At 44.2% G+C, this 288,358-nt stretch overlaps 5 protein-coding genes across 12 annotated transcripts in view; 2 read left to right on the top strand and 3 right to left on the bottom strand.

The window, feature by feature from the left end:
* Positions 1-89,948, bottom strand: part of MED27 (mediator complex subunit 27) — a 94,105-nt gene extending 4,157 nt beyond the window's left edge. Inside the window, exons 1-6 of the mRNA XM_037400171.1 lie at positions 89,723-89,948; positions 86,911-87,055; positions 53,301-53,431; positions 24,472-24,565; positions 14,142-14,249; positions 7,733-7,774 (exon numbers count right to left, since the gene is read on the bottom strand). Coding sequence (XP_037256068.1) covers positions 7,733-7,774; positions 14,142-14,249; positions 24,472-24,565; positions 53,301-53,431; positions 86,911-87,055; positions 89,723-89,928 — 726 coding nt within the window. The 5' untranslated portion in view covers positions 89,929-89,948. The remainder of the gene's footprint in view (positions 1-7,732; positions 7,775-14,141; positions 14,250-24,471; positions 24,566-53,300; positions 53,432-86,910; positions 87,056-89,722) is intronic.
* A 29,223-nt stretch (positions 89,949-119,171) lies between these two features.
* NTNG2 (netrin G2) lies at positions 119,172-170,867 on the top strand. Of its 4 annotated transcripts, none has more exons than XM_037401327.1 (14): positions 119,172-119,425; positions 122,062-123,189; positions 142,774-143,417; positions 155,193-155,365; positions 157,102-157,128; positions 159,096-159,233; positions 161,840-161,908; positions 163,771-163,845; positions 164,987-165,061; positions 166,343-166,405; positions 166,919-166,993; positions 168,587-168,754; positions 169,218-169,352; positions 169,694-170,867. In XM_037401327.1, the coding sequence occupies exons 2-14, from the start codon at positions 122,977-122,979 to the stop codon at positions 169,915-169,917; spliced, it is 2,079 nt and encodes a 692-aa protein (XP_037257224.1). In that variant the 5' UTR covers positions 119,172-119,425; positions 122,062-122,976; the 3' UTR covers positions 169,918-170,867. The 4 variants fall into 4 exon arrangements, with proteins under 4 accessions (XP_037257224.1, XP_037257225.1, XP_037257223.1 ...); XM_037401326.1 differs by having other exon boundaries at positions 119,173-119,425; positions 166,340-166,405; XM_037401328.1 differs by lacking the exon at positions 166,919-166,993 and having other exon boundaries at positions 166,340-166,405.
* Positions 170,868-176,262: 5,395 nt separating this feature from the next.
* On the bottom strand, positions 176,263-208,832 carry SETX (senataxin). Of its 5 annotated transcripts, none has more exons than XM_037401321.1 (26): positions 208,751-208,832; positions 207,911-208,109; positions 206,923-207,103; positions 204,858-205,068; positions 204,545-204,654; positions 202,425-202,644; positions 202,006-202,125; positions 200,820-200,991; positions 199,214-199,304; positions 193,779-198,362; positions 192,972-193,074; positions 192,258-192,434; positions 191,325-191,554; positions 190,624-190,791; positions 189,912-190,068; positions 188,936-189,037; positions 188,366-188,478; positions 187,578-187,649; positions 186,169-186,318; positions 185,568-185,675; positions 184,493-184,680; positions 183,997-184,089; positions 183,209-183,373; positions 182,654-182,749; positions 180,145-180,232; positions 176,263-179,116 (listed from the first exon to the last, which is right to left on the bottom strand). In XM_037401321.1, the coding sequence occupies exons 3-26, from the start codon at positions 207,100-207,102 to the stop codon at positions 178,346-178,348; spliced, it is 8,469 nt and encodes a 2,822-aa protein (XP_037257218.1). In that variant the 5' UTR covers position 207,103; positions 207,911-208,109; positions 208,751-208,832; the 3' UTR covers positions 176,263-178,345. The 5 variants fall into 5 exon arrangements, with proteins under 5 accessions (XP_037257218.1, XP_037257220.1, XP_037257219.1 ...); XM_037401323.1 differs by having other exon boundaries at positions 208,821-208,832; XM_037401322.1 differs by lacking the exon at positions 208,751-208,832 and having other exon boundaries at positions 207,911-208,260.
* A 2,584-nt stretch (positions 208,833-211,416) lies between these two features.
* Positions 211,417-222,528, bottom strand: TTF1 (transcription termination factor 1). The gene is made up of 12 exons (XM_037400166.1): positions 222,420-222,528; positions 221,230-221,329; positions 218,955-221,062; positions 217,867-218,138; positions 217,330-217,515; positions 215,700-215,778; positions 215,283-215,413; positions 214,547-214,775; positions 214,161-214,250; positions 213,892-213,957; positions 213,110-213,195; positions 211,417-212,664 (listed from the first exon to the last, which is right to left on the bottom strand). Exons 3-12 carry the CDS (start codon positions 221,048-221,050, stop codon positions 212,504-212,506), a joined length of 3,396 nt encoding a protein of 1,131 aa, XP_037256063.1. The 5' UTR covers positions 221,051-221,062; positions 221,230-221,329; positions 222,420-222,528; the 3' UTR covers positions 211,417-212,503.
* Positions 222,529-222,620: 92 nt separating this feature from the next.
* On the top strand, positions 222,621-284,321 carry CFAP77 (cilia and flagella associated protein 77). Its single transcript, XM_037400167.1, has 6 exons — positions 222,621-222,811; positions 259,317-259,416; positions 259,971-260,199; positions 272,919-273,021; positions 274,618-274,713; positions 284,130-284,321. Exons 1-6 carry the CDS (start codon positions 222,686-222,688, stop codon positions 284,196-284,198), a joined length of 723 nt encoding a protein of 240 aa, XP_037256064.1. The 5' UTR covers positions 222,621-222,685; the 3' UTR covers positions 284,199-284,321.
* The last annotated feature ends 4,037 nt before the right edge of the window (positions 284,322-288,358 follow it).

The following is a 288,358-nucleotide window of genomic DNA, read 5'->3' as shown; positions in this document are numbered from 1 at the left end:
GAGCTCTGTTTCATTTCCTCTGAAACCAGGAATCGATTAACATGATTATGCTTGATAAATACTTGCACTACTGAAAGATTTCTGATAGAAAGCTTTTTAATTTCCAAGATGGGGCCTTAACAAGATCTTACATCTGGGAATTACTGCTAGACACGATACATATAAAATATCGATTTATAATAACAAGAATAGTCAAAGAAAAATTGGGAGAACTAATGCTTCGGTAGAGTTTTGGGTAGGTGTGTGTTTGTTTGTTTGTTGCTTTTTTTTTTTTTAATTATTACTATTTTTCAATTATTCTGGAAGGGGACAGTTTCTGACAGCCGTGATACAATTCACTAATAGTACTGAGCCTGTCAGGCTTCCCAAGTTACTAGCCCAGTCAACAACTCGTTGCCCAGAACTCAGAAGTTCTAGGCTCAATGTAGAAATTATTGGCAAAATTCTTTGAGCTGGACTACTAAAGAACTCGAAACAACACAACCCCAAGAGCTCTTTCACATCTTGTAAATCCATTAATGGTCCTCATTGGTAATATCAAAGCTTCCAACAAACAACGTCCTTGTCTAGTTAGTGATTAAATTGTATTTTCTAGTTTTAACGTGGAGAAGTAGTGCTCTTCTCAGGGTTTGTCCATATACTACAGGACATTTTGACTAAGACGAAGTGTGAACGGAAATTACAATTGCTATTCCCAGCTAACTCCACTTGTTCCCGATTTGTAGTCAGTCTAATTCAGCAATGTGAATTGTGCTGAAGCACTCAAACTTTCACTGGAGAAAGAGGCTCATGCTTGAAGCTATTCAGGGAGGTGAAGCTGTAAAAGATATATTCCTGAATAAATCCATGTACAGACAGGCTCTAATTCACACCATACAAACTTCCTCCGCACAACACTACATCAAATCAGTCTGGCCTACACTGAATCCAGTTTAAGTTGTACTACAATTTTAGAAACAAATTCTGTTCCCCATCATTCGTACACAACTAACTCCAAAAGCAGCCCCATTCAGTGTGAATAAGGACATGTGATTCTGACATTTGGCAGGGAAAACTTTTGGGACCATGCACATTCTGGTGAGTTTGCAAAAATATTCACAAAATGGACCTCAGCGTGCTTAAGCCACTTACATGTTACCATAGGAAAAAAAAAAATCAGAAACAACATGATTAACTGTGCATTATTAGCACAGCATAAGTCAAATCAGTAATTTCTTTTAAACACATCTCATGTAGTGTTCAGAAATGACTATAATCCAAGCCCTACTACGTGATTTTTTTTTTCTTTTAAGATGGTGCTTTTATAGGATAGTACCAGACATGTCAAAGAATAGAAAGTTCTGAAGATATTTATGAGCAGCCGCTCTCCTTCTGCTATATTTCTACTTCTAACAAACTGTAATATTTTTTTTCCTGAAAAACAAAGTTGCTTTCTGTTGGCACTGAAGAAAGTTGCTTAAAAAAAAATTCTGCTATTAACAAATTTAAATTGACTGGCCACTTTGGCAAAGTTGCACATATGCTGTTCCTATTGTAATGTAAAGCTAATGAGATTCCACAGGGAGATAAAAGCCATCCCAGCATTGCTAGAACACTAATAATGTTTTCTGAACAAAAAGGAGGCGATTTCTACCATAAGCAAGTGCTAATAAAGTGCTTCCAAAAAAGATCAAAGTAGGTGTCAAATCTGAGGAAGAGGATTAGGGGAATGACACCCCCCCCCCCTCAGCCCAGCAGAGAACATGATGTCAAACAGAAAAGAGCTGGACAAATGATAAACTGGCCAGTGCACGGGAGTGAAGGAAGAATTAACCCCCCCAAGATAACAGAGATGATGAAAGAGGGCACAAACTGGCCAAGATTAAAAAAGAGAGGGGCGGGGGGGAAGAAAAGAGGAGGGGGAAAAAAGATAAAAAAAATAATAATAAAAAAAAAAATCAATACTCAGCTTTACTAATGGCGATACAATTCCACACCAAAGCAAAGCAAAACAAACTGCATATGCGCCAGCTCGCTTAAGGGACACGCTCTTTCTTCCAGCCAAGCTGGAATCACAAACTAATTTATTCTGGATGGAGGATGACATCTTGTACATTTTGGAGTTTTATTTTATTAACTTCACTTTTATTGCTCTATTTTACCTACTGCTATCTAAGTTATCAGTCACTTTCTAATTTCCCTGCCTCTTTTTAGATGGGAACATATTCAGGAGAGCACACACTGATTGGGATAGCTGTTGCTCTGGACCCTGAAATAGATTTTCAAGAGACTTTGCAGAAAAGCTCAGTATTTCACAATTCATATACTGAAAAGAGTTTTTGTCCCCAAAAAAGGCAAGACAAGGCAATCTCCTGACACATAATTTTGCTAAATAAAATAGCTATTGTTTAACTAAGCACTTTGACACGGAGCAAAAGAGACTTCAGTTACATGGGAGGCGGGTGGGAATCTGGCAAAGAGACTCAATTTGAACAAGAAAACTTCCCTTCTTGTTAACAGCTAATTATATTGCCTGAGATTTTTTTTTCCTCTTCCTTTTTGCTTCCAAATTCAAGTTGACTACAACCATGGACTTCTTACATGCACCTCTGTTCCCCCATCCGGGGCACCGTACACATCAGGAATACAAACCAGACTGATACGGATCGAACCTAATCTTTGTTGCGACGTTGTGCAAATTAAATCCTATGTACTTGTCACTCTTGGCGAACAAGCAGGCGAGCGGGGCTGCCTGGTCACCGGCCGTGGCAAGAAGCCACCTGCTGCACCCACGCTGCTGCTCTGCGGCACCGGAGGGCTGGGGGCTCCCGACTCCCCTCTCGCAGCTGCCTGCTCCGTCAAGTTATAAATAGCTCATGAGACCAGCACCCAGGGGCAAGCTGAAAACAAAGCTGCTGTTATCTGTCTCAACCGAGCCAGCAGCACTCATTTCTAGAGAATGCCTTTACCCACTTGATGGTACTGCTCTGCTGAAAAGTGCTTTCCAAAGGTGACACATCCAAAAAAAACGGCATTATTGGGCCCTGATGATACTTGTTAGTCACATAGCATTCCCCAAACTGAAAATTCATTTAAAAGAAACCCAAACAACCAGCATTCTACAATTCACAGGCTGAGGAAGCTGAACAAGTGCTTCCTCTAACTGGAATAAGGGGCACGAAAGCAAACACCTATGGCAGTTTTTCCCCACCATAGACTACGTATGGTCCATAAACATATGAAGCTACAGGGCATAAAAACTAAACCATAAAAATACAAACATCACACGACTACATTATAGAAGATGTCTCTCCTACCTTATCTTGCTGCCAGTAAATATGCTTTGCAAAAATAGGTGCAAAACTTCCTTTAAGAGTCATAACTTTCCTTGCCACTTACTTATTAGTTTATTCCCTCAAGTATGGCACTGACAACTCCATCTAATATAAAGGGATTCTCTAAATCCCCTGGAAGTTTTCTGGGTTTTGTTTGGTTTTTTTTGTTTTTTGTTTTTTGTTTTTTTTTAAAACCCTGCTAAGTTCATGGCCTTAACAGTAGCCTGTAGCAATGAGTTCTCGAGGATGATCACAGCACTAAAAGAAAAAAAAGTGTGGGAACAGGGCTGTTATTTTATTAGTGTTTAGACCTTTTATTGTGTGGAAATGAGTGCCTTTGTTCGTTTCCAAAGATTGCCATTACTCAATCTTCTCTCCAGGAACACATCTGAATCTCTCTGGAGGGAATCTGGTGCACAGAACCTGGTGCCCAAGAGGCACTTGGAAGGATGACAGATGGTGCCTCTATGAACAGGCACTGATGAACTCCACACAAATCCTTTACAAACCCTTCCTCACTCCCAATTCACTAGTCTGAGGCATAAAATTTATCACTTGTTTTCAGAGCTCACAGAGGGTTTTTTTCACTTGTTCTGCTTATTTGGACTGGATCATAAAAATTCTGTTTTGCCTAAGGAGTCTTTGAACTGGGCCAAGTACCGATCCCGCACAGCAGCAACCATGCAGGTGACCCTGGAACAGTCCATCTCCTCTCCTTGAACAGACATCATCAATAGCCCAATATCTGTCTCATGCATGCATTCATCCTGCACGTGATTTTATTCTCAGATTATTGACAAGAATACATCTTCATACATTACAATACTTATGTGCCCTTGTAGTGGTGAAAATTGTGCTCCCGAGTTCCGTCGCTTTGGGATCACGCAGCTCACAAACAGCTGGATAGGCACAAACAGCTTCTCAAGTTGAGGTCAAAACGTGCCTTGGGAAGAAGCATATCAAGCCAAAACAAAGCAGTCTGCAGCATGCTAAAATTGATAGACTGTTTAGGTGAAAATAAGAATGGGATCCTCAGGTCAGAATGAAAAATATGGGTTTAAAGCCTACACAGATGGCTTAAACAGCCAAACTGATTATTACACAACAAACCCTGCCATGTTGCTCTTAACTGAGCAGCTTGAGAAATGAAACAATGTTTAGCACCATCTCCCATTTTGATCCACTTGCAGCAGTTCCACTACTCTGCATTTTTGCCTCTTTTTTGAATGCAAAGTTATGAATACTGCACCATTCTCTATAATATGTATTTTTTTTAATCCTCTGCACCGCGACCTGGAACAATGCAGCCCTCACATACGCTCTTCTTCTCAGCAAGATTTAAGCCCCCAAATATTCTATTATCTCCTGTTTTGTTCCTCCTCTTGCACCGGTGGATCAAGAGCAGCAAGGTGTTAAAATAAGGAGGTTTAAGATCAAAACAGTTGCCGCTCCTGTGGAGTTTAAATGTCAGACCAACGTGGAAGTCTGAAAAACCTTTTCTTTGCTCCTTGTGCTTTTGCCCTTTCAGTCTTTCCCTCTCTCATTTCCCTGCTCCATTCTCTGAATCTAACCCTGCTGGTGGACTCAATGCCTATAAAGCTTATTCACCCCAGGACCAGATTCAAGGAGTCTCCAGGGAACCTAGAAAATGACTGTACACTTTACCAGTAATGGGCCCTTCGGGAGCCATCCCCCAGCAAATTATACACACTCGGGTATCCTGCCTAACAAGGAGGAGAGAGAAAAGGCTTGCTGACACAGCCAACGTTTGCAAACAAAAAGTCAGGACAAATTTAGCTTTGTTTGACAGGGTTGGATTGAAGATCAGAGGTCTCTGGTCCTTAACCTAGAAAGTCACGCTGCAACCCTGTGAGAATTTGACAGCCCTGCAGCTACCACAGGCAGGTATCTTATGAGCTCCAGATGTTGTTATATTATCATTGAAGACAGAGTTTGAGAACTTGGACCAGCTTTTAAAGCGAAGTGGCCCTGCCCTTCAGAGGGATGACTGATTTTACAGTTAAAGGCAGCAGAGCTGAAAGGGCTACCCAGCCTCCTCAGTGGGAGCAGTTACTCATCTGTGTTTTTCCTTCTCAGTGCAGCACTTCTGTATCGCGTTACTGGTGACTGCCACGAGAAACACATTTCAAGAACGTTCAGATGTGCTCCGACACATTTACTGATGATTTTTTAATGGCATGAAAACATTTGTTCTGAAGATCCTGCAGTACAGATCCTACACTGGTAACAGAGCATAATAGTTTCTCTAACACTACTTTATTTCCTTCATTTTACTACTGCTAAATCACTAGTCCCGGGTATTACACATGGATACAAGTGCAGCTTCAGAGAATAAAGAGAAAACCAAACGAAAGACAGCACCGCAGAGAAAACTTACTATGCTGAACCACAGCATTTTCTACCATCTGTTTGAAAACTTGACTTAGGTCCTAGCCTTAACTTCTTTAACCATCAGCTCAATAGTACAGCATGTATTGATCAGAAAGTACCATCACCTTGCATTTCTATCACATTTTTCATGCAAGAATCTGAGAGCACTATGCAACCAAGTCAGTAAGAGCTCCTGTGAAGTCAGCAAGTATTACCCCGGCCTATGGGGAGCAGAAAACCGATCCCCAGAGAGGTTAAGTGGCCCACGGTAACAGTGACAAAGCTGGCAACAAATTGTATAACAGTATAAAAAAAATAAAATGCAGACAGCTGTTCAACCCATTACAGGTAACCCTTTCCCCTGCAGTCTTTTCTTTCTGGCTTTTTTTAGTAAATATTAATACATTTGGTAGTATTTACCAAGACAGAACTGGAGAACAGGATCTTAACATTCAGGTTGTACCACTTTATTTTAGAGAATTAGGAACAGAATAAAGATGCAAATGTATCTGTAATGCAGCCACGCCGGCAGCAGTAAGAGGGGCATTTCATATTTTCTCACTGACTTCTTCCCCTTCTGGTCTGAAGGTCATCTCCTGGACCTGAAGAGAAACTTACTCTACGTATTTGTGCTCCCCGAGTCCTCAACTGTGAACTGTACATTTACTCTACTCTGTTATCTTGCATATTGACAATTAGATAACAAAACCCTCATGATTTCTTACCATTTAGCACAAATTACGGCAATAGGGCTTAACCCTTCCGAGGTATTCTAAGCCAAAACAGCCAGGAAGACAATCTTATGCCCAAACGAGCTTACAACCAAACACACACATGGGAAAATTGAGATGATGCACTTAATTACAGAACCTTAAATTTATTTCATTGCAAAAACTACTTTAAAGCATACTGTTAAGTTACTAAGATATATGCTGTTTTACTTCCAGCTGTATTACTCTGCCTGACACTAAATATTTTTGAGGAGCAAGAAAAAAAAGAAAGCATATTTAATCCACTAATCTCTGGGGTGAAGAATCAACTGCAGCAGAATTTTTCCTTCCATGCTAGGCAGAGAGGGAGAGCAACCAACCTCCCCCAAAACTGTTGTTTGATCTCTAGCAGGTTAATATCATAGGTCAAATGTCTTCCCTTCTGAGCGCATCTGAAAACTTGGAAAGAAGATGCACAAATACAGCCAATATGCCATACTTTTGACCCCTGCTTTTACGCCCTTTCGAGTTCCTGACCCCCATTTGTTACATAAACAACAAAAGTAGATGAAAAGAAGCTAGTGGACCAGCTGGAGACTCCAGCTCCTTGAACTGTAGCTTGAAGGTAAGGAAACTGGAATTTAAACCCGGATCAACCTGAACCTACAGCATTTTGACAAGAGGCCTTCAAAGAGAAATCTCCTCTTCCCTGCCTAGCAAATAGCAAGATACAGATCTTTCCAAAATACACTTTAACCTTCTCAGTAGTTTTCTAACTTACTGCTCCTGTTCTCTCATCGGTCCTTCCTTACTTTCTGGAATGGCGTTCATTTCAGTAAGCTACTCCTTTCGCTTACACCACCGTGCGAAGAGAAGCAGGCAAAATAACGCCATGGAAAAAATTTCCAAGCTCATTTTGTGAAGTGAGTTCTACTGATTTATTAAACTCAGGTCCTCAGGAGAGGGGGGCAACCAAAACCAATGCAAACAACTAAACAAAATCCAAATGAACCTGAAACAGTCCTTTCTCCCCCCAAAGGTTCAAACTAAAAAAAGAATGCTTGAAGATTCCTCATGAAATTTTAAGGTTACAGTAGTATAATCTCCAATTTCTTATTCCAAAACATAGACTGGAACTGTGATGGGGCATAAATCCAAATTCAGTAACAGCAGATATTACAGATTATTGTTTGTTATTTGCAAGTTGTGATGACAGAGGAATAAATTCTGAATTCTTTTACACAAGGGCCTAGATATTAAAAATAAACTCCACATCTCCTATACACATTACATAGGGAGAAATTATGTGAGACTTACCTTCTGAAAAACTTGATAGTTGGATTTAGACCATATGTCAAGCTACAGTAAAAAAAATAATTATATATTAGTACATGTAAAGAAGAAGCTTTAGGGAGAAAAAGAAGCTAAGCAGCTGTTCAAATTAAAAGCCCTGGCAAACAGATCTACAGGCACGTATTTCTCAGTATTCACTATTTTGACCCATTGCCTGTTGCAATCCAAGAAAGGGAGTTAATGATACAAGATTTCCTTTGTATTGCAATGAAGAATGAACATAGCTCATCACAGTTTAAATTAAAAAAAATAATTATATATGCACAAGACCTGTTGCATTAATGTGTTCACTTTAAAAACAGCAAAATCTTCATTCGTATGGGGTTGTGGCTGATCTATGCAAATAATCACCAGCTTCAGTCAGTTTTTAAAATGAGGGCATTTTTACTACGTTTATGCTTGTCTTGTGTCTGAATAAGTGATTCAGTTACAAACGACACAAAGAACGTTTAGCGGAATTAAGCCAAAGCATTGGTCTACTGGGGCTAAATAAAACATCCCTTAGGAAAGTACATTTACATTTGCAGACAAAAATCACACTAAAAGAAGTTTAAGGTTGTAGAGAACTGCACAAATCCACGACTTAAATATGTGCTCATAAACTAAAAGAACAAAATTCAAATAAGTTTTATTAGCCCCAGAAACCAGAAGGTAAGGCTGTCCTTATCAAACAACCAAATGGCTCACATGTTAAACAATTTCAACTGACGTGCTAATGCTCTTTTAGCCCAGCCCTGTGGAATATCTTGTACTCTGTCAAGGAAAAGCAGCAGGCAAAACGAGGAACTTCCATCAATCCCAGACTTGCAAATCACTTTTTTTTCCCCTGCAGATCCCAGTGTACTCAACCATTTCATATGCACAAAACTAGTCATAGGAAAGGTGCTCGATACAGCATTAGCCTCAGGAATATTAGTCTAGACAGAAGAAAATAATTTCTTTGGAGTGAATTTATGAAGCAGGTATAGCTCCTCTAGTGCTTGGTAACATGGCTGGACACGTTTTCTCACAGTGGGGGGATTATGTCTTTTACTGTAAGGTACAACTGATTATTTTCATTTTGTCTTATGTGCCCATAAGTCCTAGCTGAAATTACAAGTCTTTTAAAAGGCACAGAAAGAGTCTGACATGAAGAAGTCATATGAAGCGAGTAAAACAGATTAGAGGTGGCTGAAGAAGGAAAGGGGGAAGGATGCTGAACCCCAGTAATTAATTCACATTGCTAGAAATGCTCAGAACACTGAACTTCTAGTTCCCGTTCTTTTAAGAGTAACACTGTTAAGCAGCCCAATTCTAAATACTGGTACAGAAGTGACCCTCGAATCCCCGATCCTCACAGTCTAGACAGGAGGCAATGTTAAAGACTTCAAAAACCACTTTGGGACAGATGTTTCATGGCTTAGTACCTCTGCCCTTGCCGTAAGACAAAATGCAGCTGATGTCTCAGTGCCTTTTCCAGGTTAGATGAAGACAGAAGCACCCTGAGGCATGTACCTACAAACCTTCCACAACTACAGCCTCTTGGTCCCACCCTCACAGCCAGTGTGAACACCAACACCACTCACACGTGAGTCCACAAGCAGCGGTTCAGCCTGGACTTGGACCTGAGCTTCATTTACACTGGAATAAACACCTGAATTACACCGTAACAACTTCCCTGGCAGGAAGGAAGCATCGCCATATTAGAAAAGTCTACATTTCAAAACAAAAAAAAAATCAATGCACATTTTTAAAAAACTGTTTTCATCTAATTTAAGGCTTTCTTTGGACTGCAGACAGAGTTGCTATAATTGGAGAATATATATGGTTTTGCTAATCTCTAGTGATCAAACGAAGTATGTGATCCTCTCCAGTTAAACTCAAAAAAAAAAGTCCACTTCAGATGGTGCATTAAGATAAATCCAACAGGTTCTGAATTTTCATTAGCTGGCATGAAGATTGAAATGCTGAAAAGTAATGAATGTCTGTCTTACAGACATGATGTTTTCCAACTTAAAAAAAAAGAAAAAGAAAAAAGAAAAAGGTACTACCCCACCCCCCAACCACATGCATACATCCTAAATGACTGCCCACCTTTCCCCTGAAACTGAGGATTAAGGCAGAGGCAGATTAAAGAATGTATCGTTATAGGTCTATTATTCTTCAACTTTTCACTTTCAATCAAGACACACATTTGTAACTAAAAAACTGCTGAAAGCACACTTTCAGGGCATCCTCTGCATGAGAATTAAACTGGGGCTTTTTTTCCCAGTGCCCCACTCTCCCCACCCACCCCCAGCATAAGTAACAAGAGGCCATTTTCTGAAGGTCGTCTGAACGATTTCAAAGGCGATAACAAATCAGAATGTTCCCTGCATCTAATATCAAACAGGTCCGGTGCCAACACTTATTAGAGAAATCGGATTCAACCCCCCCTTCACCCAAACACACACACATCCAGCTTTGAAGTGGAAAGAATGCAGGGATCAGAAATTACCCGAGAGACAGCTCTGCCTGTCTTTGAAGCTTTCCTTTGATACCACTATTTCTTTTCCTCTCTTACGCTAGGAGGCTAAAAGCTGCCTTTTCTTATTGATATGGGGTAATTAATGAAGCCATAGCATTAACATAACCCAAGTTCCTTAACACGATAATTCAACAGAGACACTTATGTTGCTTTAGTTAAGTCTAACAGATGCAAAAATAGGAATTTGGCTAGGCAGCAATGCTAAGTACCCACTCTAAATATGCCCTGTCAAGGTGGTTCTTGGTCTCCGCATCCAATGCAAGGCACGGTGTTGTTATGCCAGAAAAATCCCAATATGTTTTTGTTTTTATTGGCAGACTAGGGCTACTAATGGCTCAGCTGACAATACACCTGCCCTGCAAGGGTGAGCTGCATAGCTTCATTTATTCAGGAATCAGGACAACACTAGTAATTAATTACTATCCACGGTTAAATTTCAATGCACAATGAGTGTGTCAAAGTTTGAAATTAAGGGTGGCACAGTGCCATCACTAAAACCACGAGGCTAATTAAAATGCATCAGTATGTGGTAGACACAATGGGTTAGTACGGCAAGCAAGAGAAACTGCAGAGGGATCAGTGTACAGAACCCACCACAGGCTGCCAGATCTCACCTATTGTTTTTGCAAAGTGTCACCAAAAATGTCCAAGTTATGCAGCTGGCAATTTGGCAAAGACATATTCTGCAGCGTTTGTGAATAATTCACGAGAGAAGTGCATGAAGCACTTAAGAAATGCAATGATTCTTTGTACAGGCAAAGCCTGAAAATAACCCCCCAAAACATAGTGTCTTAGTTTACTCACTGCAAGACTTCTATTTTTTTCACCTTAATTTTGGAAGTATTTAAATCCGTGAGAGGGAATACCCAATTTAACCAGACTTCAGTACAGCAGAAACCACGTGAAGTTTTCACAGAAGCACCTGTCAACCTACACAGCACAACGTACAAACACACATCAAGCTAAAGCAACCCGGACACTGCACTGTCAGCTCTCCTCTGTAACTGCTAGTGTGCTACCATGCACAGTTCCATAACTATGAGAAACACCCATATTTGTTTTTTTCTAGAATTGCCCGACGTTAATGGACCAGAAGACCATCAACACCTGTGCTGCTTGCACTCATCTCTTCCTTTTTTCTTCCCAGTAACGCAAAATTTGTTAAAACAGTTGCACTTTCAGAGATCAATGACTGCTCCCCTGACCTACAAGCAAAATCACTGGCCTCCTCTGTGCACGGGCCATTTTTCACTTACTGTCTGTGTGATCATCCAGTCTCCCGACGATAGCCATTCCTTCTTTTGGTGAATACTGCTGAATATATTTAGTTGCCCCAAACCCCGCTCTACTTGGAGGGCAGCCCCCACTGAATTTCACTTTTGTTACTTAAAGGACTTTGACTCGTGCACTTAGGAGGATGACTCGACAGACCCTCGTTCAGCTATTTAGAGTGTAAAAAAGCACGACGACTTAGCCAGTGTCCCTTCTCCAACATTGCTTACAGAAAAGACAAAAGATGCCATATTGTACGATATCACCTAGTTAATCTTACCGCTGCTATTTACAAATATTAAATGCTTCCTAGGAATACATAACCTAACCCCCAAATCAGCAGTTACTGTGTAAACTGCTCTCTGGAAAAACGATCACCTCCTACTGTGGATCCTGAGGGTTCTCTGTATGTTTGTTATTTAATAACGATGATACTTGCTGATCTTTCTCCTACTCTTCTGTGTCTCTTCTGACTGCTGGTGCATTCTTCCCTCTATCATGCTAGAAACCGAGAAACCGGAATAGTACGGTGAAACCTTACTGGAGTACTTCCCCAACAGCATCTGTTGTGACAGGGAAGGAATTGGAATGGACTATGTTTGCAATTGACTGTAATCGCTCATTCCCAGCAGGCACAATAAGGAAAGCGAATCATTGCAAGAGCACAATCTTATTCTTGTTCTCCAATTACCAGTGTAGTTAATTAGTGAAAAAGAGGGAGCTTACTGTTTGTCAATATGTGCTCCAGTTGGCAAAACTAGCAAGCTACGCATTTATTCAAGCTTCCAAGCCAAATTTACTCATGATTTAGAGTGGCTGCAAGTCCAATTCTACTTAAGACAAATGAAATGCTCCTATTTATTCTAAAAATGCAGACCTTCAGGTCTGCAAAAGCCCTGGGATGGCCCAATGGAACAGCAAACTGCCACGTAAAGGTCACAGGTTCACACAGTCTCGTGGGAGCAGTCACATAGCCTGGCTTTGGACACGGAAAGCTAAATCGGGAGAAAACAGACTCCCCTACAGACTGGCTTAAAGCAAGAAAATAAGCCAGGTGTTAGCACCGATGCTTGGGAGAAGCTGAACTGCTCCCCACTGACAGCAGACAAAGGTTAGTACCCTGTGCCCAAAGCTGGCCTCGGTGAGTCCTGCTCTCCCCCTCGCAGCAAACTATGGCAGAGACACGGTTCACGGCTCTCCAGAGAGTCAACCTTGAGCTAAACAGAAGCCCAACGCCAGATGCCGAGTTTCAGAAAGGAACTCTTTTACTTATGCTTTTCAGCACATATAGCATTCTTGTATTTCAAGGGAGCTTCAAAGGAAACTGGATTCATCAGAGGAAAGGAGCACACCCAAATTAAGTGTGACACAGGAATCCATCAAGCACCGCCAGAGCTCTTTAGGCAGACTATCATTTCACTTCCCATCAGAACTTGGGGTGAAGAGGGGCTGGTGCTCCAAGTCTGTATTTATATGCTAATAGACAGGGAGTATAGTGCAGCTGCTTCTGCGGCAAAGCAGTATTTAAACCTGCATATTTGAATAATGCAAAAAAAATCAGGCAATTTCTATTTTACTACTTCTTAGGCCAATCCCCCGCCCTTCGAGTGAGAACTTCTCACCTGGGAAATACAGCTGTGCTATTTACTTCAGCACATCAGCTCCTGGCCCTTTCTAGAGAACAGAGGTTCAAGCTCAGAGCCGCTGAACTCTGGGTCAGCACACAACGTGCTTCTGTGCGCTAAACTACAGTTACCACTTCTGAAAGGAAAAGAAGTCTCACCTCATTATAACATGGCCTATGGGTGCCAAGTACGCATCCTGATATAATGAACTTTTTATTTTAATAGGCTTCATAATCAGAAGAGAAAGCTCCAGAGAGAAAATGTGAAACATGGAAGTATTTAGTACTGTTACTGGCAAAGGAGAGTTCTGGCGGATGTCTCGGTAAGAGAGACAATTCCACCCTGAAAAGGGAAAGAAGCTGAGCTGAAGGCCATCAGGTCCCGTCACCATCTCCTGATGTGCTAAAGAGAGCCATATGGAGCCTGTGCAGGCAGAAGAAACTGGAAGGTTCAAGCAGGGTGAATTGTTCATTAAACAAATGGCTTGTGGAAACAGGTAACACTGGCTTGAATAGCCGCTGCTCAAGGTGTGCTATTACGGACAAGCAAATTATTGAGGACTACCTACCAAGAGTCTCACCGTTGCGTTTATCAAGTTGAGCACAAAACTAGCCCAAGATTTCCCAATGGCTCTCAAAAAAGAGAAATCTGAACCTTGGGCTACTGATGCACTGGTACACTGAAAAAATGTTTTCTCAGCAGATACTACTAACAAGGCAACTGGTGTCTAAGGTGATAAATTAGAAATTCAAGCAAGGGCTTCAAAGCTTAGAAAGAAGTCAGACATTTGGGTATGAAAAATCCAGGCAAAGTATGATAAATGTAAACCAGAGCATTCTGCAAAAGATCCACAGAGTCTTTTGACAGTTTTATGTTTCTAGCTTACTTGTGATGGGATTCCTGGAGTTCTCTGTCCTTTAAATACCAGATAAAAATAAAATTTAAGGTTGCTGGATATACACTAACCTACCTTGCCATCTTCAGTATAGACATTCTCACTGTAGCCTTTTACAATTGTCCGGTCAATGAAGAGGCTCCGCATCACCACTATCACTTTTAACACTTTTCCTAAGGTAACCTGTGAAGAACAGGAGAAGGACAAAAACAAGCTGAAGGAGAGTTGGTGGTGTCTGAATTCATAAGACCATGAAGTTAACAGCTTAAGCTGATGCAATTTCAGTTTTCAATATTTTATAGACAGACCAAAATAAAAGATCTAAAACCAGTATGTGTTATGAGGAAGAGATAAAACCATAAAGTGCAAAACAAACAAACGTTCATTTGCAACTGAAAATGTATGAATTCACAGCATTCCCTTGTGTAGACATGACACTGCCAAGCAACTCTCTCAATTTTATTAACACCACAACTCAATAACTTGTCAAAAACAATGAGCGAATGTGATTATTTTCGATGTATTTGATACTCTCCAATACAAGGCCACTTAGAGAAAAATAATTTGAAAGAAAAATCACTCTTTTCATGCTGGCTTTTAAAAGCATGCCATGAGTTTAATGGAAAATATTTTAGGTCCAACAAAAAATTTAGAAGGGAAGTATAGCTAAAAAGTAAAAATGTTACACTTTCAAAGGTTTCATTTTCTTTTGTGAAAGTGGTAAAGTGTAAAGAATAAAACTAGTATCATGAAAAATATATAGGGTAAGTCATGAGCATAACAACCGGAATAAGCCTAAACTGTATTATTGACCAAAATGCAATAATGAAGGCATTTTAATCTAAAAATCAATTTACATTTCAAAGATGAACTTGCACTCCAATATTGTTAAGATGTCTAACAATAATTCTTTGTGTTTTGTTATACAGAGATTATTACAGAGTTTTTCTTCACCCATAAAAGCATAAAACTGAGATAAAAAAGAAACAGTTAGGTCATTTTAACATTCCCCAACGAGCAGCGGCTCATTTTCTACTGTGTTCCACTATTTCATTCAGTATGGATTAACACACACTAGAACAATTGTGTTTTCACTGCTAACCTCAGCAGACAAATCCATGCCCAAGGAAATCAGTCAACATGCATCTTTATAGATTTGTTACCTCTTTTTCCTTTTTAACCTCTGCTAATGACTCCTACCTACCACCTTGTTGCAACACGAGTAACCTCAGCCTGATGCTGACTAAGAGACTAAAGGGCAGGTCAAGTCTGAAGTGCCAAGATGCTTCTCCCCACCAAGGAGGAAGACAAAATCTAGCACAAAGACTCCATCTCAAAGCTGATGCAGGGACCATCATGCTGGAGGAGGGTTAGGAGGGCAAATGGTGGTAGGAATGGGGTGATGATATAGAACTTTGCAGAACAGTTACCCAAACTACCATAAATATTGCTTATTATAATCACTGTATAGGCAGGGTAGAATCACAAATCCTAGAAAGAACTGATGACAACTCTTCGGCATGGGACACGGAGAAAGCAGGAGAGAAGGGTCTACATGACAGGGAAGAACAAGTTGACAGCATGAGAGAGGACAGGGAAATGAGAAGGGAAAAAAACCCGAGTCAATGATAAGACTTGAAAAAGAGAGGCTGCTAGGCAAGAACACAAAAGAAAAAGGTCAGAAAAAATTTTTGAAGAAAAATGTTCCAGGCTGAAGGGGGGTAACTTCTACCGAGGCCTGAGCCATGCACATACCATGACTGGCTTTTTCCGATTCCTACCTTCTTACAATAGATTAGGGGGTTCTGAACATGTGTGGAACACCATATTACAATATCCGGAGCTGTGGATTTGGGTCTACATGTAGTATCTTGCTAGGATACTCTGTAATAAGATCTAATTGATCTGCAATTAAAGGAAACTGGCAGTCATTTCAGCACCTTTTACCGTATCAACCAAGTTAAAAATACAAAGTCACAAGCCAGAGGTGCCCCATTTATGATGCTGATCATCCACTGGAATCAGAAAGACAGTTTTGTCATAACTGCTAAGATGAGGAAATGGAGTCACTTTGAAAAAAAGTTGTCAGCACATTTAGAGTTAACAGGTTTTTATTTTTCTACCTTAGTAAGACCGGCAATTTGCTAGGACATAGGTCTACTGGGAGAACTGAGTCTTATGACTTCATGTCAGTCATCAACCATACACAGTAAAATTAAAATGAGGAAAAGAAGAAATTTTAAACAACAAGTCTTCTTAATGGAAGAGCAAAAAGGCTGCCCTACAAACACCCAGACCCAGCTTTACGTATAATATTTTCTAGCTCCACTGCCTTCACACATTTTAGTTGATGCTCACTTCTTTCCCCCTCCCTTATGTACTGCATGCATGGTATCTCACATTGCTGCCAGGTAGAAAAAAATAAATTGGATTAAGTTGATCTGAACCCTGTGTGGGACATGCCTGAAAATCCTCAGAGTGAACAGTAGAATGTAACAAGCTGAAAAAATCCCATGTTTGGCACTCCAGTGTGCTTGCGTATACTTATTGCTGGCCTCAAACCTTCCCACAAGATTTACCAGTACAAATCTTCCAAAAATGCTTCTGCATTTGCTCATTGCCTCTTCCCAGGTCATCTGTTTTCATACCCTTCCCATGATTCACTCCACACTTCCAGAACCTGTCACAGCTCAGAGCCCAGCTATCACCCATCACACAGCACCGAAAGGTCATATTCTGCAGACTGGTCCAGAACAGCAGCCTCGACCACCCACTTCGCTTGAATGCCAAAAAAGCAGGGTTCTGCTGTCTCCCACACGTAAGGAGCTGTGTAAACCTGTCCTGAGAGGGGTGTCTTAAACCACAAGCTCCCCGAGGAAGGCACTATGGTTCCAATCTCAGCTTACACACCGGTTAGTGCAAAGGGGTCCTCTCTGGGAGCAGGGGCACACAGGCACCATGGTAATACAAATACAGAACGCATAGCAGCTTTGGCCAGGTTGTTGGGATTAGCTCTTACAGTGCTCTTGCACTGAAGCAGAAAACTTTTGTGCCACTGTTGTTTTGACACGGGATTCCTGTAGATACTGCACTGGCTGGAAAAAGAGATCAGGACTTTCAGTTGATTTTTGTAACTAAGCATAGCTCAGAGAAATTATAGTTCATCATTTTAACAGCGTTGAAAGAATGAGGCTAGTAGTACAAAGAATGAACAACAGCCTATCACTAGACTGGAAGATGTTGTTAGATTTGGAAGCCAAAAGTATGCTCCACAGCTATTTTCAGGGTAAAGCACATTCTGTGTTATACTCAATAAACAGGATACCCTTCCCCCCCCCCCCCCCCCCCCCCCCCCCCCCCCCCCCCCCCTTAATTGTTTTCAGGACTTAATGCTTTTGGTCACCTCAACTGTATTTTACAAATCACATTTTCCAGCAAACCATTTTCTTTCAATACGGGCTCAACTCGGCTAACCGGAGTCCCTGTTCAGAAAAGATCTACTTATGGAATATAATTTACACCTATAGTCATACACGACTGTGTCCCTACAGATCACCTGAAAGGAGGTAATAAAAAGCTAATGGCTCTGGTAAAAAAAGTAATTTGATAATTCTACTCTGAGCTCCAGTAGTGCAGGCCTCTTCTCCTAGAGGTAAAGAGTCACCCAGATGGTCCCTGTTTAATGGCCACTGAAATGTCCCTGCATTCCCACAAATACCAATGGAAACAAACTTCTTCCATTACACAGAAAAGATACCTTTCAATTGTAACAAAAAGGCAACAATTTCCTTTCTAAGCCAACTTCTCCTATTAAATTTCAACTTCTTCTGTCGATATCCTGTTAAGACAGCACTTGGCTTTTTAGTATTTTGCCTGAAGGATATATGCCAACTCGTCCTTGATGTAGAAAATTTTAATTCAAATCAATACATGTACAAGGTCACTTTAAAATTCAATTAATATGAATGAAAAAACATGCCCCACAGTTCTGTGAGCTGAAAATGGAACAGTCGCAAGTTAAATACTTCTGTAGCTTCTGTTTTGGTCTGTGTAATAACAATGTACTTCTAACTCCCTTTTAACTAAAGTATACTAAATTCAGACAGTGAAGTTATTCATAAATCCCCTGCTTCCTAAAATGGCAAGCTCCAGAAGAAGGTAGGACAGGCAGCTGATTGAAATCTGCAATATTATGCAGCTTTTCTGACAAAGATATATGAAATAAAAATCTTCTCAAAATATCCCAGTTTTAAAAATATTTTGTCTATCACCAAGATAATTCTCAAAGAGCATATGACAGACACCGTATGCCAAGAAAGGGAGGGGGGGGGAAACAGAATAATCATTGAGAATGGCTTAGATAATTTCTTGTAAGAATGCTGAAAAAGTTCCCATTTAACATCACTTATGGTTGGAAAAGAAAGAATACCTCTCCAAATAAGTCAGAATCACGGCCAAAATGAGTTGACAAAATGAAAAGGATGAAAATTAATTTACCATGCCAGAATTCTGCCTGGAGGAAATAGCTTGAAGTCGCCCCCGCCCCCCTTTAATTTTGCCTCTTCGTTGAAACTAATACCACATGAAAAGTCCTTTTATAAGCAATTTAAAAAACACATTCAGAAATACTCTTTCTTAAAATTAATTTAAAAGTTTGGTATTAGTAAAATGTATGCTGAAAACACCATGCTCCAACACTTTTCAAAAAATTCCCAAAGCTGCAGATTTCCTCTCAGCATTCCAGGGAATTTGCTGCTGATTTGAGCTGCAGATGCTCTGCAATGCAGAGCTAGAAGAAAGAAAACATTATTTTCCGTTAACGTGGGTACCTCCCTGCTTGTATAAAAAGGAGTACAAGTTGGTACATGGTTTTTTATACGCCTTCAAAAATAATAAGGCGACATGAAAGAAGAGATGTAACCAAGCTGTACATACAGCCAGCAAAAGGCCATGCAGCTCCTCGCCATACAGCCAGCCATAAGCTTGTCCTCCCACTTGTGTATCTATCTTACTGATCAGTACAATGCCTGGAAATCATATTTATATATATATTGAAAAATAAGGTTCTGTCAAGTCTGGCTGTTTGGTTTTTTTTTACTTTTGACTAGTAGGGTTTTTTTTTCCTAGGTCTCATCTGCTGCTAGTACAAATGCTGCGCTTTGCCTCACATGCTCATTATTCTTTAATGATGCCTATTTGTAAATAGCAAGATAAGATGCAATTAAGCCATTAGAGTCTAAATAAACAAACATACTAATTAGATTCTTTACAAGGATTTATTTTTTTATCTAAAGGATGGAATTTACCTTTCATTAGTCTAACCTAATTGCAATAGTGCACGATAAAAAGTCAACATAAATGAAGGACTTAAAACGATTTCATCATATTAAGGATGAGCTGGTGATCCTCTCCCTTGGTAACATGGCATATCGTCTTAATAGGGTGACAAACCGGCACAGGATATCGTTCAAAGGTTAAAAAGACAAATTTTGCCAGTGGCCAGACACACTTACAGAAGGATGACAGTAGCCCAGCATTGCTACAGATGATGAAATGGATTCTGTCTCTTTTTTTCCATTTTAAATTATAACACACTGGGAATTTTACAGGGATGAAAATTATGGCTGATCTTGCAGAATATAAATTTAAGGGAATGTCAACACAGACCTGTGAACCTTTGGGACTGGACAGCAACCCTGGGGCACTGTGACCCTGTGGAGGGGGCAAAGCTGAGGACATTCCTCACAGCTCTTTCTCTACTTTTTCTCGCTCACTTTCCCATCAAAAGACTCTTCCTCATCTTCCTCATTTGTATATTACACAAACACAGAATAATTTAAAATTTACTTGCCATCCCCTGCTCACATACTTTCTTGATTCAAGACATTCTGCCTCCACAGATGGGACCTCAAATGCTGGATTAATGCTTTTTAAATGCTGGTTCTCCACCTCGAGAAAAACTGCAATCACAACCGTCCCACTGTGAGTGCAGAAGTGATTCCTCAAGATCCAGCTCACACAAGAGATCCTTAAACACCCCAAAACGTAGCTAGTATCTCCAAGGGAGTAAACCACTAAATGAATATTCATCCTATGTGCCTAAAATTAGGTGGCTATGCCACCAAACATGACCATCAGATCTACAGCCCTACCACGAACCTGCCTACCTTTATCCAATGCCTACCAGGCACCAGTTCCCCAACGAACCACCAGCCTGGTAAGGAGGAACACTTCCACTGCTAAGTGTTTTGAGAAGACAGATTGTTTTGAAAACAGCAGCATTGTTTCCAACCAAGCAAGACATCGATACCGATTCCAAATCACTTAGTAAATTCTGCTCTCCCCCTCCCAGTTCTCTAACATCAGGGTCTCTTGCACAGAAGTCAGTTTGGTGGCCTTTCATAATGGGCAAATAATCAATTTCAGAATCCATTTTTCCAACAGAAAATAATAATGATCTTATGTAAAACACTGATAAACAAAAATGAGACAGAAGAAATTATTCAGTTTTAGTGAACAGATGTCTAGCCTATTTGCAATTAATACAGCCCACTTCCATACAATCAGACTGTTTAGAATGCTTGGAACAAGATTTGAAAGTTCAAATGCCAATGTGTCTGATTTTATGGAAAATGAATAGAATTGTATAAAAACATGTTTCATTTTTTTTATATGAGATCTGTTAAAAATCTAGACATCAGTACAAATTTATAAAATTAATTTATCATCAAAAATTTGTAAAGTAACATGAAAAGAAGAAATAATGATTTCTGCCATGAGCTTTGGTTTGGCAGAAACAATTCCATTTTTCAAACTGGAAGTTACACATATAATTATGCCTAACAAACAGGTCAATTTACAGAAAACTATTCCATTATCTTTAAGAATATTAACCCGGTGTTTGTTACTTCTGTAGTAGTGCTTTTAGAAAGCTTTACAAACACTGGGGATACAATTTTAAAGACAAAGCAGCTCCCAGATGAAGACAGGAGAGTAAGTTGATACACCTGATGAGGACTAGCCAGGTACATGACCTAAGGAAGTCATATTTGCCAACTGGAAAACCGGGGCTAATGTTTACTGTTCTCTAAAACATTTCTGATCTTAACAAATGAATGAATTGTACACAGGAATTGTTTCACAGAAAAAAAATATTCTGAGTTTTGATAATGGAAACAAGGTGTGTGAAACAATCACATAATAATCACACCATCAAATTATTTTATTGGAAAAATAATGTATTTCTAGGAATGCAACTATCATTCAAAAAAAGCGCAAAAATCTAGGTATTTTTCATTATTTAAAAATCAGTTTGTGTTTTCTTAAGATACAAGATGAGGTTTATGTTATTTACAATTCCTGGCATTTGACCAACAAAATCTCACAAGAACCTTAAGGAGTCTGCAGTTCCCTCTGCTGCTGCTGGAAATTAATTTTGCGTAACACTGTTATTAAAGCTGATATAAGTCTATGTTTAGTCTTTTTCATGCATAGTGCGATTAAAAGATTAATTGAAAAATCACTAGTGAAGATTGGGATTAAACAGCACCTTGAAATGCCATGATAAACTGCTTTTAAAATCAGTGGAGGATTTCACACAGCTCTGAAAGGTATCAATTATTTATGTGTTTGGTCTGTGTAGCATAAATCCAGACTAATGAGGTACAATTGCTGTGTATAAATCTAAAGCATAAACCCCCCTCCTTATTGTCTGGAGGAAGTAGCAACCTCAAAGGACCAGGAGGCAGCAACCTTTCAAGACACAGCATTCATGCTCTCAGGAATAGTTTCTTTTGCTTTTTCCTTAAAGTTCTCAGCTAATGGGAGAGCTGTACCCCAGTTAAGGAGAACCCAGCTCAACACAAAGGTTACTTGCTAGACAATTTTGACCAGCAGGCTCACACAGCTCCTAATTATTCCTCTTGAAACACTGGATGAATCTGAGCCCATGACAGTCCCACCTCTACAGCTAAGGACATATGCCGATTTCCATGTGCACATGAAATTGTAGAGTCTGGGGCTGAAACTTTCTGTATTAGGTCTTTAGCCCTAAAGATGCTGTGTTTGGCAAAGTCTCCAGCTATTCTGAAACTTCAAAAAAAATCTCACAGGCACTCCCCTTTTCCCTTCTTCCCCATCTCCTTCCAATCATTTGCACATTCTTAAAATATATGTAGTGCTTACCAGTGCCTTTGAAGACAAACACATGTTTTTTCTGGTAAATGGAATGATTGAGTTTAAAGTGGTTTTAATATAACAGACAGACCTCTGTGTCAAAAGATCTTCATAAGCAACAGCAAGTATGACACGAACAGTGAAAGGATGAAAATGGTTGAGATAATACCGTTAATTAACTCTGGGCACACAGTATGGTTGTGAAATATTTTTAAATAAAGTAAGCATTATCTGAACTCCTTTGGTATTGTGGTAAACCATGCTGCCGCCAGGGAGCAACTCCAAATCTAACTTGAGTGAAGTTCAGAGTGAGAAATCACAAGTATTGAAGAAACCTCCCTTCTTCTGGGGGAGGTGCTCTTCACACTGCCTGTCCTGCAGCACCTTCCACTGACTGATTTGTGGCTGAAAACAGCAAAAGCTTTTGTAGCAGTCAGGGCCAGATGGAAAGTGCCATATTGGCAACATCAACTGAGACAGATGGGAAAGAGGGAAAACCTGCCTAGAAGAAAAAATGATAAACCAATCACACAATCACATACAAAAATACTTTAAAAACAATCTTTTTGATCTCTGATCCAAGGAAAATATGCATACCAGTGGTTCAATACAGGGATGCTATCTTGCAGCAACAATAATGTCCTTGATTTAGAGCAACTACAACATGGAATTCACTAAACAACTACTGCTGTAAAAGGGGCTTCTTCTACAGTGACCACCCTTCCACCCCACCTTACTCCTTATCATTACATCCAAGGTAATTTACCTAATTTCATAACTGTGCCTGAATCTCAAAAAGCATCATCTATTTTCTGACCTCAAAAAGCCATTAGAAGCGGAAGGTACTTACTACATGCAAAGAGGGGCTCTGAGAGTAGGGAAGGGGTTTCAAAGTAAGGAAATAAAACCAGACATTTTTCTACAGTAAAACAGTTATAAAGTCAGCTTAAGAGGAAATGCAAAAGCTTCCGAGACTTATAACCTCTTAAGACTGCACTGATGAACTCAATTCTTTTCTGGAATATATTGTTCCACTTGGTGAATCCAACAATTGCAGATTACGTTTTAATGCCAGCTGTTTATTTTAACCTCTGACTCAGTTAATCTCTTGCAAATTTGGGGCTGTTCAAAGAAAGTTAATAATGGGATGCTAGAGAGTTGATTAATTAAAACTAAACAGAATCACAGCTATACTGACTAAAATTAACAGAACCTTTGAAAAATACAGACAAAAATCTAACCATAATAGTAGTTTAAAGTCAAAAAACTCTAAAAGCAATATAAAAATCTAAGCACCAATATTAACATTGACTTATATTGACTCAACAATTTTGTTTTGACAAAATATCTGATTTTCAGATTAATTTTACCATTTTCTTGGGAACAAGAAATATACACACGTGTACACTACACCCAAGCCTGTTGTAATAGTCTAAGTGAGAAAGGAAAAAATAAGAGGAAGTGCTATGAGAAAACCAAGATGGAAAAGACTGATCTGTCTGGTCTCAGCTCTTGACCTGGGTATACAGTGTATTTCGAGTTTTATTTAAACTTTGGCAAAAGACGTGACTTCTGCCTTTCACCCTCCTAGAGGAAAACTGCCACGCTACACACTCCACTTCCATGTTGCCGTCGTAAAAGTAAAAGCTTTAACGTCTTCTCTTGCTATAAGCACAACAGCTGCCTGTGAAAATTGATGTGAACAACAGGTTCTTCTGGAATGAAATCTTGCTTGGTCAGGCAGAAATAAGTCAAATGTATTGGACTTGTTTATCTCTAATCCAGCCTTTACTGTTCGTTTACTTTGAAGGCAAATTCTTGACTTCATCACAGAACAGAAATTCACTGACCCAAGAACAATTTGAACAAATTTAAATCATATTGGTTTCCTCCTCCTTTTCTGCCTCCTACCACTCTTTTCCTTTTTAATTATCATGATTAAGACTCACTCATTGCCAAGACTGTGGAAAAACACAGTGAACATCTGAGTTTGCGCTCATATTTCTACAATCACATTTAACAATAAAAAGTAATAGATCTTTCATTTAAAGGTGAAATTTTGTTCATCACTCATTTACCTAAGAGCAAGAAAGATCCTAAATTGCTGTGACAAATGAAGAACAGCATGTTTCTGGGGAAGAGCCCCTTTATCTTTAATAACCTGCATTTTAGAAACAGTAATTCAATCTGTTAAGAAATCGATCTCAACAGATTAAAGGATCCAACTTACCAGAAGCATCGCAGAGGTTCCATTTGGCCGGGATAGCTGGATAGACATTTCAGGGAACATCCTGTCAATTCGATTGATCACATCATCAACGTATCTACCAAACAAACCAAAACAACAGAATGAACACACATGCTCTTTGTCACAGACTCAGATTATGCTCCGTTTTACCAAGGTCCACAGGACTTTCCTGAATTAACTTCTCTTTGGTATCTGCATATTCTTCAAAAACGCATGCAAGCATAACTCAGAAAGTTACGGATAAGAGGAAACAAACCAAAGCCCCATGTAAGTTGATTTGAAAATTACTTTTCCCCTAAAAAGATGCACTCAATTTTTAGTCCAAGTCTGTCAGCCTCAAACTCCTGCCACCGTATTGCTATACCCCTCTAGGAGTCAAAGGATACCTTATCAAAATTCCTTGTCCAGTGTAGGAATTCACAGCATGTCACCTTCTCACTCACTCTCTCTCTCTGATAAACTAAACAGATACACGTTTTATCAAAGTCTTCAGACTGTTCTTAGGGGGGGTTTGTTCTGAATCCTTCCGCTTTATTTCATGCACCGGTGACACTGAAATTGGCCAGTACATTCCAGGAGTTCCTCCAGGGTGGTCAAACACAGAGGTAAAATAACATCCTTTCTGCTGGGTATGATCCCTCTACTTATGTGAGCCACGGCAAGCTGGCATATGGTTGTCTGGGTTCCTGGTATCATGTTAAGAGCTGATGTCCATTAACAGTGAAAACTTCCTTTCGGGGACCTTGTTTCCCAGGACACACCGCCCCATCCCATGGGCATGTGTCACATCCTTCAGCCGTTCCCCTGGACACATTGAAATGCGCAGTGTAGCAGTTTATGTGACAGTCTGTATCATCTGTGCATTAATTCCTCCTCCCATACTACTTTCCAGTTCTCCCGAAGCATGCAGAAGGGAGGAGCACTACTGCCTTGTTATCAGCCGCATCTACAAACTCTGCCACTTGATCAGATCCATGAACGAGTTTATCGATTAAACTCTTCCCATGCTAACCTATGGGCTCTGAAGAAACAGTTTTGGAAAAACTGGTTGCCCCACTCAGAATAACAGTAGAACTGAAAACATCTAGTTATTTCCCTGTAACCTGTTTAAATAAAGGCAAAAAAAGTTAAATTCTTGCTCTTCAAAGTTATTCTGTTCTACTGTTAGTTGTTATCCCTCCCCTCTGAAAAACGGAGGGTGCTACGCTCCAATTGCTATTTTGCAAAGGATTAAAAATCATCAGAAAAAATAAAATAATATCAAGGAAGCTAAACTTACATGGCTGGTAAAGTCAACCCACTTTTGAAAGCAACAAAAGAATGAAATTAGTTATGACAATTTTGCATAAAAATCTTAATCCGCACTTCTTGTGCAGAAAAAAGTTTTCCCATTCACTTGAATGACTCATTAACAGCTTGCTTGCTGATAAGCAAAGTCAAAACATCCATAAGCCAAGAACTTCCTTAGCACAGTGGAAGAGCAGACGCGTAAGACAGAGCTTCAGGATGAGTAAGCTACACATTGACAGTACGCACCTAACTAATTTTAAACATTACTGAATCCTATACTTTTTTTATATAGCATGAGACTTTATACTATTCCGTAAATGCAATTACTCCAGGCTCTGCAAATAATTTCAGCTATTGCTTGTGCGTGAACAGAGACAACTGATTGTGAAACAGGCAAGGAAAGATTCCGTGTTTCTTGATTATTTTGTGGTTAGGGATGTGTCTTATAGCCTTGCATGCTATGACACAGATTATTGCATAACATCTCTAGTTTTCCAAGTTTGGGGCAATAAGAAATCAAAAACAAAGAAAAGATGAAGCTGCATAAAACAAGACACTGAAATAGTCTATAGGCATTAAGGAAGGAAAAATCAAGTTATTTTAAAATCATATAACCAACAGTTGGACTTGGGCATTTAATCTGCTTAGGTCCTTTTGAAAAATCCCTGTGGACATGCAGATTTACCCTTTGAAAATGTGATCCAGGCTGGCTGAAGTTAATCAATTTTTCAACTCTTTCTTAGATATGATTATTTTTTAAATGTAAAACTTGTCCTGATCACATGCCTTAAAACTTGACCCAAACCCAACTGTCACCCTGTACTACCAGAGCAATGTAAAACAGAACAGGGAATTCACAGGAAGCTCATCACAAGCCAGTCCTTTAAGTGAAATCATCCATACAGTAAAATATAAATCTTCTGGTTTGTATTAACCAACTTCTAGAAAGAACTTAAAGATTAGTTACTACGATACTTCGGAACTTAGAAGCCTGTTAATTTTGTACCACTCTTCATAGGTCAGCTGACAAAAAAAAAAATTTAAGCCACATATTTAAGGAAATATAGCATTTTCCTTTGGCGAGGTTCAGCAATTCTACCAGGACCACCCAACACCGGTAGCCTTTTTCTTCTCTTTGCAGTCAAAAGGATGTCAGAGAATATCCAACACCGATAGATAAAAGAGCATCAATGTACATATCACTGTTTTGCCCCTTTGCCTTTTTTCAAGTGGACATCAGGGCTTCACAAGGACTTATCAGAACAGAAGGATTCTTCAAAGATGCATATATAATTACTAAATTAGCCTGACTACATGGCAGCCTCAAATATGAAATGACAAACAACCTAATCCAAGGCAAAATTCTTCTATAGATATGCCCTTCAGAGAGGACATCTGGTAAAACATCTTGCAAAGGGATGGATATGATAAATCAGATGCAGCAAAGTAATGTAAAAGTGTAACTGGTGATGACTTCAGAGAAAACTGAAGAACATATGATAAAGACAAGATAAAGTGCACTCTTGAGGCTGTCTGGAAGGAGGGTCAGAGAAAAAGCTGCTGTCTGGAACTTACTTTGCAGAACTGAAATACATTAATTTAGTGCCAAAATAAGCAGAGTCACAATCTACACATCTCTGTCCAATCAGTTGTAGCTCAAAAATATGATAGTTCCTATTTATGCTACAGAACCTCTTACGCTGTCTTGGAGAAGCATGGCACTTAAGGAAAGTCTAATTTTACTTTGCCAATAAGCACTTCTAACTTTTAATGTACTTACCACGTCTCAGTTTTCTCCTACTTACAAAAGATGCTGGTTGGAACAAGCATTTACAAACCCAGAAGAAATAACTCAAAGCGGGGAACAGTAAATGGAAATAGATTTGCTCAACATTTGGCATATCTTAATGTTAAGAAAAAAAATTCACGGAATTCTCAGAATTGAATACAAGCTGAAATTATGTGGCGGTAGCTTCTCTTCTTGTCCTAGAACAGGCATTGTTCCACCTACGAAGGGCTGAATACAATGTCTAGACAAACTCCCTCCCCACTGCTTCTTTATCATGCGAAGGATGCTCAAAAAGTCCACTAAAGGTCACACCCAGTAACCCCACATTCAATTACAGCACGGTACCTAAACTCTTTATAGACAGAATTTGTCTTACTTATTCTTCTAGGCCTCAAAAGGCGATACATTAACACCTTATAATTGCAACATCCTAAGTTAGACCCATTCTATTCAAAAAAGCTTCAAGAAATTTCATCGACACCTGCGTCCTAATCCAGATCTGTACGCAGCCCAGTCAGAAAAGAGTGACAAACTGGACCAACAGGACTTCCGACCATTAAATCACATCAAGTACTAAAGCAATTTTGCTAATGTAATTTTACTGCTCGGAGGGAGGATATTTAAAGAAGCTTCAATAGCAGGCTTGTACCAACTTTCCTCTCCCATTTTTTCTCTTCTTTCTCTCCTTCATGACACAGATTCATGATTTTTAAGGAGGATTTCAAATTGTATTTTTGAAAGAAAAATCTTTATTTGAAAAAATAATAATAGTATCATTCAGGGCTATGCATCTCAATGTGCAACTGAACCAGCCAGTAAGATCAGATCTGATATCAGATTCTCTCCAAAGCTGTCAACCCTATAAATCGTTATTTTCATTTTAACGTAGTAGAATACCTTTTTTCTACAAACATGCTATATTAATACTGCAAAAGTCAAACCACAACAATCTACTTCATGCATATTAGCAAAAACCAAAGTTAATGCAAAATGTTACACTCCAAATGAGGTCTTGTTATGAACATACAAAAAAAAAAAAATCAACATTAGAATAAAGCAACAGAGATTCTTTGAAAAATCTCTCTGCCATCGTGCCAGTAAGCGTGTACATAAATCCTTTAGTCCCTGTTAGACGAACAATGCCTGGAACTGACAGAAACCATTTTTGAAGCCAGTTCAAAAATACTGTTTATAAGAGACTAAATGGTTATGCAAAATGCTAAATGAGAAGTTTCAGACTAAAACATCAGGTTGACAAGGTAGAAATAATTCAGGAACCATCTTGGTAGATAAATGGTCTCATAACATCTCTTCGATTCATGTAAAGGCCCCCCAAAAGACAGTAATACAGAAAAGTAATTCATTATAAATGCCTTCCAGTTCCACACTGGACAGATGGCTTAGTTCTCTAATGTGACCTCTCTTTTTTTTTTTTTTTTTTTTTTTTCTATTTTTACTGGATTAGATCCAGCAATCCAATGTTAGTGTGATGTTTAACAGCTTAGACAAGATTTAAATAGCATTTATCCCACACAGTGTTTAACTTGCATGCTGTTCATTTTTCCACTCAATACAACAATTTAAAGACATTTACCAAGATTTAGAAATATAGATATTAATAATAATTTTTGAGGAGGTCTTTCAGAAGAAAGAAGATATTTGCTAAAATGATCTTGGGGAGACAGAGGAGAGAGGGGGGAAAATACACATTTGTAATATAAAAGAGCATACTCCTCCTTATTTACTCAGTGGAAAACACCAGATATGAGATGAAGAGAAACTCTACGATTCTGTTGGAATGTGGATTCATGATATTCTGGACAACACAGGGGAAACTCTCCACAGATTCTCTCACTTACTAGCACAGTATTTACATGCTCCCAGATTTTATTTTTTTTTTTCCAGTTACTATTTTCAACACAGCTAATAATTTCTTTTCACATGTCTGGTATTTCAGAAACATGGGCTGGCCCTGCAGACTCTTACTAGCATATGCAGTGTTTGCTAATGAAGGCATCAGTGCAAAGAGCTTGCCTGCACTCTACCAAGACCTAGGCAACAGCTATTTTTCGCAGAACCAGGCTCAATATATTATTTACAGCTTTTAGCAGTGGCAGAATTTTAAATATTACAGATTTTCTAAAGAGCCTAAATAATTTCCAGGCAACCTGATTAGATAAGTATTTTTTGAAAACATACAAGGTATTCACAGTTCTAGGATGATTTATTAATCAGTGAATTAAAGTTTTAATCTGCTTCAGCTACCTGCTGAGCAAATCTCTGCAGGTAGCAAATTCAAGTTGATAGAAGGCTTTTCAGAAGCATCAGTTAACAATAGTTATTGAAACGGTGACCTCTGCCAGCTTTTGTGCAATGACACTTCCTGCTTGGATAAGCAAGGAAGACTGTGAAAAGAAATTCAACAACTCTCACGCTGAGAAAGTGTCTTAAAGCCTCAAGACTAAATCAGACAGCTGGCACAAACCATGACATCTACACATCAATCCTGCAAGTCTCTGCCTCTTTCCTCACATTCCACAGGTTTTACTGGGATTTTTTAATCATTAATTTAGGCTCTTACTCTTTTCTTCTGTAGATCTTCTATAACAATGCTCCAGTTTCCTGGGTCCAGTACTGAAATCTCTTGCTTGTTTTGACCAACTTCGCCAACTACAAGCTTCCTTGCCAGGCTGTCTTCTCTTACAGTTAACACTGTCTTCTTGTCCTCTCTGAACAAACTGTTTCAGAAGCTTCCTGTTTCTTCTCACGCAATTTCAAAGTTTCTGTTGGTGGAAGACTCCAGCCAGACTCCTCCTGGCTCACCTTTCCTTCTGTTCCCTTCTCCTCTGCACACTAACTCTGTCTCTTCTACTCCTTAAATGCCTCTGTTCCCGCTGTAAAATCTTTATTCACAACACATTATGAAGAAAAAATGTTGCCTCTTTCAAATAACTGACTCCTAACGACCATGAGATAAGCTGAGGGCCGAAGGGACAAACTTGAGTCTTCTCTTGAGTTATACACAGTTCTTCAATCTTGGGGCTACAACATATGAGCGGTACAAGGGAGTTTCGGCCGTGGAGTGTCTCGGTAACAGGAACCCACAGGTGTGGAAAGATGCAAGCCAGAACGTGTGGATTGTATTGCCAAGATACCTTGAACAAAGGTCCTAACAAACGAATTTGCTAAGATTCATACCAACTTCACTCCATCCTGCAGAGAAGTGAGACAACATGAACCCGAAAGCGCTGAAAGATTAAACTCCAAACCTGAAAGGAGACAGATTTCCACTTATTCTTGCAAGTCAGCTTGTGTTCAACTTTGCTATGGATGTTATTTTGGTCATAGAGGAAATACATTTCATTATTGAGTGGATGCAAAAGATTAAGTTATATGCCTAAATAGTCTAGAAGTGTTTACATATAAACACAGGGTGGTCTGCTTCAAAAGCATATGCACATATAGCTGTATCAAACACTTAACCATCTGCACTTCTCACTCACAAAAGGCCAAACCTGGTACAGCGCTTAAGGATGCATGTGAAGTCATTTGGACAGTTCTCTAGGAGCCAAGACAGAGTGTTTAAGGTTGAATTTACAAAGACGTTTAGAAACCTGAGGCTGTGATTCAACAATGTTCAGTCTTCAGCACCAATAGTGACATAAGGCACTGACACATCCCTCCCGCATGCTGCAGCATACAGCCCCCTCAACTGTGCTGTGCTGAAGAGCTGGATCACACAACTGATCTGGCTTTAAAAAAAAAAAAAAAGTAGAAAAAAAAAAAGAAGAAAAATGTATTAGTTTAAATCTAAACCGGTTTCATGATTCAGCTCCCTGAGTGGCTGCACACACTGTGTTCCAGCACAACTCCTGCTGGGACCATGCATCATGGGCCAGGAATACTGAACACTGGAGTCATCCTATTACAACAATAAAGTATTGTTTTATGATAAAAAGTGTTATTCTATTGTTTATACAACAAAAACAATTCTGAGTTCTTCAGTGCTATTGTGAATCTACTGACAAGTGATGTGGTGTAAATCTGCAAGGAATGTCCTCAAAGGTACAAGCTGACAGTGATGGCACAAATGCATGCAGGTTCTCATGCTGAATGCTTATGAAAATGCAAACCTGCCCCTGACTCAGTCTCTGGACATCTGCATGTCTACATTAAATATGAACACCTCTTTAATGCATTCTGAAAACACATGCTGTCACTGCATAGATTGGTTTTTAAGACAGAGCGAAAAGACATCTGCTCGCAGTATCAAATTCCAGTGCACCACCTTAAACAGCGTAACTTTAATAAAGAAAAGTTCAAATTGCAAATAGAGACCTTGCAATCAAATTCCCATAGATATTTTATTAGACTGTTGAAATAACTTTCTTTGTACTTATGTGGAACATTCTTCAAAATGCTTTTAATTCATAGCAATAATCAAGAGAGGAACATGGATATTAGATTGTGTGAAAGCTGGTTAACAAAACAAGCATGCATCTACTTTACAGTCATCACCAGGATCTTGTCTGAGCCTGTTACTAGTCTGTGCTTTATGGAAAACATTAACTCCTTTATTCATACCTCGACAGGAAAAACAGAATTTCAGAAGCAAGACCTCACAGCACACATGTATCGTTCGTATTTCCACATTTTCATGAAACTGGATGTTGCTCTAAAGCCCAACAGCAAATGCTAGCAACAGTAACTTTCAGGGGCCTGGAGGAGAATGAGAATATTTCATCAGTGTTCATCTACAAAGATGGTTCTTGAACTACTCCTAAATTGTCAAGCAATTTGTGCCCCACCTGTTAGCCTAATTTGCACACGCACACACATTTCCATACAGTAAATCTGTGCCAAAAGTCCTCAGGAGAAACTCAAGCCAAGAGACCCAGCTAGCCTTTAGAAAATAAAATAAAACAAAATGTTTGCACAAGCTACACGCAGTTCTCCCCCATGGGGTTTCAGGGATGAATAATCCCCACCTTCTCCATTACCTGTGGTTCAGCAGAGATCATACGAGGTTGCTTGGGTCTGCACCAGGAGGTGAAACCACGGCTCCTGCACTCGCTAGTCAATCACAGCAAGGGAGAGAGGATTAAAGGCTGACATGCTGATGTTCAGTAAATACCAGACAGCGCTTTGACAAAGGCCTCAAAATAACACACCAAATTCAGCCCTGCTTCCAGAAAAGATGCGATGGGCTGGTTTTCAGCCTGCCTGCCCAGCCAGATTCCCAACAAAGTAAATGGGGCTCCCTGCAGGTGGGAAAGGTCCCACTGTGCGGGCAGACTGCCCGACACGATCCCGACACGGCACATTACTCCACGCCGTCGTTCCTGAATTCAGTCTTACAAAACTAGATTTCAGTACTTGATGTTATTTTCAGCTCTGCTACTGAAGAATTACTTGAATAGCAAAGTCTTCTCACTTACTTTCTTTGTGTTTTATTTCTCCCTCAACAGAGAAGAAATGGCAGTACTTACCTCCTTTTATGAAAAGCAACAGATGATGCATGATACCTATCATGTATTCTGTTCCTATCAAAAGCTGTGAGATTTTACCTTTGGGTGGAGAAACTGATGAACAGGAAACATAGCATGTTGTGCACAGTTAGACCTTTTTAGACACTATGCTTGACCATAGGACAAACACCGCTGAAAGGAAGAGATCCTTCTGAACATTTATGTTAGGCACATCAAGTCCCAGAACTTACTGAAGGCAACATGATTTCCAGAAGATGGGAGGAAGGACAGGAGGATTAAGGCTATAACCCTCTGGAGAATGGCTAAGATACCAGAACAGGAGAGCAGAGTTGACCATTTCATAAGACAGGTTTTGTTTGTATCAGTTAAGTTACCAAAGCCCTGACATTTTCTGCCTTTAAAAAAAAGCATCCCCTACTTAACTCACACTCTGATGGTTTGCAGGCAGTATCATGTGGTTTTAAAACATTATTTAAATTTGCAATGGATCAGCACTCTGAAAACCTGTCTTGCTGGAATTTCTCATCCTTACCATATGTTTCTTTTAACTTCACCTAAAAACACAGTAACTTATCATCCCTGCCACATCTGCATCCACATAGCATCAGCACACGTATCAGAGGTTCAGCCTTCGTTATTTAATGCATGTAGGGTGTGTGATGTTGTACAGTTATTAACACTATCATATCTAATGTTTCATGTCCTGTTAGAACCTACTGGGATGAAGACATTCAGCTTCTACGCAAAATAGCTTCATTCCTACAGATCCAAGCTAAGTGCAGTGCTATTACCCTACAACCTGCACCAGGCTCTTGCGTATTTTGCAAGATTTCTCAAGCTCGTAACCATGCTAACATCTAAACAGTGTCCTGGTTTCAGCTGGGGTAGAGTTATTTCTCTTCTTAGTAGCTGGTACAGTGCTGTTTTGGATTTGGTATGAGAACAATGTTGATACCACACTGATTGTTTTGGTTGTTGCTGGGTATATACTAAGTCAAGGACTTTTCAGCTTGTTAGGCCTTGGCAGTGAGAAGGCTGGAAGGGCACAAGAAACTGGAAGGGGACACAGCCAGGAGAGCTGACCCGAACTAGCTAAAGGGATATTCCACACCATAGGACATCATGGTCAGTATATAAACTGGGGGGGAGCTGGCCGAGGCCAGATCATTGCTACTGAGGGACTGGTTGAGCATCAGTCAGTGGGTGGCAAGCAACTGTACTGCACATCACTTAGGTTTTTTTCTCCTTTCCCTTTGGATTTTATTCTTCCCCTCTCCCTCCTTTTCATTATAATTGTTGATATTATTACTATTGTTTTGGGGGTTTCCTCCTATTTTGTTTTAATTATTTAATTGTTCTTATCTCAACCCTCAAGTTTTGCATTCTTTCCCCATTCTCCTCCCCATTCCTCTAGGTGGAGGGGAGCAAGCAAGTGGCTGCCTGGAACTTGGTTTCGCACCGAGGTTAAACCACGACACGTGTTTAAATAACAGAAGTGCCTGAAGGAGAAAATTAGGGAAGAGAAAAAGCACAACCAAAAAACCCTCATCATAGACATGAAGGCGTTAAAAATACGGCCTCTGTCATTGCATTCAAGCCCTCAGTGTCGTATTATCATATTTCTAATTTTTTTCCTTTAAAATTATGTTACTCTTACAGAAAAACATGTTGAAATACATAGGACTAGGAATCAAAGACTCAGATTTTACGCTTCACCAATAGACTTCAAGCAGTCACTCAAAAAGAGCATCCACTTCAAGATCTAGTGCTTTATTAAAATTATAAACTATGGCAAAAAGACAAGAACTAGCACTAGTTCTAAGGGTACTTGGAATACTTGATATCAGCCTTTAAGGACACTTAAGATCAATTTGTTCTTCTGTAATTAAGAGGGAGATAAAGGTGAAGGAAACAGAAAAGATGAGATACTGTAACAAATGATCGCTTGTACAGCCCAGTGCGATTTATTACAGAAACTTTTACCAAAAACCCATTTCAACTTTTGTGATCACCTACTTTAAATATTCTTGAGGGAATGTCATAATTAATCCTGATTTTCTTCTCTTCAGGATTATGCTCTGACCAAGTATTTCGATCTGCCTGTGATACTACAGAGATAAAAATCTATCTTAAAACTCAGAGGTTTATCAAAAAACTCCCTCAAGGTCATCTTGACAATCCAGTATGAAAACTGCATATAACAAGTACAATTAGGCATTTATAAACTCAAGACTCTCCCAGCATAAACACTTTGGAGAGAAGCCCTTCAAAATATTATTTTCTAAAAAATACACTTTCATCACTTCTGCCTCCAACATGACAAGCTGTTCCTTCGGTTGGGATTTTTTATAGGGCTCATGGAAATTAATTGCATGGCTTCCGCTGAAAGTCAGTGTGGGGGAGGAGGGCTAATTCCCTTAAGCAAATTTTCTGGAAAAAAAAACAACCCCAAAACAAAAAACAACAAAAAACAACAAAAACCAAAACCCAAACCAATTTCTCTTAACAGAGTTGGTTAAAGGAAGGGGCTTATCATGGCAGTTAGTCTTGGACTTGCCAAACACAGTCCAGACACCTCGGCAAAGTGACTGCAGAAACTTGCTGCACCTTTCTGGCCATCTTCCCACTCTTGTAATCAGGTTCCCTCTCATTTGTTATTTCCTTTCACACACAAGGATCAGGTGCAACCACAGCGGAGATTAGACAAGCTTTATGTTCACCGTGGGTTTTTAAACGCTGGAGTCTCCGCTTTGCCTGTGTTCCTCCCCCGCGTGGAACAGGCAGAGCAGAGTTTAAAGTACTTCACAGGGCTGAAACCTGGGCTAAAGCCAAAGCACCACCATGGCAAGCCCATACAGTTCTGCCCACGAGTATATTCTTACACCTGCATCACTTCACCTGCAGAGCTTCCCTAAAAAACAACACACGAAACAGCTTTTATGCCAAATATATGTAAAGCAGAATAACTCCTTCAGCACTACTGTGTCTGGTGCCATCAGGGAGAAACATGAAGCCTATTAAAAAATAATACAATTCTGTTCATTTAAGTACACTAACAGAGAAAACTGCTCAAGTGAAAAACAAGGAATGAAGATCTCCTTAGGTAAATACAAACATGATTATTAACACTGCCCAGCTTTGTTCCTAGATACGTTTTGCTAATTCTGAGCATCCACTTCATAAATATCGAGTTCAAAACTTGTAAAAGGCAAATTCCTTTGAAGACTTTTAAGTTGGTTACCCAAAGTAAAGAAATTCCAAATCGTCACATAATTTCCAACAGTAAATAGGTACAAATTAAAACAGGAACAGTCTCTATGTGTTCACAGTCCTTAATTAAAAAGAAAAAGGAACACAAAAAGACAGACTGCCCACTGCAATGTGAATGAGTGACATGAAATGATCCACCACTGGATGCGCGCGTACATGGTCACAAGCAAGAACTCAGACTCTGCCAAAGAGCATCTCAGAAGTTCTGCTACAAAAGGGACAATAAAAGATTTCTTGCAGACTCTGAAGACAATACCAGACTGATCAACCTTTTCTAATCAGCAGCCTGTCTCGCCTGTCTGTCAATGACAGTGTCTCCCAGCAGGGAGTGGTTTATTATTCTAATAAGATGCTCCAATAAAAAGAGGGTCAGCTATGAATCACTACCATGAGAAGATTTAATTAGATTTTTACACGGACTGAAGACATTCCCTGCACACAGACAAAATTTTAAATATGAACATAAATGATAGTGTATTTTAAGGCAAGGTTACTTTCGGGGGTTTTGTTTTAAATTCACTTTGTATTTTTTCTTTTCTTGAGATGGCTGTTTACATTCACAGTTACACTGTCCAAGCTTAAAGGTTTCTTGTGAAAAAGAGTTCAATCACTTTTTTTGCTTAAAAACTCTCTAGGCAAGTCTTCTGAAGTATTGCACCCAGAGAGCTCTGTATTTTCCTAGGAAAAGGTCTGATGATAGCATAAACAAAGAAACATATCCAATTAAAAAACAAAAAACAACAAACTCTGCTTCATCACAGAGTAAGTTACAAAATAGTTCGATATCAAACATTTACAACATATACCAATGTATTATTGTAGTACGGCGTTTTAATGAAATATGCTGTATAAAGAAGAGAATGAGACTTAGCTATATCAATACATACAGGTGCAAACTACCTGTATTAGCAGACAGAACTTTCACTACCTGTAACCTTATATCAAAGATTTTTCTAAAGGCAACCAGAGGAGAGCTGAAGTCAACCATGAGGGCCGGGGCTATTACAGCTATTTCGATCGTTAGGAAACCGTTATCTCAAATTCATGCCACTACCAGGATGCGGGTTCACCTAGTTACAAGACAGCAAATTATACGATTAATTATCTAACATGTAGGCTACTGAGAGTCAACCGGTTGAAGCGGATCCTTTCCAGAAACAGATAAAGTATTACCAAATCGTGTCTATCACCTCAAAAGACTGTCCTGCAGTTATTTTTCTAAACATCAGTGAATTTGCAGATGTTCCAAGGGATCTCTCCATTCATGCTCACTTTGCACTCACTGTATTGACATGCATTCCTGTATTTGAATTGTTTAATCTCCTTCACTTTTTGCCTAATTGCAATGATGCAAGTGTTCTGTAGACTCAAAACACTTGCATTGATCTAATGTCAGACACATTCTTAATAGCACTTCACAGGTATTTTTAAAAAGGAGACAAAAATATTAGCCATTGATTGTATTGTATAACTATTTGACAAAAGACACGAGACAAACATTGTACATCATCTCCGAAAAGGAGGCATGAAAAGGGGAAAGCAGAAAAAGAAAGCCTGACTGAAAACAAATTAAATGCAGTTACATCCTCAGCTGCACTACCAAGAGGTGCGCTACTTTGACTTTCTGCAACCCATCCCATTATAGCAAAAACAGGCTTCTTTGTAAGCTGCACCTACCGAGAAGTCTGTAACAGCAAAAGACAGAAAATATGGGCAAAGGGTTCATTTTACTATTTTCGAGGGCTTAAAAAAAAAACCCAAACCCTAAAACATTAGCTTAAATCCGTGTGTGTACACACATCTCCCAGTATCACAGGGCAGTCAAGTAGCACTTCCCACCCTCACGTGCCACATTAACTCAGTGCTAATTGACACAGAGGCTCTACACTCAAATCAGAGCTGATTTTTTCTCAATATATCCTATCCTTCACATTCAGGAGATGGGAATGGACTCAACTATCTGGACAGAGCTTATGCAAGAGAGAAAACCCCTTTCTTGAAATTCTCTGAATGAACCAACCAGAACAAGTTAACAGATAAGGAAATACCTGGAACTAAGGGCCATCCAGCAACGAATTTCTCTGTGTAGCTTGTTTACACCCACATTTTAAGATGTGTGGTGAACAACTCCAGCAGAAGGTATTAGAGAGATTTGCAAAACGCAGATCTTTAAGATCCAGTATATACTAACACTTTAGCAAAGCAATTAATAACAAAGGCAAACTGGTTCATTTGCATAAGACCTGGCTGGCAGAGGATGATGCCCAAGACAATAAAAATTAAGTGGCTTAAATACATACAAGCATACATACAGATGATTCAATCATGATACTGCAGACAGATGCACAAGTACATAGCAGGAAAGAAAGAAGAATATTAGGCTTCAATATCAGAATTTCTGTCCCCATTGATGACTTAATAAAAACCAGAGGGAAGGCAGCAATTGTGGAACAACAAAAAGAAATTAGTAGCAGCAGATAATATTTTAGCTGTACTAGCAAAAATTGTAATTGATTTTCTGTCTGTGGTGTTAAAGTTGCTATCTTTGCACTGAAAATACATTTTCATTTTAAAAGCATACTCACATGTAAAAATAGTTCTACCTGGCATTTTCTGTCAACAAGCTCATTGTACAAGTGGCATGCAAAAGCCACCATTGCTCTGTCACGTCAAGAAATTCATTTCACTTCCTTAGAAATACCTAAGATTAGATAGCATTAGATGTGCTTATCTGTTTTGCTGTAAAATCACATTGTTGAAGTAACCTTGTCTAAATAAAGAACAACTTTCAAAACAGAAAGGATCACAGAAGCATCATCATATGAACTGATTTAAGCCAAATTTCAGATTAAAAAAAAATAATACAAATATTATTTTAAATCCCAAGCAGTCCTCCTTGTAGCACTTTTTAGTTAATTCATCTGCTTCTTGCTGGGTTTTTTGTTGTTGTTTTGTTTGGGTTTTTTAAACAGGCTACTATAACCTACATTACTACTGAATGTATTTTTCCTAAAAATACCCGCCTTCTCCCACCATCAGCCACCCCCCATCCCCTCCTTAGCACAGAGTCACATTCAGTATGTGGGTTTTCAGCAGATCTGTTTTTAAACAGGAACAGCATTAACCAGACCTTTAGAAGCAGGTGAACTGCCTTGATGATAGCTACAAGTGTAGTCCTCCATCCCTGGAGGTTTTCAGGATTCAGCTGGGCAATGTCATTGCTAACCTGGTCTAGCTGTGACAAGAGACCATCTCTGAACAGGACTGGATAACCTGCTGAGGTCCCATCCAACTCAGTCTCCAACTAGAAATCAAAGAGGATTCAGAGTTGAGGGTCTGAAGTACCCACTGCCATAGCAGACTGTTCCATCAAAGTCTGCTTGACTACAAAATTACAAAAAGCTACAGTTGGCAGAGGACTAGCAGAGGCGGCACCTGAAGAATGAACATGCAGGAGCAGCTGGAGGGATTACAACTACAGAGGCTGTTCGGTGCACTCAGTGGACAGACTGCACTTCAGTAACTGAAACACCAAATCAATAATTACCAAACAGGTATTATTTCTTAAATTTTCAAGTTTATGGGTTACTTGCTAGCAATACCCCTCAACAACATACGGCTAATCAGCCTCACACCTTTTCTTAAAACTGAACCATTAAAAGCAAGCTAAAGCAATAAATATTTTCACTTCGGTGTTATTTATAATGAGGGTAAAGTACTGTTAGATATGACTATGAGTCTTCAAACTATGAGCCCGCCACACAGCTGATTAGCCCCAAATTTAGATCCAAGTTTGATTTGTCTTTCTATCCTTCACAAAAGGCTCTTTTATAAGACTTGTCCACAAGGTGCACAGAAATTTGTCATGAGCAAAAGCATCATCCTTGCTGAGCAACTGTCAAAATGCAAAAGCCAAAATGAAAGAAAGTTCTGCATGTAAAGTAGGAAAGTAGAAATGTCTGGGTTTTGGCTTGAGGGGAGCTCAGTTTTATAGTGCTATTTTGGACACAGATATTAAATTCTGACTTAAGATACATCAAAACAATAGGGTATTTTTTGCCATTTCTAGAGCACATTTGATTTCAACACCAAACACTGAATGCAACAATCAGCAAAAGAGCTCAACAATTTATAGAGATTCAAGAAGTCTAGGGAGCTTGACACAGACTGACAGGCTCCAGCCAAGCTTGCCGTATAATTATTTCATGTGTCTGCACTTTGCCTTCCATCACTGAAATGAACACCTAAAGGCAAGAACACAAAGGATACAGAATAATACATCACCATTCATTTATCAGAATGAACGCTGACAGTGGATAGTTAGAGCTTCCTATTAGGTCTTGCAAGTAGGAATTATGCGGTCATTCATTCTTCACAACGTGTCACTCCTGGACTTTGAAATTTGTAAAAAATTAACTGGTCTTGAACAACTGACAAGACAAGACAAAAATCCAGACTCTTCCCCTGGATGAAAGCACCTGCCTTATAGTTAATGCCTTCTCTTACCCCAGCTTTGTACAAATATTACTTGAGTCACACTCAGCGCTCCTGCATAGTTCCCAGATGATACAATACACATAGTTCATGTGGGGAAACTGAGGCAACTCAACAAAATCGTAATTTGCTCTGCCAGGACTTATTCTGGAATCTCTGTATCTTTAAGTGCTTTCAAACATACATTGTACAGAATGAACAGGCCGAATGCCATTCCACTATTGTATTTTGTGAGGGATGGAAACAAAGTATTATAGGAACATGATCATACACAGGATGTAATCTTTATTTCATTTCATTCAAGGTGCCCAGGTAAACTCAGCGAAAGTTAGCTAAGTGATTAACTATATCATGATCTCTGTGGCAAAATTCTTACTTTCTTTCCCAAAACAGAATTTGTAAGAACAATCCTGAGCAACACAGAAGAAAAATTTAATTTCAATGCAAAAACTGTTGCATGGAGATTCCTTTGGTTGCTAAAATTAGAGGACTCACTGCAGGATTCCCCTGGCCATGACTCTCGGACAATAAAGAGTCTGCATGCAGCCACAGGAAAAAGTCAAAACTAAGTCTGGCAATGTTAACAAGGTCCTCCCTGTCCACAGTGTTCTACTCCCTATGTTACCCATGCAAGACTAAGAATCAGGAAATAAACTAACAATGAAGCAAATGTATCTATGTGCATTTAGAAATGTGCATTACACTTAAAACACTTGTTTTCAAGATGACTTACATGTACTACTGAGTACTGAAATTACAAAAACAGTGTCACTAATAGGTAAAACCTATGCTGCAAAGAGGAAGTACCTTGCAAAATTAAATCATCAGGAATGAAAATAACAGTAGAGCAGCATCTATAAAGGGATGAAAACTAAGTCACTTTACCCAGTGAAACTTCTAATGGGGGTATTTTATTTCTTTTTTCCACTGGCAGTTGGGAAAAAAAGGACTAGCAAAATAATTGTACAAAATACTTTAAACTAAGATTGTATTTAGAAGAAAACTCTATGAAGTCATCAGGTAGAATTTGCTACCCAAGCTTTTTTCCTTTAACCTGTCCACAGGGTTCCTCATAAACATATGAATACCAAAGAATGCCCTGAAGTGAAATTAAAAAGTAATAACAATTATTTTTAACATCAAGTAAAGAAAGCAGAGTAAAGCAGCTGTCCCACTCTGTATCCTTTCCAGTGACAAAGGGCACGTCGCGGTCCTTCTCAAAGGCAAAGGCCCCTCAGTTGATGGGTGCTGAACACAGCCGCTCGCAGCAGCCCACTGCGGTCCTCAGAGAAGGGAACAGCCCTGTGGTCCCCAGGTAAATTCCCATCGGCACTTCATTACTCAGGAAAACTTTCTTTTTTTTGTACTTACAGGGGACTTAAATTTCCTTTCTTTTTGGATACAACTTCAACATTTCAAAGCTTTTTTTATTGTGATATACCTAGGGCTTCCTTCTCCTTAACAGTACAGGTTTCACATTTGGAAGTACTATTATCCCCTCTCACAGTATAGCTGTTTAATTTTCCTCTCAAATAGCTAAAAGTTACTTGGAATCCTGTTGAAGTACAGAAATAAATTCTTCACAGTATGTTCACATTGCATCACATTATACAATATGATTATGCAATAATGCCCTTCTTGCTAAGCCACTGAAATATAAAGACCTTCTCCCTCCACCTTATTACAACTCTGCTCTTTCTGCTTGTCATCTTTGACAAGGGAATATACAACCAATGCAGATGGAAACACTTGCTGTAATGCAGTTCTGAATTTGGCAAGCGGCAGTTTTAATTTATTCTTTTCAGATTGATTGCCTGCTGCAGTAAAGCAGCCTCTAATCACCCTCCCCCAAATAGTAAAGCTAAAAAAAAATAGGGGGTTAAAGCAATTCTATGATAAAATCACAGCTTTAGCAAAAGCTTTGATATCATTATTAAGTTCACACGAATTTCCCCTCTTATCTAGCTTGCTCTTCACTGTCTAATTAGTCCAACCACTGGTAGTTTGTGTTCCTTTTTTTTTTTTGACACAGAAACAAGCAGTTAAACTAGTATTTGCAGTCTTTAATTACACATTAAAATCTTCATCCTTCACTTTCTTTTTTACCAAAAGTACAGGGATTCCCTACAGTGCAATATTAGTGTGCTGCCCTAAATGCTGCAAGGGTATCTTCTAATGGTTGGGACTGTGGAACAACGTTTAATTAATTGCCACCTTTTAATGGCATAGTTCTCACACAAACATTACCTTTAAGGCAAACATACATCAAAGAGTCAGAAATTTGCTCTTAAAACAGAGCTGCAATCCTCAGCAACACTAGCATTCACTAATGGCTACACACTGCTTTGGATCCATGCACATTAAGGAAAACGAACATGCAGATCAAGGCCAGTACATCGCCCAGAGTTTCCAAAAAGTTAAAGCTTTTTCATTCCCCAACTATGGAGTGTTCCAGCTCATCTTCAGCAAAGTAGATGGAAATTATTTCAAATCACCATGCTCAGTCACACAGGGCTGCACATCACACTTGCAGCAATCCTGTTTGTGGGATTAGCTGGAATTTTTGTGGAATATGACACCACAACATCAACAGCAATCAGCCCCAGGCCTCTTAGCTGGAATTTTTGTGGAATATGACACCAAAACATCAACAGCAATCAGCCCCAGGCCTCTTTTGGCTAATGTCTTCAAGACAGACATGCTCACAGAGGTGTTCACTACAGGACATTTGAGCTAAGGCTATCAGTCCCTAACAGCTCACAGCACACTACTTACTAAGTGAAGCTCTACGTTCTGTAAAGAAATTATGAAGTCTTAATTACATGCACTCTCTTTCCATAGTGGTTTGTTAGAGTACTTGTTCAAAGTGAATAAATAAAAGAGATTTTCCTCTGTGTTAAGATACACTGTCAAGTTTTACAAACAACTAATGCACATTTCAATAATTTACTAGGGATAAAGCAGCATCCAAGGTCCTTGTCTCTTGGACTTGCATGGATAGAAATTATTATCCTGTTAATGAATATAATAAGGAACATTTAGTTTTAGTCAAAATCTTTTCTTTGGACAATCTGTGTTGATCAATGCCTGTTGGTTTTTTGTAATTACTTTGTAAAAAAATATGCAGCTGTATAGTACTTAATGAAATGAAATTCAGTATATAACTACAGCCAAAAAAAAAAAAAAAAGCATTTATTTAGCATAACAAAGAAGATTATTACAGAAACCCCTGCTGTCAGATATATCAACATATTAGGAGATTAAATCAAGATTAAAATTTTTTTTAAAGAATCATATTTCTAAAGATGCATGGAACAGCAAAGGTGTTGACTCAGTGCTGAGTTACCAAGCGTCACCAGACTCAAGAATGGCAGCTGTTAAAAAAAAAAACAACCACCAAACCCCAAAACAAAACTAAAGAACACTTTCACATAAAGTCAAGTCATACCCAAGTAGTGGCAGCTCTGAAATCTACCCAGGTGACTACTAGACCTTTGGCAACACTTGGTGAGCCTCCACAGAAGTCACCCCATGGCATGGACCAAGTGCTGCAGGGGGCACCAAGCACAAAGCAGGGAAGTGTCTCCTGACCCCACCACTCCTCATGTCACATGTACTGGGACCAAATCTGCTAAAACCACAATAGTTTTATCACAGAACTACTCCCTCTTACCAGTGTAAGGGTCTAGTTCAGATCCTGCTCAACTTCAAGTCATACAGCTCTGTCTGGGGCTCCAACACTTCTACTGATGGGAGATAAACAGAAAAGAAAATCCAAAATATATTAACACTCTAAAAGTGCTTCTCCTATTGGCCAAGTGCTGGTTTAATACTGTTGGAGTGATCAAGTTTACACTGTAAAGACAACTGGATTTACAGGGTACTACAATATGCCAAACAAAAATTTAGAAGTCAGAGATGCTGGATGCACTTGTAGGACTGAGTGCTATAGTGCATTTTAATCATCTCCAAACTTTTAAAACCAGATCAAATTTTTTCCTCAGATTTCAGATTCTCATTACATCTGTGTTGGTCCACTATTCAAAACTGTCCCTAACTAAACAAACTACATACCTCCTTAATAAAGCACAGAAAAGGACAATCAACTCTTGAGATCACTCAAGAGCCCCGCAGATGGAAAAGGGAAAGAAAGAAGGGGGAAAAAACAAACAAACAATCCTCTGCCTGACTTCTGTATGTATCTGTGGTATCTAAACAGGTTACAAAATTAACATGATAGATAGCCCAAATGAACCGCAGCAAAAACAAAACAGACACATAAAACAAATTGACAGCACCTTATTTTAAAATTTACCTCTTACACTGAAATCGGAAGTTCAACTGGATTACCCCCTTCTCGCTTTTTTTTGGAGCAGAGCTTGGTAAAGTATCTTTGGCAACAAATAGTAAGATGGCTAATCAATGGTAAATCCCTCGTTTTTGTTATTGGGTTTGATCTCGTTGGGAGTTGTCCAATAAAGCCCCTCATGAATCAAAACAGTACTTTGGATTTTTTTCTTTCCAGTTACATTATATTGAGTGCTAAATAGTAAATACCACATAACGAGAGACTGATTGCTATTACATTTAATAGCAGATTGCTTCCCTCTCCCCTCCCCCTGTATATAAACAAAACACACAAAAAGCAGCAGGATAAAGCAACAGCAAGCCCATCACTGTTCTGTGCCCGAGCACAGCTGGCCACTGAGGTCTACCAACCGCTTGTCACTTCTGTTGACAGGGACCGTTAGGATAAAAACAAAAAACCTCTCTAAAAGCTTAGAATCACCTTTCATCCATTAACAGGGACTGGTTAACTCACTTGAGTTACATTTGAAAACCAGAAAGAACAATGTGACACCCACATGCACAGCTGTTCTCTTGACAAAATTCAGTTCAAGTTGAATGATGCGATATCACTAGGACTTTTCCCTCATAATTTGTAATATAATAGGGGTTCAGTCATGGCAGATGCTTCCCCAGCTTGGAGATCTGAGTGTCCTGGCTACTGAATCTTGAAAGCACCAGATCAGCTTCAAGGCATCTATTGAATGTTGCCATTAAGTTTAAGGGTAATTTAAATGGTAATTTCTAATACCACAGTGGCAACATACTTTGTAGTAATCCAGACAACCAGATTTCTTAGCTTTCAGTGGTGGGGAAACTGTTGAGAAGAAAATGAAGAAGTTAGGATTATGTAATTGTAGCTTTTCCTCCCATGCCCTAGGATACAATATTTTATTTTTCTTTTTAAGGAAACTAGAAGTAGTCAAAGGTCTCTCAAACTAAAATGAAAGATGTACTCTTTCTCTATCAGGGTCCAGTCTCATTTCTGTAAAACTCATCTAAAAGCAACTGTTGTCATCTCTGCTTGGTAGGCAGAAGGGAAACCTGAAGAAAAATAAAAACAAAACAAAGCAAAACATGGCTGTATCTTAAAGTAACTTGAAACTATCTTATTTTCAATAGCAGCTGAAATTCATTATGATCTGAACTCAGCACTTATCCTCCCGTAACAAAGTTGTCAATCCTGTGGTTTCCTGTTTGCTCATTATTTTCAGTAATAGTCTACATGGTTTGAAAAATGACTTGAGGACATTGCTATTCTCTAAAGCAGTTTTGTAGGCGGCAGTTTGAATACGTTGCTATTATTCTATGGTCTTCCTTTAAAGAAACTAAATACTATGTATACACACTCTGTATTGCCTTGAAAAATTCCAGAGGAATGCATACCATCCAACTGCATCATTAGATCAAACCGCTCCACCAGCACCGTGTTAAGAATGGAATACTCACCCTGAAACACACAGTGTGGCTTTTATAATTGCAATAGATTTTCCTCTAGGGATTAGACAAATACTTACAAAACCACCTGTTTAATGAGCACAATCCTTTTTACCAGAGGTTATGAAGAACTAGTACCCCACCTAGCTAGATTAGCTTTGGTAGTTAAAATACTAATATTTGAGTCCAGAAGCCAGTATTTTGGACCTTCAGTGCAAAATTATGGAGCTTATTAAAAAACAAGACATAGAAGTATTTAAGAAAGACTGACCACATACAACGCCACCAAACACATGGGCAAGGAAAAAATAATAAAAGAGCAAAGAACCAATTGGCTAAGATTCTTTAAGGGAAAGTAATAGTTATTTAACAAGCTGATGTAATACAATATAGAAAGTTTTAAAAAGACTTTCTGTTTAGTTGAAACAGGTGAAATATTAGAGACTAGTATCAAAAGATCCTGCAAGGTGTGCACATAAACTCTGAACACACTAAAATCAGTACACTGGTTAGGGATAAAAGCAATCTCACTGTATGGCAACACACTGCACCTTACACTAAAACAGCTCCACAAAACATCTGCAGAACAGGTGCTCATCAATCTACTAAAAATAAAAAGAAAACAGCACAATGATGTGATTCAAACTGGGCACAAGATACCAAATATTAATGTTCGGTCTACATGGTATACAGCTGTAAAGTAATTAAACCTATTCTTGTAAATATTATTGTCTTACAATACAAAGAACTATTTAAATTTTTTTTTTTCTTCATATAAAAAGGGATTAATTTGTGGAGCAAAGGGGTCACATATTTCAGCAACATGTTCTTTTACAGTTCCTGTTGCACTGTCTTGCCGAAGTCAGGCTAAAGGAATACCATGAGAAATTTAAACATGAACAGAGATATTAAATGAGCTCCTAGTATTGAAAGTTATTGGAAACTGATCTCTTCCTTATTAATACAATTCCCCATCATGTACAAAAAGATATTTCCATGTTCCAGAATGCAAACAGAGTTTTAATCTTTAATTATATTCTCAACCTCAACTCTTCTGCAGGTAAGTATAGATGTAGGCCTGAGGATTATTGCTTTATTACATTACCATCTCTGCGGTATTTAATGAATATTGATACTTAATGCAGCTTTGCCAGTAGGAGGAAAGAAGAATTTCAGAACCGCACAAAGAACTTCTCAGGACTTTTCTCAAAACGGAACACAGCACACTTCACACTTCACTCTTCCACTCTCGAATACTTCTCAGAAGAGGCCCAAATGTTAAGAGTACAGCTCATAGTACTGAATGGGATTATTGCAATAACAACACTTGCATGTTAAATAACCACATCCGCCACAGCCTATATACCAGGTGTCACACTGAACCAGCACGTTGAATTCTTGGTTCCAAAGTATGAAGCCCCAGCTGGGATTTCAGACCTCTGTAACACAGCGAGGACAGACTAGATAAGCATAATTTAAACATACAGTCTTAAAAAATACAAAACCCATGAACATTTATTGGCTTAAGCATGCCTTGCCATTATCTTTAGAATAATCTGCCTCTTTCTTTCATAATGAAAATCCCTGAACATTGGAAGCAATTAGATGCTGCTTCATAAAACAAAATGCTGAGAAAAAAACCCTTTCCTCCAAAAACTCTTGGCAAAGGGCTCATCAGGATTTTTCTTAATGATGATAAATTACACAAGTACCAAATTATTCTGGCACATCTGATGACTGGTGTATAGGTTTTAAAATACATATATATACACACACACCTTTCAGGTAACTCTTAAGGAGAGCAACTTTTTTTTGAATACTACACCACTATTTTACATTAAATTCCTTCCTCAGAAGTCAATTTGTGTGTCCTGAAGAAAGCTCTTGAAAAAATACAGTAGAATCTCTGCAGTACTACTTGTATGACAAAACCATTAAAACTGACAGGGCAGCAATGCTATGAAAGAACACCACCTTGATTGTGCTGGTGCTGAATCAACCTACAACACACACAGAATTTGGGAGATCTGTAAACTATTTTTCAAAGCCAGATGAACAGAAACCTGCTGAGCCAATAAATTAACTTTCTAAGGACCACTCACTAAAGAGCGTCTTTTGCTAATGTAGCACCAAAGATGGAGCAAGTATGGACTTCCTTTTGAATATATCCATCTTCTCTAGAAGAAGAATCCACATGGATTCTGAGGTGTAGGGAGCAGAAGAGACCTCTTCCATCTCATCCAGAACAAGTGACAGAAACGGCCTGGCCCTCTTGAGTCTCTGCCCAGCACTCTGCCCTCAAGTCCTTATTATCTCCTAAAAGAAAAGTTATCCTCACAGCTTTTTGTTGCTTATTTAGCTAGAACAATATCATGGGCAGCACTGGTTTGGGTCTGGCTTTTGTTTTGTTTGTGGGTTTCTTTTTTTAAATAAAGGACAAGTTATTTTGCTGGTGTGCTCCTAGCAAGACTACAAATTCACCGAGATTTTTACTCATCTATTACAATGTTTTCATTGTCAGGTTAGGGCATACATCAGACCCCAAGAGATTTACAAGAAAAGTTGAAGAGCTCTAAACCAAAAAATTGAACTATTTTACTCAAGCCTCTCTGTCCGTTGAGCCTGAAGTTGTCAAACAAGAACCAGACTTCCACTTATTTATTGCTTATAGTGTACTTATTTCCCCAAAACCACAAATGTCACAACAAATGACCCTAAAAGGCACCATAAAGGGCAAGAGTCTCAGTACCTTTTGTGGTGAGCAAGTTCTTGTTCTGGCAATTTCCTTCCAGGCAGACAAGATTAATCTGGGAGCACTGAGAAAGCTCCACACAACAGAGCTATCAAAGTCACAAGGTTTTCAGCCAAGACCCCTAAAAATTCCCATTAAAACTAACTGATCCTCTTGTGTGTGCCAATGAATACAACTGTAAGAACACAGTCAACATCCTGTGCTTCCTCTTTCTTTCTTCTTCCTCATCTCACAGTGACTCACTGCTGTCATTTTCCAGCAAGACAGTGACATACCAGAGTCTGCTGGGCTCTCAGCAAGGTGGTCCATGGCAGGGAATACCTCTGTATGCTCACCGTTCTCAGCCCCCAGACTGTTTGGGCTGCAGCGTTCTGCTCCTGCAGGGTCACGACAACAACTTCATACCTGGGAATTCACTTTTGAGATGTGGTGCCAAGCAAAATAACACAAGATTAATTAACTGCATCGATTACTACATTTCAAGAGGAAAGAAAAAACTAAGAGCCATCATTCTTTATCATATTTACTTAGTTCAAACCAGAAGAAGCCATCCTGGTTTGGAGAAGGGTTGCATGTATATACTTTCCTAGTCACTTGGAAGAAGCTGACAGCTTTCAGCACTTCAGCAAACACTGCTCTGAGATCCTTTAACAGAAGGAAGGATCCAGCAGCCAGATGAGAAGCATGTGAGGGAACGCATCTATTAGCAAGTACAGGGAGATGTCTTGTTAATAGAAGGCAGGAGGGACAAAGCAGGGAGGGAAAGAAGCCAGCAGTTAGTCGTTTTCTCATACAGATACATTTGGCTAGAAGTGAGATGCATATCAATCTAGGACTCCTTACTGCACTTTCCGAGCCAGTGAAAACCAATACTGAAAAGCAAAACTGAACACTAAAAGGCCTCTCTTCAAAACTGTTCAGCACCCTTAGAAGCCCTCGGATAACGAAAACAGTGAGAAAATGAAAGTTTTCCTGGTAGTGGTTGCACAGGACAGAGCTCTTCCATTTTTAAAAAAACCTTTTTGATTCAAAATTGCTGCTGCTGTTTCAGACATCTACTAGTGGAAAAACTAGAGCTTCTTGCCTCCAAACCAAAAGCACACCAAAAAACGGCCTAAGGCTGACAAGGGACAAATGAGTGGGTCCACCAGGAATCAACTCTGCCATTAGTAAAACCCCTTCTCTGAGTGTAAAGTAGGAAGAGATGATTGATTCTCCAAGACAGGCTGAAAAGGTTTAGGGTTCGCATTTGTTTTGTTTAAAAAAAGCTCAAATAAACCCCCCAAAATCACCAGCCATTTAGGAGAGGCAAGGAGAAGAAAAAGCAGAGCAGGGAGAGAGATTAAGGGCTCAAGTGAACAATGAGTTGACAGAGCACAAGAATCGAGTCTTGTATCACCATCATTACGAGAAGGGACACCATCTGGGTACATTCAGTCTGTGGAATAAAACTCAAGCCTCACCATAGCAGTAAAGAGCAAAGATATGGATTAGCAAGGTAACTGCTCAGCTTGCATCATCGCCATGAGGAACGTGATGTACAACAGCTAAGGTTACCTATGCAGTTTCTTCAAGGAACAGGAACATAAATAAATAAATAGGGCAGTAACATGCTGTCTAGTGCTACATTTAACTCAAATGAAGACACGTTTAATATCAAACTATCCATATGCAAAATGTGCATAAAAACAAAACGATTTTTATCAGGTTCTTTGTCCAAATCATCACCTATGTTACCTCCTGAGCTGAAACAGTGTTATCCACATTCCTTTGCTGGCTGAGAAGGATTACTGCAGTGTAGCTATTTGCTCCAATCTGCTATCCTAAAATGACATATTGGCATATAGCTGGTTTTAACTACTTAGGTTTAAGAAAAGCTCTATATAATATAGTTGCTCTGAACAACATTTAATATATACTTGACTCATAGCACATTGTTACTCAGCCCAAAAACTTGTCATTGGACTTAATAGCATACATCAAAGCAAAAAAAGCAAAGAAACAGTTACCCCTCTCTTGACTAATCAATAAAGCTAAAAATATAATAATAATCTCTGAATTGCCATAGGAAAATTAGTATGCAGCACACCCTTTCAAGGAGATGTGTGGTTCTGCACCTGGATGTTTTCTTTTGCATTTTATAGAGAATGAAGAGAAAGGAGAGGGGGGAAAAATGACAGCATGATTCATCATTATTTGCATGAAACTACACATAATCAAGATCTTAAAATCCATTTGTAACACTTTTTAAAAAAAATACTTTTCACAAGCCTATTTTCATAAGTCTTTTCATAATCTACTTCTGCCCTGTGTTGGAGGCATGATATTAAGCTCAACAGGTATTTGATTTGCCTTAATATAACTTATTCTTTTCTTAAGACACACAAAGATAGCAAATAAGGACAAATATGGAAAGGCCAAAGAGAAGCCAGAGAGGAGGAAACCAGCGATAGATAAAGGGGCAGCTCAGCATAAACATATTTTCCCCGTGAATAATGCTGGAAATGGTAATAAGATACTGAAACATAATTCAACTACTAGCTAAACTTTCGTTACCACACTAAAATTTCATTCTATCTGCAAATTCTAGGTAAATGCACCACTGCAGGAAAAATCACTTACAGATAAAAAGATATACCTCATATTAAGATTTATACAGCTGCCACCGTTTAAGTACAGACTTTTCTATGCAAAAATAGAAGCTAGCTCTTTCTCTCTTGCTATACATATTTCTAGTAACTGGAAAAGTCATGATTTTAAAACATCAAAATATTTTAATATCTCTGAATAAAAATGGTGGTAACTGGTATCACAGTACTCTCGTTTATAGACTTCTTGGAGAAGTCCATTTTAAGCTCCGGATAAACCTGATACCCCAACAAAGGAAGAAAACTATTTAGCCAGTTTGTCAAAACATACCCCTGTTATTTCACAGATATGAGAGAAGCAACATCTGTTTTTCAAACATGTAGTTCTGCAAGAGCTGCCCTGTTAACCATTCTTCTTCGTCCAACATCACTGGGAGAAAAAACAGTCAACAGGGCTTTTCCCTAAACTTTAAAGGGCCACTAATCCAAGCATCCATAAAGTGTTCAATTCTCTTATTTCATATTAAGAAAAACTAGATCCCTTCATCAGCTTAGGCCTGTGGACTCTGGTGACAACAGGCACTTTTATTATTACAGCTATGAAGTTTTTAGTAGCATAGTGTTTAGACATCAGTGACTCTTGTTTTGTGAAAAAAAAAAAAAAGCACGCAGTTTCCACAAACTACAAGGATGCTCAGTACAATGAATAATTGCTTAGCACTTCATTTTCTACATAATAATCATTTTCTTATATGTAACTAAATATTTTAAGCATTTTATTAATTTATAAGCTTAGTTGTGGACATCTGTGGTTTTGGCATCCGTACACAGACTGCCTAAAGTGTTGATACTCTGTGTCCTCAAACAGTTTCTAAGTGTCCTCATAATTGCTTGTCACCTGTAAAAGAGGTTTAGATCCAATGCAAAATTAACATATGGTGAACAGATGGACTCAGAACAGACGTTTGTCAAGAAAGTACTCACACCAAAGACTTCTTGGCTTCAGCCTTTTAGGACCTTCAGAAAAGTCCTGCTTGAAGCTCCAAGTCATACTAATCAGGGGAACATCATTCCTCAATGACAGTCTCGTGTTGCAAAAACTTTTATGACCTCCTACTAAGAATCCTTGCAATTTTTCTGTTGTCACAGTGCCTCCATAAAAGCAAAAAATGAAATATTGTTTCCATAGGGTACCCCACCCATTCAACAAGAATAATTCATCTCGTATGAAACAAAAAAAGAAACACAAATGTGTTACTATGATGATTTTTTAAATAAATAAATACAATAAAAGCTTTTAAAAAACCAATCCACCCCACCACCACACAAACTCTTTAAAATATTTCATTACTTACTGAGGAGGTAAGACAAGAGTTGTTGGCTGGGCTTTTGGTCTGCGTTTTGCAGATACTCCCATCTGGTTGGCTGAACGTTTCAAAGACTGCTGATTCAAAAGGCCAGATGCTAGCCCGGCATGGTACTGCAACTGGATAATAAAAAACAACATATATTAAAATACACACCACTGCAGTACTCTACCTACGTCAGGCCTCTACTATCTGTTATCACCTAATTCAAATTACAGCCAGTCAGTAACTTAATGTATGGTATTTCATATACATATATTGCTTGGATGGAAGATGATTTGAACAAAAGCATATAAAAAGTCTGCTGTGAAATAGATATTACAAGGAAATTACGCTATAGGGCAAGAAAGATGATGAATCAAAGACTTCCTCTCAAGTCCTAACTCTCCTGAAACTTGGGCTTGCTTTTGAATGTTAAGACTGTTTCTTCTCTCAAGGGATCAAACATCCTTGCTTTTTGGAAGAAGATAAGATGAAGAAAGATGCAATTCTTTCACTATATAAACCAGCTTTTTAGAAACAAGACTTTTTTTTTCTTAAACATAAAACCCCAAAATATTTGCAAAGAAGTTTCTACCACTGCAAAGAAAATTCTAGCCTTTAAAATACCTGCTAGCACATCTCCATAGCATTGCAGAAAGATTCACATTCAGTAGCTTTCTCCTCTAACCTTTTATCTTATTTGCCAATGAAAGACAAATTTATGAAGGACACAACATGAATCTGCAAGATTCTGAGTGCATTCCCACTGCTCACAGATGTAAGAACAGCTATAGTGCTGCGTCTGTCCTGAAACCAGCTTTGAGTGCAACAAGTTACAAGCTCAGCTCTAAACACTTTCAATTTACACTCTCAGTTCCCCATTTTTAAAGAGAAGGGAGTGGAGAAGAAATATTCAGTGTTGGCCAGATGCAATTGCCTTCATCATTTACTCCCCACATCAATGTGTTCATTAAATTGTCTGAAGATTTGTTCTGAAAAAAGATGAAGTATTTAACATGCTAACAACTCTAACCCCATGGTCTGCATTTAAAAAAAAAAGGTTACAGTTAGGAAAACAGGACATACAAACGCTCAGAAAATAAAGCGGTCTTAGGCAAAGATACTCTGCAGGGTACTGACTGAAAAGGAGGTAAACAAAGCTTGGTAAAGTGATCTACTAGAAAATGGCTATTAAAATGAGTGACGCTATCCTGTGAGCCAATTTGACTCAAACGTCAATGCTCAGAGCTTTTTAACAGGCTCCTGATTTACTTGGCTGCTTTGCCACGTGACCTTGGCCGTGGCACAACATGAAGACACATCGCATTCCTAATGGGAAGAGAGCCATGCGGTGCCAAAGAGGGGGGGGCTGTGCTGCCCCAACAGCTCCACTTAGACCAATGAATTTTGCTCAAATTTGTTTTGCTCCAACAGATTTCTGAAATGAAAAAAAATCAATGAGAGCAATGGACAGTACATGTTTGAAAGGCAATGTTTCAAAGTGTCAGGGGCTTAGTTTTCAATCTTCACTACCAGAATTCGCAGTGAGTGCAATATGCAGGGAATTGAAGGGAAAGACAGCTCTGGCAGAACCTTCTGACTCCAGGAACATGCTTTTCCCTTTTCTTCTTGCATCTTATTACCAGCAGCCCTCCTTCTGCCATTTTGTGCTGTTGACACCATTCACTTACGTTTACTGTGCAGAATGACACTGACAGGTATTTCAAGTAAATAGCATCATTTGGACACTTGCTCAGAGATGGAGGTAATCACTGGTGCTAATCATAGATGAATTTTAAATGCAACCTTTCAAAAACATTTCATAACCTCCTGGCTAGTCTGACATTTAGTGGTCAGGCATAAAAAAAAAAAAGGAATTAAAAATAAATATATTCTAAAAAACAATTCTGTCCTTCAAGGCTGACTCCCAGTGATCAAGCTATTTTTATTAATTATAAGTATTTCTTCATAATCTACCTTTGCTCCTAGGAATGCAGGTCCAACTGTCAAAATCTATAAGGGCCATTAAATATTTACCAAACCATCCTTACAATGGAAGAAAAGGTCAAAGTTAATAAAACCGACAGACAGCTTCTATCCAACTTGATTTATACATTATTAAAGTATCACATACTGTATTGCACAGAATGCATTCTTTTCTGGGGGCAGAGGGGCGTTAACTGAAGAGACTGGGAAATTGTTTCTTAATCATCTATTCTGAGAAACAGAAACAATACTGAAAATAGTGCCAAAGCAGTATCACTAGCATCAAAACTATAGCCAGGAGACTGAACGGTCTTGGTGGATAATAAACATGCCGTTCAGTTCCACCTCCCTCCTGCAAAATAAACATCTTTTTCTGCCAGCATCAGCCATGACGGCACATCTCAGCTAAAAACATACCAAACCACCCAAAATTTTTTGCTTACTAACAAGAGAACGCTATTTCCAAACACATTCTCTTCACCTTAGGGAACACACACAAGACACACTATCAAAGGACATTATGGGTGCTAAAAGGCTCATGCAAGGAAGCAGAGATAAGCTCATGGAACACAAACCCTTCAAGGGCTAATAAACACACAGAAACCACATTTCACTCAAGAAGTCCCTGAGCCAGCGACCTGGGGAGAGCACTGTATACAGGCACGTACTTACAGCTACTGGTGGAGAGGAGATACAGGGTGACGTATGAGCCTTTGGTTTCACCCCGCAGAACCATCACGCGTTTCAGTTAGTGTCTACAGGGGGGTGGCCCATGCAGGTCTAAGACACCCTGCAACCCAACGCAGCCAAAGGTTGAGCACCTGTGGATGGTCACGTCTGCCCTCTGAAAGTGTATTCCCAACAACCTTCCATGCTTGTAACAACTGTGCTCATTTAAACCAGCAGAAGAGTAAACAGCAATAGCTTTATCCTTAAAACATGCTGAATACCCACAGAACTTGAGTATTGGTGCAGCACTGGGTAGTATTGCAAACCATTTCGTTAATCAGCCGCTAAGGAACTCCCCATCATTCAGAGGCTTTATTACAGGAAGCATCCGTGTCTTTCAGCTTTGGGGAATTCCAGCTGGTTTACATGAAGCTAAGCTCCTTACTTCCTAATGAAATATTCCTCCACAAAATTTCAACAAGATTGATCTTTTTTTCCCCCAATACATGCAGATGAAGCATAAAAGCTATTGCGGAAAACTAAGACACAAAAACCCAACAACAACATCAATTTATAACACTTAGCAGCTATGATATACACCAGTGTCAACTTGTACAGTTTTATGATGAGTCTCATGATAGCTGATATTTCTCTTAAAACTGTGGTTCCAAGTAGATGTGCAAATTTCACATTTTAAAATCAAAAGAGACTCTAGTTCTCAAGGATGTAGGAAAAGTACTGAAAATAACACTTCAATACATACAAAAGCTTTACCTGAAGGTAAATAAAACCAGAAGTTGCATTATTTTAAAGTTTCATTATTTTTCTATGTTAATGGCAACATGGCTTATGTTTTCTAGAAGAAAAGGTTATGTTTTACAGGTGCCATATAATTCATATTTCCATAGCGTTCCTGAGTATATATAATAACGTTCATATATTAATGGCTCACAATTTTCCTCACAAAGTGAAATACATCATAACAGAGCACTTCAGAGTCGTTTTTCTCACAATTGTAACTAAGGAGTGCGATTTCTTCATTCACATAAGATTTCTTTGGCTTTCACATGAAATATTTAAACAGAGAAAGTGTATTAAGAGAAATACAGACTGGATTTAGCTCTGAAAGCATTACTTTTTTTTTTTTTAAGTTAATCATACAGTATCTTTTCTTTATTCTACCCCAGTTACTCTCTTAGCAGAAACAAGGCAAGGCACCCTCTAAAATAATCAAAATAAACAAAAAAGAACCCCTCCATCCCCCTGCAAGATCACACTATCTTCTGCAGATAAACTTGAAGGTTTGGAGTAGACAGAGAACTTCTGCTACCGCCAAAGGGCTTAAACCCAAACAATGCAGTAAAGCCCCTTCGTTCAACAGCAATGTACTGCCCATATCGTGACAGGTTATAGACCTATAGGATTACTCTCCAGGGTATGTTATGAAACTACAAACATGTACACAGTGCTAATTTAAAACTTTTAAAATTAAAGCTTCATCATTAGAATCATGCTGGGTCTAAAGGTCTTTAGTTTACATAATTCATGGGCTGGAGATTTTGCATGTCCTGACTGCTGACTAAACAAGTCATTACAGTGCACTTACTGCCAAGGCCATTTAAATTTTCAAAAACTGGTTGGGTAGGAAGAAGGTAAGAGTCGGAGCGGGGCAAGGGGGGGAGAATGGGACAACATAATCAACCAACCAAAAAAAACCCTACAAAAAAATCACTTGGAGCATTTACAATTGATAAGTCAACTCACAGTTGGACTTTAAATTTACATATTACCGTTATTTAAAGCTTTTTAAGGACCAATAGGTTTTGTTTAAGAAGTGAAATCAGAAGACTGACTTTTCTTTGTAATCACATTACCTTGTTGCGTATTTTTTCCATTCTCGTGTAAATACTTACTGACCATATAAATGAACAGAAAAGCATTTCCTCAGATATAAGCAATTTTTTAAATATGTATTTCATATTTCCATTCCTCCAAGAAATGGAAGAACGGATGAGAGATTTGGGGTTGTTCAGCCTGGAGAAGAAAAGGCTCCAGGGAGACCTTATAGGAGCCTGTCAATACTAAAAGGGAGCTTGTAAGTAAGAAAGATGGGGACAGACTTTTTAGTAGGGCCTGTAGCAATAGGACAAGGGTTAATGGTTTTAAACTGAAAGAGGGTAGATTTAGATTAGAAATTAGGAAGAAATTCTCTAGTGAGGGTGGTGATGCACTGGCACAGGCTGCCCAGAGCAGCTGTGGATGCCCCATCCCTGGAAGTGCTCCAGGCCAGGCTGGACGGGGCTTGGGGCAACCTGGTCTAGTGGAAGGTGACCCTGCCCGTGGCAGGAGGTTGGGTTTTGATGATCTTTAAGGTCCCTTCCAACCCAACCCATTCTATGACTCTAAGAAATGGAGTTTACAGAAGTGGCTGACAGATACTTTCCCATCATGGAATTTTCCAAGTTCACTGTAATACTGGTGAATGCATGCACATCTGCCTCCTTTTAAGATGCACAGTACTTTGCTCCTCATCATTAAGCTATTTCTCCCTTGAAGCTAACAAGGGATTTGTCTATTAAGATAAAACTCTAGTCATTCTTTTGAAAAGAGCAATGAGCAAGCAAACTGGACACTCCCACAGTTTCATCTCTGCAGACTAAAGTAGGCAAGAGAGAAATTATACTATCTTAATTGATATTTTTAAGCTTCTCTTATAATGAGGCTGGTTTGGAAATTCTCTTTTTCTCCAAACAATGTTTGATCATTTCACGGTAGCTGAATTCTTGACTTGGCCAAAAGAACATCAACCAAAAAAGCAGTCTCCAATTTCTTTACTTGTTGGTTTTCCTCTTGTGGGACTGGGTTGCAGGCTTTTCAGTTAATGGGAAAGCTAGACATTGTGCCTTCGCTCTACTTTACAATTTAATTAGGACACTTTGTTCTATTTTTTTTTTTAAAGCATTTATGCCCCCCAAACACTTTCCAGTTTACAAGAATACTGAAGCAACAAGTACTTATCCACAATGGGAAGAAAGTCTACCCCCATTCTATTCTTTTTAAATCCCTGTACAAAAGTTGTCACATCTTCTCCTGAACACCCTGATCCCACTAAACTGTGAAACCAAAGAGCTCACACTTCTGTTAACAGCCTCTCACATGGCATGGCTCTTATTTGCATTGCACTCAGATGCAGAGCACCACTGTCTCACCCTGGTCAAGAACCCAGGAGATATGGAGCATTCTGAGGACATCTACCTGCACATGCCCCTGCACAGGCAATCCTGCATTTCCCTTGGGTCTCTCCTCCTCCTTCCCAAGGCTAGGGAGTTGAAAAACAAGTTTAGACATATATATATTAAAAATGTATATAAAAATAAGATGCAAGAGTAGAAAATGCAGATACATATCCCTGTTTTCTTTAGCATCTTGTCTTTGCTGCATTTTTTTTATTGCATTGTCTTTGAATTCCTATTTTTGCTGAGAGCGCTGTTTTAATTAGTGTCAGATTTCAACCTTAAAGTGTGTTCTTCCCATACTCTTCCTTTGAAAACATTGAAGTTCTGCTGATGAATGACTGCATCAATGTTCCCTCACTCCAATACTGCTTGCAAGTTCTTGGCTTTTTACCATGCAGAGATAGCAAATCTGGCGGCACTTTCTTCAAGGAATTGGTCAAAACTTCAGCATCTGCATCCTTGCTGCCAATAAGATTATCTGCGCTGTTCAAAGTCTCTGCAAAAGCCACTCCTCCTCTTCTTCCTCGTTGGTGTTTTTGGTTTTTGGGGCTTTTGGGGGTTATGTGGTTTGTTGGTTGTTTTTTGTTGGTTTTTTGTTTTTAAGTATTCTGGAATCAATTGAAGTTGTATCAGTGACATATTCTTGCTTTTTGGATGATATCAACACAAAGTGACACTAAACAGCCAACAGGCTCTGAGATTTTTAAAAGAGATCTAGTATTTGAAATGGGTAAAGAGGCAGAGTAATCATAATCTGGGGCTACATACCACTCTATTTACTTCTTCAGAAGAGTAACTGTATTTTATGCTTAAAATGTTTATGAATACCTCCAGGTGTTCTGTAGGGCCTGAACAGACATATTTCCTGAAAGGTAACTAAATGAACCAACATTTCATTGGATATGCAACTACAACCCAGACACAACAGAATCACAAAAAACAGAGAAAATCATTACATTGCATTCTGCATCTAAATGACAAAATAAAGCCACGTGCAGCAACAAACTAGTGTTTTTCAAGTAACGCTGAGCTCACCGGTATTAGTTGCTACAGAGATTGTCCACTGAAAGGCAAATGGCCTTAGTCTCACTCTATGTGACATACTCATACCTGTGTGTTCAGTTAATGGATTTCATAAAAGAGCCAAGAAGTGTACTTTATCAATACTCAACAGAAAATCTTAATTCCTTTTTGACAGAAGCATTATCTTTGCATAGGACAAATAGCCTGTAGCAGTGAAAAGTCATCGTTAAAACTAAAGACTGAAAAAGGACACAATTAGTATCTTCCCACAGTGCTGCTGCAGAGCCACCAGAACTCTGAACTGAAGACACTGCTCTCTCGCAAAGATTAGTATTTTCTAAAGCCTCAGACTGAATCTTTAGTGTCAGGGGCTCAGGTGGCAGCTATGTCAGTATAAAGAATGGCCTGCTGCCTCCGTGACAGAGGATGCTCAGGTGCTTATGTAAGAAAAGCGAAGATGCTTTAAAACTGAGTGGCACAATAAAGGGCTGCAATCAGCTACAGAAACACTCTTCAAATTGTCTTGCACGCCATGATTTGCAGCACTGTGGCTGGGCTTTACCACTAGAGCAAACAAACTACTTTTCAGCCAAATAAAGAAATGAATGCTCTTCTCAATACAACATCTACAAGATGCAGCTTACGTGAATCCAACTAGTCCAGTTGCACAATCAGACAAAGGGGAGAACAACAGTCGAACAGATGAGAGGAAAATCCGTTGGTGGATAAGCAATGTAGCAGTAACAACCCCAGCTGGTACTTGGGCTGCTAATTTTTTTTTTGTCCCCTAGCTCATTAAATTTAATTATTTTAACTTCTGTTAAATGCCTTTCCTCAACTTTGGTCACTTGCACAATAATTAAAATGCACAATCTACTTAAACTAGCTAACACCCATACTGCGTGCCAGACAATAGCTATTAGCCTAGCCATGGGCCTTTCTGCCAGCAGACGGAAACCTGGCTTTACTCAGCCTCCCGTGGCCTTTCTGAAGGGGGGTTGTACTCACAGATGAGAACTCCAGCGTACAGCTCACCCTGACACAGGTGTGCCATGGGCAGATGGATGTGCTCTGCCAAGCTACACCAAACACCCCTAACCTCTTCTGTTAGAGGTGATCACACTACTGTCCCAGTAGAAGGGGTTGCATGAATACGATTTAAACTGAACTCAACTTGCCAAATTAGAAGAGAATTCTTCCTTAAATGGTTACTTTTGCTAATATCCTTTTTTACATCTAGCAGATATCTCGAAGCAATGCTGCTGGGAATGCTAATTTCCAGCCCACTAGCAAGGACAACCAACTAAAGCCTGAAGCAGGACAGTTAGATCTGGAACAGAATGTATGTGGCCTATTTCCCTGTATGAACATTCCTAGTATCATTTCAGAATATTGATGATCGGATTAATTTATACTCCTTCCAAGGTAGTATAAAGCAACCCACAGAAAACATTTACACACAAGTAATGGCAACTGATACAGGTCACCTACAAGTGGTTAGAGGAAGAGGTTTAAACTCTTGGCCTCCCTTGTAACAGCACAGATTTTTGTACAGACAAACTGCAGAATCACCATAGGTGGCTGGAAGTTAAGAGATCAGCTGCATTCTGAAGGACGAATGTCAAAAGAAACACATCACTTTCGCCCCTTTAAAACATACTGCATCCAATACTGAACAGGCATCTCTAGAATACTTGTTGGGAAAGACCATAACCACTGTGCCTGCAAGCAGAATGCCGAAATGTAATGGTCAACAAAACCTGAAATTTTTTCCCTTCCCCAGAAGGCAATCAAAAAAGGAGCTTTTCTTCCCTTACTCAAGCTTTCTGTGTTCAAAAATTAATGACATATGTCTGAACCCTGTCTTCAACCCTACACTGACTTCTGGGAGACAGAGAATCCTGCTCATCACTAGCAGCAGTGTGAGTTCCTCCTTCTCTGAGAACTTTCACTGAAAGTTTTCTCCAGCTAAAACAGTATTACACATTAACGAAGAACTCCAAAACTCAACTTTTTTTTTTTTTTAAAAAAAAAAACCTTCAGAAGCCATTTATGGCTTACAATATGGACTTTCAGAAATTGTATCTAAAATAGAACATCAGACTAAAAAAATCAGCTCTCTGCATTTAATTAGGACACTTATATGAGAAACTGGATAATCAAAAAACTGCAATCTTTGTCATGTGTATACTATGTAGAAAAATCATTTTACTCAATGCTGGTAGAGACCAAAATGTGTTTTACTACATCAGTCTGTGCAATGCACTATTAATAATAGCAACATATGGCCAACCTTTATATTAAAAACATAACCCTCCTACCCTTAGTGATTTTTTTAATGTCTCTACTTCTATATGATCAAGCTGTAATGCACGAAAAAGCCAACTTTTGAAAAATCAGTTTAAAAGATATTTCAAGTTAGACATCCAAAAATAGGTAGACATTTATAAAAGTCTTAATCAAATTACTTCATTAGACTTCAAAGAGTTAAGTTATGAATGTTTTTAGGAATAAAAAAGAATCTTATCAGGTTTGATTGATAAAAGTGTAGCTTTTAACTAAGACTGAAAAAAAATGAAGACTGGCAACATTTTTTTCCAGAATAATATGCTTCCTCTGCCTTTTTTCAGCACAGTGCACATAAATCAAAGAAATGTTAAAGAGACTCATACATCACAAGCTGGCATTTCTAAACTATTTACAAAATCTGTAATAGTCAAGAGGATGGAAAAATATAGAAGTGTGAGCAGCAAAGTTACTGAAAGAAAAAAAGGCAGTTCTACCATCCCAGCAGGGTTAATTAAGGTTGGAACAACTCTTGATTATAGAATTTAAAAAACACTAAACCAAACCAATTCTGATAATGCAGGGTTACAAAAAGCAAACAAGACAGCATATTACCCAAATCAGAGAGAACGTGGATTCAAGCAACATGCTTGCTCCATGATTAAGCACACCATTCTGAAAATGCATAAAAGTAAATGCTCTAATAAGGCTTGAAGTACGTACAAAAGCAGGGCTGACCTTGCATCTGCAAAAAGACAGCCCCAAAAATATCAGTAACCCCTGCGCTTAGCTGCACATCCATTCAATTTTCACACCCCAACATCTAAGCATACAATAGAGTTATACAGATTAGGTTTTCCTCAACAACTTTTACAAACAAGAAACTCATCTCCTCTTCTGAAAGGAAAGGCGTGGATTGTGGGAAGTTTATCTGTCCATCTGCTGAAGATGTCACACTCTGACTAGAGTGCAAAAAGCACAGAGATGTTTTACAATCAAATCCAAAACTTACTGTAGCCTGAACTAGTGTAAAAGCCATATGCTTTGTAAAAACACCTCTCTTGCTACACATTTTTTTACCACAGCACAAAGAGTAACAGTTCGAAAGCTGCTGTAATCTTTATTTCTGAAAATAGATCGCATATTCTTACTCTCATCTGCCACACTTGGGTAAGCTAACTGATCAGAAACCAGAAAAACAAGGAAATACTACGCTGCGCAGTGAAAGCTAAAAAAGTCACACGACTGCAAGAAGTTACTCGCAGTTTGCAGGTTAAGCAGCAGCTCAGAGAGCTCGAAACCAGGGACAGAACAATGTGCCCAACAGAAGGGTTTGTGGAATGGCACATAAAGTGGTTTTACAGTTTTCTCTATCAGTGTTGAAGACTTCTAGTAGGAGTATTTCAGATGAAGCCAGGGGACCTCAGAAATATCCTTAGGAGTAGAACAAATGGAATAAACTTCATATTATTTTCATGGGAGCTTATAATGATATTATAATTAACTCAATTACACCACAAGATGAATAGCCTTTAAAACACTCCCAGTCATTCATTACAGGCCTAATTAAAACTCTTTTGGTGTTGAGCCAGCAAGAAATACGAAACTACTTGTTAACTAACCATATTTAAGTATGTATGATATTATCTTTATAGCGCTGTTTGTTTCCATGGTCACAATTCAGTAGAGTTTGGTTTGTTTTTTTAAAGAAACTAGTATCAAAGACAACAAGAAAAATGGACAACAAGCCACTTTAGCAGCTTCAACACCTGCAGCAGCGTATCAGCTCACTACAGCTAACCAGTTTATTTCTGGGTTTGCTGCAACAGTTAAGGGCTTCTACAATAGCAGATGCCTTTCCGCCCACACATCAATTAATTTGCAAATGCGCTCAGGTTGTAGAAATAATGAAGTGCAGAATGCTTTTCTATTGACAAGTTTTGCTGTCAGGAGGTGGATGCTGTAGGCGAGGTGCTAAAATGCGCTGCTGCTATATGCATGCCAAAGAAAAGACATGCCACATGAAACCTGGTCGACAGCTAACAGGGCACATCAATTATTTTATTCACCCCTATCTCACTGGAACCAAAAGGAAGAAATTATCTTCAAAAGCTTTTTATTGTATTTATCCAGGTATTTATAAGACACCATTTACACTGAGATGCAAGCTTTCGCACTGACCCAAGAAACATTCCTTATCAAGAAGAAAAGTAGTGTTTTTTCCATGTATTGTTATATATGCTTAAAAAGTTGAATTCTTCATTTGTAACCTTAACAATTTTAACCTAACAACTAGGAAATGTTCGAATCCATATTGCCTATGCAATCTAAATCAGTCTGCTTGTGCTAAAGATTCAGCCTTTGATGACATGCATCTTTAAGGAGGACCTCAAATTACCACAGACTGCAGGATTGCATGGATGTTATTCAGCATCCATTTTCATGCACAGAATGTTATTTACAGTATTTCACACAATGCCCACGCTTATCTTCTCAGATGTCTTCTATGACGTTTTCCTGCTTTATCTTGCTTCTTTACAAATACTGTTATAAATTTACCTTCACAATTGTTATTCCACTCATGCTGGGTGTGGATCTGAGGAATCTCAGATTTTTAAGAATACTAAATGTTTTTACTACTTACTATATCTGTAGTAGAGTTTCTATAGATGTTAACTGCAGTCAGGTGCTCGTCAAGTCTTCGAAGCAGCCATAAAAGGCTTTAAGCCAGGTCTTGGCAAGGTTGGGAACTCTACCTCAACTTATAGCATTTGAAATACAGGATTAGTCAGTAGCAGTTAACCATTACTTTCTGTCTTGAGCAGCCACTAATTGGAAGTGAGGCACATTTTGCCAGCTGTTCTCTGAAAATAAGTTAAAAACTGAGATTCTGAACTTTGATATTAAATTCTACACTCTGGAGGACAGACAGCATGTTTTCAAGGATACAAACCCTTCTCATTTTGGGTCCTCAGATTAGAAGGCATATAGTTAGCCAGCACAGAACAGACGGAAGATAAAGGTTACATTACGGTTAAGGCCCTGGACAGCTGGGAGTTGATCCTTTCCACAAGCTTCTTGGAAAATATTAAGTCATTCTAAAAGAACCTTTGTGAACATTTAGTCTTGCCTCTTACCTTAATTCAAGTTACTTCTGTGTTTATGATTTAGCAAATGCAGTTCAAAAAAACAAAATGTGCATGTGCTCGCCTTTCAAGTCTTTCAGGGAAGGCAAGTCCCGTACTATTCCTCTCCAATTCTTCCATGCTTAATTACCATGACTGTTTAAACCATGCACCTTAGTTGCAGTCTGTGTTTGTTGAACTCCTGTTTTCAGTTACTGATATTTTTGTCTTTGCTTGCTATAATGAAGAACCTTCTTACCCACATTCCACCCCCCCGCCCAGCCCCCCACAATAAAGATGTTGGTACAAAGAGTCATCCGTTACCTTTTCTTTCATGAATGAAATAAATTGAACTTGTTTGATTATACAGAAGGAGCACAGGAACACAAATGCTTTTGATCAGTTCTCATGTCTCTCAACTAGAAAACCTCAAATTAACAGGCACCTAGACAAATGGTATCTAAGTATTTTTACAACTAAAATAATGCTTAAAACCATTTTCAAGTGTTAATAACTGAAAATGTCGTTAGTACAGGTACTGGAAGGTAAGGAAATTTGTTGTTAAAAATAGATGATTTTCTGCTTTTTAAAACGTGATTTTCAGGCTGACCTTGTCCCTTTTAAATTTTGATAGCATCTTCAGTTCCAATTTGAGATCTTCATTTGGGGTAGGCAAACCTTCTTATGTTCTATATTAAATGCAAGACACCTTCTTGGCATGATCTGCAATATTAATAATATAACAGTACCAATTTCAGGAGCAGCAGTGTAGCATCAACACACGCATACCTACATGAACAGAAATTTAACCATGTATATCATGGAAATCTTTAATACATCACAGCAAAAAAGCAGGTCTAAGACAGCTCAAACACAATTTGAGATCTCCTCTTTTGCCATACGAACACACGACCTTGTCATGCTTCACAAGGTAACACCAACTGAGCTGATGCAAGAAAACATATGCTTCTCTTTACTGGACTTGAAATAGGAATAGAGGGGGGAAAAGAATGATAGTCAGGGCCAAACCCCGGGTTCTGAAGACTGAACTTGCAGCTGTCACTGTATTCAGCAAAAAAATGTCCCCACCCACACAAGCCCTACAGTACTCCTACAACTAATTGCCACAAGAGAATTTGAAAAATATTTTTTGGAAATTATAAACACTACAGATTCTTTATTTAGCTAAGAATTTGCACTAATGTTATCAGAAGAGTTTTAAGACTTCGAGACTGAGCAGTTTTTAAGTTGCTGTGGGATACAGTTAAAGCCACAGGAGAACCTAAGTGATTAATTTTTATGGATTTCAAAGAAGACTGATGTACATTTGACTTTCCATGCATCAGCTGTCTTGTAGCCACCCTTCAATAACCCAATTACCACTTAAATGTCTACCATCTAACCCACAGACATGTCAGCTCCTCATCTAAAACTGGACATACCCTAGTGATTATCAAGATACAGAAATAAGAAAAGCTTACCGGATCAAAAGACAGTGGTTCATCAGTACCCCAGTTTAAAGCACCAAATAAACAGACATTCCCCTTTACTGCTTTGCGGACTTCATTACTAATGAAGTAAAAATTGCAGACATCAATCTATTGTTTCAGGTGGCCATCATAAGAAAAATAAATAGGAAGTTAATGTGGGTGGCCACAGTGGCTTGTCTGGCATATTTACTGGGAAGTAAATTAAGAGCACTAATGACCACAGTGCTACAAGTGAGGTAGTAACATTGAATTGGAACAGAAAATTCTACTATACAACTTCACCTGACCAAGAGCTCAGTTTCCTCCCTCAAACCATAAGCCAAACTTCAGGACCGTTTCAACTGCTTCACCCTTCTCTACTGAAGGCCACACTACCTGCAAGCCCCAGGGATATACTGGGCAGAACAAATGGCCTTTTTCTCTTTTTCTGAATGTTTCCCACCACCAAGGAAAACAAAAAATAGAAGAGAAAAAAAAAGCATCACAATATTATTTAGCATCGTGAAAAATGCCGAGGTTCTGAGGGGTTCTCCCACCCTGCACCTCTATCCCCCAACTCACAGCTCCCCAGAAGGTTGCCCACGGCAAACGGCAGAATACCCCACAGGACAGCACGCTGCAGCAGAGGCTGCCCCACGCACCGCTCCTCACTGCTGTACCTCCCAGCCTGACCGAAATAGCAGCAGCTTACCAGGCTTCAGATGCTACCGAGACTCACAGCCTTCAGCTAGATTTGAGCTGTCTGACATTGTATCTGAAATCCGTAGAAGGAAGAAATGTTTTCCTTGCTGTTCAGTTCACTCGATGGAATGTTATCAAAACCACCCCTCTTATCCTGGGGTGGAAAACCCCAAAAAGTCCAGGTGACTTAAGGGAATGGCACCAGCCTCCCTACACGGTTTCCATTGTACTGAAATTTCAGTACCACCGTACTGTGAACTAGCACCCACTTCATCTTACCAGCTGCTTCCCACAACACCACAATGCATCCAATGTACATGGTCAGCCGCTCTTCAAAGCTCACCAGTCTCAAACAGCCACAAAGTGCTATATCCTCTATTCTCACTTTGTACCTTTCTAACCTCAAAAACCAAAGCAAGCACTTCTCCTCCCAACATTTCTGAGCTGTCCAGAAGCAAACACCTTATGCACACCATGGTGCCCATCGCTCCAGGTACGATGGGGGCAGAACATCAGAGAACTATTGCAAGTGAATAGTTTAGTCTGAACAGTGAATTGAGAATGTAAAAACATAACTTACATGAAAGAAAAAAAACCCCAAAGCTGCATGGTTTTGGTCTTAGAAGATAGACAAGGAAATTACATTAAAAAAACCTATACAATCCTTACATTACAATTGGGTTTCGAAACAGACACAAGCTGACAAATTCAGCATTAAGTTTTCCAAAGTACCCTTAACTCTTCAGCAGTGCACGTACTTACACAGCCGGAAAGGATCTTTCTGTACGAGATCATACCACCAGCAATATGACAAACTGGTGTGCATTTAAGGAAACTGGGGCGGTGGGGGAGCAAAATACTGCTTTTCGCAAACCATGATTTTTAACTTTTTTCTATCACTTCCCTAGTTACAAAATCTTTTGTAAATGAGGACACTACCTACTTACCGCCCAAAATTCATTTTATCAAGCCAATAATTCAGCAACATGAATGACTGACAATTCACTCAACTATAGATTTTGCCTGAGGCATTAAAACAAAATAAAAAGAGCAAGGAAAACTTATAAATGGTGCTGAAGAACTGAAGACTTGCTGCTGGCACACTAAACAAACAGGAACAATTGAAAGCCATGGAGCTGTTAGTAATTTGTACTACTGAGCCTAATGCTTGGACAGTAAGGAACACAGATGGCTCTGCAATATGGAGATGGCTCCATGAAAAGCGATCAGCACAGGGACTGCTGCAATAACATAGCAGCAATAGTTTGCCTTCTTGTTGCAATGGCCACAGCAAACTGAAATGCATCATTTCAGGGTATAAAAGAAAACAAAAGTAAATGAGAGTAGAACAAAATAGGACTTATTACTGTTAGTTTATATTCCTTGATAAAGCATGGTCTAGATTGGAGGGGTTTGGACAGTCCTGCATAGTTCTGTGCGAATAAATGCGTGTAACCCACGTAGCACTAGCAACATTCCTCTTCCTGTCCCGTCCCCTTCCCAGTAACTCTGCATCATACTGAATGGCTATGAACGTCAGCTATTTAGTTCTACTTTTAGCTCTGCTTTAAATAAAAGTGTGCTGAGTGCAAGCTGCGTAACGAAGGCAGGCTCAAAACCATGGAGATGGCACAGACTGCAACTGGGCAGCATTACCAAGCTGTGGGGGTTTTATTTTTTGGGTTTCTTTCTGGTAGACTTACTTAATTTGTGGAATAAAACCAGGATTTGCCAGGGGAAGTTTCCAACCACATGCTGAAGCAGACAAGCACCTGGCTGGTCTCCAATGGAAGTCCTGTTTCAGACCTTGAGGACATACTCAGAGGCAATGGACTCGCAGTGCACATGCACACATAAACACATGAAGGACTTTCCTGACACATGCATAAGGAGCTCAAACTAATTTATTTGAAGTATTACATTTTGAGGCCATCATGACTAAGCAATATACCAGTCATGCAAAGACTTCTAATAATCTAAAAATCTAACCTACAACTTTTTCAGGAAGGTCAAATCATTATAAATTCTTTGACCACAGGAACCTCTTTACATATACATACGCTCTCTAGGGAATCAGAGCACGGATGAAAACCTACATTTAAAGCCAAGCATAAGATTCTTCTTCCTGTGCGACCTTCCTACAATAAACCAGGCCAAGGCTGGCAGCTGGAGTTAACAGAGGAGCATCATCTTGCCCTGCACACCATGACAGGTGACACTATTCAGCTACAGATTATGCTGATATATGCTTTGTTTTAGCAACAAGACCACTTTAATTCTTTTTTAAATCCATTAAAACAAGTGTTTTACTGTACAATATGTCTATTATTTTTCTTAAATCAAAACTCACTGACACAATTGCTGATGCTAGTATAAGGCAGTGGAAACAAAAGGCCTTTCACTGAAGCATCCGCCCCGCCATACCTCTGAAATATTTTCCACCTCCAAACTTTCCACGGCTCAGGAATTTGATTAAAGTAATCTCCAGGTACTGTTTACTCAGTAACATTACCTATCAGTGTTTCTGAAATCCAAATGATGAGGCTGCAACTTCTGGAATGCAAATTCCAACACAAATCCCCTTGATGAGAACGCTGCAATTTGTTGTGAGTAAATAAACCAACATACACATGTTGTTACAAATTACAACTGGAGACAATTGGAGTAAAAAAAAAAAAGCAGAATAAATTGGTTTGAACCACTTCCAAAGCGCAGGGATAGCACACTGCCTGAACACTGATGGTGTAAACTGAGCAGCGTTATGAAAGAAGTCAGCATTAAAACACAACTGACTGCACTTGTGTTTAGTTTGGAAAAGAAACACAAAAGCACAAGCTTAATATCGCTCTCAGTAAGCAACCAACTACTGTTGTTCGTTAAAAGTAATAATCAAGTATGAAATTAAAGCGAGTTCTTTTTAAGGAAGATGCTTTCAAAATACATTTCTCTTCTTCTGGACTTACGGCTGAGGAGTAACTGTACAACAAGAATTAGAACAGAACCTGCATGTATATTCCCAGCATTTTGCCTGCCCATGACTGCTGCTACTGGTATTGCTCTATCAAGACTGATTTGATACCTACTTTGCTTATATAGTCTTGATAAGATTTTTCTTCCCTTTTCTTTCTTTCTCCCTTGCCATTTTACACTGGCAACTGATGGACCCTGTATTTAACTGTTTTCATTCAAAACAGCAATCTGCTGCAACAATTAGCAAACTGAAGAAAGGAAGGATGATAAAGACCTGTGATTAGAAGAGAAAACAAGAGAAGAAAAAGGAATAAAGTCCATATGACACTGTAATAATCCTACTGGCAATTGGTTTGGGTTTTTTTACCTTGCAAACTTCCTTCCACACAAAAGCACTCTTCTATAATCTTGCAATTACTTGTAGCTTGGAAACTGCATGGGTGTATTCTGTTCATTTTTTTAACCTCTTTGAAGCCCCTGCAAAACTGTCTTTCTACATACAACTACATACATGAAAAGAATAATCAAGTTTCCAGGACCCTACAAACACTACTGCTACACTTCTGAAAATTCATTGTTTCCCTTAGTACCCTTTTAATGAAGACAGACATTATCAACGGGTTAAAAAAAATAAAAAAAATATTTAAGCAACTTGCAAGAAAACAAAAACCAAATCAGTCAGTCAAGGCACTGTTTGACTTCATTGGCCACTGGGAAAAACCACAAAGGATTTGCTGCTACTCTGATTTGATCATGTGAGCCTCTGAAAACTTCACCTGGTCCATTATTTATTTAAAAAAATATTCTTTCCATATTTACCGTAAGCATAGCAAACATAAGACATTAGTTTGTAGCTGACAAAGCAAAACACATACTGAAGTTGGAAGGCCATCAGAGCAAGAATCTCTGAAAAAGGCTACCTTAAATAAATGCATAATAAATGTCTCCTCAGACCACTCAAGTCTTCAGCCACTGCTATATGTCAGTGTCTATTTTAAAAGCAGGTCATGGATGCTTACAGAAAAGCCACAGACCCTTGATTTCTATACATCTGGGAATTACTACATTTTGCAAGTTAGCACATATGAAAATGCACTAAGGACAGTGCTCTGAGTTAATTTAGGCTCTGGGAGTCCTGCTACAAATAACCTTTGTAAAACAGTTAACATTCCCTACAACAGATTTTTTGGGGAAAGTGACTCTTAATAAGAGTCATCTTTCAGCACACTGTTAATGCAACAAAATACTTACTATATCACGACCATCATGAAATATGCATTTACTAGCCACACAAAATCATAAAGTTGCTTCAAAATTTGTTTGAAGATTAGCTAAAAGCATTTGCAGTCAGTATTCTCTGATTCAGGAACAGTTCCCATGCCATTAAAGGCTACTCCATTTCTCCTCTGCTGCTCTATGGAAGATCCAAACAGAAGGACAGCAAGTATATTGGTACAGGAAAAGAGCAAAGCTTGACAAGGAACAAAGTCCTATCAAATTAATATAGCAATAATATGGTTCACGAGGGAAAAACCTTGAAGAATAATGTGGTTTGGTTTATCAATTTAAATTAAATCACCTGTTTTCCCATCACGCCCTTTCTCATTCAGGACTCCTTTTGCTTTGCTGCAGGGGAAAACGAATTGTATCCGAGCAGGTGAATGTTCTATGTCCCTGCTGCTTTTAGTTCATGCAACCTGCTATGGCAAAGCAGTTGTCTCATTTGGGCTGATGCAAAAAAATTAACAAGAAATTTATTCACCTCTGTACACAGATACAGTTGCCTGTTACATGGAAATGTGACTTTATCACACCGTATTTGCAAAACATAATATTCCAAAGCTGCTTGGTCTCCATGGACATCTGTATAATACCAAGCTGCCGCATAAAACACTACTAATGAGATGGTTTTTGGATTCCCCACAATCAAAGGTCTCCACTCATTAAGAAGGTTATGTCAATTCTCTCTCCCATCTGTGTTTGAACAGATAGTACCACCCCCTGGATGCATCAACTCTAGCAACTGGATGGATCATCTAACAAGACAGCCAGACGGCAGCTTTCCACACAGCCTTCCCCTGAAAAAGAAATTTGTTTCTTCCATATCTGTAGACTGTAGTAGACAACTCCTTTCCGCTTCAGGTCTTCCAGAGGGAAGGTACTGGCTTGGAGGAAATGCAACTAACTAGCTCCCTCATCGACAGGAGAGAGCAAGCACATTGACTTGTGCCCTTTATGTATTGATGCTCTAGCTGAGTAAATTAAGATGTACAAGGGAAAAGCAAAGAGCACCAGAAGCAGGTATATGACTCAGAACAGCACAGTAGCAATTTTCTATCTTCTTCAATCTTTCTGAAATGTGATTACAGTTGACCTTTAAATCTAGTAGATCAACCAACCAGTTCTGCTGGAACAGCCCCGTCTATGTGATCTAAGAGCATACCCATACTTATTTCCAATGGCTGCCTGGCATAGTCATTTTATCTTGCTGTAAAAGTTACCAAGATTTGTCTCAATTGATTTTACTTGCAAGAAAAACACAACATCAAAACTGCAGTATCAGCAGACACTAAAGGTCTTAGCTTCTTGCAGGATGAATGCAATATCAATAGTTATTAGGATGTATTCATACAAGGTACACAAGAGGGATGGAAAGAAGATGCTAGTAATCTCACTTAATCCTAATGCAGCCCCAAGTCAGGTTCTTTAGACTGTGGGAAAAAAAAAATAATGCAAGGAAAACTATAAACACTCGAAAGTATTTGCCAGGCAAAACGTTGAATTTGGAAGTGAAAACATATTTAACAGCTCTTTAAGTAGTAAAGCTTTCATGCCATGTTAGTTGTTAAGTTTTATTTCAGCTGATAAATTGTGCTTTAACAAAATAACCCAAAAGAGGCTTCAGGATGGTATTTGTCCATAGTGGGTTCAGAAGCAAGATCAGCAACCACTAGTGATCCTACTCATACGCAGCTTCTCTCCCAGATTTCTCAGAGTACTCATTCTGTAGCACAATCCCCCTTTTATAGATGGGAAAGACAAGAGTAACAAAGTGACTTGTGAAACCTCATTCAGCAACTAAGGCCAGGGAAGAGTATGTACCACACAGTATTATCATACGCTTGCATTCACACAGTCAACTACATAGCAAGTTTTTATGCAGAAAATCATTAACTTCACTCTATATTACATGCTACAGTGTCCAAAAGAACCAGAAAATTAGGAATGAGAGGTTAGGTTTTGCTTTATGAGGCACAAGAGAGCTTGCAGACTTGATCAGCTCTGTGATCTATGAAATTTCTACAAACAGCTTTGGAAGAGGAACCAAGCAGTGCAGCCAACCTCCCCACCAAATTAAAAAAAAAAAAGATGGCACTGAGCAAACTGAAAATGCTACATTGAAAATTCTGAAAAATACAAGATTTGACTCCAGAGTAAAACTGAACCATAAGGCAAGCCACAGAACTTGTTAAGTCTGAGTGCTGAGACAACTGCAGAGAAAACTCTAAATAGAACCCAACTGAAAGCATATGGGTAGGGCAGGGAACATTAGAATAAAAATCTAACTAATGGTAAAACATACAGTGATGTTTTTTCTTAAGTCATGTAGAAAACAAAACGTATATCCAACCTCATGGAGAGATAACCTTGGGGGGAGGAGGAAGTTATTATCCTTTTAACTGCAGCTTCTTTGATACAAAAGTGACATTTTCTCTGAATGAAGAATTCTTTTAACATAAAGAAAAGCCAACTTCTGAAATGACATAGAGCCCAGTAACACTGCAGTAGTTGAGAATGTCATGATTTCCATCAAAAAACTGTTTTGCAGAGATTAGGAACAGCTGTTTCAAACCGAATTAGACTAAAACTGGAAACAAGCTGTCAAGACTCAAAAAATATATTTTATACATAAAAGAATGTATTTGATTCAGCTGTTTTATAGTGGTGGTCAGCCAAAAGAGAGAAATAAAGTAACATTCTGAGATTCCAGACGTTGTCGCAAAGACTCTCTCATTTTTAACACTCTTTATGTAGATTTATTCCTTTGAGCATTTGGAATAGGAAAAATGTCAAACAGCTCACATCACAGATTCTTGAATATTTTCAAACCATGGGCAGCTTAAAACAGTTTAAAGACACCCGAGGACTCTTTCTGCTCTAGTCCACATTCTCTGCATCATCTGTAGCAATAACAGGATGTTGCAATAAGGAAAACATACTCAATTGCTGTTGACATGAAAAGATTAAAATAATTCACTTTAACCCACCCCTTGTGAATAACAGTACATGCATACAGCTCCTTTTTGTGCATGCTTGCAGATCCTAGGAGGCTTTTAGTAGGTATTTTCAATATTGATTTCCACAGGAGTTGCAGTTTCATATAACGAGAAGTAAATAGATCTATCTTAGAATATACTGTGAAATGTCACATCTGGATACAATTCCTTTGTGTCTAATGGCCCATGCAGTTATACAGAGCACCTCATACTACATCACTGCCAGTTACAGAAAGAGAATCCAAATAGAACAACCAAATTCATCAAGACTGTTGCTGGTTTTGAACAGAACTATTTCCTCCAAAACACAACTCTGAACATCAAAGACCCCCATGATTTTATTAAATGCTGTAAGATACTGCCATTATACTCTGCTTTCCGGCCAAATCTAGTGTAATGTTGAAAATAGCCTTAGCATTTCAACATGGCTATTAATTTTCATAATAATGATAAATACTAATTCTACCCAGTAAGTCTATTGGTTATTACTGTCGGCTTGTCAGTATACACGCTTTTGAAGGAAAGTTATCATGTAACAAGCCAATTCATGAGCATATGAAAAAATGCAGGCTCCAAGAAATGCATTTCTAACTCAGTAAAACACCAGGCAAGCACGCAAGTGCAGTCATGCACCATTTCACCCTTCACAGGACTCATATCATCTACCATTAGGTATTTAACTTGAGTACTCAAGTTCTCAGCAAACTCAGCAGAGCACCGTAGCACAATTGAATGCTTTACACCAAGGCAAGAACCTTACAAAAGAGCACAAGATAACAGCTGTTCAGGTTACATAAACTTTTGATCTTTCTCTGAAAAGATCAAAAATGTGAAAGACTAGCACCTGGTAGAATCAATCAGCTTTCCTTAAATCTTCTTTTATTAATGCAGAGGACATCTTTTCTAGTTACACTAACTGAACAAATGTCAGCGCCTAAATTATTGTATTCATGTTTTTTATTTCTTGTGCAACTGGAAGCCTTACACTGAGGCACTTAAAATTAGGTAAAATTAACTGCTATACATTCTTGAGCTAACCCTGTATCAGCAAAGAAAGTGATAACATGTACTGATAAGTCATCTTTATCTCCAGAAATTCAGTATTTTACAACTCTAATAGATTTAAATGCTAGCTCATACCAAGATAACATAGCAACAACAAATGGAGTTAGGAATGAAGTAGCTCCGAGTGCAATGTTCATATTCTTATCTCTATTCTCCTATCAACCCCCAAACCTGCCCAACCATGGCACTACTCAAACTTCCAGGAGAGCCAAGATATGTTTCTGCAATTACTGAACAAGCCTGATAATCAGCCATGAAGTTACATAGGCTGCAATTCTTAGTACCACGTTTAAGATATTGGTTTTCCCCCTTTCTACTCCCAGCAGACCCCAGACAGAAAAGTATAATTACAGGGGGCAGCAAGGAAGAAAAAACACCAGATCCATTTCTTGTGATGCAGCATTTTGCAACACAAGCAAAGTCTTGGTTTTCTACAGAAAAGTCATCCATCATTGCTCCTGCAGAAAGCAGAACACCAAACTCAAGTATCCCTAAAACCTGGTATCCCAGCCAGATCTGAAACAAAGTTCACCTGCAACATCAAACATTTCCAGAAGAAAAATGGCCACATCTACTTTAAAGCACGGACTTACTTAACAGCTTGCTTATGTTATTAGTGAAATCTTAACAACTTTGGGGAAAACTGTAACTTGCTTCAAATTATCAAGCAAAACTGTATTGTGGAAAAAGTAAATTCACTCTGAAGCATCAGCTGAGATCAACTGCACATCTTTTTCAATACACCTCTACCTCCGTTAAAACCAAAACTGAGGCACAGATAGAAACAGTAATGGTACTGATGTCATGGTCCGTGATTTCTTATTCACATTCTTCAACTGTTACAGCATCAGAGCCACAAAATACCACCACTCCTGCAGGGTGGGATTATTCTTCCCGCCCAAGAAAATAAAAATCAGTATTGAACCCAAGAAGCAAGAGATCTCAAGAATCACCATAGACCTTCTGGGTTACATGCCTTCAACATCAGAAACTCAAGATTAACTACAGCGCAATATAAAACTGCTGCCACATTTTTGCCAAATGTACATTTCCATGAAGCAGCAGCCAAACCAGTGGTCTGAACTGCAATTCTGATTACATACAGCTCCTTACACAGAGTATTTTCAATTTTGTTGGCTTTTAGGCTATTTCCATGTTTTGTAGCCCAGTTATTAACAGTATCAGACAAAGATACACTGGGGAAGACTTGAGTATTGCTTATGTGCAATTCAAACCATTAAAACACTCTGAACTGAGGGGGTCAACTTTAGTAACTACCAAAAAAGATTAGAGAGATGAGCGCGCTTCTGCATAAAAAAAAAACAACAACAAAAAACCCCAAACAAATAACAGTCACACAAAAAGACCCGACAACAATAGCAGAGCGCAACAGGGTGACAACATTAAATTTTCCATTCTATTTGATTTCCTCTAAAAGCTATATATAAAAAAAAAATCTTTCATATAAAGAAAATCAATGGGATGTTTATCACCTGTATCAGTTATTTTATATTAGTGTTTGTATTCCTTGAATGCCCTTCATATGAAGGTCCCTAAATGCTTTACAAACACCTTTAATTTGCTTCAAAGAAAGCAGCACACAACTTTTGAATCTCTGAAAACATCCTCTGTGCTTTCATGGTGGCCACTACCCACTAGATGATAAGTCAGGCTTTCATCAGTCCGAGCCACCAAGAGCTGAGGCAGCAGGGAAACACGAAATTCAAAGGAACGGTGGGTCTGAGGGTTTCTTACAACACTGCTCTTGTTCTGCAGTCCTATGTGTCCTTCAGTTAATCCCTAGCTAACACTGATCTCCAGTTATGCTTTGTTGTATTTCTCAGCTTCTAAAAGTAAAGCCTTTTCTGCTGACCTAATGGTTGTACCACAACTTATTCATGTATATACTGCACTTCTGTGCCTGTGCATGGCTTGGTTTGATTCAAAGTCTGTTATTAATACAAAACAATGCAGTTTTAGTCAATCTGGTTTGATGACCACGTTATACAGCTTAGAAAGGGAAAGTGATGGGTGACTTACAAATTACATAATTCTGCCATTCAACATGACCTCTGTGAAGAGTTCTTGCGGACGAAAAAAAGGAGTTAGGGGAAGAAGAACCAGGAGTGGGCATAAGTGTTCTGGTTAAAGTAGAGCAACATCAATCATTTCCATCCTGAAATAGGCTAACAGCTAGAACATTAATACTTATCAAAGAAAAAGGGGGGGAAAAAAACCCCACTCATTAGCAAATAAAGGTGTTGCAAAGCATTAAATAATTCCCACCAGCTGACAAGCGGGCTGTGATTTATAATAGTGTGTATTGATAGATCACTTCCCATAATTAGGAAAAGTGAGACTGGTACTGCTTACAGCATTATTTTGATCAGTGCCTTGAAAACTACTGTTGAATAACAACACACACCAGGCACAACAATAGAAAAACACCATATTATGCTCTCGGGCTGCTTCAGATTTGAAACAAAATATTGCAATCAAATCCAGTAAGGCAGGCAAATTCTGTTTGGACACATGTAACCTTATTTCACAATAGCATTCTTGTGTCAATTATTACTATTGTAACTCTGGGAAGATCACAGATATAAAGAATTCAAACTACAAAACAAGCCAGAATGAAAGACTAATAATTTCTCATTTTTTTTAAGCAACAAGTTACTCATCATCACTCCTCCTGATGTAACAAATACACCTCAGTCTAATAAAGTGTCAGAGAAATTCAGCTAACCAGCACACTGGCACAAGGCAGCATACGCGACAAATTCTTACCTGCCCCAGCATCTTTCCAGTAGTGCACAGAAAAAATAAACTGGTAATCTTCATTTTCTTTTTTTCCAATTACTAGGTATCAAAAACACTTTTATAGTTATACACTGTAACAATAAAATAGTTTTAAAAGGCCCAAGTTGGACTTTTGTTCAAAACCAGCATAGGGGTCAAAGGCAAAGAAACACAAGAGCCCAAGAGCTGAAGATTCCAGGGACTCCCAGCTGAGGAGGTATGATACATCCATCTGTTTTTGGAGGATGCAACTGATGTTCTCCATACCCAGTGCCCCCAGATGCTGCTCTAGGCAGGATCTCTAGGGAGAATAAATCCCATCCAGCATACAGTAGCTGGTGACTGCCTTTACTTTTACACTTTTACTGTTGCGATTATTATGCTTCCCTGTTTTAATTATGGCTGTCACTATTTTTCCCCCTCTCACTATATTCACTTTTTTTAAAAAAACCTATCATTGCATAGGTCAGAGACCCTCAGAAAAACGGTGTGTCCCACTTTCTTCCCTCTGCAGCAAAGTACACATAGACTATTGTAATTCCAGCCCCGCACCCTTACATTTTGGTACAAGCACTTTTTCCCCTCTCGCTGTAATATCAAGGATAATTTGCACAACACCTGAATTTGCCACCTCTGCTGTTACTGCTCACTAAAACCAACCCTGCAATAATAAAACTCAATACTGTCCAGGCAGACAACTGAGCAATAATTAATAACCATGACAGCTGGAAGCAAAGAGGTAACCACCTGTTCCCTAGTCATATTAAAAACACAAAAAACAACCAAAAAAAAAAAAAGAGCATTTATGTAATTCTGAACAGCAAGGGCATTTCACCAAAACATTTGCCTAAAATCGCACAAAATTAAAAGCCCATAAAGGGCATTTTTCCAGACTGCCAGGCAAACAACATTAGTCACTAGCTGTATAATACTTGGCATCTACAAAGCATTTCTGTCCAAAGAACCCAATGCACTTGAGACACATTTAGACAAGAAACTCTTCCAAGAAGTAGGTTAAGTAGTATTATCCTATTTTAGCCTTAAGAAAAATGAGGCACAGAAAAAAAATCATGCATCCTGTTCAAGGTTACAACAACAATTAATAAGAAAAGCAAGAATAGAATCCAAATGGCCCAGCTCCTATTTTGTGCCCCATGTACAAGAAAACACCAGTTCATCTATCATTTATTTCTACAGTGACAAGAATATAAACTCCCATGGCTTATCTGCACAGGAAAAGAGCCCACAGCCAGTAATCCCTAAAGGCCTTCCCACTCCGGTTTGCTCTACGAACCGTGATTCTGCTCTCAAAGCAGATTAAACCGTGCTCTCCAGAGTACAACAGAGAGATCCTTGCAGGGACTCGTCACTGCTCCAATTCATATCTTACTTGATTTTTTTCATTTGTTCCCTTCTACGAGCAAACCAAGGGATTTTGGCCACTTCAAATCTTTTTTTTAAGTAACTTCTTCAGAGCTCCTGCTTACTAAGAATACCAGTAACTGAAGCTGCACCACTGACTTTCCCACGCCTACCCCAGCAAGTACAGGTGATCTTCAAAAGCAGCCTCCAGGAACACTGGGCAAGCAGATGATCCAGTTACTATGATCCAGTTTTCCATAATGCCAGATTTCAGGTGTACTGTAGTATCAGTGACAGACGAGACAGTGTTCCCCAGTTTGGCTGGATGAAATCTCAGCAGTGTAAGCTCAATCTCCATGCAATAGTATGTCACAATATTATAATACTGCATTTTTGTAGGAAAAAAAAGTCCTGAAAGGACAAAATCTTGGCCAGCTGCCTGAACTTCCAAAGAACAGCCAACATAATAATTCAGTTACATTGACCATGCTACTGTAAAACTACATTAAATTCAAAATGTTTGAGCGCATCCAAAAATTAAAATTAATGTTCCTTGGAATGAACACTTCATTTTACAATCAAGATTAAAAAAAACCCCTCACTTCAACAGTGTTCCTCTACTATTATGGTTAACATTTAATGTCATTTATTGTCATTAAACTCAATATTTGTGTCTAATCAATACTAAGCTACCAAGGGCAGTCGTAACAAGTCTGGACTTTCTCTACAAGCTCTATTGATTTCTTTTTTTGAGACCTACAACAAACACAATTTATACAAATCATTTATCAGGGAACACATCAAAATAATTTAATAAACAAAACCTATATATTCCTTTTCTCTTCTGTCATGTGACAGAAAATCGTTTTAACTCATTAATGGTAATCTCAAGAGTTCGATTTTAAATTTATGTAAAAAACAAGAGGAAGCTATGAAGTAACAAATTTAAATCCAAATATGTTTTAGTGTATTTCAACATGTAGAACAACAGTATTTTTTTTTCGTTTTGTATTTGCCAGCATATTACTCTTAAATAAATTTATGACAACTCCTGTCCAGCGTCCCTTCACTTGGAATGTTTACAATACACTGACTGATACTGTAAAGTTTATCCCAGTCGCCATAATCTCATTTTCACAGACGAGTAAATTAATAATTTGATCTAAATCCTGCTCACCCAGAGTCACAGTCAAAAAAGTTGATTTTTTGCTTTCTGCTTGAAGTAGTAGATAACAGCCTTTCCAGACACACCAATATCATGGTTTTTAAGTACCATCTCACAATGATAAAACAATACCATCATTACTCACATCTATGCACACCGGTTCAAACCACTGACGTGTTGGAATTGAAGTAGACAGACAAATGCAACTCTGAAAACAGCAGAGCATACAACACTGCACTTCAGTGAAGTTAAAAATCAAGGAAACAAAATAACATCACCTGTTCAAGACTACGATCGTTCTAAATTTCCATCATTTTTGCTCTTAATAATATTATGTGAAAGTCTGAAAACAAACTCTTTACTGCAAAGGGGTGGGGAAGGGAAGGACAGATGACTTACAGAAGACAGTATTTTCACTTGGGCAAGCTAATACTGCTGCCACTCAGGAACTCAGGAAAGACCTAGTTTGCCACTACCCAACAAAACTCCATGTTTAAGTCTGGTAGAAAGAGTAATTCAGTAATTCTTTAGTGCTGTTTGGTAGTTCATCCATTTTGCATATACCCTTCAAATAAACAAAAGCATATAAGCAAAGAATCTTTATCAGTGAGTAAAGCTCAAATGTTGGGCATGAGCTACTTGACAGCACCCCATTAAAAGAGGGGAAACTTGCCTTACAAAGCATTTGCCTTGCTCAGTGGACATATAATACGCTGCAGATTTTCTGTTCCACTGGAGTCAATGGAAACACCTTAACAAACACTGCCTTGGGCATGTACAGGGCAAAGGTATACAAATGCTTTGCCAAGGGCAAAGAGGATGAACAAATACACGCTACAGGCAATAAATAACCTCACTAAAGCAGCAGATGGAACAGAAAAGTTTATACCACTCAAAGACTGAGTTCAAACTCCTGGATTCCCAAAATCCGGCATCTACTCTGACCACCAGCATTACTGTAGCTGAATCAGACAAGCACACCACCACAAACTTTACTAACATTTCATATATGGGTAAGTATACAATATTGGTTTAATAACATCATTCACAAGTAATTATTTTTCCCCCCACAAAAGCCCTCTGTCACCCAGTATTGAGAATACCAAGAAACACACAGCTGCTTAGTAAATGATGTTCTTATACATGAGATCAAGGTCTCGCCTACTGCAGAACACAAGCAGCTCCCAGGAGTAAGGAAGGCCAGCATCAGGGCGCTTGTTATAGAAGTGTCCTGAAGAGCAACAGAAGTGAGTTCTTCCAGTGCTCTGTCACAAGTATGAGGCCACATCTCTTTTTTTTAAAAAAATCAAAACTTAATCAGAATTTCTGTCTAGTAAGTGACTTTTTAAAATTCCTTTCATCTAAACTTATAGCTGATGCATTCTCCCCTGTGGTAGCTTCCCTTGAATTCCAAATATAATGCAAGAAGCAAGCACCTGGCAACTGACTGTTCCAAGCAGTATCAGGCCGCAGGCATACAAAATAGAAACCTTTCTGACTGCCACTGTCATCTTAGATTTCAGCTGCTCAGACACAACAATCATATTACAAAAAAAATCAACAGCTAAGCTATGTACATAACTACTAAAAGCAGAATTCAACTACAGTTACTAAACAGAGACAGTCCACATGTAAAATACCCTACTGATTTCCACAAACTTCCTAAGTTTCTGATAATACTTCATCTGTGTTACTCATACAGAATGATAGCTCATTTTTCATCTTATCTAATAATATATCTTTGGTATTCCATTAGAGGGCACATATGGATCCTTCTGGGAAACAGCACTTCAACTGTAATGAAGAAAACCTCTTTTCTTAAATAAAATTGAAGAGGAGGAGGAATAAAGAAAACGTATTGAGTAGACCTATATACTATTCTATGGCTACTACACAGAATCATTAAGGTTGGAAAAGACCTTTAAGATCACGTCCATCCATTAACCCAGGACTGCCAAGTCCACCACTAAACCATGTCCCTAAGCACGCCATCTGCATGTGTCCATGCACCCCACAGTCAGCAAAGTAATTCACTGGTATGATTTCTACTGATACGTAAAAGAAGCTAAACCAAAGAAGAAAAAACATTTAGCTGTTGCTTGCAATAAGATCAACTTCATCTTCCTGTGTTTTTCAGCTGTAGCTTGTCAGCTCTGTTGAACACCTGGAAAAGTAAAGTTCCTTTACAATTGCATGTGTATGTAATTAATGCATCTGACAAGCTGTTGTGTTCCCAAACAGCTGCTTTCATTATACAGACAACTTTACCATCTGCAAAACTATTGGGTAAACTACAGTAAGTAAATATCAAGATAGCAGGTGCTAATAAATAACACGCACTGCCAAGAGAACACACTTCTGTAAGGAAAGTTTTCACAATTAAATACAATCCATCTCTACTGTACTAAGCTAAAGAGTAAGGACAGTAAATTTACACCTAAATGCAGGTCTTCTCACAATACATAACCAGGTACAGCTAGATGTATTAATTGAGGTAAATAAAACAAGCTGAAAAGCATCAGGTAAGCCTAGTTTCCTATATTAACATTCACATCTTAAACAGAATTTTCTATTTATGTCTGTACCATCTTCACTACACTTCACACTCAGCACTGGCACTTATTCCAAAAAGCTTGCCCATGCATCCAAGACCAAATGGCATTTGTTTGACCCAACATCAAAACAAAGCTGCAAATACAAAGAAATAACTATTCTAACATCTAGTAACTCATGACCACAAAGAACGACAACTAGCACAGCCTCAGCTGAAATTTAAGAAAACAGAACTAAACAAGCTATTACTCAGGCAATCAGTTTTGCTGGGAAAAGTAAGAGTCATACAGGTAGGTAGCTATGATCCACCACCAGATTTACAAAACTGCTTAAGTTTTAGGTACATTTATATACTAAAAAGAACGACCAATTTGGTAGTACTGTGCTTTAAAGAGATTCATATGGGTTTTGGTATTTGAAAGGTTGCTGTCCCTGTATTCTCCAAAAACCAGCTGAGACTATCGTTTCCAGAGCAGAAATACTGGTACAAGCGGACCAACTAAAATTTCAGCCTTTAAAAGAGACTACCATATATAGGTAACTTTTGAAATGCTAGGGATTTTTGGTTTGGGTTTTGGGGGTTTGGGTTGTGGGGTTTTTTTTTTTAAGAATTACCATTTCATACCTCTAACTGTTCTTTCAACTTTAGATAAAAAATAATGCAGCAAAGCTTTTTTTTTTTTCCAGTATGCAGTACTACAAATACTACTTTGGTATAACTGAACAGTAATTTGCTTCTCATGAAATGGCCCGGTTATTATTACTGACCTTACTTATTATTGTCCTACAAGCTACTACTACCAGCCTCCCCATGTTTTAAAACTAAAAGAATGCATTGAAACATGCAATATAAAGTCTGTGTACGCATTTTCCCCTATATTTCATGAATGTCTTTTTGGAATTGCACCATAGCCCTGAAACTCTACTCAATCTATCCTCCCCTGGCAGCCACGTGGCTATTCATGTCATCAGTAATGCAAGAACAATCGAAGGAGAGGAAAATGCCCTTATCTCAGCTCATCAAAAATACAAGCAAGCAAGCCACAAAGGGGTCACAAATTAAAAATTAAATGCGGACAGACATAAAGTGTATTCACACATCACCACATCTAAATCCTCCCTTCGAAGCAACAGAGAACACCAGACACATAATTGGAACAGAAGGTGGCCAAAAGATGTAATGAAATAACACTTATTCAAGAAGTGTATTTTAGCAATGAAGAATTAAACAGCAACAGACAAGAGTATCAACAGGGTCTTTGCTGCTAATGGTAAACCCAGCAGTTAATGCCCTCACCCAGGCAACACATCTGCTGTTAGAAACAGGAGCAACCTATCCATGTCTGCTGGTTATTGCAAACCCCAGACAGGATGCTAATGAAGTTGAGAAGAACCATTAGATAGCAAGTAGGCATTTAAATACAAATTAATTTAAATTAAATACAACTTAAACAGTATCTTTTATTTTGGCTGCAAAACAGAAGTCAAAGACAACAGAAATAAAAGAAAAAACCACTGGCTTTCCCCTGGAACATTTAACTGTGTATACGAATGCACAGAATACTAAAAATGTTAAGATAGTTTTGGTTTTTTCTTCAGTGCTAATAATCTCCTGCTAACAGCAAGAAACACAACCACATGTGAAACATTATCAATTAATAAATCTCTATGTAAAAATCCTTCCTGTCCCTCATTGTTCAACCATACCAACTTTCTAGCAATTCTACTGGTTTTAGGAGACGTTAACACATTTATATTGAGAAGTGACTATACAAACATTATTGCAGTATTCACACAAACATTATTGTAGAATTCTATTTTAAATCTGAATAATATTAGATTGGTTGGCTCAATGTATAACAATGATTTGCCTACGAAGTATTTGCGTAGTCTGAAAGTCTTACTTGTTCATGTATCATCATAAATAATTTAAAGCAGAATTGTTTCTTTTAATGCCCTAAACATTTTCAGATTTATTATTCCTGCTTACTCCTGCTGTCTTGTATAAGGTTGTTAAAAGCTACAACTCTTTACACTTTGTAACAGCTCACTAGTATTTCAAAACATAATTTTAAAAAAGCTTTTAAACTTATTAATTTAAACATTTCTATAAAAAGTAATAAGCATGAACAAAAAACTCAGGATGGAAACAGGCAACTTGAAACATAACGGCGCTCTGATAGAGACCAGTAATAATTGCAATAACGTAATGTTTACTTATTTATTAAGAATGCTCCTTTCCTCGCATCTGATTTTGACACACAAGTAGACTATGTTTTGAGAGGAGAAGGAAATATACCTACCCAATTTCTGTCTCTAGATATATTCAGCATACAAATTTATGAAACTGAATTATGCTTATAAGATTTTTCTTTCAACAAAAACATTTTTTTAAAAATGGGAAAAACTGCATTATCTTTTTTTTTTTTTTACATTACTTCAAATTCAAAACAATATATACCATCTGAAAATACTACGTATGCCAAAGTTGTTGAATACAAAGTTACTTCCGAGAGCAGGTGCAAATGATTTTAGCAGCAGAAAATGGTATGGAAAGGCATCAAGATTTCTGATGATGGCAACTTCCCTATGTGTTTCTTTCCTAGAAATAGGTTTGAAGGTGACATAAGCTCGTAATTCTCTGCTCTAATATCCCACTGCCCTCTGCTACAGTGTCTACTGTCAGATGCAAGGACACTACATACTTTTATCTAATATTCACGTAAGATGCTAAACAACTGACACATCTCAGTATCGCAGAAGTCTCCTCTCAATTAAAGTACCATTTTTTACCCTTGAAAGTATGTATTATGCCCCTCAACTTCATTAAAAAAAAAAACCTCAGCAATTTTGACAGTCTCAAACGCTTACAGGTCTAGTGTACCACAAATCACACACTCTGTAGGAATACACTGATGTATTCCATTACCTTATTTGACCATTTGTAGGCTTGAAGAAGTTGGCTGTAAAGAGGTGTTTTGTCCTGAACGGGATCTAGGCTCAACAGTCCACTATTGTGCAGCGGGTGGTTCTCTGACGGTTTACCAACTAGGTTGCTCAGACGCTCCAGTTCACTGAAAGAAAAGAGATTGGCATTATTTTTAAACTCAGATCTGCCAATACAGATATCTAAGATGCACAATCCTCCTGCAGGAACAGCAATCATGCATGAACTCTATTTTAATATCTAAGTGAGTTTTAAATACCTCCCCAATTTGATAAAAAACATAACCACTCATTATCCAAACATTCTGAAGTAGCCTGTTAGTCATTAAGCTCAATGCTTCTTAGGAGAGAAAGTACAAGTCAAGAGTCTTTTTAAGACAATCTGGAAAGAGTCAAACTATGGCAGGTCCTGTTCTGTTCATAAGCACTTCCACAACCCAGGACATCTTCTGAGCAAGGCACACCCTCAGAAACCACAGAATTCTGACTTTAGCATTGCATGCGATACTGGAAATATTTTTTTAAACACCAACCAGCCAGATGCCTCATCATTTTATTAAAGAGCTAGAAATTAACATTGTCCTCATAAATATTCAGAAGAACTGGCATTAGTCCTAAGCCCAGAGATGGTCCCATAAAGTCTGTGATTACTCTAAGCAAGCATATGCATTCCAATTTCTCAGGGCAAGGAAACATCTTCCGATTTCCAAGAGTAATTTGTACATTTGTAGACATGCATAAAATACTCAACTAAAACATAATAAGCACCATTCTTCCATGAAAAAAATCTCACTCTGAAATGATCTATTATTTCTTCATATCTTATTTGTCAAACACTACATTTAATAATAACAAAAGTTAAGCAATTTTTAAAGCTTGCATTAATCAACTGTAGAAGAAAGACTGGCTACTTCACACAGATCTAAAATGTGATTTTTCAAGTGACATGACTAATCAGGTGCCTTTCCTTTTGACTTCTGAATGTTACATCTACCCTGAACTTTAGAACGTCCACTAAATTAAAAGCAGAATTCAGACCCTTCAAAGGGTGACTTCTGAAACTCTCTGTAAAGACAAATCCCAAATATCTCAGTTTGCATTAATGAAGGTTACAAAAGTAAAGACCAACAATCAGGGAACTGACAATTAATGGACTTCCACACCACTACCACAAAATTCTCCTTTACTAATCATTATTCCTTCAAGTTTCCATGGCCTACATTCTTTTTAAGCCCCTGGTACTGTGAACACTCAGGAACGTGCTTAACATTTCTTGACAAAAGAATACAATAAAATAAATGTGAACAGACATAGTAACTAAGGACTTGTTGAACAGGGATCCCAGTCAATTCTTTTGAAGCCCACCCATAACATTAACTTCAATACACCTTGGAGTATTCCCTTACTACTTCCCAAATATGTAATAGAATATGTAACACTTAGATGCTATATACGTTACAGTATTTTGTGGCAGTTATGTTTCAAAAAAGGCAAATTAAATATACTTCAAAACATCAAAAAAGTTATGTCACAAGAAATCAGGAAAGAGATGGTCACCAAAGCACTGATAAGTACATTCACCAGTGCAGTGGAAGAGACAGTGAAAAAAGAACTGGCGAAGTCTGATGATGAAGCTACTCTCAGGTGTAGTAAAGACAGGGACTGACTGCACAGAATCGCACAAGAACTCCACAGCACTGAAATACTGGATGATAAACTGCAAAGCAGAGGAGGGTAATACACTACACACGAGACAAGATAGGTCAGAGCCAATTGCTATCTATTATTGTTCGGGAACAAGACTTTGGGTTAATACTAGAAAATTCTTTAAAAAGCTACTAGCCAGACAAGGATAACCAAAGAAATGGCACAGGCTCCAGCTGAGTAGGCTTCACGGTTCCCGAAACGGAAAACAATAAAAAACAAAGAGATACAAGAGAAGCCTATAAAGTTGTGTATAACATTATTGACAGAATAATTACCTACCATCTTTCCCAGCACAAGGGAAGATGTAGGCAACAAATTATATTACCATGACCAGAACTAAAACTCAGCAAGACCTATTAGCCAGCAAGAAACAAATTCTTGTACACCAGACCCTGAATGCTAAACCTCTGGAGGCCAGAGGATGTGCTGGGAACGGGCGGTTATGTGCTCACCCTGCCTTTGGCCACCTCCTGGGAGAGCGCTGATGGCTCCCAGGAGGACACAACCCAGGGCAACAGCCTCCCGGGAGCATCCACATGGACCATCAGCCTCAACACTTTATTTACACAAAACACACCTGCTGGTAGCAACCAAGCATAGTTACCTACACTACCTTTCCAACCTTACAGGTTTCGGTAATAAAATGGTCATTCTTGAGCCACTTGAATGCTACTGAATAGACAGAGCCTAAAAAGCATTTCATTATATTTTAAAAAAAAAAACAGAGAAGAATCTCCCTGCAAGCAGGAGCATTCACCTTGCCAATGCAACCCCACCGAGGGCTCTTTTTTTAAAACAAGAAAAGAACAAACCCCAGGTAAATACTGCGAGCAGCATTCACCCCTCTTGAGACTCTGGAGTGAAACCCACGAAGGGGCAAGGCGCAGGACGCTGGAAGGAATAAACCGGAGCGTCTTCACATTTATTTGCCTAAAACTTTCCCCGGGAGTGGCCAGGGCCCCCCGGCGCCTCCGAGGGGACAGGCCCTGGGGGCGGCGGGGCCCTGGGGGGCACCCCGGGACCCCTCTCCCCGCCGGGGCCCGCCGCACACCGAGGCGGGGGGAGGCCCCTCAGGGCCGGCTGCTCACCCCAGGTCGCGGCTCACAGAGTGCAGGCTCTCCTGGAAGGCGGCCACGAAGCCCTTCTCGCGGCCCTCCAGGGTCTCCTTGTTCCGCATCCCATCCTTCAGGCAGTCGAAGACCCGCGTCACGCTGGAGCGCAGCGCCTGGATAGCGGCGATGGCCTGGGAGAAGGCCTCCAGGTTCACCCCGGGGCTCAGCACCCCCTCCGCCATCTTGGCCGGCCGGGCCCGGCCTCCCGCGGCGGGCCGCGAGCAGCGCGCGAAGCCGCGGCGGCGCGGGGCAGGCTGGGAAATGGAGTCCGGGCTCTGAGGGGGCGGTGGGAGCCCGGGGCTGGGCGGGCCGCGGCGCTGCCCCGGGAGCGGGGGCGGCGCAACATCGCGCTTTTGAGCTTTGTATCCTCTTTCTCTAATTTCAGGGGTTTCTTCAGGAAAGGCGGCTCTGCCCCGTGCCGGGAGCGGATGAGGAGATAGATGTCTGCGCGGCCCCCGGGGCCCGAGAGATGAGCACTGCCGTCTGCACCCCAGTCCTTCCTCAGAAATCCACTTTTTTTCCCAGCCAAATGTCTTCTTTTGTTTTCCTGTGCTGTGCATCATTCTCTGCTCGCAGTATAGGGTGTATTCCTTCCTCTGGATGTTCAGTGGATCTGTAGGGTGTTTTCCAGGCATGGGGCCAGAAATAAAACCATTTAAAATAGGAAGCATGGGCCCCTGTCCCGCCGCAACAGCTGTGCTTGGCTGGAAGCAGGCAAGAATACGTCTATACATATATTATATACTTCTTTATATATTATGCTTATGGACAGACTGAAGATGTGAAGGTTGGGCCCCTGGTACAGTTCATGTCTCGGTCATGATTACTGCTGAGATCAACAGGCCTTCATTATCAAATGTTTGCAAAGCACCACAAAGTTCAAGAGGGCTTTCATAGCGCTAAGTAGCGCTAGTTTGATTTTGTAGGAGCTGCTTATGTTTCCAATGCCACCACCAGCTCTTTTCACCCTTGAGTGCAGCTAAAATAAATAGAGCTAAGATAAATTAAGCACTCCACAGGCCAATAGTTGCTCCACAGAGGGAGCACAGGGCTAGGGTTTTTGTTTTCTCAACTTTTAAAGTAAATAACAACCACTTTCATAAAGGTATTAATTCAGTAAGCACAATCCATACAGTCAGATCCTTTAGTCAGGGGTGCTTTTTTAATATGTAAAATGGAAATGAATACAACAAGGAACAGCAGATGCGTCAGTGGCCAAGTGAAGCGAGGCTTAGCCCTCCACTCAGTGACACTTTTCTGTCTACTATGCGATGGGCTCTGAAAATTGTATCCAATCAACTAAATGTTCTCAGACAACATGCCAGGTATTGATAAGTGAAACCTTATTACTTAGCATGAAGAATGAGAAAACGAAAAGGCTGTTGGTTCTACTTCTCTTCAGCTTAGTAACGCTGTTGTATCTGAGCACAGAGGTAAAGCAAACCTGGAAGCAATAGTCTGAAGCAACGTAGTCCAGCCTACATAAACAGTGAAAAATACAGTGGTGTATTTTAAAGAATCAGCAATGGGCTGAGCACACTTAGTAAGGCAAATATGAACAAGATAGGAGTAGTTCTTTGTGTAAAAAAAGGCACTGAATCGAAGAATAGCAGCCAGAGGCAGAAAGGACAAGACTATCTCAGCCAGACTGGCAACTTAAACTGTTTATGGATCTATAGTATTAGTTATGTTACACATAAAATACCTTTCTTTGGACTATAATAGAATGGTCAAGAAGGTACTGTGTTATTATGAGGGAATACTTGTAGGCTGGAAGATCGTTCCTGCATGGCATTATTCTTTTTTCCTCTCACTGCTAAATTCAGATGCCGGGTGCACATTGCAGATGCGTGTAACTTACATGTTTTCCCTTTGAAATGGATGATTCTTCTCCATTTCTTTCCCTCTGGTGTGAGATTTATTCTTTTTAAACACCTATTTTCAGCTGTTAAAGTCACATTTATTTTAACTATCTCCAAGATTCCCATAACTGTGGTGCCCAAGTGCAAGGATTTTTGATTTTATATCCTACCTGGAACAGTAAGCGGGCTTGATGATGGTTTGACCGTTTTTAAACTGTAATGGCAAAACAGTGGCCTGAAAACAAACCCATAGATGTATACAGAACCATTTGAGCACAATGTAGCTTTGGCTTAGAAACTCAAAAGAGGGCATTCACATTTTTTGCTCCAGGGATCTGCTTTTCTGTGAATAAATGAGGAGCCAAGTTCTCCTGCACAGACAATGGGCAATTCAGAGCACTAAGAATGTTGGCTCCATGGGGAGTTAAGGCAGACTCTGCTTCAACACCTAAAGATAACGCTAAAGAAGAGAGCAGGAGATCCTGTTCCTCTTATTGCTCCTCCTCCTGTTTTCCCACATCTATAAGGAAAAGCCTGCATAATTTAGTGTGCTCATTTGTAGGGCATTGCCTTGCCTGCATTGCTCACTGCTTTCTTTTAAGCAATATTCCTTAAGTGGCAGCTTGCCCAAACCAAGGCAGTATGCTTATTTTCATCTTCATTATAGGTATATTCTAAGTGGGCGTTATGGATATAAAATATGTGAAATAAGGACATCTCCAAAGTACCAATAAAAATGTTTTTGCCTTAAAATCACTAGTAAAATATAAAAGCAAGAATCCAGTTGATGTTCAAAACATCCAAAAATCTTACTATCTGACAGCTGTTGAGTGGGTTCCTGCAAAATTATTTGGGTAGCCCAACATGGAGACATATCCACATCTGAACAAGCATCAGCACTGACATCTTGTATCCTCTCCACCAGAAGTTCAAGCACCTAGTGATCTCCATCCAAAGCAAGATTACATTTAAAGCATGTGGGTTGTATCCACATTGCACGACGCAGTGTCATGTAGAGAGAGACACAAACAGCAACCGCAGTCCTGGAAGCAGCCTGCTGTTAGTTCAGTGTTCTGAGCAAACTAATAAACCCTGCCTCTCAGCGTTGCTAATTAGCTCTGGCAGACTGCTCTGCTAAGACCGTGGTACTACAGCTAGCCCAGTTATCTCCACACACTGCTGCACTGTGCCATGTAGACTAAGGGATGGAACAGAGAAGACTGCAGTGAACTGCCAGTTCTGGATCTGTTCTGTGGCTAAAGAGAGAATTTCATTTTGGGTGCTGTCAGTCTCGTAACGTACAGAAGCTCTGAACTCACTTGGAAAGAAAGGGAGGGGGGAAACTAACAATCCAACCTGGCATCACATGCAGCTTGACAAGAGAAGTACAGTTCTCTTCTGAAGCAGAAGCTTGGCTGGGGAGCATGTAATTAAGATGAACCTTTCACAGCAAAGTATGCTAAGGCAATATTACTCAAATTGCAGCTAGGAAGAACCAAGTGGGCTGTAATTAATCAGCAGCATCAGAGAAAAGTGATGATTTCAGAATCCTTGCAGAGGTACTGTAAACAATTTGTTAGGGAAGAAAATGCCCAATTAGAAATGTATTCACATTTAAGAGAAATTAATTTTTTTTGTCAGGAGAGAAAACTAATGGCAACTATGGGGTTTCATAGCAAGTGCAGATAATCCCTCATTAAACGTCTGGACAGCACTCAACATTTGGGATAACTCACATCATAAGAAATTATCTTTATCTTCCTCTGAGATAGATAAATGCTGATATTTATTCTGTGGCAAGTTGCACTGATATTCATCACGAAGGCCTCTTCATTTCTTTGTACTTCATCGCTACATTCTTGACAGAATTTCAGACAAATTTAATAAACTTATTCTTTTTCCCCAAATAATTGTGATGCTCAATAGTGCAATAGTGCAAGATATACTTGCTGGTTTTATATTCCTATTAATTTTTTCCAGTCTTCAGTTAGTTAGCCACAGAGTTTACTACATGATGCATTATTGAAACAGAAGAGAAGCTGGGGGGTTATCGACTCATGTTTGAGGCTTCTGCCAAGAGAAGGGAATGCGTCCTGCTTCCTATTAGGCAAGGTTGGAACGGTAAGACATGTTTGGTTGGGAGAAGCCTTGATCTTCACTGCTATTTCTTTCCTATGGTTCCCTGGATCAGAATCTCCCACTATATCCAACACTAGTGAGCAAAAATCTTATCAGGACACTCCTGCCAGAAGAAACAGTGAAATCATGAACGGAGCTGACAATGATGTAGTTATCATCAGACGACTAGAGTTAGCTCAGTATTGTTTCAGGCTCTCTGGCTACCAGGCTTACATTCTAAAGGATCTTCCCCCACATCACAATGTTGCAAAACAGACGTAGAGGCCTCCTCGCTCCCTTAGGGGGTCACTGTAACTGTAGGAACTACAATTTTTGAGTGGCTACTCCGTTCCTTATCCATAGTGTTTTGTTTCAGTTTACGGTTATAAGGTGTCCGCATCACACACAGAAAATCCAACACATAATAGATTTGTCTGCAGAACCACTAAGGACTGGATGGATTATGGCTCTTCAGTTCCCTCTTATCTGATAAAACTGGCACCCTTGATACCAGTTTTAAGATAATTCAAAGAGACCTGCTGTTATGCTGTGCTGCTTCTGGAGTTGCGGTCCCTGGGGATGTCAACTTAACACCTTATCCCAGCACTGAATTTACATGAGAAGTGTAAAGCAAAATACAAAAAGTAAACCGTACCCAGCAAAACTGGTGTTATTTTATGCATGCGGAATTCTGTCCCAAAATATGTCAAATTTTACTTGCAAAAATAAAAGGCTGCTGTTTTATTCTGTATGTGTGCAATCTGCAGAGAAGGATGCTCAGCTACTTCTTTTCTTTAAGCATTCAGTGATCAACTATGGAATCTGATGTAAAACCAAATGGGAAGAAAGTATCATTATTTAAAGGCTACATAACTGCTTAAAATTAGAGCTGTGAAGGCATCAAAAAATACCAGAAATCACAGATGGTTTGCAGATAAATTCACATTGCATTTAGTCCACTCAACATCTAAAAAAAAACCTATGCCTTGCTTTTCAGTCTATCTGTTGATGCCTGCTCAAAACATACTTTCTTTAAATTGGGCTTTGAGTTGTGTTCTGTTGCCCTATACATTCAGAACCTAGCCATTTTAAAAAATCTGCACAAATATTTAAAAATGTATTTTTAAATGATGTAGTGAAAATTTAATATATTTTGCACATTTTCAAAATGACAACTATCCTGAACAGATTAAATAAGACATTAGCAGGGATGAAATAGTAGCAAGAGCAGACAAGTAGTTCCGCAATATGCAAGTGGCTGAGACAGAATGACCCAGTTGCTTCTTCTTGACTATATGGGTAATTCTGCAGTATTAGAGTCAGTTAAACTCATTGTTTTCCCTGTCCAAAGACTGCAGGATCAACCTTTTACATACTTCTGGGATATTTGTGTATTCTGTTAATTTAACCAGTTAAAGCCTGTTTACCTTTTTTAATGCCTGGGCTGTATTTTCAAATGTGCTGCCTTGTTCACCAGGTTTTCTCTCTGACACCGGTTTGCTCTGGGGAAAATTCTGCTTCTATTATCATGAAAGACCAGGATTTGGCACAGTCATTCCAGCCTCACTGCCTAGCAGCAGTCAGCAGAATTTGTTGAATAGCTAATGCTCAAATTCTACTCCTTACCAGTTTGTTGCAGAGGTAGGATTTTGCAGCAGGCAAGGGGAAGCTTGAAATGTGATGGTTATTCAATATGTGGTTGAGCACATCCACTAGTTATTGCTCTTCATTGAAAAGGTGCGTGAAGGTTTTAGATGGCCGTGTATCCACTGTTATGACAGTAAATATCATGAAGTTCATGGTACAATATATGGTATTTCTTGCCAGGAGCAAACTCTAACCTGCAGCTTGGAAAAACAGAGGTTGCTTTTCCCCAGGCTCTTTAAAAAACCTGACACGACAACTATCACTGAGACAAGTTCAAAGAGTTCTGAACTTCCTGATTAGTAAATACTATTTGAAAAAAGTGTAATCTCGGGTGAATAAGGCATGACATGAACCAGATTCAGGCACGATTTCGGCAATCTTCAGCTTTATTCCCTCTAAACAGGAACTCAGCATGCCAAACAGCCATCCCACCTAACTCCTGAGCTTAGTTTTCCCTGTTCCACCAGCCACTTGCCAAGAGTCATTTGCTCCAGCACTTCTTACAAAAGCCAAGCTACTTCTCATAACTCTCCATCCTAATTAAGCTACTTGCTGGCTTTCATAATCACCTCTCCATAAACCAATCAATCTCAGCAGGATTTTTAGCAGATGAAACTGAGCTGATCTCTCCTTAAAGCACCAGCCATCCTGACACAGCAAGGTCTTATTCTTTACTTTTTAGCTTTTCTTGCATGCTTTCTTTCATTTCTTTTCCAGCTGTAAAAGAGAGAGGTCAACAACAAAAATAAATATAGTCGAATATGCTTAAGGTTGAATTAGAGCATGGAAACCTGCAGATTTCCAGACAAGTCAAGCACTTCTAGCAACTGCATAGATCAGTGTTTTCTTTCAAGCTGTTTCACACTCAGTATTGCTCATCAATCCATTAAGGAGGTTAGACAGCCATGTTTTTTAACAGAAATCCAGACAAAACACGCAAAATAAATCAAAGTTCTGGGATATTCAGAACTTCAGCATTTCAGAAATTCAGTGCTTCATCTTGACCTTTACTCAGGAAAGCATCTGAACCAAACCTGGAGTACATGCAAAGGGAGTTTTAAATTGATAGACCTTTCTCTACACCACTGCTGCCTGCTTCAAGACCCGATTTCTGGAATCTGTAGGGCAGCTAAACCTCACCCAGTTCACAGAGTCCGCAACCAAAAGAGCCTTTCCTCTGGAGTAGGCTCCAGGTGGAACATCCAGGCACACATCCAAAACCTGCACAGAGCACCCTAGGGTCACTGCAGCACTCTACGTGTTAGCGGGACACAACTGGCATTGATCAGACTGCCACCAGGCTGGATTGACCCAGAAGTTTCTACTCCCACAAACTTTGCTATGGAAAATTTCCTGCATGAGGAAAAAAGAAAAAGTTCATCTATTTGGTGCTGTCAAAGGCATTCTAGTGTGTTTCTTGCTGTCTTATAATATGGGATAAAAGGGACATCAATACTTGGAGATAGCGGAGGCACCGTATGACTTGGAAATAAATTGGCTTCAAATAAAAGCCTCTTCTTCATTTTGTCAGGACAGAAACAGGAGCATATGCACACGCAGTGGGGCCTCATTGCTACCAGCTTCCCCGGTTCGTACCTGCCCCATTTGGGTGTTGCTCCACCAAGATCAGCAGACGCAAAAGCCACATGAAGACGTATGCATGTAGGTGCTGGTCTGCTGCCACACTGGGTTGCCACCTAATGGCATCCAGAGGACAGGGAGGAACCAAAGCCATGTGTGGCATGGTCAGCATACAGAACAGACTGGATTTTTTCCAAAGGCTATTATTTGAAAAAGACTTTGCTTTCTATTTGGACCAATACGGTAAACTGCGTCCAGTTAGCTCAGGGAAAGGTCAGAGATATTTTAAAGTAAAGAAAGGCCATCTCTGGCAGCCGTATCCAATTCAGAGAGATATATTATCCCCAAAGGAACATGAGAAAAAAATCCTTATGTATTTTATTTCTGCATATTCCACATGCAGTTACTCTGGTGCATTCCCAATGTGGAATTGAGCTACATTTTCAAGCAGACACCAGCCAGTCTTTCCTAAAATGAGATAGAGATTGTCTAAACAGACAATCACTTCCTATAATTTGCAGGTCTAATTCCACACTTCAAGTATTTAAGGCACCCAAAAAAAAAGTGACATCCATCTTCCCTCTAAAAAAAAAAAAAAAAGAAAGAAAGAAAGATTTGCCTTCTATCTAGAGATTATTTAGTGCTCTGTTATTGACACTGCTCCTATTGAAAGATTTAAAGATAAAAACGCAGTGTATTCAAGTAGCGATCATTTTTCATCGTCACTTAGTGACAGTACAGCCTGTAGTCAATTGCAGCAGATTTATCTTTTCTGCTATTGATCGTGTGTGGGGCTAAGCGGTTTGCAGGTACCTGGCTGTATCTCTTCTGAATTGCAGAAAGAAATGCAAAAGGAGTGGACACGAGTGGTGCCAAGCAATCTTGTTTTCATTCTAAAGCTGTTTAATTATCTTCCTAAGTGGTGCGATAAGCTGCTAGAAGATAATTTGTTTATGGACACAAGGCATTTCCTGCCAGACAAAAGGAACAGCATATAAATGCCATTTCCCATGTAGCTCAGTCGACAAGGTGTCACAGAGAACGGGGTTCCAGACATCAGATGCAAATGGAAACTTCTGGTATGGGAGGGACAGATGTTCTGGGCAAAGTAGGAGCTGCCAGTCAGGTCCCTAAAGCAAATCTCCCATGACCTCCTGTGGGGAAGATGCTCTCTTGTACCCTCCTGAGGATTCCCATCACATCATGGAGAAATTCCTTCTGATTTTTGAAGCCAACAGAGAATGGGAAGTATTATCCTGAGGGACTGGAGCACTCCAGCCTTCACAGCTCCACAAACAATTTTTATACTTAAAGCACAGGGATTAATTCTGGTCACCTTCTGAGTTTAGAGTGAAGCTGAAGGGGGTGGGAAAAACCCCACAAACCAAAGCATTTAGATGCAAGGGAGAACATGCTTGTTCTCAAACAGTACAATATTGGATCCCAGACTTGTCTCAAACACATCTACTATTTTAAACAGAGCCAGACTTCTATATATGCTCTTCTTCACTTAAGCCAAATACATTGGTAAGTGCTGATACAGAGGCTGTGAATTTGATGGCTGAATAATGCTTGCGGAAATCCTTAAGAGACCAAGAAAGCTTTCTCTAGAAGCTGTCATGCACCTCCCTGATGGATCACAGCTCACAAACCATAAATGCACTTAGTGTGGGGAGCAGTCAGGATGAGATCTTCAGCTTCCTGCAGCAGTTGCTCTGTCACGGAGCTAAAAGGTGCGTTGGTGCTTGTTTCTCTTACCAGGTGCTAGCTGAAATGTGACCCAGACACCTTGAAAGTTTCTATATGTCAGGTGTAGGTTTTATATATAAGCTGGAAAAGAGGCATACAGAGAACTTCAATAAACGAACAGCCTGTGGCACCTCAGCACTATTCGCAGCTTTCTCATCCAAGTGATGCTGTTTACCCGCAGTCCCCACTGTGCCTTTGGGTTGCTCCCTTTTTGGATATTGCCCATATGGATTAGAAAAGAGAAAGGCAAACACTGACCATTGCCTGGACAAGAACACCTATTCCTTGTGCCCTCTGCTTTTTCCTTCCACTCCTACTGAGGAGACCAATATCCATAAACCAGAAAAAAGCCCCCAACATGGCAACTGCAGGAACTACCTGGACATGCAAATCTCATATTCTAGGGGCAGTGACTTAAGCAAAACCAAGCAAGCTATACAAATAAAAGACATATATATAGGTTCACCCCAAGTATGAGCTTTACAAAGTTCTAGACCTTCTCTCCTTCCTTGTTAATCATGTGCTGCTGAGGTTCATTTTCTAATTACTTCTATGATAGACATTCTTCTCCTACAGAGACCTAATTTTTTTACACTGCTTAGCAGCTAGCTCTGCCTCCCTTGTCATTTCCTGATCCAAACCCTTTTGATTAATCATTTCTTAACAGGTTTATCAATCTGTTCCAAAGCCTGTACACAGGAACATACATGTTCAGCAGATACTTCCTCTATAACTTTCTCTGCTACACTATTTTGGAGAACTGTTCCAAACTATGCCAGCTAACTCTTGCTATTTGCAGACATGAGAGATGGGATTCTAAACCACGAGGATTTGCCAAGGTAGCTATATGAGTATACTAGCAAAAGGATATTTCTCATACTGTATAGCTCATTCCCGTTCTTTGAATAAACTGTACTAGTAGAAGGACTTCCACTGCTTCACCAGAAGGTTTCTGGTAGGAAATTAGATTCACCTCTTGCATTGCAAGCCAATATAGCAATGATAACGCAGCTTTTGACCAGGACAAGTTGTTTTCTCCTCAGTATCCACAGCTGCCAAAAAAGGAGTATGATCACTGTCCTAAAGAATAAAAAGTGGCTTAATTCTGTAATCAGAAATAACCTGCAGTTTTGATCCATTCTGAATTCTTTTTCTTGCAAGGCTTTCCTGCACAGATAACAACATTAAACAAATTAGCAAATTACTCTCTCTGCCAGAGCCAGGTCATATTTCACCATTAGAGAAGGAGTCCGAGTTTTGCTTGAGTGAAAATAAATCCACAATAACAGTATTTGCTATCATTCACGTCTCAACATTCCCCCTCAAAATAGTTTCATTTTGTTATATTTAATGCTTCAGCATTACATCTTAAAATAATGTCAATAATTACAGATCTCACTGTTTTATTTTAGGCAGTGTTCTCCTGGCGTGACAGAAGCTCACAGATTGAAAATGTTGCTGAAAAGATTGCTGAAAGATAGGAAAAACACATCCAAGCTTTGCCTAAGTGGTAAAAAGGAAAGAGATGCTCTTTGGACACAGTAGCAAGGAGATAAAAAAGTTTCTAATGTTCATCATTTGCTTAAAGGCCAAACAGGATTCTGTGATGGTAAACTAAAGCACTGCAGTATCGTGAGTTCGTGGTGTAATATTTTGGCCCTTGTGGGATGTTATACTGCAATACTGAAATGAAGGATCATACTCTGAAGTCTGCAATCTGGTGCCCCTCTCTGGCTATCATACCCGATTCTAGACAGAAGAAACCCGATAAAGCATATTGATCAAACTCTGTCTGATGTGTCACTTAAAAAATAGCCCTTCATATGTAAACAAAAAACTACACAGATCAAAAAAAAATAATCTTCAAAACCTTCCTCTTCTTCAAGTTTTTACAGCTCTTTCTGTTACTATACAATGACAAGTTTTTTTTAAGTTTTATAAGCTCTATCACTGACCTATTAATTTTCTAATGCCTGAAAAATTACAGAACTTCTCTTGCCCATTGAACAAAAAGCAAAGCCCCTTACAGGCCTATTAGGGAAACAATATTTACAACAAAGCACCAAAGAAAATACTCCTATTAAATTTTACAGCAATTTCCTTGGAAGAGTCCTTCCACTGAGAACAGCTGGACTTAATTGCAAATGAGCCGACTGAAGGAAGTACATCTGATTGCAGATGTAATAAAATTCATGCTTGACACCTTAATTTTTTAATATATATTGGCCACCATCAAATCACTGCATTTGCTGGTTTGCAGGCTAAATCTATCAAAGTTCTGGCAGGAGAATAGACAGGGAACGGAAAGGCTTGTGGAGTCCTTCAAAGCTTGGTGCTTAAGACACAGCTTTTTAATGCTATTGATTCCTGACAATCAATATTCTTTTCAATAAGAAAGTCTCACATTACCCCTTTTCCCAACCACCCTTCACAATGAACTTAGTTAGGATGAAAAAGCACTTAATGGCTTTCTTTTGAGGTCTTTTTTTTTTTTCATGTTCATTGCAGTCTCCTCTTCCTTATAAAGTTCACCTCTCTCAGCCCTGCTGGCCGATACTACGTGGTTGTGGAGTGCTTGGCCAGATTTTCTCCAGTGCAACAAGCTGCCATCAGGCTATAACTTGACCCAGAAAAGCTGATTTCTTTGAAATTAATCAAATTTTAACCGCACCCAACCTATTGCCTTTAAGGTTCTTTGCTTAGAATCTACCATAAAAAGCAAAGACTTGTGCTTCTTCCTTATTACTGTTATATTTCTGTGAATAGCTTAGCTATCAGTGAGCTTCATGAACAAGGTTTTAAAGTACCTTTTTACCAGGAAATGTAAATGAAAGCAGTCATTTCTGTTGGGAGGCTTGTACAACGACTTTTCAAAAAGTAGGGCTGGCCATCTCCTGTTGGCAAATGCAGTCCTTTTGCACGATGAGAATATGAAACTCTGCTCAGAGAGAGAGCGGGGGAGTGAGAACTGTGATTGCTGCCACCTGAGATTGCCTAAGAACTGAATTTCATCCCTGACTAATTGCAGGCAAATTGCTTCTGCTGGGATGTATATTGAGTGACCAGTAGCAACAGTGCTTGCCTGTAGAGCAGTAAGTCTCACAAGGGTGGAATAAACACTAAATGCTGCCTGAATCCTCCTGCAGTCGAGGTATATAATTCCCTTTCCCCTTTTCCTTTCAGTCTGTGTTATGGGAGAGTGGGACTGTTATCCTATTCTCAGTGTTAACTCCATTTTCTGCTGAAGAAAACATTGGGATACTCTTCTGATTCCCTCCTGTCTCCTAACCTAACAGGATTATTCCTGGACAGAAGCAGACATTTCCGTGAAAGGAAAATAGTTGTCTTTCAACATGTTCTGAGCTGAAACTAATGATCAGGGCTCATCAGGGCTGGTTTTCTTTTTTTCTTCAGAGTAACACTGTGTGTGGCATTCCAACACTTTGGAAATAACCTGCTGCTCCACTGGTACCTAGCATGATGCTAATAAGAGCTTTGTATATGATGCTAATAGCTTCGTATAAGGGATGTTGCAGAATCTATAACAACAAGCTTCAGGTTTTTTAAAGGAGGAGCGTTTGCTGATTGCTTCTGTAAGTGGCTGTTTAACTAGGCCTACCAAACATTGCAGCTATACACACAAATGCATTTTAATCAACCACAAAAACACTCTGTAGCATAAGTAGTTATGCAGCTATGCCCACAAGAGCACAGGTAAGTAGGCTAGTAAATATTTAATAAACTGTTGTTGCATGGGATAGTAAACATAAATATTTGGTATAATATTTATTTACATTTATATCCTATGCTTAGAATAACATTATGTCTAAAGACCAGTATACATTCAAATGTTTGGTCTGGTAATACTACTCATAGACATGTGCTTAGGTAAGATATTTAATACAGTGTCATGATGCAGGCAAGAAAATGAAAGGATTAGTTTATAAGATATACACACAGACACACAACTATATACATATTTAGCTTTCTTTGTAGAGTAATTGCACTAGGAGAAACAAATGCAATATAAATACCAGAATCTCTTTACAAGGTGATGTATGTTGGGCTTTTAACATACAACTTGTCAGGTGATAGGGAATGACCTTGAGGGCTGCATTACAAAATGCTGGACTGGCATGAGGGCAGATTTCCAATGAACACAGCATGAAGTGCAAATATCACTCCCCCAAGGCATAGCCCCAAGCACAGCCAGATTTCATGCCTTTCTTATAGAGTAAAATGGAGTTTTCAGTGATTCTTTAGAGAAATGCAGGATGCAATCACTGCAAAGATAAAAATTCTTTACCAAAAGCCCTGGGAATGCACTAGCTCCCTGGCAGGGCTGCGACTCATCCTCTGTAAGGCTGTCTTTTGCCTCCACCCTGGAATAGAGGTGTCGTACTGTTTGACACATTAATATTTATTACAGCTTGCAGTGCAGCAATAGTCCTATATCAGAGCTGACTCTATTATAGAAAAGACCTGCATTATAGCAAGAGGTGGCCCTTTACAGGGATTTGGTTTTTCTGCCTGATAACACATTTTGGACTACAGAGTCTCTATATACATTGAAAATTTCCTTTTACAGCTATATTGCATTTATGATGACGGACAGCCTTTATCTCCAGTTGAGGGCCTTTTCAAAGAGTTCCTGGAGTACTGATTTATTACTTTTTTTCCTAAATGAATTAAATGAGATTTCTTGCAAAATAGATCTGTATGTGTACAGGCAGGCTTGGGTACTGGTTAGCACCATTTATTTTGGACCCCTGACCAAAGCCACAATGTCAGCTTGACTGGAATATTTTGTTCCAAAGTAAAGAAGTCATCTTTGGAGGACCAGGAAAGCAGTGAAAAGCATTTAATCTCTAATTCAGCAGCTTACAGAGGTTACGCAGGAGTGTTTTCACAACTCCTCCGCGCTGGCCTCAGCGAGATGTGGCATGGCAGTGGTTCTGGTCTTATGGGATACAAGTTGTCTGTTGTACAAACAACGTTGTCACTGCTAATATCTCGGCCAGAAAGACCTATGCAAAGTGTTGGGGTTTGTTGCTTTTTTTTTTTTTTTTGTTCTTAGAGTGCCCTGTCTTTTTAGCAATATGCCTGCTGAATATTAACCACCCTAATGATCCCAGCGCAACTCCGTAGCACTGCTGCTTGCTTTAGTCCTGGCCTGAAGTGATTTTCTGCCTTTGTAGCAGTTTCGGTAGAGGGGCCAAGGACTGGCAGAACTACAGCAGCTGAGCTCCTTCGCAGGCAGCTCACAGTCAGGCACCAGTGCTGACGCACAGGGTAGGAAGCTTTAGCTGCCTTTTTACCTTATCGGTACTAAATCTGCAGTGCCTATGCCTTTAGACCTGGGCTCTGCTCTGCTGTGAACCGCACAAACGCGGGGCAAAGAGATGCTCAGTCCTCTCAGAGTTTCTCTGAGGGATAAGTTCTTGCTTACATGTCTCTTCCAGACGCAGTGGGGCTGGCTGAGGTGCTGGCTGCGTTGGGGTGCCCATCGCTGCAGGAGGACGCTGCTCTCCCTTGTGTCCACCAGCTCACCTGGGCTGCAAGGAGAGGATGATCTGAGTCCCAGGGCCAGTGTTTGCCTCACAGGGCTGGGGGGAGAGGCAGAGGGTGGTGCTGGGTGTGGAATTACCTCCAGCTGGGGTGTGAAAGGCAGTGAGCGCAATACGCAGCAGGGAGGGCACAAGGCACGGGGAGCAGCAGTGGGATAGAAAATGAGCATATAGGAGGGATTTGAAAGAGTCTGAGGTGGTTTCTTAAATACTCATGGAGGAATTCCCCCATGGGGATATACTGGGAAATTAGGGAAATGGTGCAAAGAAAGGTAGGAATCGCTCCTAAGAGAAATAACGTTGGCATTAGCGACACACAGGGATACAAACCACTAGATTAAGCCTAGGCCTGAATTTCATCTGTGTGGATGGATATCAGAGGTGGCATTTTAGAGGTGCTACATAGAAAAAAAGCTGTACAGTCTAAGGCGGAGGTGAGGAAAGGGTGGGAGATGCCAGACAGGTGGGCACCGTGGCAGGCGGGAGTGAGGGATTGCCATGGCTGGGATGAAGGGAACTCCACAGTACTTGTGTTTTGGGAACATCAGATGAACTTTCAATGACATGAAAGGGAATTTGTACAGGACATGTACCAAAGATCCTAACCTAGAGCAAGAAGAGGCTAGGAAAATTGTCAAAGAATTTTGGAAGCCAAAAGAAAAAAAATTACTCAAAATAACAGAAGACCATTCAAAATGGTTTTTCCATGACTGGGGAATACTGAATCCATAACTGTCCTTGTGGAGATGAGCAATGAGAAGCAACCACTTTAGCCTGCCAGTTTCCTGGGTGAATTAGTTATTGCCAGGTAGGGAATGAAACCACCATACTTTCTGCCTGGCAAAATGAGCAGATCGGGAAGAGGAGAGGAAGGCTGAGCACAGACGCATTGACACAAGGTGTGTTATCCTCCTTCTCTCCCATGTACTGTCAGCATTGTACCCCTTCAAGCCTGCTGCTCCTTCCACTGCACCCAGCTGCAGCCAGGACTTGCTGTGCCATCCAGGGGAATGAACCCATCCAAGTCCCTCCTAAACAAGGGTCTCCTCTCTCTCCCTGACCTGCCCCCCAGCCTCCCTCCAGGCACGTTTCATTTTTCATTGACTGACTGGTAAGATTGTGCCTGACTTCATTGAGAGGCTTTTAAAATCTTAGTCTTTGCTATTAGTATTGATTAGCTTTGTCCTCTTAATGGGCTATTCTTTTTGTCTCCTGGCTTGTTGCATCATCAGGTTATATATTACTCTACAGGGTTCTTTATATGGTTTCATAAATGTGAATACAGTTGGAGACCAGCTCTGGGAAGAGATGCTAATCTTCTGAACAAACTCCCCAAACCATCTTTCAGTGTTTAGGAGACCATTCACAATGAGAAAAAGGATGAACAATCTGGTCATTGCTTTGTGTGTGTGTGGGGGGGGTGGGGGGTCAGAGAATGGAGAGAGGGAGCAAGTTTCTCTTCCACAGGGAGAGTATGAGTATTTAGTAACTTAGCGAGCCAATGCACCAACTCTATCCTGGCAGCCATGGGTTCTCAGCTTAAAAATACAGAAGTAGTAATTAATAGTTTGCACTTATATAGCATTTTTGCAGATTAACCTCTCTATGAAAAATTCCCCTAAATCTAAATGAAGCCATTTCTGGAGTGGAAAATAGTGGGAGTTTAATAATGCATAGCAACACCATGCAAGAACTCAAGTCAGAAATTTTATACAGAAATAAAAATGCAGGGGCAAGGTTCATAGTGAGAGAACTCAGCTACACTGGCTAGAATTGCTTCATGCAGTCTGGCTAATAACCTGCCTTACAAAGTTGTTGCTGAATTGTTAAAATATTACAAGTAGGTATTACAAGTACACTTCAGTTCCCCATCTCATCTTACAGCTAACATCTCCCAGAGCATGGTGCCTCCAGTCTAATGCCACTGCATTAATCTGATATTGATTCCAAGGAAACAGAGCTTCTGAGCCACCCAAACAAAGTTTTGCAGCACAGAAGGGAGATCTGCCCTCAAGCCACTGACCCAGCAGTCCTGTTAGTTTGTGAGAGCAGCAAATATCACACTGCAAGGTGATGCAGGTGCAGCCCATTGATTTGATGGTCTCATCCTTATCCTCTGGGAATGCATCCATTGCCCGATTTAGCCTGGATATCAGAGAAGTACTGCAGGCAAGAGAAGTGCCTTGGAAGCAGATGATAGTTTTCCTGTTTTTTCTATTGCTAGAAAATGCTATTTGCCATTTCTACTCCTCATTCAAAGACCTCAGCGTTGGCTGGCATGAGTTGGTTGTCACTTGTAGTCCTCTTCCTTGGGTGCTGGTGCCTGGGATTTGACATTTAACATTCACATCAGCTCACCAATACCTCCTGCAGGGTTTGTTCAGCAGCACCCATCACTGCAGGTGATGAGCTCTCCAGCAGCCCACGACTTGGTCCTTCAACTGCAGTGACTGTGTCCTGTGTGTCCTGTGACAGCTGGAACTGGAGATGTTGCTCTTGTATTGTAAATTCAGCTCCTGGAAGAGGGGGAATGTACTACCAAAGGGGCATTTGCTCATTAGCTGACCCCAGGTATTCCTTGATTGGACTGTGCTTCCCTCCAAACTCTTTCTTGAGGGTTGAGTTCTAATCAGATTAATTTCTCTGTTGGCCAGTACATCTCAAGTCCTGAAGGCTTATGGAAATTTGCCCACATCGAGCGTATAATTTTTAAATATAAAGGAGAAAACAGATTTGCCAAGGAAGATCCTCAGCTAGCAGAACAAGCTCTAACAGAGAGCAGAGCAAAAGGGAGAAACCAGTCTGAAGAATACTGCACCACAGCTTGAATACAAGGGCTTTGTCTGAGAAAAGCAGTTTCCTGTAATTTTACTGGAAAGGCATTTTACTCTGAAAAGGAAATCTAGACAGGATGTTACTGATGGTCCACATCTTATTTTCAATAAATGATGAACCTTTATGTCCCATGAAATATGAAGTAAAAAGCTGCATCCTATTATATTCAGCAAAGGGTTTTTTCCCCCCGCTTTTGTTTAAATATATTCATTATCAAAGGTATAGTGCCCTTGAGAAGCTGAGGCAGTTGCTTATATTGCCGTGCAAGGAATTTAAGATACTTACTAAAGTTTTTACGAACAATGATGCAGAGATGCGTAGTGAGTCTTTCAAGACCCCCAATCCATCTATTCAGAGCTGACACTTAAGCTGTAAAGAAACATCCTTGTCAAACTACTTACATATTGCATATACAATGAGATAGCTCTTCATTTCTAGCGCACTAGTTGCAGGCGGCAGAATTTAAAGCCGAAGCACTCTAGACCTCTTATTTCAGGCTTTTGTGGTTCCGTGTGTGGAAATCACACCAGCAATAATGGAAGTTCAGCATTTACATTGAATGCATAGTACATGAGAGGGCATGGAAATATTTTGATGAAAAAGAACCCATCTAGACATCCTGCACTTCAGAAATTGTTAGCGTGCTGTGGGTTTGGGGGGTGTGTGTGTGAAGGGACCATACTTGTTTGGGATGCAGGTTATCCCCATACAACCTTTGTTCTTTGTCCTGCGGTTTAGCGGTGACACTACAGAAAATACATTTGTGTATACCATACAGACCTGCAATATGGAAGACAGAAAACTATCTCAAATGGCTGATTCCTGAAAGCCGGTAAGAATAATAAGATTTAGTTCAGCCCTTAGATACACACCAATGGTTTCATCTTATCATTCCTCTTTACCTTTTACACCTCCTACTTTTCCTATTTTTTTATTTCACTAACACTTTTCCTAGCTTCTCTCTGTCCTTCAGACACATTGAGTACTATTCCATAGAATAGCTTCATTTTTCATGTGTGTGATACCCTCACACATGGTTTAAAAGCAGAAAAAATTATTTATCTTCTCAAAAAGTAACAGTGGTTGCTTGTAACCAGAATTTGGTCTCTGCTGTGCAGTCAAGAAGGGCTGACTCAAGTGTCTTCAGTAGCTTACAACCCAGGAACCAAAGTAACTAGAAGTCGGAGCCTAGGCTGACAGGAAGCTTGCTCCTAGGAGTATGTATTTCCAAGCCATGCTGGGTACTAGAGGAGCTCTGTCTTCATGCAGGTTTTTGTCCATGGCAATCTCACAGGCCACCATATAAAAAAATCAACGTGAAAAATCTGAAAAGGGACGTTCACATTTCATTTTCTACATTTGCTTAGTTAACATAACTTAATAATGTCCATGTACCAACAGCCTGGTTGTGCCTGCTCAAGATCCCTAGTTAATTAGTTCTCCCCATAACAAAAACTTCCGGGTAACACAGACATCACCTGAACCAGCTCATTCACTGCCAGGAACTGGCAAGATTTCCTACAACAATGATCTAGGCAGTTTTTTTACAAATCAGTAGAAGTTCAGCTCCTAGGAAAAGGCTTTTCTGGGGGAGACCTCCCGGGTACAACCCAGTGCTGTTCTGGAGGCAAGCAGGAGTTGGAGATTTTCTTCTGCCTCCGCGATTCCATGGGAACGATGCCTTTCCCACAGCACCGTTCAGAGCAGCAATAACGCTGCACAACATCAGCTCGCTCTTACACAGGCAGCCTCCAAAGGCTACTTCAGCAGCTGGAAATCTTTAGAGGTGCTTTATAAATATGCCCACTCTTACAGCAGGTACCATATCCTATTCCACCAAGGAATTTTCCTGCGTCTGCTCCACAGAGAAATCCATGCAAGGCTGAAGGTCACAGCTCTGAGAAGTCCTTGTGTTAAGTGACCTCAGCTGGCGAGGATGTGGTCCCGCTAACGTCTAATGGGTTTCATATGACTCAGGTTTTTCTCCTTTGTCCTTCCCTCTCCTTCACCGGCGTGCATCTTGCTAGTTAGTGGTTATGCAGCAACAGCTGCAAAGTACCATTTTTAAGGCAAATTATTCTCAATATCACAGAGCCAAATTGCCACAAACTATGGAATATCATTATTTCAAGCAGCCTGGTCGCTGCAACCCTCTAAGCAGAGGCTGGGTTTTTATCTCCACATGCATTTTTATCCCAAAGCAGTGGTGCATCAGGATGGAAGCAGAGGCGGGTGGTGCTGGAGCCCAGCTCCAGCCGGCCCAGGCTCCTGCCCTCCCACCGGCTGCGGCCACTCTGCAAAAATCCTGAAGGGAAAAACCCGCTGGAGTGAGCGATGCTTCAGCGATGTGGCAGTTCAGTAGGTGGCACAGCAAAGCTAATGCTCCAGTGCGATACTAGAGGGCACTGCAAACCTGGCAGTTCGGGCTTCGGAGCGGGACGAAGTAAAAATTGAAGTGTTTGCTATTTGCGGTCATTAAAGCTCTCTTGGTACTTAGTGCAAAATTAGTGCTAACCCCTGGGTCTTGAACAAATTAATTTGTGGAATTACATTCAGCTGTCGTAGATGCCCCCCCCGCGTGATGCTTACAGTCCAGGGCCCTTATTCCTTGCTGGATCCCGAGCTGGTGGGGCTCCGCTCCCCGTTAGCGAGCTGGTGGCATGATGCGTGGAGGAAAGGGGAGCAAGAACCACGATAAGAACTCAGGAACTTTTTTTAAAGCTATCACTTAACAGTAATGTGCTCATTAATCGGCAGCCAGACCGCTGCCTGACTTCATTTCAAAACCCTGATGGTTTCCTTTTACTGTGGTAGCGCAAGGTTTCATCCTGTGTCTTTTGTATATGCCAACATCAATTATTTTCTGTGTACTTGCTTAAGAATACACACCTATCCGAGAGCTGGAGAATTTCTGCACTGCAATAAAACAAAGCTGTTTTTAAAAGTCTTTTAAAACATATTAAAAATTAGGAATATGCTATTCTAAATTCAAGACTCCAATCAATGTTATCAATAGATTAATAGGTTTCAGTATCTGTCTCCTCGGATATTCCTCATACACCCATCGCTGTAATTTATAATTCAGCATTCAACTTAAGTTCTGTCTCCTCAGATAGTCCTCATACACCCATCACTGTAATTTATAATTCAGTATTCAACTTAAATTAGTAAGATTTAAACTGAAACAACAACAGACTGACAAGTAAACAAGACTTCCCAATTTAAATGTAAAATGTTTACCCAATATGCAGAATAAAGCTCTCGGCTCTCACAATATCACCGCCACAGAAAATACATGTAGAACCATGGGGAATAAGAGCAAGAGGGATCCTGAGAGGTCACCTAGTCCATCTCCTTCCCCCAGGGTAGGATCAACCCTGCCTAAATCAGTCTTGACAGGAGTTTCTCTAACCTGTTCATCCCTGGAGGTTTTCAAGGAGATTCCACAAGCTCCCCAGATGGTCTATTCTGGGTGTCAGCTATTCTTACAGATGGAACATTTTCCCCAAAGTCTAACCCAAATTGCATTTGCTGCAGTTTAATCCCACTACTTCTGCCCTATCCGGTGAATGTGGGCAGCAGTTCATTACTTTTGTAGCATCCTTTACATCTTGGGAGATTATTACTGTATTTTCATCAGCCTTAAGTAATTGACCGCAGTTGTTCTTTCCTTCTTGGTAGGTTTGTTTTCTAGAACTGTGACCATTCATTCCATTTTCTGTATTTTTCTGGAACTCTGCTGGCCAAAACCACTCCTCCCCAACATGCAGTACAGATGGGAGCAGTGGACCATACCACACTCTCTTTAGGCACAGCGGTGTCAGCTTTGCTTTTCTCACACCAGGGTACCACAGTTGGCTCAGGGTTAATTTCTTGCCCACAATATTACCCCTTTTCCTTAGGAATGCTGCCTACACAGCCATCTCCTGGCACAGGTTTTGGTAGTTCTCATACATTCTGCTTTGCTCTTGTCCTTTTCGAACCTCAGTCCATTTCTTTCAGCCTGTTTCTTTGGTTTGTTAAGATTTTTTTAATCTTTCTCCTGTTCTCTGAGAGCACTTGCAGCCCCTCTCAGCTTGGTATTGTCAGCAGATGCAATAAGTTTACTCCATATTCCATTACCCAAGTCACTAATGAAAATATTGAGTAATACCAGACCCTGCGCAGACCCCTGCAGCACCATACTTAAGCCATCCTTCCACTTTGACAATAAACAGCTGAGAGCTTTTCAGTAGGCTTTCCCCGTTGGTTTGGTACCTTACAGCATCTCTCCTTGACCATATTCCCACACTTACTCCTGGGAATGCCAGATGAAACGGTGTCAAAAGCCTTACTGCAGTCAAGATGTATCACATCTCCAGCTTCTCCCCTCTCTGAGACCTGCTGCCCTGTCACAGGAAAATTAGATTGGTTTGACATGATTTATTCTTGACAGACCCACGGCTTGTGGGGCTACTGTATACCTTATGCCAACACCATGCCTTGCCTTTGCATCTAGCGGGCAAAATTCTGTCCCCACTGAAGTAAGGGAGCATCCAAGAAGGATTTTACCACATCCAGGTTCCATCCAGCATGCAGAAGCGGTGGAATACCGTCATGTTAGTGCTCACATGGGTAAGCAGGGGTTTATTTCTACAGAGGGCTGCAGATGCAGGACACAGGACAAGGATATCGTACATGGGTTTGAGCTCTGTACACCCTGAGCACCACCACGTTGCGCACATGCAGTCCCCTGCCTCTCTGGAACTGCATTATCTGGTGCTACATCATTTCATTAGTATCCTTGGTGCAATGGGTCACATTCAATATAGGTGGAAGCAGGTATAATTTGCACACTGAAGGGAGCCGGAAGAAGGTGTAAATTACTCAAGCACAGACTACCTAAAATTCACTTAAAATTCGCTCTGAATTTGGCACCAGATATATAGGAGATAATAAAGTTTTCCTTTTTGAGATCTTGTGTGTTTAAATCCTGCTGTGTTTAATTTTTGCAGTCACAACAATGCTCATTCATAAATATTTCCGAATATTTGATCCTATCAGTATGTGCAGCCCAGTGTTTGATTAATGGACTAGAACAATGGGATCAAATATATTTTGGGCTCCGGAATACCACTTCGTAATGCCTAATATTTGATAAGATTTTACAGATAGGCTTGTCTTCTGACTAGATGCAATCGCACTTGAATTCTGAGAAACTCGGATACGGATCTGGGATAAGATCTGAATTTCAAGTGAGTCCTAATTACACAGCACGCTGGACCAAACCTTGAGGTCTGCACATTTCCAGCGTTGGCTTCTTCACAGCTCAGATGCAAATGCTGTTTCTTAGCCCTCTCTCTCAGGAATTCATAACATATTCATCAACTTGTAGTACCTAAGAGCCCTGTCTGACTGTATTTGGAAGACCTTAGTTTGACTCCAGTAGGAGTTTAACAATATTAATAACTAATATTAAACTGGATTCCTAACAGGGATGCTAGGACAATACCCTTTGATCACTGCATTAATCTGGTGCAATTGTGTTTATATCAGCCTTGTTCATCCCATGTGTGCTTAGTGCCATCTTGGCATGAATATGAAATATGCAAATCTGGGGGATACACGTTAATAGTGGGTCCATCTGCTAGGATCTTTTATTAAAGAGAAGTGTGAATGCAGTTGCCATGCAATACACTCTTACACACAAAGACCACGAGTTACAAAAACAAGGGAAAACATCTCATGCTTTTTTGCCTTATTGGTATTTCACATTCATCGTTTCTGCAGCTGATTTTCATTTTAATTTAGAAATTTTCACAAAAATGAAATTTGAGTGAAAAAGCTCAACAGTTAGCAATGACTGTGCGTATACATGCACGCACATCTCTTCCTCTCTAGTGACAGACAGGATATTACTTTTCCACTGCATATGAAATTAATACCAGAGGCACAAGAAAAAGCATGTAAATTCCAACCCTTAAAGCCTGATCTGGATCTCACTTCTACTGCTTAAGACAGCTATAACCTAGAGGAAAACTATCTGTTCAGGTTAAAAAGAAGATAATCCAGAGCTGCTGAACAGAGTCTCAAGCCCAAACGTCAACTCAGCCTTGAATACGGAGTCACAGCCCAGTGCCCCCGTAGGATACAGATGAACTGCTGTGCGCTGCTACTGCCCTTCTTCTGCAATAACTCTTTCAGCTCTATCCAAAAGGAAGAGCTCCTATGGCTCATTGTCCTTGTGAACCACCGTGTCCTTAGCCTGTCTCTCCCTTGGATGTGTTCCATTCCATGCTAATAATTTGGGGGGAGTACGCTGTAATGTATTTAACAGTTGGCAGGTCAAATCTCTGTGCCCTAGATAACACAACTGCTGATTTGGATGCGGAGTGGGGAAGGTGTCCTGGTGACATAAAGTCAAAGTATCCATCTTGATGAGTGTTCTTAATCCAGGAACTGCCTTTTGCCCACCAGCCTGCAGGTATGGAGAGCTTCTACCACCGTAGCTAGTTCTTACACTCATCCCAGAGGCTGGATTGAGCAATCGCTCCTGTATTCAAGGGCACTGAGATCTGAAGTACAAAGAGGACCATATTCCTTTCCCTGTTTCACAGATATTTGAGTAGGCAGCAGAGTAAGCAAGAAAAGAAGCTTTTTCCATATCTTCAATATGCAAATAGACTAGTGAGCTCAGCTCTTTATTCATTGCTTCCAACATACATGACACAGATGATGCTGTTCCCATTGTCAGACTAAAACTGGGGGCTTGATGACAAGAAATTCACCAAGTTCCCATCTGCATAGAGCTGGGATGATGGTTGGGTAGGGAAAGTCACTGCACTGGCATATATCAGCTCCACTGTCTACATCCACAATTTATTTGCTGTGTTTGGGATCTGAAAAGCCAGTTAGACTCCTGGTTATGCCTGCGTGATCAGCCCTTGGTACTACTTGGCATGGCCTCATTTGTACCTCCCCAGGGACTGCCACCCTTCTCCCTGGTGCAGGCACAGTTACCGCGGTCTGGGCGAGACCAGTGAGGCTGCTGGAGCGTTCGAGGAGCACGTGACTCAAGAAAAAGTGGAGTGTTGAGATGGATTGTCTATGTATTTATTAAGTTCCAGTCATGTAAATAGCGTATTAGCATAACTGGGTCAATTATTTGGCAATCAGCACATGTGTGCCTGGGAGGGAAGCATGTGCATGTGTCTGCTGGGTTTGTGCTGCTGAGCGCATCACCTGCTTGGAAGGGAATAAACGTGTTTACCCCAGTGCTAGGGAAAGAGAGAAAAAAGAGCAAGTCAACCTTCCACAGCTAGCTGATTATGCATTTTCCACATCAAATTGTCAGCATTTATTCAATTACTTCACTCATTACAAGTGTGTTCTTCAACCACTAACCTAAAAACCCTCCCCGCTGCTGTCAGCTCCATTAGAAGTGACATGTTCCTTCCTCAGGTTAAAAAGCGTTTGGGGAAGGCGTCTCCTCCCGGTGTGAGGCTCAGGGCTGCTGAGGAAACACAGCCCCACGCTGGGAAGGCAGCTCCTCTCCCCATCTCCCCATCGGCTTCTTGGGGGGCAACGCTGGCACTTCCCGTGGGCACCAGCCCCCCAAGTGCTGTCGAGCCCTCAGTGGGGGCAGGATTGTTTGGAAAGCACAGACGTGCTCCCAGGCAGGGATTAGAGGAATTCGCAGGGCTCTGTCAAGGATACGGAGGAGATCCCCAGAGCCAAAACCGTCTACTCTCCAACACTTCCATTTTAATAGTAAGTTAAAAGGAAAGTTCCCCTTCTGAGGGGTTGTTAATTATAGATCCCTCCCTGAAACGCTCCTCCTGTTTTTATCCATACTTACTCCCCCACAGCTGATAAAGATAAGGAAAGCTCTACCTTCCCCAAAATCAAATAAATCTTAAATGCTTCCTGAGCTGATTCACATGGCTAAGCTCTGATTTGATATATGAAACAAAAGACGAGGCAACAGAAAGCAACATATTTTCCCTGTGTCAAGGTGAAGTACTTCCCATCACCCAGCCCATCTCTGCTGGGGTTAATGCGCATCAATAATATTTAAATGATCAAAGTTTTTCAGCAAAGACAGTGATGGGTTTTTTCCTGACTTGTCATGCTTGTTTTCCTTAAAGAGGCAATGACCTGCTGTAGTTCAGGCTTGCAGTTTGGCACGCAGAAGCATTTTAAGAAGCGTTATCTCCCGAACAGAACAGCAGCCTCATGTTTCCCTGCACAACAACCTTTCTTAGCCTAAAATGCTTTGCATCCCATTTCCTTGATCTGGCTAAGTGCTTGCATGCTGAAAATCCCACCCTCCCTCCAGCTGTCCTTCTGGCAGGAAAGAGACAGCATCTCCTCTCCAGAGAGTACAGTCACTGCTCCTTTGGTTATCTAATCAGGGAGGGCAAAATTCACCCAGGGCCCCGTAAAACTGTCTGAGCTGCAGAAAATGCATCTGAGGTCTTGTGCGGGAGGGTGTGAGGCAGGGAGCCGGGGGAAGCCTCCCCTCCCAGAGCAGATGCTCTCTGCCATCTCCCCAGCAGCTTTCACAAAGAAAAAAAAAATATGTAGAGTACTCCGGGGACTGAAGCATTCAGCTCTTCCCTCTCCTGCTCACTGAGGTACATGTGTCCCCAAGAGCAGGGGACCAGCAGCCCCTGCTAGCCTGGCCCCCAGCTAAGAGCAGCAGTGTGCGGGGAGGGCAAGAAAATAAATATCCCCCACCCACCCTCCTGGACTGCCTGTACCAAAGCTGTCTGTTGCTCAGTTTCTCAGGCTTTGTGTGGGTTTTCCAGCATTTCTCCTAACTACAAAATATTATGTCTCTCTTCCTTTTAAGACTCAGTGATTTTGTCTTTGCACCAAGCACAAGGAACTGGGGAGCGCAAACCTTCCCATTCTGATCAGGCTGGGCGCTTTCTTTGCTTTCAGCTGGCTCAGAATAAAAGGGCAGTACAAGAGTGGTGAGATGAGACGAATCCCCCGGGTAAGTGCAGGGTTCAGGCAGCCCTCCTCTCCATCATCCGTAACATCCCGAACAAAAGCACCTGGAGTCATTTCCTCCCTTTTCCCTGCAAACTTCTCCCCAGAGGTTCCCTGTGGGCTGGAGAAAGCCACCGCTGGAACAAGGGGTCAGGCTGAGCCGCGCTTGTCGAATATTACCTGAGACCCTCCCCGGCACAGGGGTCTCTCGCCTTCTCCCGGGCTCGGAGCACAATTACGAGCCTGGCGTTTCCACCTAATAAAATGCTTACTCACTCGCAGTAGGCACTTTGACATCCTTGGCCGCACATTGCTAGATAAGGACTATAAAAAGAACGTATTGCTATTATAGGTGATACAGCAATATGTATCCTCAAATGAAAGATCCTTTATAAGCCTGGTTATTATTCTGGCAGTAATCTTGGATCTCTCTCTACGGACTCAACTCAGCTCAAGTGTTAGCAAGCGCATTGCCACCGCGAGCCGGGACTGCGAGGTGTCACGTTTACCTTCTGTTGTTTCAGTATATCCTCTATCATCCCAAGTCAGGAAAACACTTCCCTCTTTTTCCGCGCATGTCAAAAGCACCATTTGCCATTTAGATTTAAGGAGCCAAATATAGCTGTAGTATAAACAGGTGCGAGCCCGCATATGTCAATAGAATTACACCTGCTTATAATGGGTTTACATTTGGCCCTTCAGCCCTGGGGATCCCTTTGGGAGCAGAGGCTGTATTAAATATTAAGGGCCTTATTCTCCACCCCTGCCTATGCTGTAGTAATTAAATCTCAGTGCAGACCCATTGATTTTCACCCACACTCCCCTTGCGTGAGAAGGTAGCGCTCAGCACCAGGGAGGGGGCAGAGCTGTCCCCTCAAGGAAAAACAAGTCCATTTTGCTCCTCGCAGAAATTTCACCAAGAAAGAAATGATACCCAGCATTAAATATTTGCAAAATGTGCTTGGGTAAAAGAATGCAAATGGTCTAAAATTAAACATTCGCTGCAACTCTTTCCCGTTCCCTCCTGCCTGTGACAGCAGCACTGCTGGCTGCTCTGCAGTCCCTGGTCTGCGAGTGCCACAGACCATCTCTCTCCTCCCCAGCGTAAGGACCCTCGGAGCCAGACCCATCAGGATACCCCAGGAGCAGCGTGATTTCCCACCCTCTGAGCCTGTCCCTGGATCTCCCGAGTCGCTGCATAACCTCGGACAAGCCACAGAGCTGCTGCCAGCCTCTCCGGGTATAACGCTGATTAGTTAATTCTGGTGATTTGCCTGGAGCTAGCACCTTTTACCTGTGTCTATACAAGGAGTATTGCTAGCTTCTGATCTTTTGAGCTCCCAGGGCTGAGAAAAACGACTTTGGTTTTTCTTTAAATGCCATGTAGTTTGGAAGTGTGACGACTCATACTGTGGTGTTATTCTTTCCAATTGAAACCTAATGATGCGTGCATATCACTTAACTCTGATGTCAATAATCAGCACACCACTTGGTCCTTGCCGTGGCTATTAGAGGGAATGAAAATGAAATACCAACTCCTTTTTATCCTGTTACTGTACCATAATAACTAATAAAGGAGTAATAAGCGAGACGTGGGGAATTTCCAGGGGAGTCATTACTACAGAGAAGACCTAAAGGCACAAAGTAAAATCCAGGAATATTAGCCAGCCTTGAATTCCCAGCCAGTGCTCCTCATTTAAGTAATACTGCTGCCGTAAAATAAGTGTTTACAGAAAAAGTTAGTTGTGGAAGGTATCAGTCTATGCCCTGACCAGAGGAGTGGAGACTGAGCCAGGACCAAAGAGCCTTGCAGGTAAAGACCACCCTGTGCATCAGTGTAGCATTTAGGCTGGGCCACAGTCTAGATACATGCTGGCATTTCATAAATCTCACTTACGCTCCAGTATATGGGAAATGTCTCCCAGAAGAGCTCTAAATCACCTCTGCCTGGTCACAGGATGGATCGTGCATTTTCCAGGGGCTCAGGTGGGAGAAGCCCCGTACATACCTCAGATCAATGGGCCAAAGGAAATCATATAGCACAATACTGAGCTGATGAGACTGCAAACCACGTGCAAGTCGGACAAGGCACTTTCTGGCTTAGAAATGATTGCATTCCGGCTGGGAAGGAACAGGCATCTTCTGGGGGCTGTGTACATAGGGGGCAGTGGGGATTCTTTGGTTTTCCTCCCTGTAAATGGACCGTCATTTATCCACGTGCATGTCAAAAACCTGTTGCTGCCCAGGAACGATCCTGCCTCCAGCACCTGCCCGGTGCAGGGAAAAGCAGGACTTTACCTGCCACAGTTCTGTACACCCTGTCCGCAGCTGGAGCCTCCCCTGCCCCTCTGCCTGGATGCCAAAGAGTTGGCCAAAGCAACACCTATAGCTTCTGCATCCCGTGCCAGAAGGTGTTATCGCACCATACAGCCCTGCACGTTAATCCCCTGCCTTGCCAAAGAAAACCCGGGTTTGGTTAAATCCCAAAGCACATTCCCACCGTTACCAAAGCATTTCCCAGCCATCTGATTTCCCCATCTCCGAGTTCCCGCTTTGTTTATCCTATTAATTCCAACCACCCCCTCTTCCCCCAACACACTCGCGCACAGCCTCATTTACAGCATCTTCACCAGCAGAAGCCTCCCCGAAATATTCAGGGCACACCAAGCGAGAACTTACACGTGCGGGGAACCCCTCGTGACTAGAGCTTTTTTTTTTTTTTTTCCCCCTCGAGCAAACATGATCTCATGATTATTTTTTTTTAATTTTTTTAAGCTCTTAAAGGGGGAAGGAAAAAAAAAAAAAACAACCCACAATAAAAAGAAGGAAAGCACCGAGGAGCGGCATTCCCAGCCTGCCGTTCCCGAAGCGGGGGCAGCGGGCTCTGCCCCGCAGCCAGGATGGCGAGGATGCTGCAGCCGCGGTACTCGGGGGCTGAAGACTCGGAGCTCGCAGCCTCCTCTTCCTCGGGTGCTTTTCCTCCCTCCTCCCTCCTCCCCCTCCCCGCTCGCTTTGCCTCCCTGCACCTTTAAGAAGCACATTGCTCGCCAGTGGGATGGTGTGTGCTAAAGCTGCACAGAGGAAGTTACGCAGCCGGGATCAGGCACGGAGATAAAAGCTCCGATTGTGATTGAAAGTGAGAGCAAAAGGGATTTCAGCCTCGGCATTAACTTGCGAGGGGAGCCGGGGATTGCACAAAGCTTTCCCGGCCATCTGCCCTTGGGGGCCGGCGGCGTAGCGGCTGCCCGCCGGGCTGGGGGGGAGGGGGGGGTGTTGGGGGGTTCCCCCCCGGCCCCGAAGTTCGCTGCTCCGTTGGGAGCCCCGCGCCGCAAAGCTCCCTCCCGGTAAGGACCTGCAGCGCCGAGCGCCGGCCAGCGCGGGGGGGGGGGGGGGGGGGGGGGGTGGGGGGGTGGTGTTGGGGGGGGCGCGAGGCGGGGGCAGAGGCCAGCGCGGGTGCCGGCAACTGCCCCCAGCCCCCAAACAGCAACCCCCTCCCTTTTCCCGGAGTTTGTCCGTGGTGTCCCGCCGGGTGCCCCCCCCCCCGCCGGGAGCAGCCCCGCTCCCCGCACCCCGACGGGCTCTAGCTGCTCCCGCCGGAGTTCGCAGCCGGGGGTCTGCCCGGACAGGGATGCTCGGGGGGGTCTGCCCGGGCAGGGATGCTCGGGAGGCAGCTCCGCGCCGCCGACTTTGAAGGCAGCCCTTTGCAGCCTCCCCAAGTCCTTTCCTGTAAAAGAAACCGGGGGCGGCGAGGCGGAGATGGCGGGGGGTGTGGGGGGGTATCGGTTTGCCTGGAGCCACAAACACGTTACGGGGAGCGGCTGGGGGGGAGCCCGGCAGTTCCGGGGGGCTCCGCAGCCTCCGCCGGGGGGCTCGGCGCTGCCCCCGCACAGGCTGCGCCCCACTTTACCGCTGAGGCTGGAGGGGAAGGGATGGGCAGCCGGGAGAAGAGGGAAAAACCCTCCCTGCGGGGGATGGAGGGGAAGGGGGGGGGGGTGATTTGGAGGCAACGCTTCTGAAAGAAAATTGAAAACTCCTTCATTGAGTTTACTTTCTGTTCTTAATTCCTGAGCAGCTCAGTTGTTGCTCAGCATTGTCCCTCTATTTCAGGGGGTGTTAATCCAATTATATATATATATATATATATAAGCAACCAGCTAAGTCAAGACACAATCTAATTTTGTGTTTTCAATACTCTGGCTATCAGTCCCCAGCGACTGCCGAGTACTCCGCAAAGAAAACAAAGAGCGCTGACTCTATTTGTTCCCATGAACTGCAGTTTCTTAATAATAGCAAGTGAAGATTTATTTTCTAAGAGTCAAACCGAAGCAAGCAGGGCAAAATCCTTAATTTGGAGTCTCCCCCCCCCCCCCCCCCCTCCCGGTTTGCGGCATGCTGGCTTATTTCAGAGCAGCGCTGTGTAACTATTTCTGCAAAGGGACCGTACCAGCTAAGTGTTGCACCACAGACTTCGCAGAGAACCTGCACGCCTGCCTGATTGACTGACAGTAAATATGTTTTCCGGCAGATTTTTATTTCCCTGGGAATCTATGACATTTAGCTAGCATAACAAGACACTAATAGATATATAGATCCTTTCTTCCTGGGTTTTTCTCTATCAGCTGTTCGAGTGCAAAATATAATTGTTAAGGCTATGAAAATAGATCCATAAACTTAACAGCACTGGAGTCATCATTAAAACTGCCCTGCTTGTTCTCTTCACAACACTGGAGTCTCACGGTCTCCACTGTTATTAGGCACTTGGCTGTGACCAGTTTGATGTAATAATTAGGAACTGACATGTTATAACTGAAAAGACAGCTCTGATGTCAGCGGGACTTACAAACACTGTGTCACACCGGTTTATTATTTTTACTACATCTACTCATAATGTAAAAATAGCAGCCAGTCTATTCTTTCTTTGGGAGTTTATTCAGGTCCAACGCAGCTGTAATAGTCTCTTGTTTAAGAGCTAGCGATGAAGCATGAGAGAGAGCTTCTCTTTTCTGAACTCATTCATCTCAATCAACAATCTTTCAACCAAAAAGGGGGGAAAGGGAAATGGTAGCACAGCGATGAGAAGCCCCCGAACATGGATCAATGCATCTGTTAACCTGGAGTTTCTGAGCTTTAGTAATTGAGCTTTATGAGAAAGCAAATACTAAACATGCTGTTGAAGCAGACATCCCTAAATTGGGGAAGAAAAGTTGGGGAATCAAACAGAAAGGGAATTATCCAGAGCTAAATTTCCATTCTAAATACATGCCTCCCACCTTCTTGTATGAGATCTCCCTCCTGTATCTAATGCTTAGAGAGGGTATGACTTTTTTTTTTCTTTTTTTTTCCTTTCCTTCCCCCCTCAGCTCTTTGTCATTTTGTTTTGTAATTACTTAAGATTTTTATAGCTCTACTGGAAAGACAACAAAATTGCAGAAATGTTGCTCTAACCTGAAATGAACACTGGGAAGGTCATTGCTCTTTGTATTAGGTGAACCTTAAATGTTATTAGGACTTTAAATTGTTTTTTATTAAATGTTATTGTTCAGATAAATCATATGTGGGGATGCTGGACAATGTATCTGTCTCCCAAGCCGTCTCGTGTATTCGCTTATCTTTTCAAGACGCAATTTGTCTGTCTGTCCCTGCTCTGTGTCTGCATATTCGGCATCTTCTAATGACCTATAGCTGCTTCTTGCCATTATTTGAAGACCCATTAGATCTTGTTGTCCAGCTGCTGTTACAAACCAGACACCTTAAATGGGGCAGCACTCCTTCCCACCTCCCAAACAGCAGAAAAGCCATAAGCATCTTACTATGGATTTCTTTTTATTAAAGTTGTATATCTCCCTTTTACAAAAACCTGGCTGGTGGCTTGGGAAGCCCAGCTGAGAGCTGTGTCCCAGGGGAGCCCTATTTTTACAAGTCTTGTTGCTCCAACTGGCCCCCCTTGCTCCCAGCTAATTTGTCTTCCCATTTGTTGCAGGGGCAGCCTGCTAATGACCTCTCCCTTTGTCCTGACCATGAAAGAGAGAGGAGACCTCAGGTAGCAGCACGGCTTGCAGCTGAAGGCTTTGGGAACTTGCTGCTCAGTTGCCAAAAGGCAGAGCCAGACAGAAATCCTCGCCTGTGAGTGCCTCGCCACCACTGCAAGACACAGAAGGAGAAGCAGCAAGGCCAGCACTGCTCCCGCCAACCCAGCGACCACCCAGCACCCTGCCGGGACCACTGCGGATCTTGCCACCCAACGTGCTTATGTTGACACAACCATCCAACCATCCTTGGGGAGAAAGGGATTTTAGCTCCAAAGAGCCTCTCTTGTCAGACTTGTACTGATGACCAGAGGCTATGTTTATTTTATGTAGTAATGTCAAAAGCCCCGATAATTATTTACGGCAGACCACAGTTTAAGGCACTTTCCACAGCGACGCATTTGCGGCAGACAAGAGGGTCGAGGAAAACCTGATCCAGCACCATCTCACGGCCTCTCCCATTTGCTCCTATCAAATTTCATCAGCAACTCAGAACCTGATCTTTCTATTGACTGACTGGAGTCACCTCTAGATATTTTCATGCTGATTTGGAAGCCCTTTCATACAATAAAAAGCAAAAAATGAGGTTAAGGAAGACTTTTGACCACTGATCAGCAACTCCGGCCAAAACTTTCCCAATCAAGTGATTTGCAAAGTTGGCTTCTGTGCCGAGAGAAACTTTCCACATCTAAATACAGCGTGCAGAGTGGGATCATTCCTCTCATCATCTGGATCTCCTTCGACAGGATCATTTTTAGATGAGGAGTTTCCATGCTGATCCCGAGAGCAACCCCTAGCCCAGTAGCTGCCTTCCTCGGAGCTCTTGGCACTGTCCTTGCCCAGGGATCCAGCACTTGGCCGCAGCTGCCATGCTCTACCTGGTTGCTCTCCTCTTGCACTGTCTCCCCTTGGCCATGGGACAGTATGACATTTGCAAGTCCTGGGTGACCACGGACGATGGCCCGTCATGGGAGTTTTATGCTTGTCAACCCAAGGCCATGCGGATGAAGGATTATGTGACTGTACGGGTGGATCCGGCAGGAATCACTTGCGGGGACCCACCGGAGAGGTTCTGCACCCATGTAAGTGTTTCCCTCCTTCTTTGACGTGTTTTACCAGGCTTTGGTGGCCAGAGACAGCATCCTGCTGAGATGCCGTTATAAGGATATTTTGGTGGGGGCGGGGGGGGGGGGGGCAACAGCAGCTGCTGCCTTGAGCTTTCAGCCTCCTGGTCTGCAAACTGGGGAGATGGAGTCCTGCCCATCTCGGTGCTGCGCTGGTGGGAAGCCAGCCCTAGAGCAGGGATGGTGCTGGCACACTGAGGGGAGGGCGAGGAGGAGCCAGGGAGGCTCCCAGGTCTGGGGTGGTAAGTAAGGCCTGGGGTCTGGGAAAACTCTGCCCCGGGCGAGCACGCAGCCTGAGCTGCTCCAAGCTCATCCCTCTGCTTAATGAGGAACGGGGGATACATTTTCCAGTCCCATCCCAAAAGGCTACGCCAGCTCCAGGGTTTTATCAAAGGTGGGTGCATCATTTCAGCCTGAGTACGAGCGAGGGGCAGGGTGGTGGAGGCCAGCGTGGCCCCCACACACCGGCAGCTCAGGGAGTTGGTCTGAGCCACAAATTTTGCCGAAACCCCTGGAAATGGCCCCTCTCTTCAAGACTCCACATGGGAAGGCTCTGTGGACATATACTTGCCCTTGTAGTTAAAATCTTTAACTTATTTTCTCTTAAATATTAATCATTGCATTTCATTCCATGCACCACAAAGCTCAGCAGGAACATTTGATTTATAATTCACAAGGCTTTACGTTGTTAAAAAGAGTTCAGGGGTCAAAGCAAATTTCAAAACAGTGTGGCTGTAACGTCCCCTCCCAAACGTCCCCCAGGAGCAGGCCAAGCACACATTTAAGGCACAGGGACCAAGCCAGCCCATGCTGACAGGGTTTCCACTGGGGTGAGCACTGGGCAAGGAGTGTCTTCTAAAAAAGTGTATTATTCTTTTATTACCTATAATGAGAAGGGGGGGTTCTCTCTAAACCAGTGGAGGGACTCCCATTTTCTGTTGCCAGCTTTATCAAGGCTAGTATACCCCCCATGCCTCAGTTTGCCACCTAGAAATTGCACAAACTCCTAGAAAATACCCTGGGCCCAACCAGAGCTCAGGGCATCTCTTGGAAATCCAAGAGAAAAGTGCTGCTTTGGTACCAAGGGATACCAAACATTTACGACCAGCAGAACATGCTGCCAGCAGTTGCCAAGTTCCCTTCAGCCTAAGGGATCTCTACAGTACCAGGAAAGACATTTTCACCAATTCCAGCTAAGTAGCAGCTTCTCCTTTTAAAAGATGGTTATAAAAGAAAGATGAAGTCCAAGGTTGCAAATTAAACAGTTAACTATTGATGGGTCAGTCCGTATTTCTCGTATCTGACTGGCTGCAGAAGGATCACAAGGTGAACGCCAGACTGCTTTCCACTACACACTGCAGCTGTTTGTAAACCCTTTCTGGCTAAGGATGCTCCGGGCTTCAGCTCCACTGACCTCCAAAGCAGCCAAAGACACAAACTGCAATCAGCTCTCTACATGTCTTGAATCAGTCAATAGCGAGGTAAAATCTTTCTATTCTGGGCACCGGCAGTATTTCCTTGTAGTGTACGCCTGCCATGTGCCGTAACACTTGCAAACAGCGCGTACAGCCGTGAATGGGAGTTACACAAATGCGGAACATGGCTCTGCCTTCCTGTCCCTGCCTCACCCCTGGCGCCTGCCTGCCCAGCTCAGCTCCCAGAACAAAACCCAGTGCTCACTGCAACGTCCCCGAGCCGTTCCCTGATGAAGAACGGAACTAAGAACAGAAGTAATATATTGCAAGTTGTTTTTTTTAGATTTTGGGGATAGTTTATGAAATCCCATTGTATTCATGGCCCTTCACTCTCCCGTCTTACACCAGCACTGGCCTCTCCAGAGGATTTAGACTTGTAAAAATGAAGCAGCTGAAGAGCAGCCCTGCCGAGGTGAGCAAGGAGCCTACCCAGCGCTTAGTGCACAGGGTAGTAGGTGGCTGCAGGAGGGGTCCAGGCTCCAGTCCAGCCTAAGGACCCAAGTGGTACGTGCTGGGAGGCCATCAAGGTACATTGTCACAGCCACTGTCACAGAGAACAACACGTGGCCATTTACCGCTGAGCATCCCCTTACGGTCAGTAGAAAGTGGACCCAGCAAGACTCGGCCCCTCCATCGCTGGTGCTGGGCGGTGGCTTGACACCTATTGACATGCAGAGAGCAGTGAGCCATGCCGCAGAGGATGCGAGCGGAGCTTTGCTACCCCAGCGCAAAGGAAGTGCTGGGCAAAAATCGATGTCGCTGCCCACGATCGTTACAGCCGCCGAGCCCCGGCCCTCGCCAGAGCAGGGGGCGGGGGGGCGAGGGGCTGGCACCCGCCCTGTGGCTCCTCGCCTGCCAGCCTGCTCGGGTGTCTTTTGGTGTCCTCTTATCCTTTCTCTTCAGGTTTTAATTATTTTTATGTAACAGGTGGGTTCTCATAGGAGCCTGGCTTTCCAGCAGAGAAGTTCTTAACGGTGACTGTATTGCTTTCTTAGGTGTCTTTCAAAACAGCAGGGTACTGTCCGTGCAGTTAAACAAACGTTACTCTGAATTAAGCATAGCCCAGCAGGACACCTGCACTGCTCAGACAACTGAAATCAAAATTAAAGACACAAAAACATCCCTCCATGCTTAAGGAGCCAGTCAAGAGGGAGCTGGATGATGTCCCCATGTGGGGCATCAGTGCAGGCAGGCAGAGGAGGAGGGTCCTGGTAGAACTCAGGACCACATAAGGCAGCAAGTGGTTCCTACAAGGCTGTACTGGTACTGAGGAGGCTTGCACAGCTCGCAGGGTCGCACACTACGGCTGTAACAACTTCAGGCAGCGCTCGCAGAGAGTTCCGCAAAGGGAGGCATCTGGGAGATGGCAGGATTTACTTGGAGGACTGTCTTTTCTGTTTTACAGCCATTCTAGTCACATCTGGCTGCTCCCTTCTCATTGGGAAGTGTTTTGCTGCTTATTAAACTTGGGGCTTTTGCTTTTTCCACCGTTTCTGAACCTTCTCCTGTTCATGTCAATGACTTTCTGGCAGGGTCCCCTGAAAAATGAATCGTACTGTTCCTCCTGGCAGGGTAGGGGGAGTGGTGGGAGCAGGAAGACAAATGGATAAGTAAATGAAAGCCTGAATGAATCTAAAAGTGTGACTGAAGACTAATAGGGAACAGATCTTTTAACCGAGGATGTCAAGGGAAGGGCAAGACTTCAAAGGTCACATCCAGGGCACGGCCCGGGGTGGCTAAATGCAGAATTCAAATAAGAGGGGTCTGCAGGACAGGCACGGCTGGGGAACGGCAAAGCCGCACGGTCTGCATGGGGCAGAGGGGAGGTGCAGCATTACTTCACCATCACACCCACCCGGGGAGGAGGAAGAGGATGGCACAGCCGGCAGGGTGCGCCCAGGTAGATGCTGAGATGCTGAAGCTCTTCTTCGATACCAAGCAGGGACCTTTGAGAATTAACTTTCAAGCATCGGTGTTTGGCACAACAGATGAAAAAAGCTACGCGGGTTTTGTGGGCAGTTTACTCATGGGGCAGGCAGTGGGGAGCAAGCAAGCACAAAAGCCCCAGCCCCTGCTCCAAATGGCTTTGCAGCTCAAGGCGTTTTTCCAAATCATTCTAGCAAAAGCCAGGAGAGGCAGCTATAGCAGGCTGCCTGTGAGCCAAGAGCCATCCCAGAATGGTTTTGCTGCTGCCTGACGCCCTGGTGAGAGAGCCCCCACACACCCATCCAGCAGCACAGAGACCCCAGCTCGCCGCCAAGATGGGAACCCCTTTTTTTTTTTTGGCCCTCAAAGGTGTCAAGACCGTAATTCTTGTTCAGCCAATGCTCTTTGATGCAGGGCCGAGCTCTTAGCCCATATTGATGGATCAGGGGTATTTTTATTTGGCGTCAGCATTGTTTCATCAGCTAATAGAGCTTGTTGATTTTGGCACAGCTACATGAAAGGAAAAGGCTTTATTTATTCATTACACTTTCAGCCAAATTTGATGTTTAGTTTAATTCTTAGCTAAACTTTTCTGAATGATATGTGGTTATAAGGCTGGTACTAAACAACTCTTTCTCTTAGTAGACCGAGTGCTAAAATTGGAAAAAGCAGGCAAACTTTTGGGCACAAAAACCCTTTTCCCTACATTCTTTGCCCATCTCATACAGCTAGACCCAGCCATAGCTTCATACCCCTGTTTTAAGTGCAAACAAATTGTTACGGGTTCGAGGATGATTAAAGTCAAAGTTTTTAAAGTAAGAAGGAAAACAGAGTTGCTTCAGAGATGCTCTTCCAAGAGCATTTTTAAAGATGCAGCATGATCTGGTGGTTAAAGGATGGTTTCACCCCTTCTGGTACCCCCGGCAGAGACAAACCCCACAGCACTTCCCCAGCCCATGCTGCCCCCACACCTCGTTTCAGGTAGGAGAACCAGGGGGGCATGTACAGAGCCCATGTACCAGTCAAATGGAAAATCCTTTCCAATAAAAGTGGATGTTCTCCCTCCTCCTTGATTAGATCAGCACGTTCCACTGTTGGCCACAAACCCATCGTTGGCCTCAGCAGGGGGCTGGGAGCCAGAGCTCCCCTTTGCCCTTCCTTGGGGGAACTGTATGGCATCAGGGACAATTACTTTGCGTTTATGCCAAAATTCAGCAGCACTGAATCCACTGTCCACTGTCAAATTGCCCATGACATCTCGGTCAAGGTTGTGGCGATGGAAAGCTGCATCTTTTTTTTTCCACATCTGTAAAGTGCTCACAGCCCCCCTTCCCCTTGAACCCTCCAGTACATTAAATTAACACCTGGAAAAAACTCCCCTTTGAGCAGAGCCTGGAAAAGGCAACTGCTGCTATATCCATCCGGATGAAGGCTGGAACCAATCCACCCTGTGCACCCATCATGGCATTGCTTTGGAGCGTGGGCGAAAGGGCTGGGGCCCTTCGGCTTTGTTTCCACCCTTAATCACTTCTCAGCATCAGGGTTGCTGCAGAGAACACTATTTGAAGTCAAGATCAGCAGCTCCATGCCCTTGGGGCCAGACCCTTGGATTGCACGTTATTAGCTGCTCAGCAAATTACACACCACTACTCTCCTACCACAGAGGCTACTCCGGAGCGCGACAGGCTCTTGGTGCTATAAAAGCAGAGGCTTTAGAGAAAATGAAAGAATACAATTCAGCTTTAAATTAGAGAGTGCTGAGCAAACGGGATTTCCCCCCACAGTCTGTAGCAATTTCTTTAAATGCCCAGTTCGAGATTCATCTTGTTGTAAAGTGGGATGCTGCTCCCCTAACAAGGATCGTTTCCACTTGCTGACGGAAAAGACACAGCGATAAAAATCAAGCTGTCAAGCAGATTTAATTGGTACAGTGAGCAGAAAGCTTGCCCCCACCTTGAATAAGATGGGGAAGAATAAACTGCTTTTAAGAGAAGCTTTGCGCTTGAAGGGGAACAGTGTCCAGGTGGGAAAAGCTGGAGAGAACTGGCTTTGGAGACTTGCTGGGGAGCGTGGCCAGAGCCAGGAAAGCAGCTCTTACACTCACTCATACACCAGCTCCAGGTATCACAGTTTTCCACAAGCAGCTCTTGAAGCCAAAGGGATTCAGGGAAATCCTTCCTATTAATTTATTTTAAAATCTGTATTATATTCTATAGCATAGATATTGTTTTCCATTAAACTTTAAAAGGAATTCTCCCTGCAGGAAAGACTGCCTGAGTGGGAAGGAGTACTCTCCTACCACGCTCTGGTTTCCTTAATTGAAAGCCCGATTTTAACCTTAGTTGAACCTAATTACTCTTTCAGACCCCACACCACCTTTTTATCAGGATGCTGAGGCATGGGGCTCAGGCTGACCCAGCCCCACAACCCTACCCGTGTCCCCGCTGTTCCCTCGCGGCAGCACCACCCCAGAGCCACGGTCGGTCAGACCAGTTTGCTGATCCGTCCAAAAATCACCTCCGCAAAACGACCCAGACTGCTTTGCTTTCTGCTCCCGCAGCAGCTGCGGGGCTGAGCGCCCGGCTGCAGCGCTGCATGCCATAACGCCTGGGTCATCTGCAGCAGCGGGGCTGCAAAATGATGTGTGGCACTGGGTGGGCGCCTCTTCCCCCGCAGTTACGCTCTGGGGCAGCTACAAGCAAGCAATCCTGATGCCCTCAGTGGGGACCCTCCAAGCTCAGCACCTGGTTCACCCCATGCTTTTGGAGAAAGCAAAATGGGAATGTACCCAAGCAGTGCCAAAAAGCCTGTCCATGGTGCAAGCCTCTTCCTTGGCAGCAGCCCCTTCCCCCCAGCCTGAAGGCGCGGAGGGGCTGCAACACAGCTGAGCGGCTGCTTCCATCCCCACCGGAGCCACGGGCCCCAGCACCCGCGGCTTCACTGCTTTCTGCTGGGCTCAGCCCCACTCACCAGCAGCAGCCAGACCACTGGATCCCACCTGTGAGGGGGACAGGGTGGCGAGGAGCCAGTGGTCACTCCATGCCCATCTCGCGCTGTCCCCACTTGGCTGGCTGCAGAGCTTACAGCAATGCAGGGGCGGCCGGGGGGTCCTGAGGTTAATGAATTCCTCCTCTGACCTAGATGGTGAGCTCCATCAAGCGTGAGCAACAGCAGCACGGCAATGCTTGGCTAGCAGAGCCCGAATTTCTGACTTGCCAGAGTTATTACGCACGTGGGCTGTTGCTGACCTGCTTAGCGGGAGTTCTCCACCGAGATGGTGTGAGCACCACCGCTGCCACCCTCTTGAAGGCATCCATCTCCCCAGGCACCCAGCCTGCGGTGCTGAACACACCCCGGGTGTTACTCCTGCAGTTCAACACCACGCGGCAGGGTCCCAGTGCTGGAAAACACCAAAGAGGCTTTTTCCTCCACAGACCACACAGCACTGCTTGGTGGCCAGAGGTGTCTCTGGGGAGAAGCCAATGCCGGCACAGCCCTGGCTAAGACCCACCAGCAAACAGTAGTTTGGGCTCCCAGCCTTCACCCCAGGCAGATGAGCCATCCCCTGCAGCCTCAGACGCATCCCATGAGGTTCCCACCATCCCCCCCTCTTTCAGGCAGGGTCCCCGGGACCCACGGAGGATTGCACGTCGCAGTGCTGGCCCCACACCTGCCCTGCGCTTGCTCCAGCCTTTGGCACCGGTGCCTCTGCACAGCTGCTGTGCGCGACAAGCAAGCAGGCTTCAGGAAACCTGTGGCTTTTGGCTCCATGGGGGTTTCTGTGTTTGTCAGCTGTCCCCGAGCAGGCTCCAGCTGCACAAGGGGACCGGCCAAGGTTGCCTGTCTAGAAGCTGAGTGCGTGTAGGCACGCAGCAATGTAGAACCACCAGGTTGGGTCTCATCCCAGCTGGCTCCCACCTCTCCTGCTTGCTTACATCTGTGCAGAAGCCACCAACGCAGCAGCCTGCCCTCCCCAGAGCAGCTCCAGCCTCCGCCTCTGGCGAGTCCCACAAGAAGGCGAGTGCTGGCGTGGTGAGCAGAGCTGGTGCCGGAGCGGGCAGCAGGGTCACACATCCACAAGTGCCCATCGCCCAGGACCAGCACCCATTTTGCTGCATGCTCCAGCATGGGCAATGGGTCTCCACTCCCTCAGTGCTGAGCATCATGTGGATGCTGCCACTGCTGTGTCCAGTCCTGCCCCTGGCACCTCCACATCCCTTTGTGGGGGGAATATCTCAAGGGGAGAATTAGCACAGATTCAACTGGTTTTTACTCCCAGCCAAAGAGTTTTTAAGCCCTCATCCCCTGGCTGAGGCGGCTGCTTCAGCTCCATGTGCTGCCTCTAATGGGGTTTGTGGGGAGCCAAAAAAAAAAGGAGAGGATCACAATCCTGCCCTCAGGGACAGCCAGGGCACATATCGGGCTGACCACAGCACAGTCCCAGCCTCCGACAGGCACCTGCTGAATTGTTCCCCTAAAACACAGCATAAAGCAACCAAATACTTTGCATGCAACAGCAAAACCAGAGCGCTCGATGCAGCAGGAGCCCTGATCAGAGGTCAGGGATGGGTGCAGGGGCATCCACCACCAAACCGTGCTCCCCCTGCAAAGGCTTTGGGGACAATCTGCACCTCCATTCGAGGAGCACAGCAGCGCATCCACTCCCTCTCCTCTCCCCCTCCCAGCCTCCGTGTCCTGCCCTCCCCCATTCAAACTATCAGGGCCTCTCTTACAGAATAAAATATTAATAGCGGCGTAGCGAGCCTCTCTGCAAAGGCTGCATGTATTGAGCTTACAAGGCGCACAAGCTTTTAGAGAGTAGGACACTTTTCCTACTTCCTAAGCATTTTCTTAGTCCTGAATCAATAATGCACTCTAAGCCCAGCACACAGGTCGCTGCTGTTGTGCTCCTGCTGATAGGGACTGAGGAGAGGGATACATCTCTGTAGCAAGATGCAAGGGCTTAATAATCTGGCAGAGAAGGGATGGGGCAGGATCCAAGGAGTTTAATTTGTAGACAAGCCTCAGGGAAGTACCCTGGGAAGAGCAAAGCTTGCAACTCTTGGGTACAGAAAGTCTGGGTTGGGAGACGAGCTAAAAAGCAGTCAATGGGATTAAATGCCTGCGTCTTTGAACGCCTGCCCGTGGTTGCTGGCTGAGGGGTGTCTGGTCCATCAGCTTCTGATCTGGGGCCCTAGGTCGCTCTGTAATCCACAAACCTGCAAAAGGAGCAGCTGAGGGGTGCAGCCCCGGTGGGGAGGTGGGTGCGGAGGTGAGCCCAGGGCGCCAGGAGGGATGGGGTTAGAGCAGCTCACGACGGGATTAGTAGTTCAGAAAGAGCTGCTCAAAAATGATTCCATGGGAGGCCAGGCTGTGGGCGATGCGATGCGTGTGCTCGCCCAGCACAGACCAGATTATCTGCTTAGGAGTGGAATTTTCCGGGCGGCGTTAACCCTTGCGTCGCCCACAGATCAGCCGCACATGCATCTTTCAGGACGAGGGGCTTGGCAGTGGATGTGGCAGTGGGAGCTGAGCTGCTGCCCAGCATCCTGGGGCTTTGGGAATGGAAGTGGTGCCCAAGGTCACCCAGCGAATGGTGTGCTCAGGGCCCTCCTTGGAGAGGTCACCTGTGGACTGGGCTGGATTCAGTCTGGAGGTTAGAATTCATCGGGTAACCAGATTTTCTGACCATTTCTGGCTTAGCCCGAGTGGGCGTGAAGGGATTTGTGTCCCTGCACGAGAGGTGCCGGCTGTGTTGCGAGGGTGGACAGGTGACTTGGGTCAGTCCTTGTGCGTGACAAGCAGCACCTCGCTCTGCATCCTCCCTCCGCAGAGAGGATGCTTCCTGCCTGGACGCCAGCCTCCGGCACGGGTCTCACCACCTACGGTGCAAAGATCAGTTCAGACCCTTCTTGAGAGGTACTGAGCAACCACAGGGAGATTTTCAGAGACGGTGTGGGGTGAGAGCAGAGATTTCCTTGAACTTCACATCAGGTTTGGGTGAAGGAGCCACTATGCCCAGCTGCAGGTGCCTGGAGGAGCTCAATCTTCAGGAAGGTGGAGCCTGACCCTGCTTTTGAAATCCCTCCCTGCCTCAGTTTCCCCACCAGGAGAGAGGACATTGCACTGCCACCACACGACCCTGTCTGGCACTGTGATGTCTCCTCACAGCTGGTGGCGAGAGGGGCGCAGTGCTGAGGTAGGATAAAATACAAACGAGATGCTTCTTGAATGCAGAAGCAGGCTGGAGGGGGAAGGGGAAGAGCAGCCACGAGCAGGGGCTGGATCTCTTCCCTGGCAGAGAGACAGGCCCAGGGGAGCCCGAGAGCCCCGAACAAGCGGTGCGCTGTTCGGTAAACGAGGATCTGCTTCAGGCCAAAGGCAAGAGGCAAAAGGCAAAGCAAAACGTCTCGCCAAGCGCGCCCCGGTGCATGCCCGTGGAGGGCTGTGCTGCGGGGCTTGCGGTGCTGCTTTCTGCTGACTCACGCTCTCCGAACCCCGCACGAAGGCACAGGGTGCCCCGTGTCAAGGGTGACCTTGTGCTCGGACAACCTCCATCCCGGAGGAAGGGGAAGGAAGCGGAGGAGCGATCAATCCCCCAAACCACAGCCCGGGGGGAGATGGAGGGAGTGACATTCAGCTGAGCCAGAATTAGCAGCAGATCTGTGGAGGGACCCCATTTCCACCCTATTAATAATTCATCCCAGCTCTGCCTTTACCTGCTCATAAACAGCAAACAGCTTGTTAGCGAGGATGGTTTTCTCCCCTTTTGCTGTCTCTGCCCTAATAAGAGCCCCTTGCAGATGGCTGGGGGGAGGGAGGCAGTAAGGGAAGGACACACGAGTGAACAAACCACCCCACCAGCCCACCCTGAGCTTCCCACCCCATCCCTGCAAGTCTCCCTGACCCAGAGCCCGCTGCCTCCCAGCCGGAGCTGCCCTTCCCCTGCAGAGACTAAGCCGCAAAATCACTCCTCACTGAAGCCCAGGTGCCCTGCCAGAACCTCCCTACACAGGGCCATTTACAACCCCTCTTTGGAGGGTTACCACGAGGAGGAGAGCGGTGCCCACAGGGTGTGCGGGCAGGGGGTTGCTGGAGCATCCCGAGCACCTGAGCAGCTCTCAGGCAGCAGCCACACAGGCAGCCCCTGGGAAAACTGTGTCTTCCGCCATATGAGACAGCTTCTGGACTATCTAAAAATATATAGAGCTTGACCAAAGTGGTATTAAAAAAGAAAAATAAATGTAGAAGAAGACATAGCATCTTGAAGAAAGCCATTAAGATTTCATTATGAAAAGGTGCACTTTGCCATCAGAGCACCACTGACATCTCCACAACCCGACCGACACGGCAGTGCTGGCCCCGTCGGGGACCCCTCCCCACACACCGACAGGCATCCCGAAACAGCACAGAGCCACCCCTGACACATCTGCTGGGTCTGAGCCCCAGCTGTGCTGCGGGGAAACCCTGTCTGGGCACCAGGGGACGGGTCAGTAGTGCAAGAGGAGCAGATGCTGAGCAGGCAGCCCCACACATCCCCCCACGGCTCCCCGCATCCCCCCACATCCCCAGTGGCATCGGGCAAGGAGGGCACCAACCTTCCCCTTGGCTGGGGGGGGTGGCTGGTGCAGGGCTGTTTGGCTTGAGAGGGGCCTTGTATTTCTCCTCAATTACCTCCGTGCTCCCAGCCAACCCTGCCAGTGAGTTGTGCCACTTGCCAGCTGTTGGAAATAATCGCTGTAAATTAATTACGCTTGTTTCACCCCTCTGATCCCTCCCAGCCCATGAATAGAGTGAAAATTAATTGTCAGAGAGTATTTCTAGTTCTCTGGGAGTCCCATCCTGGCCACTGGCAGGGTATGGTTTATGCCCTGAAGCATGAGATTTAATTACCCACAAATGTTATTTTTGATCATAAAACCACCTTGTCTTTTCATAAATCCAGATAGAGCAGTTGAACCCTCAGGTCAGAAGCAGCAAGAGTGAAAATACCCCATAATGATGTTAGGACAAGCCTGTGTCCTCTCCTGGGTAAATGCAGTTCTGCTTGGGAAAGAGCATCATGTCCCAGAACAATTACTGGAAGAAAACCCAAGGAAGTTTCCCAGGCACCTGTCGCTCAGGGTGGCCCTCCTCAAAAATGTGTGTTGTAGAAAATAGATTTAACTCTGTATCAGTGGGGAGGACAAAGGTGGTTGTCACCAGACCTGGGTCGGGGACGGCATCTTCCCCACTTGGCGCATTATTTCCCGGTGCTAAATCGTGGTGCTGACAGGCACCGGAGCGAGCCTGCAGCCTGGCCAGGATGAGGACAGGGACAGATCCCTGGGAAGCCCCGGCAGAGCCAGGGAAGCTGGAGCAGGGGATGGAGGTGAAGCAAAGCCCCGCAACTCAATCCCACCGTGAATCAAGGGAATTTGGCTGAGCATAAAGCAGCAGGAAAGCAAACACACCGGGACAGTTGTTTCAGCTTTATCCTGCAACCCAGTGAGCAAATGGATCTCTCTTCAGTCCTTCCCTGGCAGGCAGGTTGCTGAGGGAAGGGGAGGCTGCCGGGCACACACGGTGGCACCGGTCCCCGACATGGACATTGGTGGGGCCGGAGGGCTCAGGTGCACACAAGGATTTTGGTGATGCAGTTGTTTGCAGGATCTGAAAGAAATTTGATGGCAACTTAAGGACTTCGCTGCCGTGTGAGGCAATGCAGGGACTTTGTGAGCCCCATCAGCTAATCTGTCCATGGGAAACCAAAGGCAGCATCATAGGTGCCCTGGGAGAAGCAGAAGGGCCTTGGGATGCACCCAAGAGCACCTTAAGCATCACAGCTGGACGAGGTGGGTGCTGAGGAGGGGATTGTCCCCTCCTGTGTGGGGGTGGAGGTTCAGACTGAGGTTTCGCTGGCCACAAACCCTCCTGAGAAGGAGGGAAGGACATTTCTGTGCCATCGCCCACCCCACTGAAATCAATCCAGCATCGCTCGACTCGCGGGCCAGCAAAACCCTGAATTATTGTGCCACTCGGAAAAACTGGATGAAAACCTATAGCTGAAAGGGGCAGCACCATCCAAACCCTCCTCATCCACAGCCCCCCCACCCCCGCCGTGGCGGCAGGTGCCGGCTGCTGCTAATGGCCCCACGAGGGACAGCCTTCAGTGGCACCAGATCTTCTCCTCTCTGCTCCAGGAGCCTGGTCACTAAGCAGATCACTCATTTCAGAGTCTGCAGGAAGCTCCTCCTCATGTTGAGAGCCAGACCTGGCTCTTCAGGTGCTTTAGGCCGTGGAGGGGGCGATGAAACAGCTCCTGGTCCCAACCATCATCAGCACAGGGAAGCCTGGAGATACCCAAAGTCTGAGAGCTCTCTGGTTGGGTTTGAGAGGGGGAAAGAAACACTACAGAAGGAAAGACCCAAGAGAAACCCACCAACAGGATAGATCTTTGTGCCAAAGAAATGCAATTAACCTTTTTCCTCTTTGATAAAAATCTTCCCATAAAAAAAAATAAAATCAAGGGGTACCCCACTACCCCCAGCTAAAAAAATACAAATTTTGGATTTCCAAAACTAGTCCAAGTTGATGAGACCTTGTCATTACTCTTATTAGGAGACTGCAATTAGAAACTAGTTGGTCTCAGGGTGACCTAGGGTTAGCAGAGACCTTGGCTTAAACAACACAATTCCAGCAGGCAGGAGAGACCCCTGAAAGCAAAGCAACAGCGGGGGCATCCCCTGGGCCAAGGCACCATTGAACAAATCACACCAGGTTATGAGCGCTGTGAGGAGCATCCTTGCCTGAGCAGTACAACCTTCACATCACCTGCTGATTTTTCCATGCTGAAATCTTGCAGGGCTTTTTTTCCCCTTTAATATGATCATTATTTTTATTATTTTTCTTCACTGTGCAGCTAGTGGCTGCGCTTGCTTTCCAGCTTCCCTTTGGCATGGACATCTCCTAAAAGCTGCAGTTTTGTTTTTGCGCAGCTTTCACCATTCACAACAGATGTATAGTTTGTTTAAAAAATTCAACAGCTTAATGATTAATCAAGTAATTTCACCTACAAAAATATATAATTTTATGCTACGAGGCTTAAAAATGGCATCATTTGCCAGGAAAAAAAAAAGCAAAACAACTTTGTGCACTCATTAAGAGCCCTAGAAACCAGCTGGGCTCTGTAAAACCAGGGCCCTTTATTGTGGCTGTTTTCCCCCCATTTTCCCCCCCTCCCCAGCAACGTGGAAACAGCTTTGCTGCAGCATCCTGGAATTCTATCATCACACCTTGCTAGACCAATATCTTGTTTCCTAAGAAATCCTCCTGACGAGCGGGACTTGCTGTCACCTTCAGGAAGCCCCTTCTGCAGCATTTCTGCCCAGGCACCGAGGGGGCAGGACCCAGGGGCTGGCACTGCAGTCACCGGGACCAGGACATACGTCCACCTCGAGCATGGACCCGTGTGAACCTCATGAGGTTCAACAACGCCAAGTGCAAGGTCCTGCACCTGAGCTGGGGCAATCCCTGCTATGAACACAGCCTGGGGGTGAAGGAGCGAGAGCAGCCCTGAGAAGAGGGGCTTGGGGGTGGATGAAGAGCTGGACATCAGCCGGGAACATGTGCTGGCAGCCCAGAAAGCCAACGGTACCCTGGGCTGCATCACCAGCAGCGTGGCCAGCAGAGCGAGGGGGGTGATCCTCCCCCTCTGTTCTGCTCTGGTGAGACCCCCCTCTGCAGCGCAGCATCCAGCTTTAGGGTCCTCAGCACAGGGTAGACACCAGCGTGTTGGAGCAGATCCAGAGGAGGCCACAGGAATGATCGGGGGGGGGGGGGGGGGGCGGCGGGGGGACTGGAACACCCTCCCCCTGCTGTGGGGAGGGACTGAGAGGGTTGGGGTTGTTCAGCCTGGGGAAGAGAAAGCTCTGGGGCGACCTTACAGCACTTAAAAGGGGGCTTGTTGGAAAGATGGGGACAGACAGTTGAGTACAGCCTGTTGCGATAGGGGCAATGGTTTTAAACTAAAAGAGGGTAGATTCAGATTTGGTAGAAGGAAGAAAATCTTTACCATGAAGTGAAACCCTGGTACAGGTTGCCCAGAGAGGTGGTAGATGCCCCATCCCTGGAAACATTCAAGGTCAGGCTGGACGGGGCTCCGAGCAGCCTGATCCAGTGGAAGGTGTCCCTGCTCGCTGCAGGGGACTGGACTGGGTGACTTCTAAATGTCCCTTCCAAGCCAAACCACTCTATGTTTTGCCCCGTGGAGGCACAATCTTGCTACGATGCCATTTGTGAGGACAAGTTGTCTTTAACGAGGCTCTGGCGATTTGTCCCTGGGGATTTGCCCCTTGGGGCTGTGCCGGGGCTAAGCAAGGTTACAGTGCTCTTAGGTGCACCCTCAAGAAATGAGCAGCCAGAAGAGCATGCTGGAGAGCCAGAAACCTGCAACATCTAGTTGCTGTGAGGACACTCACGACTGATTTAATAGCGTGAGACTCAAAGTGAACTGGTTTATTTTAAGCTCACCGAGACCAAGTTTGCCTGGCTAATGCATTCTGACTTTTAGATTGAAGACGTAAATATCTTGAGACTTTGGACAGATTCTTTGGAGGACGCACGGCTTGGAGGAGGAAACCAGATTCAAAAATAATACCTGGAATTATTCCAAGAGCACTATAACTGATCTTACCAGGACCAACGGAGCAGCCAAAGTATGGCCATCTGTTTCCGCTCCCCCCTGCCCTCCTGGCTGACTTCAAACCACCCCACCAGCAGAAAATGCCTTGAGCATCCCGTGGAGGAAGGACAATTCAATAAACCTAAAACCAAAAAGGAACACTTCATTTTAGCAGAGGAAGCCGTAGTGATGTGACTCACTTTGGTGGCTTTTGAGGCTCTTCCCCACCCTTCAGCACTGTCACTTAGAGGTTATTTTTGTGTTTGTCCTGTTACAACCACGCAGCTCTTGAGGTGTGTGCCGCTCCGGAGCACCAGGGTGGTTAAAGACATCTTTGGGCTTGCTGCCTGCTGAGCTGAGCACGCTTACAGGTTGGGATGCATAGAAGCCATCAGGGATCGTGCATCTCCGTTCCCTGATCTCTGGGAAGAGCATATGGCAGACAGGCAGAGTCCTGGCTCCGCTCCCCGGTGCTCCTGCCCCACCAGGGCCCCTGCCAGGGATATGCCTGGCCAGCCCTGTCCCTCCAGACAGGGCACTGGGGGGCGGATCATGTTTGTCAGACCCAGTTGCTTCCTTCACTGCCCCTGGGAAGCCTGTCCCACCGCCCACCCTGGTCACCCTTCACTGCTCTGGGTAAATGCTTTCTTATTGTAGTTTGGTCACAGAGTAACCTTGTGTAACTTGGCCACTGCTTAAGGAAGTCTCCAAAGAAAGCCTTGACAGGAGCATCATCCATAAGACCCAAAGGTGAAGCTGGCCACTGTGGCCCACAAATACTCAGTGGAGATTCATCTCACACCAGCTCAAGGGCTTTGGCCGCCTCGATGGCTGTCGCACGCAGGCAAGGAAGCCACATGGCAAGAGCACTCTTGCCAGGACAGCTCTGTTCACGCAGACTGCTGCTCACACAGAGCCATGCCGAGCAGCAGGGCTCCCCAGGGGTTTACTGGGGAGCTTTCTGCTGCCATCTCAAGCCCACTCCCCACCTAAGCCCCCCAAAACGCTGCACTGCGGCACCCTTCTTCAGACAAGAGGTGAAAACGGACCTCCGGGATGGTCTTTTTGGGAGCATCCTATTAAGCCATCTGTATGACCACATTGGCAGTGAGACCATACTGCAACGCAATATGTTGCCTCAGCACAAGAAGCACACTCAGAGCCCCCAGCACTTCAGCTGATGGGGATTTTTCTTCCTTTTCCATCAGCCACCACTGTAAAGCTGTGCTAAGAGGCAGCTACATCCCCCAGCAGGAAGCTGTGTCTCATTAGCAGAGGTAAACAATTCCTCTGAACGTGACGAGTCAGGAGAGCATATTAAATATGTCATGTCTTAGGGGTTTTTTAATCCCTGCTCCGGAACAGCGTGCCGCAGCAGGAGAGTACCCCCCAAGCACGGCTCAGCCCCAGCACACCCCAGCTGGCATCTTCCTTTGCTCAAGGCATCTCCCCGCCTTTGGGAGGGCAGTAGGGTGCACCTGGGCAGGTGCCCTCAACATCAACCACCTGAGCAAGCCTCAGCACTCCATTTATTTCCCTTGCTCAACTGGCACAGCTGCAAACAAGTGGAAAAAACCCCCAACTATCCAGCCATTTGCTTTTAAAACATCCGTTCAGCATCCTCCCTGCTTTGGGGCTGGGCAGCGCGCCGGAGCTCAGTGGCTCCGGTTGCAGCCCTTCCTCCCAGCGCACACGGAGATGGCAAAAACCACACGTTGCTCAAGTTAAGGCTGTAACAAGAGGAGCAAATCCCAGCACGGCACTGGTGGCTTTACCGGCAGGCAGTGTGTCCGAGAGCAAGACAATGCTGAAAATAGTATGAGTTTTGCCTTGTTTTATCAACTGGCTTCTGCTGCTTTCCCTGGCAGCCACATGCACGCACACACACCCCCAGTGCATGCTTTATTTACAGGAGTCCCCTTTTCTTCCCCAAGGATGCTGCTGCATCCCCTGCAAAGGGGTCTGATGCTCACATACAGATCAGCTGCTCGCTATTTCGTTTTATCCCCGCTGCTGGCGGAGCAGCCTCCTGCCTTATTTACAGCGTGCTACTCACGCGGCTCAGGAGACAGAATTATTTATGTGCTCCTGAGCTTTTCTAGGCTCCTCGGTGCTGTGGCCTCTGCTCCCTGGGCGCATAATTGTGCACATTCAGTGCCTGTCTCGGAGCAGCAGGGAGGCACCAACGGCCCATTTTACAGACACAGAGTGAAGAAGCTCCAAGTAGTTCCCAAGGCTTTTCGCTGTCCAGCCAAAGATGGCAAAGCCCAGATTTTCCACAGGGCCTCATGTTACACAGCAGTTTCCGTGCTCAAAGCCCAGTCCCACTTTGTACCAAAGAGCACCCATTTGTACAAGCCAGATCCTCTCCTCTGCTTTGCTCACGGTATACACAGGGCACCCTAAAAGCAGGTACAAGCACTGACACTCCAACAGTTTCCCAGGCCAAAACAGGCCCATGGCACAGGATCCGTCCCCAGTGCCACGGACACAGGAGCAGCCTCTTCCCACGCTTCCCTGCACTTGCAGTGGGGCTCTCCCAGCCCTGGGATGCAACCAGGCTGTGCAGACCCCAGCCCTGCACCTCACTTGTTTTGAGCCCCCAGGTACCAGCATCGGCTCCCTGTGACAGGGGATCAGCAGCCCCCCGCACCCTGGTGCTGCAGGAGGTCCCCAGGGCCGGGCAGGAGCGCGCTGCCCCCCCATGCACAGCACCTTCCCACAGGCTCCCCACCACACACAAAGCATTCGCAAACCAAACCACGAAACCTGGCTCTGCCTTACCTTACAAGTCCGCTGTGCTCAGGAGGGCCAGACCTCACACCCAGCAGGATCCTCACCTCCAGCCATCAGCTCTGAGCAGCTCCAGCTGCTTTATCACCTCCTCCTCCTCTGCCAGGTGCCTTTGCCTCCCTTACGAGGGTCCCACTGCAGCAGAGCCCACTTGTCTTACCAGTCCTTCTCCCTCCCTGATCCTCTGGATTTTGAGTCCAAGAGGGAGGCAGAGTGACAGCAGAGATGCTTCATATGCAAAAACAGATTTGCAGTGTGTTGCAGAGGTTTTTTTGCAGACAGTACCCATTATAACACAGCCAGCCCCACATCAACCCCAAGGCAGGTCTGACCCACATGCTCACGGAGGCAGGGACTGCAGGGCAAGTAACAATGGGCTTTAACACACATCTGGATGAGCAATAGACCCATGTGGCACAGCTAACCCTGATGCCCACCTCCAAAACTTCAACATTTGGTGTGTGACCTTGATGATATTTCCTTAGTGCAGTTCAGCACAGGTGGATGCCTGCCTGTGTCCCTGCAAAACATGCAGGCTTGGCCATGCTTTGTCATTTGTGGGCAAAATGGGACAGCTGGACCTTTTCCCTCATTGCCTAGGCCTGCAGGTGACAAGTGACATAGCACTGGATGTTGTGGCCTGGATGGGATGAGCCATCCTTCCCACCATCATCCCCATGGGTGGATGAGGACCAGTGCACCTCCTGCCTGAAGCTGGGGAAGGCAGCATGGCTTGGGAAGCACCTGTCCCCGCAGGCAGCAGGGCTGCCAGGCACAGCTACCTAATTCAGTTTCTGCAAAGACATTACCTGACGTTCCCTTCTATTTGCCACGGGCTAAGGGTGCCTGGACAAGCAGCAAGCGGCAGGGGGGGTGGGGGTGGGGGGGTGGTTAGGCTGCAGGAGTCCCAGATCCCTTCTGGGTGCTGGCGGGTGAGCACAGAGACACCCCGTTCCCTTCCCGAGCCCCTGTCAGCTCAGCCCCCCGTCAGTGTGGGTAGGCTGAGCAGTGGCCATCTCACCGGACTGAGCGGGTGCATCCTGAGCGTACCCGCTTTGCGTGGCCCCAAGGCCAGGATGCTGTCCTGGGAACAGCAGAGACACAGGGAGCACAACTCTCTGCTCGCTTTGGTACAGGCCAGTCCTGTCCCTGCTCGGAGCTGGGAAATTGGGTTTCCCTCCTCTAGCCCTGCTCAGAGGTACTGGAGAGACAGTGTGTCCCCAGGCCATTTGGCATCAGGAGCCACGAGAGGCATGGATGTGCTTTGGGGATTTTAGCCATTTGGTTCTTGCAAGGGAGAGGGGAGAATGCAGCTTTCCGTAGGCTTGTAACGTGGCCAAACTTGAGCGGAGTTCTCCAAGACCGTCTCAGGGAAAGCGCTTTCTATGAAAATTGCCCCCATGCCAAACTGAAACGCCCTTTCCCAAAGGGCCTTTCAAAGGAAAGAGCACGGCCGTTCTTGTAGCAAAGGCAAAGCCACATCTTTCTGTCTGAAATTCATGCTCAGAAACAGCACCATCCAGAGCCAGACCCCTGGCGTACTCCAGTTCAGCACAGCAGTTCATGTTTGATGCAAGCAGCTAAACCCAGGACCCAGTAATGGTGTGAGTTTGGCCGCATGCCTGCGACGCCCATGCGATGCCCAGGTGTTACCTTCTTCTCTTGTGACCGTTGTTGTTGTTCCAGGAGAACCCGTACCTGTGCAGCGATGAGTGCGACGCCTCCAACCCGGACCTGGCCCACCCACCAAAACTCATGTTTGACAGCGAGGACGAAGGGCTGGCCACGTACTGGCAGAGCGTGACGTGGCGCCGGTACCCAGAGCCGCTGCTGGCCAACATCACGCTGTCCTGGAACAAGAGCATCGAGCTGACGGACGACATCGTGATAACCTTCGAGTATGGCCGACCCACCATCATGATGCTGGAGAAGTCACTGGACAATGGGAGGACTTGGCACCCGTACCAGTATTATGCAGATGACTGCATGGAGGCCTTCAGCATGCCAGCACGGAGGGTCCGGGACCTCTCCACCACCAGTGCCAACAGGGTCCTCTGCACGGAGGAGTATTCCCGCTGGGCGGGCTCCAAAAAAGAGAAGACCGTCCGGTTTGAGGTGAGGGACCGCTTTGCCATCTTTGCTGGCCCTGACCTGAAGAACATGGACAACTTGTACACCCGGCTGGAGAGTGCCAAAGGGCTCAAGGACTTCTTCACCGTCACCGACCTGCGGATGAGACTGCTGAGACCAGCCCTGGGGGGCACCTACGTGCAGAGGGAGAACTTGTACAAGTACTTCTATGCTGTCTCCAACATTGAAGTCACCGGCAGGTAACGGCCACTGTATTTCTTTGGGTATCTCTTCTCGGAGGGATGCGAAGAGGGTTACTGCTAGAAAACTAAGCTGTCAGCGCTTCTGTCGACCGATAAGGTTACCCGTGGTTTCCCTCTGAAATCCCCTTTCTCCCCAGGCAGGTTAGTGCTGGTAATAAATCAGATGTGTCCTTGCAGGGAATGGCTGGGGCACCTCCAAGGCCGTGTCTGAGAGCAGGGCTGTGTTCCCCCGAAGCCGGCGTGGGGGAAGCTGGGACACGGCTTTGGGGGGATGGTGGGGGTCTGCGTTCCCTCTGAGACCCCGTCCCCAGCTGCGCAAACACGGCCAGCCTCTGCCCAGCAATAGCAGGGGCAATGCTAGTGGATCCAGGGGGAGGTGAGGGATGAGGCTCGCCCCGCTGAACTCCGGCTCACGGCCAGTGCCGGCAGGACAGGTCATCCCAAGTCAATCCTGCGTTCCCAGATCAGCCCTGGCTCTGGCAGATGAAGTTTGGGGTGACGGTAAACCCCCCCGACAGATCTGAGGCAGGGGAAGGCAGGAGGGGGGGTTGTTTCTCCTGGGTTTTGTTTTTCATTTCTCTGTACGATGCCATATGTTACGTTATGACATCAGCTGAAAAAGCAAAGTAAGGTGGAAAAATGCCGAGATGGCTAATTTCCCATCCAGCTCGTGGATTCAGCTTGTGTGAGACTTACAGGCAAGAGGGGAAAAATCTTCCCATCACCCACCTCGTGCTAACAAGAATCACCACAGTGACAGAGGAGCTGTTTGTATCGGTTCCAAACTGTTTGCTTCTGAGACTTGCAAGCAGAAATGTTTTGCAGGTGCCACCGAGGCTGGCTTTGAATGGGCTCCAAGGGGAAGGAAGATGCAGCGTGGGGTGGGAGAGCCGTAGGGGCAGGCAGGAGGCGGCGGTGACGGCAGCAGCAGGCAGAGGGGCTAGGGCTCTCCCACCGGGTGGGCATGAGCCACCGTGGCTCTCAGCTGGGCTGGCAGCACATCAGGGTGCCCACCATTGGGACTGTTCAGGGAAGAGCCCTGGGGAGCTCGGGCACACAGGCAGAGGTGTGGGAGAGCACCTCCACACCCATCTGCAAGCGCCCAGGTCTCGGTGCAATGTGCTTCTGCATGAATGTGTGCGGAGAGACATGTTACATCTGCACGTAAGAAGTATTGCCGGGGTACTAAATACCCACTGTCCTCAAATGGCTCGGGATGGGGTGAAATAGCAAAGTGAAGAGGGTGGAAGGGAGGGAAAGCTGGCAAAGGCGAGGGAAAAGGCAGGCACATTGCCTTCCCCTCCACCCCAACCACAGGCAGTCCTGCCCCTGCTCTGTCTGCCGCAGCCCCACTGCCTGCAGGGACGCTGGACGTTACTGACAGCAGCGGCCACACCACGGGGATCGATTCCCAGCCAGAGCCCCCGCTGACCGGGGCGACTGGCAGGAAGGGCTGGAGCTGGTGTACGAATTTATCCAGGCTGCTTAGGCTCTGTAACGGGGACACAGAGTTTTCAGCTCAGAAAGTGGTAAATTAGGATTAAATGTTGGATGTCGATGCTTCTGCAATGGCCTTTGGCTCCCAGGCATGGAGGTAACCGTGCAGATAACCGAGGACTCGTTACTGCACCTGCAGCAGCTTCAGCATACCTGATGCTTTAAGATACGTGTTAAAATATTCTTGGTGTGTTGTGAATGCCTCCCTCCTCAGAGCCCTTTGCCTTTTCTGCCTGCCTTAGGCAGGATATGTTGCTTCAGGACTTTTGACTTCAGGCTATGCTGGTGGGATCCTCCACAAGCGAGCACCTTGCTGGCTGTCAGCTCTCTTCCTCCCCCCACCAGCTTTTGAACTCACTGGCCAAATGTAATACTATTTAATAGCAGCAGAGATTGTTTCAAGAGGTAAAATCCCTACAGACTTTGTGAAAAGAGGCAACTAGGGCAAGAGAGGAAAACCTTTTCAAACACCCCTGGGAGGGGGATGGCACAAGCTCTAAGAGACATCTGAGACTCCACAGCTGCCTGCACCCTAAAGACAGCGCTGGCGAGGGAGGGCTGGGCTGTGGACGGTGGAAGCTGCAATGCTGCTTTTTTGCTGGGGCCAGAATGAGACTGGTTGGGGGTTGTTGGCTAATTGCTGGCGGGCTCACCCCAGAGCTGGCGTGCTGCCGGCACGGACGCCTGCCCACGGCTGCTGCAGAGCAGCGGCTCCTGCTGTCTCTGCTCCCCTCTTGGCTCTGTTCGCCATGAGCTGCCTGATGCAGCAGGGCCTCCTCCGAGAGGGCTTTTCCCAGCCCAAACTCCAAGCCCCAAGCTACAGCAAGACCCAGCTGTGCGCTGCTCCGCTCTCCCCGACCAGCCCCGCTTGCTGGGCTGGTCCCTAGGAGAGGGGGAAACTCATCCTGGACAGGGAAGAAGTCGATGCCTGTCCTGTGCTGATTTTTCCAGCTCCGATGGGCACAGGGCAGGGAATGACGACTGGTTGAGGGGCTGCGGATAAGTGGTGTACAAGGCGGAGAAGCTTCATATGAATCGACTCTGCTCCTGTGATCGTTCCAGTCCCAGCAACCGGGTTTTTTCACTGGAAAGCAATCTAATTGCAGCTGTAAGCAAAGCCAGTTACGATGCAGGGACTAAAACCAAATTAAATCTTGTGTATGGCTCAACAAGGGGTGGGTTATTGAGAGAGAGGAGAAATCAATGTGAGCCTGACAGGAGCGCGGCACAGGAAAGGGGGAGGCAGGGCTGGGGATGGATGCACACTGCCTCTTCCGGGATGTGGGAACAACCATGTTCGAGGAAGAGGAGGAAAGTGCCTAGACAAAATGGGTGGGGGGTGTTAGGGATCCACTACAGGGGTCATGGAAATGAGAGGGAAGAGGGTTATGAAGAAATGAGGGCTCAAAGGCAAAAAGCACAGGGGAGCAGGGCTGAGAGCAGCCCCAGGAGGCTGGAGGAGAGGGGCTCAGCTGTGGCATGTGGCACTGCTGGAGCAGTTGTGCTGTCGGAGTGCGTGGCATCGCCTGTGCCCATGTGGCACCAGGATGTTGGCAGGCAGCTGGCAGTGCCCACAGGGCGATGGGAGACATGGCAGCTCATTTACAGTTGATGGTCATGGTCAAGGGAAGAGCAAAAGGCTTTGCCCTCAGAGCAGACCATGAGCCTGGGTGGTTTCTTGTGCCACAGCCTTGGCTGGTGGACTCAGAGAGGTACCTCTGATGCCCTCAGTCCATGTGCTCCTGGGCCCCCATCCAAACATAACCCACCCTTCACCCCTCTGCTTCCCACCAAGGAAAACCCCTCACTGTGATCTCCCAGAGCTTTTGGGAAAAGCAGAAAAAGATGGAGCAAAGGACATGGGGAGAAGGGGAAGGAGTCTGCTGCCTTCTCTCCTCCTGTAGGCCAGATAAACGGGGGCAGTCAAGAATTTGCAAGGATCTCCAAAGCGTCTGGTGAATCCTGAGGGTCACTGCTCCCTTCCTGGGTGTTGGTGCAATGGGCTGGTGCTCCAGGGCCTCCTCTGCCCACTCCATCTGCGTCCTCTCTTTGCTTAACCTCAGCCAGGTCCGTTTCCCCATTTATGGCTGACAGTTTATTTTTACTCTTTCTTCTTGGTGTCTTTTTCTTTTCTTTTCTTTTTTCTTCTTCCATCCTGTCCCTATTGATCCGCAGAGTAACTGGAGATGCGGAAGAGTCAAGACAGGAATAGACACGAGCAAACCCTTGGCCTGTGTGCTTGTGTGTGTGCCAGGCAAGGTGCGGAAGGGAAGCGGAAAGACTTTTCCCCACAGATGTCTATTCACTGCTTCATTTTCTCCTCAGTGCAGCAATGAGCTCGGTCATCTTCTTGGGAATGGGTGAATGAGCTTTTCCTGGCTGCCAGGACTGACGGCCGGCACGAGGAAAGCCGCCGGTTCTTTTTCCATTACACACCACGTCTCTTCGGAGTAATTTTTTCCCCTTCGTAACGTCAGTCACCACAGCGCTCAGCAGGGCAAGCTCCATCATGGAGACATTAATAAGCCATAATTGAAGTTAATGTGCCATGGCCAGGACATGTGGATCCAGTTAGGAGGAATCAGATTGAGCAGAAGTGAATCAATTTTAGGCTGATTATTAAGATTTCTCTCATTCGTCCTCCGTGCCCCAACGTATGCTGTCTGTCCGTCCGTCCGTCTGTCCTGCCAGTGATGAGCAGTCCCTGGAGGAATGCAGGAGGAGGGAGTGTTGCTCATCACCGAGCCGCTCCCTGTAACAGTGCCTCACCTGGGCTTTGCTCAGCCCAAAGGGTCACCAACGAGAAGACAAGGTTTCCAATTTTGTAACAGCATTTCCTTTCCTCCCTCCACCAATTGCTTTTCTGAGGGTTTCCTTGGCTTCTCTTTTGCTTACACCAAAGAACTGAAGGGAGGCCCTTCGTGCTTCCCTGCTTTGATCCCTGCCTTCCCCTTGGGCGGTTCTTGGTGCCCCGCATGGATGCTCTCCGGGAGGCTTTGCTCTCAGCATGACTTGGAGTGGAGAGTTTACACTAGTGGAGCAGAATGAATTTGCCCAGGCCATAATCCTGGTTCCAACAGCCAGGATCAGGCACTCCAGACCTGGAGGATCAAGACCATCCCACAAAGCGCCTTCTCCAATAAACTGAGCTGGTTAATTCTCCATGGTAGCCACAGGCAAGGGATACATTTTTCGAGATTCTTGGTGAGTCTTGGGATTCGGTGATGCTCAATGCTGTATTGGTGTTAAAGATGAAGCTATTCCTGCTCAGCCTGGTGTCCGCCTCCTGCTTCTGTCCTCCAGGCCAGTGCAGCTCAGCACTTCCCCTGTGGTTCTAGCTCAGCTCGAACCAGGGCTGCCAGTGCAATGCTCATCCTGGCTGCTCCCAGGCTGCTTTGCCCTGCTTGGATATTCCTCCTTCTGGCTCTGTTGTTGAAGTTGTTGGAGAGCCTCCAGCCTGTCTTGACTTCTCCAAGAAAGCTGTCTCTAAAAGGGAGGAAAGAAGGAGGTTTGGTCCATGGAACAGCCTCTTGTTAAGGGTCTTCGGTTTTGTGTAATGACCGGTGCCCCCACTGAGCATCTTCCCCTGAGGAGCAGGGTGGGACCTGCCGGCTGCACCACTGCTGCTTTGCAGAAGGGGGACAGGCAGTCCCTGTCTGTGGGATCTGTGGGAGCCTGGGCTTCCCCAGCCCCAGTGCTGGAGCATCACCCCCAAAATAGCCACAGGCTCACCCAAACCTCCCCCAAGAACTAGCCCAACACCCCTGCAGACCATGGTCAGCTTCTGCCCACGCTCAGTAGCTTTGGGATGACCAGGAAAACCAGGGTGAGCACTGCCTGTGCCCATCCCCCCTCCTCCCCCCACAGCTCCTGGCAGCCAGACTCCAGGTCCCAGGAGGTAACAGCATCCTCGTGTCAAGGACGGCCGGGTCTGCGCCAACAGTGCACTGTGCTCCTCAGCCCGTCCTCGCCTCTGTGCCGGGTGGCCCCTGAGAGCTGAATTTCCCTGGCATTCCTCCAGGCTGGAATTATAGCTTGAGTTCAAGCAAAATCTTGTTCTTGGTCATATAGTTAAATTAAGTTAATGCACAGCAACTGTTTGCTTGGCTTTCCTTGAGTCTCATAAAGGTTTTTACTCCCACTGCAGCAAGATGGAGGGAAACTGGCTGAGCAGGAGGGAGGGAGTTAGCGAGAAACCCAGTGAGCTCCTCCTTCCCCCAGACACTCTGACACTTTGTCAATAGCCGGAGACGGATGCCCAAGGTCCTATTACCTGCTCCTGGCTTTGGTTTGTGAAGGTTTTTATTTCCCCTCCGATTTTGTTGCTGAGTTGCGTCCGGCCCTGAGCAGATAATAGAATTTCATCGATAGACTGAGAAGGTGATGTATGTTAAAGCACTTAATATAAACAGACTTCTACAGGAGCCCAAATTCAATTTGGCCAATGAACTCAATTGCAGGCATTATTGCATTCCAGGAGAAAGACGAAGAGCATTTATACACGCTGCTCTGCAAATATTTATGTTCACATATCTGTGTGATGTCCTCTTCACCCTTCCTCCCTTCTGTTGCCCGACCCCCTAATGGGGAAGTTTGGTTTTGTGTTTGCTTTTTAAGACAGTTTTGAATGTAAATAATGTTCCACCAGTCAGCAGGATCTTGACAGCTGGTGAGTGTCAACTTATTTAAAATAAATAGCCTCTCGAATGGGAACAGCCAGCTATCATGCTCTCCACTTTGGCATCTTTTAAATTGTCTCCTCGCTGTAACCCAAACCTCAAATCATTTCGAAGGGCAGCAAGGAGGGTTCCTCCCCGCCAGGAGGACTCATCCATCCCTACCACACAACCAGAAGTGAAAACCCACAAGGAAAAAAAACCACTCACAACATGTCCCTCTGACCTAACCCAGGGCCTTTTTTTTCTTTTCCAGTTTTTGGCTTTTTTTCCAGGCCACTCCCCCTGGTTCAAGCAGAAACAAACAACGTGTTCAAATGTTTTTTCCGCCCCCTTCAGCCCCTGGACCATTGGCTCAGTTACACTCCCAGCCCTGCTCCCAGGATGAATGAGCCACCATCACCTTCTCCAGCCCTTTCAGCCCTGCCCTGGTCACTGGCAATAGCAAACCTCTGCCAGAGCGATATCCCAGCAAGGCAAGTCCTAATATAACTGCTCTCCACAAAGGGATGGTGCTTCTCCCATGGCCCAGCCATTAGAAGCTATTTTTACCTGCTTCCACACGCACAGATGGGCCAGAAACAATCCAAGCTCAGCACCCGTTATGCTTTGCCCAAAAGATTTGCTCCCTGCTTTTGCTGAGCTGCCAAAACAGTTGCAAAAGAGCAGGTAAAAAGTGGGTAAGTCATGGCCAGGCAGCTGCTGGAGCATGCTGTGAGCAACGGCTGGGGATGACAATAGAGATGGATAAGAGTTATTCATGTTTCCCCGAGAGCTGAGATCAGTTGAAACATCGTTCTCCTCGGGGACAGAGAGGAAAGAGCTCCCTTCAAACACATGGTCCCATGAGACTCATTAAAGGCTCATCAATTACAGTGAGAGCAAACAATTCAGGGGGAAGCTATCATAAGCCTTACTTTGGATGGCAGTCATTAGCAGCTCTCTGCTGCGCTGCCTCTCCCAAAGCCAGCTCGGGCGAGCAGAAAAGGAGCAGGGGGGCAAAGCCAAGCTGGTGGAGGGGGGAAAGCAGGAGCCCGATGGCCCAGGAGCCAGCAGGAGGGCACCAGGTCTCCACAGCATCCCTGGAGCCGTGTGGTAGCATCCTCCAGGGTGGAGGTGAGGGCGCAGGCTGGACTGGAAGGAAACTGGGCAGGGAGGTGGTGGCCCACTGGAGCAGGCTTCTATTCTCCCACGTCCCTGCCCAGGCTTTTTTAAGGAGCTCAGGGCAAGGCAGGATTGGCCCACAGTGGGAACTGGTGCATGGGGATGGAACAGCTCTCCAGGTCTCCACCCAGCGAGTGGTTCTTCCAGCCCTACTCAGCACCACAGCAGGGTCCTGGCAAGATGCCTGGGGTGGTGCCAGCGCCCCAAAGCTGGCTCATCCCCACAGGGAAGGAGAAGGATAAAGAGATGCTCTTTGATTTTTCTCTGCGTTACTTCCCAGCTCTGCAAGTGGGGTTACAAACAGAAAAGAGGTTGTAAAATCTGTAAGAATCCTTGGAAGGAAAGTAAAGGGCTGGGGGTGGCTTTTTAAAATTATTTCAGAAGTCATTAGCAATGAAAGCTCAGAGACAGGGGCTGCTTTCCCATTCCCAACCTGGCTTCTGCAGGTTTGCGGCACTCACCCCTGCCTTCACCCCCTTCCTAAGCCTGTGCACGGGCATCTCCTTCCCTCACATGCCAGCTTGGCACCAGATGCCTCTCCAACCGCTCGCTGCTGTGACCTCCAGGATGCTGACTTGGAGAAATGCAGAGATGGCAAACTGTTCTTTATGGCTGTAAAAAAAAAAAAGAGAGAGAGAGAGAGAGACAGAGAAAGAAAAGGACATTTTCCTGTAAACTTTCCCTGGCGCTCCAAGCTCCATGATGTTCCCTGGTGGAGACATTGGCAGCATCAGACCACACTGCACCACTCTGAGGAAAGGCAGCAGCTGAACGACCTGCACTAAAATAAACTCATAAATATCCCGTCGTGCAAACTGTAACGTCTTGGGCCACACAGCACTCCGGCTACTTTTGCTGGGAACAGTGTCAGCCAGTTTCTGTTTAATGCAAAATACAGTTGTGTCACCTGCTAACAGCCCAGCACAGGACTTGGGTGCCCCCGGGCCATGGAGGGTGCCTGTGGGTGCTGCAGCTCCCACTGGGTGTGCACTGGGGCTGCTCTCCTCCGGGCTGTGCCCCACCACGGCTGCATCCGACGTGGGCTCTGAATGCTCACCGAGAAACAGCACCGTCACTGCTAGCTTCGACCCATGAGCTCCAGAGGAGAAACACTCCCAGCTCTTCAGATCTCCTGCAGAGCCAAAGAAACCATTTTGCAACGAGCATTTTGCTGGAGCAGCCTGGGACTGGAGCAGGGCCATTGCTGCCTTCTGCAGGACACAGCGCAGGTGTCTGCCCCATGCTGCTATTTAAGCTTTATTGCTAAGTAGCTCCTAACCTTTCCCTTCAGCCTCCCTTCCCTGCCATGGCTGGCCGCCCGAGGAAGATGAGCAGAGGCAAACAGGACTAGCAGCTCCCACCCAGGGGACCGGGTTAATGCCATTTACTCCACCAGCTGGATCTTGGCTGGGGAAAGACGTTGTGCACGTTCTAGCGCATGTCCTTGGGCTACAGGCCCAGAGGAGGAGGCAGAGAAGCCTCAAGAAGGAGTTGAAAGCCCAGGTGCACAAACCTTCACACAAAATGGGGCTGGCTGAAGGCGCTCAGCTGTTCGCCATTAAGTAATGCAGCCTGATTGATTGGGCTGGAAAGTGCTGCGTGGCGGGGTCAGCTTGCCGGGGTTACAGTTCTCTGCTTAGATTGATGATCCTCAAAGGTCGAGTTCAGAATGGAATTCCCTGGCAAAATGGATCCTTTGGATAACAAAACTTTTGCACAGCATCCAAGGGCCGAGCAGTAAGAAATATGTGACCTGGGCACAGGCAGGCGGGGTGACTGGCTGCCTCTGCTTTCTCTTTATTCAGTTTTCCTGTTTACACCCATTAGGAAGTGAGGGTCTTCTCTGGGAAGAGCAGTGCTCCATCACCCCTGCACTCAGTGGCTGGGGGACGCCCCTGAGCCCCCACCCCATCCCACTGGCAGGTGCCTTTGCAGGGGCAGGAGGGGGCTGGGGGCTGTCCTGCGGGCTGGTACCCAGCTCCCAGCCCTCAGCAGCCAGCGAGCAGCGTGTGTGTATGACAGCACTCCTGACTGCCTCCTGCATACACCCTGCCTCACTCTCCTGGCAGCGAGAAGGCTGGGGCTTGCTGCTCGGTGGCGGCAGCTTTGTAGCTGGAGCCAAATTAATGGCAAATGAGTTCCCCCTCCTGCAAGGCAGCAGCCAGCAGAAGCCCTCTGCAACACTGCTTGGCCCTCAGCAGGGCATACCAGGAGTAGGGACGTGCTACAAGTAGAAGGGGGTGATGGGGACCAGGAGGTGGTCACCCAGGGCTGATGTCCCCATTGCAAGACTAGCAGGTTTAAGGCCAGGAGCCAAGCGCTACCCTCCATGACAACCCAGACTTCAGAGGAAGCAAGGGGGATGCCGTGCCCTGCCTTCCTTGTACCCCTCCCCTGAGGCTCCTAAACTCCCCCCAAGCTGGGTTTTAAGGCTGCGCCCTGGAGCTGGCTCCCATCCCCTTGTTCCCACCAGTGGGAGGCGGGAGGAGAGCTGCAGCCCCCAGAAGCTGTTGCTCTGATTCAGGCTGCACCCAGGGCAGTAGCAGTGAGGCTTTGACCTGCTTTAACCCGATATCTTGCTCGCTTTCTTCTCAACTGCTCGTTCTGAAGCGAGTGAAGGAGGCCGTGCTGTGTGGACACTGAATAATTCAGAGTCAGGCTCCACAGCACCCCAGAGCTGGGCATCGCCTCTGCCAAAGGGCTGGGATGGCTCAGCCAAAATCCTTCCTCATCAGAGGCAGAGGGGACATGGAGCAGCTGAAATAGAGCATCCCTCCTGTGTAGGTACCAACCAAAGCTGCTTCCTTCACCCGGACACTGGGATTCGTGGCTTGCTCCCAGAGCACTAATGCTCAGAGGCTGTTAGTGCTTTCAGCCATGACGCGGCATCTCCAGCTCTCGCTAACACACAGATTCAAGTGGAGCATGCTGAGTGTGTCTGCTGCTGCTCCGTGGACCACATTTTCTTCTTTCCTCCGTTTTTGAGACAGCAATATTTCCTCCTCTGCTTGGTCAGAGGCAGGGTTGTAAGATGGGGAGAGAAACTGTTCATCCAGCTTACGCTTAGCCTCTGAGCAGGTTTGCTAGAATTAAGGACAGGGAGGGGAGGGGGAGAAAGAAAAACAAAATCATACATGAAGGCAGCTCATCCAGCCATGCATGAGGAGGAGGAGGCAACGGCAGCCTCAGTGGGTCAGGCAGGCGGCTGGGGAGCATCTCTGGGGGCTCCAGGGGAGAGGGGGAGAGGCACCCAGAGCTGGTGGGCATGCACGGCGCTGGCGGCCAGGAAAGACCCAGCTCACAGCTCCCAGCCTAATCCAGGTTGTTTATCCCCATGCAGATAGAGCACCAGAAGCAGCGGGCCACGTTTCCTCATCTCTGCAAGCAGTTCGTTCCCCTCAGCTCTGCATCTCATGTACAATTAGCCCTGTAGAACGAAGCGCTGCCCATCAGACCTCTACTGGGTCACATAAGGCGCCACTTCACTGTTCTCTAATGGCTCTGCTTCTGAGGGCGTAAATTATTGCACAAAGCAATGAAAAACCAGTGGGCTGTGTTTGGGATACAGTGTCTGGAATGAAATGAGAGGGTTTGGTCCCCAAAGTCTCCATCTGATGGCCTGAGCTGGGGCCCGGGAGTTACCAGAGCCACGTCTGAGTTATGGGCTCAGCCTCTGCGCGAGTCACCTCCAGAGCCTGAGCAACAGGAATTATTGTGCATGGAGATAATTATTCCCTGCGTACTGCACTACAGCTCATTAAAAGTTTGTTAATGTTTTCAAATTGCTGAATCGTGGTTTTCGTCGTCATCTTCTCTGATGAGGCAGGGATGGAAAGGCAGATTCTGATGGTGACTTGTTCGCGGTGTTATTTTGGTGGCAGCAGGCTGGGGCTGCGCTGCGCGTAAGGAAAAGGGTTTGTGTTGTGCAACTTCACACCACAGGAGAAAACGCTCTTGACTTTAGCACGCTGCCCAGGGTCAAGGGGCTGAGCCCCACCAGCATTAGCCATGCTCCTCCAGCTACAGCCCGAAGCTCTCCTCTCTGCCTCCAGGTAAAAGCCTCCCTCTGAGCTACTCACCCAGATTTCCGTACCCGCCTGAAACGTGCGTGGCTCCTTCCTGGAGTCTCAGCTGGAAATGCTGACTTACCATTAAACGGTCTGTGCTACCACAGTTGGACGGTGGGAGTAAAATATCTCTCATCTTGGAATAGAGACTGCAGATCCACCTCGGGTGAGGAAGTGGAAATCATAACCCCAGCACCAGATACTTGGGGAAAACAGCTGAGTTCAGTGAAAAAGCCCTGCAGAAGGACCAGGAAAGGGGTAACCAGCCCAGCCTCGCCGCTACATCGTCACGCACATGGACGGCGCTGTACCAGGGGCACGGAGGAGCAGCCGTAATACCTGACAGCTCTCCTGTCTTCCTCTTCCAGGTGTAAATGCAACCTCCACGCTAACCTGTGCACCTTCAAAGAGGGCAGCCTCCAGTGCGAGTGCGAGCACAACACCACGGGGCAGGACTGCGGCAAGTGCAAGAAGAACTTTCGCTCCAGGTCTTGGCGAGCAGGATCCTACCTGCCTCTCCCCAACGGGTCCCCCAACGCATGTAAGTAACCTGCAGCGAGCCAGCCCAGGGCGCACCCCCACCCTGGGCTGCACAACACCTACAGATGGGGGCGGATTCTCATCTTGTTCGTCTCCGCTCGAAGCAGTGCAGGATGCTCCGCTCCCGAGAGGGAAGCGGGTATTTACCCCTGTCTCGGTACACAGAGAAATAAGAGAGGCTCTGGGTGGACGCGGAGGCGATTTGACTGGTAGATGAGTGCTGGGTCCTAGTGATGATGGCCTTGGGCCAGGATATAGGTCCATGGCTTTGTGTCAGTGCAAATTACTGTCCTTTGAAGATGTTATTTAGCCACGGTAGACCACGGGCTGTCAAGTAGTCCATGGGCTCAGTGCTGGCACTGCTCAGCTGCAGGAGTGCAGGTTGCTTTCTGGATGGCTTTCTGGATCCTGTTCTGCGTCTGTCAGTATTTCAGGCAAGCGCTGCAAGCTGCGGTCCCTCTGCGCAGCTCCAGTCTCATCCAATTGCCTGCTGGAGCAAGGCACTGACAGAAGCAAAGGTGCACAGATGAGATGAAGGATGCGTAACCACCATCGTTTGAGCAGGGGAATTAGGGCAGGAAACATCACAGATGGGCCGGTTTCTCCTGGGTTTCTGTCCAGTCCACATTAGCAGACTTGTTTAAATGTCACAGAGCCACAGTAGCCACTCCAGCCTTTCAAGCAGCAGCTTTGAGCATTACCAAAGAGAATCTTTTCCCTCCCTCCCCAAAAGTTTTTTGAAAGATTTATGTGCTTTAAGATGATCAAAGCTGAAATTCAGGCTCCGAAGGCCGTGATGGGAATGTTTTGTGTGTGCCAGGGCTGGTAGACGAGCAGGTTCTTTGAAAGGGAACGAGCTTGTCAGCTCCCACCAAGTGGCTGCATTGCTTCAAAGGAGCCTGGGAGAGTTTCTGGTGTTGACAGGCACAGACATGCTGTTCTCTCTCTTTCCCTCCCCTCTATTCCTTGTGTCTTTTCCTATTTCTCTTTCTCCTCTGCTTTTTCCTCTCCCATTCATCTCTCTTCCAATCTGTCATTCAGTCTTCTCCCCCTCTCTGTGGCTTCCCCCTCCCCTTCATCGATATCCTCTTCCTGTCCAACAGCGGCAGTTCTCTGAAGCCCCCTCCTCTCAGTGGTCCAGCCTCTACCATCATTGGTCCTGTGCTTTATGTTCATGCAAAGCTGAGCCTTCCCGTCATTCACCCACTTGTTACAGTAGGGAGGACCGTGGCCGTTAGCCTCCTGGGTGCCAGAAGCTGGTCCTTGGGTGATCTTCAGCTGGCGGGTTTGAAGCCAGGGGCTTTGCAGCATCCCATTGAGCCAGTGCTGCGGTAGGAAGGGTGTTCAGCCCTTCTGTTCACCGAAAACTGTCCCAGATGCAACACCTGGCTCAGACCCTACAGCTTGTGCTTTGCCCAGTGAACCTCGGAAGATATGCTTGTCCTTTGACAGTGGGTCAGGGAAATGGTTAATGGAAAAACCCATCAGCAAGGACCACACTGGTTTTTCTTTCCCAGGTGAAAGGCTTGAGATGCCAAGACCCCAGACAGCGCTGTCTGGCTGCCTCTCTGGTTTGACAAAAGCAGCTCTTAAGACGTTGCAGCAAACTGATATGCAGAGACCCCCACCAACTAATTGCTGTTTGGTCCCTCGTCGTGTATCTGTTTGATCTTCTGCTGGTACCAGAGCCGATGGTGTCCTGCTTCCAGTGACCGGGCTTCTTCTTGTTTTTTCCAGGTGCAGCTGCAGGCTCAGCCTTTGGCAGTAAGTAAAAACATAACTGAAATGCTGGCATTTAACATCGGTGCATGGTCCTTGCAGATGTCACTAGAAAAAAAAAAAAAAACACCCCATGGTTATTTTCTGTCCATTATCATTTTCCAGGCAGTAAGTCTTCCCTAATTGTGCCTCATTTTCTGTCCTGTCAAAGAGTCTGATATTTTCTTCCTTTGACTTCAGTAGCCTCATTTTGCCTCTTCCTCTGGCATGGTTTCCCCCCATGAGGTTCGTTAGTATGGCAGCCGGAAAGGAAATAAAAAAAGACTCTTCAAAACCACCAGTGCTCGCTGTGAACTTCCCCCCCCCCCCGCCCCCAGTATTGCAGACTTCTGCTCTGAGAAGGAGCTGGGTTTGAACTATCTGGCATAGCATCCAGTCTGGGTCACTTTGGGGTATCGATAAAAAAAAAAAACCAAACCCACGGAGAAAGTATGCGTACATCTGTATGTACATGTGTATGTACATAAACATATGTCTATGAAGTGTTGGCAGCAGAGATGGCAGAGCTCAGCAGGGATTTCTATTGAAAGCGTGATGGTGTGATAGGACTCCTTATTTAACAAAGCTGGAGGTAGTTTGACATCAAAGAGCCTTGAGTTTTGGGTAAGCAGAAACCTGGGTTTGAATTTTGTGGCTCAGAATTACCCTCCAGAAGAAGCGAATCAGAGAGCTGAATGAATAATGAATTCTTTGGTTTGCAGGCAAGTGGAAAGAATCGGAGGAGAAATAGTTTCAGAGGAATGCAAATGTAATTAAGAAAAACGCACCTAATTGAAAAGTGGAGGAAGGTTTTTCTGGGTAAATGAACCATATTTAGATTTTAAGCAGTTTAAATTTAAATGGTTAAAAAAACCAAATAAAAATTAAAAGTCTCCCTGAAGTAATTTAGGATTTAAAAAAAAAATAATAATGTTTTAACAGTCCAAAATATTCTTTGCTTTTCGGGTCAAAACCATTTTGATAACTCTTTTTTTCCCCTTTAACAGTGCTTGGCATCCTCAGTGCTACCGTTGTTTCACTGGAAGATGTTTCCCATCAGAATTTTCTGCTAGGGAGAAGCTGGGGGGGTGCTGGGAGCAACACGCAGGAGGTGGACAGGAGGGATTTGTGTCCAAGGCCAGTTAAGGAGAGATTATTTAGCCTGCATAGGAGACTAGAAGTGACCTAAATTAAGTATTTAAACTAGCTCAGGGCTATTATGAAATTAAGCATGATAATCTGCATGAAGCAGGGGGACAAACAAGGACAGGAGGGCAGCAGGTGTAAGTTAAGTAGGAATTTGTGTTTGAGTATTATTTTAGTCGGGGCTGTTGTGGCCAGCGCGGTGGGGTGGGCACCGCACGCGGGATTGCTCCCGCTCGGCTCCACGGGGGCTCGCTGACATTAAACCACCAATTAATTTCCCCTGCTGAACAGAGGGTGCCAGTGGTAATTAGTACGTGCCAAGGGTACGGGTTGGTTTTGATGGTGCCAGGTAGTTTGCTGCCTGTAGGGTGGCAGAAGGGAATGGAGCAGTTCGTGGAGCCGGGATAGGCAGGGCTCTTGCCAGCTGGCACACAGACACCAGGGACGTCAGACCCCCTGCAGGGCGGGCTGGGGGCTCCTCTGCACCTCCCGCCCGCTCTTCCCCATCCCTACCCAGGCGTGCTTTTATTTCCCCTTTTCAGCTTAATTGGTAATTAGTTTATGATCGAGCTGTAAGTATTTAAGCCAATATCTACACCAACAGAGTAAGCTGATACAGCCACAGGCTCTGGCCCCAGCACGCACGCGCTGCATCCAGCATCATGCTGCCGCCCTAATCCTCTCAGTGCCCCAGTTGTAACCGCGCTGAGAAAAACTGGTCACCAGTTCAGCCCCAGCAGCAGCAGCCTGGCGGGTGCGTGGGCTGGCAAGGGAACCCCCCGCTGCCCCCCAGTAAGTGCCTCCTGCTTCTTCTCTTTGCTTGCTAGCGTATGAGCGACCGCAGCGGGTCACCACCGCAAAAACCACCACGGCCAAAACGACCACCACAACAATGCCCACCACCACCACCACCAGCACCACCACCACCACCACCACCCCCCTACCTGCCACCACCACCCAGCCAGGTGGGTTCCATGCTCCCTGCCTCGCTCAGAGGGCCAGGGCTCAGCTGCCGGGCTCCTTTCTCCTGCTTCCCATCCCGGCCTCTCCGGCAGCGGTGGGGATGCCGCATCGGTGGCCCTGGCTATCTGCTCTGTAGGATGATAAAGGGACATGGATAAAAATCACCCTGACTCAGGTCACATCCCCCAGCCTCTGGGCAGCCCTCTGTTCTCTCTATTCAGTCCAAGGATACTTGGACACTTGTGACACGAGCTAGGAACAAGCGTTACGGTCCCTGCAAGCAGGGAGCCAGCCACAACGGGTCCACCTCAAAGCCAAGAGACAACCACGCCGTGGGTTGACATCCTCCCCCCCAGCTGATCTCACTCTGCTGTCGCTCTGTTGTCATCAGGGCAGCAAGAAGCGAAGCCAGGAATTGGATGTGGGGGGTGCAATGTTTTTTCCTTTTTTTCCTCTCAATTCTGTACTTTTAAAAAGAAAAGGTTTTCAGAATTCATCCCTCCTAGAGCCGCTTGGCAGCACTGTCCTACACAGGGCTGGCACGGCTGCAGGAGATGCTCTCTTACAGCTCCGTCACTAGGCAGGGCAGGAAAGCAAGGCAGGCTTACTGTCCCACCAGAAAATTAAATCACGCATCTGTCCTGCCAGGCTGGGAGGGAAATTGTACCCCATCCTGCTCTGCCACCAGCCTCCAGGTGCGGTACCTGAGCCGGCAGAAGAGCTGCTCCCAGAGCGGCATGGGGAAGGCTGGGTGCTGCTGTGCCTCCCCAGCCCCTCGCTGGGATGGGAACCCTCCCCAGCACAGCGCGCGAGCTGCCACCCCTGCCCCTTGCCACCCACAGAGCAGCCCCGGGCTTTGCTAAGCCGCACCAGGGACGGGCTCTCGGGTGGAGGGAGAAGCTGGCTGCACCCTTGCCGGCTCTCCCAGCGCCGCAGCCAGTCCCTGTGGCCAGGCTCAAGGACTCCGGGACGCCATGAAGGCTGGCCGCGCCGTCAAGGGCAGCGCCGCGCTCTAACACTCCCCAGGCAGCCGCGGTGCAAGCAGCCAGAAGCGTGCAGGGCTGGTGCCGACACGTGCCAGAAACACCCTTTCCTAATGTCTAAAACCACCCCACAGAGGAAAACTTTGTCCTTTTCCCCGGGGTTCCTCCTTCCCTCCCTCCGTGAACAAGGAGACAGCGTTTTCACTTGTCATTTGGAAATGAGCAGATAAAACTTAACAGCAGGCCATTTTTTTTAAGCTTCTCATGGGGGAATTAGACACGCATTCCTCCCCTTGCCATGCTTTCTGGGCCTGATATTTCCCAGGAGGACGTTTTACACCCACAGTATGTTAGTAACAGTCTGTCTGGGGGAGCTGCCAGAAGCCAGTCAAAGGGATGAGGAAACTTGATTGCATGTTTATGCAAATATAGATATATTCATGGAAGTACCCTGCTTGAGTAGTTAATCAGGAAGCCGAGGGTTTAGCTCCAACTTCCATGCAGTTGGAATGACCCTGGGCAGAAGACAGTAAGCCTCTGGTGCATGAAAAGATGCTCTTCACGCAGGTCCACACCATACACACGTGCTCATCCCCCACCCCTGCCCAGAGCGTGCAGCATCCCCATGGCCCCAGCAGGGACAGGGCGCCACGTCAGCGGCTGCACCACGCGCCTGGGGGCACTCGATTTTTATCCATGCTCACCTGTAGCAGTAGTTTAGGTCTGGTGTTTTGCAAGTGCCGTGCACGTGTGTGTGGTTTGCAGTGCTCTGCCTCGCTTGTGTCGTGCATCTGGGGCAGGTAGGACGGTACCTGGGTGGGCTTGGGGGTGCTGGGGGTTGCCTCTCCTGCCAGACTGCTCTGAGGGACCTGGTCCACATCTTGCATCTCAGGGTTTATTCCTTCTCCAAAACCTTCTTCCTGGGCAGGGAAAATGTTCTCATAAAGCTTTCATTAACTGGTGGCAAGGGACAAAATAAAAAGTAAATCGCAGTCCAGCCGCCAGATCTCTGGCTCAGTATGGTCAGGCCTGAGCTCTGGGCTCCTTGCCCCCATCCAGACCCCCACCCATGTGTCTGCAGAGTCAGGTCTCAGGCCACAATGGTGCACTTGGGGATGGAGACAGTCCCTGGAGGGGCTGCTCCAGTTTGGGCGGCAGCCAGGGCCGCCCAGGGGACCGCAGGGACCTGCTCTGATGCTAGGAGTGCGTTGTGTGCCTTTGACCAGCAACAGGGAATCAAGGCACAGCCTAACTCTGATCTGCTTTTGGCCAGAGACGTTCCTCCTCCTCCAGTCCTGCCCCATGTAAAGTGCTTACTGAAATACCAGGACACCCCCAAGGGGCTGTGAACCTGACTCGCCTGGACCTCAGGGGCAACACCTTGGTAAAGGGATCACCCTTAACCCCAAGCTGGGTCAGAGTCCCAAAGCGAGATACTCTGTCATTACCTCCTTTCTGAATTATAGATGCCTAAATGAATCCCTCCTTGCTTTAATGCCAGCTCAGCCAGCCAGCCATTAAAAAAAAAAAAAGTCCTGTTAGAGCCCTGCCCCATCCCTGTGCAGTTTCACTCTCTGATTTACGCACTGTCTTCTGCCCTCTCGATTCCTGCCTCCCACCATAAGCGAGCATCACCAGACCAGCCTCTGAGTTCACTGCCTCCACGCCCGTGACAGAAACACAGAAAAAACCAGGTATTTAAAGCCAGACCGACGTGTTTCTCCCTTCCCCGCCGTGCCTCCGCACACCAGTGGGTAGCGGCCAGGCAGAAAGCAACGCTGCACGTAGGCTAGAGGAGCAGATTAGATTTGGGTTGTCTCTGGGTCGCATGGATCTGCTAGACATCTGCCTCCTTTGGCTGCTGCTGGTGTTTTCTGTGGTCAAGGTGGAGCTGTGGTCATGTTCGTAGGATGCTTTTGTGCCCGGTCGCCTGTCATGCGGTGAGAGGGGGGAGAAGGGGGAGCCGATGGGCACAGCCTGCGGTCTGAAGGCAGGCGAGGCTGCCAAAATGGGTAGAAGGGAAATCGCAGCATTACCCTAAGGAGGATGAATTAAGTGCTATTCTCATTTGCCTTCTGCAGTTCTGTTATTTCAAAACCCTCCTTGAAGCCTGTCAAATTCTTCCTTGCCATTTGTTACATTTTTCCCACATTCAAAATAAGCAAAAAAAAGCGCTTTTTTTCCTTTTTTTTTTCCTTCCCCCTCTGGTTCGTGGCAGTTTTAGCAGTGTCAGTACACCTCTGGGAAAAACAAAACCAACCCGTGCCCTGCCTGGTGGGTCAGAGCTCCAGCAGCCAGCGCAGACACCTGGCTCCCTGTAGGTCCTGCAGAAAGGGGACCGCGTGGTTATGTTCTGAGAAGGACTTTTTGGGGATCCTTCCCCACTATACCAGCACCGTTTGCCCCCATGGTTTTGCTACGCAGCATGACTTGTTGGTTCAATTCATTCTGCTCCCCTCAGAAATCCACCAAGAGCAGCAGTTTTCATCGGGGCTGGTAGAAGCCCCTCTGTGATAAGAGCTGCCCAGGGTTTCCCATTTGTGTGAGCTGGGTCTGGGGGTGAAACATGTCTATCCCCCTCCCAAAATGTAAAACTATCCATTAATGTCCAAGAGCTACAAGGGAAAGGTTCTCAGGATAATGAGCATTAATAATTTTCCTGGCTCTGTAAATGCGATTGAGTGGAGGTGTATGTGAATGACTAAAAAGCAAAATGCCTCCAGGGCTGTTTTTTATTGTGACTCTAATTAAACCCTTGCCAATTTGCACAGGGCTTTTTTTCATATTCTCTTTAACACCATATTAATATCAATTGGTTTCCACTTTCCAGCTGAAAAGGACAATGTCTATCACCTTCTTTTAGAGCTTTCCTTTAAAAAAAATATTTTTTTTTCTTTTTTATCCTGCATTGTTTATCATCCCCTTGACGAGGCTGGGAAATCACATTTCTCTCCTACTCAGGTTTGTCCTTTGAAACTTGGCAAGGATCAAGAGATATTTTTTTTTTCCTCCTCCTCCTTATGTTACCCAACTGGAGCTTGAAATTAATAATATGGCTTTTCAAATTCTGTTCCTTGGTTTGTTTTCTAGCAAACCTGAAGATTGTTACCAACATTGAGGGGACAGGGAGGGGTACGGAGCCAGAGGGGTGAGGGCTAGCAGGGAAAGCAAACAAGCCATCTACGCAGCTCTTGCCAGTGTAGCTTCTCTGCAGTGGCTTGCAAATTCTTTGTTATTCCCAAGGGAAGAGCAAAGCCTAGAAGTTTGGGTGAGGAACCAGGACTTTGTGCCTCCCCCCTAAGGCTCAGCTCCATTATTCCCAAGCGGAGGGGCACGGAGCAGCTGCCGAGATCCTTGTGCCAACACCGGAGCAGAACGCAGTGCGCGGCTGGGCTGAGGACGGGCAGCTCAGCACATCGCTGCCATCCTGCCCCGGGACACACCAGCTGCACCTGCACGGCACGGGGTTGGGGCGGTGGTGTCCTCCAAAGCTCTGGAGGCTACCAGCTCCCCCAGCACTCCCAGTAACACAGCTTTCCCCTTGGATCGCTCCAAGACTACACCAGCTTGTCAGCAGCTGCCCCGCTGCAGGTGGGCTCCCCCCCAGCCACGGCTGGCCCAGAAGCAGAAGGTAGGAGACGTGGCTGAGCTGGGTCCTACCAGCGAGTCCCAGCTGCCGGCGCTCAGCGAATGCCGTAGTTTCTAGCTCTGCATCTCTGTTTTCCATGCATCTCTCTCTTCCTCCCGCCTGGGAAAACGCTCGGGGTTCGTCTGTGCCCTACACGCAGCTGGGAATCTGGTGAGGCTGGATTGAGCCTCGGGGTTTAGTCGTATACATGAAAGATGAGGATGGTAAGTGGTAGGAGAGATTGTTCACGGCTTGCTGCTGGGGTGAACGGAGAGGATCATGGAAATCCTGTCATCTCCCGAGACCGCAGTCTGTTTGTAGAGCAGAATAACTTTGTAAATAGATAGGCCTGTGTCGTTTATAGCATAGATGCCGCCTTCTGTATCTCCTTGCTTCAGGTCTCCTGCGTGACTGCCTAAAGTGAGCTGCTCCTGGTGGGAACCTTGGGAGGCTTGAGCTTCTCCTGCTCAGGGCTCCCACCAGCGCACACGCCCCGGCAGCTGCCCAGGGGTGCTCAGTTCCCATTGCCCATCCCAGATGCCTGTAGCTCGCTCCAGCCGTAGACATGAGCATCCCTTCCTGTGCAGAACATAACTGCTGAAGCTGGGCCCAGGACACCACCTGGTGTTTGTAAATACCCAACTGGGGGGGCAGAAGGAGCTGAAATTGAGGCACTTTGGAATTTTTTTGTGCTTTTGGGCCTGTCTCTGGCCTCACAGAGAGGCAAAACTGTATTCACTATGGTAACAAGGGATAGGCCTACACCATGGGCATTGATGCCAGGTGATGCTGACGGTCTGTGCTGAACAAGGGCAGCTTCCGAGTCTTGACAGTGGTCTGCACATTTAGCTTCTCTCCATGCCTGGGCAACGTGATGACCACATGCCAACACTCGCCCATCCAGCAGGCCCCATGCCCTTCCCTTAGGAGTACTTTTTCTGTCTCTCTTCACACTCAAACCCCCTGATTTCCAGGAGACTTTGTCTCTCATCCCTGCTTCAACATGCCCTCACCCAGATACGGCTCCACCAACCCACCCTAGACACCTGCCTAGAGCTTCCAGCGTCCCTTTGCCACCTTCGTAAACAAACAAGAGGGGGCTCTGTAGTAAATCTGATGTTCTCTCTAACTGATGCACCGTAAGCTGTTCAGCGCCCACCAAACGCAGCAGCACTTGGACCCAAGCTGAAGCCACCAGACCCTCCCGAGAACATTCGAGGTAAGGCCATGCCCATCCCCAAGGACAGGACAGGTTTCTCCCCCAGTCCCCGTAGTCCAGGACAACCTACCCATCCTCAGCACGACCCACCATCGTACAACCCACTCTCCTACTCAGAGGGTCCACCTCAGCTCAGTTTTGCTCATCCAGACCCATGGAGATCTTTTGGGGGATGTGTTTGGGGCTGGGATGGCTGCAGGGGTCTCCCCGGGCGCCAGGGGAGCCCATGGGCACCCCAGCTGCTTTGGAAAGGGGTTTCTTGCCATGGGGCAGGAGGCACACACCGTCCCCTGGCCAAGATTAATTAGGTAAGATTAACTGCGCAGATCAGCTGCTCTAGCCCAACAGAGCCAAGCCTCATCAGCAATCACCCTGCTCACAACACCCTGTGGAGCCTCCTCACACAGCCATGGCCCCCTCCTCCTAAGGGATAGGTACAACCATGAGGGCTTCTACGCAGGATGTGGCCCCCAGGGCCACCTGCAGCACCCACAGCAGCCACGTGGGACTTTGGAGCTCCCCAGGGACCCACTGAAATGCTCCTTCCCCTTTGGGCTGCCCCACTTTCCCCACGGCAGACCCCCTGTGCTGTGCTGGTCCTCTGCGGGCGCCCAGGAGGCTGCCAAGTTCCGTGCCCAGCCATCGTGCCAGTGGATGGAGGTGGCCATGGTGGCAGAGCAGGACCTGGGCACCACAGTGGCCCATCACAGCCATGGGGGCTGGAGAGGCCGTGTTGGTGGAGGAGGTTCTGGATGCTGTGCCAGCCCACCATGGGAAGCCATGGAGACCAGAGGAGGCCCTGGTGCCCCTGAGACCTGGCTGAGCCCTGGGGGTGGGGAGCATGGCCACCTCCTGCCATTGCTATCACTGTGGGGATGCGACGGACACCGGTGGGTATAGCTAGCAATGCCCACCCAGCGCCTCCCTCAGCACCACAGTGCTGGGCAAGGGCTTGCATGCCACAGACACCAGTGGGACCCGTTCCCAAACGCCCTGTGGGATCCCAGTGCTGCTCAGCCTTGCCCCTCACTGGGGCTCCCACAGCACAAAATCCCCCAAGCACCAAACCCCATCAGCTCGATTCAGGAGACTTCACCCCAGCACCCTGGTCGCGCTCTGTGGGACGAGGGTCCCGCTGGCAGCACAGCCCCCAGGAGGCATCGTCCCAGCGGGGCAGCCCCTTACCCTGAGCCCATATCCCAGCCCAACGGCGCTGGGCTGGCCCTGGGAGCCCTCTCCCCACCACAGCACTCAGATATGTTTTATGTTCTGGTGTAGCAGCTCCGAAGAGCAAAGCAGGGCGCACAGCACACTCTGCAGGCAAGAGGCACGGGAAGAAGCCAGGTACGTGCTGGTGGGGACAAGCCGTGCTGGAGCAGCACGGGCTCTGCAGGACCCTGTAGCAAGCCCTGCCAGATACCACCTCCATAGTACTCGTCCTCCTAGCTCACTCCTAGCAGCTTTTTAGGTGCCAGCTGGCGTGACCAAACTGAAGCCATGGCCAGTAGATTCCTTTATTTTTTTGAAGCTATGTAGATTTGTAGATCCTTACCCTGAACGCCGCGATTCACGCCACTGAACGTGCATAAAGGGGGGATGTGTGAGTAGCTCCTGGCTCTGAGCATTGCAATAGCGCTGGGCGTCGAGTTTTTCATGCATCAAACTTTGAGGAGGGGAGAAGAAGAAGAGAAATTTAGCAGCTACCAGCTGTCTGGTGCAGAAATAGACGCCAGCGCTGCCAGAGCGCTGTTCTTGGCTCGGCTCGGCATTGTTCTCGTAGCAGAGCTGCTTGCAGCAGGGTAGGACGTGGAGCGGTACTAAACGGTGAGAAAAAGCATGTCTCTGATTTTTCTGAAGCATCCTCAAAGAGCTCAAAACTCATCCGGCTCAAACCAGACTCTGGCCCAGTGGCTCCTATCGAAACATACAAAGGTAAGGCGAGGGAGCGCAGTGCTCCAGGACTCCTAGTCTTCACCCAGGTGATGTGGTCCAGCAGCCTCAGACATGGAAAAGATGGGGAGGGTTTGCCTAGCCGAGGCGTGGTTAGCTGTGTGCAAGAGTGCAGCCCTAGGGTGAAATGCTTGGGACCTGCAGCAGCCAGAAGTATTTGAGCTGCAGTTCTTTGGATATTGGTTGAATAGGCAGAACTTGTTTCACGGAGGGTCAAGATAAGAACAGACTCTCAGCTCCTCCTCAAGCAGCTGTGAACCATGGGGAAACCTCTGCCCTGCTCCATCTTCCCTGGTCATCATTTCATTGAAACGAATCTCCCCTTCCAGTTGCATGTGCATGCCAACCCACAGCCTTCCCTCCCATCCCTCTGCCACCCTTGCATGTTTACTGTTAGAGCCTGGAATAAAACCCCAGCTCTGAGCCTCCTCCGGCTCTCCAACGGTTGGGGAAGCCTGACTGACACGGTTTCCGCTCACGTTATCCCCTGCCCGTGCTGGCAGGGACACCTCCTGGCCAGGACAGCTCGGCCACAAGGCAACTAGGGTACCTCTTCTCCTCCTGTGTTGGGCTTTCAAACTCCCAGAAAGATCCAGTGCCCTGAATCTAACGCTGCAAGGCAGTCACCATCCCAAGCCACGGTAATAGAAAGCAAACACAACAAGCAAGTAATCAGATTCCTCTTGCTACAAATTAAACCTAGCTGATTATTTTCTAACACGTGCCCACAGCTGAGAGAGGTCAGCCCTGGGGACAGGAGCAGTGCTTGGCCAAGTGACGGTGGCATCTCCCACGCCGCCAGCAGCCTTTGCAGGCATCCCTGTGCTGCACCAGTCAGCCCTTGTTCAAACCTTCATGCACTTGTCCACCACCTTTCAAAGAACCCCACACAAGCCACGCTTAACCTGAGAGTCACCATACTTGCCCCCCCAGTGTTGGTTGGGGAGGTACAGCAGCAAGGGGCACACTGAGGAGCACAGACCCAAAGAAGCAGCAAGGTTTTTTACCTGGATGCGCAGCAGCTTCAGCTCCACTTCAGCCCTGCCCAGGGCCTTCCCACGGGCCAGCACCATCCCACAGGCACAGGCCAGCTCCATCCCACGGGCCAGTCCCCACCTCGCTGCAGCCAGGCAGAGCCTTCTCTGGGGCTCTGTGCCCCAGCCCAGCTCCCTTAGCCCCACCAGAGCCAAACCCAGGCACCAAGCTGAGCTCTGCTCATTAACAACGCAGCTCTTTAATTAACACCTGACTCCTCTCCAGTGCCTCCTCCCATGATTATGCATTTCCTTAAAGAGATGGTGTCCTGGCACAGCTGGGGACTGGCTCCTGCCTGGCCTCACCCCAAGGGGACAGAGCCCCCTGACTGGGCTCTGTTCACCAAGCAAGCCTGCTCCCCCCGGCAGTGTGGAACAGCTGTTGCTGTGTGCACTCATCCTGCCCACCCCAGCCCTGCAGCAGCAGTGGCATTTCACCTGAGCAGGAGCTCTCCCCAAAGCCTCATGGCTCCTCTCCTCTGCCCAGCGCCAGGGAGGATGCTCCCGGCCCAGCTCCCCAGCTCTCTCCTCCTCTCCGCAGACTGCGAGTGCTACGGCCACTCCAACCGCTGCAGCTACATCGACTTCTTGAATGTGGTGACCTGCGTGAGCTGCAAGCACAACACGAGGGGCCAGCACTGCCAGCACTGCCGCCTGGGCTTCTACCGCAACAGCTCGGCGGAGCTGGATGATGAGAATGTATGCATAGGTGAGTGCTCCGGTGGCCTTGGCCAGTAGCACTGGGAAGGGATGGCTCGTGCAGGACCTCGGTCTATGGGGTGGGCTCCAGTTCAGCCCCTCTCTCCAGAGAGGGTGGTGTGCGCACACGTGTGCTCCCCGAGAACAGCAGCTGTTACGGCCCCTGCTGCCCCTGCTGCCTGCCAGGGCATCTCTTCCCTGAAAACAAAGCCCAAATAACATCTTTCCAACTTGATTCAGATGCACTGCTCTACCAGGAGGGGCTCAGTTCCAAAGTGGGGGTCTTTGCACCCACGGCTGCTTGCACTGTCAGGGTCTCTCATGCAACCATGCCCTCCCAGCCCCTTGGTCTCTAAAGTTCCTCCTGCAGCACCCAGCCAGGCTCTTCCACAGTCCCCAACGCCCCCCTCAGGGTGTGAGCGGGCACAAAGTCCCCGGGCAGGACAGGCACTAACAGCCCCGTCTTTGGCCAGAATGTAACTGCAACCAGATCGGCTCCATGCACGACCGCTGCAACGAGACCGGCTACTGTGAATGCAAAGAAGGTGCCACGGGGCCCAAGTGCGACGACTGCCTGCCCAACTACTACTGGAGACAGGGCTGCTTCCGTACGTACCGCGCCAGAGTGACGGGGGGAGGTGTGAGGTGGGTCCAGATGAGACGGGCATCAGCATGGCCTGCTGGCATGCCCAGCGATGCTCAGGGTGTAGGGCAAGCAGATTCCAGCCATTCCTCCCAAATCCAAAGTGACTTGATGGCTTTGCCCCTGGAGTTGGTAGCCCTGCTATGTTCCTTCAACCGTGGGACTACTCTAGCACTGCAACCGCTAGATAATTTAACCCCTAGGAACTAGAGAAGAAAGCCAAAAGCTCCTAGTTTCTGCTGCAGTCAAGGGGTTTAACGTACCCCAGATTAACACCCACATCCTTCCCTCCGTCCCGCCTTGCAGCCAATGTCTGCGACGATGAGCTCCTGCTCTGCCAGAACGGCGGCACCTGCTACCAGAACCAGCGCTGCATCTGCCCCGTGGGCTTCAAGGGGGTCCTGTGCCAGCAATCCAGGTGTGAAGCCGACAAAAAGGACTGCGACAGTGCCTCCGGCGTGCGCAGCAGCCTTGGCACCATCCTCCTCGGGGTGCTCACCCTCCAGCTGCGCGGCTGGGTGGACCCCTGAAGCCGCAGACGAGGGAGCCCAGCCCAGGCGCTACCCGAGGGACCTGGGGAGACTAAAGGTAACGGGTGGCTCTCCCCGCTGTCTCCTCCGCCTGCCTTCACGCTAGGACTTGCACAACGTCTTTCGGTCCCCTTTCCAAGCAGAGAGGTATGCAGAAAATTGGGTGCTGACTCCTGCCCACAAACCCATCCCACAGCAGCGGGGATGGCCACGGCGCTGAGCGGCGGCATGGGGACTGCACCATCCTGCGCCAGGGTCCTGGTCCCGCAGCCCATGGGGACACGGCCCCATCCTTCCCCCCACAGCGACTCTCCTTCCCTGCTCTGCACAGGGTGACCTGGGGCCGGGGCCACCGGGGCCCTGGCAAAATAGTGCCGCGATCCAAGGGATATTTTTTTTATTATTACTTTATTTACTTTGGTATAGGCTGGGGTGTTCTTTTTATTTTCCCTCTTCTTAGTGTCCTGTCATGCCACCTCCAGAGCCCCGTAACACAACAGGCAGGGGAGGGGGGAGGGAAGGGGGGACTCTGGTCCATCCTTGCCGCACAGTCCCATGTCCCACCATTGGCCTGGCCACGCACATACTGTTGCCTACAACTCTAGTTGCTGCATCGATTTTTTTTGTATTTTCATTGCTGGGTTTTGTTTTCTTGCACTTATGAAGAAGGCAGGGGCCATTAGGCATACGGTACATGAGCAGCGCAGTGTCTTATCCACACCTGTCCGTATAGTGTACGGTTCAAATACTTTTTTTTTTGGTAGAGACTTATTTTTGTTTGGATTAAATGTTATAAAAAACCCACAACTTAAAGGGACGTTTTGCCATGAGCATTTGATTCCAGTGTATCCTCCTCCAGTAAAGCAACTATTAATGGCTGCTTGATTACCACGTTTTCCTTTTTGTGTGCACAGTTAATTACAGGTAAAGACTTATTTTTTGATTCATAATGTCCTCTTGTGTTTTCTGAGTCACTACCAAGGTGCACCACATGGCGAGGGAGAGGGGAGGGAGGGAGAGGTTGCCTCATGACTGAGAGCTGTTAATTATGCCTCCTAATTACTTTGCTGAACCTAGGTTAGACTGCTAACGGTAGACAATGAACAAAGCCTACAGTGATAGATTAAGCACTGGCCTTGTGTGGAAAGACCGTTTCCAAATGAGCCTGCAACAGGAGGAGGCTGGGTAGTGCAGGGATGCTTCTCCAGGGGGACCTCAGCGGTCCAGCCCCATTGCAGCACGCCTGAGCTGGTGCCATGACGCACCTTTGCAGAAAAAGCAGCGTATTTTGAGTAATATCAAGCAACCACAGCCTGGAACTTCAGTACAAAGCTCATCAGGACTAGGTCAACTCACTCAAGGCTCATAAACATGCCCCTATCTGAGGAAGCATTTGCAGTCAAGCACAGAAACAAAGGCAGGAGAAGCCAGAGACAAGAAGTGATGTAACTCAATCAGGACAATGGGAACATCACAAACAAGAGCGAGCTTTATTTTTGTCACATCCAAAGATTTACCAAGCCAGGAGCTGACTGGAGCACTAGAAGATGGGAGACGCCTCCACCTCCAGCTCTTTCAGTTCTGGGCTAGTTCACTTGACAGGTGAGCAGCCCCTGGCCACCAGTTCAGCAATGCAGCCCCACGCAATCCAGGCTCGAGCCTCCACTGGCATTTCTAGGTCTGGTGTCCTTGCCAGAGTGGAGCTCTGCTCCAACAGCTTCTCTATCACCATCTGTTCTGTTTCAACACTGTCTCCATGGTCCTGTCCCTCCAGCCCACCCTGCTCAGGGGGCCGGTGCTGGGAGCAGCCCACGCTTCAAGAGTGCAAGAGCCTGCCGTATCAACACCGCAGAGTGCCACCAGTGCCACCACCTCCACGGAGAGGGGGGCACCAAACTTGTACTTTGAAAAAGGAGAAGAAAAGAGGAGCAAAGGCAAAGGACAGATATTGTCACATCAAACAGCAACACAAACCTGGTGCACATTTCCAGCAGCATTTAACATCACAGAGGCAGGTCACAGGGCTTAGTTAATCCACCGTAAAATAAATGGGGGTTAAACTCACCCTGCTGAGATTTGATCTTTGAGTGAGCTGGCACAGGCATTGCCTCCCTTTCTTTAATGCAGGCCGTTGCTGTCTGTTGGTATTGACACTCGCTTTTTCTTTGTACTTTCTGACTGCAATAGATTTTAAATCCTCATACGTTACTGTTCTTATAAGTAATAGCATAGGAATGACTGTAACAAGATCAAGATCTCTAATGGCACTTCCAGAAGGTGAATCAACACTCTCCCTGCACTAGTGTTTTTCTCCAGAATATCAGATAAAGTGACAGAAAATTTACTACTTCATAAAGCTGTATCCCAAACTCTGCACCCAGCAATCAGATTCCCTGCAAACGCGCACTTTTATTGCAACGCCAGCAGGACCATGCCAAGCAACAGCACCGAATTCCCATAGAAAATAACCTCAGAAGGGTACAACAAAGCTCAGAACAGCGCAGGAACGAAGGCTGCCGAAAGCGCTAGACCACCACGACAGACTTTTTTAGGTTTGGGGGATTTTCTCTTGGCTGATTAGGTGTCAGTTGGTTGGTTTGGGGGTTTTGTTTGCCTGTTTTTAAGATAAAACATCATTGGATTCCTAGCTCCAGAGATGGTACTGCCTCTCTGTGACCCCAGAACACCAATAATGGTCAATCCTGAACCTCAACCAAAGGTGAACGAATAGTTCTGTAACTCCAACCAGAAGCAGAAAGCTGTGGTGCTGACCCTCCTGCAGCTATGCCAAAGGACACCTGAAAAATGCTGGGGAACAAGACCACAAGACCCCCCTCCCCACCACACACACCATCCCTAGGTTCCTCCTAGGCATGCAGAAGCAAAGCCCTCCGTGAAATACTAACTACAACGGACACACACATGCTTCATCTCGCAGAAGAAACCAAGTGGCCTTTAGGCTGTGAGCGAGAGCAGAGCCAAGGGGGGGTTCGGACCTCCCTCGGGGCAGCCCAGCCCACCGGGCTCAGCCACGGCGCCAGCCCTGCCCGGCGAAGATCAGGACGGGTTTTACCTGCCCGGTGGTGCTACAGACTTTGCCATCACGTAACAAACCACTGCAAGCCAGAAAAAACACCTTCACACGAAAGTTTAAACTCTGCATTTAAGAAAATAATTTAAAGCTTCAGCACTGAAGATCCATTAACTGCAGATGTCTGTTGTCAGGCGTCTACCCAGAAAGAACAGGGCATTGCTGAAATAATACAGAGAGAAACCATCACAGCAAGTACCCGCAGATCCAAAGGTTCATCATCTTTAAGACAGAAACGTTTATACACCCGGTAATGCTTCCAAATGGGAGAAGTTGTCAAACGAGCTTGATACTTTACTTGTGGAGAGGTTAACCAAAAGGGGCTTCTCTTTCCGAGAACAGCCACGTGCGCGCTTTCAAGAGGTTTTCACATGTATCCTGTCACCTGCACGCAGCCGGGGGTTCATTCTTTCCAAAGTTTTCAAATTACACTTCTACCTGCAAAAAAAGTAACCTCTTCGAAGAGCACAAGTAGAGCTCCTGATTTTTCTTGTTTACCTCAAACTCTGCTCTCTTTTAACTATTTAGAGTACGGACAAATCTAAGTAACCAAAAGCCCCAAAAATCAGCCTGTGATGGAGCACGGCAGGCTGAGCCCACAGCCCCGGCCGCAGGACTCGGCAGCAGCATGGCTTTATGTGCATTTGCTCTGTCGCCAGATAAAATGTTAAGCCTCCCGTCCCTAGGAGCTGGAGATGAGGGCAGGGGGTGGAAAATCCATTGGCACTTACCAGGTATGTTATTTCTTTAAAGATGAGGACGCAGACACCTCATCTACAAGAGTGATTCGTCAGGAGCATTGCGGAGGCTGGAGTAGTGAGAGAACCAACACTTCAGTGGTAATAAAATTAATGGTCTCACCGACCAATTCTGGTCTATAACTGGCTTTCAAATGTAAATAAAACAAAGTATAAAGGAGGAGCTCAGCATTCCTGCTCAGAAATAAGAGCAGAGCTGGGTTTTGAAGAGTTTTGTATCACCATCTCCTCAGCCCTTCTGGCAGGGAGTTGGAGAGCTTGGCCACCATCATGCAAAAACTGGCTCAAAAATCACACACCGATCCGAGATGCAGAGAAAAGCTTCAGACTATCCTAAAGGCACCTTTGTCATTTTGATACTCTAGTTGCCACAACAAGTTTCACTGCAGGGTGAAATGCATGAGGAAAGCCTCAACCTACCATGTAACTACCTTCTTTCCTGGCCAGCAACAATACTGGGCTCCAAAAGCTCCTTACCGACCCCGCTTCTGGGCTATTTCAGGGATTAAAGTAAAAAGAGGGGAAGCTGATGGGATTTCTGTGTAGCAATGGGAGCTGCTGCTTGATGCAACAGTGAAATCTGTGACAAAACTGGAAGCCACACCAGTGCAGCCCATCAGTCTATAAACCAAGGTTATGTTTGCACAATACCATGTATAATGTGGAAAGGAAATACCTTTCATTTTCATTTCTATCACTATTTGCCGGGGAGTTGGTGGCAAATCAGTCGACGCCTTCAGCAGGTACATATGGCGAGAGGGTCTCGTGTCAGCGATACGTAGTGTACAAGGCTGCTTAGCTTACATTTATTTGCACTAACTCCTTTGCACTACCGGCTCCTTTCCAACCACCTTCAAAAGACAACAAGACCTTTACCACGCCTTGGGAACAGACCTGGTGTGGCAAAAGACTGTATTATATCATTAACATTATAAATTCCATTCACGATACAGCAGTCATTGCACCCATCATTTATTTATTCATGCAGAAGAGAGAGAACATTTTGCATTTTTAGGATCGTGGTTCTGCTTATCTTTGGTATTGCTACAGTCACCGAGCTGTGAATGAAGAGCCCACCCAGCTCCAGCTGTTGGCTGCTCTGGGCTCTGCCCTCTATACACAGAAGTAAACCCCAGCATCTCACCACACTTCAGCAAGTGCAAAAAAACCCCTAAGTCTCAACTCCAGAATTCCTGGGGTTTCACACTATTTTTCAGATGTCACCTGGGACAGGGAATGTTTACACTCAATCAATACATATGGTCACTACAAGTTCTTTCCTGCTCTGGAAGCACACGCTGCTCGGTGTTTCCAGCATCAGTACAACAGAGCTGTATGTATGTTCAGAGCTGTAAAATGCTTCCATTTTACAGACTAGCATGAGGAAGAAGGCGAAGTGCTTCCCTCGCCAGTCTGCACACCTTGCACAGCTCAGTCTCCCAGCTCCTGCGCCTCCATCCATCAGACCCAGCTGCTCAGTAGCTACTGCACTCAGCTGGTCCAGGAGACAGCACTGTAAAAACTCATTGCCCCACCAGCACTGAAAACTTGAGTGTAGATGAAAGACTGGGAGGAGAGGCTGATGGTTTTGTCACCTCCCCCCAGCAGCACAGCACAGACCACCACTGACCACCCAGAGGCATCACTAGCTCTCAGCATTCCTCAGGCCCAGCCACTACCACCACCCCCTCAAGGAGCAAGCACCCACCCTCCTACACTTCCCGGAGTGGGCCAACACTCCCACAAACTGCTGGTTTTCTCCTGGCAAGTCCACAGACGTCCGTAGGTAAAACTGGTAAAAGCCACCGTTAAGGTAAGCCAGCACTTCACAGCATAGCACATGTACAATGAAACAGGCAAGAAGAAAAACTTAATAGGCAAGTAGCTGTTTGCGTGTCATCATTATGCATATCTGGTTTGTTCTCATGTCGTCATAATTGGGAGTAATGACACGGAAAACAATTACAATAAACCTTAAAGGAAAAAAGAATAACCAGAATTGTATTATTCTACCATCACTGGAAAGCCTATTTTGTACGCAAAGTATTAAAAAACAAAACCAAACTCTGAACAAAATATAGTCCAATACTTACCAGCCACTTTCCCTCCTTACTGATATCAAAGACTAATAGTACCACAGAGGGAACTCATTTCGCACAGAGAATTAAGCTGCCAAGCTTGGAAGATGCATGCAAGCCTCTGTAGAAAAACCTGAATACTGCTTCTTCCAGAGTTTTTTGGCACAACCTCCAATTAAACCGTTTTACATAAAATTGTGTTGAGTATATTTCTTTACTGATTTTTCTTTCACACTCCGCAGAACAGAACAATCACTAAACAACCTCCTCCAGCTGTCACCAGTTCTGAGATGATGCCGAATGAATAAAGCAAGGCTACACTCACGGCTTACTGACACCGACCGTCCATCACTACTCAGTATTTTATAACACACAATGGAAACAGCAAAGAAGTTATGAAAACGGTACTTAATCTGTTTGTTCCTCAATGCAGATTTTATTTGAATTGGTAATAAGCTACTGCTGAAAGACTGATAACTTCAGTCAGGTAAATCTAGTATTAAGTAAGATAAACAGTCTGAGCCACTGACCACACCTCAAGGATGATTTATGGAAAAACAGAGGCATTATAGAGTACGTTACCTACGTGCTGTGTACAAAATACAGTAAAAATTAAACGTTAAACCAAAATTCCCTCCAGCATGGGGTAAGCGTAACTTTCAGAAGAGCACGTTCCAAAATGCACGTTAAGGAAAAAGAAAACTAAATGTTTCAGAGAAATGTTCTTTTGACAAAATTGTGTTTAATAGCCAGAAAAGCATTTACTTATTCACACTCTTGCCAGCTTTACTTTATTTACATAAAGACAAGTCTAAATGGCTTCCACAGCTATAGGATCCTACAGCCGTTCAGAGTAGCAGCCTTTTTAACGTGCTAAGTAGAAACAGCATGCCGGTCAGCACAGCCCTGCCAAGAAGAGCCAAGAGGTTTGAAAGATGACCGTATTTTTACATAGTCCTGTTAACATAAAAGGAGGTAACACACAGGTCATGGATTCTGTGATGTAGGAGTGACCGACATGTCCAACCCCTGAGTCAAATCCATTCAAGCAGCCTTCCTTCTCACATAAGGTACACAACATCAAAGAAAAATCACAGCAGTTTTAGAAAAGCGTGCACTGCTGACAAGAGGAGGTCAGGGTTCACTGAAGTGATTAAGACTGCAACATAACGAGTAACTGAAGCTAAACAATGCACACATGCCCATCTCACTTCACAGGCATCTCAAAGATTCTCCCCCATTATCTTCAAACGCTCTGCACGACACAGCACAGTGAGCTGGACAGTCACAGACAGCTACTAAAAGCCTCCCAACACACCTACAATGCAGTTGTTGCCAGTAAAGCATGTTTGTTTTGGGCCTGGATGCACTAACAATGTTAAGTTTTACTGGTATTTACAGTTTGAACCACTTCACAGTGACCCAACGGCATTCTTAGTGGAAATAATTCCACCTTTGTTGTGAAACGTTATGATGAGAGGACGGCTTTCTTAAAAAGTTTGGTTTTACCTCCCACCCCATTTTATTGGTTCTGTATTTTTCATCAACACAGTGGAAAGAATCCAGTTAATACCACCTAGAACAAGCTGCTTGCCTTTTTTATGTCTGTACATCTCCAAAAAGCTCTATACAGCGAAACTCAAATGCCATTACTAGTAGGTGTTAACTAGATCTTTGACCAAAATTCCACAGTGCTGTCAATTATCTGTCACATGGACTCACGGGGACCAAACGGAACTCGCAGGCTCTAATCGGCAGTTTGTGTTGCCGCTGCAACAAGAAAAGGATTCCAAGTGATGAAGCAGCAGCAAGAACAAAACTCAAGGCACATTTGTATAAATGAAAGCTCTTCTGTTCCTATAAAAACAGGCAATAAAATACACAAAATAAGTAGAATTCTCTCCATTCAACCAATGTACATCTGCCTTCCTGAGGCACTAGTGGAGCATGAGGAAGATCACTGCTACCACATCTTCAACATTCATTCTTTGCTATCAAATAAATTAGACTTATAGTGCAATGGCAAAAAGTATTCTAGCTGTTTCTGGGGTTGTTTTTGTGGGGTTTTTGTTTAGGGTTGGTCATGGGGGTTTTTTTTTTTGCTTTGCTCGGGTTCTTTGTAAAAAATTACATTCCTAAGAAATCAGCATTTGCACAAGAAAACAAGAATCCACATATTTGCCAAATTAAGTCTTAAAATAATTCTCTATACTGTACAAATATACATCATTAAACATTTGCAACCTTAACTTCCTAGATGACAAAATCCACTGCTCTTCCAAGCAATGCAGCTACCCAACTTTTCTTTCAAAAGCTCAAAGCTATCAGCTATCAGGTATGAAGTCCCCTTCACAGTTAGGGACAAGATGGGAAAAAGATGGATCTACTGATAGTAGGGGTATCAATATAGGGGAGTTCCAGGTGTACTAAATAATTTAAAATACAGTCCTTGCTAGACAGAAATCTAGGAATAGATTTTCAGTAATAAGCCAATACTCAAGTCAGTGAGAGGTCTTTCTTCGCTTGACACCGTTTGATTCTGCATTCTCTGGTGACTCCTCTGATGCTCTCTTCGTTAAACCATGACAGTCTTTGCTCCACTTACTGCTATTAATTTGACCTCCTTCACCGTGGGCTTTTGAACCGCTTTTCGATACAGGAGCTCTCCAGTCACCGTCGTGCCAAGCTGCGTAAGAGGACACGGAAGGCATGTCACATTGTCCCATTGTTTGCTGGGGCTTGTTAAAAGTTTCTGTTCTGGGAAGCTGATCCCTGGCAGCTGAGGACACTTCGAGGCCTTGCTGCGACGTTGATCCTGGATGGCTCTGGGCTGACCAACTGCTAGCTTTTGGGGCCTGCTCAGTCCCTCTTGTTTCAGTTCTACTCATCATACTCGCCAGCCTCGGGTCCCGCGGTTTCTCTTGCTCAGCAGGAAGCGGCTCCACAGGTGCAGAGGCACTGCCTCTCCTGGGGTCTGCAGCCTGAGCCCCCTGGGGCTGCTGGGGCCCTCTGCTTCCCCGCGGCACCGCGTGGCCAGCGGCAGCTTCCCATCGGCTGCCAGCCTCCGCTGGATTTGCAGGCTCGCCCCTCTTGCTACTAGAAGAGCAACCCTGCAACAGAGGAGACTTTGTCCCTGCTTTGGCTGGGGGCTGCACCGTTGGCTTGAGCTTCAAAATCTTAACAGCATCCTTCCTGTAGCTTTTTTCTGATGTCTTGATAATGGCACCTCTTTTCTGAGCATCCCGAATCAACTCATTCCAGTCTTTATTTTCCTTGAGAAAAAGAAAAAAACCCCCCCACACACACCCCAAAAAGAAAAAAGTTATCAGAAAGAAATCAACAGAAATGGACAGAGGTGTCAGAGGATGCACAACCCTTTTAACCGAGGTACCTGACACAACTGCCATGGAAAGCACCGTTATATGTTCCTTCTGGAATGGAAGAACCTTATGTTTCACTTTCAAAACAGCAACAGGCATTCTGGCTGCTCTAAGACAGGGAAGATACTTTCAACCACCAGCGAACTACTACTTAAAGTGACAATTTCTGTATTTATGAAGGCCAGAAGAATTCTCTCAGAGAGGGAAAAGGGAACATGGCTTTCATGCCCTCTAGTGGTGTAGCTCACCCCCCTACCCTTGGAAAAACAATAAAAATCAAATACTGCAAGATATTAAGTACTGCAAGAACACTCCCTACACCTCCAGTGGGCCTTTACACTCCCCCAGACATGTAGTCCTGTTTCAGAAACACCTGCCTCAAAGGGTACAAGCAAAGAGTATCCTCAGCAACCACACGACTGCACAAGGTAGTGTCAAAAAATATCTGAAGATAAGGGGAATGCTTTGGTGCGGTTTGGTTTTTTAAAATCACTTTCCTTGCTGAAGTATCCAGTGAGAACTGCAATAGCTAGAGCTGGGGGAACAGTAAGGATCAAGCAGGAAAGTATCTCTGCCATCGTCCTGTCTTACCAGTAGAGAGATTTTCACAACCCCCACACTGAATCGTAAAGGGAGTGTGTTACAATATAGTTACTAAAAATATTGTGAGAGTAATTTCTAACTTTCCTTCTTGGAAGCAAGGAAAAACTACTATCGTCTTTAAAGCCTTTATGCCAGTTACAGTCAAAGCATTCCAAGAGAACCCCTCAGAGGCCTGGATTGTACTAATTTAACACCACACTAGAAATAGGTCCCCCTTCATAGACTGGAGCAGTCTAAGGATGGATTTTACTTCCCCAACCTTGACCTGACCTAAAAGGGTGGATCACAAAAAATAATTTGATTAACACTGTACCTACCATGAGTGTTTTCAGTCTTCCAATGATGAAGAGGCTGAATCTGGCTCTGGTAATTGTAACGTTCAGACGCTGAAGACTTGCCAGAAACCTAGGTGACAAGACAAAACTAAGCTCCTAAACTACTACTTCCACAAGGTTAAAATGTTATGAGAAAGAGAGATGGGATTCCATTTCAGTGAAATGAAGATAACAGCAGTTACAAAGGCGGCAGTAGTTCATGACCCGTTCCCAGATCCCACTGCAGCAGCCCTGCCTCACACAAAGGCCTTTGCATGAATTGTTTTCTTTTTTCAGCACGCTGATTCCTTGCAGGGAATTCCAGTCCTTTCCAGCTCTTGCAGTTGATGTTTCCTTTCTTAGAGCAAATCCCCTCTTAATACCAACCACTGCTTCCTTAAATGTTCCTCAAAGTACAGAGAACATCAACCTCACTTCACCTATCAAGACTTTAAGCTTCTTTTTGACTTGGAACTGAAATAGATTAGTAATATTTGGCATGATTAATGGGAAATTTTTCTACTGAAATACTGAACACTGGTCATGAATATTTTATTTTAAAGGTGACCTGCACTGGCAGCACATGAAGGAAGACTTTTGCTTTGTCATGCTTCAAAAGTGAAAAGTATATTCTTGCAGAAGAAAAGTAGTCTATTTGCACTACAAGAACTGTTTAGTCCATTTTTGTGGGATCACAAACGAAGGTACTGAAACCTAAACAAACAAATGCTTAGTGCATACTTAAAGGTTGATTTCTGTTAGGGTTTATTTACCAAAACTCAAAAAAAAAAAAAAAAAAAAAAAAGGTTTGTAAAACTAGTATCAACTATTTCTTCTCCGATGAAAAAACTCCCAAAATGCATAGATTATTCTGTACTAACAAGGTCTGCAATACTAACTCAAGTCCTGGTACCACTTAGTTTGAGCAGGTACAGCACCAATGCCTGATACTGTGGTCACGGCACAGAGACTTGCTCTTCAGCAAATTCACAACCCCTGCAGTAAAGACTGGAAAAGCCCCAGAGCCACTCTAGAAAATTTGAGCAGTGCAGGAAAAAAAGGGAGAGGGGGCAGGAAGCAGCCCAGGGGAGTAGATCCAGTAGCACAAGTATTAGTTCTCTAGGTCTCAGAGGAGGGGGCACGGGAAATCTTGAAAGACTACTAAATACTTTTAACAGCTTTTAAAACTGAAAGACAAGATTATTTTCTCATGAAAGGAAAAAGAAAATTCTGCAGAGTTTTCTCCTCCCTTTACAAGTTACTTTCAGAGTAAATTTAACACTGGGCAGGCAACCTTGGAGATCGAAATATTTTGCTCAGCTACAAGATCATAGGTAAGGGTGACGCAAACTTTCCCATCACACCTTGCCAATGCCACCTGACCCTGAATCCAAGTCATCAGTATGTACAGTTTCTAAGGTACTGCACTGCCAAAGCTTTAAAACATAAACCTTCTACATGGTAAGCCGGAAAATCTTTTTTCCGAAGGAACAGATAGAGGTTAAGTCCCCCGTCAGGCAAATGAACTGGCAGGTTCTAGCTGCCTTCAGTTTCCAAACTCAATCAACCAGATTAAGAAATCTCCAAAAAGCATCATTGTTGTTTACTATAGGATTTGGATTCTTTCTCTTCCTAAAGTATCACAGATCAGCGCAATTAAAAGCCCCTTATCTAGCAATTAGAAAATTAATATCAGAGAAAGATAAGTAGCTTAGTGAAACCTGGAACACAGACGCAAAAATTTTTGTTTATGCAAACAGACTTCCCGTAGTTTAACTCAAAAGCCAATGAACTATAAAGGCGGCATATTTCCACTAACATTTTTAAACTAAAATGATCTACAAATTACAGAAACAAAACAACTGCTGTAGCAGTCTGGGGGCAAACAGCACACCCAGTATCTAGGGTCCTTCTGTTTCAGACAGGAAAAATCCATGCAAAACTATCTAATATGGAATCCTGATTCAAGACTTCCTGCAAATCTCCTCCTACCTCAAAAGACAAGCACATTCATCTACAGATCAAAAGATCCAGCTCTTCCGCATCACATTCCTAATGACACATACAACTACTCAACAATACTTTTACCGACAGAATGCTATACTAATAGGATAGCAACAGTCACAGAAAATAATTTCATTTTCAGAGAGCAGCATTCAGAAAGTTACAATATATATCAAAAGCTACAACAAAAATAACTGCTGCAGTACTAATGTAAAGAGCCAAGTTCCCAAGACCAATCCTGCCAAACTGAAACAGCGACAGGCTAAGGCAGCCACGCAAATTCATCAGCATGCAACGCAGGACAAAATACTTGGCATTTCCAAGTCCCTTTTGTTCAGAGATCTCAAACCAGTAACAGGAATTCATGCATTAAGATACCCTTTATTTAATCTGCTGGCCGTAGTGCTTTGTTCCCTACAACTTTTTTACTGGTCTTATTAAAAATACAATGACCGTATCTAGAGGGTCATTGGAAATGGGACCTGCAAATCACTGAGGAGACACATACCCAATGGACCCTTTAGCGTTGTTTGCCCGGACACATGTCACTATGATGCAGTCTTTCTCTCGCCCCTGGAACGCATCAACTGTGTCCACTTCTGGGCTGTTGGAAGAAAGAATTAACAAGCTGTTAAATTATGCTAGTTGAATTTTTAAGCAATACACTGATGCAAATAGTCTACCCTTACTAACCATCTGTCAAAACAACCCCGGGTAAATTTCTGCTTCAGTGTATGAACCTAAAGCTAAATTTACTTCTCATCATTATTGAAAAGCTATTCAGGTCCATGTAAGCTTGGAGTTTTAGGTTTTCTTTTAAATCAGCTTTATTCAGAACAGCAATATAATTAAAGCACACATACAAGTAATAGCTAAGAAAGGGTACAAAGAGGCCATGCCTGGTTTAAGCAAAAGGCTTGCATGCCCCCTTTAAAGGCATGACTAAATACAGATTTCAGTAGCACAGAAAAAAAGTCATTATTTTAAGCCATTATTTTTAAAGGCTAAACAAAGGACTAACACGCAAAAGCCAAGTCACCTTTGAAACTCACAGTTTCTTTACCTGCCACTCTTAAACACTCTGTCCATTTGTTCTTGAATTCTCTTTTTCTGTGCACTGTAAGGGGTAATTATTCCAATGCGACGAAGTCCCAGATCCTTCCTTTTTTCTTTAATTGTTCTTATTAATTCCAACACCAGCTTCACTTCCTGAGGGTTACTAAAAGAGCTGAACAAGACAGAATGGAAACATTACAGAAATACATCTGACAGCTCTTTCAGATTCAATGCTTCAGCCCATTTTGTAGGGGGACTGCAAGTCAAAGCCCCCGTCTTGAACTTTTGCAGCCCCCTTCACACAGAGGCTCAAAGAACTTTGCAAGCAGGCCCTGAGGAGGGGTTTCAGCAGGAAAAGGCTGCACCTGACATTCCCTTAGGACTACATAGCCTTCCTTTCCTCACCGAACAGGCAAAGTGAAGGACTGAGCCTGCCACCTTCTGGCATACCCTCAGCATGCAGCTGCGGAAGGAAATTCACTGATTAAAACAAAAAAATATCAGGGAACATGGAAACTTTAGTTAGGAAGATTGTAGGCATTCACTGGCATCTGACAGATAGCCAAACCAGGATGAAAACCAGTTTCAGATTTTTTAAAAAAAACCAAAACCAAAAAAACACCAACCAAACCCAAATATTTAACACCTGCTTTCTTGTAAAATTCAATCAAATGAAGTTGAAAATGCACTTCAGGCTACTAAATGCATATTGTGAACAATCAAGAAGACAACTCTTCTGCAGGTAACTAATTCTCAGCAAATCTGAAGTTTGGCTGAGTAGAATGCAGGACTTACTCATTATCTCGCTCCTCACGACCACATCCTACATCAAAAATAAGGTAGGGCTGGAATGGCCAGTCTGGAGAACATCTGTTCTCTTCTGTTGCTCTGTAAACAACATTTTTATCACTAGGTAACCACACAGAAATTCTAGGAACCGATACTTAATTTATTTACACCATGGTTATTAAACACAAGCAACTTTCAGCTTTTTTTCCCCACAGTCCTTAATTTTCACTGCTACCTGCATATACTGAGGCCTGAAAATGAACTCTAAGCAGTAAGTATGTTTAATTTTAAGTGATCTAGGTAATTTATGTATCGCAGCCTGCACTAACAAGAAATGGAATGCAAGTTTTCTCCCATTAAGCATCTTCCCCCACCCCACAATCTCAAAACTTTTAGACTCAAAAGGATATCCTGATACGAAAAGGTTTCTTTGAAATACCGTCATGGTTTAACCCCGTCCAGCAACTAAGCTGCTCAGAAAGGAGACGAGAGAACTACTCACTTGTCAGTCTTGAGAGCCCTGCCATAAACATAATTGGATGGGAAGAGGCAGATGTCAGGGTGCATCCTGTACTGCACAGTCAGCTGCACAACTGGCAGGCTTTGCAAAACATTCTTCCGCACTTGCTCCTCGAAGTGTCTCTGCAGGCGTGCCATCAAGGACTGATCGTAGCCATAGTCCTGAGCTTTCTGCCAGCGGGAAAATGTGATGACTTCTGGGGAATTAGGTCCCAAACTAACAACAGGAATTTGCTTTTTGGACTTAAAACTGTTTGGTGTTTTCTTTTAAACTTCTAAATCACTCGCAAAATGACAACTACTTGCACTTCAATCTTCTATTTGTGTTACTCTTCCAGTAAAGATCACCTGCATAAATCTGAATTTTTGTCAGTGTAGTCATTAGCAAGACAACTTTCCTTTGTGAGTCACAACATCGTAAGATTTTAAAAACATCAACAATAATGAACAGCAAGATCTTCCAGGGGGGATTTCATTAAACAAGTACACAGCCTCCAGAAAATTTACACTTCTAGAGATGTCAGTCTGGTTTTCCTCATTTCTTTATCAGATGTTTAAAACAGTTCTCTTTACTGTTGGATAAAGAAAGCACTGCTATATGCTCATCCTTAGAACACATCTGTAGGGCAAGGAAGTCCACATACAAACAGGTAGCCTTCATTCTCCATTCCTTAAGGAATGTGATGGTGACAAGCTCATGTAATAACAGAGCCTGCCGCAACTCAACGCCCGTAACAAACCAAGTGCTGAGTTGCACTGAAGTCCGTACTGCCATAGCTAATCCTTAATGGTGCATGAAATCAGTTCCATGCTACACCAGGGAAGTTTATAAAGGTTGCACTCACACAACTGCATCAGCTTTACACGTGCATTTGAAGGCAGTATTGATACGGTCTTCACATAACAGAGACTAAACTTGCAGGGCAAAAGTTATTATCTGATAAACATCCTGAATTGACATTCAAAGTGTCTTTTTTTTTCCCTTTACGTATTTTCTACAAATACTGCTCTTATACTACATTCACTATATAGCATTAAAAAAAATAACAAACACTTACTACTGATTTTACAGTAGGAGGGAGCTGTCTGGGATCTCCAACAAGGACAAGTTTATTACAGCGATGGATCAGCGGAATCAGTGTTTCAACCTCACAGGACTGCCCTGCCTTTTGTATATGCAAACAGGACAAAAAGCAGAAGTTGTAAACAAAGGAGTGGAGGAAAGTATATTAAACTTCCTTTAAGCAAACCAGAATAACTCAAATGCTTTTTAAGTCTTCGGGGGTGGGTGGGTGAAGGTGGCAGCTTTTTCCCTTAATAAAAAACCTACAGGTAAATAAGCACAGCTCCCCAAACAGATGCATATAGAACCCAACCATCTGGAAATCTCTACAAGAGCCACACTTCCACCATGATTTTTAAGTAAAAGCCACCTGCCATTAAAGCACCAAACAACTCCGAAGAAGAAGCAATTAAAAGTTACTCTTACTTCTCATGGCTCTACGTTGCACGACAGGCTGGTTATCAGTTAAAAGGTGGGGATGGGGCAGTCGACCCACAATATATTACACCAGTAGCCAAATAATCACAAGTAGCCTAAAGCAGAGCAAGGCAGACCTTAGAGGTGGAACATTTCGTAGTTCTACATATTTTACTGACCTCATCCACAATGACACAGCTGAAAGGATCCACTCCTAGCCGTGAAAATGCAGATTCCAGCAGATTTCCTCCACTTGTGCTAAGCGTGCAGCAGATGATGTCGGCCTCCAAGATGATATCTGCCTGTACTTTCTGAGAGTGCCCCCGAACCTTCAAGTACAACAGGACACCATGTCTCCTCTTTTAGCTTTCTTAAACCACCTTAGAGCAATTTCTAATTGCCTGGATAATTCAAACTGCCAAACAGATCATGCCTAATGCATCATCCCAATCAAACTATCTCCATTATTACAAATGAAAGTCACAAGTTGACTTAGCTGAAATGTTACTTTCACTTTACAGACCGCCACCACTGAGGTGGCAAAATGGAAGTACTCCTTTATCTCTACAGCCGTGCTATCCAGACACACTGTGAGCAATGTTTACTTTGCCATCACACATGCCTCCATGACCATTAAGGGTCAGCATATATTCATTAAAGGTGAACTTTCATTCATCTCATGATTCATGCTACTTAGCCTTAATTACTGGTTTTGCTGTTAGTGCCTATTTCCACTTTCAGATCTATCACCTCATAAAAAAAAAATTCCTCCAGCTGTTACTTTACTTAGAAACATTTCACAGTATCTCAGTTCCAGCAAGACTAAGGGACATGGCAGTGGTGATAGATACATCCTAGAACATGAGGACATGCCTGTTTCTATCACTTTCTTTGCCAAATATAGAATCTCAGAATCGTTTAGTTGGAAAAAGACCTTTAAGATCACTGAATCCAACCATACACTGTGCAAATGTCAGAGTTGCCAGATGAATGTGGTTTATGGAATGTTTTTCCCAATTTCTCTCTACAAGGCCATTTTCTGAGCATATGGGTTTATACAGCTTTTAATGCAATGTTCAGCCAGTGCTGCTTCACAACTGATTCAGTCAGCACTTTGGCTGATTGATAACTCCTTTCTTGTTGCGTGTGCTCTATTAAATAACACTGAAAGGTTAGTATGTATCTTCAACCCTCATTGATTTTCTGTTAAATGAAAGTGAGTTAACTCCTTTCAGCCACGTTTCGTTGGAAAAATAAAAATTCTTCCACCATCAACCATAATTTCATATCTGTCTCCAGAACACTTCCCTATTTTGTTTAAAATTCACCCTTAACTGTCAGAAGGAATATTCCCATCCATTTGTTGTTTTTTCGGGGGTGGGGGGGTGAGTGGATGTTGGGGTTTTTTTTCAATATGCAGCCAGAGCACATCTGCATTTCACACCATAACTTACTACTATTTACCTACTACTTTATAAATACTCCCAGCCACATCAAAACCAAATCTCCACCACAATTAAAGGATATCAAGTATATAAATACATCAGCTGAGGTTCATTAAAGAGCTGCCTTAAAGATAAATTCCTACCTCCTTTAGTTGAGAAGCAAGCTGTTGTCTCTCCTTTGAAAGTCTGCCAATTTCATCATCTAATATTTGACTCTAGATGGGGGGGGAAAGATAGAGAAACCACGTATCAGAAATAATTACCACCACATATTTCCCATAAACCTTTTTTCTTCCCATACCCTAAAACATTTCCTACACACTTAAGACTTGTTCAGACTGTCTTTTAGTACCAAATGTGTCTGAAGAAGCTGGCCACTTTCTTGGAAAGCTGTCAACGTATTTAGACTTCGCAACACACAATACTACGTCTTACATTTCTCTGCAACTGGGAAAATGGTTTACCATCAGAAATCTGTAGTTTGAGCACAAATGCTAAATTTTTAGACAAACAACTGGAACACTTCCAAGTGCAACACACATCCTGATATCTCATATTCCAGGGTAACTTACTATTCCCAGTTAAATAAGAACAGAGCTTTGAAGTATACAGACAAATTAAATCATTAAGATTCATAAATATGGTTACACTAAAAACTTAACTGGTGACAGAACCAAATAAAGACTACTCAACACTAGAGCAAGAAGTGGCATAATCAACCAGTCAAAAGTCCTACTATAAATAAAAAAAAAAAAATCCTGATCTAAAGTTCTTTGTTCCCTTTCACAGTGCTAACCAACATTTCCATTAGATTAAAAAGCAGGTTAAGAGACAGTTACTGCTTAGAGATGGCATTAAAGGTAGAGTTCTTTTTGGATTCACTAATGAAAAGAAAATACAAATGGAACGACAAATACAAGTATCTTACTACCTCCCTCTTCTCACATCTGTGCATGGCACGCTGACGAGACAGCATGTCCAGCTTTTGATCCAGAGCTGCTTTTTTCTTCTGTATATCCTGATCACAGTCAAATGGCTGTCGTTCTACAATAAAACCAAGAAGAACATACAGGTAGAATAGAAAAACTGCTACAGTAACACTTGCTTTCAGTCACCCATCTTAAGTTATTAAGAACAAATGGACAAACTCATTTTCTGTTGCATTTCTTTTTTTTTTTACTAAGGTCTTATCTTGTAAAACGAAGGTAGTAAGACTTGGTTCCAAGTGTAGCTCTCAAACACTGCATAGCGACATTGCTTAAGAATTATGGCTTTAACACACATTTACTGTAACTTCTTTTTAAACAGAACAAAGAATAGTCTCACTCATTTCTTTGCTTTTGCTTAGACTTAGGCATACTTAAGCTGACACTCTCCCACTAAGACTGGGAAAAGCAATGCTTTATGAAACAATCTTCCTTCTTAAAGGACAGAGTCCCAAGCATAAAACATCAAGCTCTTGAAGAAAACAGAAGAAAAGTCTGATTTGCATGTTACTTACTCATTCTATGTTCAACTTGCTTAACCAGGCTAAATCTCCGGACTTCATTGTTGATTGCTTTTTCAGCACCAAGTCGCACTAATTTGATATCACCACAATTTCCTGTTTACAAAATCAGAGCCAAAAAATTTTTAGATTGCTCCCATCATCTCTGCACTTTGGTATGAGATAAAAAAAAATTAAAAAACATGGATATCAAACAAGGCTTTTCCTTTATTGCTTTTCAGGGTTTTGCAACAATTTATCTGTACTGATCTAAACCCAGCTACAGAAAAAAAAAATAAATAAATCAATAATTCCAAACTCTTAAAAAAAAAAAAAAAAGAGATGTTGCCTATGTCTTAGTGGTGGCTAACAGTTAAGAATGTTATTTTGAATTAATAAAACCATCTCTTATTCCCAGGTTTCTTTCTCTAGAACTTACAGAATTCCTAAGTTAGAAAATTACTGAGTACTATCAGTAACACAGCCGGTAAGTGAACACCAAATTAATGTGTAGTTACAATGCAGATTTTTTTTCCCCCATCATAGATTAGATGGCTTGCTCAGAATTCATTTACTTCGTATTAGTCAAAAACTTGGAGGAGAAAAAAAAAAAAAGTCAGAGGTTCTAACATGTAAAAATTTTCAGTCTGTTTAGCATGGTCAGCAAAGTCTAATTTTATTCAAAATCAAGTTAATAGTCTGGTGTTCAAATTTTTAAAAAGAGTACTCGGTGAACTGAAACTAACACTAAGAGTAAAGGGGTCAGTGCCTATAAAAAGACAAAGTGCAATTTATTTCAAGAAAAACGTAACACACCTTTTAGAAAAGCACATTAAAATTAATAACAGTATGAGGATGTACCAGTCATGTTCTCTAAGAGACAAAAGCTGCTTAGAGTAGCATATAAGCATTATATGTAATCAACTGTTCCAGTTTCTCCTTCAGGCTTTGTCTATTTAACATATAAACAGAATTTTGAAATAATCCATACCCAAAGGCTCCTGTCTGTTTTGGCATTTTTCCTTAAATGCAATGATGATCTTTTTCATGAGTTCATCAACAGCAGCATTTGATGGTGCACAAACTAGAAAACGGTTTGGCTTGATCTTGGAATTTGTTTTTTTAGTTGTTTTCTCGTTCCTAGTGTTCTGTAGATTAATTAACAATAAACCAAGACAGGCTCTTTAAATTGTTTTCATTTGTGATTTAAAAGTCAGACTGTAGGCTCATCTTAATCAGCATGCAGAGTATGGGGACTACTGCACTTGAACCCCTCTTAAGCTATGTCTTACGTTGAGTAAGAAGTCAAATGTATTAATACTATTCGCATAAATTCCCTTCAACAACGATGTACATGATTAATCTACTGGATGCTAATATTAAAACCATTAAATGGGACAGACCAAACAACATTCCTCAATACATAAAAATATTAAGGTTTTTTTTTGTAACAAGTGTTTATACTACTGATTGTGCAGTTTTCTTGATTTTACTTTTTAAGTTCTGTAAAATAAGTTTTCCAAGATGCCCAAAAGGTATTAATTCCACCTTTATGCCCTGTACAGATTTAACTAAATCAGCTTAATGAATAACACCCCCAGTAATTATCAACACTACACTTCCATTTAGTTCAAGCTATCATTGACTTCCACTGGGAAACCAAACACCAGCACATGACAATCACATACATTGGATTCACTTACTTCTCTCAACACAAGAGACAGAAGTCCAACAATAGTTTTAGACTTCCCTGTTCCAGGGGGGCCGTGGATGAGGCAGATCTTGGGAAGCACTGGATGTTGCTTTACCATGGCATAAGCTGTCTCAATGGCTCTCTTTTGATCTTCATTGTATTCATTCAGATCTAATACCTGAAGGTAACAGACAAGGGAAAAATAACATATTACTTAATGTTGATCATACCTCCCATGTTCATTTTGTGTATTTTCAGAATGTCCCCCACCCCTCTAACTACAAGTCAGAAACCTGAAGGGCATGGAAGGCTTTTGATTCTAGGTTTGCTCTACATGCACACCCAACCCTGATTCAAAAACTGTTAATGAAGGCTTCACTTACACGCTTTATTTCACATTACCTTTTCCATATGACGCCTGATTTCCTGAACAGACACCTCTACGGCAAGGGAAAAAAAAACCTGAAAGCTGCTTGAAGTCCACTACTAGTATCGACATCAATACAGCAGAAATACCTGAGCAGATTCAGACTCCTCTCTCCCCACCCAATCAACCAACTCTGAAAAGCACAGCACCCCAATGCTTTTGAAATCTGGCTGTTTGTGCTTGGTCATTTCAAAAACAGCACACAAAACCAGTTTTGAGAAACTCGTGGGGTCCAAATGTCCACTTTGTCACCCCTAACTATCACTTCTAGCAGCAGCACTTACAGCACTTCCTGAAGCTACAGGCAAGTCTCTGGGACAGAAGTCACTGTAACTTGGATTTAAGATGGGTTTAAGCAGGGGACTTCTGTTCAATAGTAGTAGACCTCTGAATTTTCGATGTGTGGTCACCAGGGAGCCAACCACCACACACTTCACTTGCTTATTTATGAAGAAAGACAAATTGCCTCGAGTTTGCACAGAAAGATGACAGATGGTATGCTGTTCCTTTTGTCCTATTAAAATGGAGAGGAGAAAAAAACAAACAATTCACAAGTTGTGAATTCAAAAGAATATCCAAATTGTTAACTGAAAGATATTCAAACAGGTCACTAGAAGAATTCACCAGAACCAAGTGCTGCCTTCTACTAGGGAGCCAAAAAACTAATTCTTGCAAAAAACCCCAAACACCAGCACCATCATCCCACACACAAAAAAACCCAAAAACAACCAAACCCCACACTCCAAAACAAACCAAAAACCAAAACAGTGCTCTGCAAAATAACTCGGATCACTGTTTTCATCGGGCAGCGTTAGTCTTGATGCTTGATAATCCTGGTAATCCACAACTTCAGTTCCAGAAGACAGTGGAAGTTCTAGTTAGTGAGACACTGAAGTTCATGGCCCTTCCTGCCTCACAGCAACACATTCCTAAAGATGTATGGTAAAGCACTTAATCGTCATTAGTTTCTGTTCTTACACGAAGTATTAACATCTGTATTGAAGGAAGTCCCTAGAAAAATGCATGGAAAGCAGGTCTGCAGCTTCAGTTCCTGGCTTTTTATGAAGCCTCTAGTATGGAACATACATACTACAGTGGAAAAGCAAGTCCATTTCCTCTGAGGTAAGTGATGTATTACAACTAGCAACAGCCAGCTATGAAGATGCATTTTACAGTAATAAGAACAATCCACTTTCATTTCAGCCCCATTTACTTACTAGTTAAACAGCCAGATGCACGACCAAATCGTGTCACAAGACCAACGTGATGCACCATATGGTTCTCCACTTCACTTTCTTCCCTAAAGCTGTCTTTTTCCTTTTGGACCACCAAAAAGACTAAGTCATCCTCCTTTGGATTAAGCTGCCTTGCCAAATCACTTTCTTGAAAATGAGCTAGTAAAAATACATTTAAAATTAGAAAATTAAAAGGACTATGGTTACAATACTTTCATAACTATGGTTACTATACTTTCATACCAGTACTACAATTAACATTTATTATATATACTTCAGTAATACCTATCTGTAACTTTTAAAGTTATTAAAAGCTATAGCAGAAGTCTATGAAGACTTATAACTCCATCCTGCATTCCTAAGCCTGAACAGGGCACTGCAGAGCAAGTGATAGACTATTTTTATTTACCAAAAGAAGGTGAAACAAATAAGTGAGGTGGAAAGTGTTCCAACAGCAATCAAATAACCTTTTGTACTGAAGACACAAATCCCCTGCTAAATACGTACTTCTGTTACTTGTGCTCTGTAAAATAGCAAATTCAGGATCCTTTCTGTATTTAAAGCAAATAAAAAAAAACTACCTGCAAGTGCTAGCTCATTACAAGGTATTATCTACTTGAAAAGTAGAAGAGGGTTTTATTGAAAAAAAAAAAAAAAAACAAAACCAAAAAGAAAAACCACCCCAAAAACTCTTACCCGTAAATTCTGCTGTATTCAAGTCAGCATAGAAGTTCTGTAAGTAGAAGTAGTAACTCTTCTCCTCTCTTACTCTCTGGTTTTCTATCCACTCTTGTGCCAGCTACGTGTTGGAAAGTAAAAGCTGAATAAAAATACTTCCAAGGGTATAGTGCATCAAAAGAATAGCTTAGTATGACTTAAAGGGTAAACACACTAAGCAAAACCAAAAGAAAGCTGTCAAGTACAAGTCATCGAAGTCTCACCCGTTTCTTTCTTAATATATGCATACACATTACATAGAAACACACAGGGCAAGCAAAAGTGCTTCCTCCCCACACACACACCCTTTCGTGTACTTTCTTATACAGCTCTTCGGAGTAAACATGAGTTTCCCCTTTTGCATTTTCACCTTAAAATACCAGCATTAGCCTGTTACTGACTTCATTTTCTACCTTATTTCTATGGGAGAAGTGACGCAATGACTGAACGTGAAAGCATGCAGGCTTTAATTGAAGGAACTGTACTTCATCACTATTAAAGTTTTCAAAGATTTCTGTTTTAAGCTTTATACGCTATAAAGGGGAACCACTTCCTTTCTTCCTCCTTTTGCATGCTATTGTGAATTAAAGAAAAAAATTTCATTGAGGTGGTGACGGTTCTCAATCTTAAGCATAACTGTTTAGATTATTTCCCCCAAATCATTCCTCTATTCAGATCTGTACCACAACATTTTCAGAAGGCAAAGGACATAAACCAGTTTTTAATCTCTTGGTAAAATGTACTATAAACTGATGAAAACAAATCAAGAGGCAGATAGCTACTTACAGTTTCAAAGGCATTTAGCATCATCAAGGGGAAAAATGTATTAAAATAGTCATTGTATCCCTGAAATCGGACAGGAACAGAAGCTACTACAGACTGCAAGAGAGTACTTGGAGGTCCAAACTGGCTGAGGTTCATAAACATGTCGTAAGTCCACTTTAGAACTTCATTAACAAAAATACTATGATCACGCTGCTGAGTGCCAAGAAAGGAAGAATAATATGGTTCTTGGGCAGGCCTTCTGGAAATATTTGAAGCATTGTCATTCTGTCTGTTTCCTGACTGGAGAACATTAGAAATACGGGGTTGAGACACATTACTGAAACTTGAAGACTTGCAGGTTTGATTTCCTACTGGAATACCCTTTGCATTTGGTGGCCTGACCACGACTGGTTTTGCTGCATTCACTTTGCTTTTTGAAGCTGGTGGTAACTTTTTAATATCTTCGAGATCCTTGCTGAAGGCTGCATTCCGTGAAGAACTTGCTGAGCTGAAAATTTTGGTAGTGGAAGGCTTTCTTGTTTTAGAAGGTGGCATGAAAAAAGGTTTGGCAAACAAGTGATCAGCTTCCGAGCTGGTGGCTGAATGCTTACTACAGTACTCTACTGGCTTTTCCACTTTTTCCACACAGTCTTTGTACTTACACTTCACAATAGTCAAGGATTCATTCTGCTGAAGGCTTTCAGCAGTACCAGTTTCCTCTGGTTTGTTACCAACTTCAACGTTAACTTGAACACTTTCCTCCTTAGAACATAATTCCATATCCACAGGATCTGACTGAGTTAAAAACAGATCATCATCATCTTCACTGTTTTCATTCAATTTACACCCATTTTCTTTTGAAGTTGTCTTCTCACACTTGGGCTGGACAATGCAACATCCTCCTGGAGGTTCATCTTTATCATCTCCAACACGTGCAACAGAAAAGAGACTCGAATCCATAGGTACAGGAGGAACCCTCATACTGTTATCCTCTGATTTTCTGTTTGAACCTGAAGAATTAGGCATTTGAGAAAGACATGTCTTCTCCTCCACACACAGGCTTTCAAATATTCTCTCACTGGCAGAGGAAGAGTCAGCCTCCTTCCTTTTTTCCTCTCTCTGGTTTTCAACAGACCCTTCAACAGATGCCCACTCAAAAGTTTTAGGCTTTTGCTTCATAGTTTTTACAACCACTTTGCTAACTTTTCTGTTTCTACTTTCAGAACTTCCTGCAAGATTTTTCACTCTGGCACTTTTTGGGGGCCTCGTCTGCCTTAAAAACTGAAGGTCTTGGCAGGCTAACATTTTTTTATTATGTTTTATAGACAAACTCCGAGGAGCAATTAGTTTAACCTTCTGTTTCTGTGCAACTCCAACTCTCCCTGCAGCTTTGCCATAGCTGCGCAGTTGAGCTAGACTCTCTAAAGAGCGCTGGGATAAATCAAACGCTTTGCGGGGTGCCTTCTTCAGACCAAGTTTTTCCACAGTTGATGTTGGCGCAGGACACTGCCGAACCTTCCTTGGAGGAACCACAGCAGGCATTGACCTGGCAGGTTGAGAATTTTTTGGAATACTTTGAAGCAGTTTTTTATTTTGTGCTGTTTTAAAAACAGGAGAGGCTTTAGGACTTCTTTGAACAGTTCTTGCTACTTCAGATTTTGCTATATTCTTCCGTGGGCTTGCACTATTCTTCTTAAGGGCCAACTTTGAAGCTAATGAGATGCTAGATGTAGATGCTCTGGGTTGAGTCAATTCTGAATCCAGGGTGAAGTCTTTAGCAACAGTATCCTTGTCTGCAAAACCCTCCAGTTCATCTTTTGCATTTCCCTTGCTAACAGATTCCTGCAGTGCTGAATTAGTTACTTCGTTTGTATTATCAGATTTTATCTGACGAGACACATTTTCTATCTGCTTTTCTGCCAAGTCTGTTGCTGCTTCTTCCGTGGTATTGTCACTTATGTAATCCACATCATAACCCCACTGATTCGTGCAATCATTCAGGAAGTCATCTGAACTAGTACTGTCAACCTCTGTTGAAACACAACCTTGTTTATACTCCTGAGTTTCTTCCATACTATATGCTTGAGTATCTTGCCAAACAGAAAAGACATCATATTCTGTTTCAAATTCAAAGTACTGAGATTCACACTCTTCGAGAGACATCAGAGCGCCTGGCATCTTTGATTCTATTTTGCTATCACTATTAGAAATGCAGCTAGAAGTTGAAGGCTGCTTTTCAGGACACACATCTTCATCAATTTTCTTTGTTTCCTTCTTGTTAGGCACACCTCCTTCATCCGAAGAGTCTGAAATTATGATGACTTGATTGTCAGGGCAATCTACATCGCAGGGAGACTTGGTATTCTGGCCATCACTGGAAGATCTTACAGCACCTTTCACTTTCCTTTTAATATCACATACATTATGATGTACTGCGCTTTCTTGGCTTGAGTCAAAGGGAAAATTGACACTTTTGGCATATGCAGTTAAAGATAATTTACTGAGTTCTTTATCAACCTGGGAGTCTGTTAAAGTATTATCTTCAGAAACCGTCTTCATAAAATCCTCCTCTTTCTTCCCCACTGCATTGTTCTCTGTCTTGAAATATTCTGAAAAATTGAACAACCTGTCACTTGATTCACACTTCACTGACAGTGGCCTGATCTGAGCAGCAGGACTGGACATATCCCTCTTTTTTTCAGAGGTAGATGGAACATGACTGTTTGCTGAAGTTTTATCCATACAAATGATCTTTGAAATTTGACTTTTAGAGTCATATTTAACAGAGTCATTTAAATCAGGCTGTTCCCGGTCTGAAGTTTGCATGTCAGTGTCTTTCTTAAACACAGACTTCAACAATGAACTTGGTTTTTCATCAGTGGATTCTTTTTTCAGTAAGGTGTCATTAATCCCTGAGAGCAAATCATTGCCATCTTCATTTTCCTGCATACCAGGTTCATTTTTAGAGGAGACAGAACAATCTTTTGGTGTTTCTTTTGGTATCTGTTTAGTGGGAAACAGTCTGGATTGAAACGCACTGTTGACACTTTTCTTCTGTGTACTTTCACAACACCTCGAAGATGGAGTATTGACAGAGGTTTCATTTTCACACACAGTACTCTGTCCCTGATGTTTATGACAATCTTTGCTCGTACATTGATAGTCAGTGCAAAACACAGGTTGTTTTGCCTCTCCTTTTGAAGCACTTGTTGCTAAACTGCAGTTTTTCAATTTGTATGGCTTCACTAGCTGCAATACTTTTGAAGGGCATTCAGTTTTCTGTATCTTGTTTTTCAAATCCATCAGTCTAGGCACATCTACTTTAAACTTCAAAGAGGAACTGGGAGACATATTGCTTTCCTTTAGATCTGAGCTGTGAACATGTTCTGGAGAACCAATATGAGTTTGAGCAGCCAGGCATGTTGGTGTTGTGGGTTCTGCTTCACTTTTGTTTTCTAACTCGCCACCTCTTCTGAAATCTGAATGCTGGGCACCTGGATTAAAGCACTCGTTATCCTTATTGCATTTCCCTCCCACAAGATCATTGTTCCCGTCTTCCTGAAAGTTCCCACATACTCTTGCTGCCAAAGCGTTCTGTGGGCAGATATATTCCTGAGTTGTCCAGTCATTAACTTCCTTTTTAATATTCAAGAGGCCTTCAGTGGATGTCCAAGAGCTTGAACTTTCAGATGCATCTCTACATTCCTCTTCACAAGTACTCTTTCCAGTAGGGAACAGGTTCTCTTGGCAATCTTCATCTCCACCTTCCTTTGACATGACAGCAAATGGTGAACAAAGGTCACCCCTGCCATGTACACTCATCCTACATCTATCACCACCTGCACTCTTCTCTTGCTTTATAGAAACAGTAGGCAAATTTGTAGAGTTTGCATTGTTTCCTGCAGCCACAGAGGTATTCAATGCTCTGCCCTTTATACTTCTTATAACTTGCTTTAAACATATTTGTAATTCCTGGGTTTCCTGGATGTTCAGTTGCCAACCTAAAGATAGATTTCCTCGCAGAAGAAGATTGAGTTTGTCTAGGTACTGCTTGCAAAGAGCATGCTGCCCAATTTGATAGCCTTCTCTAAGAAGGCTGCGTATCAACTGCACACACGCGTGCTGCACAGAGTTAGAAGCTTGTAAAGATACCGCTGATGAACCTCTCACACAATGTCCAGACGCTTTTTCAGTGCATCGTGTAAATGCTATAGCTGGAAGCTTAGCACATCTCACCACGGCTTCCACCCATTCTTGGGAGCTAATCCACAGCAAATGCAGGCACTTTTTATTTCTGTGTAGCTCAATAATGGACACCAAGATCAGGAGAAAAAATTCAGAGATTTTGTCACACTGCTGGATTCTTTCATTGAGAATATTCTTGATTTCTGAGCAGAGGTAGTGAATGACCTCTACTATATATGCTACACCCAAGTCCTTGAGATCCATAAGTGACTGGACAAAAGGGATGAACCACAGAAATGTGCTGTGATGGACACGCATATCTCTGCCAATATCAGACTGAAGCACATTAGCCAGTGTTTGCATATCTTCGTACATGTTGGGGCAGTAGTCTGGACAAATGGCAGTCTTCCATCCAGTATCCTGAAAAATAAATTCACCACACATCATCCCCATTACACACATCTGCACAGTTTAATCTCCCAGGGTTTTTTTCTAGCTGTAAAGGTTAATTTCTTTCAAATACATGTTCATTAAATAGTAACATCTCTTATATCCTAATGTAGTTCAGATTTTAACTTAAATGCAAAAAATAAAAAAATCAAACTAATGTATGTATAAGGAACTAATCTCCTAAATTGTAACTTATGAAGTGTAAAGTAGTATTTCCTTTAAAAATAAATTCTCCAAAGATGTCGTTATGCTGACGTAATTTAACCTCAATCAAATATATATTCAAAGCCTTTGAAAGGCATTTCATAAACAAAACAAAGAACATTCACAAATGTTTATTCTGCTTTATAACATATATATAATAGTGCCATTTTAGACAACAGTCCCATATCTGAAAGTACATCAAAGCGTACATCACTACTCCATACTCAACGTATTAGTTTAAAAACCTGAGAAACAAAAAGTAAAATACATAAACACAATCAGCAACTTTTTTAAAAACCGAATTCATATTTTCGCTGAGGTAACAATGTTTGTTTCAATCTTGATACAAATTCTTGGGCTTTAATACCATCCCGGCCTAATTCTAAAACATGTTCTTCTTACAGCCTGAAAGTACCAGTTAAACAAGAAGTGACCACACTGGCTGCTGTTTAACATACGTCACTGTTGTGTGCATTATTTAGTATATTTTTTCTTTACTACATTACTAGTAGAAACAGAATTATCTTCCACTCCATGTTTTATAGATGGTTTAAACTGACAGTGCCATTCAGTGATCACAGTTCAAAGAACAGGGCAGTAAAATACTGGTTGAATACCTTTTGAGGCTTTTCTGTGTTATAATTATAAACAATCTGACTGCAAGTAACCGTATCATCATCGTAGTCCCACTCCGGTTCAGATTTTGTCCTAAAAAGAAATACAAATCATTATAGGTTCCACACAACTAACTAAAACTATAAGAAAGCCAACCAGCCAAGACACGAATTTCACTTTTCAGATACTGACCATCTGACTATTAGAACTTGTCTGTGATGAAACATACCGATGAAGAGATATCATATTTAAAATGGTAGAGCTTGTTCTATCCTGCTTGTAAGAGAAGGGGGGGGGAAGAGATGGCCTCAGGAAAAAGCTTTCTACTGAGCCGTGGATTTGACTACCTAGAACAGAGACCCAGAAGAACTCCATTTTCTTTGAATTTTCTATGCATAAATGCAGCTCAACAGGGCTGCATACTCATAAACTTTGTATGCAACTATTTGAACACAACACTCAAATAGCTGATTTAACTGAAGAAAGTCTCCCTTTAACATGCATTCCTCAGCTATCTAAAGCATTCCATGTATATGTATCTGTAGCTATCCATAACATATAAAAATACTGAACATTTAAGACATTGTCAGTCAAAGTTGAATCAAAATATATGACAGGAAAACAGTAAACAACTGGTATAGTTATCCAGGTACTGTTTTCCACCAACTTTTTACAATTTGGCACAATTCCAGTTTTCCAAAACAGAAGGTGTTCCTGAAGTCTTGAGGCCTGGATTCTGACAGAAATCCTTAAAAGGGACGATCTGCCAAAATATGGGAGTTCAAATTTACGTAACAAAATTCTGTTCCCATAGAAGGGATTTCCACACTTCCTAACAGTGTACTAACCAACTACTTCTGCACTGAATAAACACTTCACATAATTAACTTTCTGTTAAATATGGACAATATTGTCACTCAGAAGTGATCCACAAAATCCATTTTATCAGGATATAAGTATATCAAGACAAAACCTTCCAAAACCTATGTGTATTAAAGCACTTCCTTTCAGCAGTTCACTGTTATCCAAGCTATTAAAGGACAGTTCCACGAATCTCACTTTATTAGCCTCCCTGAAAGGAATATATCTGCAAAAGGAGTAAAATTTTTAAGACCATACAGTACCATTGATTAAATCTAATCTTGAGAAACATTTAAGTCTTTACAAAAGCTGAAAGTAAACTCAAATCAGTTGTCATCTGGAACTACAGTAAAATCTGAAACTGTTATCCACCAAAAATCCCATAACTTTACCAAGAGTCTCAGACACGGCAATCTTCATTAAAGTGCAAATTGATTATAGCAATAAACAAACACTGAACAGTTAGCAGCCTTCCTGATTCAGGGGAAAAAAAAAATATCCTGAAAAGTGTAACCGACATCACGGTAGCCAAAAAGCATGTATTTTTTAGAAGAACCTCACAAGCTTGGGGGACCTACTTCATCTTTTCATTGCTTGAAGTTGGCAACATAAGATTTTTTTTTTTTACTTGCCACCTCCCTCCCCCAACACAAATTAAGGCAGCACTGACAAGAAAACCAAGACCAAGCTAGTACACTACCTGGTATTAAAATCATAAAACTGTTCTAGTCTCTTAATAAAACTGACCTCTTAAAGCTACTGCGTATATTTTTTATTTCATTGTTGTAGCTCTCACTGTTGATAATGGTTTGAAAGGCCTGGACAGGATCAATAAGCTGACCCCACACTTTAGATCCGAGCTGATCCAAAATAACCATGAAACAATGTAGCGCTGGCCAGAAGGGGTCAGTAGAATCATCTGAAACATAACAGTAATATTGGGGAGAGTTGAAATGCAAGAGTCCTGGACATTCGTACGCTAAGCTGAAGTTGAGAGTAGTTGGTTTTCATTGATTTTTCTTAAATACTAACATTAAAAGATACACAGTCTAGTAAGTTACAACTATACTTTCGAACTCAGAAAAAGAATAGAAAAAGTCAAACTTGTTTATCTGTATGGACACTGCTCCGTACACAGTCTTAAATCAACAGCAACCTGAATAACTATTACTAACATTTCCCAGCTCTATGAAATTGATTCTTCCACACAGATTTTTGCACTACTGTTCTAAAAAGTGGATACAACTCACACTGCTATGACAGTTTCTACTTCAACTCTAAGCTAGAAGCAATTGATTTTCCTTCAAGCATGTTCTTCCTCCAACACGTAAGATAATATTATATCCTCAATAAATGTACTAGGCTTATAAAGATCTAGTCATTTAAAAGGCAGCCCTGGTCTTGAGCTCACGTGTCATTCCCAGGCTATGCCATGGCACATGGTCTACAAGAACAGCCCAAGAGCTACCAGTCTAAGTTCTGAAGTCTAAATTCCCAACTGCAAAAGGGCTTCCCTCAAACAGATGGACAAAAAGAGTCAAATTTTAAGCAAGCTGCGGCAACTCAGAAGGCAGCATTTCTTCATCTTAGGACTCAAAACTCAAACTTCATGCCACACTGAAGTGTGCATTCTCGTAAAACCTGTACATTAAATGAAAACAATATGGTAGAAATCATAGATTTGTCCTCTCAACACCTCTAAGTCAGCCTTACGCAAAGCACCACCATCCCTCCTCCACTGAAGAGTGAGCTTGAATACCATGTCAGTATTGCCCAAATATTGTGCAGTAATGGCCATCTTCCAGAAGATAAGCCTTGCTTAACATCACCTTAGCATTACACTACTAAGAATTTACTCAATTAAACAAGGAAGTTTGATAAAGATGAAAAGCAAGCTCTGAACTGTCTTAATCTCAGTATCAAAATTAGTTACCAGCTGCTTCTGCCTCCATGGTGTGAAGTATAGACTGCATGAAATCATTTTGTTTGTCTGGGCCCAGTAACAAGGAGTCCATAGCTTGTTCTTCCAGCACTGTTAGCAACATACAAATCCCTACAAAAAGAAAAAAAAAAAGCAACCTGTCCATATATTTGCAAAAAACTGTTCTAATTTTCACCAAATCATGGACCATTTTCCAAATGCCATTACCAGTGTAATACTTGACCAAAGATTAGCAGCAGCATGAAACTAATTAAACACTATCTTGCTACTGCAGTTGCAACGTTCAATCTTCCCATTTGACATGCCCCCAAAATAAACAGCACCTATGAAGTAACAGAGCTCTAACTTGAAAAAGGTGCTTACAAGATGGGAAAGACTATACATACAAATTCATTTCTGATTATACTCACCTAGCCAATAGTTCTTGTAGTTAGCAGTATCATATAAATGAGATGGCAGAAGGATGAGTTTACCCTTTTCAATCATTGAAGAGCCGTAAATATCTGGATTCTCAAAGAGCCCCAACTCAATAACTTTGAACAAGCAAGTCAGCACTTCCTGTAAGTCATAATAATCATCCCTGTCAACCTTCCCTAAATTCCTTGCTGTTAGGATGGCCCATCGACGAATCTAAAGGATTGAAACAAAAGTTATTAATGAATAGAACAAATTAAAATCACAATGCTGTAAGATGAGGAATCACTGCTGCTACAAATTGGACAGAAGTATATTTTTCTAAAGTAAGGTCTCATAATTGCAAGTAAGAGTTTTTTTCCAAAATAACCTTAGAAAAAGGCTTGTATACCTACAAGACGTAACAAAATTAAAATTCAGGATAATAGTTACGCATAAAACTCTTTGGGATTCATGTGACAAGGGGGTAGTATTTGAGTTTGTGTTTGCTTTTTATTGTTTAAGCATCACTGACCAACATTTTCTATTTGGATAACTGTATACTACTACTGTAACAACAGATGTGAAGTTGTGCTGTCAGCACAGGACACTTGTCATTTCTTGCCTTGGTGAAATCGTTCTCTGACCTACTGAGAAAGCTTCAGAGTTTGAGCAAGTGTGAAGTACAATACTATTAAACCTTCTACTGTTTCTTAGGACAACCTGAAATTTTGTACTCCGTGTTGGTGTTTCACTAAGCCAGTCTTGGAAATGGCACAAGCCACAACCTGCTCACCAGCCATGCAAATGTAACCTGACTTTCCAAAGCTGCATCAAATGAGGTGGAAAAAAGATGGTACAAACACACACTCTCACAATATAAACAAGCAGCCCAGCTGAGTTACAATTCAATACTCCTTTGAGTTACACATCTGAATTCAATTTACAGATAAACATACCACACAGGGCCTTTTCTAAAGTCATGAAAAGAAAGCACTCAAGTCTCCCTTCAGTATTAACATGGTGCACGAAACCAGAAGTCACTGGTCCAACAGGCCTGCCCAACTGCAGCAGGCTGTATGTTCCTAAGTGTTCTGTGTATCACTGTTTGTCAGTACTCTTCCTTATTATTGATACCAGTTTCACTTCTAGGATGTGTATATGTAGTTTGAAGGAACAGTCTTCTTGCTGGATTATACATCATCTTCAAAACAATGCAAAAACACAGGCACACATCTGTACTGTTTTGAGACTCTCAGGTCTTTTTGTAATCCCTCAAATCCTTTTAACCTTAAATAGAAGTGTTGGTAACAACTGCAATTGCAAAGCCTCTCAACCCTATCAATCTAGACACCACCAGCATTCCAAAATTTCTTTTTGTTAGTTTCTTAAGAGACTGGATTCAAAATGAGAGCAATCTCTGCTATGTACACTAGCACAAATGATAACAAGATCAGCTGACACTTCTAAATATCAGAAAGAAGGGAGCTCTCCTGTTTACACTTTCAAATGAACTTTTGATCTCTGACTGTTCAATATTAAAATATCCCATATGGATTCAGACACAAACCAAAAAAAAAAAAAAATCTGCAGTTTTGAGTTGTTCCACCACATAATACCCAAATCAATTAAAAATCAACATTGCCTCCTTGTAATGACAAAATTCAGCGACAATTTAAGAGGAAGTGCACTGCTGAACACCTCTTCTTGCAAGTAACTACTATTCTCTCTTTTTCAATTTTTAAGGTTCTGAGTACTACTGAAACATGAAAGCATCTAGGAATGGAGAAAGAACAGGGAAGGAGAAGAGGATTAATATACTAAATTACAAACTCTGGCCCATTTGAGAAGAATTCTGTTTGGAGTAACGGACGGAAATTTACAGTTTGATTGAACATTTGTAACTTCGGCTGACTAAATGCAAAAAGTAAAGTGATTCTAGAAGAGTCTTCTCTGCTTCAGCAAGCGTAACTATATTCCTACTGAAATCTCATTTTCATATATAAAGAAAAAATACAGAAAATCAAACACTTAAAATTATGAATGCTACTGTTTTCACATTCTTGCTATTGAAAATAAGAATCTGTTCTGATGCTATTTAAAACAAAGTTTTAGTGGAACAGAAAAAGTAACTTACCACTTCATTCGGGTGCACCAAAAAGAGATAAATTCCTGGATATTTCTCAAAGACCTGAAAGGAGTTGTGACTTTGTTCCATTCTACAGAGCACTTCCACACACAGCTCACCTAAAAGGATAAAACACTGTTATAGTAAGGAATAATTTATATGATCACAAAACAACAAAACCCCGCACTATTCAGTGTCAAAATAAATGTAAAATACATATACACACACACAGTGGTTTCAGTTTAACTACTATTTGTTATTTTCACCTCCTTCAGTAGAAACAGTACCATTCTCTTCCAACTGTATACAGTAAGATACATACTGACTTTATCATGCAGCAGCAGATATGGATATTTCAGTATTTCTACGAGGGGCACTCGTAGGTTATTCTCAAAATCTGGGCCCACATAACCAGACAGTGGTGTCTCTCCATTCTCATCCACTATAAACAACTCATCATCTTCTCCATCTTCTTCTCGCATGGATTTCTCAATGTGGGCAACAAGACGGGAGGTTTCCAACTTCCACAGGACCTATTCAGCAGGGAAAACAAACTAATCAAACTGCACTTGTGAAGAAAGTGATTAAGGACTTTATTACCACATGCAGAAACCTTAACTAGACTTCCAAAACTTAAAATTTCATTTTGAAGTTTCTTTCCAAGTGTGGTGTGAAGTAATGAAGTCTTGACATGGGAATCCAGATTGTGCAAATCACAAAACTCTCGCTTCAGAGTTAAGATTACGAAGTAATTTTTATAAGAGTGGCATTCAAACCAGAAGCATTTTTAAAACTGTTAAATATCCAAAAACCATTCAATAATTATCTCAGGCCATAGGTTAGTCACAAAACTTCGTTCCACTGACCAATATAAAGAATTGCACAATACCGAAAACAACCAGGAAAGTGGGAAAAGCAATTTTAGCATCTCGCCTTCTCATGTATTTCTCAATGTATTAGTGGAAGGGAGTGAACATAAACAATGCAAACAGACTGACTTACTGAATTTTTGTAGGGGATTCAGCTCTGTCATGGTTTAACCCCAGCTGGTAAATAACTACCACGCAGCCACTCGCTCACTCCCCAGTCCCTCACGCTGAGGGATGGGGAGCAGAGTTGGAAAGGAATGTCCAACCCAAGGGCTCAGATAAGAACAGTTTAATAATTGAAACAGAATAAAAATAAAAGAAAAATAATAACAATAATGACAATAACAGTTATAATGAAAAGAGGAAGGGAAAGAAAATCCAGAGGGAAAGGAAGAAACACCTGGTACCCAATGCAACTGCTCACCACCCACCGACCATACCCTGCCAGTCCCTGAGTAATGACCTGCCCATCCTGGCCACCCCGCCAGGTACATACACCAAGCGTGAGGCCGGGTCAGCTGCCCTGGCTGTGCCCCTTCCCAATTCCTGGTGCCCCTCCAGCCTTTTCACTAACAAGGCCTAAGGAACTGAAAGGTCTCACATCAGAGCCAAAACACAGCACTGTACTAGCTCCTGAAAAAATTATTAACTCCAACCCAGCTGAAACCAGGACAAGCTCACTGAACACTACTCATCTAAACTAACTGCTCCAAACCTCAATTAGAAACCAAGGTTATTTCCTACAATTAACAGATACGGAAAGGAACTTTCAGCAGTCCAGCCACTCCACTTATTTCCAATCTAAGCTCAGATGGGATTGCCCTCCACAGAAATCTAGCTGACTAATTTAAAGAGCAACTTTTTAGACGTCTGAAATATGACCAATTAGCTACAAATAACCATTTTACATATACACACACATAAGGGAAAATAAGCTTTCCAAAATAGAAAATTGGACACTAATGAGGGAGAATTACAAAAGCCTTATAACAAAATAAAGAGGCTTTTTAACTTTTTTGGTTTTAATCGCATAATCTCACAGGCTTACAAGATCAGCTCTCCAAAATTTGAGCATCACAGAAAACTACGAATGAGAAATGAAAGCAAAACAAAACAAACCCAAGAAGAGAGAGAAGAAGAAAATACTTTAAAGAAAAAGAGCTGTTAATTTGTTTGGCAGGTGTTCTTTTTTTCAGACATCAAACCATCACAGCATGAATAAAGTTCAAGCTACCATGTCTAGTCGGCAACTTCCCCCTACTGTTTTAGTTCTTGCTAATTTAGTGATATGCAAAACAATAGGGTCATCTTGTTTTACCATCAGTTCTTTGCAACTCAATATAAAAAAAGCAGTTAAAAAACAAAGTACCCTACTCCCAAAAACCAGTAAACCACAACCCCTGCACAAACTCCCCCCTACACTGAGGCTAGACCACAGAAGCCTCTTATGAAGTTTTCTTTCAGTACTGAGTCCTCCTGCTCAGTAATGAGCAAAAGCCGAAGTCTTTTATTAATTACCTCATGCAACCTTGGCAATTTCTCCCTTGCTTTGTGGTATTCAACCACACACTCCAAGCAGTAGCAGAGATCATCATTGGATCCTTCAAAATCTTCCAGGGGCAACTGTTTAGAAGCATAGCTCTTCAGGAACTCAGTGGTGTCAGAACCACTAGGTGTACACCATCGACATGTGCTCATTCTTTGGATGGAAAAGAGAAGGAATTAACAGAAGTCCAAAGACTGAAAGTGGAAAAATACTTCCTTTCAGCCACAACACTACCTAATTTTCAAGTGTGATGAGTTTCATTAGCAGTATACAATGTTCTTGTATCACACAGGTGCACGCAATAAAACCAAGAAACACAGATTAAAGCATTAAATGAACATTACAGAAAAATGCCTGCTGAATGGCAAACATTAAGAGTAAAGCACCAAGAAGTCAAACTGCATAATTTGCACCCTAGGCCTAGGAAACAACATGTGAAAATTCACTTTACATGCTAAAAAAACCCTCTTGCACACTTAACACATACTTTCCAGAACTAAAATGCTAAAGTTCATTATATTGCTTTACTGACATCTGTGGGATCTAGATTTAATAAAGCACAAAATTTAATTAGCTTTTTTCCTTAATCTACTGCTAAAATGTATAGGTTAACAAATCCCTGTTGTCAAAAGCAAAGAATATTTATATAGAACTTTCCTGTCTTCGTTATTACTACAGTTAGAAAACATCATAAAATTCTCACTACGGATTGCTTCCTTTAAAAATAAAAGTTCTTCACTAAGCAGCCATACAGTCATCTCGGATCCTACTAGTCTGAAAAACTCAACAGAATACTAGAAAACCATGAACACTTGAACTAACTGTATAAAAGGAAAGATGGTAGCTGCTTCTGTTATTCAGCGTAACAAAAAATGCAGGAGAAATCTAGATAAAGCAAGATCATGCGTTTCCCCATATATACATGCACATGGCGGGGGGGGGGGGGAATACAGTATTTACCTTTGGAAAAGAAGTTATTTGATGTGCAGGTGTGCCAGGTCACATGGTGGGAAAGAGAAGGGTGCTGCCCTGCAGCCAAGGAAGGAGGCTGACACCCTCAGCCATACATGCCCTCGAGCACAGCACAGCAAAGCTGTTATCTTCAATAATCCATCCCCTGGTGACCAAGGCTTGACGATGATGACGGTGTTCCAAAGATCTAGAGCAAAACGGTAAAGCATCGGAAAGCGGTTCAGTTCACGTGTTATAGACTAAGAATTACTTTGGTATTTAGACTAACATAAACACACATCTACTGAGGTGGCAAGTATGGCTCACACCTGAATCCCGTCACGCAAATGCGGGCAAGAGAGTATCTATCGCACCTTTTTCTACCACAAAGTGTAAAAACTTATCTACGCAGGTTAACAAGCGCGCAGGGACACACAAACCCCGGCCGCGCACTGAACCCTTTGCTCGTAACGCTCCGCTGCCGCCGCGTCCCAACGACCGCGCACCGACGGGTACCGGCACCCGCCGCCGGGCCGCTCGAGCCAAGGCAGTTTCGTTTTCCCGGTTTAAGGCGCCGCAGCCGCTCCCCGTGACGCCAATAGCTCCTCGGCAGCTCCCCTCCCCAGCAGCCCTGCCCGGGCCCGCCACCCCAAAAGGGACCGGAGCCCAGAGCTGAACCGCTTGCTTCCCGCCAAGCAGGCCCGGGCCGGCCCAGCGGGTCCGCACCGCCCCTCAGGGGCGTGAGGGGAGCGGCGCCGAAACAAAGGGAAACCCCAGCGGCACTAGGCCCCCCGGCAAAGGCGGCAGGCGGCGGCGCGGTCCCGGGGGGGGAAGTCCCGTCCCGCTCACCTCCCCCGCTGCCGCCCGCCACGTGCCCACCGCCCGTCGCGGCCCACCCTCCCTCAGGCCACGGGCTAACCCCCGCTTCCGGCCCGCCACCGGAAGTGGCTCCGGCCCGCCACTCGCGGGCGGGGCCGCCTGCCCCCGCGGCCAAACCCCGCCCCGCCCCGCCGCGGCGGCGGCGCCGCCTTAAAGGGGCCGTGCCGGGGGTGGCACGGGGAAACTGAGGCACGCATTGGCGGGGCGAAAGGGGCTGCGCTCTAGCAACAACCCAGGTGGTGTCAGGGCCCGGGGAGCACTGCTCAGGGCACTGCCTCAAGGGTGGGATTTAGTACTGGAATAATAAAATTCTGCCCTAACCCCAAGCGCGGGGCGTTCCCCAACAGCCTGAAGCAATAACCCGGCGTGGGGGGACGCTCCCTCGCAGCCCCGATGCAAAGGAAGTGGCTCCAGGCAGTGGCTGCGCAGCCCCGTGCCCCCCCAGTGCTGCCATGGCCCAGGCCTGCAGCCCTCACCCAGGCAAAGCCCCAGCTCCTGCCGAGCCGTCAGGACTCGGGGGGTGGCACAGGCTCTGCCCTTCTGCAGCCCCTTGTCTCCAATTCCGCCGGAGTTGGGGGGCAGGCAGGTCCCCATTTGATCTTCAGCAGCTGCCACTGGGACACTCCTCAGCTGTGCATGGCTCTGGCCACGCACCTTGTCTCCATCCTTGAGGTTGCTACATGGCCCAGAATTTTTTTTCTACAACCATTCAGGCCACTAATATGCTGAGAAAATTGCTCAAAGTGGCGTATCTCCTTGAATTGCTGCAGTTTTTAGGGGACTTGCAGCACCTCTCAGGCTTGAGGGATCAGCCATGCTCTTCTTTACAACACAGCCTGCTACACAGAGCTTTGCCAATGTTACTTGTCCCATGGATCGGTGGAGCCTTATTTAAAAAAAAAAAACACCAAACAAAACCACTTTTGTGCAGCTTACTGTTTTCAGTAATATTGAAACATCCACATGAAATACCTGCCCCCCCTTCCCCCACCCCTTTGTAAGCTGGCAAAGGGAAGAGCCACCTCCTTACCCCCTAAATGCCATTATTCAGCTGGTGGGAAATGCCCATGGACTCTTGTCTCCTCCAAACAAGCGTTTGCCCGTGTGCAAACAGACTATGAACACGCCATCACCCCACAGGAGGGGTGCAGGGAGCAGGGACGCAGCCTCTCCCTTCCCCCTGCCCTGTGCGGCATGGCTCGGCTCCTTGTTTCTCCCAAAGCAGCTGGTGCAGTGATGGCTCCAGGTGTACAGTTCCTTACATTACCTTGTAGAGCCACTGCTTTTAACAAGGATCAGCAAGAGCTCTCCTTGGGAAGGTTCTGTGACAGATGCACCTGACCCCTCGCGGTACTTGGCTCCAGGCTGGCTAAGGAGCAACAGTCCCCAGGCCCGTGTGAGCCACTGAGCTGGGGAGCTCCTGGCTCACCTACAAGGAAGTGAAGGTGCCTCAGAAAAGTGTTACAAAAGGTGGTTTCAAAGCCCAAAAATGTAAGGTAACCCAAAGACAGAACAAGATACCACAGCTAGAACGAAGGCATTATCTTGTCTATACTACTGACTAGCAGCCAGCCACGTCACACTATCACTATTACTATCAGGATGCGCCCGATTTGAGCTCTCTCTGAACTGCAGCCGGACCGGACAGCCTGCTGGGTGACTCTCCCTTGAGTAGGGACACCTCTCATGGCTTGACGTTCCTTACCCGAGACTAAAAGATCCTTCCTTACCCAAGGTGGAGAGATCTCTTATTCGCAACAGACCCCCTCTGACTGATGAATGCTGAATTATACTAATGAAACATTACTAATCCATGTAGCTACTCAATATTAATTATAAACTGTGTATATATAATTCCATTAGATATAAACTGTTGTCCAAGTCTGAGACTATGATTGGATCTAGCCACACCTAGGCTCCATCAGGAATTTGGAAAGCAAGGGGATCCACTCAGAACCTTGTGACTCAACAGGGGAGTCCTCCTTACCCTTTGCGTCTCTGGTCTCTGTGTCTAAATTGATTCTAACTGAATTTTTCTTTTCTATGTTTCTTCCATGCAAAAATTATAAGGCAAACCTGGCCATCAAGCTTACCGAACCTTGGTAAACCACTATTAAACTTTGTTAAACTCCATCGAATTTACTGAACTCTATCCAATTATTATTTTACCTGGATAAAACATATTATTACTCCTCTCTTTTGAGTGAGGTGCATTCCACTCATACACAACAGTTTCCCTTTAAAGCAAAGGATAAATCTCATTGTGAAGATAAAAGTTTATTTCTGTGAGATCTACTCTACAAACTCTACAACCACACAATCATTTGTGCTCTAACCTGCAGAAAATTCACCCTCCAGGAAGAAAACATGAAAAACACAAACAGCTCAGATTCAAAAATCCAGGTTCTTCAGCTTTTATCCTTCAAACCTGTATGGCAACAGAAGCAAGTCCAAGACCTAAGCGCAAGGGACTTGGTATATGTTTTCTTCCCCTGCCCCATTTCATCTCTCTGCTGGAAAACTTACCCTGAAACCGGTGGCTTATCTCATGGGGTGTTCTGCCTGTCTCACAACCCCACTGTTTTCTATTTTCAGAGAGACTAAAGCCAGACACAGTTAAATATGGAAAGTTCTCATTTATCATTCTTTGCTGTAAGTCACAGTCCAGAGGAACCTCCAGCAAGGCCTTTATTTCAAGCCATTGAAAGTTATGCATTTTCAATGTCAATTCTTAAATTAAAGAAGAAAATTCTTACTTATCAAAATGGCCATCAAAAAGTAGTATGCCCGAGAACAAGTCTTCTCACATTACTTTCTAATATGGCATATACAAAATAGAAACAGGCCATACAAATACTTTACACGCACAGTAGAATTTTTTTGGTTTTTTACATTCCTCAGTCAGTTTACAAATAATCACTCTAGGCAGATAGCTAAAAATATCATACAAAGACAGGCGTAAAACCTCCATCTTATCCCTCAGTTTTCTTAAATATAAAAATTCTCCTTAGCACAATAAAAATATATGTGTGTGTGTGTATATATACACATACACACACAGTTTATTTTCTCTCTGTATTCCAAATATTAACAAAAACATTTTAAATGCATTGTTCTGGCTAGCATGAAATGACATTACAATTTATGAACAGTAACGGACAAAAAAGCCCTCTTCTCTTGAAGGCTGATAAAAGTGTAAGTCTACATCAAAACTAAAAAGCAGTTGCCTTTAAGAACAAAATACTTGTTAAAAAAACAAAAGTTGTGCTGTTTCCATCAACACAGATGTCTTAAGATTTGTTTATTACAGAGATTCAAAAGCAAATTGAAATTATTTTCCCAATTCCATGGATTTTTAAAATTATTTAAATTTCACTCAAGTTCTGAAAACCAAGTTCATGCACAAAGGGTAAACAGCAGCTTTCAACTCCACAGAAAACAAAGCAGTGGGAAAAACGTTATTTTTAAGACATACAGAAAGCAACTTGGATGCTTAAATAAAGACTTCTAAAACCAGAGCGACATTAAAGTAATAAAAGGTGGCACAAAACCTGTATTTACCTCAGTCGTCATTATGAAACAAGAAAATCATACACGCGTTAGCTTTACTTTTTCTATTATTAGACAGCCTGTGTACCTGCAGTTGTTGATCCATGCCCACCTTCGAACAGATCCATTTTGCAGTTAAATACGCAGAGCGGGAATTGCTTTTAAGGCAGTCGATTACTCACACTCTTCACTGGAGTCAAAAATGTCACTAAGACGGAAAAACTTCTCCAGTTTCCTGGGTGCTGAATTCTCAGAAATATCATGTTTCCCATTCTTTTTTGCTAACTTTTCTTCAAGTTCTGGAAGCTTCTCTTTATAAAGATAATCAATAATTTCTTTGGGGGAAAAAAAAAAAGATAAAAAAGCAGTCTTAATTAGATCTGTAAGGGAACTGGATGCCTAAGGGCAACAGGATCTCACAGACAGTAATTATTTTGTCAGTGTTAAATGCAAAAAATGTCACTATTTCTGTAGTAATCACAGTAACTGCAGGGTAGATCATATACTTACATGCAGAGAAACTAAAAAAAAGCATAGCCATAAAACTTTTAAAGCCCAGGTATTAAAGAAGAGGTTCATAAGCACTGCACGAAGATGACATTGAAAGTATACTGCTATTTAAAAAAAAAAAAAAGCATTTAATAAAATAAGTAAATGACCTGTGATTTTAGCCAATTTACTTAGGAGAAAGTAACTAAGAAAGAATTGAACTAGAATACATATCCTCTCAGATTCAAGCAAAAACCTTAAGATACATATACAAACAGCTGGAATACTGACCAGAAAAAGTCTTTTTTTGCCAGAGGGGGACACTGGAGACTTTTAGCTTGTAAAATTTTGCTTGAACATAGGATCTAGGGACATCTCTGAAAAGAGAAGAGTTCAAAGAATTAGTGGTGCAAGGAACTATTACAAAGTTTAGTTGTTACCGAGTTATCCATTCATGAGAATGATGCCAGTCAAACAATATCTTAGCTTCAGGTAGAAAGAACTGAATTCAAATCCTAATTAAAGCAGTTTTTCAAGACAGCAATTCCCCTTGAAGGTAAGAACCTAAACCATACCATCATACATATTGTATGTTTAGCAAAAAGAAATAGGAAATGAAACAAAGTATGTGGAAAAAGAAGCACTTTAGAAGAAGTATAGCATTCACAGTGTTGGTAATTTCATATTCAACACTTGCTTTGTTTGGAAGACGACTATTACATTGTATTACACGTTCCTGTAATTATCCCTTTTTCCTGTATGTTGATTAAAACCCTGGGAAGTCTGTGACGAAAGACTTTAGCACAGACTACATAACACAGTTGTAGTACGCAGCATGCACTGGAAATACAGCATGGGTTGCCTGAAGTGGTTAAAAGCAAGTTTCAGAGCTTACTGGTTTATGGCTCAGTACCTTGCATACTATGTAAGGATATATAACTGCACGTTACCAGACTAAATAACAATTTTCTATAGCTGCAGAGGTCTAGGAACTTTGATTCCTTTGTGGAATTTTTAACGCTGTCTGCTTCAACTATCCTTTGTATTCATAAAAAGAGGAAAAAAAGGTTTACCCAATAGCACTGCCAAGTTCTTCCCAGTTTACTTCATTAGAATCCTCCACTTTCATTTCATGCAACCTGCAAATGTAATACAGAAGCAGTTTGTAGGCAGAATTTAGAAGTAATTCAATAACGCTCACAGCTTTTCCATTCAGAAATCACAGGACATTTTGTCCAAAGAGTGGTTGCAAAACCTTTCTGAAACCATAGGCATGCCGTTCTCACCCTGCGAGCTTCTATAAACACAACTCAGAACAGTAAGACACAAAAACATTTTATACCTTTTAATGAGATTGATCCTGGCCTGTAATCCTTTGGTCCCCCTATACAACTGCTGCCCTTTGGTCATCTTGTTCATTAAAATTGTAGACCTTTGAAAACATGTAAAAAAAGATTTCTATCATTTCAAGAAATTCCAAGCATCAAAAGGAAGTGTCTCCAAGATGCTACTGCTGCCACAAAGAAACAGAAATCAGGCTTCATTATCACAGCAAGAAGAAAACCCAGCTAGCCAAGTGTTATTTGTCTCAGACACATCCACAACACCTCTTCCATAGCCTACAACCCATCACCTACCTTGCCAAACACTCAACATAGTACAAACAGTTTTGCAGAATGTATACTCCCAGAATACATTTTACTACCTCAGCTGAGTATAAAACCTTACCATTTCTGTTTACATTGTCTCCAATATCGAGTTCCCACCTTAGCTTCAATCTCAGTCCATGGTAATTTTTGGTGCAGTTTCTCACGGGCAATCGAGAGCTCTCTGTTTGACTTTTTCAATGAGGAAACTGAATCTGCATCTTCCATTTCTGCTCTTTTCCTAATCACTTCCTTCACTGCATGCATTAACTTTTGGATCTCTTCCTTTGACCAAGGACCATAATTAATATCTGAAATTGAACAATAAGGTTAAGGCATAATTTACTATAAATTATTAGGTGGAAAAAAGGCAAAAGAGCCAACATTTCATTTTGCACTATTCTTATTTAAAGGACCAGCTTCTTAAACACACTTCCTAAAAACTCTTCTGCATACCAGATTTGAAAGATTTCAGTCTAATCACTAGAAAATAGCACTGATTCCTAGTTTCTGTCTTTTAAAACCTGGCTGTCAAATTCCTCCCATACTCCCTCTTAAAGCATCTGTTCAGATGTCTGTTCAACTTAAAAAGTTGCATTTGTTCCACTTCTTTTCCCTTTTCTATCAAAGACTGTTCTTATCCCTTCAGTATGAAAATGCAATCAGTGGTTTGGAAAAAAAGAACCACCGCAAATGAATTAAAAAAAAAAAATCCACTCTAGGTTTTTTTCCTAAAGTTTAGGGCATATACAACACAATTAAATTAACTTCTCAAACTGCAATACACAGAACAAATTGTTTTCCTTAAAATTACATACCCGACTTGATTTCAGAGTATTTCATAGCAACTGAGAGGTTAGAACGGGACATCATCTCAGAAATCTTCTTCCAATCATTGCCATGCATAGCATGATACTTCTTTAATTTTTCTTTTTCCTCCTCAGTATACCTAGTTGAGGAAATGGGCACAGCTTCAACTGTAAATTCACACCATTCCAGTATCTTAAAAGAGCTGTCATCTTTATGTACATTTCAATATCATTCATCACTACCAGTTCAAGTCATGCTTCAGAACAGTGTAATTGATAAGGGTTAGTCAGAAAAATGAACTGTCAATTAAGTCAGTAACTGGCACAAATGGGAAAGAGAATCTTCATTTATACCCATTTTTAATGTACAAATAAATATCAGAGACTGATATTAGCACCCATAACTCTTTCAAATTACTCGCTTACCTCCCTTTATAATTATTTGGGTCAAACATCTTCCTTGCTCGATAATATATTAGCCTCCATGGTCGTGGTATGCCCTCAGCTAGAAGGGAAATGATTTATTTTTAAGAAACATTTCTCATACTGGTGAGGCCACTTAAAAAAAAAAAAAGCCAAAACAAAACCAAACACCAACAATATAAATTTTCATGATCATGCTGTCAATGATAGATTCTCTCTGTTGAAGAGAATGTACCCTACAACACTTCAGTAACTGCATGGGAAATAGCCTGTACAGAATCTCTTGAGGAGTTTCAAAGGTGTAACTGTTATGACTGTGTAAGATTGTGAATGATGACAGCCAGTAAATAATTGTGTATGCATCTGCATAGCTGCAGGTAAATACTGAAAAAAGAACTTTTGAACTCTCAAGCACAAACCTGCTACTCACTAGCTATAAATTGTATGGACCTGCTGTACATTTGATCCAGATGTAATTAAAATTTAACTAACATACTGAATACTCCCATTAATAGAGCGACGTGAGACAGCCACCAGCCAGGAGGCTGGTAAGATATTGTACTTCTGCATATAGACTGTCTTGACTGGGAAAAGCAGGGATTGGGGGTTTGTGTACAGTGTTCTTCACACAAGTGAAGTTCTTGGATGAAGGGAAGATCCTTGAAATGGGGGAAGATCCACAGAGACCAATACCTGGGAACACGTAACAATCATGGTCAGCAATGCCCAGGATAGGTAACTGCAAGCAACTTGTATAACACCGACATGACTTTCTGCCCAATTTTTCCAGACCAGGAGCAATCTCCCCAATTGGAAGGGAAGTCAACATCAGGCAAATGTGATGATGCAGGGGGAATGATTGTGTACATGAAATAATCAAGGAGGAACAGATCTGCAGCCTTGTTGATCCTTAAATAAATGCTAGTATCCAAATCCAACACAGGTTGTCATCTACTGTCTTGCTATGCTAATGATACAGAACAAACACAGAACGGAAAGCCTCTGAGAAAGTGCACCGAGTAGATTCATCAGCGATGTAACAAAATGAGCATGTTTGCCATATGAAATACAAATGTTTTCCAGCCAAGAGCAGCCCAACAAAATGAGTGGAGGAAGAGAAGATATGATCCTCCTGCAAATAGAATCTTGACTGCAAGAAGTTTGTTTTCCTCAAGTCTTGAAAAACTAACTACATTGGCTAATGACCTAAATTCTTTCAGTTTCTTTCATTACTCAGTCCTAAACCTGCCACCTAATTACATGCGCTAAGAGCAGCTGACAATTTCAGACAGGACATAATCACATCTCCCATTAATAACTCATTATGCTTACTTATAGCCTAGCAAATAATACACCTTAAGCCATAAAGCCCAAATGCAAGTTTGAAATTCTGTAAGTGCTGCTGGTCATAAGGGTATTTTAATCTCTAGCTCTTCATACCCAAGAAAAAAAAAGTAAGAACAGTATACTGTACAGATTATCAACTACATAATCTCAGCAGCATACCCCTCTTTTGCCAAATTTAGCAACATTAGTGCTTTTCAATAAAAAATTAGTTTAAAAAATACATCACGATATCACCAGGCTGTGGAATGTAACATTCAGACATCCAAGAAGGAACTTAAATACTTACAAATTTTTTCACAAAACAGATGTTCTGCTTTTAGACGACTAATAGTTTCTTTATCTTCTGGATATCTTGAGGTAAACAGGAGTTTTTCAGCACTGTCTATTCCAGTAATCGCCAAGAACTGTTCAACATTTTTCCGGACTTGATCATTTTCCTTCTGTGAAAATCTGCCAAACTTGACAGCAATACCTAAAATGTACAGATTTTTTTTTTATTTTTTTTGGGGGGGGGGGCAGGGGGGATGGGGGGAGTGGAAATTGAATAACAAACTTCAAGTACCATCTCTTGTACATTACATTTCAGGTTCTAGCAAACACATAATGAAAGAGGAACAAATTCAGAAGTTAAAAAAAGAAAACTGAAAGAGACAAACCAAGAGCTGAGATGCTGTGAAGCACAGAAACAGAAAGTACCTCCATCGGAATGAAGGGAACCAGACTCCATGGATGTGACAGACACAATACAAAACCTAATTATTTACCCTCTATTAGCACAGCTGCATAGCCCTTCCTCACTGCAACAGTATTTTAGAGAGCTCACCTTGTTTTTTAAACTCTTTAAACCTCACTAGGTCTCTTCCAGCCTTTCTGATTGAACTGTCTGATATATTCCTCACATGAGGAATAAACTCTTCCAGTTCTCGTTTTGCAGTATCCAAATCCACAATTGAATATGTGCTAGATTCCAGGTCCTCTTCATCACCCAGACACTCTTCATCATCCAGATTACCCTCCACAGGGGCTAACCTTTCAGTTAAGGAACTATTCTTGCCCTTCTTTCTATTTGATGCCAAGGGTTCTGGTGTCCTGATACTTAAAAAAAATTTTTAAGAAGCATAAAATAAAATACATCCAAAACAAAGATTGTTAGTTTCTCTACCATTAAAAGAATCAACATGTTCATTAATTAAAGAACAAAGAATACTTCACACATCCACCCCCTTGTATTTCCAATCCTTTAACATCAATGTAATTTATTCTAAAACTTCTATACTTAAAATATTGAAAGAGCTTGCTGAAGTTTTGAAATTCCACACCTTTCCCGCAAAACTCTCACACATGGACATACCAAAGAAACAGTGTCTCTTGCTACCACTGGCAACACAGAATTTTCCCATCTGTCTCTTACTAGTGCTCTTTTTGTGGGTTCTAGACACTGTAAAAGCATCAAGAGCCACCTGCATTAGCATTTATCTGCACAGAACATTGAAGTCTTTAGCTGACTTTACTAGTTGCTTGGTAAAAATGCATATGTTTACTATAAATACCAAATTAAAAAAATAAAATCCCTTTCTCCACCACCCTTTTATTTTTACTAATATGAGTTGCTTGCACAAAAATTATCTCTGGACCTATAGTTTTTAAATAGGAGAAAATATTCTATGCTGAAGGCGATGGTATTGTACTCCTACAAATTTTCACTGTATCTTCACAAGATAACTAAACTCTTAAAATAGGTCTCTATAACAGCTCAACATACTGTAAAGCTTTTTGAAGTTGTTTTTAAAAATGCATACAAAACAGACTGAAGAAAAATCTGGGACCCAAATAATCTGATAGAAACATGGGGGTGGGGGGATGGGGGGTGTTGGTGGGCATGCAAAACGCACAAACAAAAGTTAAACTTACAGTACGTCAGATTCTGAACAGCTTTTTTCTGTGACAGAAGTGATACTTTTTTTTCGTTTTCTAGCATGGGCTGGAGTTTTTTGAGGCGACTGATCCGCTGCTTTGGTCGGCTTCGAAAACTCAGCAGCTACATTTGCAGAATCTTCACTCATGGCAGGAGAAGCATCACAGTCACCACCTTCATGCTGTTGTTGGGGTGTTGCCACATCACCCTCTTCCACTGGTAATGGCAACACTGTGTCTTTCCTTTGCCTCTTTTGCTCTGGAGGTGACAACAGTGACTCATCAACAGCAACATCTACGTCTTCCTCCATATTTTGGGTACTACTGCGTCTTTCCTTCTTCTTCTTTTTTGGTCTTTCATTGTCATTTTTATCATGTGTTTCTGAGGTAGGCAGCTCATGGACCTCATCCTCTTCAGGCAATTTTTCTTTTCTTTTCTTCTTAACAAATTGTTTATTTAGAACACCATCAGCACTGACCTCCTGACAACTTTCAGTGGTGTGCTGATCTACTGTGACACAGGCTACACTGCTTTGCTCATCTATACTATCATTATGCTTCCGCTTCTTTTGCTTCTTTTTCTTTTGGAAAGCATCCACTGCCATTTCGTTACTAACTTCATGTTCCAGTTCTACACAAGAATTATCTAACAAAGACTCTTGCTTCTCCTCCGTGGTCTTTTTTTTCTTCTTCTTTTTACAGCCTTCACCGTTCTGTGCTGCCATTTCGTTACTAATTTCATCTTCCAGTTCTACACAAGAATTATCTAACAAAGACTCTTGCTTCTCCTCCGTGGTCTTTTTTTTCTTCTTCTTTTTACGGCCTTCACCGTTCTGTGCTGCCATTTCGTTACTAATTTCATCTTCCAGTTCTACACAAGAATTATCTAACAAAGACTCTTGCTTCTCCTCCGTGGTCTTTTTTTTCTTCTTCTTTTTACGGCCTTCATCGTTCTGTGCTGCCATTTCGTTACTAATTTCATCTTCCAGTTCTACACAAGAATTATCTAACAAAGACTCTTGCTTCTCCTCCGTGGTCTTTTTTTTCTTCTTCTTTTTACGGCCTTCATCGTTCTGTGCTGCCATTTCGTTACTAATTTCATCTTCCAGTTCTACACAAGAATTATCTAACAAAGACTCTTGCTTCTCCTCCGTGGTCTTTTTTTTCTTCTTCTTTTTACGGCCTTCATCGATCTGTGCTGCCATTTCGTTACTAATTTCATCTTCCAGTTCTACACAAGAATTATCTAACAAAGACTCTTGCTTCTCCTCCGTGGTCTTTTTTTTCTTCTTCTTTTTACGGCCTTCATCGTTCTGTGCTGCCATTTCGTTACTAATTTCATGTTCCAGTTCTACACAAGAATTATCTAACAAAGACTCTTGCTTCTCCTCCATGGTCTTTTTTTTCTTCTTCTTTTTACGGCCTTCATCGTTCTGTGCTGCCATTTCGTTACTAATTTCATCTTCCAGTTCTACACAAGAATTATCTAACAAAGACTCTTGCTTCTCCTCCGTGGTCTTTTTTTTCTTCTTCTTTTTACGGCCTTCATCGTTCTGTGCTGCCATTTCATTACTAATTTCATCTTCCAGTTCTACACAAGAATTATCTAACAAAGACTCTTGCTTCTCCTCCGTGGTCTTTTTTTTCTTCTTCTTTTTACGGCCTTCACCGTTCTGTGCTGCCATTTCGTTACTAATTTCATCTTCCAGTTCTACACAAGAATTATCTAACAAAGACTCTTGCTTCTCCTCCGTGGTCTTTTTTTTCTTCTTCTTTTTACGGCCTTCATCGTTCTGTGCTGCCATTTCGTTAATAATTTCATCTTCCAGTTCTACACAAGAATTATCTAACAAAGACTCTTCTTTCTTCTCCTTGGTCTTTTTTTTCTTCTTCTTTTTACGGCCTTCATCGTTCTGTGCTGCTTCATCTTCAAACAGCACTAGAGAAGCATGACTAAACTCTGCATTTTGTGTATCTTCTTTTCCATCACTTTCACATGCCTCATTGTATTCTTTGTGTTTTCTCTTCTTCTTTTTCTTCTTCCTGAGAAAATCCTGAACTTGAAAATCGTTCACACTTTCTTTTCCTGTCATACTTTTCCTTACCTTAAATAAAAGATGAGTTTTACTCAAGTGCTATAATTTATGTACCATTACACAGTAAAAATAAAAACACCAACTCCCACTCCCCAAAAACAGCTCCCCACCTAAAACATTAAAATACTGCAGAACTACTCAGTATGATCTTAGGAACATACGATGTGGATACTTACTTCGCAATCCAACTAATTCTGCAAAGTGACTACAAAAAAGCAATGCCGCCTTCATCAAACAATGTGCATCACAGTTGTATTCAGCCTTAAAATTGCTTTCCTGTAAGAACAAAGGGTACAGTTTATTAGCTTTAAGTTGTTTTAAATAACCAAAGAATGACAGACTGCTATATTCAACTCTGCTTTCATCACTGAGATAGCAACAGACTAAAAACGATAAAGAAATATCAGACTAACCAGCACTAAAACAAAATTCTCTAATTAGAAGCTTCTAATGAGCTTTGCCCATGTTCAAACAGGCCCAAGCCTAGCCAAGACCTACCAGCTCCAATGGACTCTATAACCAAAGCAAACCTGTTGTTGAAAACTCCAGTTAAACAGAGCACACAGGAAGCATTTTTGAGCACGTTTTCTACAGCCAGCACATAAACAACACTTCACAAAGCAACATCCTGTCATCCCTGAAACACAAGATGTTGAATTTCACATCCCCAACGCAGTTTCCAGCGCTGACAGGTACCAGACGTTACCTCCATTGGGAAGCAGCTGCCCTGAAACCTCGGGGGGGGGGGAACACACACCAACCCCACCACCACCACAGAGCTCTGGGGGGACACAGACACCAACCCACACACCACCATGCAGCTCTAGGGGACACACACATCATCATACAGCTTTGGGGAGACACGGACACCAACCCACATACCATCATGCACCTCTGGGGACACAGACACCATCGTGCAATTCTGGGGACACAGACACCAACCCACCCAGCGCCACCCAGCTATGGGGGATCACCCCCCCAAGCCACCCAGCGCCACGCAGCTCTGGGGACACACACACCCTCCAAGCCACCCAGCGCCACCCAGCCCGCCCCTGCGCCGAACTGCGAACAAAGCCAGGCCGCATGCCGCTGCCCCGGGCCAGGGCCCCCTTGCGGACACACGTCCCCCGCGCCGCCCGGCCCGCCATCACCCTTCGCCCCACTCCGGGACTACCGAAGGCGAGGGAGGCCCCTGGAGCAACCACAGGCCTCTCGGTAGGAACGGCGTAGGCCGAGGCGGCAAACCGCAGACCCCGCAGGGACGACGACGCCTTCCCCGCCAGCCTGTCCCACTCCCCAGCCGGGGCAACGCGGCCTCCCACCCCGCGGCGACCACGCTCCCGCCCGCGGCGGCCTCCCGCCTCACCTCCACACCGCCCGGCGTCCTCCCGCAGCGCGGTGCCCCTGCAGGGCGGTACGCCTGCAGGACGGTCCCCCCACAAGACGGTCCCTCCGCGCTCGGCCCCGGATTCTCCGTTCCGACCGCCCCGCGGAAGCGGCCCCAGCCGGACCCATCAAAGCGACGGACCAACGGCGTGGGACGGCGGTTGCTAGGAGACGTGGCACCGCCACCCCGGCGCTCACGGGTGGGAGCTGCAGCTCCGTGGCCCCGGCTCCCCTCAGCGCGGCGACATGGCGGGCGGCAGAGCGGCATCCCCGCGGCGGCCGCTGACCCTGGCCGAGGTGGAGCCGGGCAGCGAGAACGAGCGGCTGGGGGTGGCCCGAGACAGCATGTTGTGCAACCCGCGCATCCTCAAGGTGAGCCCCCGCGGTCCCCGGTCCCTCCCTGCGGCCCAGCGGGCACGGCCACCCAGCCATCCCAGCGCCGGTACCGGCCAACAGGACCCCGGGGCGGGGGGGGAGTCGCGGTCCCCGCGGGCAGCCCCAGGCCACCACAGCACACAGCGGGAAAACCCTGTTAAAGCACCCGGAGGGTGACAACGGTTGAAGACAGGGGTTTTCCCCTGTTAATGTATATGACAAGGAGGGAAAAATGTGTTTCCTTGTGCTCCTTCTCAAGCAGGTTCGCGGTGCAGCCCCGTTAAATGCCCGGTAGCCCCGGCTGGTGGCCGCAGCACCGTGGGGGGGGTTTGCCCTCCCAGGCTCCAGTGCTTTGTCAAGCAACAGCCCCCTGGTTTGGGCCGCGATCGGGGACAGGGACTGAGGTGTCACCGGGCGTGCCGCCCCCTGCCCCCGCACCCCCACCCTGCAGTGAGGGGCGCCTGGGGACACACAAACTCTAACCGCCTGAATCTGGGGGATTGACCAGCTGTGGGGGTTGCGGTCCCGTCACAAGCTCCTGACACTTCTCAGTTCCCATCGCATTCCCATTCCATGGGCAGGCTGAGCTCTGGGTGGGCCTGGGAAAGCTCCAGGCATCGCACTGCGGTTGCCCCCTCCTGATCAAAAGAGAACCACCGTCATTTCGGTTGGAAAAGACCTTTAAACCATCGAGGCCAGCCGTTAACCCAGCACTGCCGAGCCCACTGCGACCCATGTCCTCCAGCACCACATCTCCCTCTTTTTTAAGCACTTCCCAGGACAGTGATCCCACCGCTCCCTGGGCAGCCTGTTCCAACGCCTGACACCCCTTTCAGCGAAGAAATTTTTCCTGCCATCCCATCTAAACCTCCCCTGGCACAGCTCGAGGCCGTTTTCTCTTTCCCTGGAGCCCCCCAGGAGCAGCAGCTGAAGTACAGCTCTCGTCCCCTGGATGGCACTCGCAGAATAGCTTCGTCCTCATCCCCATCCCAAGCCCAGTGCGGGGCAGGGACACGCCGCCGGGGTGGCACCGGGACCCGCCGGCTCTCGGGGTCAGAAAAACCAGAAAAAGGAGGGGCGACAAAGGAAAATAATTAGGCTGTAGCTTCAATTGTGCATTCTCGTGCAAGGTGCCCTGACTCGCCGCAGCGATAGCAGTTGACTTCACTGGTCTTGCTGCAGTTGGTGGCTACATGGCCAGTTTCACCACACCTATAGCATTTCACTTTGGTGCAGTCTTTCTGAATGTGTCCAAACTCTCCGCAAGAATAGCACTTCTGCTCATCTGCATGGTCACAGTCACGGCAGGCAGCGGTGACATCCCAGCCTCTGCTGCAGTTCCCTTGGGATCACACCCCGGCAGCGGCACGCTGGGAAGCCAGCCGTAAAATTTTGAATATCATAGGAAATCCCAGTCTTGCAACATTGAACATCTTCTCTTTCTTTCTCATGAAACTCTAAAAATGTAATTGGAAGTTATATTAGGAAGGTGAAGGAAAGAAAAAAGTATGTTTTGTATCATAACTGAAAAGCAGCTTCACTCTTTCCAATCCAAAACTACCTACTTTTTTTTCTCTGGCTTCTGTAAATTTGATAGGAACTGGCGGTATCTTTGCTTGGAAGTGGAACTGGGGTGAGATTTCCTCACCTCCCAGAAAGATCTGCTGCGGACAGATGTGGGAGGTAGGGCAAACCTCCTCGGGATGGAGGCAGCCCCGCATCTCCCTCATCCCTCCAAACTGTTTCTGCCTTTCTTAGAAAAGTGTGCTAGTAAATACATTTTTAGGTGATGCATGAATATGAATCGGAAGAATCTGAAATTATATGGCATTTAAGGTATGCTAAGACATAATTGCAGGGGTTGGGTTGATCCTACTTATTTTCACAATGCATTTCCATTCCTTAAATGGAAATAGGCATAAAGCACCCATCAACGCCATAAATCTTGGGTCTAGGAATAAACCACTGGGATAATCCTACAAAGGGCAGCTCCTCGCCTGTAGTGTATACATTGCAGGTAGATTATATGCAGTCATTAAGATTATGTTGATTTATGTGGGAGTTTTGCCTGTTTGGACAGGAGCATTTGGCCGAGCGCTGTCTGTCCCTGGAGCTCAGTTGATGTCTTCTCCCCTCGGGTCCAGCAGTTTGCTCAGCCCCAGCTTCAGGGCTCGAGTTTTTTTCTCAGCCTGTTGTAGAGCATCCTGGCAGTGGGAATTCTGAGCAGTTATAAATCGTGGGATGTTTTAATAAGACCCCATCTGGATTTCTGCTATCTGGCCAGATGAAACTAGAGTTTGAGCAAGTTTTGAGAAAAAGTAACATTAAATTTTAGCATTCTGGGCAAATTCTGTTCTCTCAGGGCTTCCTTGCAGGAGGCTGTCCTTCACAGTGAGCCAGCCTGTAGGGATGTAAAGAGATCTGCATTCACCTGATACAGTCTTTCAGAATGAAGTAACTGGGCTATTAACAGGGATGCTTTTACTCTTGGAACCAGCAGCAATTTCCCCTGATGGTAAGTTATGTTGTAAAGCTTCTGCAGCAAACTGCTAACCCCCTTCCAACTGCTTTCCCACATTCCATCGTGCCCCACTGAATGCTGAATTTACCAGGGTGTCCTTTGCTGCCAGTGATGGGATGGCAGTTTACTGGATAACCAGTCCTGATTGCTGGTACACACACCGGTAGTGGCATACTCACAGCATCAGCCCTCTCTACTTCGTGCTTCCAACTACAGTCTGGGATCTCTTCCCCACTTGGGAGACCAGACATTCTGGAGAGAGCTGCCAAAGAGGATGGCCAGCAGGTCCCAACCTTTATGCTGTGCCGTGCTACCTGAAAACCAAGGCCACAAAGATGGTTTAAAAGAAAGGGACAAAAGGTTGTGAGACAACGGCTGCTTGAACGAGTGCTTCTGGCAGCGGTTGGAGGGCACTGAGGAATGTGCAGCTCCAACAGCTGTCATTAAGGTTCACCAGACAGCAAATGCACAAGAACCTGAGGGCCAATAGAGATGGATAGGACACTGAGTCCCTGCTTCCTCTAACTAGCACTCGGTCCCCAAAACCCTAGTGCAAGAGTGACTGACCTCCTACTTTGCAGCATCTAACACCAGGATCCACTACTTTCTTTCCAAGCTCTCTCACATATCTTCTAAATGAGGCATCACATATCCAAACGGAGACCGCTGTACATAACTGTCTATGTTTCTGGCTGACCCTCCTGCCTCAGCTTTGCTCAGCTCCATCCTTCCACCAGGATGTGTCCACACATGCTGGCTATCACAGATTAAAAACATCATCTTTTCGTGTAAAGATTTCTAGGGATGAATGCTCTATTTTTCTCTGGTAGAAAGTAGGATTGTTTTAATTAATCAAGGAATTAATTTAGTTTATCAATATATATTTGCTTGCAGCATAAAACTGAGGAAAGTATTTCATCTACCGATGCCAGTAAAAATCTGAGCAAAGCATTTCTGGTTTGTTTGGTTTTCCCAGTGAAAGCCTTAGCCAAGCACTTTTCTCAGCACAAACTTACTGAAAACTACCGTGTTACAAAAATAAGGCAGCTCTGGGCAGAAGACAACACTTTACCACACTTAACCCCCAGCATGCCTGACATGCACTCCAGAAAAAGTGGCCCACACCAGTTTGCTTACATATATATGAACATCTTTTGGATAATATACCATAATGACATTCAACATATCACTGCCAAAGTGTCACCAGGCTGGAGTTGGACTTATCCCTGGTGTATGAAGGTCAATGGGAAATCCCAGCTGCCAGACCCATGTGCCAAAGCATCCTCTTACCTGTTAAAGTGCAGCCATGGGACATGCAGAAAGTGGGGAACTGCCCTCCAGGAAAAGCCTTTGGAGCTGAGAGGCACCCAACTCACCTTCAGAGCCCCAACCACAGCTCTCAACATTAAAAAGTTCTTTCAGAACGGGCGATTCTGAGGAGGAAGAGGACAGTGATGGTGTTTTGCTGACTGGGAAAGGCTGGTGGCTGATCTTAATCCCAGTCATCCAGACTGCAGGAGAACTGGAGTTAACAAACAGAAGTTTTCAGCACTGCTTGAAGCCACAATATTTGTTTTAAAACGTCATTATTTACATGACAACTGATGCTAGGCCCTTTACAGTTCGTTTTCCTAAGCTTTTCTCTGCAGCCCTGAGGGCTGGATTTTCTTCTTTCTTCCAAATAAGATTGAACAAAAGCTACAGGACTTAGGCAACAAAATTTCAGCAGCTACAATATCCAGAGAAGAACATATGATCAAAAAAACCCTTAAAAAACACAGGAATTGGCACTCTGGTAGCCTTGGTTTCGGCAGTGTCAGTAGAGGAAGGATTAGCTGGGCCAGGGAACTGATTTTGCCCTTTTTAGTGTAGGAAGGGGACACACGGGAAAGCTCAACCTGTGCTCCCCGGGAGCCTGCTCCATGCCCAGAGGGAACAGCTCAGTGGGTGACAGCAGGGCACCAGCCGGGCAGCCGTGGGACTCCACTCACTATGTGGGTACCAAGTAAAAGTAGAAATCACTCACCACGTTTTCTTTTTCCTTTCCTGCCTATTGAACCTTATAACGAAGTATTTCTGAGCTGTCTGACTTGTCACAGAGCAAGGCACTGCTGAGAGTTATTGCAAACTCTTTTTGGGTTCTGGAATAATCCATAGGAAGGACAGCAAAGAAAAGCAAGTGGGAGCATTTTATCAAACAAATTGTGCCACACCTTGGGGGAAAAAATAAAAGCTCTGATTATGCAGGAGACAAATACAGACAAATGCAGGGTGTGAAAAAGAATATTACAACTTTGAGTTGTAAACTACATGCATCACAAACGTCTTGCAACAGTAATTACTGAAAGGGCAGGTTTTCCATCACTCTGGAGTTGAAGCTTTTATTAACAGACCTGCATTGTGGCTGTAAGAGGGCTTTTACATCGGGGCGTTCTGCTCAGCCTTGGAGCCTTTAACCTCACTTTCCCTTTTTTTTTTTTTTTTAAATCTTCTCTCCAAATCCACTCATCTTCTTTAGCACTTCTGGCACCAGCATAGGGAGGAGGCAAAGTGAACCTAGAACCATGCTCTCATCTTGCAAAGCCCTTTCATAGGGCAGAGCCAGGAGGCACCACTCACCTTTGTAATCCAGCTCCACCTTTGTGCAAGGACTGCTAACCTGCACAGGAAGGAAAGGAGATAAAATAAAGCCTTCCTTAAAAGCATACCCATCACTGGATGCTTAGAGAGTGGCTGTATGAGCTACCAGAAACTGCAGGTGCAGCATCTGCGTGACAGCTGGGACTAACAGAGAGCAAAATCATTCCCTCTCCACAGAGCACCGATGCCTCAAGCTTACAGAGACAGCGCAGGTCCCGTTCTGCTCTCCTCGAGCGATCTGGGGGTTCAGCCACAGCCAAGATCTCACAGCTGCTTCCATGTTGACCAAGAGCCCCAGGTGTGGCAAATTCCACTGACAGCATCACAGCCCCCTGATGCAGCTTCCAAGGCATTTGGATAACTTCCCTCAGGTGTTAGCTTTGTTGACTTAAATAACTCCATTCCCTCTCCTAATACCTGCTCTCAGCTGTTTGAAATCAATGTATCTACAGAAAACTTGGTCAGGGGCCAGATTTTAGTTTGTCTGTCTGAGGTGAATAACCCCTGTAGCCACAAGTACTGTGAGCCGTATTTTGGAATAAGATCATCTTTTATTTGGTGTTAATTATACTATTTACCTCAAATCACTACACGTGCTGAGCATCCTGCCTTCTGTGCTTGCTGCTTGGGGACGCTGAGGATTAATTAGTGTTTATGCAGCATTTTGTGTGCTTATTACTATTATTATTCTATCACTAGTACTATTATATTTTTGCAATCTAAGGCCAGTGTAGCGCTTTTAAAAATGTATTCGGAAATGTCTACACAGTACAGCTCAATAATTCATTAGAGAAATAAACTAATGAAGGGCTGGTTAGTCAAATAATCATTACGTTTGGTTCTGAGCTTTGTCTTTCCGATACTCCGACTTCTAAGGGTTTTCTTCTCAGCATGAACTCATTTAAGGTTTTAAATGAATTATTTGGTACACTAAAAATTAAACTCCTTATGAGCTTTAGTGCCCTCCCATATTTTGCACAGACACCACTGAAATAAATAAGGCATTTCCAAGAGGCAAGTAAACATTCGGTGTGAATGAAAGTAGTGGGTTTTTCTCCTGGTTAAAGACAGGACTTTGGCTACAAACTGCCTAAGTGGGCAGAGGGACAGCACCAGCAGCACCAGGCATTCATAGCTGCTCACCCCCAAGATAGGCACACAGTTTGTAAAAGCAAGCGAAAGGGCATTTTGATCCTTTATGTGAACAAAACAATGCAAATTGGTGAGACTAATAAGCCCAGAAACATTACAAGGTGAATGCCTTTTATGTTTGTGAAAATCTTCGGTGTTTATTTGTCTAATACAATGGAAATAAAGCTTCAAAGGCCCTTTGATTTAAAAGTGCATTATTGAAGTCAGCCAGCATAATAATAACCATTAGATCGAATTGTTGCATTATGACCCTAATAGCAACATTGTCATAGCAGGGAACATCTGTATAGCTTCTTGCCTCGGTTGTTGGTGATGTAAAAGCAGAAATTAAGCCAAAGGACAAGAGAATGTAGGCAGAATACATTAAAAAAATAAAAGGAAAAAATGTCACAAATGGGTCCATGCATTCACCCATGCATTCATAGTGCATCCAAAGCTGCAGCAGGCTATAAATTTCTATGATGAAACTAAAATTCAGGCTTTATTGTCTGAAAGATTTAAGAAACTTTGGGGGAGAGCCAACTCTGGTTTATGGCATTGGCCCCAAACCACATTAAGCCAAGAGATGATTTTCAGACTAATTCAAATCGAAGACACCATGCAGAAAGTCAGGAATATTTGAAATCCCAATCACATGCCCTTACCTACAAACCCTTCTCCAGGGACACTGAACCAAGCAGGCTGAGAGCAGCACCAGACCCAGCTAAAACTTGCAAGAGCACAGGAATATCTCTGCCCTATTTCCTCTCCATTCTCAGCTTCCCACTCCACCAACAATCCCTCCTCCTCTGGAAGAGGCACAAGAAAACGTCCTGAGCACAGAAGAGAAGCGGGCAGAGGCTCAGAAAGGACTGTCCTGGACAGGAGGGCATTGGGCACGCAACTGGTGGGCAGCTGCCCAAAGAAAAGGTGGAAAACTCTTCATTTTTAAACCTTTGCTGCAATCATTTCCCCTCTTTTTGAGTGCTGCCTAGCAGAATACAGAGCAAATGAAGCACGTTCAGGGCAATCACAGGGACCAGCATTTTCAGTTGCACATTTTTGCGAGTTTTTAGCCACACTTTCCCCAAGGGCAGATTGCTTTCCATGCAAATTCTTAGAGATGCTCTTATGCTTAATTATTGAATTTGAGAAGCCTTTGTCATCTTGCAGGGATTGTTTTGTTCTTGCTTGGCTGCTCACATCGTACAGATTAGACAGAACCTGCATTTCTGAGTATATTTTCTTTTTTAACCATTTGTACTTTATAAAATAAATTACATTGACTTGTCTACTTGCATTCATTTGAAGTAACATAGATAAATGAAAGCGGGATCCTATTACTAGATTTCCAGCAACAGCCTTTAAGAAAACTTCAATATCAGGGGAAATACCTCTAGTTTTACTTTTTTTAAGCAAACCAACAAGGGTTTTGTGCCTAAAATTGCTACAAGTGAAATCTGATTAAAAATAATAGTGTAAATCCCAGGCCAGGGAGGGGGGGAAAAATCAGAAAAGCAAACACAGTGAACCTTGTATTGCTTAGTGAAGAGCAAACTAGCCTGAAAAAAATAAAGATGGTTTTAATCACGAGCTTCAGGCTGCTCACCCAGGTAGAAGAGCCCCTTTGTTTGCAGCACGCTTTTCAACTTCCCAAATTCCCTTTACATTTGCTCTCTCCATCACCCTCCTGCTTGCTGCCCAGCCCCTTCGGTGGTTCCCTGGAGATACCAATCAGCTGGTCAGGAGGCAACTGTAACTACACTAATTACCATGTATTACTGTGTGTTAAAGCCCTAATACACGCCGAAACACAAGTTTCCCTGCACTGGCGCGGCCGCATCCATCGCAGTGCTCTGCCCCTCTCCTCCCTCTCCATGGTGCCATGGCGAAGGGCTGCTGTGCTACCTCTGCCGCCATAATCAGGGAGCTAAAATTGTTATCAGATTAGCCCCAGCAATGAAAAGCACAGTCCCAGATCACACTCGCAGTTAGTTAGCATTTAGATAGGCTGGGACGGGGGTCTGTACAATAGGCATCAAAGCTGAACTCTTGGTGCAGCGAGAGGGATTAATTTCTTTAACCAACATGCCTGATCTGGCCTATCTCATTACCCTGCCTTGTCAGTGTCGATGTTAGATTTGATTGAAGATTATACCATTTAGGCCTTTCCCCTGTTTTCCACAGAAATCAGGCCTATTGAATTGCACATTCTTCCATGGGCCCCTGTCAATACTCAGTGGCCTGAGCCTCTAATTCTGCTTCATTTAAACTTCATCAACTTTTCCAATCAAGTGGAAGGATCTGAAATAGGCTCCGTAAGCAGAAAGGCCCTTTTTCCTTTTGTCAGATAATTTATTCTGTTTTCTCTTTCTCTCCCCCTCGCTTCCCCACCTCTTTCTTTTTTTCTTCTTTTCGCTCCCTTTCCCTGATGCTGAAAATGAGATTACAGTATTTAAATGACTATGATAATCAATCGGGGGACCTTGAGCCGAGATTGAGGTTAATTTTTCTTAGCAGAACAAAGAAGCGTGATGCCATTGGGGATTTGAAGGTGCAATCTGTGTTTCATGCTTATATTCCTCCCCCCCCAACCTGAAACTGCAGTTTTAGGAGTCTTTTCTTGTTACTAACTAGGCAGTTGTTGTGATTTTTAAGAGGCAACCCCTAGGAGAGAAGAAATGTAATTTTGGGCTGATAAATAGCTAACAGCCTTCAATCAACAATTTTAATAGGAAAAAAAAATTCACTTACATGGTGTGACTGCAGACCTAATGAAAGTGCTATCATTACTTTATTCATTTTTAAATACACTCTGAATAATTTTCAGCAGTGCTATGAGTAGTCCTTCCAGCCTGCACAGCAGAGTTGTAAACTTTTAACTGAATATCCCTTTCATCCAGCCACTCTTTCTGCTTCGCAGCTTTCTTGGTTGCCTGGAAAAAGTTGAGACTTTTGTCATGATTTTGCTAATCAGAAATGGAATCGCTTATGTTCGTCTTAAAACCTGCATTGAAATGGCTTGTTAAGCCTTTAGATGATGTATTTTCGGTTGTAACACGCCAGCATTCACTCACCTGGATCTTTTCTCCTACCCTTCTCAGGAAGAGAGAAAGAGAAAAATATGCATTTCTTTGCTTCCATCCTAGCTGTCTTGTCAGTGCTGTTTTACATGCTGCCACCCAATGTTATCTTTTATTTGTGTCAGGAGAGAGGATTTGACAAGTTCAGTATACAATGTTCATTTGGCAAGGCAAATTTTTCATACCAATTTTGAGTAGAAAATGAAACCATCTTTCAACACAATGAGCAACATCATTTTTGGACAGACTTATTATGAGAAAAAGAATTGCAAAACTTTATTTCCTTGCATGATCCAAAAAAAAACCAACTGGAAATGAGACATTTAAACAAAAAAATAAATACATGTATGAATGTTTGAGGCCATCAGTTTGTTTTAGAAATAAAAAATAACCACCAGCTCCTGTCAGGTAGCTGTGGCCTCCTTTTTGTTAATCAGATGCTGCTGGATTTGGTTGCATCATAATGTAGCTTTGTTTCAAATCTTTTAAGCTGTCAGAAGACTGGGAAAGGCAGACCAACTTCAGAAGTTTGTCAGCGTTCACCAAGCAGAACAGTCATTAGTCAACAGTGTGTAGACTGAGGTTTGCAAAGATACCCAGGGCCAGAGCGAGGGAGGGACTAGGGGTGTTTCAGAATCCCAAATGTAACTTCTGGCAGCACTAAATACTCTGCACAATCCAATTAATGGAAAAAAATCTTGTTATAAATTCTGCTGTGTCACGAGTTATATGGGTACAATAGGTTCCTTGGGGATGCGACTTTTGGTTTTGACCGCCCCACCACCACAATGGGCTTCTGGTCCATGACAAGGACTTGCTGGTGCAACTGCATAGTGAGGACCCAGGACAGTAAAGTAAATATTTTCTAAGAAATACCATGCATTGAAAACAGGCTGTCAAACTTTCACTGGGTGACAAGTTCATCTCAGCACTGTGGAGCCCTGCAAGGTTGAGAGGTGCAACCTGAGAGCCATGTAGGGCTGTATGTCCTCCATGTTCTGCAAGTCTGTGGGAAATCCCAGCCTGTAGTGGGAACTGGGTGCTCTCTGATGCCCCAGCTACCACCCTCTGTGATTTTTACTGCCAACAGAAAGAAGCAGCAGCCCCAAGATGCCGGTTCAGCCCCACAGACCTGGAAGAAGCTGCGCATGTCTGAGGCAGTGGTTTGCTCTAACAGCCTTCTCTCTTTAAGCAAATGTTGACTCACCATGGGGAAATTAAAACTCCATTAGACATTGCCACATTGTAGAGCAGACCCCATTACAGCGGTTGAGTTGCAATTAATTGGTTTCCTCAGATATTACTTAATTCTGGGTAAGCACAGCTAGATGGGAAGGACAAGGCTATCTAAACAATAATTTCCTAAAATAACATAATCTAAATAAACTAATGAAGTGATTACATAGTTATTAATATAAATATAAAGAAGAGTCAAAAGAAAATATTGGATATATAACAATTTAGAAAAAAGCGTAGAGTTAATACTATCCTGGTTAGACATCATGAGGCAATCAGCATTTGTGCTTAGGGATGGATGCTGGTTTAGCAGATTAATTATATTTCATGCAAAACCCTACCATTTCAAAGTGTCCCATCTTCCGCTTTTGTTTGGTCTGTTGTTCATGCTGCTTAACTTTTCAACACACAGATGGAAGGGGCCACTGTCTGTGTGACACTGCAGGTTCAGGGGTTGTTTTTTAACTAAGGTTAATTTTGGATTAGGAAATGTAAAGCCAAATAAGCATAAAAAGAGAGTCCCTTGTGTGCAGATGGAATAATTAGTAATTTGGAAGTATTCTGGCCCAGGGAGGGCCCTCCACAGGCAGTCCCTCTGCAGAGAAGCAGTGGGGAGCTGCATGCCTGGGACACCTGCTGCATCAGTGCCCTGGGTGCCACGGGGCTCCCAAGAGCAGTGCAGCATTCCCCCAGTCTGCTGCCAGCGCAGGGAGCAGGTCCGGCCATCTCCTCTGTAGCTCTTCCATGCAAAGCTCGTTCACTTGCATTACCAGAGTGAGAAAGTATTTGGCTTCAGAAGAATAAATAACTAGGCCTTAAAAGTCATTAAAAATGTATTACAAGAAAAACACAGTGCGGCTATAAATAGAAAACAAAGCAACTCCGATATAAACTTTTACAATGAGTGTTGCTCAGACTGTTTGGCACTGTTTGGTTGTAAGTGAGTTCAGCATCTGTGACACCCCTTGCAGCTGTGGTTCTCCTGCTCGGACCCTGGCAGCACGCTGGCCTCTGCCAGCCCCCCTTGGTCTGTCTGAGCAGAGGAGGGCTGTGGGGCTGCTCAGCCCCAAACTGGAGCTCTGCTGGTTCCCCACCACCAGCTCCCCTTTTTTTTTATAAGCCCAAATATTTTCCTTCTTTCTAATTCACTTAAATTTGTGACAGCCTGACAGGTAGCCGTTACTTCCATAAAAGACAGCACCTCTCCCTGCCAACCTCCACAGATACAGATGTTGACTTAATATGAAATGAACTCTAAGAAGCAATACATTAATCATTCAGCGATACATCATTGCTGTCTTCCTTTTTGTTATTACTTAAACAGTAGTTCATGTAAGTGAAGTCAAGCATACAGAATCATTTCTAAACCTTGCTTGAGGAACAGGCACATTTTTTGAAGAAGTTGATATTATTTCCACATTCTGCTTAGTGAAGTGAGCAAGCTCACTTTCAGGGGGAGATGAACTGCACTTTGTGTTTCCAGACTTCCGTGTTAAGAGTTTTTGGCCTCTGGTCTGATTTTCCTTTTGTCATGTCAAGTAATAAAGTGGAAGAATTAGGTGGCTGATACACCTTAATGCAGCTTGGCACACAGCAACAAAGAAGATATCCCAGACTTTCAGCTAACTTCAGCTGTGTGATGTTTTAACTTTGAAAAAATCAAATCCTGACTGTGATCCCAATGTGAAAAGTCCATGGTAGAGTACTCACAGTGCTTAAACTCCTGTGTGTAGCTGATAGGTTGCTCCAAGGGAACGACTGGGTTGCCTTGGCTGGACAGTGATGAACAATTAGAGATTGCAGCACCCAGGTGTACTGAAGAGTCCATAGTTACGTATCCAGGTCAGGGAAAGTAGGCCACAGATCGAAATGGTGAATCTTAATAGTCCAAGTTGTAGTTTCTTGGTAAGGAGGACATTTCGTGCAGCTTACATCTTAAGAAAGACGATGTTTTCATGACTGTTCTGGATGCAAAAGAGGGAGCTGCTGCAGCATGGTCCAGAATGAAAATGTTCTGTTTGTTTGCAGGCTATGAAACAGCCAGGGGCTGGAAGGCAATGTGAAGATCTTTGCAAGTGTTGGGGTATTTAGGATCTGGGGTCACACTGTGCTGTTTATTCCCATTAGCGTGTCTCTGCCTCAGGACCCTGCAAGAGGGTGAGAGGTCTTGGTTTGCACCTAATTCCTGATTGAGAAACACAGTGACCCAAGCTAGTTTCAAAATGAGCCTGTGCACTGCGGAGGAGGTCATTCACATGTTGCATGGGTGAGCAAGGGAGAGCAAATTTGCTCTTCTGCACGGACATGCGCTCTGGACTGAACTCCCAGGTATGGAAACTGCTGGGTGGAAACATTGGCTGAGGGTTTCTTAAAAGAACAGACCCATTGGGCTCATTCCTGCAGAAACACGAAATTCAGCAAGCGGTAACTGGGAAAAGTGATTTCATTTTTGTGAAATGTGGGTGCGCGCTTTGTTTTCATCCTAAACGCTCAAGAACCTGTTTCTAAAATGCTCCACCAGCCTCCCCTGGTTGGGGTCTCATTGCTCACCTCCCTCCTTCAAGGCTGTTAGCAGGCAGCAGTCCCTTCAATTTGGGAATTTAACAAGTAATTCTAAAGTGGGACGTCGGAAAACCTGTGATCCTATCTACCATGTCTATCCTATCAGATGTGGTTCTGTGCTTTCACTGCCTTGAAAACAAAGGGGAAGAAAGTTGAACACATGGTATCCTCAACTAGAAAGGGCTTTGCTGTAAGAGGATATTGAGTTGTTTTGTAAAGCCCAATATTACGCTTGAATTATGCCTGAATAAGGAGAAAGGACATTGTTAAAGAGCCCTAAACATTGACCATAGTGGATCTTCTTTCTTCCAAACCCTTCAGTAGTGTTGTTTTTGGCTGTTAATGATTTGGTATTGTATTTATAAGCCGGCAGGGTAATCCAGAGAGCAGCAGGAGGGGCAGTTGCCTTAAATAAAGCTTTACAATGCTGCTAATTAAAATGATCCTTCCTCTCCCTGTGATGACTAATGAGACAGAAAGAAGAACTGGGGAGGGTTAATGAAAATGTTGCCATGAGATTCCCTATTTTTAATTGGTCTTTTTAATGTTTTAATCTTCTTTATGGTGTGGGGGTGGAGAAGGAGAAATTTTCTTTCAACCTTTCTTGTACTGCACCCAATAGGTTGTAATGCATGGCATTTGAAATGTGCACTTCTAGCTATATATTGAGAGTCTGTAACTAAAAGTCTAAGACAGAATCTAGCATTGAGATGGAAGAAGCAATTTTGGACTTAACTGAGAACAGAAACAAGAAATGTGAAACCTGTTTTTAAGCTCAAGCTTCCAAAACTCCAAGGGAGCATTCATACCCTGAGGACTGAGGTTAAGATCTATTGTGAAGGATTGGCACCGATGCTCAATATTATTTAGAGCTTTAGCTCATAATGCTCTGTTAAATGCAATATTTATCCCATGAGCATGTCACAGTTCACCTCAGATGTCAAGAATTCAATTAATATTCTATTTAATAGAACACACCATGACCTAACCTTTTAATACTCTTAGTGCGTCTGAGCCCTCCTTATTAGTGTCACTCTCTAACTTTCCTTCTCAGCTGATGCCTCTAGCAACAACTGGGATGGGGAAATTGGGAGCAAGGAGAGAGGGGAAGAGATTTAAATTACTTTTGGACCTCACTGTGAGGATTCAGCAGCTTTATCCCTTGTAAAACCTGGTTCACAGGGGGCTAGCCCACCCCACTTTTCCCATTTTTATGGGGTTGACATCTTGCAAGTTTCAGCTTTCTATCGCTTCAAAACCACAAAAGGCATGGCCAAATTTTTCATGGTTTGGGCTGGTCCAGTTTTTTATTGAAATAGCATTGCCCCTGCCTCACACCGCATTACCAAACTTAGGGTTCCGAGGAAACCATCCTTGTGAGCAACACCTGCAGGATTAAATCTTTGGTTTGAAATTTTGTCTGTGTACTATGACGGTGGGTTATAAACACTCAGAGATTTTGAAATCAGCACTGCAGAAATTTCCCTGCATTGCATCTGAAAATTGTCTCTGAAAGTGATATCCCTTGAATGCATCATGATTTTTCAGATCAGGCTAGAAAATTGCAAGCCCCTTCTGGCCTTATGTCTATGAGCAGACAGGGCTGCCTCCTTTCCCCTGTCAGTAGCAGCAGTGCCACAGCAGCCCAGCTCCAGTGGGGTGTTGCTCAAATCAGGGGTGCAGGACCAGGTTTTGCTGTCCTTGTGTCACCTCTAGTGGGCTACTAGGAGAAAGCCCTAAAAAACAGTAAATTGTCCGTTTCAGACCATGTGAAATAGAAGACAGGCTTAGTAATCTGATGGGGTTTATATTTAGCTTGTCTAAAGAATAGAATTAATTTTAAAAACTCCTAATTGGGATCTGCTTCAGCCCGGTACCTTTTCTGTGCAAGACCTGCGTAATGCATTAGAAATGGAAAGAGAGCGAAAGCAAGTAAGTGCTTTAAATTATTCTGTGTCATGTAGCCTTTACAGTTTGAGATGTACTAAATAGCAAAGGCTTTTTTTAAGACAGCATTTCCCTGACTTCAGCCAGACGGGTAGGATGGGGTTAGCACAGTGGAGAACACCTGCCTGCAGCTGGGAGGGGGCCACGCTATTACCACACCTGTGATTTCAGTAAGATTTGTCGAGAAGATCAGCCAATAAATACAGAGTCTGTTCTGCAGCTCCTTAGAGTGGGAGGAAGAACAGACATTGTGCCAGATATTTTCATGCAACTATATTCATTATTTATGCAGAAGAAGAGATATTTCAGGAAAACAGAGCTGAACCGTGAGTGACAAGGTATCTTTCCAGAGCATAGGGTGCAGGAAAATTGCACTGAGGTTGACAGCTTTTTAATGTAGAGTCTCTATTTCACTGAATTACTGCATGTTGGCATTTCAAAAGTACAAGATGACCTATTTATTAGCTGTGAATCAAACAGAAATTACATGCTAGAAAATAAAAAAGTTGTATGTTTCTTCCAGCTGGTAAGATGCTTATCCTACAGAAATAATACATACATAAAAGAAAACCTGCAAACAAAGGATCATCAATCACAAGGCACTAAATTTAATGTCGTAGGACCTATATTCATCTTGTAATATTGCAATCATATGTGCTTGCTCCCTTACATGTGATGTAATATTAAATGTATGTGTGTCATAATACTTTAAAATTTCACTATCCTTGCTCCACTTAGGCTCCTGTCATCTGCTTCCCTTTTTGAAGAGGAAATACTGGCTTGTAAACTTCGCTTCAACAGCAACATGTATCCTAGAGCACACAAAATGACTTGCTGAGATCAAGCTTTCTGTATTCCTAGCTGACCTCTTCAGGCACATGCCCACTCCATGTATAAACTGGGGTCAGAGATGTCCCTGTCCTGTCTAGTCTAGTCCTACCTCTCAGTACATGCAGCACTTTTTACCCCTCAAAAATCTTAGCCAAGCTTGAACAAGAGCTCCCCAACATCACCTGTAGTGCAGAAAGCAGAAAATTAGGAAGTGAGAATGTAATTGCCATGACCAGCAGCAACAGACTAATTTATACAATATGAAGTATCTGTCTTGCTATGCCACTGGATCTTCGAGATCCAACCATTTTTGAAAGCCCAGCCAGAATTCATTTATGTAGAGGGATTCCTACAATATGTGGAGAAGGCCTGGGAACATTACCCATCCAATGTCTCTCAGTTGCACAGGGATTTGCCTCTATTGTCCATCTAATTGATGCAAAACTACTGTTCTTATTTTTCATTTGATAATGATGCCGTATTTCATTGTTGCATTAGAGCTGGCATCACCCCGTGGCTTTCAGGCAATACTTGTAGGTCGGCAGTAGCTAGTGAATGTCGGAGCCAGGGTTCTGCAGCGGCTTCCCCAGCCCGCCCTCAGCGAGGCAGCTGTTGCTCAGAGAAAAGCACACTGTTTACTGCTGCTTTAAAAATGTAACAGAGGCACAGCCAGCCCTGGGGCTTCTCTATGATGTTGTAAAATAGTAGGGATTTACCCACAGCTTCCAATACAGGGAAACCACAGGTTGCTTTTATGAAAAAGCTGAATATCAATATCCAGTAGAAACTAAGCACCGCATATTAGGCACGTGTCTGAGCCTGGAAGGAGGTGTCCTCTCCTGGCCCCTCTTTGCCTACCTGCTTGTAAACCAGCACTGCCAGAACCTCAGGAGGAAGGTAACCAGCTACCAAACTATAAACACCAGAAGCTGCCAGGCTGTGCAGGTGGAGCATTTCCTTGGGGGAAAGGCAGAAATGGGAGGAAAAGCTGCCAAAAGAGCCCAAGTAGCAACCCTGCACTTTGCCAGGGAGGCAAATGCCACATCTGAAGGAAATACCCTTACAAAGCACAGCTTGCCATTTGGAGAGGGGAAATTCAGCTTTCCCCAGGAACCTTGATATCTGGGAGCTGAACAAAGGCCCAGAAAGAAAAAGCTAAAATTGTTGGATTTGGCAACTCACATTCAAACTAAGGTGGTACAAGTTCCTGCCTTCTCTTCCCTCACGTTCACACATAAATAACTGCAGAGAAGTTGCAGGAGCAACTATCCAAGCCCAAACCTAGAGCAGCACTAAATATAGCTTTATGAATGTATTTCATATACCTTTTAGCCCAGAAAGTAAATACTTTTATTTACTTTCCATTTTTCACTTCCAAGTACCAGAGCCATCAATGTGAAGAGTAATCCCCACACAAAACCACACTAATGCATGGAATCTGAAAGGGTGCAGAGAATCATTCAAGAGAGACGTGACACATACACCCAGTTGCTACAAGTATGCAAGAGTGTAGAAATAATAATCTGATGTACAGATTGATGCAGGCCACCAGCAGTCTGTAAATACAAAAGTCTGCAGTATCACAGAGTACGTGGCCTCATTTCCTTCCTTTGTCAATCCCTCCTGTTCCTCCACCCTCTGTAGCAAGAGCACAAAGTCTCGGTGTCTTACTGCGTGGCCTGGATGTTGTTTTCCTGATCAGAGCAGCAGGCTTTGTAGGGAAGATGAAATGATTGCTGACTCTTTTCTTCTCATTAAGTTTGTTTACACTGTGGACCATTGAGGTTTCACTGGCTTTGTGTCTCATGTACTCTGCTTTGAGAATCCCCAGCATTCATAAAAGTAAAGCCAGCTAAACCTGCACAACTCTTACATCACTTAGAAAAAGTCCAGTATGAACTTTTATCACATATGCATCATTTGTCTTTTTTTTTTTTTTTAAATAAAACTGAAAACCATAAAAATGGCTGGGTAGAAAGAAGACTGCTGCTAGATTTATCCTTAGACCTGGCAGTTATTGTACCCAAACCCATTCTGGACCAGCAGCCTCCAGAATCAGGGCTCCATTAGACCCCAGTGACTATGGCCAAGAGCACCAAACTCGTCCTGACTTTGCAATAACCCAACAGGCATTTGACCTGTGTCCAGAAAAGGGCAATGAGCAATAACCTCCCAGTACAATTATCATTTCTGCTAATTCATCCATGTGGCAGGGAAGGGGAGGACAGACAGCATTAAAAACTGCTGGCCCAGCTGACTACCCCAGAAGGAAATGGAGAGAAGGAAAAATATTACAAAATTCCTGTCAACTTATCTAAGACCCATTAGCAGAGGCACATGGTGAACTTTATAACTGTGTCTTTGGCTCTGCCACTTTGTCCTTCTAGGACTGCAAAGCAATGTCTTTCACCAACCGTAAAGTCACATCAGCTTTGCAATTAATCAGCACCACTTGGATATATATGGATAGGTTCTATCAATATAATTTTCAGACATCAGTATAGTGTATACTTCCTCACAATAGCTGTATAAAGTGCATTTTTAAATAAACACTGATCTAAGTACATTTGCAATAGAAGCAGGGCAGCTATTTCAGCGTGGCACATTCATTCCGAGTTAACACATAGGATCTTTGGGAAAAAAAAAAAATCTGTACATTAGAAATATTTAATTGACCGCTTGGTATTATTCCAGTCCCTCTGTGTTGAATCCTGAATGGTAAAACTTAACACGACTCTTTTTTGCTTGAATTATCCTCCTGTTCTTGCATATATACAAGCTGTGTGCTGTAATGCAAGACTCATACATTCATCTTGGTAATTTATCTCATTTCCTTTGGAATGGTGTCCCTCAGTGGCTCAGAGAAAGTGGAGCGGTTGTTTTAATAGATTTGAGTTTTATCTGCCTCTCTATTTGCAGCAGGGCATAATAATAATAAATTATGATACTAATAAGTAGGTTGTGCAGAATGGACTACAGTGGTACCACTTCCCTCCCCCTCCAAAAAAGTAATTTATGGGTACATTCTTGTGACTTTAGGGGTGTAATAAATTATCAGGGTTCGTTTTTCCATCCAATTTGAGGCAGTGCAGCTGTGTTTTGCAAGCAATAAACTCTCTTGTTGTATTTCTTAGCTAAGCACTGAAAAACACAGTGTGATTTTTTTCCCTCCCTTCCCAATTATTGTTGCAACGCCTGGTAGCTTCTCTGTAGTTAAGGGTTTGCCAGCACTTCTATTATAAACCTCAATTTTCAGGGCCCTATAACTTTGCTTTTTTAAATCATAGAAGGCTAGAACTTGGTGTACATCTCTGTCAATCTACATGCTTTTTTAACTGAGGAGAAAAGCAAATTTTTTAAGGAGTCCAGAACTCCCCAAATTGGAGCTGTGTGTGGAAGTCAGAGACACATGGATGCGAGTAGCTGGTAATGTTCGGATGCCTCTTCAGCTCCTGAAAAGCCTATGAGTGCCTCTTATTTTGGACACATCTTGAGGCAGTATTTGGACCTTAATTATATTTTTGACACAGTGGACGAGAAGGGTAGCACCATGTGCGCCTCTGCTGTTGGAAGTTTGGGGATAAGGATGAGTCAGCCATTTGCAGAAGCTCCCTCCTTAAAGATGATACCTTGCCATTGAGTGCTGGCCCAATGGTTCAAAGTGCCGAAAATACTGCAAGTGTAAAGGCAACTGTGACAACTCACCCTTCCAAAGCAGCAGCTTGCAGGCTTAGCCAACTGTATCAACTAAAATACTGTCACAGGGTCTCTGAATTTAAGAAGAGGTTAAAAGGCTTTTTGGACCTGGTTCCCATTCCTGATACTTGCCCTCTTCGCATTCAGCCTGACACGAGTAAGGGTCAAAAAAGGAAGGAAGAAAATGAGAAGATAGCACAACACTAGAATTACACAGTCTCTCTACTGCAACCTTGGAGACCCAGAGCTGGGAAGTACAGCACACGCTCAGCTCTGCCAGGAAATGGTGCATTCCCTCCCCTCTGCAAAATCTTATGGAATGGGGGAAAAACCCCACCTAATCTTCTAATACTACTTTGTATAGGTACAATTATGTCCTGCTTGCATTGTGCAGGCACTACTCTGCAATAGGGCACCAAATACCTTCTAACACCAGGGAGTAAACCAAGAGTAGAGTAAAAATGACTCTGGGTTTCTAGGGTGCTCTTAGGGGGAGCATCATGGCAGGGAAGGAGCAGCTCGCAGCCTCTTTGTGCAGGTTGCTATTCCAGCTGCTCCCATATCAGGCTGTACAGCACTGCCAGACTAATGCTTCTGCTAAAGCAGCCTTCTACGTGATCAGCAATTAAGCTGTGAAGTCAGCCCCTTAATATTATGTTAACATAGTTCAGTATATTAAATGTAAAACAAGTCATAATTTTTAAAGGTACCTCGGCTTACTGAGTTTAAATGAAGGCAGCAGTAGGACTATCACAGCCATATGCAAATCACCTGCATTTTAAAGCTAACAATAGATTTTGCTTTATTGTTTTGGCATTTAACGAGTGGGAAAATAATAAATTAAGCCACATGGGGAATCCCTGGTGCTTTTACAAACTGAAGCAGTGCCCATTTGGAGAGAGAATATTCCCCATTTTTCTCCCTAGCTGCATTTCTCTTAACCCACCACCTTATTAAAGCTTATAGGGCAAAATTCTCCTCTCATATTCCTCTGCAGCTCTTAGTCCACATTCAGTCGCCCTGCCTTCCTAGCTGTCTTTCATCCTGCGAGCTCTCTCCGCAGACAGGGAACAGAAGAGTAAAGACTGGTTGGGCCATAGGGAGTCAGAAGAGAGATGTTGTCATAGTTTTAGGAGGGTTACAATAGCTATTAGAGCATGGACAGCTTTTTCTGCCTGTTGTAATAGGGGATGCAGTCAGCAGCTGCCAGTGCAAGGTCTATGGAAGAGGCAGCTGCGTTAGGCTCTGGTCAGCAGTAAGCGTGATCCGTGCAGTGAAAATAACAGGGCCTCTGCAGCAGCCTGGTGGGCCAGCATGCCAGGTACCAGCTATGACACCAGCGCCAGGCTCATGGCTCAGTGGGTGGTGTTTGCTTGGGACTATATAGCCAAAAGAAGGAAGCGGGTGAACATCTTAGCAAGATGACCCCTGTGGTCTGAAGTACTTTTGAACAGGTTGTGAGACTGTCACACAGGGCACAAGCGGGGAAGAAAAAAAAAGTAAAAAAAAAAAAAAAAGTGGTATTTATTTTAACTTGCTCCGCTCTTACTCATCAAAGCCCTGAGCCAAAAGTCAGGCTTGGCTGTGAGGATCATAGATCATAGAATATATCAAGGTAGAAAAGACCCATAGGGATTATAATCAGACTGATTGAATAGGCAGGTGTTGATCTTGCAAATGGCAATGCTTAGCTCTCTTATTGGTAGTCATGAAACGTAACTGAAGGCAGATCATGTCGTAGCTGTTGGCTCCTGAATGTCATCCTAGATGTGTCTTCTCTAGGCCATGTTATTACACGTCACCAAAAGGCAAATACACTACTTCACTGCCCACACTGCTCCTCTGTGTGAACAAAGCACAAATGTTGCTTGTGCAGAGCAGGCACACAAGTACATTCAACATGCTTCCTGTGTTATCTGTGAAAAGTATCAATTATACATGTCCATGAACATACCCTTGTGCCTGCATTCCCCCAGGAACGCTTTTACCAACACCAAAGGATGCAACAGAAATCAGGAGCCAAGGTAAGCCAGACGGCCTAAAGTTAACCCAACGCTGCAGCATTAACTGGTAACAGAAAATTGCCAGGGAGAGTGAAAATTTAAACAAGACAAACAACAGGAATGTAGAGAAAATACTTTGAATGGAAACCTCCAAACCTCAAGACAAGTTTAGAACATGCCTAGGGATAATTCATCAGCTTCCATCTCATGGCTGTGTACAATCTCTTAGAAAAGCACCTGCAGTCTTGTCACACACGTCTGTTTTCCATCAAATCTGCTGTTTGTCCTATTCAATGTATTTCATCTGTTGTGTGTAATGTTTGCACTTACATATGCACTACATGGGGAAATTGTAGATAGAAGGTTTGTGCAACCCTCTGAATCTATGAAGTGCTGCACAAGGATTATGGTGATTTTCATAATAATTCCCCACCACTGGCTATGTTTGAAGTCAGGGATGTCTGATGGCTGAACCAGACAAGCAGAACACACGCAAAAAGCCCAATTAGCTTCTTATCAGCAAAGCTCTTACAAACACTAATGCATTAATCATTGTAAAACTAAGGGATGGGCATTGGTCTGCACTCCTGGCTTAGTTCAGTTGGAAGGTAACTTGACTGATGCTGAGAATTACATGATGAAACCTGTCTGTTCATCCCCACTGTGCAGGAAAGGAAACAGAAACAAAGGCAGAGCACCTCACTGGCCCTCCTGATCTCAGCCTACCATGTCCCTGTGTAAAAGCTGACCAAGTGTCAGCTCAGGAACAAGCACCTCTGAGGCTCAGGTCCAGCTGAGCATCAGTCCTCCATGCGATGCTTTCTGTTACCCTGTTAGAAAATCTAGATGCTGCTTAAAACATGGGAAGTCTAAAAATGACATGAGAACAGACAGGGAAGGGCTAAATAGCAAAATGTTCGGTTCTGTAAGAGATGAACAAACACAGAAAAGCAAGCTGGCTCTAGGAAGAGCTTTTCAGATTACTTGAATGTCTCTTAAGAAATGGATTAAAAATACAGATTCCCCCTATTATTTTTCAATAATAGAAGTACAGCACAGAACAACTCACTAGTGCCACAAACTACTTTTTCATTTCTGTTTTTGTTTCATGCTTCAATATCTTCTTCCAGCTGCTCATGTCTCCTTTTCCTTCTTCTCACTTTGATCTATTAGTTTTCCCCAGAAATGGGGTTTATAAATCATTGTAATGCAGCTCTGGGAAAGACGGTGCTTAGTGCAGGGAGAAATACATTGCAGCTAACAGCCACGGCAGGGAGGAAAACTCTCACCTCGTAGTGGGGCTTTGGCGACAGGTTACTGATGGCGCTGGGTTATTTTATGTCTGCATTCGTGCCATCAGGGGCAAGGCCACAGGGAGCGCTGCCTGTACCCCCTTTGCAATATTTCAAGCTTCCTTCTGCAGGCAAAAACAAACTGCTTGGGGGCTCGCAAGGGAAAGGGGGGAGGAAAAATGGCTAGAAGAAGGGGAGGGGAGGCAGGACAGGTGGGGATGGATCACTTAGTTCCTGCTTTTGCACAATCGCATCTTTTTAAAAAGAGACATTTGTCTCTTAATGCACCCTGGAAAGATGCAAATTTCATGCAAGTCCCATCTATTGGCAGCAGTGGCAGGATCCAGCTCACCCATGACCATTTCCACCCCTTTCTGTTCCCATTTTGCACTCAGGAAACTGTTGCTGGAGGCCCATGGTCAAGGCTGACCCCAGCGTCACTGGATGTTGAAGCCAAGGGGGGGTTCTGTAGGAGGACCCCCCTCTGGCACTGCCCCAGTTTAACGCCCCATGAGAGCAGATGCAGACACACCTGCTTATGGCATTCAAAATTATTTTTGTATTTGAAACTTAAGGACTGGGCTTCTTTTTCTAGTCAGGCTTTTGAAAGTTGGCTACAGCTATTCAAAAAATAACCTAAAATATGAACGGGGAGCAGTGCAAAGCTGAGCACCAGGTCAGTGAGCAATCCCAAAACCACCTCTCCAGGTCAAGCTGGTGGAAGGGCTGCTGTAGCATCTGTGGCACAACACTGTGGCCAGCCTGGGGTGAAGGTCTGAGCATCCCCCCAGCAAAGGGAGGTCCCCTGAACTCCCCTCCTGGGAACAAGTCCTACGTGCAGGAAGCCCAACATCATCATACGGCCAATGAAACAAACCTCTGTCAGCAGAGGTTTAGGTATTTATCTCCTGCCCTGGAATGCAGCATGGATTAGGGGAACCTACTGCCAGGCCTATTTAATTAGGGAGGAAATCTTCATAACCTCCTAAGAGCAGCACAATCACACACAAGCTACCGGCTCTTTGAAGCACATGCTGTGTTTTTAGGATCACCAGCTCCTAATAAGACCACCCCGGGCAGACACACCATCCTCTAGTTTCGAAAGCACACAAAAGAGACACCATGCTGGAATCTTACCTCTATCTTTAACAAAGCATTACCCCCTCCTCACCCTCTTCCCCATAATTGCCTTGTTATTGTCATTGGTGCCATTGTTCATTGGCTCGGCCGTAGAGAGGCCCGAGGGAGCAGTTCTGCCTTAGCTAAACCAATATCTCCTGCAATAACCCCCTGCAGTTTCCCCTTTGCTATCCCATGTTGAATAAATCCTCCATCTCTGTTTGCTGAATGATCATAAAGATATGATTGAAGTTTCAGATTTATGGTTTCCTTCGAATCAAGGAGCAACTCCAATAATGCCAGAGCCTGTTTGCTGACTGCTTTTGACAGGATATATGTAAAGGGAGATTTGTAAGAGCAGAAACAGGAATGCTAAGATTAAAGCGAGGTATTTTCAAGACACGCAGTGCACACATATGCAGCCATGTGTCGGTGTTGAATTCACACACACGCTTCCAGAGCATCCTCCGTGCAAGGACCTCACTGCAGTTCCCAAGCACCCTGCAAGGCAGGGTTGTGTGCACAATATTTTACTCTAACAGCGAATCTGTCTCGAGTAACCACACAAGGGACCCACAAGAATTGGTTGCCTAGTAAAGGAGGATCCTAACTAAAAATCTCACACAACTGTACTGAAAACTACTCTAAAGTGGTTGCTGAAGGCTGGGAGAGGGCTGTATATTAAGGTGGTCCTTACTGTCAGCTTCACCTTCCACATCCCAGGAGTTCCTTCTGAACTGTGTTAATGCAATACTCTGCATGCCCAGGATGCTCTCTGGGGAGCACAGAGAAACCCTCTTGCTCCTGCGGGAGAACATCCCAGCCATTTCATCTCATCAAAGCACCAACATCCAAAAAAGCAACTGGGGCAAAAAAGCAACAGGCAAAAGCAGCTGCCTCGCAAGGACACCCAGCATTGCACCTTCCCTGTTGAGGCAACAGCATCTAAGAACAAACCCAGGTAATCTGGGGCATGATTGTGAGCTTCAAGCTGGGGGTGGTTATCCCCTTCCCCCATGCTGGGTTTCAAACCCCTCCTTTCTCCATCAGCCCACCCCAACAACATTTAGCAAGCCATCTCTGTCATACAGCTGTGTCCCAGGAACGACACACCATGGGGCACATTGCTGTTCAGATTCAGGTCACTATTAGTCTTTATGACAAAGCTGCACTGAAATCAAAGTTTGTGACTTTGATACCAAAATCGAACAGAGCATCCAAAATGCATTCCGTCCAGCCCTGGGGCCACAGCACTTGCTTTTCCCTGATTCACAGCCATTTATGCTCATTCTCATTTCAACAAAAACCTATAAAACTCTTACAGCACGATGCAGTCCTAAATTAAATGCACTTTAACATCCCTATATAACAAGGGAGTCTTTGCGCTTTTAAATTAATGCATATAGCTGAGAAAGGGACCTTTCCTGGAAAATTTATTCCACTGTATTTGGAGACAGAAAACCCCACCTCATTCCACCTTCTCTGAGAGCAAAGATTATTCAGTGTGTTATAATGAGGAATTTGTAATAACGAGAGTGTTGTGTGTTAGACTAACTATGAAGTGAACAACAGAAGACTTCTGTGAACGGCAGTGTTTGTATGATGTATGGTAATATTTTTCCTCAGTGCATTACAAAAGAAAAAAGCAAGATAAAAATATCTTCCATTTTCTCCCTAATTTGTAGTTTTCTGGTGTTAGCAAGGCTTATAAGACACATGCTCCCAATTAGCTGCTCCTCTTAATTTAAATGCTTCATAAATTATCTCCTGCGCTTGTGGATTATCACTTCATAATGCGAGTTAGCATTTAAATAAATAGCTGCGATGTAGGAAATTAGAGAGGTTTACAGTCTGAGGCAGCAGCATAATGAAGGAAAATACCACAGCTACTGAACAGGGGTTCGGAGAGATGTGATGAGACAGAGAATTTTTTCCCTTTGCCTTTTAGCAACCAAATTTGGACTGCAGCAGGGAAAATATGGGTCAGAACTCCAGCAGAGCAGGAGCCTTTCGTAATGGCTGAGCACGAAAGGAACACAGAGAATTCTTAAGCACATAAAACATCTGATTTAGCAAATATGATGCAATTACGAAGTGACTTTTTTGAGCCAACTCTTGGTTGCCTCACAAGGTAGCCCCTTTGAAAGCAATTGGGCTACTCATGTACGTCACCTGAGCAGTATCTGACCCCTTATGTTCTATTATGTTCTATCCTTTCAAAAAATATAGGACTGGAGAGAAAAACAATAGAACAAAGTGGAGCTGAAATTGTATCGAGAAAATTTCATGGGGAAAGCAACAAGAGAGTCAGAGGTAGGATTATGGGGAATTTTAGAAGTATATAGAACTTTCAAGGGTAACAAACATTAATTTGTAAGCCAGATAAGTTTTGCCACATTTTTAGCACCGTTAATAAGGTCAACCCATAGGCAACAATTGTTTTTAACCATTGGCAGCAACTTCCCAGCACTATTTCAGCCCAGTTTCACAATTACTGCAGAAAATTAGGAAGGCAGGGTAGGGAAGAACCTCCCAAAAACTCCTTGGGGGACTAAGGCTTCACTCCAGTGCTTGCTGGTCTTTACTTTGGTATCACCGCTTCTTTTTCTGCCATAGGAGAAAACTCTGGGCAAGATCCTGCCAGCAGTCAATCACACATGACTGCCACTGACTTCTTGGGCAGCTGAAGACACAGAGGCACTAGCGGGCTCAGGACCCTTTGGTGTTTGTCTTGCAGAGAGCCCAAGGTTGAGCACTGCAGCTCCCAGGGAAGTTCATCTATTACAGCTCACTGCTTGCTCACAGACAGAAGTCCCAACGTGTCAAAATCATGGATATTTTTTCAAAACCACATGAAAATCATAGAAGCCTTGACAGCCTTGACCAAAGTCCAGCCTTAGGCAGGAGTAAAGTTATTAGTTACCTTATTTCCCAGAGAAAGTCTGACACATTAGGATTTCACAGTAGCTGGCTGTAAGTGTAATGGGCAGGGTGTGATTTTGCTCAGTAGGTTTTGCAGTTAAATTTCAGCATGTTGAATACATTTTGCTGTAGGACAGAGCAAATGATTCAGGCAGATTCTTGCATTAGCACAAGACCCTCTGTGCTTGATGGGAGTTCTGTCTAACTGACAGCACAATTTGGGTCTTCATTGTATTTAATATACTTCAAGAGCAGGGGTCAAATTGTCTCAACATTTACATCCATACAACCCTGCTAATCCCGGGAGAACTGCAGAGTGGAAGCTCAGGACAACCTGTAACTGACTCAATTTTCTCTGCTTAGCACCTTCCAGTTATTTTTTCAAGCAATGTGCCCCAAAATGGTCTTGGTTACAATCCCAGCTCTTCCCCAGTTGATAGGATGGAACATGGGCAACTGGGCTGAAATCCATTGGGAGGAGATTTCTGCCTGGACCTCTCAGGACACGCTGGTGGAGCCTGTAGCCATTCCTTGGGAAGATGCAGTTCACCCTGCAGAGAGTTCAAGTCAGCACAGCAGGATCCCTGTTTCATCCTGTATTTTTTTTATTCCAACATGTAGTGTTTAGAAAGTAAAAAAGGGACTCGTCCCACCCCAACCAATATCTGAAGGGTTACAGGAGCTCTTCATCCCTCAGAATTTTCAAGCAGTAAAAGTTCTGTGGGCCAAACGGTACCCACGCTCACAGCTATGCAATGGCCCTGTCCTCTGTGGTGTATTTGCATCTCTGTTACCATCACTTTGTCTTCTGCAGTCCCCAACGAATGGCCACAAATGCCACTGGCTGCTTCTGTGCTTAGAGCCTGATAAGCCTCTTGCTGGAGTATGAGGACACAGAACCCAACTCTTCTGTCCCAGCTGTAAGGGCTCTTCATGTCTAACACCTTGCAGATGTGTTGGGTGCTGAGTGCAAGAGGCAGGACTCGAAATCCCAGGACTAGATTCCTTCAGGGAGATGGTGCCACTTTTTACAGAATCACCTTTTCTTCTAAAAGGGCATTTTAAATAATAAAATTGGAAGCTGCCGCATATATCTTTCCAACTGATCTACTAATCATATTTCTTCAAATTTTATATCCCTGACCCTTGTAAAGGGATTGCAAGGAAGGCGTTTTTTAAGCTGCATTTTAATAAGTCAATATGAAAGCTCAAAATTATTTAAAGCTTCTTAAATAGGATTATATTTGATTTCTTGTGGGAATAGTGGGGGATAGTCTAGTAAAGACATTCTGTCCTGCTGAGGTTTTATTACATTAAAGAAACAGCATCCTTTTTTAACAGCAAAAACTTTATCTATTCTCTAATGAAAATGGAGATTATTCTGTACATGAGGTGACTGAAGTTGGTAAGTTGCTGCATCTGTGATCAGAGATTGGAGTTTCTCCTTGAGTGAAAGCTGAGAGATTCCTGAACTAGAGGTTTGCCTGAATTTAACAAGTTGTCTGTTAGTCTGAAATATTTGAATATTTTGTTCTAGGGGGTACCACAGGAGTATTGACATGAAGCAAATTCTGCTGTGAAATAACAGGTAGCTCTCAAGGCAGCCAGTATCTCATTTGCAGCCAAGGATTGAATTTGGCCCTAAGAATCAGAGGTCTGTGCCACTGGGGAACTCTTTTGCTATATAGGGAATGTTGCCATATTCAATCTGCTCAGAAAGGCCCACAGTTGAATTCTCACTTGCATTCAACTCCTTTAATGTCATTGTGGCTTATATGTATGCTACACTGGCAACGTTTAGTCTAATATATTCCACAGCACCCAAAGAAATGCAGGAGGAGGAAATTAAAACCACCTGTATGGAGCTGAAGGCAGCAAGTTACACGGTGTAAACAGCAGCTTCACTAAGTTGAGTTCTGCTGGGCATAATCTGGGACAACATCTGGCCTTGAGAACATAAAGGGATTTTTCTTGAAGTAGCAGATGGGGAGGTTTATAGAACAGATATTACTAAGGATGAAAGACAGGGAAAAGGTCATAACTGCTAGAAGGGGATGGAAACTTTTTTTTTTTAAATTGTCCCATCTCTCTAACATTTAAAGAACGTTCTCTCTCTCATCTTCAGATAACCCACACCCTGCTCTCAGCTAAACCTCAGTGCTCCCACTGAAGCCAACACACACCGAGCAAAAGTGTTCCCTGGCAGAATTTGACTTCAGGGTTTGCAGCGCAGCAGGTATCCCCAAGGCTGTGGTTCTCTGGGAAATGACAACCCCACTACACCCTTTCCAGCTACTCTCTGGAGGCCCCACATCTCTCTGGGGAGCCAAATGCAAAGATGGTAAAATAGCTTTTTTTTGCCAAGGTGCTTCACACTGTTCTGCCCGTATTCTCCCCAAAGCTCCCAGAGCTGCCGCCATGTCAAAGACAGAATTATTCCATGGATTTTCCCACTCTGATTGTCCGTACACACCTCCATTTTCCCCCGATGTTGCCTATGGGGAGAGCAAGGACTCAGATGCCTCTCTCCATTCAGCTGCTCCAGGCCACCCCACACTGTACCAAACCTCCCTGCCATTGTCCCTACATGTCCTCAAATCTCTCCCAGGCTCATTCTGCCTGGGAATGGTTAATGGTGGTTGTAGCTCAAGAAAGATCAGGTACAGGTAAGACCTCAGCCTAGCAATAGCTGTAAACTGCACCCGTCTTCTGAAGAGCCCACCCTTCTGCCAGCGGCTTTATCTTAAGACTACAGACCACGGTGCCTCTTCAGGGCTTGCAAGCAAGCGGAGGCTGTGTGAGTTTCACAAGCTGTGACATCTGCTACAGAAACACATACGCTTCCTTGACCTTCACTGCTGGCATGAAACCTTACACAGACACAAATTTATCTTAAAGTCAGGAGAAGATCTAATAGAGCAGGAGAAGGTAGTTTTCAATATTTCCATCTCAATTATAGTCAAACACCTCCGTGAGTCTCAGCCTTTGGGGTTGTACCTGGGCTGCCTGCTCCCAGCATTGAGACTGTCGGCAGAATCAGCAGAAATAGCACAACTGGGCAAGGTGTTGGTGATTTATCAATGCTGAAGTAATTCATACTGACACAGAGGCACTGAGGAGCGGCTCAGGGTCCAGCAGGTGCCCCTAAAGACCTAAGAGTTATACGGTGCCACACAACGACAGCAGCAGGCTTGGGATCAAAGTCCCTAGCAAAGAGCCTCCTTTTGGTTTTGTTTTTTTTTTTGCAAAACCATTTTCCAACAGCAGAAAGAAGCAGTCCTGTTACGGAAAAAGGCAGTTTTAACAGTTGTCATACCCTACTACTAAAATTGTCCCTCTAACAGCACATTGTCTGCCAACTCAATAAGGAGTGGCTGGTATTCAGAGTTGCAGAATTTTGGGGCAAACAGGATTTTTCAATGGAAAACTAGAAGGCGAATACACCCATGAAGACAAATGAAAGTATTGTGTACGCAAATACTTTCATATCTGTCTGGCCCTTTAAAACCAAAATGATAGAGTTCATTTGCATTTAGATCTCTTTGGCTCCCTCTTTTCATCTAAAGACAAATCCTCACAAAGGCTGCTTAATTAGACCAAATTAGATTTCCACCTAGTGGCTTGTCATTCATTAGAAAACGCTGTTCTTTTTTTCTGTTTTGGTAATTATAGGCTGGTCTCGCAGTATTCACTTCAGGCTCAAAGTATGACTTGCATTCATGATTTTGTGCAGATGAGAGGAAAATTATTCAGTCGCATCAAGTCTTCCCATTTTACAAGTTGGATAAAGATCATCACTGGAGTCTTTTATGTAATGGGGTATACTCTTTCTTAAGTCTTTAATGATTAATTGTAATAGCATATCTCATGGCAATTTTCAAGACTAAGAGCTAAGTACAAACAGTTCACACGCGAAGTTACTGTATCAGATAGCGGGTGTCTTTCCTTAGGTGTGGGTTTCGGGGGGGGGGGGGGCGGGGAACGACCCTCATGCGTGGCCCTCAGGTGTCGGCACTACAGCCCCGCTGGGGGCAGCGATGATGGGAAGGGGCAGGCTGGTGCCCAGGCTGGGCAGGTGGAACCCTGGGCTGGAAGTGCCACCTGCCTTATCCCACTGCCATATCAAACCCAGCGTCCCACCCATCTTCACAGCCCTCTGCTGCTGGCGTCACACAAAATGCAGCTTCTAGAAGGAAAAATCTTTCCAGTTTAGACCTGACACTCAAAAGTTTGTATTTAAGAAGCTCCCAGTGCATGTCAGTCAGGAGCACGGGTTAGTACAGACTGCATGTGTAGACATATTCTGGGTTAGCAGCATCTCTACCTGGAGTATTTGTAAATGAAGGGAGTTAAACTCACAGTAAGATCCTGAAACTTTACTGTTCCTGACTCTGAAGGCAGCACTTTGCCCTGCCATCACCCTTTTCTCTGGAGGACTCTCACACCGCTGTGGGACACTATAATAATTTGGTCTCCCGCTCTGAACACTGCACACAGTGCTGGGAACAGGTCCGCTTCTCTCCCCAATCCAGCCTCCATCCCCTCTGCTGTCCTGCACGGGCACACTGATTCCCTGCCTCAGTTTCCCCACTATTACAGCAGGATTAATGCTCAGTGGCGTATCTTGAAGCTTAAATCGGTGACAGATTTTGTGGTCCTTCATCAAGCAAAACTTCCCATGACTTTGACCTTTAATGTTTATGAAAATCTTCAAAGGTAACTGCCAATTTATTATTAATAATCTTCCTGGGAGTGGAAGTTACAAGCAGTTAGTGGCAGGCAGCCCAGCAGCCACCAGCCCCTGCTAGGATTTCTTCTGCACTAACAAATCCAGATTTTCAGGTGTGTTTTCATAACATTCTTGTTTTCCCAATCATTTTTTTGTGAGAGGGAAAGTAAGTTTTTCCCTCCACCTTTAAAAAAAAAATCTCATCAAATTTGCCTTTCTCAAAACACTGAACATTCCCTTTCTCATCTACCTAAACCTGATGTTGAGTTACTGTCCCCCAGAGGCTTTCAGTAGCTCAGTTCTGATGTATCCCTGCACTTTGTAGCTCACTGCCTTCTTAGAGTGTAATCAAACATCAAGCTAAGTAGCAAATAAATCTCCCAATCTCATAAGCTGCACAGCAAGATCATGTAAATGCAAATGAAGGGCTTGATTTCAAGCTGTCGCGGGGGGAAGGAGGGAAAAATGCTGGGCCTTGTCACCGCAATCACTTCACTCTGCAAGTGCAGTAAATCTGCAATAATAATAGTAATGGCAGCGTGACGGGAGGCTTTACTGTACAAGGGGGTGTAATGAAAAGGGGAACAGAAGGTAGGGAAGGAAGCAGGGCCTGGCAGGCTGAAAATGCACCGGCATGGGGTTTGCAGGCATCCACAGGGCAGAGCCATCGAGGAGGGGACAGGGCAGCCCCGGCTGAGATGGAGCAGAGAGGATTCATGGATTTGCCCAGCATCCCCTCCCAGTGAAGGGCTGCCTCAGATGCAGGAATTAAATATCCCTGCCTCCATCTTTCACCGTACCTCCCTGCACAGACACGTCTCCCACCCCTCTGGCAGTCTCAGTCGTCTTTAGAAAATTGATACAACGTGTGTCAACGGGTCATAAATACCAGGGGATGAAACACAAAAAAAGTCTTGCAACAAAACCTGGAATCCTTAAAGGTTTTCTACTTCCTTACACCTTTGCAACGTGCCCATCTCTTCCAGACAGACCCATTTCCAAGCCTTCCTTCTTCCTTCGCAGTGAAGGTTTTCCAGCACTGTTACACACTCAAATACAAATTCAGAGCTCAAATCTGGGGCTGTACAAATCAGAAGCTGCTCAGCAGAGGCCAGAGGGATCTTGATACACCCAACACCATTTGTTTTTCAGCCAGCCAGGGTATCCCCACAGATCAAACATCCCCATCACTGCGGCCAGTCTGAGCATGGCACCCTCCAAACACTGGACACACCTGGTTCAACCATGAAAATTATTGTGTCCAAAGGGAAAGAATGCATTAGCTGAGTCCTTAGAGACAGTTTGAGAGAGCAAACAAAGCCTTGACACACGTCTCCTGCAGGCCTGGGAGGAGGTGATGATCTCCCTAGGATGCTCTGGGAATGCTTCAGGAACAAGTCTAGAGTTGTCTTCTCCGAACAGGCTGGATAAACAGTATTTAAGACGCTGGATTTTCCTCACTGAGGCCGTAAAGGGAGAAAACTTGCAGAAGGTACCCAGAGAAAATTAGGACCGCCTGGGATGCAGAGAGAGACTGTTTTAATTAGAGCCAAGAGGTGGGAAATAAGGCAGAGAAATGACATCTTAATGAGGTTTAATGAAGTTGTCTGCTGATGGGCACAGCTGTCAGACAGATCTGTATTCCAGCCAAGCAGCTTTGTGACAGGCTAAACCTGAACACAGGGAACAGTGCTGGAGCTGGGGAAGAAAAAAGGACCTTCTGCATCAGCTTTGACTCACTATCCCCACCGCTTTGTGACAGAGCACACCTACAGCGCACCAGGACAAACAAATGAAACTAGCCCATGAGGGTGCAACAGCATTTCGCTAATTTATGAATGAGAAAAGCCGTAATCTTGGATTACACTGAGCAAGATTCATTCCTGCTACCTCCTTCCCATTCTTTGCTTTCGTGGGTAAAAGATGTTGGCAGGCAACCAGAGTCCTCTGAGTCCTTTGATTTTTCTTCAGGCACAGGTTCTCTCCATGTTCAACATATTGGACCAGATTTTTTTTTTTTTTAATTAATTACCCAGCACCTTCAGCTTTATTTATTCAGTGCAAAGTGACTGTAAAATGCCATCCCATCATAAAAGGAAACAGTGTGCATTCATTTTGTGATGAAGTAAACACCCAACTATGTTAACTTCAGGTGCTCTACAAAAGGCAATCTTTAAATCCTGCAATTTCTTCCACTCTACAGAGTTCTGCATTCAGCGGTCTGGAAGCAGCTTTGCCACAGATTACAAACCTCTCCTTCCCTGCAGTTTCTCAGCAATTTCCTCCCATCCGCCACACCTTTGCCGTCACAGCAGATTTCTGACCTCACTTAGCTGATCCAGTATCAGAACAGGATCCCTGGAAAAAGCCTTTTCTCATGCATCTGGGGAACGTTACACCATTTCCCTTGTATTTCAGCAACAACTAGTCTAAAAATAGCTAGTGTACAAATGCCTGTAAATACAGGAGAAATAGATCAGCAATGAAAGCCACTTTATCATCCCTGGCACTGGTTTATACGCTTTGCGCGAGCTCCCTAACTCACACACAGCGTGCACATATGGTTTAGCACTGCCATGTGATATTTCGGTTGCAGTAGCACTAAAAGCCCACTCACTCCCATTGTGCTTGGTGCTGGACACATCTGCAAGGGACAGTCTTTTCCTCTGCTAGAGGTTCACAAGAGGCAGCTGGGGGAATGCAGCCATGTTCTGCAAATGTTGTATTAGGTAGCTCAGTCAATTGCTTTCAAAAAGGTCTGTTTGCAACAAAGGGTCTGTAGCTTCACACAGGGAAGGAGCCTGGTGGGGTTTTCAAGACTCTCAAAGGATCTTAGCAAGTCCAGAAAATTCATTTTCTGGTGAACTTGTGCTCCTGAGAGTCATGGGATTACCACACCTGCTTTATAGCCTCACAAGTGCATGGATTTAACAGGACCAAGATGAAGCACCTCCCTCCCAGACCTGAGAAACAAGACCCTGGATTTCCATGGAAGCATCCCTGTATGGGCTTGCAGGCCCAATGGTCCCAGACAGCCAGCATCTGCAGAGGAGCAGACCTGTTGTCACAACACAGACAAGTTGCTCAAGCAAGTGGGCACGGTCTCACCCCAGACATGCCGGTGAGGAGCCCAGGGCCACCATCACTCTGTGCTTTGAAGTTTTTGTGCAGCTATATGTAGAGATGGGAACTGAGAAACTCCAAACTGATTGCACAGAAAAAAAAAAAAAAAAAAAAAAATGGCTCCAGGCAAAATAGTTTGAGGAATGAGAAAATTCTAGAGACCTCAACACAGAACCCTCTGGAAAGGTGCCTGTTTTGAGCAGGGGTTATTAACCCTTGGCTCTCCAGGCATAATGGCTCAGTGAGAGTTTTGCCTGAGCTGAGGGTGAAGCAAAACAGCTTCAGGCTGTTCAACAGCATCATACACACTTGGTGAGTACCCTTCAGCAGTACATTGGAAAGGGGCCACCAGGCTGGCAGTGTACAGGAGAGCCCTGGCTGCTCCAAGGCCTTGGCCAGGGTTTGCCCAGTGCTGGCTGGAAGCTGAACATAAATTTGGGTTTGGATGATGTTCCCATATAAGCAACTTTAATAAGCTGTATCCCTTAATTGCTGTACAGCCTCAGCCTGCCATAGTGGAGGTGATCAATTTTCAGTCTCACTCTTTGCACTCGATCCCAGCAGAAAGCTCTACATTTGATTCAGTATCTCCTGATCCAGAGAGCGTTCACTCTGGAACGTAATAATGGCCACCTCAGTGTTAATGTTCAATGATTCACCTGTGAGAAGCACTAGAGTAGGATTTCAGCACTCTCACTCTCCCAACAAGACCTGCCAACACCTACAAACCCCCATCTCCTCCAACATCCTTCCCATGGAAAATCACGTGTCCCAAAGCACCCACGCCATGCCTCAGGGCTCCTGGGGACACGCTTTGCCTGACCCTGCTCCAGCTTCCCCCAGCAGGAGTGCACAGACCAGGCTGCCAGGCTGTCTCCCCTTCCCTCCTCCACCGCCCCCCTTTCAAGCAGCAATAAGGTTTCAAGACACACACATCCTGCAGTGACTTCACCATGGAGATGGGAGGGTAGAGACAAAGGGGTGAGGGGAGGTCAGTTAATCCCACAGACACCACCAGGCTGGGACACACATGGGCTGGGGAAGAGTTCATTTTAAAACTAAACAGAGATGAGGTTATTGAGCTCAAGTTCTCTTCTTTTTTGTGCTATAAACCCCAGGCTCTGCTCCCCCTTCTTCAATCCCCTTATCCTCCCCCTGCAACATGCCTTGCGTCTTGATTATTCCCAGGCAGGAGAAGCAATGTGATTGTGCTTGGGGAAGTTTACTTCAGCTGTCTAAGAGGTTGCACAAACTGGAAATGAAATAACTCAAAGGAAAGTTAAGACTAGCTGCAGAGTCCCCCCAGCAGACACCACGGCTGGGCATACCAGCCAAAGGAGAGATTAGCCAAACAAGGAGACTTGAAGTCCATATGTATTGAGTAAGGATCCCTATTTCCAGCAAGGCTAGGTGGCTTTATAACTCAGGTACAAACTTGGGTGAAATTTGGCATCCCTTAGGCTTCAGCTCTGGTGAAGCCTCATGGCTGTGCGTTCTCCTTTTGCACCGCGGCAGTCACTTGTGCAGTAGGATTCAAACCGCTGCAAGCGGGGCCACCACCACTCCTGGTACTTCTAGCCAAGTTCTGTTACAAATGTTTATTTTCAGAGGCTTCAGCTTATCAGGAAAGGTCTTTACGCTTCTCCTTTAACTTCACTCTTCTGCAGGCAGAATTGGGGAAGCCCCAGAGAAACTGCTACACCCTGCCAGGCTTTGATTTTTCATATGGGATGCACACCCACAGAACAGATGGAGGAGTCCCTGAAGGTATGACACTGCCACTAAAATACAGACCTGCAACAAAGTCCTAATGCTAGTAGGAACTCTACTCTCCTTCCCAGTGCTCTTCAATACTTCTTATCAAGCTGGAGGTGAAGAGCTCTGGCGTTCACCCGCTTTCATTAATATCACCCAAATTGCTCCGTGACTAGTAAAGTTTCTCTATCATATCGGAAGCTTTTATAGGATCACCCAGAGCCCAAACAGCAAGGAGTATTGCACCTGCCAAGGGTGATACATGTGACCACTTTAAGTTTGTTAGAGCTCCTACTTTGTGACAACTGCCCTGTGAAATCAGACTTGCTGAGCAAGCCAGGGTGGAGGGTGAGAAGACATCCGATTCAGATGGGAGATGTCCCCCTGTGGAATGCAGTGGGGTAGGCTACAAAGTTCACTCCACAGTGAAACCATGGCAAAATGCATGCAAGCCATGCAGGGCCCTTGTGCATGGTGCACACACTGCAGCCTGCCTTCCCAAGTAGGAGTTACCCAAAATGTCTGATACTTTTCTTTTTGCTGCTCATGTTTCCTTCCATCTCCAGCAATAGGCCACTGGAACACAGTAAAGCCCAGGACTTCCTTACTCCAGAAGATGCCCCGGGACTTCATCACCATGAACCGTGGTGCTCTGAAGGCTGGTTACACCACAGCCCATGAATTTAATTTGTACTACAAGGCCAAGGACATTCGACTCAAAGATGACAAACCCAGTCGCTTCAAGAAATGTCCTCCTGAAGTACCTGCAGACTTCACTTATGGCATCACAGCACGGTAAGGGGGAAGGGCTCGGGGCCCTTCACAGAATATTATCTGTTCCTACTCTCACATCTCCATCTCCCCCACATCTCTGTTAGCACAGAACAGCCCAAAACAGAAGTGTCCTGAACCTGGCTGAGCTGCAGCTGAGTCACAGCACCACTTCCATATCTGATTGCACCCGTGTGTGCGTCAGATAATCAGCTATCTAAATCTAATCTACATGCTACAACACATCCCCATGTCACCTGTGGCCCTAAGGTCTTGGAACCTCTTAAAAATACGTTCAATGCCAATCCTTTAATTTAAAGGAATGTGAGGAGTTGTAAGCCAGAATAATGGCTTCCCAGGGTCAGAAAATCAGAGCAACAGCATTGCTACCCATTTGCACTAGCTGAAATACTCTGGTGCAGTTAAGGATCAGTTCAAATTCTTTATCCCACTCCCTCTCCCACTTGTTAGTTCACCGCCCTGCCTTGGACAGAAGCTGGTAATACAGCAGGATGGAGGCAAAGCAGCTTTTCACTGCTTTCTTGGGCTCCTTCCCAAGGGTTGGAGGGAAGCTGGTACCTGCTGCTCCCTCTGCAACCCCTCTAGAAGGTCGTAAGCCCACCCATTCATCCCTTGCAACACAGCAGGATGTTTAAGGCTTCACACCAAGTTAGGGCTTTTGCATTGCAGTGCCTTCCAAAAGGTTTTTACAAAGCATCCAGTGTGTACATGAGCCCTGCTTGAGGTCCAAATAGGTACAGCATTTAGAAGTGACACATTTAAAGTTCCCCTCACATACCAGCTCCCAGCTGCCTGCTGTGCCACTTTCTCATGGGGAGTTGTGCAACAGGGAGTCTGCAGCGGAGAACGCTGGCACCTTAGACTGAATTCTAGGTCCTTCCACAGCTTGTCCTCCACAGAAGCACTAGGGAAGCTGGAAAGTACGGTGGTCTGGAAAAGCCTGTGCGAGTCCAGCCCAAACAAGTGCTCAAAGCCTCTGAAAGGGGCTCCGAAGCAGCCCTGCTGCTGCTGGAGCACAGAGGGTTTTCTTGCTCTGTGCATGTCTGGACCAGACATTAGGTTTCATTTTAAGAGCTGGATAATAATCACTACCAGAAAAATAACAGCTACAAATTCTAGAGAAAAGACATGATGAACGGCACCGTGTATTTTACATGATAGTAAATGGGCTTTGCATATGCAAATTGAATGGATTTTAAAATGGTATTTAATGACAATTTTCGTAGCAGACATTAACATTAATTGCATCAAAATGAAAATGTAGCATTAGCTTGCTGTTAGCCGCAAATGCCCCAGCTATAAAGCTTTATCTTTATCAGTATCAGCCCTCACCGATGTGACAGGGCTGCTCTGCAAATTGCAGGCAAAAGGGCTTTTATGTTGCAAAAGTATCCCCCAATGTAGACAAAAATCAACATCAATTTTGCTTTATTTCTTCATAAACGGAGGTTAAATGGCTGCCTGTAAGAAGTCTAGGCACGTTTCAAAAGTTTTAAGGAAAATCTGCAGACCCCGCAACAGCAGAAGTAGTGGGAAAGAGCTTTTAATTTAAAGTTATTATTGTACAACTTCCCTGCTCCTTAATAGCTACCTTTTACGCAGACTGATTGTATTTATCCCTTTACTTTAAAAGCACGTTATAGACAAAATCAAATTACTGGGATTACCAAGAAGTTGTTTACAGCCATTTCAGTAAAAGTGGGAATTTAACACACTTTTCCATGACTGGGAAGTTAAAGATATCGGCTTTGGTGAGCACTCTCCAGCCCAAGCCTGTCCCTAGTCACAGCTGACCAGGTACAAGACCTGCCCTGTTAAAAATTACTTGGTTGTCAATGGATTTAAGTTGCTTCTGCTTTCGGACTCTAAGCCCCGTACGACCACATTCTTTGCGCTGCTGACTGGGAGGGCGCTCACAACTGAGATACGTGCTTGGCTGGGGGCAGAAGGAAACTGTGGCATGCAGTCTTTTTCCATGACTCCAAGCACTTGCTCGCATTTAAGAAATGTTCATTTTTAATAAACATCTCAGGTGCAGGAAGCTTTGCAACAAGAGCAGAGCCTACACGACATTCCCTACCCGAAGGCACAGACAGAATCGTCTAGAAGGCCAGAAAGCAAAGGTGTCCCATCACGCTGGTAGAGACTGCAGCCACCCTGCCTGATCATGGTGTCGCTCTGGGACAATCCCCAGAATGCCAATGCAAACCCTCCCAGGCTGCACCCACAGCCCTGTTGCAGCTCTTCTGCACAGCTGGAGTTGCAGCTGGTGCTAGCACGCCGCCTCAGGGCTGGGCTGCCTCCCTGGGAACAGAAGCACAGGGGTTAGAAGGCCCAAACAACTCAGCAGCTGTCACAGGACTGCGTTTGTGGGCTCACAGCTGCCAGTGTGTAAGGTGCAGGGGGCTTCTCAAGCCCTAGCAGCACATCTCCAGCCCTTTCTCAGGCCTTGGGCTGTGCTGCTAAAGGCTTCTCTTTCCCAAAGACACCAAGGTCAGGAGTTTTCCCCAGGCTCACAAGTACAAGCTCTCCTGGATCATCCCAAACAGAAACAAACACAAATGCTGTGGTTGCTATTAGTGCCTTATTAATCATGCCCTGGCCCTGCTGCTCCCTCTAGCATGGCAAATCGCTTATACCTCTGCTTTCCGTTCGTGGTGGACGTGTGCTGCATGGAGCATTTCACAAGGCAGCGCCAGGCACTGGAGTGAGCTTTCTGAAGCTTGGAGGCCTCTTTCCTTTCCTGGGATATATACCTTCAAAGGTCACCCATACCCCTCTATTAATTCCCCATGGGCATCTTCCAGGAGAGAGAAGCAGCTCTGCTTTTTTGCTGATTCCCCCCGTTCTCTCCCTCCCTTTTCCCAGAGAAATGTTTGCTACGAATCATGTGGCCAGCTTTGTTGTGAGAGTCATAAAAAGGACATTTTTCATCTCTCCTTTTTCCTGCTCTCGCTCCCTTCTCTCTCTCAGTATCAGACAGAGATTTATTCCCTCCCTGATGCCTGTGGCATTCAGAGCTGGGAGGGGTCAGGGGAGGCACTGATGGGACGATAATAGATAATACAGTGGTTCCCCAGGGTCTTGTCCAGCTCCATAGCTGATCCATCAGCAGGCAGCGCTCGTGCCAAGGTCAGCAGTAACGAGGATGTGGTAGGGTCCCAGCCTCCCCTGTGGGGCATCCTCCAGTCAGGCTCCCCTGATTCACGCTCCGGCTTCTGATCTCTACAAGAGCTGCCTTGTGCAAGCCACAATTTGCAAGAAAGCACGTGTCCACCAAACGCAGGCGCTGGGGTAACGACCACATTACCTTGCATGCATGCTCAGCTTCACCTGCCCCAGCCCTCATCCCCACCACAAACAGGTCTACAGGCTTTCTTCCAAGGAAAATGCCCGTTGTTGGCCATACCTCCCCTCCAGGAGCTAAAACCATCTCCATCCACATGCTTTGTGCACGAGACGTGTGCAGATTAAGGGTTGCTGTCCTCCTGGACTGAAGTCCTAGGTCCTTTCATTTAAAATAACCCCACCACGCTGTGCTACTAGCAGGTGTATTCAACCCCCCTACTCTTTGCATAATGACCTTGTTTTACAGGAGGGAGGATGCAGGGAACTGACTAGGCTGGATTTTGATGATACTGGAAATCCAAAAACAGAGGGTTTGTGAAGACCTCCAAGATCTTCACTGAAGTCGATACAACTTGTTATTCAAGGTGCATTTGGAAACCCCAGTAAATGTCTAGACCTGCATTTATCCTCCTAATCACCTTGTCTGATCGAAGTTCACTGTGCACTGAAGTTAGCAGGCATTAAATGGTCATGTTTGGAACCAGAAGCAAGCACAAAGATATGGATGCTCTCTACAGCTAGATTTTAGCTTAAGTTGCTTTGCACAAGGTCACACAAGGAGTTTGAAGTTAGAACACACCAGCACACAGCTGGTATCCCAAGCACCAGCTTTCTCCCCAGGAGCTAACAGTGCAGAGTGCATCCTCAGCGTGAACACACTGGCCAGTATTTCCAGGGCTGCTTTTAGAGAAAAGCTTTCATTTTTGTCTTGGTCACACAAGTTTCCTAATTCTGCATACTATGTCCCAGAACATATTCCTGGACACAAGGGCTGCACAGACATGCCATTCTCTGCCATTCTATACCTGTACCTCCTTCAAACCCTGCATGGCCATAACCCTGCCTCCGATGTGCTGCCATCCACTTGGCAGTTGGCCTGTAGGTTGGGCTGACCTTGGGTGTGCTGGCAGGATTTCCCTGGCACTCTGTCATCCCCATGTCTCCTGCCGGGTCCCCCCCTACCGTCTGCCTTCAATTCAACCATCCCTTTCCTGAATTTTACATCCCATTTTCCTTCTAACTTCATCTCCTCCTGCCATTCCACCTCCCATTCTCTAAAACTGGTCTTAATCCTTTGGCAGCTGCTTTCGTCATGTTCCTGCAGCAAATTCACCTCTCTAAAGCATTTGGTCATGGCAATCTCTCTTCAAGCGGTTAAAAATTGGCCAAGGGCATCAGATATTCAGTACCTCTTCTTTTCTTTGTATCATTTGCAGCTGTCCTAAGGCTCTGTTGACAATTGTCTCACCAGCCTTTAGCAGCTCAGCTGTCACCTTGGCTATCTCTGCAGCTTCCTGGCTTAACGGATTGCTCTGCCCTTCTCTTTCACCTTCCCCAAGAAGGGAGTTTTCGGTGCTCATGCTTCTGCTTTGCAAGTGGTCTTTCCACCCAAAGTGGCCGTGATGTTTGCCCACAGTCAGAACAACGTTTAGAAAGCTGCCCAAGAGATGCTGAGATTTCCAGCATCTCTGGCACACAGAGTACAACAATAGGCTTATTTTTGAGACAAAAATAAAGAACATTTCAGACCATTAATACATGGCCCTAGGGGGGAAAAGAAAAAAAGCTCATCTAGCTACAGACCAGCTGCAAAGATATATCAAAGAAACAGTACTGAAGAACAGAGGGTGTTCATGGGAAGAACCCACCAGGAAAAGCTGGACATACAAGAAAGATGGATATTACAGCAAGGCCATATCTGATCCATGATCACTGGAAGCCAGAAAAACACAGAGAGTGTGTGAAGCCAGAAAAATCCAAAAGATTGGGGCAAACAACAGTTTTAGAAAAAAATCCGAGCAGTGACAAAACAAATTGTAAAAATGTAACAGTGACTGGAATCACTGTCAGGCTGAAAGCACCAGAAAAATGCAACCAAGTTAAAAAATACAGGACTCCCATCAGCTCGGATAATTGCATGTCCTATCCAGTTCCACAGCGAAAGGCACTTTGCATCTCTGCCACCATTCTCACATTGCTAAGATAAGAATTTCTATTTCAAGAATAATTTTCTTCTATTGGAGACGTTCCAGGCTGGGTATGTGCTTGCATCGCTGTGTGTACGTTGGCTACTGCAGAGCTCCCAGCCGCATCCAGCTGGGCAGAAAGACCTGTTATCCCCTTCAAAAAAAAAAAAAAAATCCTGAATGCACCATGAAGACACTGGTTCTCCTTCAGTGTAGTTATTTACCGCAGTTGTTAACAGTTTCTGACTACTTCAGGCTCCTGGCTTAAGGGAAAATAAACAGCCAAGTCATGGCTTGGCATAAGGTTCAGGTCCTGCATATCAGCCACAGAGCTGGGAAAAAAAAAAAAAAAAGATCTAAAGAACAGAGATTTAGATCCCTTATTATCAATTGCATTACACTGAATAGGGAAGTAATTTACTCTCCCACACAGACTGGCTGTTGTCCATGGGTTTATCTCCATTGATTGCAGCTGGCTGAAAAATTTCTTCCAAAACTTTTAGCATCTAAAACTACTTCTCGCCACAAGTGGAATTTTTCCCTTGCAAACTTCTGCTCTTGCAGTCTGTGCAATGAAAACCTGGGTCAGGGGGAAATAACCACAGAATCCTTTTTGTGAAAGCAAAGCTTTTCAGCCCTCATTGACGTCTTTTCCTTTCAAACAAAGTAATGTTCCCACCCAGCCAGGGAGATTCAAGCATGGAATGGAGGTCAAGGGGAAGACCTTGCTCTTTGATTTGTTTTGCTCAGTGTTGGGGGAGATTTCTTGGCTTTTTTTTCCCCCCCCCCTTTTTTTTTTTTTTTTTTAATACTCCTCAGGATGTTTTGCATTTGCTGCCGGCTGCAGACTGAGCACTGTTCACTCTCAGCCATGGACTGAGACCTCCAGGCAGAATAACTCATCCCCATAAGTCACGTCCCACCTGAGTTGCTCAGAGGGTAACAGCAGATTTCCAATCAGGATACAAATGTGTTGAAGACAAATCTAAATAATCTTCAATTAAGTTAGCCGAAGGGTACCTCCAACTCAAAAATCGATGCTAATGTACAAATTCCAGCTTGCAAAGCCAGTTATTTAACAGGTAAGAGCTGGCTTAGTATCTTCACTCCAAGACATGTGTTTCCACGTGCGCATTTAGGACCACTACACGTATACATTTCACTCCTGGCCTGGGAGGGAATAGTAAAGCAAATTGGTGCTCTTGTAACCATGTGTACTCCTAAGTACAGCTATGAGCATCTGATAAATCTTTTAAAGTGCATGTTTACAATGGATTTTATTCTTTTTACTGTTCTATACATACGAGCCCTCTGAGCAAAATAACAGATCCTCTGACACTTAGAAGAAGCCACTGCCTCATTGGATGCCCACAGTGAAATAATTTATATTGTTATTTCCTCATCCAAATTATAAGGATTGTAAAGAAGCTTCAGAAATTCAGAGTAATCAGGGCTTTGACGGCACGGATCCTGCAGCTGCCACACAGGTGGAAGACCCACTATTTCAACTGAGAGTTTTGCCAGCCCAAAGACTGCAAAAAAAATTGGTCCCTGAGTGTTTTCTACCAATTTTTCTCTTGTTATTTTCTTCAGTGGTTAATGGAAAGTGAGGACAAGTGGAGATCATTTAAAAATGATCTTTCAGGCCTCTCCATGGGTTTATTGCCAGGACCTATTTAGAGGACCATAAAGCTGTAAGGGGCCTATAACTTTATTGTATAGTCCACAAGCTTCTTAGGAAAATGAAGAGCCTTTATATTCATGCCCTGCTTGTTTTTCCATCTCTCCCTCTCCTTACAAACACACCCACACGCGTGTGCAGGGACTGCCGGAGCCGCTAATTGAATTCACTCTTGTGAAAGTGTTAACAAATTGTAAGTGACCTCTTATACAAATTTCAAAGTCAAGAATTCACCACTAACTGCACATCCCTCCTCTGCCATTCACTGTTATGCAAAACCCACAAACAATTAAAAGAAATAACGAAGAGCCCAGCGGCCCTCTTTCCTAATTAGCTGCAGGAGGCAATGCTTGGGAGTGTGGCTAAGTGCTTCAATTACCTCGGCCCTCCTCGCTGCCCTTGTTAGAAGAGACAGGTCCACCAGCCAAAGGGGAACAATTAAGGCGAGGCAGAGCCAGGCAGTTTGCAGGGGGATGCCGGGGCCGTGCTGGCTCTCACACAAGGGCCAGAGCTGTAATCATACCCCAGGTTCCTGCTGGGCTACACAGAGACAAATTAATGGTAGATAGATTGCTAGCTCCAGCCCATCAGTAACCAGGGAGGAAGGGAGGCAATATAGCAGTACAAGGGAACCGTAATCAGAATTTTCCTGTGCTATCAGCCCTCTTCCAGGGCAGGGGTACCTGAGCGCTAATGCCTTACTGCTGCCTGCATTGGTGGTACCCCAAGGCCCCAAGAAGATACAGACTTCAGCTTGTCCTTTATTTGCTGAAGATAATCTGTGCTAGCTGCACCAAGGTGCCCCGTGCTCCAGAGATGCTAGAGACCAAACTGGTCCCCAGTAAGAAAACAACCTGAGCTGGTGGGAACTGGTTCAGCTGACCCAGCCACACGCCAGGGGAAGATCTCTACATGAACAGTATCACCACAGGACAAATCGTCCCCATCACAAAGTACTCAAGAAAGGAATACAGTGGTGGTACCCCCTGTGGCTGCCTCCCCTGGACTGCAGACCCCAAGGACAGACCCTGGCTGTGCAGCAAAAGCACAGCACCTTAGATGGAAGGACACCAGCAAAGACTAAAACCCCCTTGAAACCTCATTAACCTTTCAAGAAAGGGTTAAGGTTTCAGGATAGGCAGTGGTGTTGCCACACAGTTTTACTATCACAACTGTAAAAAAACCTCAATTATGTGATTTATCTGTTGCATAAGCACCCATGCAGGGCCAGATCCTGCTGCCACTAAGCTGCCATTGAAATCGGAGCAGTGCTCTCAGCGCAGCCCAAACAGCTGCGCGGCTGCCAGAGTGTCGATGCCTGTGCATATGTCCTCTGCTCCCTTGCTCCGCTCCCTGCCACATGTCCTCTGCTCCGTGGCTCCGCTCCCTGCCAGAGCTGTCCTAACCAGCAGCGGGAAGAGTACTGCAGGAGCTGTCTGCATGAGTTGGAGAGCTACCTGGAAAATCCAAGGGCTGAAGTTGGCGCTAAGATATTTACAAGTCCCTACGCTTTTGAATTATACAAGAAAAAGGCAATCACAAGTCAAGTTTTTACCCTTTTGCAACACAACTTAGCAATCAGATTGATTGCACCTTTTAAGCTGGTATAAATCCCCTTCCTGAGCAAAGTCCTTTGTATCCACTCTTGCCAAGTAGCTTTTTTTCTGTTGATATATAAACCTTTGAAAATAAGTTTGAGGGGAGACTGACAACCTTGAAACCTCAAGAGCAGCATGGCATTGACGGGTGCCGCTCCCTGAGCTGAGTATTACAGATAGATTTTAATTTCATTTTAACAAAATAGCTGTCTCCAGTGGAAGAAGCATCAAGAGCTAAATGAGGACCCGTCTTGAGCTGAATCACGTTGAACAGACCTCGGCACTGTCATTGATTTTCTGGGAAGAAAAAAAATGCCTCTGGCTACTAAACCAAATTAGTAGTCACTGATGACCAATTATTTTGCCCCACTGTGAACGGAGAGGCGTACTAAAATTCCAGTTTGTCAGACCCAAGGCTCTCTTCTCAAACACCTTTCAACAAGCGTGTACCAAAAACCCCTCAGATGGTTCTGACGTCTTCCTGTTTTCGGCAACTTCTCTTTCTCCAAAGTTTTAATGAGCTGCTGCTCTGAGGATGGCCTGCCAGAAAGTGAGCCCTTCCCAGCTTGGTGGAACACTATTTGGCATGGCACAAATCACAGCTGTCAGAATTTATACACACATACACAAAAAAGTGTCAGCCTAATGTTTGCAAATTATAATTACCATTTCTCTTGCATGTCCCTGGTGCCTTCATTTCAGATAAATCCCAGCTCTGAGGTATCAGCTGCAAAGCACTGAAGGCTCATACTGAGTAGAATAGATTTAACTAGTTTGTAGCTCATTTAAGGCCTACACTGTTTTATTTTAATGTTGTTAATACTTTATTATACTTTTTAACATTGTTTTCACAGTAAAACAGCCTATTAGGAGGCTGCAGCTTCTTCTCCAGGAGATTTCTGGCAGACTAGCATACCACATTGTATAACCGAGTTAGCAGGCGCTTGTCATTTCAGTTGAAAATAGGTCTGTACCCTGACTCTTGAAAGTAAATTAGTGAGAGAGACTATTAAAGAGATAGGAACTGTTTCAGGGATAATAGTTTTGAAAATGTGCACAGATAAATTGTAAAATATTTAGGAATTGTCAACATTAGAAAGGGTTCCAACTATTTGACTATAAAAGGAAGCAGCTGATTATTTTTTTCCACAATTATAAATAATTTGTTACACCCTATCAGAACTTCTTTCCCTTTCCTTTATGTGGCAGGGTGCTTGTGCCAAAACAAGGAGATCTGAGTTATTCTGGATGAGATAGCTTTTCATCCACAACAAGCCTTTTCAGTGGACACTTCCCCCGCTCTCTCCACAGCATCCACAGATAACAGCAAAATCCTCCCAGTTCAGAGGAGCGACGTTTGGGCAGGGTGACAAAAGGAAACAGAACACACAAGCCGTTCAACTCCTATCCTTAAGTAGCACTAAGGCAAGAGGACATTTTCCCAAAGGCCAGCTGCAAATGAGAAATACTGTCACACTGCCAAGCGGCACCAACATCGGAGGCCAAAATTCCCCATCCACTCCAATGAGATCAGTGTTTGACCTACAAAGAAAAAGCCACCTTGCTGCAATTTCTTGGGTAGCCTTAGTAAAGGAAGTCTGTTACCCGATATCTCCTGCTTTTCCCCACTTTCTCAGTATTTCTCTCAAAGGAGGCAGGAAAAGCCAGATGAAGCCTCACGTCCTACAGCCCCACCAGAGCTTACATGTATAACTAAGCACATGAGTCATTCCCACCAATTTCAAAGAGGCAGTTCATGCATGTATCATTCCAGGCATGATTCTATACTTTGCTGGATCAGGACTTAAATGCGATTAATCACACGGCAGGGAAGGAACTCTGAAGAGCATCAACCCAAATGTGTCCTTTCAAGCATTTACCTACAAGCCAGCTGTGGACTTAATCAGTCACCAACTGGCTGGTCCACTGGAGATGGTAAAAGTCACCTCCATAGAAATGTGAAAACACATTCAGCTACCACAAAAATCAATGGTCAAACCCCACACACAAAGGCTCGGTGGTTTTGTGTCTCCCTCCCTGCTATTCCTGCACACCAGGAAAGCACCTGCCTTGGAGAGCAAAGGGCCAGGCCAAGGAAACAAGCCCATGTGCAAGGCTCATCATGTGCTTGTTCGAGGAACACCAAAATTTGCACCATGCAATGAGACTGGAGACCCACCTGGATAATGGGACACTTGACCACAGGTGTGCCACATCTTTTATCCTTTGTAAATATCTTGCCCAGCTCTGATCAGCATGACATGCCAAACTGGAGGAGAATGAGGAGAGAGAAGAGGGGACAAAGGGCAAATGTCGGTGTTGCCTTTGGCGCCGGGTGTCTCCAGATAATGGTCTGGAGCAGCGCAGCTGATTTGTAAGCAAAGCCTTGAAAAGCCCTGCAGCATGTGATCTATGAAAAAGGAGGCCTGCAGAAGGATGTCTCCTCTGATATGAATACCCCCTTGGGATGTGTATTGCTGGATTGCACATCTAGTATCATTAGAAAACACGACCATAGATTAGACTGTTTTGAAGCATGTGGTGTGCAATAATTAAGTAATAAAAGTCACCACAGGGGTGAAGGAACAAGAAACAGAAGAGTTACTATTTGCATACACGCTGCTGGTGCCCTGCGTGATCGTCAAAGATCCTCCAGACTGCTAAAAGCTGGCTGCTACCAATTTTGGACTTGCTCTTGCCAAAAGCCACAAAGCACCGGCTCACTTCGTGGCACATAGGCTCTCTGCAGAAAACAAACTTCTGGTGGAGCTGGCGGCCCAGAAGCAGCCCAGCAGTTAGCCCAAGTCCCCAGTGTCTTGCAGTTGCTCTGGACAGGCAGGGAAAGCACTGCCTTTCTGTTGTGGGAGCTGCAGCTGAAGGCACAGTGGGCTACAGGTGGGAGCAGGGCTAGGGGTAATGGCTCCACAGTCATCGGTTGCTGCTGAGATGGGAGAAGTCCCCAGCAAGGTGTGCAAGGACAAGGACCAATAAAACTTGAGGTCGAGGTCCTCCATCACCTTCAAGTGCTTGCTTCTGGGGGAAAGAATAGCAGCGGGACCACAGCGATAACTGATGTGCTGTCCTCAAAGCCAGAACCCTGCTGCTGCCACTGCCAGTTCTGCCTCCCATGGTGGCTGATGAAGTTAAAGTATCCTCACGTGCAAGGAGCAAGGCTCAACGATTTCAGGCTGCAGCTCTGCCCCAAGCTCAGGTTAACGCCAGCTCAGAGGAGCTGAATGGGACACTGATCAAGAGGCAACTGCCTTTTATTTTCACTATTTTTCTAGGACCATGGTCATCCACGGCTCCCCTCTGCTGCTGTCTCCTCCTGGCCAGGGTGCTCCGCGGTACCCTGTTCCAAGGGGCAAACGTGCCCGATCTGTGTAGCTGAGGCACTAGACCAGGGCTCAGCATTTCAGCTCCCCCTTCTGCTGCAGACACCTGACCATCTGCATTGAGTCTGTGTTTAGCTCTACTCAAATTGCTTTGAACAGCTCTTACTCTTCTCGCCCGATCCATCATGACATGTGTTTGTGGTTTTTGGGATACCACAGTAGCGATATTTTGGTAGCAAAAGCAGTTATTTTAGCCAAACCCTTGTCACCCAGTGGTTCTTCCCAGGCAGCTGCCACGGCTGAGCCAGTCTGGAGGTGACCCGGGCAGAGCTGCCCCTCTGAGCTCCAGGGTGGCAATGCAAAAGCCCAGCTCTGCTTCTGGACACTGCCCCGCTCACAGTGCTCTCCTTACCCACGGTATCAGCTGGGAGATGCTCTTCTGGAGCCACAGCAGGGCCTGAGGCTGAGCTGCAGCCTGTGGTGCCGCACGTCCTTCCAGCACGCCAGGGCTTGAGCACAGTGAAAGGCTGTGTAAAGATGGAAATTGTGCCCATCCTGGGGAGCGCCCTGGCCCAGTCCTGCTACAGGCTATCACAAGTGTGTGCAGACTGTGGTGCATGAAGTGAAAATGTGCGTTTGAGTCTTTCTTGAGGAAGAGAAAGCCTTTGCCAGGGTGAAGGTTTATTCATGTTCTCATCAGTCACACTTTCCAGGAGCAGAAATACCAATCAGCATGGGGAGTTAGAGCTATTAGTCCTGGAGATTATATTGTTGTCTTTTCAATGTTTTCCAGGCCTTCCACTCCCTTTTTTGACCTCCTCCAACACAGATACAAGGAGCTGTGGATGGAGCAGCAGAGAGCCCTGACAGCAGCCCAGCGAGTTCAAGAGAAAAAGGTGATAATACTCCAGCAGCGCTTTCCCTTGCTGTGCACAGCACTGCTACCAGGCATGACTGCCCACTGTCCTGCCCCATGATGGATGGGCTTCTTCCAGCCATGGGGAAGGCTCTCAGCGGGGAAAACATCCTCCCTGACTACCAGAAGGCTGGTGAAGCCTGACAAAGATGAGCTGCTTCCCACCCAAGATAGGCCTGGCTTCGACCAGACCCTGTCCTGTGTGGCGATGCTGTGGGAGCTAACACCAGATAAGCAAATCACAACACGCATACATGAAAGTGCTCTAGAGACAAAAGGGTGTTCAGATTTTTTTTAAAGTATTTTGTATCTGAAGATATACACAGGAGCTGAGCAAGCTCTCCAGGGCAGCAGTGCTTTGACCAAAGGCTTAGGTGCCTGTCCTGCAGACACACCTTTCTAGCCATCATCAAGCGTCTGTCTGCATCAATATGCCTTTAAGTCACAGGCTGCCCAGGTAAAGTCCTGGTATCAATTAAAATGGAGGCTCTGGTTCTTTTTACATGGCCACAATAGTAAAACACCCTGCTGTAACAAAGAATAAGTTTCAAGTTATCTTTGGTATTTATGTCATCCCATGCCAGGAGCTCTGCAGACTGTCCTTTGGACAGCAGCAGCTCTGCTTATGTTACCGGTGACAGTGGACAAAACAAAGAACAGCCAACAAATGTCCAAAGGACCAGCACTAGCCCCCATCCTGGCATGGTGTGGTTGATGCCAGCACCCACAGCAGTTGTTAGAGTGCAACACTGAGCTGTTAAACACACCAATATCGTAATAACATTTAAAAGCAGCCAATGACTGTTTTATTAGTTAATGGCTCAAAGAAGAGTCGAGCTAATATGGTAATGACCAATTTCAATGGGCTTACTGCCATCACAAACTATACTTTATAGTTGAAGTGCAAGAATACAGTGTTCTTAATTAGCAGCTACTTTATGAATACACAAGCCTAGGATGTTGGAAAGTGCATCCCTACCTTATCTATTAATGACTGATGTTTTTAATCACTAACTTCCCTCCATCAAGGTCCCAAAGCCTGCAGCCACCAATTACTGAGTTAAGCAACACAAACCTGCACTCTAGACCACAGAGCAGACAGATTCCCCAGGGTTTCATGCAGTGGCCAAAACATTCACCCGGTACTTGCACGGGCTTGTGCTGGGGCTATCAAGCACTGCAAGCTGCAATTAATCAGGAAAGCAACACATACTAGACAGCCAGGAAACTCCCCCACCATGGTGGGGGTGGTGGAAGTGACTTTCCCAGCTAGAGATGAGCCATTGCTCTAGCTCAGAGCACAGGGCTTCCTGCAGGCAGCGGTCATCTCCCTGGGATGTCGTATAAAGCAGACACCCTGAGAGCTGGCAGCTGCTCATGTTTTTCTCATCAGTGTGTTTTAGATACCATATTAGCCGCACAGACATGAGAAACTACCCAGATCAAGCACTTGTGATCATTAGTCCAAAGTGATTTTGATCATGTTCATCCCAGTGTCGTTACGGTGTATGACACCAACCCGATATATATAGCTGTGCAGCTGTTTCAGCCCCTTCTTGTTTACTTTTGGTTACAGAAAAACAAAGTACGTGAAACTCGCACCACATTTCTGCGAAAACACCCACTGCCTGCAAAGAAAGAGTCCTTCTGGCACCTGCCCCAATTTGAGAAGGTATGGAGCACTTGACTGAAGTCAGGGACACCTTCAATCCTTGCCCACATGCCCTGATAACACACAATGAAGGCAGACACAAGGCTCCCCAAAATCCAGACCTTAAAACGGTCCCTCATGGGATGTGGTCAAACATCAGCCCCTTCTGGACTTCAGAGTGGGATGCTTTTAGCAGCCATAAGCCCTGGAAGAGAGGCAGCAGTTGCCCAGATAAGGGCTTAATGACTTATTTTCTAACTTTTGTGCACTGTCATGAGCTTCACAAGATAAGAAGCACCTTTTTATGTCCCACTGTACTGGGGTGACCTTTGTTCTCTGCTGGTGTTCCTGCAGCTGCCCTACACAAGCAGGTTGGTAGCCTACCATTTGATCAGTTCTCGCCATAACTAATTCAAACCACACCAGATGTTTCAAAAAGCATTTTCACCCCAGGATTAGAACTTTCCAGAAAGTCTGCGCTCCTGATACCGCTCTAAACTATCTGACTGACAATATTCACCCTGAGACTGAGAAAAGGGTCTAGCCAGGTTACAGATGTGCGTGACACTTCCTTTAATTGATCCAAATAAGAGCCAAGGTGAAGATTTCTTGTTAAAGCAATGGGATCTAAACAGCTCCCTGAATTCATCTGCTCATCCTGCTATGCTCTGGGGTACTTGTTTGAATTCTGTTAGCTTTGTTTGTGGTGTAAATTACAGGGAAACTTCAAGTGAAGAGCTAGGGGGCATTTTAGGAAGGAAGGGAAAAGAGCTGGGCAAGCAGAATGGAAAGGAGACACCAGAAAGTCTGAAAGCACTGAAACCCTGCAGGGAGTTTACATGGCCAAAATCATATCTGGCATTGATAGATACCACTGCAAAGAGCCTCTCAGCCCTCCACCCTGGCCCTTGTTCTGATGGTTTTGGGGTTGGGTTGGTTTTTTTGTTGGTTTTGTGTTTTTTTTTTCCATACTGTTGATTTTTAACCACAGTTTAAAACAACAAAGCAGCCTTGTGACTTCCTGAAGCTAATTCACTTGTACAAGTTGGAGAGTTTCGACCAAGAAATGTGTTTTGCACCACCTTGATGTATTCCTCTTACGTCCTGTCTAAGACTGTCCGATTAGCATATGTCAGTAATCATTTATCCCCACTGCCTGTCAGCACAGAGCTGCTGCTGCAGCTAGTGTCAGGGAAAGAACATGACCGATTGCTGTTAAACAGATTGTGTAAGTCACACGAGATACTGGGGCAAGCCTCCTCTTTAGAGCTTCGCTCACCCCAGACCTTTCCATCACTATTCATTTTTCAGCCTGTGTTTTCCTTCATGCTTTCCCTTTTGTTTCATCCATGACTGGGTTGGGTTCCTCCCCCAGCCACAGCTCTCAACCCTCTGAGTCTTTTCTTGTTCCCTCTGCCTTCCTCCTTCCTCTCCTCTTCCCTTCCTTCCCAGGAGCAGCAGCCAGGGGAGGAGGGACTGCTCGTTTTGCACAGCCTCTGCAAATTTTCTGTAGTCCTCCTTTCTCATTACATTAACCTGGAAGGTTTGCCTTTCCCCAGCTGCAGATCTAACAGGTACAGCCCAGGTTAGATCTTGAATCAGGAAGTTCATTACTCAGTTTCAGTGCTTTGTTTCCTCCATGGACAAGTAAGTCCTCTTGAACATCTATAGCCCAGTTCAAAGCAGTAACAACCCAGAGAAAGCTGGTGATTCATAAAGACACTTGGTAGCCTCCAAATGGTGCTTTAACTATCTCTGGAAAGCTGGGATCTCCATAGGTGATGGTGGAAGAGTCTTAAAAGACAAACCGATGAACTCCCCCTTCACCCAAACCCAGGGACTCCAGGAGTCACCATCGATCCCTCCTTTACAAGGGTGACAATAGAGAGCAATGCTCCGAAGAGGTGAGGGAGCTCGTTCTTGTGTTTCTGTCCTCATGAAGCCTTTCCTGGGCTGTTCCATGGTGGTAGATAACTACTTTATGACTTTAAGACTCAATGGCCTGGGCAGGCCAGCCGTTAGCACTGACCACTGTAGGCAGTTCACCAAAACACTGTCTTTAACCCATGTAACGCCCTCACCCTACTGCACGAGAAGCAATATAAAAAGCAACCACAAAAAAATATCACTTTACAGAAAGCTTGTTAACAGGCTCCCATCTGCATATTGTTTCCTACCAGCCATCAGTGACGTTGTCCTGCTCTGGGCATTACAGAAGATGCCTGTGACCTGGGAACAACTTCAGACTCTGGGCAACAGTATTCAGAGACTCCATGGCCCTGACCACAGCCCCACTTAGGACTATTTTCCCACATCACCTGAGGCTGCTGCAAGGTGCAGGGGTGTGACATGCCCTCGAGCCACTCAGTCACCCTGTCATCTGGCATGATGCCCTTCAGGCTGGCCTGCTGTGGGCAGAGCACCCATCTACTGAGATGGTTATAACCCAAAGCAGGGGGCAGCAGGAAGAGGAGAATTTTCTTCCTCTAGACCCATAAAAATCAATAAGGAGGATTTTTCTATTTCCATCCTGACCTCTGACAGAGAGCTGCAGAAACTGGGCATGGATGTCACTACTGGCTCTTAAACTGGACTTACCATTCAGTCCCTGTAAGACTGCGTCCTGGCACCATGCTAGAGCTTGTGGTGGAAGCATAAGACAAGAAAAAGGAGCTTTGCCCTCCCCGCTAATTGCCTCTGCTGCCTCCCTGCATTGCAAGGGCTGCATGACATTACATAGTCGTTCAGTCAGTAAAGTATAGACAAATTGACTATATTTTCATTTGGATTTAGCTTTCAGCACCACTGCTTTAGAATAATGGCCCACGCTATTAAGCTAACCGCGTGATTTACAGGCTCTCCTACACTGGGTGATCGCTCCCGCTCCACGTCTCGCTCTGGAGGACCGACCTGGTGGGTGGTCTCCTGGGCCCTCCAAACAGGTCGCAGGGAGCCAGTCGTGTCCTGATGGGCAGTTCATTAGGGAAAGTTGCTGAATTAGTGTATTTTGGTTTTTTGGTTTTTGTTTGTTTTTTGTTGTTTTTTTTTTTTACACAAAATTCAAACAGAAATTAACTCCTTACTCACCTCAGCAAGTGCCCTCCTCTTCCTCAGTCACCCCCCAAGGCAAACGGCCCCTGCCTTGCTCTGCCTGCAGTGACATGATTCCTGGGCTCAGGTTTTGCCACAGCTGGGACTGTGCACCAAGACTTCATTTACTTGTAGATGTGGGACTACATGCCCTAGGAACTGGACCTCAGGCACCCGGCATGGACATAGATAAATACTCCTGCCTGCCATGTTCACGGGATGTCCCCTGTCCCTGTGTCACTCATCACTAGTATCATGCTGGCTCAGGCAGAATGGCACCCCTCCTGGTGTCAACCAAACTCTGGAAAGGATGTTGCTGCCAAAATACAGCATCCCCACAGCCTTGCCTGGGCCAGCCCAGGGTGAGGCTTCAGCTACCTCCATCTGAACATTTGATAGTCACAATCCAAACCGGTAAGTCAATGCTGGCCGCTCCACCATTTCCAGGGCTCTGCCAAGTCAGTCCAGAAGGATTCAGGTAGAGACACCTCATGCAGCAGTGATGTAGGGCAGAGCTCACCCGTGTGTCAAAACAGCTCCGTGCACCACATGTCACTGACACACACCAGCGTTTTTCCTTTGCTCGTTAGAGATTTCCAACTTCCACAGATTTTCAGGGTGGCTTTCCAGAGAGAATAGTCTTGTTTACTTGACCAAACAGGGGGAGGAAAGAAAATGCAGCAACTTTGGACACCACTTTTGTCAACATGCACTGCCTTCCCGAGCAGATGAAACACGCTGCGCTCGATGCGCGATATGAATAAGCGATAAGCAATTGACGAGCAAGTGTTCGGGTACCTTGGCAAAAGACTTAATTTGCAACCTGGCACAAAATCAAAGGCTCTGTCAACGGCTGAGCGGCTCTCCCGCATATGCCTTGCGTTACCTGGGAAAGCTCTGTCAGGTAAATTTCCACTGAAAGTAATTAGAGGAATCCCCACTGTATAAACTTTGCAGCAAAATTCTGGGCTCCAGAATTTGATTCTCACCAGGGATCTGATATCTGCTCACAGCCTGATCCTTCGTCAGAATTAACAGTTGAGGTTTAACACATACACACAAAAATGTTCCGCATTTTTTTTTAATGCCTTACCTCTATTTTTGTCTAAAGAGCTGAACTGACAAGCACAGCTCATGTAATCTTGCAACTGGTGCCTTGTCAGAGAAGCCGTAGACTCTGCTTAAATAACCTAGGCTCGACAGGCACAGCGCCCAGTGGGCTGGCTTTTCAGCTATGGCATTTATCCTCCCTGGTTTAAGGGCAGCAAAACTTTGTGGAGCTGGAGTGCTTTAAAACTTGTCTCCTGGGGCCTAAACAGTGCTTAAAGAGTAAAGCAATGAGTTCAAGTGCTTTCTGTCGCCATGGTACCAGATCAAATGCCCCTTCAGCCCAAGTGATGTGAACTGGTGGGTCCCAGCCCCACAGTGACAACCCAAAGCAGCACCACTGGCCTCCAGCGATGACCTTGCCTACAACAGGCATCACGCAAAAAGAAACTACAACACCCTGCAGAGTTGCAGATGGGCAGCAGAGACCCAGCTACCCTGAGCACAATCCCTGCACATCTCCACTGGCACCACAGCAGGGATGTCACCTCCCACACTGCAGTCATTCTGTCACTAAATGCAGGCTCCAGTCCCCGGTCATCATCACTCCATTTTCCCATAGATTTTGGAGGTTTTGTTGCTTTGTCTAATAGCTGAAGCTTCCAGCAATGCTATTGCTCAAATCACAGCAAAGCATTTCCACAGTCCGACCTTTCCCAGTATCCCTTTGCACATGCCCTGGACACTCAACCTTTCCATCACACCTTGATGTTGCCCTCTGCCATGCTCAACCCTTCCTCATGTGTCCCTCAAGGACATGATAGCCCATCATTCCTCTGCTGTTTTCATTGCTCTCCAAGATCTACTGATGGACACAAGAAAACACCTCCCCTCCCTGTGCAGCCTTACAGCCTGGGCCATCTCCAGGGCAGGCTCCATCTATATCCAAGCCCTGGTGTCCAAATGCAGCACAAGCAACTGCTGGCAACCAGTGCCCCTTGCTGTTATGGAGATATTCAGCCACGAAGAAGCAGATCTGGGGTGCTTGCAGTGAAGTTAAACCACACACACTGTGTCAGGTTACAGGTGAGCACCTACCATTGCTTTCAGTGCTGCCTGCTGTTTCATACACAGTTCCACAGAAGTTCTTTTTAAATGGACTTGGGGCTTCATTCACCAGCCTATTCTGCCTTCTGCAGAGATGCTATTTACCAAAAGAAATCTATGAGAAGTATAACTCTTGCCTGGCATGAAAAGGGTCAGGATTCAAATCTCAGAAACACACAGGGTTGGTGTGAAAGCTACTGGCTCCAGTCTGACCCCAGGACAGCTGCCAAGGGAGGTACGTACCAGGTTACAACTCCAGCGCCTTAATTCTCCTTTACTCATACTATTGCCCAGACCAGCTGACCAGTGGACTCCAGCAAACATCTGTGGCCCTTATTTTCAGGGAAAAAAAAAAAAAAAAAAGAATCCCAAATCTCCACGGGACATTAAATACAGCAGCCAAAAATTGCTGAGCACTTTCTGAAACCCTCCTGGGGTTAAAGAGAACGAGGATCATTTAGGCCAGACTGCCTTGTCCTGCATTTCGCTATCGTTCTTAGGATTTGAAAGGTGGGGAGAGAAAAATCAACCTCATCCATTAAGGCAGTTAAGCACACTGCTGCCAGGAAGAGCCACAGTATTTGTAACCCTAATAATCCAACACACCCCTCCGAGCACAGCTCATCTTGGATGGAATAACGTCTGTTTTAAAAGTACCTGCCTCTCTCTAACTTGTCATGGCATTTGTTGACAACCCTATTGAAAGCCGCTCTCGGTGCGGCTGTGAAGGATCTTTCAGCACCTCTTTCTCTTTCCTAGACAGTTTTTGAAAGGGAGGGGAGGAAAAAAAAAAAAAGCCATCAATACAGGGGGAAAAAGGCATCAGCAGCCAACATCGGCTGATGAAGCGCCTCACCTGGGCCCCCAGCACACCGCCTCCAATTAAATCAAAATGGTTTGTTTTTAATGGTCTTTTACACTGACAAGTGGGCTATCATTCCAGGCCTAGAGAGCTGTCAGGGAGCCGAGGCAAATCCTCCGTTGATAATGCCCAATGCTTCCAATTAGGAGCCGAGGCCGCTCCTGGCGCACTAACGATTCCCCAGCCTCCCCCAAGGCCCCTTCGGCGCTGGCTGTTTCGTCTTCCCTCTTCCTCCACCGCAAATTACTGACACAAAACGGAGGCGCCCCGGTGCCTCCTCACCACGCCGGGCCCCGGCCCTGTTGGATTTAATGAGGCGATGGAAGTTTTTGCGGATCTTTCGCTAAATTCTTTTCTTGTTTGACAGCTGCTTGAGTGTTGACCTTATAAAAGATTTAGTGTTTCTCATTATTTTCTGTCAAGCTTTACAAGTGATAGCTTCACGGAAATCATTTGCATCTCGATGTGCGCGCGCGCAGGTTTTGTCTGGATAGGGATGCTCGGCACGGCGTGCGTCAGTGTGTACACCCTACCCCTCTCCATATTGTGCATTTTATTCCCTCCTCCCCCCAAAAAAAAAATTTACAAACATGGCACTGTTTTGTTTGGGGAAAAAAAAAAAAACAACGAACAAACAGGAGAGGACTTAAAAAGCCGAGGATTTGTTAGACTCCTGTAAATGAGGGAGGTTTTGAAAAAGGAATAGAGATTGGTTCCCTGTAAAGAGAGCTCAAGAAAGTGTTTTGTCACCCACTAAAAGGATTCGATCAAATGGATGATGGAAAAACTACACTGTCTAGGGGCGGCTTTGTTGTTTAAGTGCCAAATCGTACAAGGCTGGGAAGCTGCCTTTGAGCAGGCGGGCAGAGCCAGGCAGGGCTGGGAGAGGAACGGGTACCACCACATCACCCGGCAGCCAAGTGTGGATCCTCCCAGGGCAGAAGGAGAGCTTGGTGCTGCTTATTGCTTGTTTCAGCCTCTTCATGGCTTCTTTCTCGATGGCTCCTATAAATCATCACAAAATTTAATCCAGCTTTATTCATTAAAACTTCCCACCAGGAGCTCAGCTTACTGATCACCCAAGGGTGCTCACACTGCCCAGCAGCTATGGCACACACACCCCAGCACCCACCTCAACAAGCCCAAACACCACCAACAGCACCCATGAAACCGTGGTTGGTATCTGGGATGTGTGCTCTGCTGCTGCCAGGGCAGCTCTGCCCTCCCTGTACCAGCTCAGTCTTTCTGCATCTCACATGCCATTTATTAGTCCTCCCATCAACATACCAGCTTCTGCTCACACCACGCATGTTCTTTGTACTAATGCTCAACACGTGATTGTTTACAGTCCTCAGATGTAAAGCTTTATCATAAATGAGAAACCCAAATGAAAATAATCCCCAAATACATATTTAAGTTTTAGGAGTGATAAGGTTTTTCATTGCCCCTCTAATTCTTTGAGGCAGACACAGAGATTACAACATCCCAGCTGCAAGTGTCCTACAGGTTTTCGTTTGCCAATAACAAATGCAATGAAGAACAGCAAAACATTGGTTTTTTTCAGCTGAAAACCACCGCAGCTCCAGCATCCTGCAAGGAAAACCACAAACTAGCCATGCCTGTCCTGCTGCAGCCAATGCTCCAAATCCACGATTCAAACAAAACCCTGGCATAACAGCCCATAACCACATCAGAGTAACAGTAAAGATCATCAGCTGTCTCTAGAGGAAGTACCTTCAGGTTCATAATTTAAAATATGAATTAGAAGTATCAGAGATGAGTATTCATCACTGGTGTGGCCTTCTCAACACCAGCCTCTGTCATAACAAGACCTTTGACCCAAGGACACCCTTATCTTGACTCTAATTACTGGCCCTCATTATGAGAAGGTTTCTCATTTTTTAAAATAGCAGTTGTCCCCTGTCCTACACCTGGTGCTTCCCACTTACTCATGCTGAGGGCAGAAGCTGGCATCCCTCACAACTTTGTCAAGGCTCTGCTAATTTTAATTACTGCCAGTTGTGGCTCAGTGTGACATTTCTCACCTGAGAGCTTTGTACCAAGACAGGAATGAGTAAACGGCCTTTCCCTCCCCTGTGGCTTCAACCCAGTCCCAGGCAGAATTTTCCCTCTGCCCAGTTCCCAGCACTGGTGGGCAGGGAGCATGATGGGGGAGGCAGAGGCACATTCAAGAGCAGCAGCTCAGCTGTCCTTACCTGCAGGCACTGAATTTTTCTAACAATCCCAGCTCTGTGAGAAAAAACTCCTGCATCTTTAATGGGAGGTTGGAGTTGGCCCGGCTGGGGATCATCCCTGTCAGCTCCCAGGGGCTGCCCACCTACTTTAGCACCCTTGGTTCTGCCTTCCCCACCTTTCCCTCCCTGAGAGGGGTTATGTCACTGCTGCTGCATGTGAGAAAGCAAAAAACATCTAGAAACAGCCATCTGAAGTTAGGCACTCAAATGCATATTTAAGTACCTGAACACCTTCCTCCAGAGAGGGGGAATAGCTAAATATGCTTTGTTTGTCTTGATTAATGAGATCACTAGCAAGCTTTTCAGGGCAAAGACTGCTGTGTATTTTTACATATGCAAAACCTGACACATCCAGCCAGCCTGAGCAGGGTGGGGGGAGCGGGAAGCAGCACAGCACATCCACACAAGGCAGCTGTGTGAATCACACTGGGGCAGGTAAAGCCCACGGCCCCCTGTGGTAAACCCACTTTGTGCATGAAGACACCCGTGCACCTCAGCAACCACCGTACAGGTCTGCTGCACCTGGCTGTCTGTAACCCCACGGCTCACCCAAAAGGGCCCCAGGACCTTCCTCTCCCAGGTGACTTCCCCTCTGTTTATTTGTCATGGGCATTTATTCACACACCCCCACACCTAGAAGGTGATTCCTGGGGAGAGGCTGCTTGTGTGTTTGTTGGGTAGGTCATGCAGGAGTCCCCAACCCCAACAGGGGCTTTCCTGAGAGCCCTGAGCCCACCCTGGCCCCTCAGGGACAGCACAGTCCTGTATTGTAGCAAACAAGTCATATTTGTTTCAGGGTCCACCCTAAGGCATGCCAGCATTTGAAAGCATCAGACAAGCAACATACTGTAGCAAGGCTATGAGATCTTGTTACTAGCGCAGAATAAGAACCTCCTGAAGTCAATCAGAAAACTAGTCCTCAGTTTTAAGTGTTTAACTTCAGCTGGAGCTGCTGTCTCCCAAACGGGCAAAACCCCTGTGCCAATCCGCAGTCTCTTCCCTGTTTGTGCTACAACCTATTTTCGCTGGCTGGCTGCTCGCTGTAACCAATCCTCTATCTGCTCCTTTCGTTATAGGTTGGGCCTCATCTCAGTACTTTTCCAGACCGTGACGCTCATAAAAAGGCGTCCAGTGCCTCCCATTGAGAGCTGCCTGCCAGATGTGATCCCCTTCCCCAGAGCACCCACGCACCGAGGACCACAGCACTGTGCTGGGCACCACCGCCCTTAGACCCTGTGCCAGCCATAGGCTTTCTCTCCGGTTTTAAAAAGTTATGCTAAAGCAGATATAGCCAAATAAATCATAAACAATAGAGGAATGATTCTGTCTCAGCCTGCTCATTGCTTCGTGTCAGATGCACAACCACCTTACTCTGTCCAGTCACCACAATTCTCGTTGTGCTCAAGGTAACACCACGCACGCCGGGAGTGGGGCGGTGTGTGCACCAGCACAGCCCCAGAGGGAAGCAGAACAGTTTCCTTCACCGCCTGTTCTGAACAAATACATTAAACCCGGCCCTATCCCAGTTGATACCAAATCTGTAATACCTCATAACCCATCACTCCTTCTCATTTCTTTGCCAAACAGCTTCCCAGCACTGCCTGATTCAACAAAGCCCTCGCCGTGTGATGGCATCCAAACACCTGCTTTAAGCACGCTGCCAGACTGAGGCCCCACCACAGAGTGGTGCCTTCACTTGAGGACGGCTCCAGCCAGTTCCACACTCACCCTCAAACAGCTGCTGGTGCCCAGTGTCCCTCAGGGCTGAGCCGCTCAAGCAGTTGCTGAACAAACTCAAACTCCACCAACACCAACTCAGCATCACAGCACCCAAACCCCAGCTTGGTCACCAACAGGTGACAGCAGAGGCTCGGACAGGAACCAACACATTTAAAATCCATCTCCTCCCAACAGGGCATTGCACCTTAAGAAAATACCACTTGGTAATAACTGTGATTAACTGTGCATCTCCAAGATTACTAGAGGAATAATTAATTACTCCTGCATAGCCTGCTTCTCACATCTACTGTTATAGCTCAGATTGTACCAGATAATATTTAAGTCCAATGTTAACTCTCAATTTTCATATTCATCATGAGGTGTGCTCACCCCAGGGCCCTGCTCCAGGAGGTGACATCTGCTGTCCCAGGCAGCCCCAGCTCAGGTGGGGCCAGTAACAAGCACTGCAGAGGGGTGGGGGGTGCCCAGCATTTGTCCCACACACCAGCAGCCAAGGGACACAAAGAAGCCATGCTGAGCCCAGAGCTCACCCCCCACAACATTTCCAGCCAAACTTTTCAACCCAAACCTCAAGGAGCAAAATCCTTCATAACATTAAACTGCATTGCTCAGAAGTCAAGAACAAAGTAAACTGCAGGGGCAGCTTTTCTTACCCCTCTGAGGACAAGGAAGGCTCCACACTGGCTGCTCTGGCATTTCCCACATCCCCTCCTTGGGGGCAGCTGGTGCCTCAACCTGCCCTTTATATAAGGCAGCAGCTGTAGCAAACTCCACCCTGCCCACACCTGAGCGGAGGGAGGAAAGAAATCACCTGCTCCACACCGGGGAAACCCTGGTATGTGTTCCCTTTTCTTAGTAATAGGAAAATCCATAAATAAAACAGTAAATAAAACCCATCTGAAATAACTAGGAGGATAGCAGTAGGGTTTGCCATGCTGGCAGGGGTGGATTATAACCAGAGACCTTTCCCACCTCCCCAGGGAGGAGGAAGCCTGGCCTTAAACAACTTGTCTTGCTAAAAATGATGCTGTTTCCAAGTGTGTGAGGAGCCCAGGCGTGAGGTTTGCCCTGCTGCCTGGCAGGAGCCGTGTCCAGCTCTCGGTCCAGCCACAGCATCTGTGCCTGCCTGCGGCAACTGCTACAGTCCTTGGGGGTGCACAGGGAAGGAAGGGGCTCCAGCGAGTCCTGCAGCGCTGGGAAGGGGCTGGCAAACACACGCCGGGTGAACCAAGGCCACATAGACCTGCTGATCCGGGACAGGTCCTGGAAGCCAGCAAAGAGACCAGGAGCCCAAAAGGCAATAGTTCAACCTCGTTCAGGAGGAGCACTGCTCGGTGGGGTTCATGGCCTGTCCCACTGACCCGCTGTGCCCCGCCGTCCCCGGGAAGGGTCGTGCCCCAGATGGCCCGAGTCTTCCCGCTTGGACAGGCTGGGCGGTGGGAGCAGGGGGCACCCACTGCCCCGGGGTGGGGAGCCCACCCTGCCTGGCCCGGCCCCCACCCGAGGTGCCACCGCGGCCACGCTCCCTGGGGGGCACAACCGAGCGGCGAGCCGTACCCCCCACCTCCGCTCCCCCTGTCCCGCCCGGCAGAGCCCCGGGCCGGGGTCCCGACCCCCGCGCAGTCCCGGCCGCCCGCCGCCGGAGGCTCCTTGTCCTGCAGTGACACCCACCGGTAAAGGGGGTTTTATCGCTGCTGCAGGTTCCCCGCAGCCAGGCCCTGCTCCTCCCCGTTACTGCGAACCTCCGGCGGACTGTCCCCCCCCTTTCTGCCGTTGACCCCCAGCCCAAGCCGCCCCTGCCCTTCTCCTTCCCATGAAGATACATCAGTGTGGCTACCGGAGCATCCCACCGAAGCATCCCACCCCCCTGCACCTGCCTGGGCACAGCTTCTGAGCACCCAGCCTGGCTTCAGAGAGAAATCCAGAACAGCCGAGCCTCCGGGGATTTTCCTCCCTAAGCCCAACCCTTGCAGGACACTGGTCTGTCCTGTACCACCAGCAGATATTTCTAGACTAACTCTTGCTACAGTCATCACCGCAGCTCAGCATCCTGTGCCCCCCAACCCCTGGCCCAGCTGTGGAGGCATCCCCCAGCCCCATCAGGGCTCCCCACACACCCCAAGGCTCCCAGAACGCCTGGGACCAGCCCTGCCCCATGGCCCAGGGCCAAACCACACGGGCAACTGGTGCCAGCAGAGCCCAACCCTGTCCATCAGCAGCACCCGGTGAGGTGGGATGCACGGCAACTCTCAGAGCTGTCAGAGTCCTAGGGCCCACCCTGGGGTGCAACTGGGGCTGGTGAGGAGGTGATGGGAAATGCAACTGGCATCAGAGAGCCCCGAATCTAGTGCATGCCTGTGTGAACAGGAACAGTCTAGAAAATGGGCTTTAAGGGCAGAAGCACCCAGAGAAGGCAGTGTATGCCGCTCAGTGGTCTGCGCACAGGATTTCCTGCCTGTGCTGGGAGCCATAGACAAATCATTTGGACCCCACTTGTCCAGTGTCCAGTGATGGGGGGACACCATATATGGGCAGAATGGGGCACACTTCTGCCTTGGGGAGTCTAGTTCTGAAACAACTATATAACACATAATAATAATAATATGGATAATTCCTATTAATTAGTATCAGCCACACTGACATTAGAACATGAGTAGCCAGTGTATCTGTAGCTGCTGGACAGATGGACACGGACACACACACAATCTTGCACAGCGTCAGAGAGTGAGTCTAACTGGAAAATTTCTTGCAGTTGTTTGGGGGGAGGCACTTTATTCAAGAGAAGGAACTACTGCAGCAGAGCCACCAGCCCAAGCCTGTCCCTGCATGGCTGATCCAAATCCTGATTCCAAACCCACTTCCAGCCCTGCTCCCTCTTCTGGTCCCATTCCTGGTCCCAAACACAACCTCAGTGCTGGTCCTGATCCCAGTGCCAATCTCCATCCCAAACGGGGGTCTGTGGCTGGACAGGAAGGCTGTTGGAGCCCACGAGCCAACACAGTCACACTGCAATGAGCTGGGAAACCCCATCGGGGTCTCTGCCCCATCTCTCACTGGGACCAGTTCTTGCACATCTGTTGCTCTGGTCCAGCCCAAGGGACACTTGGCCCAGCCCCACCTGGGGAGGTGGATGCTGCAAAACCGACCCTCGGCAGCCCAGGACGCTCCAGCCTGGCCCCCAACGCCTCTGTGCTGGGAGGGAGCCCGGGCAGAGCAGCCGGACCCTTCGCCCAGGGACAGGGAACACAATCAGCCCCCAGCGCCGGGCGTGCGGCAACCCCGGGGGTGGGGGGCAGGCTGGGACCGGGGCCGCCGCTGATTTTGTGCCTGGGTTTATCCTCCTAGAAGGCTCTTTTGTTCCGCTGCCCCGATTCCAGGCGGCCCCGAGCTTGCAGGGCCGAGGGCAGGAGGTGCTAGGGGCCCTGCCTGCGCCGCTGCCCGACAGCTGGCAGCCGGGCTCCCGGGGGAGGCTCTCCCCTCGCTGATCGCCTCCAAGCTGCCGGCCAAGGGCGGCTTTGGAAGAGGGACAAGATGCAGCTGCCTGGCCGGGAAGGTGGGGAACAGA

The sequence above is a fragment of the Falco rusticolus genome, chromosome 9 (genome assembly GCF_015220075.1).
Source record: "Falco rusticolus isolate bFalRus1 chromosome 9, bFalRus1.pri, whole genome shotgun sequence".
NCBI lineage: Eukaryota > Metazoa > Chordata > Aves > Falconiformes > Falconidae > Falco > Falco rusticolus.
Note: the sequence above shows the minus strand (reverse complement) of the source record. Positions and strands in the feature narration are given on the sequence as shown.

What these genes read in the sequence shown, in the direction of transcription:
- NTNG2 (XM_037401326.1), top strand. Translation starts at nt 122,977, where the DNA reads ATGCTCTACCTGGTTGCTCTCCTCTTGCACTGTCTCCCCTTGGCCATG. An exon ending in TGCAGGCTCAGCCTTTGGCA is followed by an intron (nt 157,129 to 159,095) that starts GTAAGTAAAAAC and finishes TTTGCTTGCTAG; the next exon opens with CGTATGAGCGACCGCAGCGG. An exon ending in TGATGAGAATGTATGCATAG is followed by an intron (nt 168,755 to 169,217) that starts GTGAGTGCTCCG and finishes GTCTTTGGCCAG; the next exon opens with AATGTAACTGCAACCAGATC.
- SETX (XM_037401321.1), bottom strand. Translation starts at nt 207,102, where the DNA reads ATGAGCACATGTCGATGGTGTACACCTAGTGGTTCTGACACCACTGAG. An exon ending in TTGCTTCTCAACTAAAGGAG is followed by an intron (nt 186,319 to 187,577) that starts GTAGGAATTTAT and finishes TTGTACTTGAAG; the next exon opens with GTTCGGGGGCACTCTCAGAA. An exon ending in AACGCTAAAGGGTCCATTGG is followed by an intron (nt 180,233 to 182,653) that starts GTATGTGTCTCC and finishes CTTGTCACCTAG; the next exon opens with GTTTCTGGCAAGTCTTCAGC.
- TTF1 (XM_037400166.1), bottom strand. Translation starts at nt 221,050, where the DNA reads ATGACAGGAAAAGAAAGTGTGAACGATTTTCAAGTTCAGGATTTTCTC. An exon ending in AGACAATGTAAACAGAAATG is followed by an intron (nt 214,251 to 214,546) that starts GTAAGGTTTTAT and finishes ATGTTTTCAAAG; the next exon opens with GTCTACAATTTTAATGAACA. An exon ending in GCAAAAAAAGACTTTTTCTG is followed by an intron (nt 212,665 to 213,109) that starts GTCAGTATTCCA and finishes TTTCCCCCAAAG; the next exon opens with AAATTATTGATTATCTTTAT.
- CFAP77 (XM_037400167.1), top strand. Translation starts at nt 222,686, where the DNA reads ATGGCGGGCGGCAGAGCGGCATCCCCGCGGCGGCCGCTGACCCTGGCC. An exon ending in GCAACCCGCGCATCCTCAAG is followed by an intron (nt 222,812 to 259,316) that starts GTGAGCCCCCGC and finishes ACTCTTCTGCAG; the next exon opens with GCAGAATTGGGGAAGCCCCA. An exon ending in AGCGAGTTCAAGAGAAAAAG is followed by an intron (nt 273,022 to 274,617) that starts GTGATAATACTC and finishes TTTTGGTTACAG; the next exon opens with AAAAACAAAGTACGTGAAAC.